At 38.4% G+C, this 279,250-nt stretch overlaps 13 protein-coding genes and 4 non-coding genes across 31 annotated transcripts; 6 read left to right on the forward strand and 11 right to left on the reverse strand.

Moving 5' to 3' along the window:
• Positions 1-523: 523 nt before the first annotated feature.
• Positions 524-20,009, reverse strand: ubn2a (ubinuclein 2a). Of its 3 annotated transcripts, XM_056266997.1 has the most exons (17): positions 19,329-20,008; positions 17,637-17,753; positions 17,438-17,539; positions 17,002-17,130; positions 15,669-15,769; positions 14,976-15,492; positions 14,127-14,197; positions 13,911-14,040; positions 12,847-12,956; positions 12,595-12,705; positions 12,318-12,458; positions 12,179-12,226; positions 9,822-9,867; positions 8,374-9,693; positions 3,943-4,150; positions 3,653-3,721; positions 524-1,069 (listed from the first exon to the last, which is right to left on the reverse strand). In XM_056266997.1, exons 1-17 carry the CDS (start codon positions 19,629-19,631, stop codon positions 1,023-1,025), a joined length of 3,570 nt encoding a protein of 1,189 aa, XP_056122972.1. In that variant the 5' UTR covers positions 19,632-20,008; the 3' UTR covers positions 524-1,022. The 3 variants fall into 3 exon arrangements, with proteins under 3 accessions (XP_056122972.1, XP_056122974.1, XP_056122973.1); XM_056266999.1 differs by lacking the exon at positions 17,438-17,539 and having other exon boundaries at positions 19,329-20,009; XM_056266998.1 differs by lacking the exon at positions 3,653-3,721 and having other exon boundaries at positions 19,329-20,005.
• A 1,083-nt stretch (positions 20,010-21,092) lies between these two features.
• ift56 (intraflagellar transport 56) lies at positions 21,093-34,682 on the reverse strand. The gene is made up of 17 exons (XM_056267001.1): positions 34,600-34,682; positions 33,496-33,642; positions 33,306-33,398; positions 32,644-32,758; positions 31,136-31,185; positions 30,895-31,040; positions 30,532-30,703; positions 27,137-27,314; positions 26,990-27,045; positions 25,846-25,899; positions 25,655-25,718; positions 23,184-23,272; positions 23,018-23,101; positions 22,867-22,936; positions 22,561-22,667; positions 22,182-22,315; positions 21,093-21,298 (listed from the first exon to the last, which is right to left on the reverse strand). The coding sequence occupies exons 1-17, from the start codon at positions 34,600-34,602 to the stop codon at positions 21,187-21,189; spliced, it is 1,674 nt and encodes a 557-aa protein (XP_056122976.1). The 5' UTR covers positions 34,603-34,682; the 3' UTR covers positions 21,093-21,186.
• Positions 34,683-35,222: 540 nt separating this feature from the next.
• Positions 35,223-35,295, forward strand: trnar-ccu (transfer RNA arginine (anticodon CCU)). The gene has a single exon. It is a non-coding gene; the product is annotated as a tRNA-Arg (tRNA).
• Positions 35,296-37,566: 2,271 nt separating this feature from the next.
• On the reverse strand, positions 37,567-41,218 carry rpsa (ribosomal protein SA). Its single transcript, XM_056267011.1, has 8 exons — positions 41,108-41,218; positions 40,333-40,504; positions 39,651-39,769; positions 39,124-39,369; positions 38,716-38,844; positions 38,018-38,186; positions 37,829-37,864; positions 37,567-37,715 (listed from the first exon to the last, which is right to left on the reverse strand). Exons 2-8 carry the CDS (start codon positions 40,463-40,465, stop codon positions 37,621-37,623), a joined length of 927 nt encoding a protein of 308 aa, XP_056122986.1. The 5' UTR covers positions 40,466-40,504; positions 41,108-41,218; the 3' UTR covers positions 37,567-37,620.
• LOC130101414 (small nucleolar RNA SNORA62/SNORA6 family) lies at positions 39,447-39,586 on the reverse strand. The gene has a single exon (XR_008808986.1). It is a non-coding gene; the product is annotated as a small nucleolar RNA SNORA62/SNORA6 family (small nucleolar RNA).
• LOC130101411 (small nucleolar RNA SNORA62/SNORA6 family) lies at positions 40,034-40,175 on the reverse strand. Its single transcript, XR_008808984.1, has one exon. It is a non-coding gene; the product is annotated as a small nucleolar RNA SNORA62/SNORA6 family (small nucleolar RNA).
• LOC130101412 (small nucleolar RNA SNORA62/SNORA6 family) lies at positions 40,584-40,725 on the reverse strand. Its single transcript, XR_008808985.1, has one exon. It is a non-coding gene; the product is annotated as a small nucleolar RNA SNORA62/SNORA6 family (small nucleolar RNA).
• A 2,255-nt stretch (positions 41,219-43,473) lies between the features above and the next one.
• On the reverse strand, positions 43,474-52,374 carry slc25a38b (solute carrier family 25 member 38b). Of its 2 annotated transcripts, XM_056267012.1 has the most exons (10): positions 52,084-52,374; positions 51,626-51,707; positions 51,334-51,459; positions 50,212-50,285; positions 48,023-48,147; positions 46,780-46,864; positions 45,917-46,096; positions 45,654-45,822; positions 45,388-45,554; positions 43,474-44,131 (listed from the first exon to the last, which is right to left on the reverse strand). In XM_056267012.1, the coding sequence occupies exons 4-10, from the start codon at positions 50,260-50,262 to the stop codon at positions 44,009-44,011; spliced, it is 900 nt and encodes a 299-aa protein (XP_056122987.1). In that variant the 5' UTR covers positions 50,263-50,285; positions 51,334-51,459; positions 51,626-51,707; positions 52,084-52,374; the 3' UTR covers positions 43,474-44,008. The 2 variants fall into 2 exon arrangements, with proteins under 2 accessions (XP_056122987.1, XP_056122988.1); XM_056267013.1 differs by lacking the exon at positions 50,212-50,285 and having other exon boundaries at positions 52,084-52,371.
• Positions 52,375-54,140: 1,766 nt separating this feature from the next.
• Positions 54,141-77,080, reverse strand: myh9a (myosin, heavy chain 9a, non-muscle). 2 transcript variants are annotated; one of them, XM_056266993.1, is made up of 41 exons: positions 76,898-77,080; positions 73,082-73,413; positions 72,467-72,623; positions 72,338-72,365; positions 72,149-72,242; positions 71,328-71,348; positions 70,835-70,927; positions 70,684-70,747; positions 70,458-70,556; positions 70,107-70,250; positions 69,780-69,875; positions 69,335-69,606; positions 69,083-69,256; positions 68,799-68,972; positions 68,363-68,477; positions 67,858-68,048; positions 67,628-67,749; positions 67,381-67,450; positions 67,134-67,294; positions 66,800-66,908; positions 66,587-66,718; positions 66,275-66,481; positions 66,011-66,148; positions 65,566-65,689; positions 65,195-65,366; positions 64,831-65,043; positions 64,544-64,688; positions 64,025-64,231; positions 63,792-63,896; positions 63,454-63,606; positions 63,075-63,323; positions 61,488-61,700; positions 60,264-60,476; positions 59,992-60,153; positions 59,681-59,809; positions 59,432-59,520; positions 57,150-57,273; positions 56,827-57,035; positions 56,524-56,632; positions 54,493-54,665; positions 54,141-54,350 (listed from the first exon to the last, which is right to left on the reverse strand). In XM_056266993.1, exons 2-41 carry the CDS (start codon positions 73,406-73,408, stop codon positions 54,242-54,244), a joined length of 5,886 nt encoding a protein of 1,961 aa, XP_056122968.1. In that variant the 5' UTR covers positions 73,409-73,413; positions 76,898-77,080; the 3' UTR covers positions 54,141-54,241. The 2 variants fall into 2 exon arrangements, with proteins under 2 accessions (XP_056122968.1, XP_056122969.1); XM_056266994.1 differs by lacking the exon at positions 71,328-71,348.
• A 6,037-nt stretch (positions 77,081-83,117) lies between these two features.
• On the reverse strand, positions 83,118-140,196 carry plppr2b (phospholipid phosphatase related 2b). 2 transcript variants are annotated; one of them, XM_056267009.1, is made up of 8 exons: positions 140,001-140,196; positions 131,118-131,223; positions 109,572-109,760; positions 90,367-90,487; positions 89,539-89,789; positions 87,394-87,570; positions 86,108-86,247; positions 83,118-83,784 (listed from the first exon to the last, which is right to left on the reverse strand). In XM_056267009.1, exons 2-8 carry the CDS (start codon positions 131,208-131,210, stop codon positions 83,673-83,675), a joined length of 1,083 nt encoding a protein of 360 aa, XP_056122984.1. In that variant the 5' UTR covers positions 131,211-131,223; positions 140,001-140,196; the 3' UTR covers positions 83,118-83,672. The 2 variants fall into 2 exon arrangements, with proteins under 2 accessions (XP_056122984.1, XP_056122985.1); XM_056267010.1 differs by lacking the exons at positions 131,118-131,223; positions 140,001-140,196 and having other exon boundaries at positions 83,608-83,784; positions 86,092-86,247; positions 109,572-110,155.
• A 4,886-nt stretch (positions 140,197-145,082) lies between these two features.
• Positions 145,083-186,749, forward strand: palm3 (paralemmin 3). Of its 3 annotated transcripts, none has more exons than XM_056267003.1 (8): positions 145,083-145,169; positions 169,836-169,890; positions 172,877-172,957; positions 177,675-177,793; positions 179,275-179,380; positions 182,398-182,428; positions 183,353-183,412; positions 184,928-186,749. In XM_056267003.1, the coding sequence occupies exons 2-8, from the start codon at positions 169,843-169,845 to the stop codon at positions 185,821-185,823; spliced, it is 1,341 nt and encodes a 446-aa protein (XP_056122978.1). In that variant the 5' UTR covers positions 145,083-145,169; positions 169,836-169,842; the 3' UTR covers positions 185,824-186,749. The 3 variants fall into 3 exon arrangements, with proteins under 3 accessions (XP_056122978.1, XP_056122977.1, XP_056122979.1); XM_056267002.1 differs by lacking the exon at positions 145,083-145,169 and adding an exon at positions 145,249-145,560; XM_056267004.1 differs by lacking the exon at positions 145,083-145,169 and adding an exon at positions 145,249-145,560 and having other exon boundaries at positions 183,356-183,412.
• A 1,173-nt stretch (positions 186,750-187,922) lies between these two features.
• misp3 (MISP family member 3) lies at positions 187,923-195,139 on the forward strand. The gene is made up of 4 exons (XM_056267000.1): positions 187,923-188,040; positions 189,457-191,851; positions 193,698-193,777; positions 195,017-195,139. The coding sequence occupies exons 2-4, from the start codon at positions 189,469-189,471 to the stop codon at positions 195,104-195,106; spliced, it is 2,553 nt and encodes an 850-aa protein (XP_056122975.1). The 5' UTR covers positions 187,923-188,040; positions 189,457-189,468; the 3' UTR covers positions 195,107-195,139.
• Positions 195,140-197,044: 1,905 nt separating this feature from the next.
• Positions 197,045-202,326, reverse strand: LOC130101325 (uncharacterized). Of its 2 annotated transcripts, none has more exons than XM_056267005.1 (10): positions 201,673-202,323; positions 201,103-201,375; positions 200,250-200,582; positions 199,491-199,772; positions 198,991-199,020; positions 198,775-198,870; positions 198,541-198,571; positions 197,624-197,673; positions 197,435-197,469; positions 197,045-197,172 (listed from the first exon to the last, which is right to left on the reverse strand). In XM_056267005.1, the coding sequence occupies exons 1-10, from the start codon at positions 201,728-201,730 to the stop codon at positions 197,080-197,082; spliced, it is 1,281 nt and encodes a 426-aa protein (XP_056122980.1). In that variant the 5' UTR covers positions 201,731-202,323; the 3' UTR covers positions 197,045-197,079. The 2 variants fall into 2 exon arrangements, with proteins under 2 accessions (XP_056122980.1, XP_056122981.1); XM_056267006.1 differs by having other exon boundaries at positions 197,084-197,172; positions 198,775-198,866; positions 201,673-202,326.
• Positions 202,327-204,777: 2,451 nt separating this feature from the next.
• On the forward strand, positions 204,778-207,904 carry klf1 (Kruppel like factor 1 (erythroid)). The gene is made up of 3 exons (XM_056267008.1): positions 204,778-205,135; positions 205,447-206,332; positions 206,883-207,904. Exons 1-3 carry the CDS (start codon positions 205,070-205,072, stop codon positions 207,056-207,058), a joined length of 1,128 nt encoding a protein of 375 aa, XP_056122983.1. The 5' UTR covers positions 204,778-205,069; the 3' UTR covers positions 207,059-207,904.
• Positions 207,905-216,021: 8,117 nt separating this feature from the next.
• nfil3-3 (nuclear factor, interleukin 3 regulated, member 3) lies at positions 216,022-218,162 on the forward strand. The gene is made up of 2 exons (XM_056266906.1): positions 216,022-216,293; positions 216,890-218,162. Exon 2 carries the CDS (start codon positions 216,931-216,933, stop codon positions 217,831-217,833), a length of 903 nt encoding a protein of 300 aa, XP_056122881.1. The 5' UTR covers positions 216,022-216,293; positions 216,890-216,930; the 3' UTR covers positions 217,834-218,162.
• A 5,545-nt stretch (positions 218,163-223,707) lies between these two features.
• Positions 223,708-231,387, forward strand: nfil3-5 (nuclear factor, interleukin 3 regulated, member 5). 3 transcript variants are annotated; one of them, XM_056266833.1, is made up of 3 exons: positions 223,708-224,250; positions 225,877-225,948; positions 227,407-231,387. In XM_056266833.1, exon 3 carries the CDS (start codon positions 227,845-227,847, stop codon positions 229,627-229,629), a length of 1,785 nt encoding a protein of 594 aa, XP_056122808.1. In that variant the 5' UTR covers positions 223,708-224,250; positions 225,877-225,948; positions 227,407-227,844; the 3' UTR covers positions 229,630-231,387. The 3 variants fall into 3 exon arrangements, with proteins under 3 accessions (XP_056122808.1, XP_056122807.1, XP_056122809.1); XM_056266832.1 differs by lacking the exon at positions 225,877-225,948; XM_056266834.1 differs by lacking the exon at positions 225,877-225,948 and having other exon boundaries at positions 223,708-224,074.
• A 13,643-nt stretch (positions 231,388-245,030) lies between these two features.
• On the reverse strand, positions 245,031-265,000 carry rgl3a (ral guanine nucleotide dissociation stimulator-like 3a). 5 transcript variants are annotated; one of them, XM_056266938.1, is made up of 17 exons: positions 264,814-264,999; positions 259,383-259,672; positions 257,169-257,213; positions 256,246-256,415; positions 256,004-256,161; positions 255,675-255,923; positions 254,259-254,362; positions 254,056-254,140; positions 252,865-252,942; positions 250,691-250,777; positions 250,546-250,578; positions 250,312-250,433; positions 250,036-250,131; positions 248,739-248,868; positions 246,497-246,769; positions 246,189-246,303; positions 245,031-245,253 (listed from the first exon to the last, which is right to left on the reverse strand). In XM_056266938.1, exons 1-17 carry the CDS (start codon positions 264,982-264,984, stop codon positions 245,105-245,107), a joined length of 2,355 nt encoding a protein of 784 aa, XP_056122913.1. In that variant the 5' UTR covers positions 264,985-264,999; the 3' UTR covers positions 245,031-245,104. The 5 variants fall into 5 exon arrangements, with proteins under 5 accessions (XP_056122913.1, XP_056122912.1, XP_056122915.1 ...); XM_056266937.1 differs by having other exon boundaries at positions 248,733-248,868; XM_056266940.1 differs by lacking the exon at positions 264,814-264,999 and adding an exon at positions 262,406-262,620 and having other exon boundaries at positions 248,733-248,868.
• Positions 265,001-279,250: the final 14,250 nt, after the last annotated feature.

Consider the following 279,250-nt stretch of genomic DNA (forward strand, 5'->3'; position numbering starts at 1 on the left):
GAAGGAGATTCGGTGAAAGAAGTGGTGATGACACAGGATGAAATGGAACAAAGACATTGAAGGAAGAACTAATTGTCCAGTGAGGTATTGGGGCAGAAGTGACTAGACAGATGTAATAAGACAAACCCACCAAACAAACACACAGAAGAATCTCCACTCAGAAAACACACACACACAACTAATGGTTAAAAGTGTAGCTCTAAGCAATAGCTTACTTTGCATTGAAGCATTTACAGTCCTGCATAGTTGTTCAAACTTACAAACTAAGGCGTTTTATTGAAAGTCTTGGGAGTTCTTGTACTGATATTAAGCAAGACTAAACTGAAAGTTCAAGTAGGCTATAATCTCATAATTCTTCTCTATGAAAAGCTTTCACACATGATTCATTCATCCATAAAATAATGTTTTCTTCTTCTTTCACAAGGTCCAGTGAGATACGCAGCACCAAAGACAGCAAGACATCTGCACGCAGATCATACATACTGACCTTGAAAGAAAATATATCACATAATATCTATGTATATTTTATATACATACCCATTTTATTCTAATACACTTAAACATCATCATAATATGTCCCTGTCAAAAAATTATAAATAATTTACCCATATGTATTATTAACAGCTACTATTCTAACAGTCTGTAGAAGGAAACGGTTTGGACTATCACATCCCTTTAGGAGCTTAACAAAAATCTACTAAGAAAATAAACACGGGAATGCACGTTTCCAGCGACATTAACTTAAATAGAAATTTATGTTGCTTTGTCTCGTACTCCTCTCACTTCTTCTAGCTCTATGTCCACAGTGATTAAGGTCTTGTGTAAACATATCGACGAACAAAAAAAATTTAAAATGCGCCCGGCTCACTCCAATCATCCAGAACACTGGTCAATTAAAAGCAGAATGAGGTTAATTGAAGAAGGGTGGTTAATCTGAATGAAAGCGCAGTAGGTGTGGATCCACGAGCAGCTGAACACATCCGTCACCAGCGGTGTCCACTTGTACATTCTGGTTCTGGTGGTCAGTGGGACTTCCTCTTCGTGTCTCCCCCCTGACTTTGGTTTGCATCTGAAGAAAATCAAGACAAACTCTTAAGATTTCAGTTCAGTCCAAAAACAAAATCTGCATTTCCAATTTTAGAACAAATGATCAGTTCCAAAAACCTAGAGAACTGCCAACCTGAGCAACATTTAGGATTCTGCCTTAGCTTGTGAATTAAGACTGGATAATAAAGGCAAGAATACATTTGATTTGATACCAAAAAGTCTCTGACAGAAAATCATTTATTGCATGTTTTTGATAGGTTTGTAATTAAAAACTGGCTACATCAAATCAAAGAAAATTGTTGAGTTTTAAGTGTGATACATAAAAAAAAAAAAAAACTAAGCAGCTACGATAATGCAGTTAGTCACATGATCCGGTGTTTAATTTTGAAATTAGCTGATAAATAAAATGCAGCTCATGTATCTGTTGCTTTCATTGACTTGAATTCTGTTAAATGAATTCTGCATATAGCGTGGTAATTGAAGATCGGATTTATATTTGTTTTGGCAGACACATATATATGGCCAAGTGTAAATGGAACAGTTTTAACATATTTGATCAATAAAAAGACCAGGTGTAAACAAACACTTAATGTTAACTCTTTCCCCGCCATTGACGGAAATTTCTGGCTTTCCGTGTTTTTACTGTTATATGGTAGGGGGCGCTATTACGCGTCTTCTGAATCTCCAGATCAAAACACAGGCAAAGAAGAAGCAGAAACACGCGATATCATATGCACATGTAAAATAACATGATCATCACAAACACGTTACTGAATGAAATGTCGACACAGGACGAGCTATAGGACTGTGAAACCATTATGGGTGTTGATAGACTATCTACTCCATCTGTGTTTTGATCGTCATTCTGAATCCAATCCAGACGTAATATCTTTGACAAAAATTTGATTTTTTTTTAAAACACTGGCGGGGAAAGAGTTAAAGGGATAGTTCACCCAAAAATGAAAATTATGATTTACTCACCCTCAAGTCATCCTAGGTGTATATGACACTCTTCTTTCTGACGAATACAATCGGAGTTATATTAAAAAAAATGTCCTGTCTTTTCCAAGTCTTTTCCTGGCTTTCCTTTTCTGTTTTGAAAAAGAATCCATGATAAAAGTGCTCCACGCGTCTCCGGGAGTTAATCGATGCGTTTGTGTAAGAAAAATATCCATATTTAAAACTCTATCGACTAAAATAACAGACGACCGTACGCATCGAGTTACGGCGAAAGAGTAACACTTGAACTTGACTCGCAACGTAACTGTGCGTTCACACCGCCGCCGGCGAGAGCGTCAAAGTGGCCGGAAGTCATTCATTTTCAATGAGAGCCGGCGGCGAGCTCCGGCGAGGGCGGCGCGGCGCGTCTTGGACGGCGAGGAGCGGCGAGGAGTTGTTGAAATCAGCTCAACTTTATGGTAATGAGCTATGACGCGGTTCGGCGGCAACCAATCGGAATGCAGAAGTGCTCCGTTTGAGAGGATTCCAGAGACCGCAGTCAAGTAACTTTGGTTCCGACCACATTAGTTCCCAAGCAAAATAGAGGAGAGGTTGATCATTTGAATTTGATAAGAAGGTGCGCAACACTATTTATAGGCAAGATTTTCGCGCTAGAACGCTTGTTTTTCAGCGGGAATGCAAATTAGAATAGCACTTAACCATGAACACAAAAGCCACACCACACAAATGGCTTTTAATTGGTTTATTTCGTTAGCAAACATGTCACTATAATTGTTAAGTTCTTTCCATCGATCAATTTTCTGCAAAAATAGCGATCGACATGCTTGTTTGCTTTACGGCCCCTTTAAATAAAGTTTATAAAAAGACCAAACATTCGATCTACGTCAGAGCATCAGAGCGTCCACAAATCTTTTTACGGCGTCGCTGGCAGGGCGGCGAGAGCGAATTTTGCCGCTCTCACCTGGGGCGGTGTGAACGTACAGTAATGACGAACACGGACGCGCAGAGGATAGAGCAAAACAAAACACCATTCACAAATTAGAAATCTAAAACGACAATTTTTAAAGAGAAATGTGGGAGGAGCTTGAGTTTGTTGCCCAGCGCTGTTTGTTTTGCTTACGCTACTCCTACATCATCACATGTTACTCTTTTGGCGTAAGTCGACTTGCGTGGGCCATCTGCCGGAAGCTAGTTATTTTAGTCGAGAAAGGTTTAAATATGGATATTTTTCTTACACAAACACGCCGCTTCACTTCAGAAAACCTTTATTAACCACCCGGAGCCGTGTGGAGTTCTTTTATGATGGATAGACGCACTTTTATGGACTTCAAAACATAAACGGCCATTCACTGCCAATATAAAGCTTGGAAGAGCCAGGAAATGTTTTAATAGAACTCGTCTGAAAGAAGAATGTCATATACACCTAGGATGGCTTGAGGGTGAGTAAATCATGGGCTAATCTTCATTTTCAGTGAACTATCCCTTTAACAGAGCCCATAAAGCCGCATAATAATAATAATAATAATAATAATGATGAAACAAAAGGGGATTGAAACAGGCAAAGGGGAGTAATGGGAGGGTCAACATCAACAGCTTAAATCCAAGAGAGAGCGACAGTGAGCCAGAGGGATTTTGCAGCGTTTACCTGAGAAAGCAAGCTGTAAGTGAGGAGGTAGAGCAACCTGAGACCCTGGCTGCAGACTCTTAAACAGATCTGGGGGACAGCGGGACAGGTGGAAAGAAACAGGGACACAGTGCACAGCAATCCAGGAGCAAATGAGATGGCAGAAATGCAGCACCAAAACAGGATGTGATGTGGAGAAAGAGGAAGAAAAGAAGGACAATTGAAGAAACAGATTAGGGAGACAGAAAAAATCTAGCCACATTACACAGGCAAACAGGATCCACGGGACACATGAGCGCGCGCACACTCACTCTGGGCCAGGGTGTATCCTGAGTTGGTAGCGGGTGAAGACCCCATGTTGCTGCAGCCAGAACCTCCAGGGCCTGTGGGGTTGAAGTTGAGGAGCGATGGGAACTGGAAGGGTAAAGAAACAGGCACTAGACCCCCGAGCATCCCAAAACCCAGGGGGAGGGAGGGGGGCACCGAGCCCAAGAGGTTACTTCCTGAAGATGAAGACATCTGGGGGAAAGAGGCCTTGATTAAGGGTTAGAAAGTAATGATGGGAGAAAGGTTTAGATATCTGAATAAACTGAATAGCAAAATTGAAAAAGTATATTTGCAAACCATTTTTCACAATCAAATGATCTTCGGTTAAGCCCAGCTTTAGAAACGTGACTAACAAATTCGAACTTCGCAACTATTGACATCATTCCATTTTCTCAGACAAATGTTTGCTCGTTTCTATTGTGAGACCGTGTTTTTGGAAAGTTTTTAAATGATTTTAAAATATTATGGTGTAACAAATATGGTGAAAGGTTGTTGCAGGTCACTCATAATAGGGTCATTCCCTGTCGACTCAACCAGAGGTCCCCGGCTCAAATTTTTGATTTTTTTATTATATTTTTTTCTGTAGATAGACAAACAAACATACACTCATCTAAAGGATTATTAGGAACACCTGTTCAATTTCTCATTAATGCAATTATCTAATCAAGCAATCACATGGCAGTTGCTTCAATGCATTTAGGGGTGTGGTCCTGGTCAAGACAATCTCCTGAACTCCAAACTGAATGTCAGAATGGGAAAGAAAGGTGATTTAAGCAATTTTGAGCGTGGCATGGTTGTTGGTGCCAGACGGGCCAGTCAGAGTATTTCACAATCTGCTCAGTTATTGGGATTTTCACGCACAACCATTTCTAGGGTTTACAAAGAATGGTGTGAAAAGGAAAAAACATCCAGTATGCGGCAGTCCTGTGGGCGAAAATGCCTTGTTGATGCTAGAGGTCAGAGGAGAATGGGCCGACTGATTCAAGCTGATAGAAGAGCAACTTTGACTGAAATAACCACTACAACCGAGGTATGCAGCAAAGCATTTGTGAAGCCATAACACGCACAACCTTGAGGCGGATGGGGTACAACAGCAGAAGACCCCACCGGGTACCACTCATCTCCACTACAAATAGGAAAAAGAGGTTACAATTTGCAAGAGCTCACCAAAATTGGACAGTTGAAGACTGGAAAAATGTTGCCTGGTCTGATGAGTCTCGATTTCTGTTGAGACATTCAGATGGTAGTCAGAATTTGGCGTAAACAGAATGAGAACATGGATCCATCATGCCTTGTTACCACTGTGCAGGCTGGTGGTGGTGGCGTAATGGTGTGGGGGATGTTTTCTTGGCACACTTTAGGCGCCTTAGTGCCAATTGGGCATTGTTTGAATGCCACGGCCTACCTGAGCATTGTTTCTAACCATGTCCATCCCTTTATGGCCACCATGTACCCATCCTCTGATGGCTACTTCCAGCAGGATAATGCACCATGTCACAAGCTCGAATCATTTCAAATTGGTTTCTTGAACATGACAATGAGTTCACTGTACTAAAATGGCCCCCACAGTCACCAGATCTCAACCCAATAGAGCATCTTTGGGATGTGGTGGAACGGGAGCTTCGTGCCCTAAATGTGCATCCCACAAATCTCCATCAACTGCAAGATGCTATCCTATCAATATGGGCCAACATTTCTAAAGAATGCTTTCAGCACCTTGTTGAATCAATGCCACATAGAATTAAGGCAGTTCTGAAGGCGAAAGGGGGTCAAACACAGTATTAGTATGGTGTTCCTAATAATCCTTTAGGTGAGTGTCTATAGTTATGAAAGCCAAAATAATAAATGTCATGATTGTTTATTCACAGAGTAATCCACTATTTTCTAGAGGGGCTCAAAATGACAATTTTCACCTGAGATTTGGAGACAATTTACAGGGTTGTAAAAATGACTTTAGAAAGATAGCCGCATTATGTTATTTTCACACAGAGATTGGTTGGTCTATTAGTTAAATATGGTGACTTTAGCAATCTCTGTTTCATTATGCTAACAGTGAAATAAAAATAAAAGGCACTTCTCTTTCACTTGTTTTTTGCCTCAGGTTTGCATGCCTGTAACTCAAGAATCATTAAAAATATCTTAATATCCTTTCATATTTTGGTTAACAACAAACATTTTGTTTGGTATCTTCAATTTAAAGGCTTTTGGATCAATCCCAGAGATATGAACATGTTAATGTGGCTCCATTAGTAAATCATACACATTTTCAGTGGTCAAAAAACAAACGTGGGTAACTATCTAAAGGACAAATAATGTTAAAACTAGAAATGTATCATTTTTTATATATATCAGCTCAATTGCACAGAACATACCTGTCTGAGAGCCATAAATATTATTTTTCTAAAGTTCTCATGGCTGTAACTCTAAGAGTATTAAAGGAACACTCCGACTTTTTGGGACTTTAGCCTATTCACCTTATCCCCCAGAGTTAGAAAAGTCCATACATACCTTTTTCATCTCCGTGCGTGCTATAAGTCTGTTTGACGCACCCACCGCTAGCCTAGCTTAGCACAAAGACTGGATGTAAATGGTTGCAGCTAGCATACTAATCCAAATAAGTGACAAAATAACGCAAACATGTTTCTATTTACATGTTGTGATTTGTATAGTCACAGACTGTACAAAAAACAAAGTCACATGAGACACAGACATATTTTAACCGTATAAATACTGGGAACTATATTCTCTGAAGGCGACTATATATTTTCTGAAGGCGAAACACTGCTACTTGGGCGGAGTGATAACCGCAGCACCTGAGACGCGCCGTGGTGAGGAGCAGAGAGCGCGTCTCAGGTGCTGCGGTTATCACTCCGCCCAAGTAGCAGTGCTTCGCCTTCAGAGAATATAGTTCCCAGTATTTATACGGTTAAAATATGTCTGTGTCTCATGTGACTTCGTTTTTTTGTACACTCTGTGACTATACGAATCACAACATGTAAATAGGAAAATGTTTGCGCTATTTTGTCACTTATTTGGATTAGTATGCTAGCTGCAACCATTTACATCCAGTCTTTGTGCTAAGCTAGGCTAGCGGTGGGTGCGTCAGATAGAGTTACAGCACGCACGGAGATGAAAAAGGTATGTATGGACTTATCTAACTCTGGGGGATAAGGTGAATAGGCTAAAGTTTCAAAAAGTCGGAGTGTTCCTTTAAGATATCCTTCTAGATTCTCACTCTTAATAAACATTTCTTATGGAATTTTCATTTTTAAGGTCCTATAGGTTCAGTCCCATAGATACTGGGACCCCAATATGACTCCATGTCCAAATTGTTGAATTTTACCCATTTTCAATGGTCAAGAACCATAGTTATTGTGTTTAAAGAAAAATCTCTGGGAAACAAAGAGATGGGAATGAGATAGATTTCTAGTTTCAGTGTTATCAAAACTATTGTATACAACACACCTTCTGAGTGCCAAAAAACATTTCTGAAATTGACATGTCTTTAATTTAAGAAGTGTTAAAGATATTTTAATGTCATATTAGATTCTTGTTCTTATGAAACTTTTCTTTTGGAATCTTCATTTTTAATCTGACAGATATAGGGATGTTAATGTGGTAACGTAGTTATGATACTGCATATTTGAACTATACAACGTAAACAACATGTATATAAAATAAACAAAATTTCTTCCAAATATCCCAGAAACTGATTCAAATACACTTTTGTTAATGTGCAAGTTAATGTGCATTTTCAGTGGATTTTTGGTACTTTTTGGAGATTTATGTTTTAAAGCAATTTTGCTAGAGGGAAACAAGATACATTCTAGTTTAAACATTATTCTTCAGACATTCCTCTTTAAATGTGTGCACAGTGAACCACACTTGGTTTTTAATCACTGAAAGTGAGTAAAATTCATTGAACTTTGAACATGGAGCTACTCTGAGATCCCCACATCTATGGGACTGAAGCATATACTGTAGGGCCTTGAAAATGAAGATTCCAAAAGAATGAGAATCTAGAAGGATATTAAGATATCTTCAATATTTTTAGAGTTACTGCCCTAAATTTCTTTCTTTAAAGAAAAATGGCAGATGTAACACTTTGCAATGTCACAATTAATCGCAATATTACATCGATAATACATTTTTTACACTTTAAAAGCAAGCAGCTTAAAAAAAAGGTTCGATTAAAAAAAATAAAATAAAGCATGGTACTAACAATGCCTAAGTAATGGATTTTATTCTCAGGGAACACATAATACTGATCTACTGAAGTCGCTTTGCATAAAAACAGCTGCCAAATGCATAATGTAGAGTGCTAGCACTGAGAGCTAGCAACTGCAGAAACAGGTTTAGCATGACTCGACATTTAGTATGCACAGGTTTGGAGTGACTGAGGCTGCTGGACTCACCTGTGACAGATGAGAGGAGACAGGAGAAGAGGACAGGGTCATGGCAGCTGCCCGACTCGTTGAAGACTTGGCACTCTGACTGGTCCCTCCCACTGGCCTCTGCCGCTGGCTGTGATTGGCTGGTACTGCTGAAGGGGAGGGGCTACTGTTCTGGCACCCTGCAGACATGGGAGTGGCCATCGCTGTGGTGATGGTGTTGTTGTTTGCTCCACCGCCAGATGGACTGGAGGTTTTGTGTCCACTTACAAAACTGTAACTGGCTTGTCCTGATCCTGATTTGACTCCGGATCCGATTCCAGTTCCTTGTGTGGTAAACGGCGGCCTGAAGGCCGGGCTCTTGGGGCTGTACTGGTGCGAGCTGGGGATAATTTGAGGTCTGGGGTGGGCAAGAGAAGGAGTTGATGAAGGAGAGGGTGAGGACGAAGGAGGAGGAGTAGGAGCAGGGGGTCGCGGTGTGAGTTTGATGATGGGAGAGCTGCTACTGTGGGAAGACTTTGTGAGCGTGGCCTGCATGGGCGTGATGAAGTTTGACTGGTTGTGTGGGATAGAGGTCGTCTTGGTCTGTGACAGCAGGATGGATGGAGAGGAAGGAGTCGGAGAAGGAGACTGCTGAGGGCTCATCTGTGAGGGATGAGCGTTCATACGAGACTGCAGGGAAACCACAGTACCGCCACCGGATTTGTTAGCGCAGTTTTTCGCTTGTCCAACGGGAGACGGGGTCTGAACTAGCTTCACTCCCATTGTCCCAAATGACCTCTGCTGAGGAGGTAAGAGGGGCGAGGCGGTAGGGGGTGGACGGGGTTTCGCAGGCTGTGCTGTGTTCATTCCTGAAATGCCAGCTCTGTGAGTTGGTGTTCCCGAGTGTCTCTGCACGGGCCCGCCGTTCTTTAGCATCCCAAAGGTCTCGCCTCGCATGGAAGCTGAAGGAGATGAAGTGAGAGGAGAGGAGAGGGAAGGAGAGGTAGATAGACTGCTCATATTCACCAGGGAGATACCAGAAGGCTCCATTTTTCCTGAAAGGGTGGAATGTGACAGAGGAGAAGAGTAGTGGCTGACTCCAGTTGAGGATCCGAGGACACCGGGAGAAGAGGCGGCGGGAACGCCGTTGTTTGGCGTCAGGCCCTTGGCAGCATTACTGAGGAGAGCGAGAGCCTTGGAAATGGAGTCCAGAGAGTTCACCGCCAGATCCTCGTCCAGTGAATCCGAGAGGCAGATGGGTTCAGAGGGAGAGGAGGGCGGTCTGCACCCTGGGGCAGGTAAGGCAGGCGAGGCAGATGTGGATCCAACACCTGCAGCAGGCCTCTGTGTCCAGCCCACGTCCTGGAGCAGATCATGGGTAGAACGACAGAAAATACAGATCTTACAAATCTCATCATAGTCAACTGGAGGACATATAAAGCTGTTGAATTTGAGTATATGGACATAATGGTGTAGTTCAATTTTAATACCGTCATTTTGGCAGCTTTTGGGGTTGGAACAATTCTTTTCTTGCCACTGTTGAAAAAACAATTCACCAATCACAATGAGGCATTAAAAACTATTCAACATTATTGGATTAGTTTGAAGGCCTGTCTACTTCAAGACAAATATTCTGTGCGATAAACACTGCAATTTGAATGTTAATGCGTCTGTTCAGACCATCACAAACATTTGCATTGCTTTTGCATGATGCGACTGATTTTTGTACGGACTGGTGGTTTTATCTCTTTTCCATCGCACTGCAAATAAAACTGGCCAACCAAGAGTTGCGCTTTTGGTCACATGCCCAGAGCTGCCACCATTAAATAAAACTATGACTGGTGATAGAGGTCTGCATTCTCGCGAGACCTGACGCAACTGTGTGGCACGGGACAACTTTTGAATTGCTGAGTGCGGGTGTGGGAGGGAAGAAACAGATGTGTGCGTGAAAAACTGGAGGGGGGAAAATATAAATATCTCAAAATAAAGGTTAGTCAAATGTATTTAATGTTTTAAGGTACACTCATCTACTGTGCAATAAAAATAAAAGGTTTACAGGTGCAGGGTTGGATATTCTCAAGTGTTTTTCGGTTGTATGCACAGAATCTTGCACAAAAAACTCAATCCTGAGCAAACCTCTACTAAGTGGGCTCAGGAACAGACTATTTTGCTAAGCGACAGAGTTTCTTGAAAGAGAAAGCCTGAACGGCTGTTTGAAAACATTTAAATGCTATTTGACTGCCTTTCTTCTCCATGACAAGCGAGTGTCAGAAAGTCGAGCAGTGCTTTGAGTACCGCGTATTTTTGGGGTTTTTCTCCCATAAGCGCCACCTACTGTTAGAGAGTAAATTTGCATTTTCATTTAGCCTGTCTGCTGTTTTAGGTCTGGAAAGACAACTAGCATGCAAAAATTGGACGGATGTTTTATGCCGAACATTCGTTTTGCTGTGAACACTGAACAGTGCTTAAAAGAGAGATTCTCCACGAAATCCCATGAAGCCTATTTTAGGACGGTAAGGATCATTTTTGTATTGTGACACTATTTTTAAAACAATTAAGCACATTTGCCCTCAAACCAACATTTCCATAGAAAAGCACCAAATTAAGTTCAAGGCATGTCTCTATGGAGTAAGATGAGGTTAAATATGTTATCCTCTAGGCAAGGAGACATGAGAGACCACTCACACACCCTATTTATATTTCAGGATGTCTGCCATCAGATGAAATTAGATAAACATCCATGACATGGGGCGCTAGAAATATAACTTCTAAACAAATCATTAGAAATCTAAACAAATCATTCGAAATCTTTGTCTTTTCAATCGGTAAATTGGGAAAAACAAAAACGGGTAGAAACTATTTACTAATGCACAATCCCATCATGTGGGGTCTTATTTTGCTGCACATCATTCAGATTTTTATAAACCAACCAGGAAAAAGAAACATTTCCTATATTTGGAGGCGAAGTTCATAAATTACTAGTATTACAACTGGCACATTTAATTGCTAATCTTTAGCCAAATAATATATGTTTTTTTTTATACACCAGGAAGATGCCCTTTATATAAGTCCTGTGCAAAAAATTAAGTTTAGAGTAAGAGTAGATGGGAGTAGTATGGAAGTTTGTTTATGCCACTGAATGAAAAATAAAAAAGGTAATTGCGACTTTTTATCTCACAATTCTGACTTTATATCACGCAATTCTGACTTTATATCACGCAATTCTGACTTTATATCACGCAATTCTGACTTTATATCACGCAATTCTGACTTTATATCACGCAATTCTGACTTTATATCACGCAATTCTGACTTTATATCACGCAATTCTGACTTTATATCACGCAATTCTGACTTTACATCTCGCAATTCTGACTTTATTTCTCAGAATTGCGAGATATAAAATCGCAATTGCGTGTTATAAAGTCAGAATTGCGAGATATAAAGTATTCTGAGGGGGATATGAAGTATTATATCTCACAATTCTGAGAAAAGATGTCAGAATTTCGAGATATAAACTCGCAATTATGTGTTAAGTCAAAATTATGAGATGTAAACTCGCAATTGTGAGAAAAAAAGTCAGAATTGTGAGATAAAAAGTCGCAATTCTGTCTTTTTTTCTCGCAATTGCGACTTTATTTCTCATAATTGCGACTTCATATCTCGCAATTGTGAGATAAAAAGTCGCAATTATTATATATATTTTATTTATTCAGTGGCGGAAACAAGCTTCCATAGAGTAGAGTAAGATGGGTGATTGAATAAACTGTCGCCACTTTAATCCAAATATAGGTTCTATTTGGATTGCAAATAGTGTAAATATATATGAAAAGGTTGATCTACTCACAGGCCAGTGAGATGACCGTGTACCGCACGACTCTCCTTAAAAAGCATCCTGAAAAAGACAGAGAAAATTTAAATTACAGGATATTTTTCTAGCAGAAGGTAACGCCAGCACACAAACACACACACACACACACACACACCTGGTCTGCATCCAGCCTTTGGGCCAGAGAGGCTTGACTTCATTCTCCATGAAGGCTTTCAGATAGTCCTCCACAGACAGAGAGCACTGCTCTAGCTCATAACAGCTCAGCTTCACACGCACCAGGTTACACAACAGAGTCCTGGCAAAACCAAGAGGCATGGAAGTTTATGGGGTAACTCAATTTCTTCCACTGTCAGCCTATTAGTGGCGTTTAAACAAAAACTGATGTCTGCTCTGCTTCGTCATTAATGATTTTATTTTGTAAAAGTCCAAACCTGAGTTTGTCATCCCATATGAACTTCTTCCTTGGTCCCATGACCCTCTTTCCTGGTTTCTCTTCATCGTCATCCTCGGATCCATTCTTCTCTCCATCTTCTATTTGCTGCCTGTAATACACACACAGTGAATTTAATTCTCTATACATCTACACCATCCATTTGCCCTTCTTCCCAGTCTCTTCCACAAATCTACACAAGCAAATAATGGAAGCAGAAAGAGGCAGGAATTTGGGAAAGTTTAAGACTTACTTAGCCGCAGCTTTTGCCATGCAATCCATGTTATATCTGGCGATCTGTTCTGGCATCACGCTGCACACAGCCAGTTTGAGCTTTAACAAGGGTGTGCGCAGACGGTCATCCTGCAGAAGTGGAAAAAACAGACAAGAGTTGTATAGTGTTGGGGAAGTTACTCTGAAACTATAGCCCGTCTTACAGTCAGCCTGCTACAAGCTACACATATTTTAAAGCAGTTAAACTAGTCCAGTTTCGGGGACAAACTCGCACGTGAGCTGACGCTGGAGGGAGGGAGGAATCCCGTGTTGTATAGTCCATCAAAAAGTACTTCCTTGTGCTTATCCTGGATGTCCCAACCTATATAAAAATTACGATTACGTTCGCCTGCGCAATTTCAATCGGGAAGATTGACTTTTCACAGATTCCCAACGTTTGAGCTCCCGCACATACGTCATTATGCGACAGGAAGCACGCGCTCCCTTTTGCCAAGGCTATGGATTACAGGTAATGATGCTGAAAATAATGTTTAGATTCTTACACACAACGGTCGTTTCGCATCATAAAACTTATCGTACTTCTTTACTGTTCTACTGAAGAAAAAGAGAAGACAAATACATCTTGGATTGCCTGAGGGCGAGTAAATTAACAGCAAATTTAATTTCGGTGTACTATCCCTTTAAGGCCCGACACACCAGGCCGACCATTTTTGTGGTGTGTTCCACACAATCGGCAATAGTCTGACTCCGTTTGGGGGGTTCGGCATGTTGAATCAGCATCTGTCGGTGTACACAGTTATTTCCGTACATGCAGGCGCAGAACACATGTGCCTGCTGACAGCCACCTGTAGTCCTTTTAGTGTGTTTAAGCTCAGTTTTGAGCCGAGATGCAACCGACACGAAGAAACAACAGTCAGCTTTCATCGCCGCGGTTTATTTTACGTCGGCTTGGTGTGTCACGGCCTTTAGCTACTCTAACGCTATTTGTATAATTATCATTTGTGAGAAAGCAACAAATACCATTCTGGTTTTAGAGTAACATCTTAATATCCTCTATAGGTACAGGAAAGTATAGTCCTTTACCTGTATGTTGAGGCTGAGTTTCTTGAGTCGTTTGAGTAGCGCCTCCTTGTTACAGGGCACAAAGGCCTCCAGGTGAGAATACACATCTGAACGCACGTTTGCCGGTTGCTCCTGAACCTGCAGCTCAATACTGAATGAGAGAAAAAATGTATCAACAAGAAACAATGGACTTTTGTGGAGAACAGCTGAATAAGAACATGCTGAGATTTTACTTACTCGAGCAAGATATTATTCATATCCAGTGTGAAGAATTTCTTTCTGCCTTCTTGATCAAATTGCCTCGATGCCTGAGTAAAAAAAAAAAAAAACCATCAGGTTGTGCAGGAAAATGGCATTAACAAAATGGTCCCTGAAGTGTTTTTAAAAGTGGATTTGTGGGCGTATTATTTGCTCTCTATGCATTGACCTCCAGTGAAAACAATGCATAACATTTTAAATTTAGATGTAATGCAGTTTATATAACTGGCAGCCATGACCAAAAAAAATTCAGTTGCCTTTATTCTCATACATTTATCTGCTCTCACAAAACAGGCTGGGGTGAATTATAAACTCTGATGCAATTAACGAGTTAATTTCATACATTTTATTCACATTTTTTTCCCATTCAGGTGTACTTATAATGATAGCAAAATTATATAATTTCGAAGACTTCTATGTACACACGCCTACATTGTTTTGCTCACACTTGGGCTGTGGGTTTGCAATTGTTTCCAATATAGTTTGAACTGACCTATCCTTCAATAGCAGTCTCTCTGCAAATCCTGCATTACATTGTGAGAGATTCACAAAACAGGCTGTGCTGAAATGTTCTGCTAAAACTGACAAGATCAGACTGAATCATCAGGGATCTTGTTAAAAATAAACTTCAGTCCCCTACCATTAGAGACATACATAGCATTTTTTTCAGCATGGTATCAGTACCGGTATATGGATTTTTTTTATGGACTGAGGATGGATTTTTGTGCCTCAATATGTTTTCGACTTATTTAAAAAAAATGAGAATTTCCATATGACCCCATTTAACTAAAATGAGCGCCATAGAAAAATAACCAAAACAGGACTCACAGCTCGTAGGTCCTCTATGCGCTTGATCAAGGGGGCTGGAAGTCCATCAGGGAGAGGTGGAAAAGAGATGAGACCGGCCTGCCCTCGATTCAGTCCCCCTGCGCCAATCTTGTGCCCAGATGATGAACCCAACACAATCTGTCCATTCTCCCTGCCTGATGGGGGCATCTGAGGCCCGGCATCCAAGAAACTAAAGTCCAGGTCACGCATGATATCCTGAAGCTCGCTTTCATTGGCTGAATTAAGCAATGACATCATGGCAGGGTCGGCCGTCAGGTCGGCTAGCGAAAGGTCACTGTTGTTGGCATTGCTGTGGAGATGGGAGTTCTGTAGCAGGTTGTTGGAGTTGGGAGTGCTGGTAAGACCAGGGACCAAGTGAGATGCACTGGGATCTAGTTTCCGCATCTCTTCCTTCTCTCGCGTGAAACGGCGGAGCATTGCAGCCAAACATAGCGAATCCTTCATCAGTTTCTTCCTCTTCTTCTTCTCAGGACGATGAAGGCTCAGACTAGACACTCTGTGAGGTAACATAAGGCCATAAAAACTGCATTCATAAGTAACGTTTTAGAGAATCAGTCTACTAATGGCTTACTTGAAAATCAAAAACTAACTATACAATATTTATACAAGTAGCTGTTTTATAAAACTACTTTTTGCTTTAGTTCCAGATTTACAAAAGCACTTTTTCCTCACCCTTGTTTGGCTACTTTATTCTTTCTGGGTTTTTTCTCCTCTAAACTGGTTCCATCTTTCTTCTTCCTTCTTTTTATCAGTGGTTCCTCTCCATCTCTCATCTAGAATCAAAAAACAATCATCAGTCCTACAATCATATTCCAAGACACACGTCAAAAGTGGGGTCTCGAAAAATCAAACTCTTACACAAGGTCTACAACAGCTAGAAGCTGTCCAAACCGGACACAACAAAGCGACCGTTGCAAATCCATTTGTCATTCGTATCAGAAGTAGCGTAAGCACTTGGAAGTACGTCAAAGATAGAACGGGGCATCAGTTTACCACAGGGAATTTGTGGTGTTGTGTCGCTTCCAGTGTAGACAGCAACACTGATTATAATGGATTCTATTTGCTTTTGTCGTGTACCGCAGCTCGCGTCTGGTGTAGACAGTGTAAAAGTGATAGTTCAACCAAAAATGTAAAGTTCTGTCATCAGAAATTGCATCAAGCAAGCCCAGTTGAGCTTCTGTGTTTGCCATGTGCTCTATATGCTTTGCTCAACGATTATACGTGTGAATAAAAGCCTATATTAAATCTGTGCATCATTTAAAGCAATCATGTCTTTTCAAAAGACTTGTATTAACTGCTCGTTTCAATTGGACTACCTTTACAATCTCTTTATGAAGCTTTACATGCGTGGACTTTCAATGGAGGGGTAGTAATCTCTCAGGCTTCATTAAAAATATCTTAACTTGTGTTTCAAAGACGAGTGAAAGTCTTATGGGTTTGAAACAACATGAGGGTGAGTAAATGATGACAGAATTTTAAATGTTTCTGTAACAGGTCTATATAACATTCAGTGACCCTGTTTTCAGATAGTTATAACATCCGTCTGTGGTGATCTGATCACACGTGGTCAGTCGAGACAGATATTATAAATAGATGTGTAAATGGAGTCCAAATTGTTTTGTGATCTGATCACTCAAACCGTATTTGAAGGTAGTCGAATGTGACCGAGGGTTTTTGCTCCAAACTGGAACATGATGTAAAGCACTGATATCTGAACACTATGAGCATTCTGCATCAAATATCATGTTTGCTGTGAGATTAAATTGAACTATTTGGGAGCAACAGTATGCCAATTTGTGTGCTTTTGTATAGCATAGTACGTTATGTAAATCAGAGATCATCTGCTCACAAGTGGTCAAACGAGATACATTTGGAGATGCATGATAAAACCAGTTGTAAATGACAATCTGTCTCAACTGACGCCTTCTGATCGGATCACCCGAGAGTCGGATATTTATAACCAGTTGTACATAGGGTCACTTGGCAAAAACGAAAGGAAACTCACCCTGGATTTTTCGCCTTTCCCCCCATCCTCTCCCTCAGATTCAGAGGCAGCTCTGAACTGCAAAGTACCCGTATTAATGTAGAATCCGCCAAGCTTGGTGCTCAGGGAGGCTGGTACAAGCTCATCATACTGACAGGAAGAAGACACAGTGATTTACAGAGGTGTTATGCTGTTTGTTGGCTGAGGTTAGGTCAAAGTTGAAGGCCGTTATGATGTCTGAACATGCAAAAAAAAAACCCGACTCCACAACAACACGTTTCAAATATATCAATAACATAAATCTAAATATATCTATCCATCACTGACATGAGTATGAATGAAAAACACCCTTAAAGTTCAGAGAGCAATGAGGCAGAGTTGGTAAACAGCATGTTAAATGCCAATCGATCATCTCCATAGTGAAGTCTGTCTGTTGCCATGGCAAGTGCCCACTCACAGCTTCCGAGTTGTCTATGAAGGGGTCACTCTCATCATAGCCGAAGCCAATGTCAATCAAATCCTGCATCCGATCTTTCCGCCTCTTTTTCCCTGCGTTACCCTGTAAGGACGTCAGCGGTAGCGGCAACGTGACACTTGGCATTTGGGTGCCCACAGATTTTTAAAATGCAACTTCAAAATCATAGAGCAACACTTACATATTTGCTTTCAAACTTTTTGGCCAGTGCCTCGACCTCCAGACGTTCTCTCTCATCATCGTTAAAGGGATTATTCAGGTCCAGGGAAGACTTAGAACTTGGTGGATTCTTCTTGGCCTGTGGAGGGAAAACGTGTGAGCCATATTAAGCCATTTATTTTTCCTGTTCGGATTAGTGGATCAGCATGTGTACAATAAATTCTGTATCAATATCATTATTGCACAGATGACTGCGATGTTGGACATGTTATTTTTCCATTTACACTTAAAGGAATAGCTCACCAAAAATGAAAGTTTCGGATCCCATCGACTTCAATTTTATTATTTGTCCATTCAAAGTAAATAGCAATGAAAACTGTTTGATTATTAACTTTCTTTAAAATATCTTCTTTTGTGTTTGGAATGACATGTGGGTGAGTAAATGAGAGAATTTTTATTTTGGGGTGGACCAAGGACAATGACTAGGGATGCACACGATATATCGGCCGATATATGTTCATGTTTAATCGTTATCGGTCTGATAAGAACATTTGCCTGATATATTAAAGCTGATAAATAATGGATTATTTCCTTCTGCTGAGACACTTCAGATATGCACTGTTTGCTGTGATGGTTTTGAACTGCTTGAAATATGATTGGAATTACTTCATTAGGCTACATAAAATTATAACGAGAACATGTGCTTGGGACATGGCTTTTAATGGTGAGACTTTTGTTTTTGTAATCAGGCTCTCAAAAATGATATAAAAATGTGGCTTTTGATTTATCAGCCAAAATATTGTTTATCGGCTTTCAAATATAATAGAATTATCGGTATCGGACAAAATGTTCTTATCAGTGCATCTCTAACAATAACTCGTTTTAATAATAGTTCTAATTCTATGAGAATTAACTCCACACCTATAACAACAACGACAGAGGAATTATATTGTTGGAATTATTTTCAGGACAATGAATAATAAAGAAAGACAGCCAATCACAATCCACCAGATTTTAAAGAGCTCAAGCTATTAAAGTGGCAGATGATATAATTGCTTGCAATAAAGAGATTCTATTTGAAATGGTGTTGCTGTTGACTCCACTACACTGTAGTAGTAGTATCATTTATATGGTCAATGTGATCTCAATATGGTGGCACCCATGAGGTGGTATTCCACTTCATGTAGAATAAATCATCTTTTTCTAGAAGACCAATATATAGTCTTTTTAATCATTTTAATTAGATTTCTCAAACATGACGTTCATTTATTATGCAATTTATTTTGCAATTGCAAAACTTTTTTAATTATCAAAAAATGTCTTGACATATGTCAAAGACCAGGTTTACAAAGTAACATGGACCGCCAATGAATTAAGTTAGCAGCAGTTCAGCTCTCCTTTATCTCCATTTGGGCTTAGAGGGGGCTGGGGGCCACAAAGGTCACATACTCAACAAAGTGCTCCAAAGTTTATAAGCAAAAAGGATAGAGACACTTCATAAATTAAACGCACTTCACACTCGCTCATAGCATATGTCACACTTGCCATTTAGACGGCTATCCCCTGAAGAGGACTTTATTTTTGAACTCCTCAGCTAACAGGCTAACGCATAAGCAAACTCAGCAAAAAAAAACAAACAAGCGGTGTCTTTATAATAACAAGTAAAGGTTAGTCTGCATACTCTTTCCTAAAGTGATCCGGATAGTTATCGTACCTGTTGAGACTGGATGAGCTCGCCGTAGTTAAACTCGGCCGAACACTGCTCGTTTGGCTCGGACAGACACAGGTTTAGGCGTACTGTCTTCCCTTTGGGCTCCTCGCTGTCTCTCTTCCCGATCAAAGCCTCGCGGTCACCCGCTGTCGTCACCCCGGTCCCCATCATCTTCATCCTGCCCTCACTGTCAAAACTCATCTCGGTGGCCCCGTCCTCCTCCAGCAGCCGTCTCCTGCCCTCCGCGCCCGGACCACCGGCCAGGGCCGGCAGGGTGACAAACTGCACTTTTCTCGGTTCGGCCATTTGGATGTTCAGTGCTCTTGGACACTCACTCACTCTCAGTGGCGGGGCTTGACTTCGCCAAACAACTTGATTTAAAGAGCTTCAAGGCGGATGGAAAGGGCGCTCGGAGGCTGTACTGATGCTAGAGTCCCCTCCACACCTTACGGGATGCGCATGGGAAGGGATGGCCGGGTGAAAGTTGATTTTGGAGGCGCAAGCATCCTCGGTCGCTACGCTCGGGGGACTCAGGAGCTCCGAACAGCCATCTTAGATGAGAGAGAGTAAATAAAAGAGCGGAGACGAGCGAACTGAGCCTGCGCGCACACGGACACCGGAAACGGTGTGCGCGACGGAGAGGTCGCGGTGGCCAATCAGAGGACGCCGACGGCAGCAGCTCGTCCAATCAGAGGCGGGCCTTCAGGCAACAGACACTCTAATGATCAATTAGAGATTTTACAGTGGACAAAAAAAGGATTCCCCTTGAAATTGAACTAATATAGATATAATAGAAGAAAGTGTTTTTCAATGGATTGTGATTCACGATAATTCATAAGTGCGCGTATTATATGTTAAGAGGTTCTGTTGTTCTGGATTTAAGATTTGAATAGTTCAGAAGTCTTTAAACATAATAAAATGGTTACACTTTACATTAATGTCCCATTAGCTAACGTTTATTCATTAAATAATATTAACTAACAATAGACAATACATTTATTTCGGTATTTTTTTATCTTTGTTAATGTTAGTTAATAAAATTCAACTGTTTATTCATTGTTAGTTTATGTTAGCTGAAGACCATTAAGTAATTGTAATTAATAATAATTTAATAATATTAAGATTTAACTTTTGACATTTTATTAATTTATTAGTAATGTTAAACTAAGATTAATAAATGCTTTAAAAGTATTTTTTTTATTTGTAATGTTAACTAACTAACTAATGTTATTGTAAAGTGTTAACAATAACATTTATTTATTGATGTTATAAGAGCATAATTATTCACCTTTTCTGTGAGGTTGTCACATTCTGCTTTTAATAGATTTAATTACATTAGTCATTGATGTCATTTGTTCCAAAAGTATAAACATATCATGCCCAAGCTATACTATTCACACAGATGAATCTTCATAGCACTCCATATAATTATATAAAACCTATAGACATTTAGTGTTCCAAGACAAAACAATTAAAGGCTTATGTTGCCTCAAGAATGAAAAGATATAAACTTTATTTGTTGCATTGTTGTCCATCTCACAAAAAAATTAACTGACAAGGATACATTGTAAATATAGTTTTCTTTTTGTGACAACTGAAAATATTTTTTTAAAAGATATAATGTAACAAACACGAAATAAATGTTATAGAGAGGCTGCAGTTATTGTAGCCTTGTAAGAACATGAGATGTTTTTTCTTTCTAAGATCCATCTGAAATGTTGTGCTAATCACATATTTTGTTGACAGACAAACAAGCAGACATAATGATACCATACAAAAAAATATATTTTTAATAACATTTACAAAAAAATGAATATCCAAGACCAAGTACTGGTGTGTGTTGGCTCATTTGTAAAGGTAATCATAAAGGCACTCGGTTGTCTTTGGCCCATTTCTTCATGATGCGGATGATGTACTCAACTTGTGGGTTGCCAGTGCTTCTCAACATTGGCAAAACCTCCTTCAGTGTCTCTCTGAAAACAAAAGCAGAATAAAAAAAGAAACATAGAAAACATGACCAGTCTCAATCAGTTAATGGTGGTGCAGAACTTGGGTGAGCTACAGCTGTCAATTTTAACGCAAATATCTAAAACCTCTAAATTATCAATATGATCCTACAATCTACTACATCTGACTGATAGCAAAAGAAATTAGCAAGTAAAAGGCCTTTAGTGTAGTTCTAAAAAAAAGTCCCTCCTTCAGGTTGTGGTGCACATGTGTTTGCTTTGCTGTGAATATTTTTACAGATTTTTATAAAGTAAAGTAAGAATAACTATTTATTTTAAGAAGAACATTTACTGGGCTGAAGAATTTAGATTTACTTGATTATTCATACATATGATTTTTCTATATAAAAAAAAATCTTAAAATGTGAGTATCCAATTTGATACATCAGGCTTTTGAGGAACGTTTATTTGTTCATCTCTTAATCATCATTGTATTGAATTGCATTATATTTTTATTTCCCATAATAAAAACAACGGAGCTTTGATTATAAAACAAAGCATTTAAATATTATCTTATTAAGACATATTATTGAGATATATAGTAATAACTGACACGTGTATGCATTTTATGTATTTCTCCTCAAGCATGAACTCTATATTCTCCTATATGATATGAGCAATAAAACCGTAACGTGTCAAATATGAAACTCAAGATTAACACATATTAAAACATTGTTATATATTTTATCTAAAGGTTCAATAAACAGTTCCATTTAAAAAAAAACCCTATTATTTCATATATCAGGCTTTACAGGGTTAAGTAAATAACTAATAAGAGAGTTTAGTTTAATAATGTGAACCTAATAATAATGGCTTTAACTCATTGCTCAGGTATGGCATCGGTTCATACCTGGACTCTCGGCCTGCCAGTATGAGCTGGAAGATCCCAACACATGCTCCACGCTTCCCTTCCCAGTACTCAGGGTTTTGATCCAGTCTCTCTAAAGCATCAAACGCTTTAGCTGCATAGTAGAACTGCCCCATCTGAAAAGAGGTCATAGAAGAAATATAAATAATCTAATGAAACTTCAGAAGAAAGTCCTTTTGGGGACACAACAAGCCGAATCAGGGATGTAGAAAAAACAGCATAAACTTCTGAAGGTGTCTGAACGACAGCGGGCTAAACAAATGGTTATCCTCTATGGTGGTTATAGTAATATGTTAGTGACACAATGAAGCGGATATATTAATGAGAATGTGTTTCCAGTCACAGATTCATACTATGGCACCTTGTAGCAGTCGTTTGCGATGAGCTGCAGGAGGCTGAAAGGGTCAGATGAGGTTTCCAGCCTCAGATAAAGCTCCCAGGCCTGTCGAGCTTTCTGATTCATGATGTCTACAACAGAGGGGGAGGATGACATCAGAGAGTGAGTGGTCTGATGTGTCTACAGAAATGATTCATCAAAAAGAGTTGCTTTTCCAAAGACTATCTGAGCCATTCATCTTCTTTACAAGCAAAGCAGAACATTTACTAAAGCAGAATAGAAAATCAGCTGGCCACAGATCAAAACTTTTGAACACATAGAAGAACCTACAGCAGCGTGCCAACCAGCTGAGGTAAACGTAATCATTCTTGATCTTCTCAGTCTGGATGAGCAGGAACACCTGTTCACATTAAATTCAGATTCAGTCAGAGTTGCACTTGGTTCCTAAATCATGTTAACTGAACCCCATGGTATTCTGTACCTCTTCAGCCTCCCTGTAGTTTCCCAGGGCAGCCTTGGCCTGGGCGTAGTTAAAGCTGAATGTGTCGTCGTTGTAGAAGTAACTCTGCCGGGAAACCAGATGACTATTTGAGGATGATGTGTTTATGTTTCTGCTCTCAATTCAAACACCCTGATATGTGAATTACCTTGACTGAGTTGAGATATATTAGCACATCTTCAAACTGTTTCAGCAGGAAGAAACAAGAGGCCATACACTGCCTGCCCGGTATTGTGTCTTATTAAAAAAAAGACAACAGAAAATACATAATTAAATGCATTTTACATGTCCAGGGCAGAATAAACAGCATCCATTAATCTACAAAATGTACATTTTAATTGTGTTCGATATAGCAAAAACTCAACTATCTATCTATCTATCTATCTATCTATCTATCTATCTATCTATCTATCTATCTATCTATCTATCTATCTATCTATCTATCTATCTATCTATCTATCTATCTATCTATCTATCTATCTATCTATCTATCTATCCATCCATCTTAACATGAGGATATAGGGGAAAACTCACTCTAGAATTAAAGTTTAAATACAATGAATCTCTCTATACTTGACACACTCACACTGTTGTTTTATTGGAATCCATTCAATATGACAATTCAATAATAATAATAATAATTTATTATTGTTGTTGTTAAAATATATATATAAAATTTGGGAAGATGGTTGATGTGCGTTGGGCTGCTCGTGTGTAAATAAACAGTGCCGATCTACAGGAATCAAGCAAATGATCTATTTTGGCTATTTTTAAAAAATGGTTTTCAGATAGTTTCAAAACAGTGGTTTAATGATAATATATATACACACACTGAACAAAATTATAAACGCTTTTGTTTTTGCCCCCATTTTTCATGAGCTGAACTCAAAGATCTAAGACATTTTCTATGTACATAAAAGGCCAATTTATTTCAGATATTGTTCACAAATCTGTCTAAATCTGTGTTAGTGAGTACTTAAACAGCATGATTATTGCACAGGTGTGCCTTAGGCTGGCCACAATAAAAGGCCAGTCTAAAATGTTTTATCACACAGCACAATGCCACAGATGTTGCAAGTTTTGAGGGAGCGTGCAATTGGCATGCTGACTGCAGGAATGTCCACCAGAGCTGTTGCCCGTGAAGTGAATGTTCATTTCTCTACCATAAGCCGTCTCCAAAGACGTTTCAGAGAATTTGGCAGTACATCCAACCGGCCTCACAACTGCAGACCACGTGTAACCACACTAGCCCAGGACCTCCACATCCAGCATCTTCACCTCCAAGATCGTCTGAGACCAGCCACCCAGACAGCTGCTGCAACAATCGGTTTGCATAACCGAAGGATTTCTGCACAAACTGTCAGAAACCGTCTCAGGGAAGCTTATCTGCATGCTCGCCGTCCTCATCGGGGTCTCGACCTAACTGCAGTTCGTCGTCGTAACCGACTTGAGTGGTCAAATGCTCACATTCGATGGCGTCTGGCATTTTGAAGAGGTGTTCTCTTCACGGATGAATCCCGGTTTTCACTGTACAGGGCAGATGGCAGACACCATGTATTGCATCGTGTGGGTGAGAGGTTTGCTGATGTCAACGTTGTGGATCGAGCGGCCCAAGGTGGTGGTGGGGTTATGGTATGGGCAGGCGTATGTTATGGATAACGAACACAGGTGCATTTTATTGATGGCATTTTGAATGCACAGAGATACCGTGACGAGATCCTGAGGCCCATTGTTGTGCCATTCATCCATGACCATCACCTCATGTTGCAGCATGATAATGCACGGCCCCATGTTGCAAGGATCTGTACACAATCCCAGTTCTTGAAAACATCCCAGTTCTTGCATGGCCAGCATACTCACCGGACATGTCACCCATTGAGCATGTTTAGGATGCTCTGGATCGGCGTATAGACAGCGTGTTTCAGATCCTGTCAATATCCAGCAACTTCGCACAGCCATTGAAGAGGAGTGGACCAACATTCCACAGCCCACAATCAACAACCTGATCAACTCGATGCAAAGGAGATGTGTTGCACTGCGTGAGGCAAATGAGATAACAATATAATATTGTTACACCAGATACTGACTGGTTTTCGGACCCCCCCAATACAGTAAAACTGCACATTTTAGACTGGCCTTTTATTGTGGCCAGCCTAAGGCATACCTGTGCAATAATCATGCTGTCTAATCAGCATCTTGATATGCCACACCTGTGAGGTGGACGGATTATCTCGGCAAAGGAGAAGTGCTCACTAACACAGATTTAGACAGATTTGTGAACAATATCTGAGAGAAATAGGCCTTTTGTGTACATAGAAAAAGTCTTAGATCTTTGAGTTCAGCTCATGAAAAAAATGGGGACAAAAACAAAAGTGTTGCGTTTATAATTTTGTTCAGTGTATAATAATATATCATGATTTTGACCATGTTAGTCACAAATTACATTTAGAACTAAAATAGAAAGGACGTCTAATTGAAAGCCACCTTTTCAGTGTAGGTTCAGGCATAGTTTGTGCCAAGAAAACAAACTCTGTCACTGACTCTCTTCCATACAGCACAGGGGCCCGGCTGCTGAACCAGCGCTAATACTGTTATTGTTAGCCTAAACAATGATGTTACCGCATTCACTGGCTGAGCCTCCAACCAGCTGGAAAAACTGCTGGGCAATTTTTAAATGGTCCCTCTGTAAAAATACACAAACATATAACGAGATTAGAGAACAGAGATTTGGGAAACATGCACAAAGGCTTTGCTGAGAAATGGAGTTTGAGAGGAAATACTGTTAACTGATATAAATAAACCTCACGAACCGATCCAATTTCTTGTCCCAAAGCAGCATTCACCACCCCCTTTAGAATATATTCCTGTAAATCACACCAGAGAACAAAAAGTTATCACTAGACCCACAATGTATTTTAAAGGTCATTAAACCCTAAAATACATTTTAAAGGGTTAGTTCACCAAAAAATGTGAATTCTGTCATCATTTACTCACCCTCATGTCGTTCCAAAGCCGTAAGACTTCGTTCATCTTCGGAACACAAATGAAGATATTTTTAATGAAATCTGAGAGCTTTCTGTCCTTCCATTGACAGCTACACAATTACCACTTTGACGCTTCAAAAAGTTCATAAAGAGATCGTAAAACTAATCCATGTGAATTAAGTGGTTTAGTCCAAATTTTCTGAAGAGACACGATCACTTTATTTGATGAACATATTGAATGTAAGCTTTTATTCACATATAAACATTGATCAACTCACACATCAGATGTGGTAAACGGAAGCTCAAGCATGTTCGCTTCACGTGCGAGAACCAATGAGGTTCATTCTCATGTAACGTGGCGCAATTGAGCTTCAGCAAGAGGTTTGTTCTCACGTGTCACGCAGGTTTGGTTGAGCTTCTGTTTATGTTCGTCGATCAATGTTTATATGTGAATAAAAGCCTCATTTCGATCTGTTCATCATATAAAGCGATCGAGTCTCTTTAGAAAATTCTGACTTAACTGCTCAATTCATATGGATTCGTTTTACAATCTCTTTACGAAGATAAACGAAAGTCTTACAGGCTTGGAATGACATGAAGGTTATTAATTAATGACACAATTTTCATTTTTGGTCGAACAATCCCTTTAACCTATGTATAGGTTGCACATCAATGACAACAACAATAGCACTTATACGCCTGATTTCACAATTTATATTTAATATTAAGGGGAACGGTTTCTTCGTTTTTCGGAACCATTTCTTTCTTCCAGTTTAAAAAGCGTAGTTGCACCAAATGTGAGGTATACGTTTATTTGGAGTGGTGATTGGCTGCCGTGGATGGAGAGTACGTGTCAACATCATCAGTTTCTGAGCTTTTCTCTGCATTATTCATGATAATGAACTATTTTAATCCAATCACTGCGCTGTATTATGTATGAGAGAAACAAGCATTAGTGTGACCTAAATACCTGGGGTGTGGTGGGCTCAAGGTCTTTGATGAGTTTGTAGGCCTCCTGAATGTCATCTAAAAGTCAGATGACAAAGTTAATAACTAACCCGATTAGCCAGTCTTGCTGTATCTGCTAAAGACAAAAGGCCACACCTGATCAACATACCTTGTCTGAGATAATAGATGACCAGGTTGAGTCTGGCCTCTGATATGACGTCAATCAGAGGAGGCAAAACCTGCAAGGCCCCCTCACCCCCGCGAAACACCACCAGATTGTGCTGGATGAGCTCTTTAGCAAACTGAAACGAGCTGGAGGAGATATCTATAAGGTTCTTCAACTCAGTCTTAAAGAGTCAAGAAGAAGAAAAACGCAAATTAGAGATTTTAAAACCAACATGCATTTAACTTTCTTAATAAATGTTATTGTAAACAAATGATCAGTTCATGTTTCCTCTAAAAGACCTAAAACCAGTATAACATTGTTTTCGCATAACATTACTACAGTTCATATCACATTTCTTAATCCAATCAAACCACAAATGGATCAAATAAATTGCTAAAATTTTTGAAAGTTTGAAAGTCAGTAAGATTTTTTTTTATATATATATATCCAGCAAGGATGCATTAAATTGATCAAAAGTTTGTTTTATTTTTTAAATAAATTATGCTCTTTTGAACCTTCTATTCAACAAAGAATCTTGAAAAAAAAGTATTGTTTTTGACATTTGAAATGTTTTTTTTGAGCAGCAAATCAGCATATCAGAATGATTTCTGAAGGATCATGTGACACTGAAGACTGGAGTAATGATGCTGAAAATTCAGCTTTACAAACACTAGAATAAATTACATTTAAAGGAGCTGTATGTAAGATTGTGGCCAAAACTGGTACTGCAATCACTTTCAAATTACTGTAGAGCGGTGTATCCTTTCCCCCTCCTCCCTGACTCAAGGTTGCCAGATAGGCAAGGCAAGGCAAGGCAAGTTTATTTATATAGCACATTTCATACACAATGGCAATTCAAAGTGCTTTACATAGAAGAATTTAAAATAATCAAAACAAATAAGAATAATTAAAACAGTTTAGAATAAAAAATAAAATAAAGTAGTACTGGTCCACCCCTATCTGAGATGGAAGAGATTGAGCCGGTTTACGGTGCCACTGGACCTCTAGCCCAGGGATGTACTCTGCTGGGGTGGTGCTACACCAGTAATGCCCAGCGGGGCCCACAGAGCACGCTTCGTGTGCGCTGTCTGCTGCCGTTACCCTTAACGACGCTCTCAGCGACTTCTTATACAGCAGTATAACTTACTCCTTCACTCGCCTCATCGGAGTGAAGACTCTCCCGCTCTCCTTCAAAATCTCTTCCAGAGATTATAAAAATAAATAAATTAGAAATTAGAAAACAAACAAAGACAAAACCAGTACAGTAAAAACAGTCGGACGAACAGTGGCACAGTGCTCATTCAGTAAATGCATAGCTAAACAGATGTGTTTTGAGTCTGGATTTGAAAGTGACTACTGTAGGAGCACATCTGATCTCCTCTGGAAGCTGGTTCCAGCTGCGGCTGGCATAATAGCTAAAAGCAGACTCTCCATGCTTAGAGCGAACCCTTGGTATTTCTAGCTGATGTGATCCTAATGATCTGAGTGATCTGTTAGGTTTATATTCAGTGAGCATATCTGCAATATATTGAGGTCCTAGCCCATTGAATGATTTATATACCAGTAATAATACTTTAAAATCAATCCTAAATGTAACTGGGAGCCAGTGTAAAGACCTGAGGACTGGTGTGATATGTTCATATTTTCTGGTTCTGCTCAGAATCCTGGCAGCAGCGTTCTGTATGAGCTGCAACTGTCTTATGGTCTTTTTAGGAAGGCCAGTGAGGAGTCCATTACAATAATCCACCCTGCTGGTGATAAAAGCATGCACAAGTTTCTCTAAGTCTTGATTGGAAACAAAGCATCTAATTCTTGCAATATTTTTCAGATGATAGTATGCTGATTTAGTTATTGCTTTGACATGACTACTGAAACTAAGGTCTGACTCTAGAGTCACACCAAGATTCCTGACTTGATTTTTAGTTGTTAGACCCCTAGAGTCAAGGTATGCATTCACCTTGAGAACTTCATCTTTGTTTCCAAACGCAATGACTTCAGTTTTGTCTTTGTTTAACTGAAGAAAGTTTTGGCACATCCAACCGTTGACTTCATCAATGCATTGGCACAGGGAGTCAATGGGGCTGTAGTCGTTAGGTGATAGGGCTAAGTAGAGCTGTGTGTCGTCTGCATAGCTCTGGTAAGCAATTTTGTTCTTTCTCATTATTTGGCTCATTGGGAGCATATACAGGTTGAACAGGAGTGGTGCAAGAATTGAGCCTTGAGGGACTCCGCAAGTCATGGATGTCCACTCAGACTTATGGTCTCCTATACTCACATAATAACCTCTCCCATCTAAGTATGACCTGAACCATTTTAGGACTATCCCAGAAAGCCCCACCCAGTTTTCCAGCCTGTCAAGAAGTATGTCGTGATCGACAGTGTCAAATGCAGCACTGAGGTCGAGTAGTACCAGCACTGATAATTTGCCTGTATCAGTATTTAAGCGAATATCGTTTATTATCTTTATGAGCGCTGTCTCTGTGCTGTGATGCGATCGGAAACCAGATTGAAAATTGTCAAAGTATCCATTTGAGCTTAAGAATTTGTTCAGCTGATTGAAGACAACTTTTTCAATGATCTTGCCTATGAAAGGAAGATTTGAGATCGGTCTATAGTTCCTCAAGATGGTCTTATCCAGATTGCTCTTTTTCAGGAGGGGCTTGACAACTGCAGTTTTCAGGGAGTTTGGAAAACTACCAGAGAGAAGTGAGGCATTTACCACTTCTAGGAGATCTGCTTCTAAACTGTTTAACACACTTTTGAAAAAGATAGGCTGCAGGATCCCGCAGGAACGTGACGAGCTGCAGCTGTGGTAACTAGAGCAGAGCTGGCAACCCGGATGCTGCAACACTATTGACTTCGTGATTGGTAGATCGGTGGAGGGTGGAGCATCAGACCAAAACACAACATGACAACATCAACATCAGTTGAGGGCTGCAACTGCACTTTTTAAATGACAATATGCTGGCCGGACAACTGTTGTCAGTGATATAAGTATTTGAAATGTACATGATTTCTTAATGTCTAGTGACATATCAGGGCCATTTTATGATTAATTGAAATAAATTTCTTACATACAGCTCCTTTAAGAATATATTCAATATACAGAAAACAGTCATTTTAAATTGTAATAATAATTTACAATATTACTGTGTTTACTGTATTTTTTATCAAATAAATACAGCCTTGATGAGTATAAGAACCCTCTTTTAAAAATCGTACTGACCCCATACCTTAGAACGGTACTGTATTTCACATTACCGAATGAAAATGCATCGTAAATTAATGCTGTCTTGAAGTTCATAATCATCAAAGTAACTTTGGCCTTGACTACAAAACCTCAGGCCCTAACGTTATAAAATAATTTGTGTATTTGTATACACATTAGTGTAGCTGACCTCAGCAGCTTTGCCATTGTAGAGTCTGAAGTGGTTGCAGGCTTTGAGGTTGAGGGCGATAGTAGAGTCAGGAATACTCTGCAGATACACGGCCAACACCTCCTGAGACACGTCATAATAATCCAGCTTATAGTAACACAGAGCCACATACACATTCAGGGCAAGAAAGTCTCTGTAGAATTTGAGAGAGACGAATCATGAGTCAATGTTGTGCTTTACAAAGAATGCGTTGACTTTCAATGTAATAAAGATAAATGTTAACGCTTCTTTATATGATTATGTTTTTGCATAAATGCATTTTATTGTTTCTCAGAGATGCTTGATCATATGTTGATGTGATGATGACGATGTGTTGTGAAGCACCTGTTCTGCAGTAAGATGCGTTTGTAGATGTCAATGGCCTCCTGGTAATGAGAGCGCATGTAGTGAATGGAAGCCAAGCTCAGTTGATCCTCTGTCACGTCCTCCAGGTTCTGATGGAAACCCATCAGCTTCTTTTCATCATTGAACTTCAGAGAGCCGGACAAAGCAGATAATGCCATTATCTTCAATGCGCTACCATGAAAATGTCATGTAGGGGATGAAATATTATGGAAAAACTGACCTTATGAGCTAAATGAAAGAGTAGGCGATTCTGAAGCTGAGATTTTGGCCCTGAAAAAGACAGCATGCTATAACGTTTGGATGATGAGCTACAAATATATATATATATATTTCTAATAAATGCAGTTCTTTCTATTCACAGAAGAATCCTGAAAATGAAAACATACCATGGTTTCCACAAAATTGATCATTATAATTAATGTTTCTTGAGCAGCAAATCAGCATATCAGAATGATTTCTGAAGGATCATGTGACACTGAAGACTGGAGTAATGATGCTGAAAATTCAGCTATACCATCATAAGAATAATATTTTAAAATAGATTAAAACAGAAAGCAGCGATTATAAATGATAATATTCCCCAATATTACGATATTTTTTTATCAAATAAATGCGCCCAGACTTCTTTCAAAAACTTTTTAAAGGGGTCATATAATGCCATTTTTGTACAAGCTAGTATGATTCTTTAGGGTCTAAATTAAAAGTTTGTAATATACTTTAATTAAAAATTCTCATTAGTATTGTAAGAAAACACTTATTTTACTTGGTCAAAAACAGCTCTGTTTTCAGCACGCCGTTTCAGTGCATATGACTTTAAATGATAATGAGCTTTGCTCACCCCGCCTCTCTGTTCTGTGTGTACACCGTTTGTAACACAATAACACAATAACCATAACGCGTTGTTCAGTATAAACGTGGGATTATGAATTATATTGAGAACATCATACATAGAAAACATGCCGTAATGTACCCTGAGTGTAAACCTTAGACGCATTCATTGTGAAGCGTGCAGCTAGCGATTTGCAAAGATTAATATAAATATTAATATAAAGTTTAATAAAACGTTACACTCACTTCAGTTGTTCTAGAGGTTCAGCAGGAACACGAATAGCTGGTACCGATCCTTTATTCAGGAGCAGCTTCTTAGCAAATCCAGCTTTATACTGACCCTCGTTTATAAAGCAGTCTGCTGAGAAATGATTCGCGCAAACATGAGAGCATTGACGTTGCTCGTGGGGAATATTCCCTTCGAAAACAAACTCAGCCACTGCGTCTTCAGCGGTTCGGATTTAGGAACATTAAAATGACTGCTGTGTTCGTTATTACACCCAAGAACAGAACACCACAATCGCTTAGACGCCATTCTGCTCATAGACAGTGCTCCAGCATATCAACAATGACCGCGCCGGTCCGCGCAGACTATGATTGACAGCTCTCACGAGCGAGGGCGGGTCTGTGTTGAAACGATGCTGTCAATCAACAATCGTGGGAGGGGCTTCCGAGCGTGTGACGTCACAAAATCGAACGGCTCAATTTGAGGCAGGGGAAAACATATAAGGAGATTAAAACAAAAACACTGGATGGATTTTTATCATTTTATTATGGTTGTGTACAGGCACTGCCAACACACATTTCAGTACAATCAACTTGTAAAAGTGCATGTACCATTATATGACCCCTTTAAAAAATTTATCAACCCCAACCTTTTGAAAGGTTGTGAAGACAAACCTTTTAGTGCTGCCTCCTCCGCCTCGGAATAAAGCCCCAGGAAAAAGAGCGCACAGCCCAGAAATACCCAAACATCCTCTGGACAATCCGGCCTCAAAGTGAGCGCCTTGTACTCCTGGATTGATAAATATGACAAGTAAGAATATTTCATGTTACATACAACTAATTTAAATCAGCCATAATGTCACTCTAAAGCCCCTTTCACACAGAGCGTTGATCCCAGACAATTGCCATAGATTTGCTAGAATGCCTTCTGTGTGAACGCAAAGACCTCCCGAGATTGATCCCGCTGGGATCAGTCTTGGTGTGAACAACGGCCGGACCGATGCCGTATGGGTGTGTCTTAGTGATGTCTTTGACTGGGGGTTTTAAATGCAGATCAATGTTCACGTTGCACATTAACAAAGAAGAAAGTTTGTGTTCGTCAAGGAACAAAGGAAGAACGAAAAAATGTCTGCAAACATGTCACATCCTGATGTCACGTGTCTTTACACACACACACAGATTCCAGAACCAAAAATCAAACAATCCTGGGAAAATCCCAGGACATATTATCAGTGTATTTTCCGGAATCTCTGTGTGAAAGGGGCTTAAGGTGATTCATCCCCCAACCAAGCATAAACAGACTGGAACCAACATCCTGCAGAATCTCTTTCTCTAACCTCCATTGCTCTCTGGTGGTCCCCCAAATGAAAGGCACAGAATCCGATCCAAAGGTCTGCATGCTCCACTGACTCTCCGCCATTACGCTGGAACTGATATTAAGGGAGAGTTTAAAATGTACGAAAGTTCATAAGATCATATAAATGTCATGGAGTTGTAATCTTAGGTCTCATGTGGTTGTTTTTGTACCTCTAATAGAGTCAGAGATCCCAGGTAGTCTCTTTGGTTTAGATAATCCTCAAGTTTTGGAATCTTTTTCGTTTTATTTTTATTTTTCTTCTCATTAGAACCGGTGGACGCCTCTCCACCCACTGCTGGTTTCATCCGTGATAAGAGCTTCAGAACAGAAACAAGAGTTTGGTGCTATTAGGATGTACAACGGTTCATCTAAATGATATTATTTCAATATAAGTACATAAACATAACTTACTCCAGTTTGTAATCATTCATGTACGTATCAATTTATCCACTCATTTAGAACAATAGCCTGAGCAAATCTACTAATTTTATCCGAAGCGAGATGTGCATATTTTGTGCAAGTTTAATCATTGGCTATTTTACAAAACATTTGCACAATCCTTTGCACATTAGTCATGCATTACAGCTTATCTTTGCACAAAGTGACTATTTTATAAGTAATTTATTGCATTTATTATAGATAGTACAAGCACTATTACTGTATACACTACAAATTCTAAATGCAGCCTGTGTGAGCATATTTCAAAAACATAACAACACTTTCCTCCCCCAATATTTTGAATTTGTAGTGTATACAGTTATTTAAATAACTGTTGTCTATTTTAATGTATTTTACAAAATAAGAATAACTTTGTACATGTAATTAAACTCTAGTCTTCAATGTCACACGATGCTTCAGAAATCATTCTAAATGTGCTGATTTGCTGCTAAAATAAAAATTTATTATTATTATCAATGTTGAAAACAGTTTTTCTGCTTAATTTTTTTGTGTAAACCGTGACACATTTTTTCAGGATTCTTTGATGAATAGAAAGTTTAAAATATTTGAAATAGAAATCTTTTGTAAAAGGAATTTAGTTTAGTTATAATAATTAAAACTGGCAATAAATACATCAATAAGATATAGTTCAAAAAGCAATAAGACAAAATAAGATTTTTAAAGTGACATTAAAGATGAGCACATTTTCTTGAATTCATATATATGACGGCTAACGTTACACTAAAAAACACAATTACGCTTGCTTGCTTAGTGCAATTTATTGTATGATTTTAATAACAAACCAAATCCAGCAGAGTTTGTTGGTTGATACTCACCATGGTGATTATGATTCACTGTCCCCAAAAACAGTCCTGAAACTAACCAGTCATTTTACAATCACTCTGACCACCATAAAGCCGATCAAATGAATCACACGCAATACAAACAGGGCTGATTTAACGTTAGATCCGTTAATCCAGGAACAGTATTTCTGTAGATGAGGTGAACTAGCCAGATAGCCTGCTAGCTAGCAAACTTGCTAAGCGAGTTAAAGCGACTATGTTTAGGTATGCACACAAGATGTTAAGTAGATCTTCGTTCGCCTTTGAACAACACACCCGATCCTCCTGAACTAAATAAAATAGTATATAATAACACAGAGCACCCCAGAGGTCGAGGAGTTGTGAGCATTTCCCTGGTTTAGCTAATCTCTACTGCCGTGTTTGGCGGCACGGCATCACGCTGTTGCTACGCAACCCACTCTTCACTAGATCCGACTAGATCCATGGCAGAAGACCTCCGTGTGATATGATTCTTTCACATAGCTTTGCCGTGTGTTTTTAATCGAAAGATAATTCAAATATATCACAGGAGCCGAAGAAAAAGCATAAAAGTGTTTTTTTATTATTATTATTATTATATGTAAACAAAGCATGGTTGTCACACTATTACTGTAAAAGCCCCAGTGGCCTAATGGATAAGGCACTGGCCTCCTAAGCCAGGGATTGTGGGTTCGAGTCCCATCTGGGGTGGACCATTTTAATAATATATAATAATACGACCATTAAATTGGTACATATGTGTTCAAAACCTCCTGGGAAGTTTAAAAGGAACGTTGTTGCACTGACTGACATATCTTAAAATGTCATCATCATTGTTTTGTCTCAAGATCCACATCAGTAATTTTTTTTTTCTAAGGCACACTAAGATACTTAAATGTCCTAATTGAACTAAGGCCTAATCCTGGCTTAAATGTAAGCCCTGTCTGTGAAACCAGCTCCGGCACAAAATGAACCTTTGGTCTAATAACACATTGGTACCGAGTCGACCGTTCTCGCCGTGCTAAGTGAGCTGGTCGATCGGTATTACGTTAGTGAAATCTAATTACATGGAAATGCATGAATTATATCGGTTTATTAAAATATATGGGTGACTAAATACAAGGGGAAAAGGGGTCCCATACTTTCGTATGAGAATCCAAGTCACAGTTCAGCTCACTTAGCACGGCGTTCGTGGTTCGACTGGTCAAGACTGTTTTCCAAGATGGATCCTGCCTGTATACGCGAAGTGTGTTGTCTTTATAAAGTATCTTCTTATTAAACTGTCTGTGCACTTACAAAGTTCTCAATGCTTCGGTTTGCATGTAGGGACCACTGATCTATATAGAATGTCATTATATAGATCAGTGGTAGGGACCCTCATTATGCTACCGTGCTAGTGTTGGTACTACCACTTGCAATCAAAACGTGGCTTCACAACTTTACTTAATTCAATATATATAAAATAATTATGGAAGCAGTATTATAAAGCTGTGAGAAATAATTTATAACAAAGGTCAAATACATTTGTGGCCCACTGAATACCAATGAAGTTTTAACCCCATTATTAAGACGTGTTAAATAAATACATCTCTTGGAGACATCTGGGAAAGGGATGGTTGTCCTTGGCAAAGGTTATATTAAAGATAATTTGGGCATATGGGGAAAGGGTTGTTTATCAATGGCAGGATTCCACAATTAAAGAGAAAGGCGAGTGGAGTAAAACTTAATTGTGGAAAACAGGCAGAGGTGGACAGTAACAAAGTACATTTACTTGAGTAATGTATTTAAAGGGATACTCCACCGTTTTTTTCATATTAAACTATGTTATTCTCTTATCTAAGACGAGTTGATACATACCTCTCTCGTCTCATTGCGTGCACTGAATCGCTCTGTCGGGCGGAGAACTTTGAGAGCAGTTAGCTTAGCCCCATTCATTGTATATGGGCCAAACAGAGATGAAGTTAGAAGCGACCAAACACATCCACGTTTTCTCTAATTAAATATAGTTACACGAGTAGTTACACGACCAAGTGTGGTGACACTAAATAAAATGTGGCGCTTTTTATAAGCGGGTAAAATGGATAACTATAATGTATGGCGGTATAGCACTTATTGGGAGCACTTCGACTCGGCGCTGTAATATCTTCACTCGTGAAAAGTCCTCTCCCCTCTCCCATACTTGGTCGTGTAACTACTCGTGTAACTATATTTAAATAGAGAAAACGTGGATGTACTTGGTCGCTTCTAACCTCATCTCTGTTTGGCCCATATACAATGAATGGGGCGGTGAAAAAACGGTGGAGTATCCCTTTAAGTACACTTTGAGTATCTGTTCTTGAGTATTATTTTTTCTGGAAACCTTTTACTTTAACTTCACTACATTTGAAAGACATACTTTTTACTCCGCTACATTTCTGTCAAGGTCCTTGAATAGAAAGTAGTAACATCAGTCAGGGGATGATTTTGGTTGGAAATGAAAGTCAGAATCCCAGATTGCACTTATTCAATCCCACTGGAACGGCGTTCTAGAAGTGAATTTGATATTGATATTAAGGGTAGGCAGGCATAAGGTACTGCAAGTATAACATACAATGCAACAATAATAAAACTGCATTGACATTTACTTCTGATACTTGAGTACTTTTAAAAACGAGGATGTCTGTTATTTTACTCATGTTGTAAAGATATATTTTTACTTTTACTTGTAACCAAGTAATTTGACCGGTAGTATCTGTTCTTTCACTAAAGGAAGGAAGTTGTGTACTTTGTCCATTGTGATTTATTATAAAATACTGTTCAGCTGACTACATGATCCCTTCATTAAGCCATCATTTGAAAAGACTTAAAAGCATGTCCATCTACATTTGTAATGTCTGATTTTTATAATTACTGATGTAAATGAAAAAGTGGACTTGGTAAAACACTGCTTTTGAGTACTAACTGCTTATTCAGAAATAAATAAATAAAAAACATCAGAAGCAATATTTTAAACAATCAAATTTATTGATTCACAAGCATCACACAAGTTAACGCTTCTTAAGACCAGTCTGCAGTGGTGCCACCCCAGTCTCCGGCCTGAGCGGTGGGGGCAGCAGACCAATCCTCAGTGGCAGGCTGAGCACTCCAGTCCTCTGTTGAAGAGAGAGCCATTCAAAGTTACCCCAGATGTTACATAGACGCCTTAATCTTTCGCATTGTGCAGTCTATGCTGTCAAATTGATCAAAAAAGGGAAACGTTGCTTACCTGCAAACACCTCAGCTGGTGCAGGTTTGGCAGGAGCTGAAGTCAAGAAAAGTTGATTATAGTTCACAGTAATTTTTCATAGCATTATCAATTTATTTTCAGATCAAATATAATTACCGTAACTCTTTTGTTCTACTAAAACGATTCAATTAACAATATGTGGGGAAATAAAGATAAAAGGCAGCTTACCCTCTATGCCAGCAGGGAACTGCTGGATGGGCACAGATGGAACTGGAACACCTTCAGACCAGTCAGCAACCTCAGGCTGGTTGAAGTCGGGCACTGGAGCGGTCCATTCACCCTGGAACTCCTCCTTACCAACAGCCTTCTCAGCAGCAGCCTGCTCTTCCTTCTCAATCTAGAGGTGAAGCAAAATCAGTCACAGTTAGCACATTTTTAATAGTAAACGTTATAAAGCCACACTTGAACTTATTCTGAATATTGGTTGGATGCATTTAAATTTGCCATATCAGTTTCATAGGCTATTACATGACAGATAGAGATACAACAGGGCTGGGCAATATAGCAAAACATTTTTTAACGTTTAACTAGTCAACTTAAAAATGTAACTACACTTATGATTAAAGTAACATTCTCTTTATTAACCATCTGGTTAAAAAGGTTATATTCCAAGTGCACAACAATCCTCAGTGTCCCTGTGCCAGGATATTTGGCGTTCAAATATTTTATTCAGAGGCTCAATTGCTGATCAATTTCAAATTTGAAACAGACAAGGATTTTCTAGCAATTTTAGTGTTCAAATTATTTTGTAAAATATATATTTTGTATTAAAAAATTTTGTGTTCAATAAAATTAACTTACAGTAAACTTCTATAACTTTACACTTTCATCTGCGGAGTATACCAAATTCAAGGGCCACATCATACCTCTTCAGGATCTCTGTAGAAGTACAGATCAGGCATGACCTCCCATGGGTGCTCTCTGGAGATGGTGCCCCTCATCCTCAGCACCTCTCTGGCCAACATCCACCACATCAAACCCACGGAGTGGGGACCCTAAAACACAAAACATTTAAAACTATAGCATATGCATTTGGCAGACGCCTTTATCTAAAGCGAATCGCATTGCATTTGAGGTACACTTTTTCCAGCTCTTGCTTTTCATTCAGGGTTCAATTCCCAGGCAGTGTTCACAATAAGATCTATAATATGCAATAGGATTCCCCTGGTAATCAAACCCATGACCTTGGCGTTGCTAGCGCCATGCTCTGCTGTTTGAGCTTCACACAGAACAAACATAGCATATAGATTAACAGTGAGGTTTCTCATTCATACTTTGTTGTTGCATGGGATGGCAATGTCGACATATCTCAGAGGGGAGTCTGTGTTGCAGAGGGCAATGGTTGGGATGTTGACGTAAGAGGCCTCAGTCAGCGGCTGGTGGTCAGCGCGAGGATCAGTCACGATCAGGAGGCGGGGCTCCCTGAAAGCAGCCTGGATCTGATTGGTGAAGGTTCCAGGAGTGAAACGACCAGCGAAGGTGGTCGCGCCAGTGGCAGAGGCAAACTTGAGCACAGCTCTCTGACAGGAAAGAGCAGTGACAATCAACATCGCTAAAATCACCAAGAGTCATGTTCACAAAATGCATCCAGTAAAAACATTGTGGCTCAGGTTACTATCAAACCCCAGTCATAGGGTAAAAGCCCTCATGGTGTTAGCGAAATCCCGGCCAAATCAATCTAGCACACTTCCGACACCCAAACACTGACAGCAGTGCCAGGTTTTAATAGTGTGCCTGTCTAAAAACTTGGGATTTTAAAACAAATGCTGTTGACAATGTCGTCACTGAGTTTGCCAATTACCTGGCCAGTGTTTCTGGAGGAGATAACACAGACATCAGCTGGATTTTCAATGGCAACAATAGCACGAGCAGCCAACAGCAGTTTCTCCCAGGTCTTTTTAAGGTTGATGATGTACACGCCTGCAGAAATGCAAAACTCTGATCAGTTAAAGCAAGGGTACCCAAATCTGAACACTTTTGAAAGAATATTTTCTAAAGAAGCCCCTGAGATCAAGTTAATATTTCCATATTTTAACAAGATTCACTGTTCTATGATGTCAGTTACTGGTCACATGGAGAAACCATTTCTTTTTTTGTTTTATGTTGATTGTTGTTTAAAATATAAATTAAGACAGAAGCATTACTACTAAAACAGTTGTACTTTATTGATATACCAATTTGGATTAATGTAGCTTTGGCCACTATCAAACCCCAGTCATAGGGCTCATCAGCCCTCATGGTGTTAGCGAAAACCCAGCTAAATCACTTTAGCACACTTCCGACACCCAAACACCGACATCAGTGCCAGGCTTTAACAGTGTGCGTACTGTTTACGGATTTAAACCAATGTGAGATGCTGCTCATGCCAACTCAATGAGGAAACGTGCAACTTATTCCAAAGATCAACTAAGTTATAGTTAAAGACTGATAGAACACCTGCAAGGCATCTCTAAACCATATTCTATTCTTCTTGCGCTTCTTACCGTCACTCTTTCTCTTGTAGACGTAGTGCTCCATCTGGAAGTCCAGGTTGGTTCCTCCCAGATGGGTTCCTGCGGCCAGGAACTTCAGCACATCCTCCTCCTTCATTTGAAGGACATCCAGACCTCCGGACATCGTGACCACTTTCCCTGTGTAACGAGTTTAGTGGGAGAGCTAGGAGGAAATACAGGAACAAAGTTTAGTCGAGAAGTTATAGATAAGTGGAGTAAGTATTTCTAACATGAATTGGGATGAATGTAGCTCTGGTCACTATCAAACCCCAGTCATAGGGCTCATCAGCCCTCATGGTGTTAGCGAAAACCCAGCTTGATCACTTTAGCACACTTCCGACACCCAAACACCAACATCAGTGCCAGGCTTTAACGGTGTGCGTGATGTTTACAGGTTGAAGACCGATCGTGCATTCTTGAGATGCTACAAAACACTCACAAAGTCGATTAAATGTGGAACTTAATCTAACAATTAATTAAAAATAGAAAATAAAAAATATGTAGAGACTGAATGTTGATCAAATTACTCAAGTGTTAATTTATCTCACGATTGACCACCGCGCGCGCTACACTGACTGTAGCCGTGCACGCGTTTCCTTGCGCGAGATCACACGCCGCGGTTAAGGCCTATATATTTTAAGCGAAATGGCGCAAACTTCACATTTAACATGACAAATGATGAACATTGACAATTATTAGCTTTATTTGAAAAAGTCTGATTCAAATAGACGTTTAAAACACGTCAAAATAATATATTTTTGCTCACCACGAGACAACGCCGTATGGAGTTCTGCACCTCACGGCGAAAAGAGGGCGGGATGAGGAAATGACGTAGTATATATACTCGGGTGGCCACCAATCATATTAGGGAGGTTTCTTGCTCTCTGCATTTCTCCTGTCCTGTCTAACCGAGACATCAACATACCACCCCCTATTGGAGGAGGATATCACATGTGAGCGGACCCCATGTTCGTTTCCCCGTGAAAGAGAGGATACATAAATGGATCCAAAGCGGCATATCCTATGGGTTTATGAGGGACATTATAGAGATATTATTATTTTCTTAGAGATCCTAGCTGTAAATATAAGCTGACAAGAGTCTCACATAACTCAAAGAGCTGATGAAGTCTGGTGTCTGAGTTATAGTTACTGCTCCCCTTTTGATTTGTGTCACTGCAGTGATTCAGTCCCTCCACGTGTCCTTAAAGCTGACCCCATTTATTCTGTCTAGCTGGATGTCTGGGGACACTGATGGCTATCAGACTGTCAGTTTTTGTGCCATCAGTAGCACCCAGCAGAGCACAGCATAACAGTGATGCAAGACCTCTTTGTGCCACCTTAACAGTATACTAGACCATTGTTCTGTACTGTCTATTAATAAAGCAAAAAGACCAAAAACAGCATCAATGATTTTAAATGCATCTTCAGTACTCTGTGTTAAAGCTGACAATATAGTGTAGGTTACAAAACTAGATGCATAAATCAAACTTTTACCACCATTTATAAAACGGGGTAGATTTATTCACATATTAACATAGGCACGACATTTGCATGTGCAAAAATTCTCACACAAAGACAAAATATCAACAATAATGCTGAAAAGACAATACTGATTGTGTGAAGGAAAATTAATATCTCCACAGTACAGCACAAAGCACAATGGCTTACATAGCAACATGTTACAACACACATACACATACACACACACACACACACACACGATTCAGTTTGGGGAATGGAGCCAACTTTACTGAATGTAAAGTGCTTTCACAAACTATGCACGTAGTGTGATCGAAACTTATAAACCCTCTTATCTGATATAAAACTAGTGTATCATTTGGCTCCATGAGTCTTCAAACTTCATATAATGCATTCTGCAGTAGATAAGCTTGCTATGTAAGGGAGAAGCCAATCAAGACAATTCAAAACAATTAGTTAACTTAATTGAATTCAGCCAACTAAAAGAAATTATGATTAAGTACATCAAATTCCTGAATTTAAATGGTCAAACTTGAACCCTCAAAGTACATAAAATGGCAAGTGATAAAGTACCACCATCACCAAGACAGAACGTTGGAGAGAATGAGAAACCCAGACGCTTATGGGGTCAATTTCATGAAAATGTGTCCAGGTGATGTTTACCCCCAAAAGTTTAAGGAAAAAATGATGATAATAATAGTTAAAAAGAAAGAAATTATATTTATCTTAAAGAAATTGAAATCTATTTAGATACATATAGATTTTTGCATTGTTACATTATTTACATGATAATTAAGCCTATTTCCCCTAAATTCTGATTATTGTAATGCATCCCTGCATTTTAACTTTTTCTCAATTTTTCCCAAAGGTTTTAGAGTAAAAGTACTGTAATATGATGATTTAAAATTTGGAGGATAAAAAAAAACTTCTATTAAAGGCAGTACAACAAAGACTACCATAGTGTACAAAATAAGTATATACAGTAAATATAATAGATATTAATTTTTTTTTTTTTTAAATCACATAAGTGATAATTTGGGAAGGAAATGTGCCTAATTGCAATGAAAATAATGTCACAGTACCAAAAAATCCTAATAGTTCTAACAAGCTTCATTTTCTTTAAACTTTTTATTGGTTCTCCCTTTGTTAAGGGTGAACAACCACAGACATGTTCGTGGCAGATTTCCTAAAATTCACCCTTTGGATCATGTAGAATTAACATTAAAAAGTTGTGTTCACACCGAGCACCACTGATGATACTATGGCATCTTACAGCAGTTATTACACAATACCTCAATACAACAAAACGTAAATTAAAATCGCCCGACAACACATTTGCAAACACAATAAATTAAGTATGATAATTTCTCACTGCCTTTCCACTTCAAACATCATTTTCTCAGGAACTATACTTGTTTCCATCTTAAATATTAAGTATTTCTCCAGGTCTAAATCTTAGTCTCATTCAATCCAAATCCTGGCTTTCTCTGTGCCCAGCAGTGAGTGTACAAGAAAATAAAGAACCCAGTGTACTGAAATGCACTGATAAATCCATCCAGTCATATAACACAGCAGATCAGTAGAACAGCACAAATCATCGCATATAGACGTGCAATTATTAGTCGGAACGGAGTACGTTGATGACACAGTCAGTTCAGTTTCTCAGCTCTAGAGTAATTCGGTCTGATTGTCGGAGCACTGAAACATTAGGTCAACATGTCTCGGACACCCGCTTGCTTCATCCTCGACTAAAAGTGGACTAGGCTTAATGGTCTCAGACACAGAGTTGTGCATTTCCAAAAGACCTGCAATGGTGGGCACTTTTTAATGACACGGTCATGTGGTATATTGAGTTCATTGGTTAGTGAGGAGGATTCTCTCATGAGTGATTTCATGTGAGCTGACGGGACATGATTTAGCAGTCTGTCTCTCATTGGTATTCTTCAGTGCGCAGGCATCAACAAGGCAGACAAGCTGACAATGTGGCAATTTAGGAATGTCACTGTCAGAGGTGTCATGGGGTAAAGACACACTACACTTAAAACACAAACACATACACACAAGCCTTCTATTACCGGTACCTCAGCCAACACTAGCTGCTTTCAATTTGATCAACTCTTCGAGGATGACAGAACGCCATCTTTTGCCAGTGTTTGAAAAGTCTACAAAAAAAGTGCGTCAGGTGTCTTTAGGACTTCAGGCCCATGTGTGCCATCAGCTGCTCGTACACAGTCCAGGCCATGGCAGCCATCAGGGTTCTCCTCAGAGAACGAGGAACCGCCCCCCGAAAGAACCCGCTCAAGCCATGCTTCTAAAACAACAGAGAAAAGAATGAAAGGGAGGTTACTTTAACAAACCTGTGACTTGTAAAAACACAAAACAACATTCAGAACACATTCTGTAATGCGACAAAGTCAAGAAAAATGGGACTTAATTGTATCAATGAAGATTTGACTGGATAATGAAAAGTGGAAACTGGATAGGATGTGTTCTGATTTCATACTATATTTCAGTTGCATTTTTCTATTTTAGAATATCATGATTCTTGCACCAGGAACATTTCAAAAGATCTTTTTTATGTACACCACGGCTGCATTCGTTTGATAAATGTGAAATACAATTTAAAATAACCATTTCCTATTTAAATATATTTTTAAAATGTAATTTATTCCTATGATGTAAAGATGAATTTTCAGCGTCACATGATCCTTCAGAAATCATTATAATGTGCTGATTTGCTGCTCAAGAAACAATTCTGATTATTATCAATGTTGAAAACGGTGCTGCTTAATATTTTTGTGGAAACCGTGCTACATTTGTTTTCAGGATTCTTTGATGAGTAGAAAAGAACAGCTTTTATTTTTTCAAATATAATTTTTTGTAGCAATATAAAGTCTTTACTGACACTTCTGATTTAATGCATCCTTGCTGAATAAAAGTATTAATTTCTTTAAAAAAAAATCTTACAGACCCCCAACTTTTGAATGGTGTATTTTAGGGAACTGATTTCATGCTGTGTTTAAAATAACATTTTGTATCTGACTTTTCTTTATATTTGAAGAGATTTTCAAAGGTCAATAAATATGTTTGGTCGCATGTAGGGCTGGTCGGTATGACGATGTATCGTTACAATGTTAGAGATTTTGCTATATCGTGGGGTGTAAATATAGCACTATTGACACTTCAGATTGATGAAATGCATACTGTAAATGAGAATACAAAGAGCGGTGTATAAATAAATGTATATTTAATTCATACAAGGAAGACTATGCAAAATTTTGTTTTTACATTTTTGATTATTAAATGTCTATACTAATTCTAACTACATGTTAAATAAACCTATTGTCCCTGAAAAACTTAATTTGTTTTATTCATATTTTTGTTATATTGCATTTGTCTTATTGTTTGTAATTTGCTTAATTTTTCTTATTTTAAATAACAGAAATGAGATAAGATAACACATAATAACTATATCATGATATCGTTATAATAAATAATAATAACATTTCTTGTATCCTGAAATAAGAATTTGGTCATATCGCCCACCCCTAGTAACACAATGCTTACAGCATAAACGTGGCGTACAGCATCACTGGTCTTGCGATACAATGCGGGGCTGACTTGCATGTGGGTTTTGATCACATCCGCTGGCTGAGTGGCTAGAGAGGCCAAAATACCAGCCACCACACCACAGCCAAAATTAACCAGCGGGACAAAGGATGAAGAGCTGATCTCTGAGTGAAAGAGAGAGCAGACATTATTAAACAATCCCACATCCTCAGATAACAACATCATTTTCACTTTCACACATTTTCATTTGATCAGAGGCTTACCCTGTGGTAAAGCCTTTTTGGCCTGGCTATAGAACATGACATAGATGCCAGAGAACGGGGCATCTCTGAGCAGAGTCGCCGTGAGCCCGGAGTAAAGAGCCCTGGGACCTTCGTTCTGACACACACTTTTAAGAGCTCCGGCTACGCTCACGTAATTGTACCGCCCACTCTAAAATAAAACATGCAATGGTGAATAAACACACAGATACACCTGAAAACATGCATTTTCAATGTATATGCAGTGTGTCAGTAATGGTCCTCACCTCAAAGCGAGTCTTAATGACTGTGATGGGCAGCATGGCCACCCCTGCCACACAACGAGCCCCTCCCCCGAGCAACACCGCCTCCCCAGCGCTCGGAGACCCATCCTCGAAGTAATGCTGCTTCAGCGAGTAAAATGTGCTGAAGTAGATCCCTACACCAGGGATACAGCGCATGAACGACTGCAGGACACATAAAGAGAGAAACAGTGAGTCTTCATTGATTAGAAAAAAAATATATTCATTGATATATAAAAACAAAACCGGTGCCAAGAAAGTGTACTTCTAATCCATACATGTAATAATCAGGGTTCCTACACATTTTTCATTTCAAACTTCCATAATTTTCCAGACTCTGTAGATTTTTCAGAACATATTTAACATAAATGGTTCATACAGCATTATTTTTGGTATATAATACAGTCATCTGTAATATATTTTATTTTCTCTCGAAGTGATAACATGTTCTTACACGATGAGAAGAACCTAAAACACTTTTTAACCTGCATATATTCACCTCTGACAAATTGGTTTGATATACTGTAACCATGTTTTGATGTTGAATGATCACCAAACAGTAAAGTAGTCTGATTTAGATGATTGTTTGAGTGGCACACGCACATTCAATTAGTAAAGTTCAAAAGAGACTCAGAGACAAACAGTTTTGCATAATGAAAACGTGCGCATTGAATTCATTTAGTCGGGTTCGACAAGCACTAAACGATTGCCATGAAAACACTCGGTCTACTCTGACAAATGAAGAACAGGACATGTCTGAGATCAGAGCACTGGTGCTGTTGTGAGGTCAAACAGTGAGAGCAATGGATCAAAGGAAATGGAGAAATCAGCCAACACAGTAGACTTACCGGTGAAACCCCCTTCCACAGGCCAAACAGCTTCTCTGTGCGGATCACGTTTAAAAACACTGTAATCATCCCCACTTTAGGAGCACTGAGACAAAGACAGAAATAAAAATGATCAAAACAGACACGGGCAGAGAGACAAAGATGGGTGAAAACAGACAGAAGGAGCCAAAAATCTTAAACAATTTGACATGGGGACCATGTTATTCTCTGCAAAGCTGAGAGAGGCAGACAGTTTAATAATAGAGCACATGACACTCCCACACAGCATACACAGAGAGGCCACAGTTATATAAACACAGACACAATGACACTCAACATGCATCTTACCAAAAAACACAGGCTAAAACCTCACTGTTGGTTGCTAGGGTGTTATGTGGTTGGTAAAGTGCTCTGACTAGTTTTTAGTGCGTTGCTATGGAGTTGCTAGGGTACTGCTATATGGTTGGTAATGTTTTTGGTGCGCTGCTATGTATCCCAAACCCTTTTGTTCAACTTTATGCATGCCTTAGCAAACATTACTAATTAATTATTAATTATTAGTACGGGACAAAACTTGGCTATAACCGTGCTTCCCTTGCAAAGTCTAAAGTCATTATCTATGTAATAATCTATGACATGCTAATTACCCCTAGTCAGAATGACAACAGAAAGGGAATGCTCCGATCGATCTGGCACAGATCGGTATTGGCTGATAATCACATTCTATGACACAATCGGTAGTTCCTAAATGTGGCCAATCTCACGAACCGAACCGAACAGACAGGCTTTTCTGCAACATTGTGCTTTGCTACATTAGTAAACCATCGTAAATCGTCTTTATTTAGAACAGGGTGTCTCGATTCAAACGAGCCTACACACACAACATACCATGATGCGTAGATCTTGTAGATCTTTTGTAGAGTTGTAAGCCACTACTTTAAAGTATGCCCCTTAGATGTGAAATGCCTTCAGGGTGTAAGGAGTCAACAGAGAGCTTACATATACAGCTTGAATGATCGGGATCGGCCGATCATGATGACAAGAAATCTGTATTCTGTATCGGCAGCAAAAATCGGAAGATCCCTAATGATTATGCATTTTAACTGTGCAGGACATGTTTATTATCTGCCAATCAAGTCATGAAACCCAGCACTGACACCTAATACCAGACAAAGATTAAGACACAAGGACAGCAGCATAACCGCAGGCTTATAGACATGATCAGCGCGGGTCACAGCAGGCCTGTCGGTTAGTGGCGTCTCACCCCGGGTGCATGTTGTTCTGCAGGGTCTGCAGTCTGGTCTTCACCAGATCCAACGGCTGGAACAGCAGAGTGGAGCAGGTGCCACTGAGAGAGCCGCACATGAAGGCCTTCAGGGCAGGATGAGCCTGAGAGAACAAACCAAGAAAGACAGAATTTGAGAAAACAAGGACTGAAGGAGGAGACAAAGGTTAAAGCTAGATAAGAGTATGAATGGATGGATATAAAATGTGGGGTGACAGCAGAGGAGACGACAAATAATTGTGAGACGAATAGAAAGATCATGATGATGAAACAACAGTTTAAGAGAATATAATTCAGGAAGCACTTTAAAGGGGCCATATTCAACACAAACACCATTTTATTTTCCTTTTAGTCCACTTGTAATGTTTGTTAGTCAGTATTTATTGCACCAAATTAAAAATGAAATATGTCTAACTACACAATTTAAAATGTTGTTCTTTAATGAGCACCAAGTTCCTGAATACCAAGCAAGCATTCATATGTAAATAGGGCCCTGTGATTTCCGCTATGTGGAAAACACGTGAAGAATCTTGGAATATAGGCATAAAAAAGGAATTTAAGGTATGCCAATTGGCAATTTTTGGATTAATTACTCAAAAGTATCATGGCAAAAACAACACAAATACTCAAAGATCTTCACAACAAAAGAACAAAGTAAAGGTTTGGTTTAACTTGAAATTATGACAGAATGTATTGAAATTATAAATATACTGTTGTTTATAATAAACTTATGCAGCACTTAATTTGACAAAAGGAAAAAGGAATTTTAATATTTTCATTTCACCATTACATTTAAAAATATTCCTTAAACTGTCAATTCAATTGATTACACGTTTTGTTTTTGATTATTAAAATGTAATTAATACATTAAAATTAAATAAGAAAAAAACAACAAAAAAACATGGAATTTGCAAGGGGAAAACATTATTGGATTTCATATGGGCGGTTATGCTAATTTGCTCATGGCTGTGATGTCATCGTAACCATGACGATTCCTGATAACGAACAACATATTTTTGTAGCTTGGTTTTCATGTACTGTGTGGACAAGGGATGGAGCTTTGCACTGTTAAAGTTTTATTTCAAAAGAACTAGAAAACCCTGTTTTTCATGTTATGCCCCCTTTAACAAGCTTGGGTACAAAAACTGCAATTTTAACAACACAAAAGTCACCATCTACTGCAGGAACACTAAAAATACCACAGTGACCAACACCGACACCCCAGATAAAAGGATATTCACATATTCTCACACGCTGAATATCCATTCTACATTTGGTGCCCTGCATGTACGCCAAACCTTACAATACAGTGTCATTTGCATGTACATGTACCCAAATGAAAACTCTTTAAAAGTGTGCATGACCACGCAATACACAGAAAATTCACTTCAAAACAGATTGACCACAGAGAATCACATCCAACACAGATGCACAATCACACACTGACACTGTCAGCATCATCACACACATACTGATATGCCCATGAAGACTCGAGCTCTGCCGACAGGCTATTCGGAGTGCTGAGATTCATTTTAGAATTAGATTAGATTATGTTTATTTGTCCTCTCGGAAAATTGTTCTGCCTCTACAGCACGTCTGATACATTCATACAACGACAATTTTACATGACACAATACAGAGTACACAGAATTTCCCACACCCCAACCACCCCCCTCTCTCATCCCCGCCACTCCACTACACGTACACAGCATCAGGACAGAAGACTCAAAAAAAACCTGTTTAAAGTGCTATTAGTGCTATTAAAGTGCTAAATAGTGCTATTTAAAGTGCTGTCCTGCAGGTAACATCTTGTTCATCAGAGTGATGCTAGTTGGAATGAATGACTTACTGGCTCGATTTGTCTGGAAATAAGGTAGCCTAAACCTTCTCCGTGATGGCAACATCTCATATGCCCGGTGTAAGGGATGTGACGTATCTTTAGTGATAGCTAAACCTTTCTTCAACACCCTTCTTTCACCGGTGGTAGCCATACTGTCTAGTTTGTGCCCCGCGACCTTGCTGGCCAGGTTGACTATCTTGAAGCACGAAAACAGCAAGACACGAGTGATGGGAAGATGCATTGCACACACAGCTGCGCAGAGATACACAAAAACACACAAACACTGACTAGAGAAACATACAGTGAGCCACTGACTAATCTGCCCTACCTTTCCCAGGCTGCTGGCAGATTTGGGCTGAGGGTCCTTTTTCTCTTGCATCTCTCTTTATCACACTCTTACTGCTGCCGTTAACAGCACATGACAAAGTAAGCCTCCATCTCTCTCCTCTCACACACAATACCCAGAAATCGCTCTTTAACCCCCTCCCACCAGCAGCAGGAGATTCAGCGGCTTAATCCACAAGCCTCCATGCCTGCCGTTCTCAGCGCTGCCGTTCCACACTCACCCCTTTACACCTAAACGCACATCCGTGGTTTCACTCTCCTCGTTTGTGTTCCTCTCCACCGGATCAAGTGCTTTCAGCACAGCGTGAGTCATACAGTTGCCAAAGGCATATGTATATGTGCGTTAGCGTGTGCTTGTGTGGATGTGACAGAAAATGTGGGTCATTTATTGGATGCTGTATCCTAATATTCCAACATAGGTTCAGAAGAATTGCACATAAACAAAAATGACCTTCAGATCTTTATATGACAGTTGCACATAAAATGGAATATGTGCTGTGAAAACAGTATCATCATAACATACACACACTATCTCGGGCCTCCAATTACAAATAAGAAAAAAAACTGATTGCTTTTATCTCCTAGTGAAACACTGATATGTCAGTCAGACCAATTATTTGGACATTTTGAATTCATCAGCATCAGCCGGTGACTGTTGATCAGCTAACACAAGTGGAAGTTTCTTCTGCTAGCATCAGTTTCAATACCACTGCCTTCTTGATGTAATATGCAAATGTTATGTTTTCAAATATTTCAGTAAATTCGAAGTTAATATTGTGTCAAATAAATGTTACATTTTTTCAGAAATGTAGGGGTTTCTTTTTGTATCATTGCAAATTGCATAGAAAAACACCTGAATTCTTGACTGCCCTAAAAAAAAACATTTTGATCAACCACTATTCTCTCCTGAATAGAATGTCACACATTAAAGCAGACGTTAATGTAATGCAATCAATCTGTAATGTAGATTATATTAGAAAAGCATGACATTGAAGTATTAAAAAGCCTGCTGAATCAACTGTCAGGTTACAGACATTCAACATTTCACATTTAACTTCAGCAGAAGAAATTTACATTAAAGCACACAGCAATACCACAAACTCACCAGGGCAAGCTCCATTGCGGATGAAGAGGAGGATGATGAAGCTTGCACAGAGGAAGAGCTCAACTCCCTCCTTTTTATCTCTTCTATGGCCGTCGTGATGTCTTCTTACACGTCAAAGATTCCAGACTGCATGAAGGAGAAATTAATTTAATACCCAACCTGAATAATTAAATAACCACTGCTAATTTCACACAAAACCAAGCACATAATCAAGACAGAATCAAAAATGCATTAAAGCATCTAAATAAAATAAGAGGCTGTCAGACAGATTTAAGTTCTATTTCATATTTACCTGTCTGTTAAGGACCGAAGAGAAACAGTGAATGAGGACTGATCTTCATCATGATTCTCGCTCTTTCTGTCACTCTACACGGCTGTCAACAGTGCAAAGGAGATGGCCGACGAATTTAGACAGAGAAACCACCATTTCATTACTGAAATCTTACATAAACATGTAGAAATGTGCCACACACCACAGAAATAAATGTCAAATTAAAACAAACTACGAAGTCAGATCGGAGTGAAAGCTAATGCTAATTCTTCTGACCAAACATAACGCGTTTCAAACAGTCGGCAACGGCTAACAACGCATCCTATGCTGTTTTCTTCGTAAAATACAAAACTGACAATAAACACAACGAAAATATTGGAAATATGCTGGTGCAACACACGTCAGCTGATTTCTATCAGTTAGCCGGTAATGCTAACAGTCCCCGTTCACTCCATCATAATCAACAAACTTTAACTTACATTCAATTGTTCTGTTTTTCGATGTCTAAAACTGCGTAATTTCCTTTCAAGCAATCAAAACATGTTACAGGGCTGCTAAACTGCAGGTGAAACAGCAGGAGTGCGTAGGTTACACAAGTTTTCAATATCACATTGCTCCGCGGAGACCGTGATCTGTGAGTTTGAAGCTACGCTGTACGCCTCGCGCAAGAAAGTTCTGCGTTGTTTGCGTAACTCCTGCGTAATGTTTGCGTAGTCTCCACTCCAGAACAACGGGCAAGAACCGGTTTCAGCTTGATTATTCCAGCGGTGCCGGTGTCACACGTGCTCCGGCTAGTAGAGACACTTGATGCGTGATCCGCGATGCCTCCCACTGGAACATTGAGGTATGTGTGTTCCCATCTCTGACAAAGTGACTCATTGAAAGGGATAGTTCAACCAAATAAAAACATTGTCATCATTTTAGTTGTTCCAACAAGCCTGTATGAATTTCTTCTGCAGCTGAACACAAAAGATATTTTGAAGAATATGGGTAATTAAACCGTTGATGGGCCCCACTGACTTCCAAAGTTTTTTCTCCCCATAGGCCGGGAAGTTAGTGGTTTAATTACCCATATTCTTCCAAATATTGTGTTCAGCAGAAGAAATGAATTCATGCAGGTTTGGAACAACTTGATGGGGTATAGATGACAGAATTTTCACTTTTGGGTGAACTATCCCTTTAACAATGCTTTGATCTCTTATTTGTAATATATTTAACAAAACTGAATTATGCATCATTTTGGAATTAAAGTTGGTTAAAATAGAGATTTTAAATAGTTTGCCCTCTAATATTACCAGACTGAACTTTATTACTGTATTTGTATTTATTGGTTGACTTTTAGTCTAAATATAAATAAAATCCAGTTTAATTTGAAGTACGTTCATTTACAAATTTAATAAAGTGTTGTACCTTCATTACAGAAACAGCCTCTATAGAAGCAGCCTGGTATTTTTCATCTCATGGATGAACCCTTCTAAGGTTTTAACCTACACAGCACAGAACTTTAACCATTAGTTCACTCCATTCATTAAGAAAACTCTTTGAACCAGTTACCAAAATCGATGTCTTTAATGAAATACTGTGTTTGGAGAAATATTAGGGGTAAAATTGAGAGTACAAAAGACAAAGCTTTAATCAGAAGCAATGAAATCATGTGACATTAAAAGTGAGAGGAAAACAATTGCAATTGTTCCCAATACAGTCAGTCCACTACAATTTCACTGGAAGTTTGACAATTTATAGGTCTATCACATCTGTTACGAACATACAGAAAAGGGGGGAGTATAATGCTAGCAAAAATACTGTATGAAAGAGACATTAGCAAATGCATTGAAAAGTACCAAAAATAAAAAGTTGACAAATACAAATTAATTTTTACACACCCACCATCTAAAGTGTAAACTTCAAAACATCATGCAATAAAAAAAAAAAAAAATAATAACTTGCAAATAGTTCGTAATAATGTGGTATACAAGTCCTGAGTGAGAACTCACAAAACAAACAATATTTATGTAATTAAGGCAAACCGTCTCATTTTAAACCATGAGGTGGAAAAGTGACAGTGAGATAATTAGAAAAAGGCTTAATTGGTGCTGAAGTGCTCTTGAAAAAACGGCTGGAAGATGAATCTCTTTTGTTGATGGGTAATACCTTGCAAATCCTGGATTACGTAAGATTGCAAAAGGAAATTTCTTCCCATTATCAATTATAAAAATGTTCAAACATTTAATTTACTTTGTAAAATACTCCCATGTAAAATATAAATAGCCAATATTTATTCAATGCATTTCAAGGCAGTTATCAACAGGGTAAAACAGATTAGGCCAAATTTAACAGTTGCAGTCTCATTGGAAAGAGCAAGATGGCAAGATGAAAGATTTCTTCATCCGGACTGAACTTTATTTTATTTATTTTTTATCTTTTTATCTTGGATGCAAAGTTAGTCTAATGGCTCGGATAATTGTTTGGCCCAAAAACTGCTTTAAACATTGAAATTGCAGTGAAACCCCCATTAAGGATACAGTTGCCTTAAGGATACAGTTGCCTTCAGAGAATACAAAAATCATTTAGACAGACAAGACAAGCTTGGAGGAAAATAGCTAATCTGTTATGGGCTCAGCTTTCATACACTGAACTTTACTCAGGAGTTGGCTCTGATCCCTCGCTTTTCAAATCGTTCTCCTCATCACTTTCCACACCAGCGCGTCCAACTGCACGGCGTACATTGACAGTGAAATCTCCACGCCTGGAAAAGACACAAGTTTTATATAAACACTAAATATGTGGCATATAACAGTACAAATGTTTGACTGATTTGTCAGTCAGTTTAAAAGTGATGTTTGCACAGAAATGATACCATGACTATCACGAAGCAGCGGATTACACACCTGAGTTTGTTCTTTAGGGTGCTGACCTCTCGGTTCATAGCATTAGCGGACTCCGTGGCATCTTCCAGCTCTCTCTGCATCTTCCTGCGGGAGGCATTAGCTCGAGCCGCTTCCTCCTCGGTCTCCTCTAGCTGCCTCTTCAACTGCTTCATACGAGTGTTCAGCTTCTCAGACTGACAGAGGAAGATTTCATTATGAACTGCACTCAAAATACAAGGTTACCATACCACTAGGGGTGGTGAAAAAAATCGATTATTGATTAATCGCGAGTATGTTTATGGACGAGTATGAATCGATTATTACATTTTCAAAAATCGATTTTTTATTATAAAAAAAAAAATTTGCATTATTTTATTTTGTAAAAAATGTTATACCGGAAGTTGAACGTCACGAACGCGCCCAGTTCCAGTAGCAAGCGCGTGTAACGGCAGCCAGAGCGAGTGAGAGCAGGTGTGCCGGAGACACACTGGCTGCGTGGCGGCGTCTCAGCTGCGTGGTGTGTCCGTTTTTATTTCGGCTCCCATGTTAACAGGTTAGAGCTTGCACACTGCCTGCATGAGCCGCGCGGAAAACGCGTGCATGCTAGAAATAGAACCGACGCCTATTTTTCACGCGACACGCAAGCGTGTTGGAAGCGTTTCCAGGCAAAATAGAATAGGAAACGATGTTTATATGTCATTTTGTACACGAATACATATTAATAAATTACATTTTGATGTTTGAAAGTCTAGGTTTTGATATAAATTCAGATATCAATGTAATTTAAACAAATAATAATAATAATAATAATTATCGATTTTCAAATATTGCCATTATTTTTGCCTATATACAAATTTATGTCATTTTTATTTTTTAAACAATCGAGTCCTGGTGTTCACTACAGAGGTCATAGCATAACATATGAATAAAATATCTCTTTTTTTTTTTCATTTGTTTCTTATGCTCTTAACAATGTGATTACATGAAGAAGAAGAAAAACTTTTGAAAAAAACGTTCTGGGCCTCAGGAGGATATAAAGATAATAGGCTACAATAACAACATAGTGTGTCTTCTGAGTGACGGTCCACCATCAGGCTAAATATAGGCTCTTTAAAGCTACACAAAATTTGTAAATGTTATTGAATTAAACAGACAGCCCACTTCCCTATTTTTCGGATTTTGGAAGATGTGTGATAACAGTTGAAATTGTTGTCGTAAAGGCAAGAGGCAAGAGTTGAAATTGTTGTAGTAAGGATTAACACACCGCTAACCCAAATGTAGACTGTCCCTCTGTCACCTAGCAGCAGCGGCGCCGCGTCAGACACGTTTCTGGTGTGCAAAGACGCAGCTGACACGCAACAGAAACGCCACGCTCACGCCACGCAGCCAGTGTGTCTCCGGCCTAACGAGCGTTGCTTGCTACAACACCTTGTCTTTCTAGAAGAAAATTGTCCAATTTCTACAGTATGTTGGTTCTGATCTACTTCCTAAAGGAAATAAGCCTTTCATTTATTTGTTATTGTTTAGTTCAACTTGATGAGTCACAACACAATGTGATGTATTCATTTCTGTGTTCTACAGAACATAAGCTACATACAAATAATTCTGAAGTTATAACTACACGACACAGAAAGTGCTTTGAGTTGTTGTTACTCAATAAAAGAGTTAAGTAATTCAGCAGCTGACTTTTTTTAATACTGCAAACACTTTGTAGTGTATTTTCATTTACTGTTGTGAAATGGAAAATCAATAATCGCTAATCGAGAATCGTTAATAATCGAAAATCGACTGTAATCGAATCGGGACTTCAATAATCGTAATCGAATCGGGAAATCAGACAGATTAACCACCCCTACATACCACGATACTTAAATTTCAGATAAAGATGGCAACAAAACAGGCATGGAGTTTAAATTTATTGTAGTTTTTTTAAAAGTGCATTATCAAATCATCTGAGAAATTTCCTCTTAAGATCAAATGAAGATCATCATTTGGCTTTGAACTAGTTTGAACAAGCTTATTGCATTTTAAATGCAGTCCAAAACTCCCCACCTCATTTTTGAATTGATCAGCATTGCGTCTCTCGTCCTCAACCTGCAGTAACACCTCTTTGAGTTTCTTCTCCACACGTCGCACCTGTTTAGTGGACTGCTGCCTCTCCCTGAAGAGTTAAGCACAGAGACACATAGAAGTATCACTGGTTATTAACAAAGACCTTTTACTGGGGAAATTGAGGTGCTCTATAGTCTATACTATAGCGGATATCCATGAAGATATCAGTGTAGTATGCCAGTCCCTGAGGAGTAGAAAAGTTGCTTCTAATAACCTACACAAACCATCTCTACTATTACTCACTTCATCTCAATATCCAACTGCTCTTCGAGCTGTGGGATCTTGGCCTCCAGTGCAGCAATGGTGGACTTGTACTTGCTCTTTACAGCTACTTCCAACTCCTGAAGCTTCTGCTTTAGGTCCTTGTTCTGGCGGTCCAGCTGAGAGCGCAAACCCTCCAGACGCTGGCTATTACCACGCTCTGCAGACAACTCCACTGTAACCTGTTCAGCCTGTGGTTCAAGCGAAATAAAGCCATTAGCAGCAGAGCATCATGATGAACATATGATAGCTGAAATTGGGAACAATTTGGATGAGAGTATCTCATTAAGCTCCTAGTACTCTACCTGCAGTGTTGCTTTCTTCAGTCGATCATTGACCAGCTCAACGTTGAGATGTTCTTCCTCAAGTTCCTCCTCAAGCTGAGCAATACGTGCCTCAATTCTCCTCCTCTCGTCGCTGCTCAGTGAGCTGACAGAGACAAAGTGTTGAGTGGTTTAAAATGTGCTTTTTTTCTCTCTCTCTAACACATTTTCCATTTCAAAATTCCAGACTCTGAATATGGTCTGAAAATCTACAGAGAGGTTAGGAAATTTGAGTCAAAGTGCCTCTATTATGCTTTTTCGAATATTCCCTTTCATGCTTTGTGTAATGCAGCTATCTGCAAAGTTCTGAAGACGAAAGAGCACGCGATAAATAAAGTCATTTTCTCTCAAAAGAAAGAATCGACACAGAACAGCCTAAACGAGTCATCAGGAATTTGAATCCCACTTCCGTGACGGCTACACGTCACTGGGTAACACAGTGGCCTAATGCCCACCTATGTTCTACGTCCACCCGCGAACAACTTGACCCACCCTCAAACACTTTTGCTGGTTCTTGTTGTGTATGTCGAGAAGATGCGGTTTTCTACCCTGCATAAGCAAATTCTTTGTAAACACTTCCAAAGGATGAGAATGTGAAGAGTCTGGTTAACTATACAACAGCAGTACAACCTTTCGACGAATGCTTCAAATCTACATGAAGTCTAAATGAGGTTTACAAAACGCTCCATGTCCATTAAAGATGGGAGAGTACCCACTTTATCAGTAAGTATGATTTATTGATGTGATTATATATATATATATATATATATATATTTATTCTTCTAACACATCACTGAGAAACGACAAGGAGAGATTTAAAGAGACTGAATCATCGGACCCGCGTTTGAGAATTATTGAAAAATGTGGTGATGTGACCTCCAAAAGCAAAATTAGTATTTTCAGGCCCCCCAAAAAAAATGGTGAAGCAAGTTATTTATATATTTTGCAGTAGTGTCAGTAGACAGGTTATAGACAGTATGTATAAAACTAGAAATTGCAAGCGCATGCAAAACAATTCTCGAAAAAAATCTCATGTGCATGCAATGCAAAACTATATATATATATATATATATATATATATATATATATACACACACACACACACACACTACTGTGCAAAAGTCGTAGGCACGTTAGTATTTTCACCACAAAAAGTGGTTAAGCCAGTTATTTATATATTTTGCTTTAGTCAGTAGGAAATATTAGCTTACATTTCATAACATTGATTTTGCCATTAATTGTAAAGATTTTTGTATGCACAAGGAGTGACACACAGTAGTGTATACAGACTTTTGCATGCCCACAAGAAACTTTTTACATCATGAAGTTTTATGCAACAACGTTTCGAGAGGAGCACGTTCAGGTACTCAACCAATCAGCACAAGAGGAAGCCGGTATGACCTCTGTCCCATGACAGTTTCACAGCATCCCTTCACCACCCCATCACCTCACTCTTGACTGGTTTTTTATCCCAGTCAAAGGGGGGATAAATTACTATATCTGATTTCATGTACGTGTGAACTCGTGAACGCACAGGAATTTTTTACATGCTTGCGCATTACAATTTCTACTATAACCTATGTCCTTTGTGTCCCTGTCTTACTATGAAGAAAAAGAGAGCATTGACGCACATGAATTAATAGAAATCTAGGCCTATTTGCTCAAGATTTGGCTTTCCTTAGGGTAGTACCTCTAATAACAAGGCCTAATGTCCAATTGAATGCATCCTCTGTGGCGGTGGAGAATGACACGAAATGGGCTGATGGCACAATATTAGATGCTAAGTTTAATGGTTTCTCGTGCGCACACGAAAGTCTATATACGTTTTATTTTTGCAAAGGTCCTTTTAGAGGCTCTGTAATACGGTGTCAAGAATATCATAAGAAACCCAAAACGCTTATAACCTGTCACAATCATTCAGTTGTGTTTGACAATCACTAAAGAATCGATAAACAGCTGCCATGAAAACACTTGTGTGATGCATTTATTTTCATAAAATTTTTTAATTCATTAGATTTTCTATTATATAAAAAAAAAAAAAATGGGGGCAATGGTCTGGAAAATGCAAATAGTTTTCCATACTCTGCTTTCTTTTTTTCATACTTTTCCAGACCTGGAAATTACTCATACAGGTTTCCTACGCAGTTTGGAAAAGTATGGAATTTGATTTAAGACACCCAATATACTTTGATTTCCTAGGACTAATTGTTTGGTGCAATGATACCCTACCAGACAACACATCACAATAGCAGCAGGTAACTCACTTCTTGGAATTCTGGCTATTGATCTCATCCTGTAGCTCATCTCGTTCTTGCTGGATTTGTCTCTTTGCTCTGTCAGCAGCAGCCAGATCCTACAGAGATTAAAAGGAAACATTTTCCACATGCCTAATTCTTCCATAAAGAATCCTTTCAGTCTAAACTAACACTAAAATTTACCCTAGTAAATTATTAGGGTAGTTATTTCTAGTTGCAGTACAATTCTGATCCAACCTGAAAAAGTACAAGACAAACCTCATGTAGCTGAATAACCTCAGCCTCCATGCTCTTGATCTTGCGCTCGTTTTCTTTGGCCTGGTTAAGAACTTCGTCTCTGGATAGACGCAGTTCCTCAAACTCTCTCAGCTGTTCTTTCATCTGGGCCTGCAAAACAAAAGAGGGAATGACAGATGTCAGAGGTTCATGCATTAGATGTTAATTTAAGTACTCCAATTGCAATTTTGTTCATCAGGCAAAAGTACAGACCTGACCTCTGGTTCTAAAACCAAAAATCCCCACCAATTTAATACAAAAGTAATGCCCATGCAGAATGTGTAGTTTCTTACCTGTAGTTTCTTGAGCTGTTTGAGGGCCTCATCTCGAGCCTTGTTGGAGGAGTCGATCTGAGCAGCCAACTCCGCCAGATCCAGCTCAAGCTTCTTGCGCACAGATACGGCCTGAACCCGCTGTTTCCGCTCATCCTCAAGCTCCATCTCCATCTCACGCACCTAACATATTCAATTACAATATCAGTAGTTTTTGTGCATTTCCCCAGTTACCCAACATTTATCAGCATCTCAGATTAACATTGTTCTGAATTGGGCAGGTGAGCACATACCTGTTTGACTAGCTGCTTCCGTTTCTCCTCACCCTGCTCATCTCTGCCCTGCAGGTCTCGGTCAAACTGAGCCTTCATGGCCTGCATGTTGACCTCCAGGCGCAGTTTGGCATCTTCCGTGAGCTGCAGTTCATCCTCCAATTCCTCTAGCTGAGTCTTCATTTCCTCCAACTGCTGTTCCATTCCTCGCTTGGCCCGCTCAAGCTCATGCACCTTAAAAGAAAAGAACAAAAGTTTGAGCACAACTAAGATAAGTGGTGAGAATTAATCATGACCTCCTTTTTAACAAATTGTTGCCAAAGCGCACAGGATGAGAGTGCTATATTTGCCCACCAGTCAAAGATAATGAATCTTAACTCATGCCAAAAAAAAAAAAAAAAATCTGGTTTACCACAATTAGCTAGACCTTCAGGGACTATACATTTTATTTTCAATGCAAGGCGGAAGACTTTAAATATGTAATTATTCCTTGAGGATTTTGTAAGTGTTAAATTAAAGATTTCATAATTGATTTAATTCAGATGCTTTGGTTATATCTTGGCTTGTAGACATTAGCTCTGTTCCAAAACAGTTAGCATGCTCTAAAGCCATTTTTTACTCTTGAATAAATTAACAGTTGAACCATTCGAAAAGTCGTTTTTGGTATTGAAATAAATGTACTTATTTCATTCTCAACCTTCACTGCTGTAAATTGACCAAAAGGAGCTATAGTTGTCTTACTTTATATCTTCAATGTCTAGGCTAGCAGGTTTGGGTTTTGGAACAGAGCTGTGGTTTTAAAGTCCCCCTGTGGTAAAAATCAAGCTTTTAATGTTGTTTAGATGTCTGTGGTGTTTTCAATATGCTTTAAGACAAACCATGTGCAAATTTATAAGGTCAACACCATTGAGTATTTTCTCCTTAAAACTGCAGTGAACCAAAGACAGTCTCAAAAACAAGGTTTGAAATCACTGGCATTTGGTAACAAGGTAGTTTGTGACGTTAATCACGACAATCTCTGCGCTGGTGTGTGGAGGCGGGGCTAATTTGCATATTCATAGAACCGCATATAGTAAATGAGGCAAGGGTGTAGAGTTCCATTCAAGCTATTTTAAGGCATTTAAAAGTTTACCTTAATTGTTTTTCATATGTCATTTTGGTGATCAAGGATGAGTTAAGGGATAAAATTGACTACGTGGGACTTTAACACACATTCTAGACATGTAATGCTTGTGTTTCACATACACTCTTGCCAGCGTCATCCTTGGATGACATCAGGTCCTCCATCTCAGTTCTGAGCTGCTTGTTGACCCGCTCCAGTTCATCCTTCAAATCAGTAATGGCCTCTAGCTCTCGGGTCAGAGTCAGAGTTCTGGTCTCTTTCTCACGGGCCTCTGCCTCGGCACGATCCCTTTCCTCAGCGTACTTCAGAGAGACACTCTTCTCCTCAGCCAGCATCTGCACAAATTGAGGTATTTTATCACAAAGGACTGCTAGACTGTGAAGGTGATAAAAAAATTCTCATTACACTATTTTAAGATCTTTGTTACACCAATTATACATTTAAGTACTGATTGATTTCCATTACACGAGAGTAGATGTTAAAACTTCATGCTGATTTGTACTCGGCTTTCGCCAAGATAAGCAACACTAAGACGTAGCTTTACAGTAAACTATGCTTCTCCATCCATTTATGCTTCTTTCCATATGGTGGTGTAATATTAAGTAACTACATGTACTGACACTAGGGTAATAATTAGGTTTGGGGTTAGTTACATGAAAGAATGCATAATTTATAGTTATTACTATAGTTACTGCATGTAACACTGACAATAAAATAATTGGTAACTCCTTATTTTAGTAACTTGCAGAAAACACCAGTAGCAGCAGCATTTGAAATACCCTATGACCAGTGTTGGGGAAAGTTACTTTGAAAAGTAATGCGTTACAATATTACGTTACTCCCTTAAAAAGTAACTTATTGTGTTACTTAGTTACTTTTTTAGAAAAGTAATGTGTTACGTTACTTTTGCGTTACTTTTTTTCCACCTGGGCTGGGCTTGTTTTTTTATACCAAAAAAGATATATTTTTGGGCAAATGTAAAGACCCTTTCACACCAAAAGTGAAATAATAAGCCTCAGACTGAAGGAAATGCAGATTTACTCCTGTACAGTAGAGTACAGTAGAGGGCGCCGCTCAAACAAACCTTTCAGCTGCTGCTGTTCTGGGTAACAGAAGAAGAGGATGCAGGAGAGACAAATTTAACACTTACTTTACCAATAAAAACATATAAAAAAATCTATAGTCATTTTTGCTTATGGTTTAATTGAAAAATCGGAGGTCAGAAGCAAGTACTTTGGTCAATAAAGATTAAATGCATACAAATGTATGTTTTATTTAACATATTTAGGTATTGGAGGTTTGCATAGTGTTCTGATTCTGCATTTCACTGATTTTATTCATTTTGAGGAATATTGAATCTTTTTTGTGCAAGTGAGATGAGTAAATCCACGCTTACATTTAATCTAGAACTATAATAACCATCATGTTTACACACAACGCCTCTGCACTTCGATTTGTCTCAACATTAGGACAGAAGAGCAGTCAGTCAATAAAGGGGAAAACAAAGTAACTTGCGTTACTTATTAGAAAAAGTAACTCAGATATTTTGTTGTAAATTTTAAAAGTAATGCGTTACTTTACTAGTTACTTGAAAAAGTAATCTGATTACGTAACTCAAGTTACTTGTAATGAGTTACCCCCAACACTGCCTATGACACATGTTCATAAATACATTTCTGCTCTATTTACAGGCAAATACTGTTCTCTACCTGGTCAAACTTTTTCTGCTTGCGTTCCAGCTCCTGAACGGTCTGACGCAGATGATCTTGGTCTACCAGGACATCATCTAGCTCCCGCTGTAGACGGGTCTTGGTCTTCTCCAGTTTATCGTAGCCAGCATTCCTCTCCTCCAACTGCTGCATGATGCCTTCCGCCTCTCTCTGCAATTTCTTTTTCCCATCCTCTAAGCTCTCCAGGCTTTGGGCCTCTTGCTCAACCTTTTTCTTCATCTCTGCCAACTGAAACAAAACAGAACAACATTTCTAATCTAAAAATCTAAGTGGAATAAGAGAGTTCACTCAAACACAAGCTGGTCCTAGGGCAGCATTATCCACCAGAACGTGTCCACCGACTCAAGGGCACACACACCTGAGCTTGAGCAGTGTATAGCTGCTTCTCAACATTTTTCTTGCTCTCCTCTTCCTCCTCCAGCATCTCTTTCAGGTTGTTCTGTTCATCCTCCATTTGCCGAAGACGAGTAGAGAGCGCAAGCTTCTGCCTGGTCTCCTCCTCCAGCAACGCCTAACCACATAGGAAAACAATATAAACCAATTCAGAATGAAGTCTTTACCTGCAACACCTGTGATTAGCTCAACATTTATTTTAGGGCAAGCAGGAACTTCTTGTGACCAACAGTACAATCACTCAGCAAGCTCCAGTGATAAGTGCCTGTGAACTATGCACTATAGTGTGTGACCAAGTTGTACCTGCACGTCTTTAAGTTGAGATTCAACAGTAGAACAATCTTTGGCAGCTTTGATGGATTTGCTCTCCACCTTGCTTAGGGTTCCATGAAGAGCATCAAGCTCCACCTAAACATTAAAAAAATATATTATAATTATATTGTATGTATTAAAGTAGGCACAAGTTTGCTCTAAATGGATCTCAGAGGGGAGATTTTTATACTTTGATGTATAATTGCAAATTTTAGTCTCAATACCTGCATTTTAGCCACTTTATCAGCCAGTTCCTGTTTCTGTCTCTCACTCTCTACGTGTTTGACTTGCAGCTCCTGGAGCTGTGATTCAGCTTTCTTCCTGCGGTGCTCAGACTCATTTTTACCTTGGGACAATGACTGAAGTTCAATCTGAAGCTCACTGCGTTCACTCTCCAGAGCCTGTTTTGCTTTTTCCACAGATGCTTTATTCTGAGGGACACAACAGTGAGTGTTAGTTAACACGTTTCTAGAAAGTTTGCTTTTGTGGGTGGAAAGAAAATGTACACTTTTCAGAGAGACACTACCTCACCAAAAAGCAACTGGTCAAATAAGAAAAAAAAGAAACTCATTCTAATGAGTGCCATGTACTATGCACATTTTAAAAGTTGTAATAAATTGCAGCACCCTTTTAAATGAGACACTCAAAGGATCAGCACATTTTTTTTACAATTTCCATTCCCTAATTATTAAAGCAGCACAGTTAAAAGCCATCAATGCTTTAGGAGAGGCACATGGTCTCACCCTCTTGGACTGTTCAAGCTGTTCATTGAGTTCCTCAAAGGCCTGGTTGTGTTTCTGTCGCACTTCACCTAGCATCTGTTCATGTGAACGAGCCTCATCTTCCAGAGTCTTCTTCAGCAGAGTCACTTCAGTCTCTCTCTTTGTCCTTAAGACAGGAAGAAACACATTTTTAAAATGAATTTGACCCCAAAAGATAAGTTTTGAATTTATATCTTTGGAATGAACAAACAAGTTGTTGCAAAATATCTCAAATAAGTCAAGCCCAGTCAGTTTTCCTCATGGCTGACCTGAGTTCTTGCTGAGCAGCAGTAGAGTCCAGCGTGTCCTCAAGTTCTGTCTTCAGAGCTTCTAGCTCCTCTCCCAGGTCCCTGCGGTGTTTCTCGGCTTTAGCACGGGCAGCTTTCTCCAGCTCCAGATCTTCCTGCAACTCTGAGAGCTGGGCCTCAAGCTCACGAATGTTTTTCTGGGCAGCATTCTTCAGAGCAGCTTCCTCTTCAATCCTAAAAAAAAAAAAAAAAAAAAAAAAAAAATTACAAAATGTAGCTAGTGCACAAAAACCCAATTAAGGTAAAAAGTGTTAAGACATAGCTGTAATTTGAGATTTTCATCTAACTGACCCTCACTTCCACTTCTAACAAACGTTTCGCTCACCTCGCGAGTGCAGCCTGGAGCTCTTCCTCTTTCTTGGCCAGTTGGGCACGGAGCTCTGCAATCTGAGCCTGAAGCTCTGCGATCTGATCATGCAGCTCTGTAGAGTCGCCCTCCAACTTTCGCCTGTTCTTCTCCAACTCTTGCCTCGTCTTCTCTTCCTTCCTTAAACGATCTGAGAGTGTAAAGGAGAGATGTGAACAATTAAGGTGTGTGGAGATGTAGCAAAGAACACTGCAACAGTTCTTTGTTGCTGCAAATACAGCAATAAAGAGATATACTCAAGTTATCATCTGCATTCTTGGGCTGGCTTTAGACGTGCGTTTTCAAAATCCTGCTTCATAATTATTTGATGGTCGTGAATATATACTTACCCTCCAGGTCAGTAATCATTGCCTCATGTTTGTTCTTGAGTTTCTGCAAACTCTTGGATTTCTCTTCCTCTTCAGCCAGGTTAGTGGTGAACTCAGAGACTCTCTCCTCCAGCTGCTTTTTCTCCTGTAAGATCAGATACCCGCATACAACCATCACTATCAGGACAAGCAGCACTAAATAGTTTTTGCAGCAGATTATGCAGTCATGCAGGCAGGTAGAAGAGGTGAACCGTTTCCACGTGTAGTAAAGACACTTTTGGGAGAAAGATATTGTTGTAGTAGTTAAATACTACTTCAACATTTGTGTAGCATTAATTGAATTGTTCGGGGTAAGAATCATATGGTGGAATCAAAACCATATTTTGATTCCCCCAATTTCTGAAATGTGGAATTGAAACTACTTCATTGTTGATTTATGTAAAAGCAGAACACATTCTTCTCAGACCTTGGAAAGTTTGGCGTTTTGGTCATCAAGAACCATAATGTCCTCCTCAATCTTCTTCATCTTGGAATCCATGGTGACTTTCTCCAATTGCAGCTTCTGTCTGGCAGCCTCCTCTTCATCCAGTTGCTGCTCCAGATCCTGAGAAAGGATTTTAGGATTTCAATTACAATTGAACACGAATCAACTAACTTGGTATGAAGCTCTAAACAGACATTTAGAGTTTGCATTTGGAAAGTCAATTTCATTCATCAAACTTCCCCTCACCGAAATGTTTTGTTGCATCTTTTTCTTCTCCATTTGAAACTGTGTGACTTTCTCCTCCTCTTCTTCCAAGCGGGACTCCAGGTCATGCATGACATACTCCTGCTCATTCAGGCGTGCAGCAAGACGCGCCCTCATCTCTTCAGCCTCTTGACACAGTTCGGTCTCCGCCTGCAACTGCTCCTGAAGAGCCATCTTCTCTGCATTTATCTGTTACAGGGAATAACAATAAGTTTATGGACACCAAGAGAGAATAAAGAGTCATCTTGTAGTGGAGAAAAAAAAAAAAAAAAAAACACCACCATACATGCATACCTGTTGTTGTTTGGTCTCAAACTCCTTCAGCAGGTCTTCAGCCTCCTGCTGTCTCTCCTTCATCTTGACCAACTCTTCCTCCTTAGCGACCATTTCCTCTTCTTGTCTGGTCACCTGCAGTAAAGGCTTTACCTGAAGAAAGAAGAGTTGACATTGCTTTTAGATCTCTGGTTGATCTCCAATAAACACAGATTTTTGAACCTATAAGTATACCTTGGTAAAGAGTCGCCACCAATGCCAATTTCTGAGTTTCAAATAGGCTGCACAGTTCCTCTGGATCACCCTCATGGCATTCAGTTGCTGCTGCCTCTTAGCAAAGGCTCTATGTAAAACAAACGTTAAGTTGTCAGTCTAATAGTCCTGTTTAAATTAACACCTCACAGAAATCTTCAATCATCTATCATCCAAGACAACCTTTCAGAGTCATTTAGAAGTTATTAGCCAAGGTTGCAAACACAGACCATAATTTTTAGTGCTTCAAATCTCTCTTAGCTGTGGTGTCCTGGAAAACAGACCTGTATAAATGTATATATTTAAATACATCTACCTCCTAGCAACATAGCCTCTACACCAGGCCTGGAAGGTGATAATGACATCAGTGATCTTCATATCTCTCTCCTCTTCCAGGTGGGCAAGAACGCCAGCCCTGAAGAACACTTTACTTTGACCTATACGGTACAAGTTCGAATCCAGCTCCAGGGCCTTGATCTGGGAGAGAAAATACATTACAATACATTTTAAACAAAGTATCAATTATCTTAATTATCTTAATAATGGTGTGCATCAACTCTTACCATGAGGACACAGGCCTGCTTCCCATCCATAAAGCCCTTGGGGATGGCATTTGGCGTGAGAATCTCATATCTGAAATTACATTTGGGAAATATAATTTAGAGACTAGGAATAAGAGGATTCAAGAAGTCTATAGATACTAAAGTCAAGCCCTGCATTCTGGGTATGCATAATTCCCTGCTACGTAGTATAAAATCAGTACTACGTCAGACAAGCAGTTCAAATACTTAACATTGATAATCCAAATACCTTTGTCTGAACTCTTGGAAGACAATGCGGTTGGGGAACCCTTGTCTACAGATCCGAATTCCTTCTAGAACTCCATTACATCTTAGTTGTTCTAGAACCAGGTTGTGTGCCAATTTACCAGCCTATAAGAGAAGAGCAGTGAGTTAATTGTTAGAGGCCACAAAAGATGCATGAACCACCTGGCTATACAAATGTTTTAAGGATGGGATGTAAAGTTTCGCTCTTCACACCTTCTTCTCATGGTTGGGGATTATGCATCGGACAAAGTTAGGGTTGGTATTTCTGAGGGTGGTCATCAGATTTGTTAGCTGCTCTTTGTACAGTTGTCCTACTGTACGGAACATTCCCTTACGAGTCTTGACGGCTCCATGCAATGATTCAGCCATTCCAGCCACTTTGTCTAATCCCACAATTCGGTCCACTGATGAAAAAAAAAAAACACATTATGCAAGAAAACCAACACAAGAGTGTTTAAATGGACTGTTTAAGATGACTTTTCATGTTTAATTGTGGAGTCTTTTAGTGTCCAGGATGAACAGTAGCAGACAACCTGCATATTACACACTGGCAGAATCAGACTCACTTTTCTCTATGACGACCTAAAAGCCTGACCAACAAAAGCTCAATGCAGCAGGTGGATTGTCGTCAACTTTTTAGACATTAGTGACATCTGAAATACTCTAACCATTAGATTGATTTAAGGAATGTTAATTTGTCATCTGCAGAGTCTCATACCATCTTTCCAGAGCTCAGAGACAAACTTGTCCAATGACTGGTTAAGCAGAGTTGCCACATTGTCATTCAGAGGGTCCATGTTTTTCATTAGCCATTCAGTAGCCTTGTAATCAACCTGTGGAAGACCAGACAGACACATAAATGATACACTTTTAAAAGAAAAATTTCTCCTCTTCAACCCTATTCAAATGGGATTAGATTTAAATGGTGAGGGAAATGTAATGTTCTAGACAAGCATCTAAATGTCTAAATAAATTCACTTTTCATACTGTGCTTTATAACATTGTGATGCCTGAACTCAGTTGCCCACCTCAGCAATTTCCACAGACATTGCTTACCAAATATGACTTCATGATAAATATAACAGATGTCCACAGTATCACTTTACAAACATATGAAGCTAATCCCAGTATTTAAGACACATAAGAGCTCTCACTTTGCCAGCATAGTGAATGATACAGAAGTCAGCATCATCTTTGAGCTTCTTGGGCTTTTGAAATTTTGGGTTGTTGCCCAATTCCTGGACTACTTTCTCCACAAAGGATTTGTCTGTGGCTTTGGGAAACCAGCACTCCTCATCCAACAGAGCCAGGATTCCTGGAGGACCAGTCTGACAGAGAGAGAAAGATTTTTTTTTTTTTTTTTAATCAAGGTATGCAGGAGGGTTTGAATCGAGAAAAATAAATTCTACAAAGTTTGAAGAGTAAAGAATAAACCTACAGGCTTCTCAATGAGTTCAATGCAGGGCTGCAGGTCAAGGCCAAAGTCGATGAAGCTCCATTCAATGCCTTCACGCTGGTACTCCTCCTGCTCCAGGACGAACATGGTGTGGTTGAACAGCTGCTGAAGCTTCTCGTTGGTGTAGTTGATGCAGAGCTGCTCAAATGAGTTCAGCTACAAAGAGAAAAAGAGTTAAATCAAAATGACCAATTATAATCAGGACACATTTTGTTTTTCACAACACTTTCACACCTCGAAGATCTCAAATCCAGCGATGTCCAGGATTCCGATAAAAGAAGCACCCTGACGCTTTGTCTTGTCTAAAGCTTTGTTGATGCGCAAAACCAACCAGCGAAACAGCCTCTCATACGTGGCTTTGGCCAGGGCTTCCACCGCAAACTCAGCCTGTTCCTGACTCTGTGCCTTCTGAACGCAATCACGGCCCACTTTGATGCGTGGTGTGAGAATGGCACGTGTGAAATCGGTCACATTCATGCCCAAAAGATGGGACACCTTTTGGGCAGCTAATAAATAAAAAATAAGTGGACAAGACATTTAGTGCTCAGAATTTTTTTTTGGATTCCAGTCTAGAATAAGCAATATGAACAACAACAGAATGTGCATTCTGCCATTTTTGTTACTGGTAATGAAATGAACTTGGGACTAATTTGTAGTGCAAGTTAATGAAGGAAGAGACCTGTGTCATCTGGCATGGAGGCTTGGTCAGAGTTGCGTTCCTTCTTAAAACTCATGTTTCCAAGCTGCAGCACAGCAGACACCACCTTCAAAAGACCTGGGACACAATAACAGAACATGCATTTCATTTCCTCAGACATGAGGCAATAAATACATCAAGTTAAGCCCAAAACTTCAAGTTCAGTCAAAATACTACAATAGCAATACAGAATAGTTCTCAGCATGAGAAACTGGAGAACTTTCACCCAATTCATGAAAGACATCACAACTTTAGGTGATTAAACTCACTGTGGAGTGATTACAGATGAAAGTGCCTTTGAGTCTATACCTGTCTGCTCCTCCTCAGGAATGCCCATAATCCTGAAGGCATCTATGGTTTCAGCAAACAGTTCTTTATCCTGTTGTCCAGTGATAGTTACATTTCCATTCAACAGGAAACGGTACTTATTGTAGTCCTCTAGGCACAGCTCAGCTGTAGAGTAGAGAACAAACTTTAGAAACTTTCCTTAGAGATTAGTCCTATAGCATACTACACGGTCACATGTGTATTCAGCATTAAACTCACATTAAGAAAAGATTCATACATGTTCATTTTAACAAAACGTTGGCCCTAACACTGCATGTATGATTTTAAAGAATTCATAGCTTAAATTTTTTCATTGCATGAAATGGTCCTCACCACGCAATTTGTCTCCTGCTCCTGATAGCAAGTAATAGAAAATATGGAAGGCCCGCTCATCTTTGGCCTGCCTGATCGCACGAGACTTCTCTAAAAGATCTGAAAAACACTTGTTAGGGGATTAACATAAGTCAAATACATTCTGCATGAGCCCTTTAAAATGGCAACAAGCTAACAATACACATTTTAGTTTCCTAAGTGGTGGTTCATTCAATAAAAAGGATACAGGTCTCAATATTGGCTCCAACGATGTAACCATTGACATCAAAGTTGATCCTGATAAACTTTCCCTGTGAATAAAAAGCTCATTGATTCATGTCGAAATTAAGTGGGACCCTTTAAAAAGGAGTCAATTGGATTGGTCTGTGCACACTTACAAATCGAGAAGAATTATCGTTCTTCACTGTCTTGGCATTGCCAAAGGCCTCAAGAATTGGGTTGGCCTGAAGCAACTGTTTTTCCAACTCACCCTGGCAAACAAATAGTTGATAAAAGGGGATGAGCACATTTAAAGTTACAACTCACAATTTCAGGAACTAATAGACCATTAATGAAACAAAGACAACATCTTGAAACAAAGGTACCAAACCATCAAGACACAGTAGACCAAGATCACAGATTTGCAAGTGAAAGCTTTGCCTGATAACTGATACCCATTTTTGCAGGCGAGTACATTCTTCCACTACATTTATAATGCTAAAAACCATACGTGCATTAAACTTTGTTCTACACCAGTGTTAGAATTTGCATTAGCTGAAGCAGTTAGATGACTTTGCAACATAACACCATATAATTTAGCCAGTAGAAAACCAGTCACATGACCAGGGTGTATACAGCCGGAAAAGTGAAGGATGGTATGGTTGGACTCACATGTGACAGGGTGACACTGCTCTGCAGGATGATAAAGAGAGAAAGTCTCAAAATATGGACACAAATGAAGGGGGACTCAAATTTAGAACATTTTCAACCGTATAGGGCAACATTCAACAGCTGGATGCTTGCAGTTTTTAAAAAAAGGGCAACCATGAACAAATAGGCAGGTATTCACAAAGTCACTAGAGATCCCATGGGAACAGGTCTAGGCCTGATACAGGAATGTGAAAACACAGAATTCTGACTTCCTTGTCCAAATGACAGAGAGAGAAGAGTATTAAACCCCTGTGGGAGGAAGACTTCAACAGAAAAAAAAAGGATAAAAAATAACCAGGAAGAGATAAAACTGACATCAACAAAACATTTACCACGAAGGGGGCTGGAGACAGAATTGCTGATATTAAAAATGGATGTGGTTATTTATCAGCAGCTCTGCCATGACAATCAGCACTAGTCTTATCTGGCGGTTATGCACACGAATCAACATTCACTTGTGATGACTGTTCCACGACTGAATGTAAATGTGTTCATGGCACCTCAGTGCACAATATATCTGTAGCTTCTATGCAGCGTAAAACCACCAATGGAGACAGACAAGAGAGTGGAGTGTAAAATGGGGAATGGGATTAGGCAATGATTTATTTTATTTTTTTATACCATGTCAGCAACATGGCTATATTCATGGCGAAAGGATTAGGGAATGAAGCAGGTCGGATTCAAACCTGAATACTGTGAATTAACAACTCTTGTATGTCGTGAACACATGCAACACTCGCTGTGCCACAACCCTGAGGATTAAAAGAAAGTCTTGTACTTACTTGATCTTTCTTTGTTTTGAAGGATGATGCTACATGAGCAAGGTACTGAATGACTTTTTTGGTGTTTTCAGTTTTTCCAGCACCAGATTCACCCCTGAGGAAAGAAGAAGTTTAGAAGGAGCTACAATGCTTGCCATTTTAATGTTTTATTTTGGTACAGGTATTTCACAAATGCCAAGTCAAGCTTACGTGCACAATATGGACTGATCCTCACGATCTAAAAAGATCAAGAAAAATGAATTAACAGTGCTCTATCACATGAACAGAAGTGCCACTTTGGCCTGAATACAAGAGTCACGCAGGGAATGTTCTTCTCACCCTGCATCATACTCCTGTAGGCCGTATCTGTGATGGCGTAGATATGAGGGGGCATCTCATGCCTCTTCTTGCCTTTGTACATCTCTACGATCTCCTCCGTGTAGATGGGCAGATGCTTATATGGGTTTATTACCACACAGAAGAGCCCAGAGTATGTCTGAAACAATGGTTTACACATGCCATTCGTCACAAAAAGCACATTTGTTTCAAGCCGATTGACTAATCTTCTTGACAGATACTCACTCTTTATAAACATTAACCAATCAGCAACTACAAATAGCTTGGCATTAGATGATTCCCATGGATTAATGATGCGAGTAATGATGAAACAATTGTGCATTTTCTATTTTAGTTTTCTGCACTGTCAAAGTTTTCACATTTTTAATTCGAAAAATCCCTTTTTACAAAGACTATTGGAGTACGTTTTACAAGAAAACACTATTTTAGTCTTTCAAAATTTCACATTTGATTCAATGTTACTTGCAGTTTCTTTGCTAGTAAATGTCACAAAGAATTACAATTTCTGAGTGAAAATTGTTTCAAAGTAAATTAAACCATTCTTTGATGTATCAGAACATGCTAAAAAAAAAAAATTAAATCCATAAACAGACTTACATAGATGAGCCCCGAGTAGTATCTCTCCCTCAGGTTGTGCAGAACAGAAGCTTCATTCAGGCAGGTGAGCTCCGCCATATCCTCCACCTTGCTGAACTTGGGTGGGTTCATCTTCTGGATGTCATCCTTGCTCACCTTGATCTTCTTGCCTGAGTCAGCCAGCTCCACAAGACACTCATCTCCAGTCTCCTCTTTGACGGAGCCGGCCTCAAAGCCGAGCTTCTCTGAGGGAACCCATACCAGCTTCTTAGAGGACCAGTCTGCCTGCGCCAAAGGGTCGTTGATAGTGTTGCGGTCGGCATAGAGGAACTTCTCTGCGTCTGACATTTTGACTACGTACGAGAAAGAAAGAGAAATTTATGGTTGAATTGAATGGTTTTAAAAAGTTCTGCAGGATATCACAGTAACACAGAGAATTAAAAACAGCCTGACGAGTAATGAAGAAAAAAATTAATTTCCTTAATTGTACACAAACATCTACGCGGTGACTCGTTCAAACATCTGACGTATGGGTCAATATTGTTTTATAAAATGACAACCAAGCCTGCTCAGGCCTCTGACTGCTGCTTCCCTTCCCCCATTTAACCTTAAAGGTACATTCTTTTAACAACCCCTAATTATAAGAATTCCATAAATTCCCACACTCATTTCAGAATACCATCGAAATGTGTTTTATAACTTTAGATCACCAAATACAAGTGCTTGGTAATGTTTGTGTTGGGCTAGAAACCAAGTCTGACTAACCTGGAAAGTGGTTAAACAAGTGGGTGTGTGCGCGCATGTTAAACATTTTCATGCAGAAATCATGATTCAGCAAACAGTTCACAATTTATGTTAAAATCTACAATCAATTTAAAAATCCCAGATTCCCAAAAATGTTAAGAATTTACAAACATTTTATATTATAAATGTCTAAGAAAAGGGTCTTGTGAATTCTGAAGAAATTGTTCATGCACAATTTTGTGTACAGAACTATGCATCAATGATACAATTATTAGTGACGTAGAGAGCCAGTTTCCATATTACCATAACTTTGAGCATTTATGGTGTCATGCTTACACTTAGCTAGTTTGTTAAAATTCCTTAACCTACTGTGTGCTGATGCAAACATACACAAGACACAAGCTCCTATTGCTTTGAAGTGGAGAGAACATCTGCGCTGAAGGAGTAATTCCTAAACAAGTTTGGACAGACAATTTCATTACCCGCCACACCCTGCGGAAGACTCCAGAACTCAGAAATTAAGAGTAACATCTTTATTTCTGTCAAAAAGAGCAAAAAAAAAGTCCATTTCCAGAGCTTAAATGGCTAAATCCTAATATACATAATATTAATATCATACCAATGTTACTCAAGATAAAATATAAGGTATCCCTAACCTCCATACAGATCTACTGGTGTGGAAGCAACCAGTTTGATACAGGAGATTTTTTTTCTAAAAAAAAAAAAAAAAAAAAAAAATACAAAATCATGCATCTTTTAACAGAATCTGAGATGCTAAAAGCGTGCAAACTCTTCCCCCACAACATTTTTTTATTTGAAATGTCCTTGCAAGTGTCCTTACAGTCTCATGAGTGTCAAATCAGTATCAGTTAAATTGCAATATTTAAAAACATATTTCTCCCCCACCTCTGTTGTATACAAGAGAGTTGGTTACAAAATACACAACATTCAGTTGAGAATTTGTAATAAGGTTAATGGATAAATATAATACAAATAAAATAAGTAATATATAATTCTCAGAAGAAAAGAAAAAAACGAAATATAAATAAGTGCCCTACAGTTAGGATTTCTTTCATGTGACTCAGGTGAGTGAGTATTCCAGTGTCCCACACGTACCCGTCCCTCAGGGGGAGGGAAAGAGAGGCTTCTGGGAGTCAAAGTTCTCTGCCTACTCAGACTATGAAAGTACTTACTGTAAGTGACCTAAACTTATTTGAATCTGCCAATTCAGCCAGAGTGGGAAAAAGACCAACAAGATGCCAAACGAAGTGTGGCAGTACCAATGGCAGCACTTAGAGAGGCATCTAGAAAGTGAAAATAGATGACAACAGCACAGCTTTAGCGTACTGTTGAGATGAGGGGATAAGGAGATTAGCAGGGTGTCATCTCTGTCTGCAAGTTCATTAGCAGCTCAAATACAGTCACTGTGATTAAATGCAGAAGACAGCACGTGCACCTGCACATGACATGCACCTTTGTTGGGTTGACCCACCATGGGTTGTCACCCGATTCCAAGAATAAAAAAGGAACAAACCATGATGAGTGCATAATATACATTTAAGGGACAAAAGAGTTAATCATAGTTGAGCAAAGAGGAACAAACGGCCATCCGTGACACAACAAAATAGTGAAATGGTTTCTGGAACGTGTTGATATTGAAAAGTTGCTTCACCACACTGACACACTTCCTCTAGAGCTTTAATGCAAGACCTTAGAAGGCAACATGTTAGAGCTTGCTGTCTGAATTTAATAAGTGTAACAGAAGCAGAACCGCAGAAAACAGCCTGAAACTAGTAAATTGCGCTTATTACAATGGAGAGATTCACTCAAATGTGGGCATATTTGGCCAACACAAGACTAAAATATCCATTATATTTGACCCAAAATCAAGATAAATACACATAATAGAAATTTCATGCCAATTTTGTGTTGGAAAATACAAGCATTTAATTAATTATGTATTTATTATTATTTTAGGACCATTTTTAAAAAGTCAGTATTTTATGTATAACTTTAAAAAGAAGAAGCTTTAAACCACATTTTTTTGGGGGAGTGAAATAAGCCTATATCAAGTCTATGAGGCAAACTAATAAATGGTATTGACTAGCAAAACTGTCTGTGTGTGTGTTCTGGTAAACCCTCCATAATGGGGACAAAATGTCCCCCAAAGATGTCAACATCTGAAATCCTTGTGGGGACATTTTTTTGGTCCTCATGAGCTTATAAATCATAATAAGTGATGTTTTTTGCAGAACGTTTTCTGTGATGGGTAGGTTTAGGGGTGTGGGTTAGGGTATGTCCCCATAAAACATGAAAACAATGCGTGTATGTAGTTTATTTGAAGGGGGTAATATATGGGTGTGTTTTCATAAGATTCACTCTAAAAGAGTGAGTTTACCAGTGAGCCGTCACAGTGGTCACCTGCAGTGCCATACCTTATTTTATCCCTCCATCACCACGCTCTCTCATCCCACTGATCTTGGCTTATGTTCAATCCTTGCTTATAGTTCAAATGCCAACAGCTCTGAGAAAGTCAACAACAGCAACACAGGAGACACATTGCTCACGAACAGAGCATTTTATGCAGTGCAAGGTGAAACCGCTCTAGTGCAAAAGACCTCACAATGAAATGAAGACACATTAAATGTAACTTTGTAACTGGCACTGTTGCATAACAGTTAGGCATCTTGTTCCGCGTCTGATCTGAATGTGTGTCCTCAGGGCTGAGCAAATCAGGTCGTCTACTGCAAGAAACTGGTCTCAAAGCAAACTGGGCGTGTTGCAAAGAGCAGACAGACAGATCACCTGAACTGAGATGTTACTGACAGCGGAGTTTCTCGTGCACTCTACATTATTTTGGGTAACGGTAAAGAAAACAACAACAATAATAAAAGTAACATGTCATAATATTCTGGGTTTGTAATATGTTTAATGGAGTCTACCTAAATTAAGACTATTAATAACTTTATTTTCTTTTACCTAAAATATTTGTATCACTTCATCGAGTAGAACGCGTGCATGGGCTGATTGTGCAGAACAGGTTCAGGTGCGCGCTCAGGTGAGAATGTGGCTGAATGTTAAAAGTTCACTCACCTCTTTTCCCTCAGGCGCCGTTTGTTGAGAAGACCCAATGCCAAATCTTCTAATTTTGTCCTTAGGAAGAATGACACAGCTGAGACAAATGTATCCGAAAATCGCTGGGGTTTGTGATACTTTCCTGCTTGTTCATCGGCGTCCTGCTCCCTAGTTTCCTCTCACTTCTCTCAGCAAACTCCCACTGACTCTTAAATCAGCTGTGTGGGCGTGGCTATAAAACGACGACAAACCCAATGTCCCGCCCATTTGATTTAGCGCTTCTTTAAGAAGTGCCACTCAAGACATGTGCTTTCATTGATTGGTCATTTATTTAGCGCGTCCATTATTATGCCAAACAGTGACGTTTGGTTAGGACGTTAGGTTTATTTATCCAGGAAATAAACATAAGTTTTAGAATTTTGAGTTGTTACTTATAAAATATACAAGAAATGTGTATGTAAGAAATATGTAGAAAGAAATGTAATATTAATAGGCTAATAATGAAAAGCCTATATGGGATTCATAATATATCATCCTGGAAATAAACAAAGGTTTAGGATTTTGAATTACAATATGCGTTTTTGAACATTTTCACATAAAAAAACCCTTGCAAATTTCCATTTATTTCTACTTAACGTTTTTCTAAATGTTATGCTTGAAATATATATGGTAATGAAAACAAATGCAAAATAGAAGTATTTTAACAAGTCTTCTCAAACTTTACTTCAGCCTATGTAAGTTATTCACAACACCCATTAAAAAAAAACAGCATAAAAATGTACTTTACACGCATAATTACTTAAATTACTTCTAATAATGCAAAAATCATACAGTTTTTCTCAATTGCTAAAACACTAAAACCCATTGGCTGAACACAGTTCTCAGTTGCCTGAACTCATTTAGCTAATTGTGCAGTCTGTTGTCAATACCTTAAACTATTTCACATGGCAAAACACAATTTGCAGATCTTACTTAGACTTTTCAGCAAAACGCTAAACACATTCTCATTCTCAAAACATATTCTGCACTGTAATGCACACGTCATCCATACTGGTAAACACAAGTGGCAATGATCAAATACAAATAGAGAACAAATGTCATTGATTGAACACAACCACTCAAAATTGATTTAACCTGTTTCAAATGATGCCCAAAGACAAGAAGAAGCACACTGATCACGTTTACTCCTTTGATTTTTGTCCCTTTTAGTATTGTATACTGTAGTACAGTGCATTGTAGGCTGTATACTGTACAATTAACAAATTATATGGCCCCGAACATCGTTACTGTTACAGTACCATTTGTTACAGTACTGAATGCTCAATAGATTTTACTGGTTGCACTTGCAGGTTCATATCAACAAAGAACAAGAATTACAGTATCAAACAATAGAACTGACAAAGGAGAAGTTTGTGAGATGCAGGGCACTGTACTGTAAAAATAGGGGTACAAGGAGGAAGAACAAATAAAATTGCAAAGAGCAAAGCAGAGTAGTAATTTCTGATCAATTTTGCGCTACTATGATGTTTTCATTCATCAAAAGACAATGACGGACAAATATGAAATTTGTTTTAAGATTAAAAATGTACTTCTCCCTGAAATTTTGATGGTACAGTAATGTGTCACGGGTAAGTCTACAAACAGAATAGCCGTCCGTAGATATCTTTCGAGAACTGTATGTTTTGAACAATGTGTTTCCTATTTTTTGGTGTATTGTTTACTGACTCCTTGATAGTGTATATCATTTTGATCACTTTGTCTATGATTTGAGAGCAGTGTTTGATTTTGAACACAAGTAAAACTGTTTTGAGGCGAAAGTTTCATTTTGCAAGAAGAGTCAGAGGTTTTGTAAATAGTGCTTGAAGATGAGGTTTTGTGTTTAATGTTTTCAGAAAAAGGAGCAAGGATTCAGACATTGTGTTTTAGCAATTGAGAAAAACTGTAATATCTTTTGCAGGTCAGATGGAGTTTATAGAATATTAGCCTCAATGCAGGAAAGCTGGAGTGCAGGAAGGCTGGTGGAGGGTGTCAGTGGTGAAGGAATGCAGAGATTTGTCTGTACCTGCAACCCTGCAGTGATTTCCTCTATTTAAAGAGCCGTACTGTGGAGGTGGAGAGAGAGAGAGAGAGAGAGAGAGAGAGAGAGAGAGAGAGAGAGAGAGAGAGAGAGAGAGAGAGAGAGAGAGAGAGAGAGAGAGAGAGAGAGAGAGAGAGAGAGAGAGAGAGAGAGAGAGAGAGAGACTAAAGTGAACCTATACTGCTTTTGGCATGAGTCACCCATTGGATTTCATAAAATATAAAACACTGGTCAGGTGACAACTAAACTGGCCTGTAAACTACTGACAGATTATCTTCATGGGCGTTTTATAGATATTGCATTTTTCTCTGTGAGTCAATCAGGGGTTGCCAGATATGTGCATTGATTACTGTAAATGTTGTTGCTGTTATTGTCAACTAAGTAAACAGTCCTCCTTTATAGAAAAATCAAAAAGTCAAAGGTCATTTAGGGTCACAGAGAAGCTCAGACAACAAATAGATTCGTCCAAGTAATCTTATGCTAAATTGAAAGAACGTTTTATTTGACGGAATTAGGAGGCCCTGAGCACACCACCGATGAGCATAATGAGTCTGCAGGCCTCAGGTGGGCTGATTCTTCCTTATATGGTATGAGAGCGACGCAAACACAGTGAAAGAAAGGGCTGTAGTTTAGGCAGCAGAGGTTTTGGATTACCCCACTGGCCCACCCCCTCCTCTACCTTCCTTCTTCCTCCTCTTCATCTGAAATACTCAGTGGCATGAAAGATAAAGGGATCAATTTTCAAGAGAAGGCTTGTTGCTACATGACCTCACACCAGATAAGCAGACAGCAAATGAGATTTCTAAACTCTGCTCGAGTTTGAACATTGCTCGGCTGTGTTCTGCTTCATATAAAATGTGGCATCTGTAATCTTATCCATGGTATGAACACAACAAGCGTACGTAGGGTGTGTTACTTGAGATGATAATAAAGTGAAAAAGGTGGCTGGTCTAACCATGCTATTGTCTGCAGCTATTCTCAGCCTGATGCAGTTTACTGTCGTTTTTACTCCCAGAGGGAGAAAGAGAGCATACTGAGCAGATGACACGACACGACACAGCAGTGTCCTGCAATGTGACATGCTACTGTATACAAATACACTCACCGGCCACTTTATTAGGTACACCAGTTCAACTGCTTGTTAATGCAAATATCCAATAAGCCAATCATATGGCAGCAACTAAATGCATTTAGGCATGTACAGTAGCATCACAGTGTCTGGTTGTGTTTCCCTTGTTTATCACTAGAGGACCTCGTTCTCACGGTGTCCTTCACATTTGACTTCATTTCCCAGCATTCTGTCTGTCAGTCACTGTCACTCATCAGTTCATTGCACTCAGCTGTTCCCCGTAATCATTGTTCCAAGCTGTTCTTTGATAGTCTTGTTAGATATGTGTATATATTCCCTGTCTGTGTTAGTATGTGTACGGAGTCGTTGTTTTATGTCACCACACTTCCAGTCTCTGCCCGGTCTTGTTTTTGTCTTGTGCCTTGGATTGCCTTATTGGATTTTGACCCCTGCCTGGATAACTACAAGTTTGGTTTGCCCTTTAAATAAAACTACTGCTATTGGATTTCTGTCCCCTGTGTGTGTGTTTCGTGACAAGTAGACTTTAAACATGGCATGGTTGTTGGTGCCAGGCGGGCTGGTCTAATGGGATTTTCACACACGGCCATCTCTAGGGTTTACAGAATCCGAAAAAGAGAAACTATCCAGAGAGTGGCAGTTCTGTGGGATAAAATGCCTTGTTGAAGCCAAAGGTCAGAGGGGAATGGACAGACTGTTTGAGCTGATAGAAAGACATAATAAATCAATGGTTCAGGCTGCTGGTGGTGTAATGGTGTGTAAATATTTTCATGGCACACTTAGGACCCCTAAGTAATTGAGCATTGTTTAAATGCCACAGCCTTGTTGCTGACCATGTCCATCCCTTTCTGACCACAGTGTGCCCATCTTCTGATGGCTACTTCCAGCAGGATAACACACCATGTCACAAAGCTCAAATTATCTCAAACTGGTTTCTTGAACATGATAGTGAGTTCACTATACTCGTATAGTGAACTCACTGTCATGTTCAAGAAACCAGTTTGAGATCTGGTGACTGGGGAGGCCGTCACCAGATCTCAATCCAATAGAGCACCTTTGGGATGTGCTGGAACTGGAGATTCGCATCAGCCCACAAATCTGCAGCAACTCCGAGATACTGGTGTCAACATGGACCAAAATCTCTGAGGAATGTTTCCTGCACCTTGTTGAATATATGTCATGAAGAATTAAAGCAGTTCTGAAGGCAAAAGGGGGTCCAACCTGATACCAAGGTGTATATAATAAAGTAGTGTGTGTGTGTGTATAGCGTATATACACATATAAATTAATACTTTTAATTAGCAAGGAAGTGACAGTAAAAATGTATGTCTAATTTCTATTTCAAATCATTTTGAATCATTTACTCACCCTCATGTTGTTCCAAACCTGTATGAACCTCTTCCTTCTGCTGAACACAAAAGAAGATATTTTAAAAAATACTATGGAAGTCAATGGGGCCCATCAACTGTTTGGTTACCTACATTTGTGCTCTGCTCTCCTCTAGGTTCTTCATGGATGAAGTAATCAGTGTAGCTTGCAGCGCCCTCTGATGGTGAAGATAATCACTACACGACTGCTCTAATCAGCAGGACAAATGCTTAGGGAATTTTTTTAAGCCTTTCTTTCAAAGTCATTGTTCTATACGTGGTTAAATGACCCGGTGAGTGATACTTTAATTATTGAGTGATAATCAATAATGTGTTCATCAGTAGGTGATTGTGCTAAGTTGGGAAAAACCCCCAAAACAAAACACTTCTTAAAAGTGAAATGATTTCTGTAAATCCAGTGATCAAATGCTGTGTGGCTCTCTCAGTTTTCAGTGATCGGCTCATAGTCGTTGGTCTGTGTGTTCATTTAACCTGGAAGACCTTCTGAACATAGCTATATAAGCATGGATTTTTTAGAAAGGAGCATTTAGAAAGATGAAAAGGGAGAATCAATAAATTCTGAATAATTTATTGCCATTTTGTGAATAATATGTAATCAATCAAAAAGCAACTGTACGAGTATTTTAAAATGAAATATGAATAATGAAATTTTTGGAATCTGATTACGTAATCCGGATTACATGTATCAGTTACTACCAGGACTGCCAGGGGGCGATCTGTAATTAAAAGTTCAAGCCATTTACTTTTATTAAATGTTTAATTAACAGTCAGTTGATCTGTGTCGCAAGAATCATCTGTCTTCATATTGAACAATTTTCTTTCTTTCTTTCCTTTCCTTTTTTTTTTTTTTTTTTTACAAAATGAAAGGGTAGCTATACCTGAACAGTCACATTCAAGCACCATGTTACATACAGAGGTTTATCTCACTTTCTTCAGTGGACATACTATGTAGAAAAATGCTGGCTTACAAAATAGCCAATCACATCAATAGACAAAATGTCTGATAACAAGGTTAACAGAATATTTCCCTCTGTTCAGTTTCACAATGTCAGTTTTCACTCTCTCTCTCTCTCTCTCTCTCTCTCTCTCTCTCTCTCTCTCTCTCTCTCTCTCTCTCTCTCTCTCTCTCTCTCTCTCTCTCTCTCTCTCTCTCTCTCTCTCTCTCTCTCTCTCTCTCTCTCTCTCTCAAAAAAAATTCACTAATGTGTGTTTCACATAAGTCTCTTGAACATGTAATCAGTCAATTCTAAACTAAAGACTTTCAATGATAACAAAGCAATTTGTATGTAAAATGCCAAAAATGATGTGAAAAATACAGTTATTTACAAAAATGATATAATCTTATGGTGAGACAAGGACAGTCGGCAGATGTAGCCCATTAACCTTAGGATGAAACCTGAGGTAATTCCTTAGTCTCTGTGTTTTTGGTTCTGGATTATATCACTAAATTGACTTAACACGTCAATAATTCTAACAGGAAATTTCCAAGGGAAAAACATTCACATTTTATACAATATAAGATATGAAACATTTGCTACATCCTGTACATATTTGTCTCCTTTACATCCCATCTTACTGGTGCTGAAATATACTTAAATATGTTATAGTTTTGAAAACGGTCTCTGTACAACTATAGTTTGACTCATATGACCCTATTTCTGAATAATATTTTTTTTTTTCCATGGATACTTAACCGAAATACTTAGCCATAAAAATAGTGCTAATAATCTATTTATTATCTTTCAAATACATTTACTAGTAGATTGCTACATCCTACCAATCGATATTTCCAAAAATAGAATTGTTTGTTTCCACTTTTCACTCTTAAATATCAGTAAAAGCTGAATGTTTAAAACTTAAATTTCACAGTTGATATTCAGTTTCTGTATGGCTGTCAGATGAGAAAATCTTCTTAGAATGTACATAAAATGTTCATATGTCAACATCTGCCATTAATAATGGTAATAATCTGCAAAATTACAGGTGGACGGTTATTATCAGTTCAAACACTTTCCTTTAAAAAAACACTCAAGACAAGACAAGAGACGGAAACCAAAAGGATTTAGATAAACATGAAACGCTCTCATTAAAAAACGATATTCCCGATTGAAATGTGTGGATATTGCTGTGATATTGTCTCTGTCAGTAGAGGGGAGTTCAGGATCCTCTAGACCTGAGTGGAGTATGATCTCGTGAGAGAGGGTCTAGGGCGGGCGCAGGTGGAATATTCTGAAGGCATGTCTAGACTGCGCTGGACATGGAGCGACGTGAGTGGATCAGGACATCGGGAGGGGCGGGGGCCAGGTATGGCTGATGGTCATGTGATGCCTGTGTATAAAACCCCTGGAACCTGCTGAGCATAGAAAAACAAAGCGTTTCTGAAGAGTGTGAGAGCGAGAGAACAGGGTTAAGGTAACATTAAACCACTGAAGGATGCAATGCGTGCTTAGAATCTGCACAACACAAGGTGACTGGTATCTTTTGGAGCATCTAAGCATAGTACATGATGCCTTAAAATGCTGGAACAGAGCTAATGGGAACCCTCAGACACAATACAGCAAATTCCCCTCCATAACCAAAAAAAAAAAAAAAATCTGTATTTCCACATCCTGGATATCACTCAAAACTGTCATTTTGGTAACCCAGCCCTGGGTCAAAAATGGGACGAACCCAGCGTTAGATTATTGTGACCCATGCTGGGTTAGGATAAATGTCTGTTTATGAAATAAACATTGTTGAATATATATTAAATAGCTTACGTTAAAGTCACCATGAAATCAAAACTGACCAATTTTTGTCAAAGACTAGCCTACGTCCGGATGGGATTCAGAATGATGATCAAAACACAGATGCACTCTAAACAATGCTGGGTTGTTTTAACCCAAATTTGGGTCAAATATGGACAAACCCAAATGTTGGGTTAAAAACGTAATTTAAAAATTTGAACCCAACTTCAACTTTCATTTTCAACTGTAAATTTTTTAATTACATTTTTAACCCAACATTTGGGTTTGTCCATATTTGACCCAAGTTTGGGTTGAAACAACCTAGCATTTTTTAGAGTGTGGAGTCCATCAACACCCTCAAAGCTTCACAGTCATTTCCTCTTCATGCAACATTTCATTCGGTAACGTTAGACAGTTTTGAATGTATATGTTGTTTAATGTTTGATGATTGCGTTGTTTTACATGTGCGTAAGCGTTCTTCCACGACTTGTTTCTGCTTCTTCTTCATGTGTTTTGATCCAGAGATTCTGTACTAGATCCGTAACAGGGCCCGTTACCGTATAACAGTAAAAACATGGATAACATGAACATTCAGTCAGTGGCAGGGAAAGAGTTAAGTAGATTTGAAGTAAATATATTCACAAAGGACTATTCACAAAAATTCAAATACTTTAGAATTAACATCATATCTGTTTTCTTTATAAATCAATATTTTCAAACAGTTTATAAGACGGTAAAACTATTTGAAAAAAGTATTTAATGGGCAACTCAATCAAAATAGTAAACAAAACTTTAAGCCAAATTTGCTTAGAATACTTCATTATACTTGTATTAACTATATCTCGATCAAACGAGATATAGTCCAAATATACTTAGACCTATGGCTATATATTATACTTACACTTCTGTCAGTATAGTTCAAGTAGCCTATACTAAAGTGCAATTTTAAGTTGATGTGCTGGAAGCACGATTTATTGAGTTGTTTAATAAATACATTTGAAAAGTATTCTCACTCCCCTGACTTCTTTCCCCTTGATCCTTGAACCTTATTACAGTCGGTTTTACCGTATCAATTCCAGTGCGAGTCCTCATCCTTTGGAAGTGCATGCAAAGTGGATTCACAGTGCAGAAAACAGTGTCTTCTCAACATGTCGACAACATGTTGCTGTTCAGCTACAACTACAGTGTTTGAGGGTCAAATTAGACGTTGTTCGCGGGCAGCCAATGAAGACCATAAGCTGGCATTATGGAAATTTGTTACAAACCTACGTAGATATGTTATGGAACTGAGACCGGAATTGCTGACGACTCGTTTTGGCAGTTCAGAACCTATTCTGTCTTTTAGGAGACAATCGTCCACTTTGATCTTTAAAACTTTGCAGACGTTTTACACAGCTATTTCACACTGCATGAAAGGTAATATTCGAAAAAGCATAATAGGGGCACTTGAAGTTCCTTTCCAGCTTTATCAGTTACCCTCATCAGTCACCGGTCACTGTTCGAGTGAGAGAAAACAGTCTAACAAAACTGTTGCAGGCAGTTTCAAAGCTCACTCTCGGCTCCGATTAGTTTTCTTCTACTTTCCACACATATTCCTCTCATGAGCATGGATAGGCGAAGTTGACCTTGAACTGTTTGGACTTGCGTGATGTGCTCGTTCACGTTCGCATTCCAAAACCAGCACTGTTGGGTTACTGATTACGAATGATTATTAACCCAAATAGGGCCAAATCAACCCAGCTTCTTTACACAACAGTCTCAAACCAGTGTTGGATCCAATTATTCATGGCTATTTTAAAACCACAAGTGTGTGGATAGCAGACCTGATTCAGTAGAAAAATAGGCACATTATTATACAGTTCAGTTAGCAGTTCGAGTTCCCACACTTCCCCTCCCAATCCTGGTGTCCAATGCACCCACCCATCACCCCTTACCTGAAGGCCACTTAACTTTTCGAGTGGACTCTCTACGCAGGGCATGGCCACCATGGGCATGTTGAGCGAGGGCTCCAGGCGCTGAGGGTGCACAGGGGGCGGTAAGGGGGGCAGATAAGTCTGGGTCTGCTTGAAGTTATTGATCACACATGAGACCTAGAGGTGAACCGAGAGGGGAGGTTAATAATGGCAACAAAAATGCGCAAGGTATTTACTGTATGACAATGCAGGATTAAGGCTTTATGCCCAGAGCATGTTCAGCCTTGGCATGGTTGTGATTGTACTAAGAGGATGAAGGATGGAGTCTAAAGCCAGTGGATTAGCTACAGACTTGCTAAACATCTGAGTACTAGTATTAGCTGTTAAACAGGTCTGTGCTCAGAGTTATGACCCGTTTCACCCTCTGGCATGGCGTGAGACTTTAGATGTATTCCAATTCACACACTATTCATCCTAAATACCGGTAGTTTGCAAGGATGTGTGAAATTTAGATCTTAGTTCGTTGAAAATATTATTATTTCAGGGTGGATTTTCTGTCATTCTTTTTGAACTAATGTTGTTCATAAGCCCTTGTACAACCAAAGTGGTAATGTTCATGATGAATTTACAAATTATGCATATAACAACGGTGCCGTTTATGATGCAAATTCTAGCTATTCGTTAATGTTGTATACATGCAATGTAGTACAATGACTTACTATCTTTATGCATGCTCAAAATTATTACAGTAAGATAAGATTTAGGTAAGATTGTTTAATGTTTTTGACAGAAGTCTCTTACACTCACCAAGGCTGTATTTATTGGATCAAATCAGAGTAAAACAGTAATATTGTGAAATATTATCACAATTTAAAATAACTTTTCTATTTTAATACATTTTTAAAATGTAATTTATTCCTGTGATGGCGAAGCTACATTTTCAGCATCAGTCTTCAGTGTCACATGATCCTTCAGAATTCATTATAATATGCTGATTTGCTGCTCAAGAAACATTTCAATTATTATCAATGTTGAAAACAGTTGTGCTGCTTAATGTTCTTGTAGAAACTGCAAAAAAAATTCAAGATTCTTTGCTCAATAGAAAGAACAGTATTGATTTGAAATAGAAATCTTTTGTAACATAATAAATGTTACTGTCACTTTTGATCAATTAATGCATCCTTTAATGCATCTTTTAAAAATGTATCTTACTGACCCCAAACTTTTGAATGATAGTGCATACATTTTTGAATGGGGATGAATTCTTTAACTGAAGAATACATTGAGCAGTCTGGATGGTCTCCAGGGTTGTCAGATTCTCACCAGAAAAGCAGCGATAGCTCCTCCAGTGAGATATCCAGCGAGAACATCAGACCAGTGGTTGCGGTACTCGGCTACACGCACGATGCCCACCAGAACAGCCAATGACACGAGAGTCAGACAGAGAGTGGGTTTGGTCAGCCTTGTGCCTTTAGTCTTCCATATCAGAGTTACATACATCTGGAGAAAACACAAAAATACACATTGGTATGCATTGCATAAACACATATTTCACGACAATTCGCTCAGCTTTATACAATACAATGCAACATTATGCAACATACAACATTTGTTGTAGGGTGCTTCTCACAGCACCTTAAAAATACAGTATAGATTTATCCATACATATTACTCTTGTCTAATCATTTTCCAACTAAACTCTGCCCATTATATCCTTTTATTTGTGTTAGATGTGTTTTAACTTTTGACTAAACTCTGCCTGAAGGCCAACAGCAGCATCTCAGAGTCTTCTCTTCACTGTTGCAGGAGTTTATTGTGTGCTGCTCAAACTATGACTCTGATGTACTCCTCATCTTGATGTCTGGGCTGTTCACTTTTCTCTGGTTACATTGAGTAATAGACGTCATCCCTTAAAAGATCTACACACTGATGGGGCTAATAGGTTTCTGGAGAAACTTGTTTGTTTTGGCTCTTTTTAAACTCAAAATTTGACTTGAAACGTGAAAGTATACACCGACTTTCAAGAAATACAAGTGTACTCTTCAGTAAAGTGCAAAAGACACTGCACCACTGCCATCTCCACACTTCATTAAAGCTGCATAATCGTTCTCAAGTGTGCTAATAATAGGAAAAAGATATTGAGTACCAAATCAACACATGATGATTATTTCTTAAGGATTATATAACACAAAGTTTCCTTAGTTCACTGGATTAATGGCTGCTGAAAATGGGGCAATCACAGCATAGCATAATTCATTTTAAAATATCTAAAAATAGAAAACAGTTATTTTAAACAGTAATAATCATTTACAATATCACTGCTTTGTCCTGTATATTGATTAATTCAATGCTAAATTGGTTAATAGAATATGAATTTCTTTCAAAAACATAAAACTGTCTTAAAGGAGTAGTTCACTTTAAAAAAAACTTTTGCTGATAATTTACTCACCCCCATGTCATCCAAGATGTCCATGCCTTTCTTTCTTCAGTCGAAAAGAAATTAATGTATTTGATGAAAACATTCCAGGATTTTTCTCCATATAATGCACTTTGCTGGGCACCAAACGGTTCAAGGTCTAAATGACCGTTTCAGTGCAGCTTCAAAGGGCTTTATACGATACCAGACGATGAATAAGGGTCTTATCTAGCGAAACGATCGGTCATTTCAAAAATAAATAAAAAAGTTAAAGTTTTATAGGCACAAATGCTCGCCTTGCGAACTCTCCTGTTCGAACTCGTTTATTTTGATGAACGAATCTTTTTTCGAGTCATTGACTCGTTCATCAAAATGAACGAGTTCGAACAGGAGAGTTCGCAAGGCGAGCATTTGTGCCTATAAAACTTTAACTTTTTTATTTATTTTTGAAATGACAGATCGTTTCTCTAGATAAGACCCTTATTCATCGTCTGGTATCGTTTAAAGCCCTTTGAAGCTGAACTGAAACGATCATTTAGACCTTGAACCGTTTGGTGCCCAGCAAAGTGCATTATATGGAGAAAAATCCTGGAATGTTTTCATCAAATACATTAATTTCTATTCGACTGAAGAAAGAAAGACATGGACATCTTGGATGACATGGGGGTGAGTAAATTATCAGCAAAAGTTTTTAAAAAAATGAACTACTCCTTTAAGTAATGCTATTTTAATTTGGGTCTTGGCATCACAGCAAAACATTTAATTTGAAAATTATCTAAAAATATAAGACAGTTATTTTAAACATTACAGATTATATATTACATTTTAAAAAAATTGGATTAATTAAATGCTATATTGGTGAACAGAATTATGAATTTCTTTCAAAACCCCAAAATTCTTAAGAAATTATATTGTAAACAGGAGTTTGCCATCACAGCACAAAAATGCACAGCAAATTACACTCTCGTGTAATGGAAATCAGCACTACTGAAGGAAAGGCAAGGATGACAGTTATTTCTACATATGCTGTGTCATGTCTGATGTATACTCACCACCGTATAGACAGCGGAGTACATACTCAGTGCCGCGTCCTTCGAGGGGAATGATTTGCGGGCAGAGGTGATGAGGTACGGGTTCCCGGTGCAGGCTCTCCGCTCTGTGATGTACTGCAGCGCTGAATGGCAGCCCAGTGCGGTGTAGTTTGGCCGGCATGTAGACAGGAAGTGAGGTGTCTGGTTTCCTGTCACTACCTGCCCTGCATTGGCAAAGATGGTGGTGGTAAAGAGGCCAAAAGAATACACACCTGAGAACAAGAGAAAGATGCAAAAATTAACGTTTCATCAACCACTTGATAATTATAAGATGATTTTAATATGCTGGCCATTTAGAGTAGTTTGATATACACTATATATGATATACACAAATTTTGTAGGCAGTAAGAATTTTCTTTTTCAGTTTTCAGTAAGGATGCATTAAATTGATCACATTTAGACCTATAATGTTACAAAATATTTGTATTTCAAATAAATGCTGTTATCTTGAATGTTCTTCACCAAAGAATCCTGAACAAAATGTATCACTGTTTCCACAACAATATTAAGCAGCAAAACTATTTTCCACATTGATAATAATCAAAAATGTTTCTTGAGCAGCAAATCAGCATATTAGAATGATTTCTGAAGGATCATGTGACACTGAAGACTGGAGTAATGATGCTGAGAATTCAGCTTTGATCACAGGAATACATTACATTTCAAATATATTAGAATAGAAAAATGCCCAATATGCCAGAAAAGAAGTTGTAACGTGGCAGGAAAAGTTTGATTTTTTATATTTGAATAAGAACCCAAGAAGCAAAGAAAACTGGAGGCATTGCTTACCAAGGAAGCGTACGATGCGTCTCAGCAGTGGGTTGAAAAAGCAGCAGTCAGCCGCTATAATGGTTTTCTCCTGTGTGGCCTCAGGTTTAGTGAAGAAGGATGCGAGCTCCCCCATCAGTATCTGCAGGAGACAGACGTGGGAATGAGATTTCTCAGGTGCATAAAGCTTACAGAGAACAGCTTAGGGGAAACCACAATATTTATTTTCCTTAAACTGATTAAAATGATTGCCAAATGTACAAGGCAACATTTGTCACTGTCAAGACTGCCCGTGTTCCAGTTCCAGTTTCAGTTCCAGAATTTACACGGAGTTCACGAGAATGATAGAATCTCATTTTCAATCCCATGAATGTATAAATGCTAAATGTAGGCTATATCATGTTCAGTGTGCCGTAATGAGACTGCATTCATAAAACATGAATCCTCACAGATTGGAAAGCAACACTACATGCTGACAAATAAAAGTGTCCATGATAAAGAAAATATTTTTTTCAACTCTGGAAAGTTTATTTATATGGTTTTGCCAATCTTGAATTTTCAGTTTTGAAACCCATTTTCTAGAAAGGTTTAGTTCTAGAAAATATTATACACTTTTGAAACATTTAAAGTATATTTAAAAGTATTTGTACAAATATCATGAATTATTAATTCATAAATAATATTTTCTGTTGTGTTTTTTTCTGCATGTTGGTGGCACCATCTGATTTTTTTGGTCATGCCACATGACTTTGATTCAGCAGACAAACTTGTTTGACATATTAATAAGCAGTGAAGCAGTTTCTAAGAAATAATTATAACTTTTGGCTTTTTTTTTTTTCTTCACTATGATATCTGGACAGTATCACTTTTTACTTTATGCTCCCCCCCCACCACCAAAAATAGCTAAGTTTTACTTTTGATTCAGAAATTGAAAACATGCTCATCATATATGCAGTGTTTTCATAAGTCATTGCATTTTCAGTAATTGCACTCAATGAAAAACAAATTATATCAATCCCAAGAAACATGGACAAGCAGAAAATACTTTTAAAAATACACAATTTGCCATGGTGTTTGGTGTCTGAGTTAGTTGCACTTGTGATAAAGTTCGGTTGCCTCAAACTCAAACTTTTTTGCCTTTTTAAGTGTCTTTTTAAAGTCTTTTAACTATTTGACCTTCATAGACATGAAGATCCAGGTCAGCGTGTTATAAAAGTGGTGCTTGTTTTTATGCATTGTTGTGCTAAAAGATCTCTTATCCACTGTCTATTGCTTCATTTTCACCAATGCCACTCCAACCCTCTCACAGAGGGAAAATGGATATTATTCAGGGACATAAAAGCCTGAATTTCAGAGTGACCTTCAAATGTTTACTGATGTTCTATGAATGATATTTTTGTGTGGCATATTGTGGCATTTTGAGGGCTCTTGTGTTGCGGTTTAACAAAAAAGGGTGAAAATACACAGACAGAGGAAGAGAAAGCGAGAGAAAAAAAGAGAGAATGAATATTTCACTAGAACATCCTTGATATATCTGAGTGCACTGAAGCCGCAGTGTTGAAGCAGCAGTGATATGGCAGCCATTGTGCTTTCAAATCCTTAACACACATCATGATTATAACACATCTGCTCTGAAGAGTTTCAAAACTCTGGGAAAACTGACACACACACAGATAGATAAAACATTTGGAGTTCAATGAATGCCTCAGTGTCAAACATTAAAGGAACTCAAAGCACTCTTAGAGTAGAGTTCAGATTCGTGGAAACATTAGCGTTGTTTTATTTTGTGGTTACTTCTGTGTTTTCCTTCCGTAAAATAAAGCTGGATAAAAAATGTATTCAAAATGAATAAACGGTTCAGTCATTTAAAGGAATAGTTAATTCTGTAAATAATAATTCTGTTATCATTTGTTCATCCTCACACATCAACAAAGTCTTTGTAAGAATGTTGTGCAGTTGTGCTTGGAGTCTATTGTTTTATTTGTGATAACGCAATGAAACGAGCCAAATTGTGCAGACATTATTTTTGACCAGGCTGTCATCCAAATAAATTATGAATACATAAAAAAATGAGAGAACCAACAAATTAGTAATAACTGATTTTGTTGTAGTCAATGTATGCTTTTTTCTGTGAGCTTTTTGTTGTTCTATGCAGTTTTTTGCATACTAAAACAAAACCTGTAGCTTTAGTTTGCCTTTTTTTGGCAAATAATTTTCTCAGGTAAATACCTTAACCAAGTTAAGTGTTTTGTTCTTCCCTCATGGTCTGTTTATCACCAATTATGACTTCAGAAGACTTAATATTGCATCATATGGACAACCTTTATGGTACTTCAATGGAGATTTTCAGTACATTAGGAGGCTTAAAAATGTTATCATGTTTTTGTTCAAAATGGCAAAGTTAGGTTGACTTAATTTGACTTACACCTATAAAGTTGGCATGAAATGAATATTCACCCTATCTATTTTCAAAATGTATCCTTGCATATGTTTCATTTGAATAAAATGTCATAATGACCTTCTGGTGAAAAAGACTTGTCTTCATCATTTAGTCCGCTTGTCACCGGACCACCGGTGGGCCCAAATCCATTACATTTTTAAAACAGTAATATCCTATACTAAACCTTAACTAATCTTGACAAACTATATCATTTGAAAGCTTACAATCTCTAGTTGCCATTTTTGGTGATTGATTTTCAAAATGAATTACAGAGGAGCCATAATTCATCAATTTGCAACAAGAATATTTTCATACTCCTAAGGCGTGTTTAGACCTTTATTTTGAAATAGTGATGAACATGAAAAATCACGAAAGAAGGGTAGAAACCTTAGTTTGTTTTCATGCCAAGAGTTCAAAAGATAACATCCATTCAATTATTTTTGAAAAAAAGGTCTGAATTTTTTTTAAATATAAAGAAAAAAATTATAGATTCACCATTTGTGATGTGGCAGGAAGCTATAACGCACATACTTGTTCTTTTTGTGTTTCTTAGAGGTTGAATTCATATCAAAATCTGCCAAACTTCTCATATTACTTCTGAATAGGATGTCTACTTCATAAATTGTATGAAAATTGTGGAAATAATGGTTCATATCACTCAAAACACATTTGGAAATGGAGGCGCCCTTATGGCAGTAATGGAGTCTGGTTGTCATCTAGTGAAAAAGTTTGGTACTGCGCCCAAACAAAATCTTACTGAAAGCTCATTTTTTGAGATATCAACCCAAAATTTGAAACACAACTTGTTCAGATTTTTGACTGATTTTTTTTTTGCAGTTTTAGAGTCGCCCAGGTTTTGAAAATATAAATTTTCTATAAAATGTGAATACTTACATTTTTTACATTGTACATTTTCATAAACTCAAACTTCTATAACTTTTTTCTGTTTCACTTTCTTAATTTATTTCACTTCTACAAAAATCTGCCAAATGTCTTCTTTAAAACGAGACCAATCTTACGTCTATATTCCAAAGCATTCTTGAATTACAACCATTTAAGTTTGAAATGTGCATTTTCATGTATATTCAAAAAAAGGGGGGTGACACTTAAAGGGTTAAACCCTGCAAGTTCACAATCATCTGCCTCCACTTTTGAGTTCATCGCCCATATCTCAGAATCCAATCCCTTTTTTATTTACGATAATCCATTTCAATCGGATGTAGTACATAATTTAATACGGAAGAAATGATCTTTTGGTATTTCCTCTTCATCATGTCTCCTTTTGTGTCAAATGGGTTTGGAACGACAAAACTTTCATGTTTGTGTGAATTATCCATTATTTGTTTGAACTGAAGCAGCAGCAGTATTTTACAGTGACATTGTCACTAGCATTTTGCTGTGGTTTGCTGCATTTGGCTGTAGTTGACATAGATAACAAGAACGAAACTGATAAACCAGCAAGACATTCTCAGTGCTCAGTCCCAGCAACAAACCCCAAAGGCAACATTCTCGATGCTCACTAAACAGACAAAGAGGTAGCTGTCAGTGTCATTTCGTATAAATTAAGACACAAGGTTTAACTTGTCTTCTAGAAGCTGTAGCTGGAGAGGACAAAAAACACGGTCTTTAGAGCGGATTAATGGAAGCTGTTGAAGTGAAGTGCTTACATGTTTAATTGATGAAACAGCTCTGCTGACTCTGAAGACTTTGAGGGAAAGACAGAAAGAAAGGAGTTCAAAGCAAAAGAACATGGTGAAAAACAGATCGATAAACCACCGAAAGAAACAGATTGATAAACCACAGAAAGAGGGAGAAATAAAAAAGAAAAGAGAGATGGTAGCTGAAGTGGCGGGCCTGTCTGTTTCCTAAGGAAATCATGTGAACATCGTCGACACAGGCGTTTTGTGGCAGCTGGGAATGCTGTCAAATCCAAAGCTTCTAGCAGAAAAGTACCAAAAAAAAAATGCAAGCACTTAGGCGATGTTGAAAACACTCTAATGTCTACAGTGGGTGTCAGACTGTCGGTCAACAAATAAACCATACAAACACCACAGAATGCCGAATGATCCGAACGTTCTGGCAAAGGCAAAGGATAAAATCTACATATCTACACTGATGAGCCAAAACTTTATGACCACCTGCCTAATATCGAGTTCTTACCAGAACCAGGAAATATGACCATATTAGCCCAGTTCTGTCAACACTGCATTGGCTGCCTATTAAATTTTAAATTTTAAAATATTGCTGATTACTTACAAAGCACTAAATGGTTCAGCTCCGCAGTACTTGAGCGAGCTCTTAACGCATTATAGTCCTTCACGCCTATTGCGTTTTCGAAATTCCGGCCAGTTGGTAATACCTAGAATATCAAAATCGACTGCTGGCGGTAGATCCTTTCCCTATTTAGCACCAAAACTCTGGAACAATCTTCCTAACATTGTCTGGGAAGCAGACACACTCTGTCAGTTCAAATCTAGACTAAAAACACATCTCTTTGACCTAGCATACACATGACACACTATAGACTTCCTTAATTCAAAATTCGGCTGCATAGTTTAGATCAGCCGGAACCGGGAACACCTCCCGTAAATTCTGATGTACTTGGTACATCATAAGAAGGATGGCGTCTACGCTAATGTTAGTCTCTCTGTTTATCCCGAGGGACCCTCTATGGTGGACCTGCGCCTGGACCCATCCCAACTCATCCTGAAGTGCCAGCCTCATCAGCCCTGTGAAGGCCTCATCGACACGACAGCCATCGACACTGATCCTCAACAACTCGTCTCCATACCGGCGTGATTACTTCGACTTCCAACCAGATGGAAATGGATAAATACTCTAAATGTTACGATCCAATCTGACTTGTAATGCAGCCCGAATCATACACTGTTCCTTCGTTGGCCAGAGGAGAACTGGCCCCCGACTGAGTCTGGGTTCTCCCAAGGTTTTTTTCTCCATTCTGTCACCTGATGGAGTTTTGGTTCGTTGCCACTGTTGGCTTGGCTTTTGGCTTGCTTAGTTGGGGACATTTCATATTCAACAATATTATTGATCTGCCTTACTTAAGGTGGACGTTGATGCAATTTTCTTCTAGAAACAAACTTTGTTGTATTATTTTCATGTTATCACTGTGAAGCTGCTTTGATACAATCTGTATTGTAAAAAGCGCTATATAAATAAAGGTGACTTGACTTGACTTAATATGCTAATATGCTCTGCGTGCTGCCAAAACACAATGTTTTTAGGCACAATGACATTGGCAGCAGATCTTTCAAGTCCTTTAGGTTGTGAGGTGGAGCCGCCATGTATTGAACTTGTTAGTCCAGCACATCCCAAAGATGTTTAATTGGATTGAGATCTGGAAAATTTGGAGACCAGGGCAAATGTTCCTCAAACCCTTCCTGAACAATGTGTATAGTGTGGCAGGGTGCGTTATCCTGCTGAAAGAGGTCACTTCCACCAGGGAACAACAATGTTTAGGTAGGTGTCACATGTTAAATCTTTGTCCACCACATGAATTCGCCGGACCCAGGGTTTCCCAGCAGAACATTGCCCAGAACGTCACACTCCCTTCTCCAGCTTATCCTCATCCCACAGTGCATCCTGGTGCTATCACTTCCACAGGTAAACGGCACACATGTCCAGGGACATTCATGTGATGTAAAAGAAAACGGGACTCATCGGACCAGACAACCTTCTTCCACTGCTCCAAGGTCCAGTTCCAACACTCGTGTGCCCATTGTAGCCGCTTTCAACAGTAGACAGGGCTCTTTGATTTGTCTGAGGCTACGCAGCAATGTGATGCAAAGTGTGTTGTGACACATTCCTTCCATAACCATCATTAAAATTTTGTGTAACTTGTGCCACAGTATACCTTCTGTTGACTCAGACCAGACTGGATAGCCTTCGTTGTCCTTGTGCATCAATGAGCCTTGGGCGTCCAACACCGTGTCGCCAGTTTGTGGTTTGTCCCTCCTCAGACCACTTTTGGCAAATTCTCACCACTGCTGACCGGGAGGATCTTTATTCCTGACCATTTCTCCTACATCCAGTACATTGATTACGAGAACTGATTGTTTTCTTACCATCTACCCAGACTTTAATATGTGGCCTTGTTAGGAGATGATCAGTGATATTCGCTTCACCTGTGACTGGTCATAGGTCACACCAACTCAACTACATCATTCACTCATTCACAATGCTGCATGGGAGTGGACGGCCACCTCTATCGTACTGATATGTTTACCACAGTTCTCTGATTACTGGATCTTTCATTGTAACATTATGGCTGTGCAGTTCTTCACATGGAATTTGCTTGCGCTGATCACGATTAAGTTGAAATACCTGAAGTACCAGACTTCTGACTTCAATAGATGCATCTACCATTGATAACATCATGGTAGTTTTGTACTGAGATCAAAATCTCTATGTATAAAGGGATGAAATGACTAAAATATCTGGAACCCAACTGTCGCACAGTACTGTCTAAAGTAAGTAAGGTCAAAAAATGGGATGGCATTTTTACATCAGATGGGATGATCAGCAGTACTTGAACCACCAACTGTTATTTTACCCAGAAACTTGGCAAAAGTGTCTAAATACAAAATTAAGGTGCAGCAGGCAGCCAGAAGATTTTTGCACAAGGACAAAATTAACTTTAATTATGGTATTTGACAAATGTCAAATTAAATGAGGAGAAGCATCGTGAAAATACATCTTGCAGAAATTAGATTTCTCAGAGGATGCCTGAGCCAAAAAAGCAGTCAGTAATTCGCTCTGTAATTTTTACTGAGGCTGTGTGAAGAAAAAGACAGACGTGCTTGATTAAGTCATAAAGCATGCCTGCCAAATTTACATAACCCTGTCTTGTCTGACACTGTACCTTACTGAAAAGACCAGAGGCCAAGTGCATAAACACAGACATAATGTTAACACTGTCTTAAGAACTAGCAGTTACCCAAGGAGCAATCAGTCTTCATTTTCAGATTCAAATAGCTAGCTTATGTCTTAAAAAGTTATGACCAGTCTTAAAGAGAAAAACTTGTAAGAGTAGTCAAAGCGGTTTATGTAACCAGCCACAGCTTAATCAACATAAGTGTCCATGCTGGTCAAAGCTGGTTATTTTGGTGCTGGTCTAGCTGTTAGACTTGGCTGGTGAAGCTGGTTGACCAAACAAATCTTGCTTGTTGGTTAAGGAACCTGGTGGGTTCCCAAAAACACCATATAGTTATGATTTATCTTTTCTGCAGGATGGTGCCCCTGGAACAACCATGGTTAGCAGAGCAGGACCATATCACCCCACCAACAGTACTGGACAGTACAAAGCCCCAGGCGTTGGCCCACTTCTCTTCTGCCAAACCAATTCTCTCGCTGGACTGGGTACTTATAATATACCGTACAGTCCAAAGTGACATAGAACAATATTAATAATTCATTATACACTTCATGTGCCAGGGGCTTTTTGGAAAAGGAGCACGGTCATCGTTTCTAGAGAGACATGGGAAAAGTACAGAATTGCTACAGTAAAATACTACTGTAATATATGAAAAGTAATAGTTCGACCAAAAGAAATGAAAATTCTGTAATCATTTATTCACCCTCACATCATTCCAAGTTAGAATGTTTTTCTTTTTTCTGTGGAACTCAAAAGCAGCTCATTACGAAAATCTTTCCAATACAACAAAATCATGTTGTTGTCAAACTGTCAAACAAGCTGTCAAACACACAAAACAATTAATCAACCAATCAACCAATCAATCAATCAATCAACCAACCAACCAACCAACCAATCAACCAATCCATCCATCCATCCATCCACTGTAAATTTTAAAGTCCCCCTATTATGCTATTTTAAAGGTCTTTAATTTTGTTTTGGAGGTCTCCTACAATATGTTTACATGCATCCAAGGTCAAAGAACACTTTAATTTTCTCATAATATACATTGAAGCATCACCTCTTTTCTCACAGTGTCTAAAACAGTTGGATCAAGGACCCAGTCTCTCTAAACCAGTGGTTCCCAAACCTATCCTGGCGACCCACCAACACTGCACGTTTTCTTTGTCTCCCTAATCAAACACACCTGATTCAACTCATCAGCTCATTATCACATGGGTTAATGAGCTAATGAGTTGAATCAGGTGTGTTTGATTAGGGAGACAAAGTAAACGTGCAGTGTTGGTGGGTCGCCAGGACAGGTTTGGGAACCACTGCTCTAAACCCTTCCTTTCCGAGAGCCTACTCTGCTGTGATTGGTCCAACGCTATCTCACGACCAATTCGTACGAGTGACTAAAAGGTGGCTAATTCGTACTAATTCATATGACGTCACTCGTACGAATTCGTACGATTTGTCTAAACCCACGTGATGGGTAGGTTTAGGGGCGGGGTCAGGGGTAGGTCATTCGTACGAATTCATACGAATTTGGTAACTCGTAAAATATGTACGAATTAGCAAAAATCGTACGAATTTGTACGAGTGAGGTCGTATGAATTAGTACAAATTAGCCACCTCGTAAAATTCGTACGAATTGCCGTGAGATCGGGCTGGATTGGTCAGATGGCCCTGTCTGTTGTGATTGTTCTACCACTAAAAGCGCATATCTAAATTTCAGCTCTGGAAGCTTCCTGAGCACTTGATACACAGTGATACGAACAGTAACAATGGCGTCGTTTTTACCATGTCAAATCGAGCCCGTGCCCACATTACTGACGACTTGATTCAAGCATCATTTCTTTTTTTTGGGAGGTAATAACTCTATTTATTGTGCATTTTTATCTTTGAAACTTTGCAGTGCCTTTCCCTACACCACAGCTCATGTTCCGCATTTGTTTTTCCACACATTCCCTTGTTCATGTGAAAAGCAGCAGCATTAACCTTCTGCTAAATTTCATATTTGCTGTTCCACAGAAAGAAAAAAAAAAACAAGTAGCCTACCGGTAATCCGGATTTGGAACAATATAAGGGTGATTAAATGCCGACAGAAATGAAGAACAATTTAAACATCAAGAAATTATGCACTTCTTCAACACACACTGACAGTTTGCTCAGCAGACTTCCCAGTTCCTCCTGAGACTGGCACCCTGCTCGAGGATTCAGGAGAGGCGAATTCACCCTGCTCTGTTTTCATAGCGTTACCATGGCATCACTATGACAGCTGATGCACTCACGCTCCTGCTAATCCAATGCAGATCACAAATAGACCGCACCACATCACAGATCACATTCATTTCCACATGCTGTCAGGCAAATTTTTAGCTGTCGTTTGAATACACCAAACTGAGATTCCAGCACCAGTGTGTTTGCACATAATCTTTTCTGCGCATAATGTGTGTCCACTGTTATCACAATCTTCTTACATTCCTTTCGTCTAGTTGCTCTTTTCTCTTGCCCTTTTTTGGGGTTTTACACTCTGTCATTTCTGATTTCTGGGATTTTGTCCTTCTGTCTTTCTGCGGGCATCTCTCCAAGTACCATATAGAGAAACTGGGTTAGCATCTTCCCTCTATCTCTCTCTACCACCACCAGCTCTTCTTTTCTCTTCATGCTTTATTCTCTTCTTTAAACTCAACATGAAAATTAATTTGACCCCGTTTATTTCCCTAAAGCATCTTTTTAGTCCCATTGTGGATTATTCATCAGTGCACATTACTCCGAGGAAAAACAAATGCTTGTCTTTGTAATCATTCATCAAAATGTAATAACGCTCTTCCTCTGAAATGCCTTTCCTTGGTGATGCAGGTCTAAAATACAGAGTGCTATTCGTTAGCATTCCCATCTCAATGGAAGTTGCTCGGCTAGGGGAGGACACGATTTGAAATCTGCCAGATTCTGGGTGCAGATCTACAGCCATGTGTCTTGAGCCGTAAACGTCAAATGACTAATCACTTTGCAGCTGCAGAAAAATGACAGCATGACAAAATTTTTTGGCTGATGGCACCACAAGACTGCACAAAAACCCTTAGTGATTAACCTGACCTGTGAAATCAAAGTCCTTCAAAACAAACAGAGTACTGGTAAAATATATGCTTTAATATAATAAAATATTTAAATATATCTTAAAAAAAAAAAGAAAAAATCTTAGTTGATGTCACCTACCCTTTTATTTTTCAACCACCCACCTCCAACCACCTGACTCCTTTCTGGTAACGCCCACTTTTTACGACCCAATCATTTCCCATTCAAAATAAAAGTCCCATTTTTTTCTCACTCCGATTCCCTTTTCACAACACTGATAGTGATGTCAGGCGTGATAAATTTAGTAGATCGTTTTTTATTTTAATTTAAAAATCATACATTTTTGATTAATATACATTACCGTTCAAAAGTTTAGGGTCGGTAAGATTATTTTAATGTTTTAAAATACGTCTCTTATGCTCATCAAGGATGAATTTATTTGACGAAAAATGCAGTAAAAAGAGTAATATTGGGAAATATTATTACAATTTACAACAACTGTTTTCTATTTTAACACTTTTTAAATTTCTATTTATTTATGTGATTGTAAAGCTGAATTGTCATGAATGTTGAATGTCACATGATCATTCAGAAATCATTGTAATATGCTTAGTTATTAAAAAAAAACATTTATTATCATTATGTTATTATGCTGTTTCTTTTGTGGAAACCATACTACATTTTTTTAAGATGAGTTGAAAGTTAAAAAAAAAAACAGCATTCATTTGAAAAAGAATTTTTGAAATGGAAGTCTTTACTGTCACTTTTATTAATTGTAATGTGTATTCCCTGAAAAAAAGTATTCATTTCTTTAAAACAACATTTGACAAAAACCAAACTTTCCTTTGGTACTGTAATTATTAATTTCTTTATTTTTAATTAATTGAACTTTATTATCCACCAATGTGGACATTTTTCTTTAGCTTCTCATAAGACACAAAAGTTCTACACAATTAAGACAATGATACATTTTTTTTTGCAATTAATACAATTAATTTGTAATTTTATGAAGCTTCTTATTTTAATGCACATTTACAGTTTCAATTGAGCCTTTTCTCTTTACAAACATTTCCTTGTTTTTGTTAATGAATATATTGTTTGCTGCTATAGTTGTTATTCACAAATAATTTTGCTTTGAGTGCCTCGTTTCTATTGTAAACTCAAATACATATTTTACTGCTTTGTGCACACTTCCTGCTATCTTGCTACCTTTTTTTTTGCTTTCTTGCTACCTAGCAACCTTGAAGAATCGCCCTTTCGTGATGCGATCTGCCACGCTTTTCATGTGAAGGTCACAGCAGTGCACGATGCTTGGGTTGAGCTGTGCACTGAAGTCCTGACACAAGTCATGTGAAAAGGTCTTCATGTTCTCCATTTTTCACATTTCCATCCACAAACAGTCCCCGTTTCTTTCTTTCCTCTAGCACATCTCTTGCTCCATGCCCACATGGCCAACTCCCAGTGTTCCCGAGGCTGAGTAGGAGTGTTAAACAAAAGCAGATGCTTTAATCTAAGGCTTACTAAGATTAGGCTGTGGATCGTCTCCACAGAGAGAGGTTAAACACATCCGCTGGGCATTGCTGTACACTTACAAGAGCGGATGACACGGATCTCAATAAGAATATCATCTTTGTGTGTGTGTGTGAGCCTCTCTCTCTCTCTTCATCCATTCCTCTTTTTACACCCTATTCTCTATCAGTAATGTTTTCCTATTTCACTGCCTTGCTCAAACACTTATTAGAAAGGTAAAGTGGATAATTTCAGGATTGCTGATGCCCCATTAAAACGCATCTCATTTGTGTTTTTAAAAAAACATTGTAATTTTAACTGTAAAACACTAAGGTAAACCTGTTAATTAGGTGAAATACTGTAATAAATCTAATGAGACATTTCATGTAATTTTACAGTAAAATCCAGTTAAATGTACAGTTTTTGGAAGTGAAAAGGAACAGCTTATAGTTTACAGTGAAAAAAACATGTAAATTGGAATTCAATTCTGCGTGACATCTCATATGTGACAGTTTTTCGTCGAATTAACTTTCTTCTAGCTTTTTTTCTCTCAGTTATGGACATTAGGGTTTTATGTTACATCTTATGTTGTCAAATTAACGTTTATTCCATTATATTAGTCATGTGACCATGAAAGTGTTTTTTTATTTGTGTGTGCACCTTCTATACATTAGTATTATCTCTGCTCATGACAAAAAAGCTATTCACATTATATCAGTATTTGCTGTAAATTTAAGTTAAATCCGTGAAATAAAAATGTTTGCTACCGTATTTTATAACCAGACCTGCCTCCCCCATAAGAACATCATCCCTTCTCACATGAACAATTATACAGCAATTAGTTCCTGTCCTCAAATTTGATTGGCCGATCACTCAGTACCGGGAAGTTTCACTGTTTCTGTTACTCCAACTGTCTGTGTTCCCAGCGTTCCTCTCTCTCTCTCTCTCTCTCTCTCTCTCTCTCTCTCTCTCCACTATCATGTGAGCATCCTCAGACAAACAGAATGAGGTCACAGAAACACACTTATGGCAATCCCGCATTACTGGCATAGGAGCACACAGTCCCCAAACATCCATCAAGAAAACAGAGTTGTGACATCAGGAGCTGCAGCTTCTCACTGGATGAAGCTGTGAATCTCTGCTGGACCAGAACTCGCTTCAGATCAAAGACACAGACTGTATCAGAGCTGCCATATTTACCAGAAAAACAGACTGCCAAAAACTCAGATAGCAGCATGAATAATTTAAGGTGTATTTGTTAGCATTTGTAGACTTCATTAAAGCACCATTAATGGAATAGTGTCATTATTTACTCACCCTTATGTTGTTCCAAACCTGCTGCTCCTGGTACCAAAAATATATATTTTTCCATTCAATGACAAAAAGATGGTTTGATTTTAATTGGATTACTGTTTACTGGCCACATGATCTGAGGTTTCAATCATGTCTGTATTAGGGTCAGAATTTTGTTCAAATCACTAACCCCATTTGAGAAATAATAATAGTGATGCATTTATCAACAAATACTACTGATACAAAACAGATTTTTTTTTTTTTTTATTGATGAAATGGGACAGCTGCCAACGACCGGTTTCAATAAATACCCTGGCATTAAGAGTGCTTTGAAATAATTTCAATCCAGGCTTGTTGGAAAAATGTACCTGTGGCAGAAAGTTACATTTAAAAGTAATGCAGTATTGCATTACTTTGCTAATGAACTAATATACTTTTAGTAATGCATTGCGTTACTTTCTCTCACCTGGGCTTGCTTGTTCCATGTTTTGGAAAATGTAAACCCCGAAAGGGAAATGAATAAGCCTCAGGCTGAAAGAAAATATGCCTGTAGAGTAGAGGGCGCCACTCAAACAAACCTTTCAGCAATCCATTCTGGATTGACGAAGAATAGGATGCAGGAGAAGAAAGTTCAAAACTTTACTTCAGCAATAAAAACAAAAAAATTAAACACAAATATGATGGTTATTTAAAGCCATTTTTGCTTATAAGTATGGTTGAATTGGACCATCACCAAATACATTGGTTAAGAAAGTGAGATTAAATAACCTACATAAAGTATATTTGTGTAATTTAACATATTTAATTATGGCAGGTTTGTGTAATATTCTTAGTTTGCATTTCACAGTTTTTATTCATTTTGAGGAATACTGAATCTGTTTTTGTGCATGTGAGATGAGTAAATGCCTGCTCACATTTAGTCTAGAACTAAGCATCATGTTCACACAACGCCTCTGCACATACTCACGATTTCTCTCAATAAGGGCACAGGAGAGCTCAGTCAATAAATGGAAAAACAAAGGAACTTGCGTTACATATTTAAAAAAGTAACTCAGATATTTTGTTGTAAATTTAAAAGGAATGAGTGACTTGTCTTTACTAGCCTACTTAATTGAAAAAAGGTAATCTGATTACGTAACTTTCAATGCGTCTCCACTAATTACTTTGGCTATTCTACATATCGCAGGAGTTCGGAATAATCTTGAGATAAAAATACATTTGCTAAAGCAACCATGCTATTTTAGCTTGCTTCTGAAAGTCTTTGAGCTCTTTTTATTTCTCTGTTAATTGTCTACTACAAAGGTGGACATTCAAAGAAGACTTAGAATACATAATGTTGTTAAAGGGTTAGTTCACCCAAAAATGAAAATTCTGTCAGTATTTACTCCCCCTCATGTTGTTCCAACCCCGTAAGACTTTCATTCATCTTCGGAACACAAATTAAGATATTTTTGATTAAATCTGAGCCCTGGATCACTCCTCCATAGGCTTCTTAAGGGATCGAAACTGGCCGGCCCAAAAGTTATGAAAGACATCGTTAAAATAGTCCGAGTGACTACAGTGGCTCAACCTTAAGTTTATCAAGCGACGAGAATACTTTTTGTGCGCAAAAAAACAAACAAAAACAACGACTTTATTCAACTAATCATTTCCTTCTCTGTATGGCCGTGATATTTCACGTAGTGATATTGCGCAAAGCTTCTGGGTTGCACGTCACACGTATGCTCGCTATTGGCCGACGCTGGTCATGTGTCTGATGCGTGTGACGTAAAACACAGAAGCTTTGCGTAGTTTCACAACGTGAAATATCACGGCCCACAGAGAAGGAAATGATTAGTTGAATAAAGTCGTTATTTTTGTTTGTTTTTTGCGCACAAAAAGTATTCTCGTCGCTTGATAAACTTAAGATTGAGCCACTGTAGTCACTCGGACTTTTTTAACGATGTCTTTCATAACTTTTGGGCCGGCCAGTTTCGATCCCTTAAGAAGCCTATGGAGGAGTGATCCAGCTCTCAGATTTAATCAAAAATATCTTAATTTGTGTTCCGAAGATGAACGAAAGTCTTACGGGGTTGGAACAACATGAGGGGGAGTAAATACTGACAGAATTTTAATTTTTGGGTGAACTAACCCTTTAAGCTAAATTATTGTGATTTATTTTGTTATATTCAGAGCTTGACACTGACAGCCCTTCACTCTTATTTTAAGTAAAAGACCCGCCTGGACTTTCTGTTTTTGTGTTCGACAGAAGAAAGTCATATGGGTTTGGAATAACATAAATAAATGTTAACAAAATTTTCATTTCTGGTGAACTACTCTGGTGAATTGAAGGCATTGTGAACTGAACGTTACTCCCTCGTTTAAGAGACGACAGTTTTCGTCCCTATGACTTCCATTGTATTGTCTGTACATTCAATGGAAATCAAATCTCTTTGGTCACCAAAATTCTTTAAAATATCTTATCTTGTGTTCAGCAGAAGAAAGAAATGCATACAGGTATGGAGTGAGTAAATGATGACAGAATTTTCATTTTTAGGTGGACTATCCCTATAAACTAGCTGTAGGCTATACTGAAAAGGAACTGACCCCAATCCAGTACTCAGTGGCACTCCACTCTTTAGGGAACACAAACTATGACTGCTGAGAATGATAGGGCCACTTGACATCTTCAGATGTGGAGAGGCAGCGTGTCTCAATAATTAAGCCCTTCAGCGGGGTTCAAACACGTGTTTACAGCACGAAAATCTGCGTTGTTTAAGACGCTAGAATTGACGGGAGAGTTTTTCCCTTTTCACGATCACCGTTTCCAGATTCAACTCTCAGCAAAAGATAGAAAGCACTAACCGCCCACACACACTCCAAGAACCCACATATTCACACACGTGCACACTCATGCACGCACGCACACACACAGGGCGCAGATGCAAACGCTCACTATCCTCAAGACAAAGAGATAAAGGCAGTTACACACAAAGAGAGCATGCTCACACATTCACACACAAGTTGAGAAAAAGAAGCCTTTCTCTGTGAATTCTTTTTCCGAATGCAAAAACAAATTTGATTGTCCCATTTCTGAGCGAAATATGACCTGAACATTTCATGATTCACCCCTTTATATGCTCACATAGACACCTGTACATTACATTTTATAACATAATAAATAAAATACAATAAAAAAATAATACAACAAAAATAAAATGAAACAATAGAATTAAAATAAAACAAAACGCACATCACAGAAGACACACGGCAAAAGATGTAACCACTAAAATAATTTCTTACTGTTTTCAGACTTCACACTCACACACAGACTAGACACACATGGCAAGAAAACACACAGCTTTGCCCAAATGAAACCTCAGGTGACTCTCAGCCCGCAGAGGGAGCCTCAGGTGTCCCTGTGCAGACTGCTGTCATCTTCCATGTGAAGGAAGAAAAGAGCTGTTTTTCACCTTCTGCTCTCATTTGCACAGATGAGGAACGTGTATGTGTGTGTGTATAAATAGTCAAAAGTGAAGAAAGCCCCTCTGATGTCTGATAGTGGTCTCTCACCATCTGTTTCTGTGATGTTGGGTGAGAGACAGATTTACCCTTCCTCTGAAAATGAATCATTTGACCGCTGGGAAATCTGTATTTTTTCCTGGCTAGTTGAATCGAGACTTGTGTTGACCTCATCTAGCTTACATTTATTACACTGCACCACACTGTAGATATCTGACCTTGTTAATGTCACTTTTGTTTGGTCTGACCTAAATAACAATGACATGAGTCATGACATCCCAACCCTGACATCCAAACCGGAAACAGAGCAGGCCCAAAGCACGCTCTCTACGCAAGTACATGGACTACCGTTCAAAGGTTTGAGGTCAATAAGATCTTACTTTTTTTTTTTTTTTTACTTTTATTCAGCAAGGATGCATTACAGTATCAAAAGGGACAGTAAAACGTTAATACATTGTTACAAACATTTCTATTTCAAATAGGTGTTGTTCTTTTCCTGTTCACCAAAGATCCTGAAAGAAAAGATTATCACATTTTTCACAAAAATATTAAGCAGCACAACTGTTTTACTGTTTTAACATTGATAATAATAAGAAATGTTTCTTGAGCAGCAAATCAGCATATTATAATGATTTCTGAAGGATCATGTGACACTGAAGACAGAGTAATGATGCTGAAAATTCAGTTTTGTCATCACAGGAATGAATTACATTTTAAAATATATTTAAATAGAAAATTATTTTAAATTGTAATAATACCTCACAACATTACTATTTTATTGTATTTTTGATCAAATAAATGCAGCCTTGGTAAGCAAAAGAGTTAGTCACATTAGCGAAATTTGTAGGGAAAAAGTTTTCAAATTATTTTTTATTTTTTTGGGGGGTATTTGGGGGGTCCACTGTCCATTATCAAGTGTAGCGATGCATCAAGAACCGCTCATACAGAATTCACTTTCAAACCAATAAGCCACTTTCTGTTGGTCAACACACCAAATGTGATGAACAACTTGAAACCAATGCGAAATCTTTCTCCGAGCGGGAAATTCCTGATCACATGGATTACAATTAAAATGTTGGATTTATCCCTTCCCTACCCTGCTGAAAAAAGCTTAAAATCCCCCCAAAAATCCAAAATGGTCTCAACTATAGTTTAAATGAATAATTCTAGTGTGTAACTGACACAACCTGGTTACGCAGTTTTTGTTGCAGGTAAACCAGCCTGACCGGTGTGACCTTGGAAGGTGACCAACCACGACCAGCATGAATCTGCGCAAAACAAACCAATAACTAAACTAATATTAAATACAACTACTTCTAAAGTGTTACCAGTTGAACCAGTTACAGGTATAGTTCACCCAAAAAAGAAAATTCTGTCATCATTTACTCGCTCTCATGTCGTACCAAACCCATTAGACTTTCGTTCATCTATGGAATTTTGATGAAATCTAAAAGATTTCTGTCCTTCCATTGACAGCTACGCAACTACCACTTTGACACTTCAAATTGTTCATAAAGAGATCGTAGAACTAATCCATATGAATAGAGCCGTTTAGTCCAGATTTTCTGAAGAGACACGATCACTTTATATGATGAAAAGATTGAGGCTTTTATTCACATTTAAACATTGATCACGAACATAAACAGAAGCTCAACCGAACCGGCTTAATACGTGAGAACAAACCTCTTGCAGAAGCTTAAACGTGCTGTGAGAATGAATGAGATTGAACACGAGAATGAAGCTCATTGGTTCTCGCACGTCAAGTGAACATGCTTGAGCTTCCGTTCACCACAACTGATGTGTTCGCTGATGAATGTTTATATGTGAATAAAAACCTAAATTCAATCTGTTCATCATATAAAGCGATCGAGTCTCTTCAGAAAATTTGGACTAAACCACTTAATTCATAAATATTAGTTTTACGATCTCTTTATAAACTTTTTGAAGCGTCAAAGTGGTATTTGCGTAGCTGTCTGGAGAGACAGAAATCACTTCGATTTAAAAAATATCTTTCTTTGTGTTCCGAAGATAAACAAAAGTCTTAAAGGTTTGGAAAGACATGAGGGTGAGTAAATGATGACATAATTAAAAATTTTTGGGTGAACAAACCCTTTAGGATAATCTAGGCTGATAGTCGTAATTCTTATATCACAATTATTTCTCTTACATTGCAATGAGATTAAAAAACAAGCATGGAGCCATTTGTCTACAGATTTCAATATGAACTCAATAGCTTCTATACACATACATTTTATAGCTACTGTATATACTTATAAATGTATGTAAACAGTTGTCTTATTATGTATGTTTATGTTTCTCCTAAGACATTACTTTAGTAGCAATTTTTCTCATTTCATTATCCAGATTAACACATGGCAAATAAGTTAGTGAAATATCCAATGCATAAGATCACAACACACTGACACGCATTCACACTCATTAACGATCCCACACGCCGACACACTGACGTACACACACGTGTGGCACCTCAGAGAAGTGTGAGTTTATGAATGGCAGTAAAACTCTTACTGTGACAGTAGGGATGGCGGTGACCAGAGAATACACCAGCACCGGGGGAGCTTTGCTGTCGTCTTCAGGTCCTGGATACGGCTTGGAGAAGGCTTTATCAAAGCAGAAGAATCCTTGAACGTGCACCGGGAATGTGTCCGTATACTCAAAGTAATATGCCAGGAGAACCGTTCCTGCCATGATCACCAGCTGGAAATAGAACATGATTCCAGTTTAGAATAGAAAATCCGTTCTGTTCTAATAGGTGGATGGTGCGGTTCTGGAATAAAACACAAGCTGCAGTCGGAATCTTCGGCTGAGTGAAGGAATAAAAAGAAGAAAATAAAAAAGACAATTCTCCCCCGTGAGAGAAGTCACAGGAAATTTTGTGGAGTGAATGAGTGAAAGCAGCATGAAAGGATATTGTGAGAACGGCTAGAATCCCTTCAGCTATGCCTATCTATAGAAATAAAAAAAGAGGCAAGGAAGACACAAATAAAGAGAGGCATTTTACGGAAAAGAAAACAAGAAGATGAGAATGATCAAGGGAGAGAAGAAAAATAAGGGGAGGAGGAAAAGAGATGGCAATGTTGTAGAGAGAGAGGGGGGGGCTGGAGAGATGGGAGAGAGAGAGAAAGAGATGGGAGAGAGAGAGAGAGAGATGGGAGAGAGAGAGAGAGAGAGAGAGAGAGAGAGAGAGAGAGAGAGAGAGAGAGAGAGAGAGAGAGAGAGAGAGAGAGAGAGAGAGAGAGAGAGAGAGAGAGAGAGAGAGAGAGAGAGAGAGAGAGAGAGGGAGGAAGGGGGGCGTGTGCATCTGTGCTCACAGCGGGAGAGGAATACATTGCTTCAGTACAAGTAATGCATGCAGTTCTTTAGAATTTTGGGCAGCAAAGATAAATAGCATTAGATTTATTAAAATAATTTATAGAATGGCACTTTCAGTTAATAGGGTACAAAATAGGGTTTTAAACTCAAAAATTATATTATTTTTCTTTTCAACAAATTGTAATGACATGCAGAATCTTTAGAAAACTCTGACGGTCAACCCTAAATATTATAGCCGTTTATACGTTTCTGTATTTTCGTTTGCTATTTTTTATTTATTTTCTAGCAATACACAATGCATAAATATCAAAATAAAAAAAGTTACTAAAAATAGGTTAAATTTTACTTTAAGGTGTTCGTGTTACAGTGTAATTATACATTTAAGTACAAATAATTAACTACATGTATACTATGAAGTGTGGTTTAGGGTTAGTTAGTTGCATGTTATAAGTGTTAACTAAAAAATATCATGCTAGAATGGGAATCAGGTTTCCATATTTAGCCTAAACGGTTGGAGTTTGCTAGTTTGGGACCGGCTGTGGGTTTACATTTGACAAACTCAAATTTCCCATTGATACATTCTTTTTTTTATTTGATTTACAACTGAATCTAATCTAATAGTTCTTACTATAAAAAACACGGTGTTTTGTGGCTCTAATGCTTAAAAAAAACCTGAGACAAGTGTATTCGTGGAAAGTATTTGCATCATGCATGTTTAGGTGCAGCTGTGTGAATCAGCAATGACATACAGTATTGGATTCATAACCATAATGTGCTATGAAAGATTAACAGATTATAGTTCAGCGCAGACTTATACTGTAGCAGCTGATGTTCAGATTTATCAACTAAACATTTCTGTCATTCATGTTATTCTTTTTGTTATGGTTGCAATATTGCTCACATTATCAGTCAACACGGATCTTCTTGGCTTCTGAAATCATCTAGTTTTTCAACATATACAGGTCCTTCTCAAAATTAGCATATTGTGATAAAGTTCATTATTTTCCATAATGTAATGATAAGAATTAAACTTTCATATATTTTAGATTCATTGCACACCAACTGAAATATTTCAGGTCTTTTATTGTTTTAATACTGATGATTTTGGCATACAGCTCATGAAAACCCAAAATTCCTGTCTCAAAAAATTAGCATATTTCATCCGACCAATAAAATAAGTGTTTTTAATACAAAAAAAAAAGTCTACCTTCAAATAATTATGTTCAGTTATGCACTCAATAGTCAATACTTGGTCGGGAATCCTTTTGCAGAAATGACTGCTTCAATGCGGCGTGGCATGGAGGCAATCAGCCTGTGGCACTGCTGAGGTGTTATGGAGGCCCAGGATGCTTCGATAGCGGCCTTAAGCTCATCCAGAGTGTTGGGTCTTGCGTCTCTCAACTTTCTCTTCACAATATCCCACAGATTCTCTATGGGGTTCAGGTCAGGAGAGTTGGCAGGCCAATTGAGCACAGTAATACCATGGTCAGTAAACCATTTACCAGTGGTTTTGGCACTGTGAGCAGGTGCCAGGTCGTGCTGAAAAATGAAATCTTCATCTCCATAAAGCTTTTCAGCAGATGGAAGCATGAAGTGCTTCAAAATCTCCTGATAGCTAGCTGCATTGACCCTGCCCTTGATAAAACACAGTGCACCAACACCAGCAGCTGACATGGCACCCCAGACCATCACTGACTGTGGGTACTTGACACTGGACTTCAGGCATTTTGGCATTTCCTTCTCCCCAGTCTTCCTCCAGACTCTGGCACCTTGATTTCCGAATGACATGCAAAACTGAGCAACAGTCCAGTGCTGCTTCTCTGTAGCCCAGGTCAGGCGCTTCTGCCGCTGTTTCTGGTTCAGAAGTGGCTTGACCTGGGGAATGCGGCACCTGTAGCCCATTTCCTGCACACGCCTGTGCACGGTGGCTCTGGATGTTTCTACTCCAGACTCAGTCCACAGCTTCCGCAGGTCCCCCAAGGTCTGGAATCGGTCCTTCTCCACAATCTTCCTCAGGGTCCGGTCACCTCTTCTCGTTGTGCAGCGTTTTTTGCCACACTTTTTCCTTCCCACAGACTTCCCACTGAGGTGCCTTGATACAGCACTCTGGGAACAGCCTATTTGTTCAGAAATTTCTTTCTGTCTTACCCTCTTGCTTGAGGGTGTCAATGATGGCCTTCTGGACAGCAGTCAGGTCGGCAGTCTTACCCATGATTGCGGTTTTGAGTAATGAAACAGGCTGGGAGTTTTTAAAAGCCTCAGGAATCTTTTACAGGTGTTTAGAGTTAATTAGTTGATTCAGATGATTAGGTTAATAGCTCGTTTAGAGACCCTTTTCATGATATGCTAATTTTTTTAGACAGGAATTTTGGGTTTTCATGAGCTGTATGCCAAAATCATCAGTATTAAAACAATAAAAGACCTGAAATATTTCAGTTGGTGTGCAATGAATCTAAAATATCCATCCATCCATCCATCTTCTTCCGCTTATCCGGGGCCGGGTCGCGGGGGCAGCAGTCTGAGCAGAGATGCCCAGACTTCCCTCTCCCTGGACACTTCCTCCAGCTCTTCCGGGGGGACACCGAGGCGTTCCCAGGCCAGCCGGGAGACATAGTCTCTCCAGCGTGTCCTAGGTCTTCCCCGGGGTCTCCTCCCAGTGGGACGTGCCCGGAACACCTCCCCGGGAAGGCGACCAGGAGGCATCCGGAACAGATGCCCGAGCCACCTCAGCTGACCCCTCTCGATGTGGAGGAGCAGCGGCTCTACTCTGAGCTCCTCCCGAGTGACCGAGCTTCTCACCCTATCTCTAAGGGATCGCCCAGCCACCCTGCGGAGAAAGCTCATTTCGGCCGCCTGTCTCCGGGATCTTGTCCTTTCGGTCATGACCCAAAGCTCATGACCATAGGTGAGAGTAGGAACGTAGATTGACCGGTAAATCGAGAGCTTTGCCTTACGGCTCAGCTCCTTCTTCACCACAACAGACCGGTACATCGACCGCATTACTGCAGAAGCTGCACCGATCCGTCTGTCAATCTCCCGTTCCATCCTTCCCTCACTCGTGAACAAAACCCCAAGATACTTAAACTCCTCCACTTGAGGAAGGATCTCTCCACCAACCTGAAGTGAGCAAGCCACCCTTTTCCGACTGAGGACCATGGCCTCGGATTTGGAGGTGCTGATTTTCATCCCAGCCGCTTCACACTCGGCTGCAAACCGTCCCAGTGCATGCTGAAGGTCCTGGTGTGAAGAGGCCAACACGACAACATCATCCGCAAAAAGCAGCGACGAAATCGCGTGGTCCCCAAACCTGACACCCTCCGGCCCCTGGCTGCGCCTAGAAATTCTGTCCATAAAAACTATGAACAGAACCGGCGACAAAGGGCAGCCCTGCCGGAGTCCAACATGCACCGGGAAGAAGTCTGACTTACTACCGGCAATGCGAACCAAGCTCCTGCTTCGGTCATACAGGGACCGGACAGCCCTTAGCAAAGGACCCCGGACCCCATACTCCCGGAGCACCCTCCACAGGCCGCCGCGAGGGACACAGTCGAATGCCTTCTCCAAATCCACAAAGCACATGTGGACTGGTTGGGCAAACTCCCATGAACCCTCCAGCACCCTGTAGAGAGTATAGAGCTGGTCCAGTGTTCCACGGCCTGGACGAAAACCGCACTGTTCCTCCTGAATCCGAGGTTCCACTATCGGCCGTATTCTCCTCTCCAGTACCCTGGCATAGACTTTCCCAGGGAGGCTGAGAAGTGTGATCCCCCTGTAGTTGGAAAACACCCTCCGGTCCCCCTTCTTAAAAAGAGGGACCACCACCCCGGTCTGCCATCTAGAGGCACTGTCCCCGACCGCCACGCGATGCTGCAGAGGCGTGTCAGCCAAGACAGCCCCACAACATCCAGAGACTTGAGGTACTCAGGGCGGATCTCATCCACCCCCGGTGCCTTGCCACCGAGGAGTTTCTTGACTACCTCGGTGACCTCAGCTAGGGTGATGGACGAGTCCACCTCTGAGCCCTCAGCCTCTGCTTCCTCAATAGAAGACGTGGAAGGAATACTTCGAGGATCTCCTCAATCTAAAATATATGAAAGTTTAATTTTTATCATTACATTATGGAAAATAATGAACTTTATCACAATATGCTATTTTTTTTAGAAGGACCTGTACATGACATGGTATTACGCCAGTGAATTCCACTCACTTATTTGTAGGGATTCCAAACTCGCAAAAAATACACAAATCTACATACAGTTGCTTTAACACTATTTAGTGTGTAAGGCAAAAGATTTTTAATAAAATAAAACTATTTTATTTTTAAATGTTTGTTTTTCATCATACATGTTTTCATCAGCCAATCTGCATGACGCCATTCATCAACATTATACCTGGGTTGAATAAAAAGTAAATAGCTTTTGCAGATATTGCTTTCATTGTTTTTCTAAAATGCTTAGAAAACACAAAATTTGTCTTTATCGCTATACTTTCTGTTCAACTCTGTTATGTTGTGACATTGCCTGCTTCTCAAGCTCATTAGTTCAGTGTTGTGGGAAACATCACAGTGATCCATTTTTAGACAAAATATTCCGTTCTTGGCACAAAGACAGAATATTGACCGTGAACAATGTGGTGTGGTGCAAATATATTTGTTTGCTAAACCTATTAAGATTGCAAATATATTTGTTTGCTAAACCTATTAAGATTGCACAGATCATCAACCTCTGTAACCCTATTAAGAAGTGCCGACTGTAAAACTCAGTTGTTGAGCACTAATCACAATATCTATGAACGTCCCTCAATGTCTTTCTATGGTATTTACAGCTTTTGTTGAATGTAAACTTTTGAAATGATACTCGGTCACGAATAGCACCTTCAACAATAACGACCCCTGGAAAAACTTGTACAAGAAAGGCTAGAAGAAGTGCAACTTAAAGGCAGAGAAGAGATCTACATGTCTACAAGTATAGTGGTTAGTGTGTTTTTTTCCAACGCCTAAATAAACTTCTGGTCTGGTCTCTTTGGAGTCAGTGGTAGAGATGATAATTGCCTAATTCTATCATCCATCGGTTCAGGTCATGACAAGCAATTCTGAAATTCAATGAAGCTCTTGTATAAACTGTTGCCTAGTTATTGCTTCATTCTTGTTGTATTCTATGATCTTTTCGGCTGACTGCTTCTGTCTCCCCCCACTGTGACTGCTTTCATGTTATTTCTAGCTTCTGTCCCACATGAACATGAACACAAGTTTTCAGCTCTCACTCTTCTAAAAGCTATCAGCAGAGTTCTGCACCCAGCTTTGGTCTGCTTTGTAAGCCCTCACAGCATTTTTTGTCATAGGTAACCCAACAGTTAGCCTTTCATAAACACCAAACCAGAAACGTATTTCACGGATGTTATACTGGATATCATTCAACAGTATCATTACAATGATTCACTCTTAAATAAAAACAATACTGGGTGAAAAAGACTCACTTTTAGTTAATGGGATTGATTACAGTACTTTACAACTTACAGTAGTGTCTCGAATACTGTCTGTGTGAATGTGCAATGGGAGTCAAGCTCATATTCTCTAACCGGTAAACATATCCACAGTGATTAAAGTAATATCAAAGATGACAATGTCCATAACACCGAAAAGTCTTATTACTTTTCACACGTCAAGTCCAATCGAGCCACGAGTTCATCCATCAAACCTTCAGCAGCTTTTATATCTGGCTAGAGAGCGGTGCATTAGAGTCACGCGTAGAACACAAAACAAATAGGAGCCGCTCCGGTGGAGAACAATCACTGGATCTAAAACCTTCAGACGACACCATGGCTGTATGTTACCAATATCACACACTCAGTAGACACGAGTGAGTCCTAAATATGTATGGGTGTGAGTTCAGATATAGAATGTGGTTGTCATTCAATTTATTTAGGCTACATAATATTCAATCCAAGTCATAATTTTGGAAATCTTTCCTGGCAGGAAGGATATGATAAAACCCAATTTGACTCCTTCCACTTTCACACAGTGCTATTTTACAGGGTTTAAAATAAATGCAAAGGCAAAATGATGCTTTCCAAAGTAGTTTACAGCTAACAACTGACACAAAGCTCTGAATCTTGACACAAGGCTCGGAATAATATATTCACTCATGCATCAAATCCTGTGTTGATACGGTATTCTAAACACAAACATTCTAATTCAGTTTTAGTGTGGGATTAACAATTTGCTTGAAAGATAATAACCCTAATATAAACATAACCCAGAGATATCCTCTTTAAACTGGTGTAAAGCCCGGCTCGATCGGTCCAATGGAGGCATCCGGTCAGCGGGTGAAGGTCTCTGCGTATTACTGCCTTTTCTCGTGGCAAAGTATTGTGGGTTAAATGCAATACATTTTTTCATATGTATTCTCTTGTTATTTCATAACTCCATAAATGAGAAGGTTTTTAATGATATCTGTGCATCATTAAATATAAGCGAAAGTTTGACTAATTCCTTTTAACTCTAATGAAATAATATCAAAGTAAGTTAGAATCATCAAATGTAATAATTTATTATGTCAGGTAAATTTATCATTCCAATTTCATAATCAGTTAAAGATAATCAATACAAAACATAAAATACTCTGGAAGAGAAGACGAACCCGACATTAGGAAATACGTGAAGCTGAGAGACTCGGCGCTCTCAGCCTCACCTGAAGTACAGAAAAGTTGCATTTCATTATATAGCCAGACCTCATTTCATATGCATGTGGAAATTTACTGTGATCACCCTCCCAGATTTACTGGGGGCAGAAGTTGATTTACATGGTACCATTTGCTAACAGTGGGAATAGCATTGAGTTAACACCTTCTGAGAGCAGGAGGTTTTACCCATCCACCCTCCTTTGTGTGTATGTTATCTCTAAACTCTTAAAAACCTTATTACCTTTTGTTTTACTTATTTGTAAATTAGACATTTTGTACCAGTCGCACTGAGACATTTCGAATGATACTAAACATATGTATAATACTCAATGATAATCATTCACCATTTAAACCATCTAGATTCTTGTGTGAGTTTGGGTAAACCCTGCATGGGGGATGAGGGGGAGTTCAAATGTTAATTTTCAGCAAGGTCCTTTGTCCACTCGAAGAGTGGAAGTTCCTCAATCAGTTTTTCCAGTTTTACACTGGTTTGCAATAAATCTAGAATTTTGAAATATAAACTAATAAAAACTCTCAAAAATTATGAAGATTCCAACTACAAACCTTTTTTACTTTTTTTTTAAACTTTACTTTTACTTTACCAAACTACTTTATTTATATAAGGTGTCTTCATCTTTTTTTTTCTCCACATTATTATAATTTTTTGAATAATACTATAATAACATTTTTTTTTTTGTAATTGTAATGTTTTACAACCAATGAATGTGTATACAATTTGTTCATTTTTCTGTATTTCCCAACTATTTTTTTTTTACATAACTCTGTTCATACTAATGCATTAAACTGATCAAAAGTGACAATATAGATATTTACATAGTTACAAAATATCTCTAAAAGCTGTTCTTTTGAACTTTCTACTAACTAAAGAATCCTAAAAATAAAATGTATTAGTGTTTCCATATTAAGTAGCACAACTGTTTTCAACATTGATATTGATAAGAAATGTTTCTTGAGCAGCAAATCAGCAGATTAGAATGATTTCTGAAGGATCATGTGACACTGAAGACTGGAGTTATGCTGAAAATTCAGCTTTGCATCACAGGAATAAAATACATTTTAAAATAGTAATACTATTTTACAATATTACTGTATTTTGATCAAATAAATTTAGACTTGCATAAGCACAAGATACTTATAAAAACGTTTTAATTGTTTAATTTAATCACTGTATTGTGTTATATAATGTCCTATGTGTGTATTATAATTGTCTTAAAGCTCAAAATAGTTTTATGTAAAATTACCACCAGGATTTGTAGAAATTCAATTCCATTGCCCCATGTGCACATTCGGTTGAAAGGCAATGAAAGCAGACTCGACTATGCATTTCATTTGACAAAAATCCCTGATATTAAACAGCCAGCATGTTTAACCATAATGTGAATGCTTGTTATGTAATCAGTTCGGGCTAAACCTTGAGGATCTTTGTCAAGATGAATAAGTATGGAAAATAAATCCATTGCACAAAGTCCAGACAGGAGGGACCGAATTAAGTTCATCATCTCATTTTTAGACTTGCTTATTGAGAGCAGAAGGCATGTGCCCTTGTTTAGCAATGCTGAAGAAAGGTCACACGTTCACACAAACTGCAGGAAAACAGGGCAGATGGACACCAAGTCAAATGAACCAAACAATTTCAGATGAAATAATTATAAATGTAACCAAGAAACAAGACAATAGTTTTGACGTATTTTGGGTGAGTGCTGCGAAATGCCATAGCACTTTTTTGTTGTGAGAAATGTAACATATTTGATTATACACGGGACTTTAAAAGAGCTGTCCACTATTCTGGCCTCATTTCTCAGAGCGAGTCCATTGCTTAGTCAGGTTTTCCACTCTTTCTGAATTTTTAACTGCTGTGCCAGCAAATAAAAATTCAGCCGTCATGCTAACTCTGCCACTCTGTCAAAAACATGGAGAAAACTGACAAGACGGTGACAGAGAGAAAGAAATGTCTTTGGCTAACTTTAGCTGTTACCGTTAGCTCTTACACACAGGAGAAACAGGAATTGGCATGTGGAAAAACCCCCAGCTTAAACCAGTCTAGGGTGGCTACTCAGTCTCCCAGGGGGAGAAGATACACTTAAACCACTAAGACCAGAAAACCACCAGAAATTAAGGATTTTGTTTGTTTGTTTGCTGGCTGATTTCAAATCCATTTTTTAACTCACTAATTGTGAGCCATTTAAAAGTAAATAAGCCTCCCTGACAAATGACAGTAAAAAAAAAATCTTGTATCTTTAAACAATTGATGAAAACTTCACAGCAATATTACAGTTGAACAATCTCTAAATAATACATTTGCCAGGGAGCTTCCCACTCAGAGCGGGATGATTGTGCCCTCTGCTGTTCACATACTTATATTTAAAAGGCAGTTCACAAAATTTAGTTCAAAGATTTTTTCAGACTCATCTGTCACTGATATCTCGATTATTTATGTCATCCTACTAAGAGGCTTTCTTTAATTATCCAGGTCTAATGTAGGGAACAGTTACCTAACAAAAAAAACAACAACATGATGTTGTCTTGGGGGGCTACTTTAAAATTTGTTGAATCAAACACACACACACACACACACACACACACACACACGTCTATTATTTGCAAGGAATTTGTCAGATGCTTTTATGCAGAGCGACTGCATTAAAAAATAGTGCTTTGGCGCCACATGCGAAACTGCCGTTGTGAACAGATGGCAAGCATGCAAAGTTATGTTCTGGATTAAGTGTTTTATTTATAGAAGGACAAATAGAAAACTTTGGTTAGAAGTGGATCATTCCTATTAATCTTATTCTTCCTTTTTTAGAAACCCCATGCAAGAGCCACTAGCTGAGAGGTTAGCTGCATCTTTTCTTTAGTATGCATTATTCCAGTGCTTTTACCAATAGCTAAACCATATATAATCCTACAGTATATTGCGTTGCTGTATTCAGTACAGAAATGACAGTTTTCTGTATGCAGTGTAGGTTGCATGACTTTTGGATTTTACATTTCGCAACTTGTTGACCGTAACATGTTTTTTTCTGTAGATGAAAACATAATAAAGTGGCAGAACTACTGAAGGTGTGAGATCATAAAACTGGCTCACTGAAGCTCATGTGGGACGTTCAATGATGCCCACACGTTGTTAAAATAACTGATCTGAGATGAATAACAAACTGGTTCTGTAAATCCCAGAGGTAAACAACTTTGAACAGAACTCTTTTGCATGGTTTTGTTGTCCGTTTCAGCAAGTTACTAAATGAATGCTAAATTGAGAATTCATAGAGGCACGTCTACCAATTATTTGGCAAAAAAATTGCACTATTGTATTTCTGTATGCAAGAGAATACATTAGTGAAGGTTTTACTATAGACCTACTTTAGGATGAGCAAGTGAAAAGAAACCAAAATATTCCAGAAAAATATATTTTTTGTGCAAACTGCTCAAATTCTACCATCTTTTTTTTTCAGCAAGCTAAATGTATTATTCATGGAATGATATTCCTTGATGTCACAGAATTTGCCTTTTCTATTACAGTTTTTCTCAAATGCTAAAACACAAAAGCCAATCCTCTAAACCAAATGACCAGTTGTCTAAACACATTTACTAAATCTAGCCATCATTTTCCAATATCATAAACACATTTCACATGAAGATACAATTCACAAAACACAATCCTCCGTTCTCATAAATCTTAACACATTTTTCCTTGCTTAAACACAAGTTGCAAAAGAACTCTGCTCATATTCTCAAATGAAAGCTCATGTGATGCAAAATGCTTGCCACAGTCAGCAATATTTGAACACAATGAACACACCTGGCGTCATTCATTACACACAACGACTCAAAATTGAAGACACTTGTTGCTAATGCTGTGACCACATGTATAAAAGCAAGTTCAGAGTGCACAGTTTGCTGAAGATTCCAAACAAACACAATAGATGAAGGCAGAGTCAGGGGAAGAGGAATTCGAGTCAGAGGAGGGAGAAGAGCTGGCCATGGAAGAAGAGGAGCAGGCCAACGAGGGAGAGGAGGCGCCCAACAAGGGAGAGGAGGAGGCCAACAAGGGAGAGGAGGAGGCCAACGAGGGAGAGGAGGCGCCCAACAAGGGAGAGGAGGAGGCCAACAAGGGAGAGGAGGAGGCCAACAAGGGAGAGGAGGAGGCCAACGAGGGAGAGGAGGAGGCCAACGAGGGAGAGGAGGAGGCCAACGGGGGAGAGGAGGAGGCCAACGAGGGAGAGGAGGAGGCCAACGAGGGAGAGGAGGAGGCCAACAAGGGAGAGGAGGAGGCCAACAAGGGAGAGGAGGAGGCCAACAAGGGAGAGGAGGAGGCCAACAAGGGAGAGGAGGAGGCCAACAAGGGAGAGGAGAAGGTCCTCCCAAGGGGAGAGCAAGACAACCTCGCACCATCATTACGGATGAGATGCGAGCAACAGTCATTGACCATGTCATTGTCCATGGCATGACAATGGCTGAAGCAGGACTAAGAGTCCGTCCAAACCTGAGTAGGTTCACCGTGGCCACCATTATCAGGGCATTCAGACAACACAACAGGTATTGTATTATATTGCTTTCTTTGTCACAATACAATTTTACAAGCCTGTGAAAGTAGTCTATTGGTTTCAAATCAGTTGTTACTGTATTGTATAGGGGCGGCAGTGGCTCAGTGGTTCATGTAGGTTGTCTGCAAACCGAAAGGTTGGTGGTTCAATCCCCGGTTCCACCTGACCAAGTGTCGAGGTGTCCATGAGCAAGACACCTAACCCCAGCTGCTCCCGACGAGCTGGATGGTGGCTTGTATGGCAGACACCGCCGTCGGTGTATGAATGAGTGTGTGAATGGGTGAATGTGAGGCAAATGTAAAGCGCTTTGGTGGCCATTGGGTCTGTGAAAGCGCTATAGAAATGCAGTCCATTTACCATTTATTGTAAAACATGTCAATTGACAACACATGTTTCTTTCTTTAGAGTTGAAAGAATGCCACATAGAGGTGGGAGGGTTGCCATATTTACAGCGGCACAAGAAACCCTCATTGTGGATATGGTTCGTGAGAACAACCTCATCAGACTCCGGGAGATCAGAGACAAAGTTATATTATTATAAAGAGTATAATATTACTCTTTGTGCGCCCATGGGTTTGGAGGGGCTTGTCCACCGGCATGCTGTCCTTGGGTCTTACAACACCCAACATCTCCTTACCTTCCTAGAGGAGCAAAAAGACATCCTCCTGGACCGCCAACAACACCATCCTGGGCCCGCACATCACATTTATGTGATCATTTGGGACAATGTACGCTTCCACAGAACAAACCAAATCAGAGAGTGGTTCACCGCCAACAGTAACCACTTTTTAAACGTCTGTCTGCCACCCTACTCCCCTTTCCTGAACCCTACAGAGGAGTTCTTCTCATCGTGGAGATGGAAGGTTTATGACAGACAACCATACACTAGAGAGAACCTCCTAAGGGCAATGGAGCTGGCCTGTGTTGACATCCCAGTGGAGGCCTTCCAAGGATGGATTCGCCATTCCTGGGCGTTTTTCCCGCGGTGCCTGACAAGAGACAATATAGCCTGCGATGTGGATGAGGTGATGTGGCCCGATGCAGCTCAGCAACATGATGCCGCACAGTGATTGTGGTGTGTGTGTGGTGTGAATAAAGTAAATAAAAAACTTCACACCCTGATCATGTTTTCAAGAGTACTGTTGTGTGCAATAGATTCTGTTTTTGCATTGAGTTGTGTTACAGTAGTGTACATGCAGAATTTACTATAGATACTCTTCATATGAAACTCACAAATCTAAATGCCTAATCCTCTGCAGAGATCTAAGAAGATCCATTACTGTAAAGTTTCTAAAAAATATGCATTGGCAGTTATGAAACAAAGAACCTTCTCACAAATTGAGCATTGTGTTTTCAATTATTTTGCTGTAGTGTGTATTGATGTGTATAGTGTTTACATTTTTGAAAGCTTCGAGCTGCTCTTTTGGTGTGAAAGTTTGAGTTTTGAACTGAGAAGCTGTGGTTGTGTTTATGTAGCTTTAGAAAAGGGTGTTGTGTTTAGACATTGGGGAACATGGAGGAAACGTTTGTGAAATGTGTTTTAGCATTTGAGAAAAACTGTAACGTTTTCTTCAATTAACATTGTATGAGCACTGTTTTAGTTTCTTCAGAGCACTTACTTCTGTTTCTCTACTTGGGTGAATTTTTCCAATAAGTTAAGTTACATATAAACCATTACATTTTCCGAATAACACATTGCATTCGTCATCTAATTCACTTTCAACTTGTTTTTGTGATTGGGCTGCAAAGAGCCAAGACAAATTGTGATCAAAGTAACAATCTTTCCTCTTGGCAAACACTTCCATGCGTTCCACCCACCTCTGCTGCTCCGTGGAAGTTAAGAATTAGTCTTTTATCTCTAGTCTTATCTAATCTCCAGCAACACACTCGCTGAACGTCAATACGGGAACGAGTTTTCTCCTCTGGGGGACATAAGTGGGGACTTCAAAAACTGATCCCTCACAAAAATTGCCTAACAGATTATAAGAACACTGGTGGCAGCTCATGAGTTGAGGAGATGGACTAATAACCCAAAGGTTGCAGGTTCAAATCCCAAAGGGAAGATTTGTTATTTAGAGCAGTGTTTCTCAACCGTTGGGCCGCAAGACCGTTTTGAGTGGGTCGTGGAGTTTGTAGTCAAAGAAACAACAGCAGCAGAAAATGTAATTATAAACGTTTTTCTGATGCAAGACTTTTATTTTGAAAGATGTGCGTGAAAGCTGTTGACTCTTCTGTCAGACGCAGTTTGCTGGAGAAAAACGCATTCCCCTGGTTCAGTATCTACTGTCAGATTAGATGTCAGGCTATGCCAGTGTTATTATTCAACTGTTATTTTTGTAACTTGTTACACAGTCTCACCTCAGAAAAACTAACTTTCCTGTCCTGTCAGACGTTATAATAATTGTGCTAGCAGCGCATGCTTTTCAATAGACTCTAAGAGCAAATGTGGAGGCACACGCAGCAGGTACAGTATGATGTTCATTATTCATCAGGATCAGTGTCCAACTGGCCATATATTTTATTAACAGTTCATGTTAGTACTGTGTATTTACCATGGTAACTAGTTTCATGTTAACGGTATCTCCACACCAGGACGCCACTGCTTCTTCCTCAGCGGCGGCTCGGAGAGAGCGCCTGAGGGGGGCTGCGATGGGTTGGATTTGAGTTGCGTGTGAGGGGTATCAGAACTCAGAGAGTCCTGACGCTCATGGCAGGTAGAGCCCTTGATGGCAAGTTGGTCTAGCTGCAAACCGGAGATCTCCGGAATTGGACGTGAACTCCAAAAGTTGGCAGTACCTTCAAAAGGAGGCGGGGTCTCCACGCGCAAAGACTTTCGCCATTGGCTCTGGCCTCAGCTAATTGACTTTAAAATAAAAGTTTGTAAATTAAACATAGTGTGACGGTTCAATGAGTGTTTGTGCAGTGAGTGCTCGTGTGTTTTGTCCCGGAGTTATAGGCTGATTGCCGGGAGGCGTGGCTTTACACCTGAACCAGATTATGGTGTTTTAAAAGACACTGGGTCAAACAGAGAGTTGATCTAAAATAAAAAGTAAAAAAATATGCTATATAAATAAAAATGAGAGAGTAGCCCGGAGTTTGTGGCCAGTGGCGTTCAGTTTGAACCTCTGCTCAACGATATTTAAGCGGGAATACCTCGCGAGCGGTCCCAGTTCAGCGCTTGGGAACATTTTACTCTATCGCTGTGTTCTAAGCAACGGGGGTGTCCCTGGGGCTCAAGATTCACAGGGTATAAGGGGGCAGTGATGCTGGGTTCAACTAAAAAGGTTCCATTGTCCGGTGAGGTCCGGTTGGGGAGTTACGGATGGCCCGGCTCTGCGATCTCATGTTGCATAATCTTATTAACTGCTTATCTCCAGAAATGCCATTTTCTTTAGCACGCTATTCATTGCAAATCCTACCCTGCAGTCAATTTCACTGGTTAAGGTTAGGATGTATGGGTTAGCATTTGTTGGAGCAAAGCATTGTGTAGGAAATCAGCAGTGTGATTGACATGACCAATGAAATCTTTTGAATCTGCTGCGGGGCGGAGTTTGCGCGGAACTGGATTGGGGGGCAAAAAAAATCACGCATTCGTGTCAAGTGCCTGTCTGTCAATGGGAGGAAACCACACCCTATTTTGGAGCTCCCACTCCCATTTGGAGATCTCCAGGCTTCAGCTATACCCTTCTCCTTGACGGCGGCTTCTGTGTGGGCGTGGCTCAGGCAAAAGACGCACATCTTCTTGTGTCCAATTTGAAGTTCGATAGGTCCCGTGCAGACGGAACAAGGCTTTAAGGGATATGCTTGTTCGCCGAAACACACAAGGGGTTCTTGTAGACTTAGATCCACTTTTCGTTGGTGATTCAACGACAAAATGACAGATATCACCGTTTTGCACGAAGGAGAAAGATTCTGAGGATATACACGTTATATAGGCTACTGCAATGCAATGTCGTTATACCAATCAAGCTTCAGTATTCTAGGAGAAAGGATAAGTTTCCCCATAGTGTCATCGTGACGCAACGCCTCGTCCCCTCATTTTAGGGAACACTGATAAAAATGATTTTGTGTTGAAGTAAATACTACAGACAAAAAACTGTAATTTCTGTAAAAGTTAGTTCAGGCAAGAATTAAAAAAACTTAGTAAATTCTATATTAGTACTCAATTCAAGCGTGTAGAAATTAAAGTGTAAATATCAACGTTATAAAATTAAGTAAAATTACTCAACTTTTCTGATACTGGTGTTCCCATCATGCACTGGGCCTTGAATAATTAATGAGGTTGATTTTTCACTGTTTTATCATTGCTTTTGTTGTGAGGATTTGTAACTTGCCATTTTGTGACATTTGGAGTTCATTTTCTACTCAAAATGACACATTCATACACAAAAACAATCCATCAATGTTATGTCATTGTGTATTGTGTACCAAGTATTGAGTTCTCATGCGTTTAGAAGAGATTGTATTAATTTCTTAGATGTTACTAAGTAAAGCATATACTTTAAAAGTGTGGTTTAATTCAATGTTATATTGTTTGAGTGAAATGTATTATTAACTAAATAGATATTACTCAACCTTTTACTGGCCAAGTTAAAATGACTCATTTTCTTTGTTAATTTTACTTAACTTGGTTAAGTAGAGTTACCTTAAAGCTGCATTCCGTAACTTTTGGGGGGTTAAAAATTATCCAAAATAATTTTGAGCAAGTACATAACCAGCCAGTGTTCAAAACTATCTGCTTGCCTTAGCTCGATTCAAAACGGTAAGCTTGTAATAATGTTTTTAATTCTAGTGACTGGTGGATTTCCGCGGGAGATTCGAGCATGTCTTTGGGTCATTACGTCACATCTGTACACATAAAGAAGGAGTTTTGGCTAGTAGGCTTTATTGCGAGTGAGGATGTTGGAGATTTAAAGCCTTTTCTCACAGCACTTGATATAATTAAACTTATCAATTTGATGGCGGATCCAGAAAGGTTCAAACAACAATCACCAGTGACAACTGGAGACTCACCTGTTGTAAAATGCAAAAGACTTCGGAGTGACTACAGAAAACAAGAGACTGCAACCGGGCCCATGCGAAAACAAGGGTAAATATCAGAAGGGTATTAAATGTAGTCACGCAATGCTGATGTTGTTAACATTAACAATTTGAGAACAAAGTATAATTTGCACGGTTTGACGTGATATGATAAGCGATCGTTGGATTGAATCAGCGTGATTTACTGCAATGCTTTTTCCCCCCTAGTTGGTCAGAACAAAAGTGGATGTTACTTACTAGTTCAGATGACATTTTCTGGTGAAAATTCTTATGTTGGTCATACTTCCAAAACGTAGAATCTGTGATTCTGAATAACAGTATCCACACCGGCGCGGCGACTGACAGCCGCACATTCTCATCAAAACATTGGATTCATCCGCACTGTGCCGTGCCGAGACACAACCCACGTAAAGTTGATAATTCCGCGAATAACTGCAATTGCAGATTTCGAACAGAGATTGGCAACAAAGAGGAAAACCTACAGTTTCAATTCCATTTGTGAAATTTACTTTAAAAATATGCGTGCAAAAACTTGCCAAAGAAAAATTAAGTAAATTTTACTTATTGTTTTTTTCAGTGAAGGAACCAAGGTTGTGTCAGTAACCGGAGACGTTTTCCGTAAACTTAACCCAAAATACCACTTTATTTTCACTTTGTGTTATTTTCTATACTTTTTATTATGACTGTGGTGACTCGTACTGGCTAACTAACTTTATTGTTTTAACAAAATACACTCAGCTCCATAGCTCTCGATCAATAATAAGTAATAAAATAATCAATAGTAAAAATACTGCAAGTTGCTTTGGAAATTAAAAAGATATTAGTATTGTACTGTAGTTTAAAACCAGGGTTATTATCAGTAAATAAAACTAAAACTACAACCATTTGTCACAATCTGTGTGTTTAGATTCACTCTTATGGACTTTTAGTTTGGTTACCGTCAGTTTCCTCTATTCTTTGTTTCTAGTTCCCCGCCAGTCATCAGTTTCCATGGACACTCATTAATCATCACAGCTTTGTCATTGTTGTCTGGTATTGTCATGTCTTACACGCTGTTACGTTACGTCTTCTTCATCAGTGGACTATTTGAGCTTGTTTTATAATAAATACCTTTGTTTTGTAACCTTTTGAATCTTTATCATCTAGACCTTAACATTACAGCATTAATAAACATTTGTATTATTTTAAATAAAATAAACATTACTAAAATAACATAATAAAACCTTAAACTTATTTGATTTTAGCTAGTTGCCTAGTTCTGACTGACAGTCGTATATTTGTACAGTGAGCTTTTTAAAATAAGTTCAGCTTAATATTGTATTATATTATATAATTTTTTTATTTTGTCTTCATTATTTTCTTTTCCCCCCCACAGAAAATAGTCTGAGATCAAACAATAATTAGAAGATTATTAAGTTCCCTGCATTTATGACATTAAACAGATCTGTTAGTTGCCATGGAGATTGGACTTCCTGGAAAAAAAGTTCTTTAAGCCACACCAAGCACTCATTGATGAAGCTTGTCAGTGCTGAGAGATCCTCAAGCTTTTAACATGCAGATAACATATGTCCCACAGTGCGGAGATGAAGCACGAACGATACCGAGCTGGAACTGCATCAAGGAAAGGGGAATAGAGAAATGCCAGAGAGAATTTTACCAAAAGCAACTGATAATGAGATGCAAATGTAGAACAAAGGATCATTGGCCACAAGAGAGGACTGGAGAGAGATACTTTGCTACATGAAAGTGTGCTGGAGACACTGAGGAGGCTCTTCAGGACAGGTTAACACCAACCTTTGGCTCAGTTTGGCACACTAGCTGCATGTAGTCTCAATATGACAACACGTGATGCTCTATTCGGAGCTGTTCAATTATGCATTTCTATGGCAACACTATCAATGCCTAAATTAATTTGCAGCGGTCAGGTGCTACAAGTAGGAGCTCTCAGAAAATTCCCATCTTACAAGCTGTAATTACGAGCTCTACGAGGACGTGAACGCCTTTTACAAGTTGAAATCTCTGGATTACGGTAATTATAACATGGTGTGAACGCACCTTTACCACTTACGGAATGCACTAGTATACACTATATCCCCACTGTTTATTAACAGTAGTATGCTACACTGTTGTCAAATAACCTCATCAGATTTTAAATGAGTGGTCTAGTTATCAACTTAAAATGCATTTAAAACCCCCAAAAATAAAAATAACTTTAACTTTTGTCTTAACTTCTGATCAAATAATGAGTTAAAATATAGATTGTAGAAGGAATAAATAAGTTACTGTTTAGAACGTATTAAAATAAATAAACTATGCCCAGTATGCACACTTAGAGCAGAAAGTAAGTATGCTATAAATTCTCTTTTAAGTTAGCTAAATCTTAAAATGATTGTATCAAAAAACAAAAATACCTATAACAAACTGGCTCAATCAAAACATTAAAAAGATTAGAAACACTTTGAAATATTCAACAACCATTTGGGAGGAATATACACATTTGCAGAAGTCTGGTGCACTCTTGTTTCTCAGTGGAAACTGTAGAGCAGCCAGCCAATCAGATTAGAACTTTTCAAATTTAATTTAGTGTGCAATTTTTCCAGATGGTCTCTGCACAGGCTGTGGGTGGTCGGAGGACTACAAGAGCTTTAAAGTCCCCGTGAACCGGAAGTTGCAAACGACTTTTCTCCAGTGTTGTGACGTATTTCCGAGAGAAACGGAATACTAAATGAGGCAAAATGGTGGGTGTGTTTTTTTTCAACTAGCACCTGATTGGATCTAGAAAAGTAGGTGTTTTCATTCAGCCTGTCTACTGTCAGTTGGAGGGGCGTGATTATGGATGTTAAGAAGACGCCCAAACCGTGAAACCTACGTCATCAGGCAAGGTCCTCCAATGCAGAGGGGAGGGGAAATTTCAGATTTTGATTAAAGATTACGAAGCCAAAAAAATGTTTTGTGTGGATTGACTTGCATGGATGAATTGTTCACCACAAAACGATCAATTTAGGCAAAGAAAGTAAGTATGGTCAATTTTGAATTCATGGGGACTTTAACCTCAGACTCTATCTCTGAGTTATTCAATCCATGGAGTGAGTGTACCAAGTTAAAAAGTTGGATGAACAGCACCTGTGAAATAGCAGGTGTTGAGTTTATGCTAATTGACTATCTTTCGGATGTTCCTTAAAAAGCAAATGGGGGATTATGACCAAAAATGGATCACAGGTGTGTCCTGAAAACCATAAACAAAGTAAGCAAAAACAAAACTAATTTCAGGTTCACTTGAGGCATTGAGAAACATTTGTGCTGGAAGCCTGAAATCAGTGATTTTTTATTTATTTATTTATTTATTTACACAAATGTGTATTTTGGCGACATTAATATATTTAGTACATTTGGCTGGCAGGTTTTAACTTCTTTTGGAAAGCCTGTGAAAACTAAGTCCCATCAATTTTCTATGTAAGAATGATGCAAATGTTTTTGTCATGCAGACTTTGCCTCCGCACTGGGCCTAAGGCGATTGAAGCAATCAGACGCTGTGTACGCTAACACTGCTCATTAGCAGGATTAATTAAGAGCACTTTTGAGGGTATATGCCTCTGAGATCTAGGAGCCAGCGAGGACTCTGGGATAAAGGGATGTGGGAAGAGAGCATCAGATGAGTAAAGAGGGTCATGGAGTTCTGGTAGACTGACAGTATACTGTGACTGACTTCAAATGACTGTACTGTTTATGCTAATGTTAAGTGCCTCATGCGTCGCAGTCAGGTATACAGTGAGACTGTTATGTGTTTGCTTCTGGAAGTATTTATTAGAGCTGCCAGTCAGGGGAGCAGAGTTTCAGGTACAGTTTAATGTATTTCCACTCCACAGATTATTGAAAATAGCAGTGCACGTCTCAGGTGGAGTGTTCGAAAAAACAGAAACCTCTTCTCTTTCTTACAGAGGAATGTCAAACATTTTTCAAGTTTGTTTTCTGAATTCTCTATTATACCACTTAAAGATGTTGCAACCCTCTGCAACACAAACTAAATAAATAGTTCTCCCAAATGTTACAATTCAGCCAATATTTACTCACTTCCATGTCCAGATGTCATTCCAAATCTGTATTCTGTTAACTGTTTCCATGGAATACAAAACTCTTACAAAGGTTTCAAAATATAATAATGACAAAATTGTATTTTTTGGGTGAAGGCCTATTCCTTAAATAGTCACAGGCATGAGTATTCCCATGGTGAACTTGAAGAGTTTCTATGGTATTTCATAAGCTACAAAGACTCATCTCAAAATCTCAAATGAGATGCTGAACAAGTTGCCCAAGAGGGTGTACGAGCCCTTTGAAGACTTTAAAATCTTAGATTGCTTTTAGTTCCACTAGAGGGCAGAGCACAACATTCATGACAATCACATGGTGAATATGGAAGCAAGGATGAACTGAGAAGTGAACAATCCAGTCTACAACTCACCTCTACTAACAAGAAGCATGGCACTATATATTTGCTCCTCTTAACTCCTCCTCTCCCCACAATCCTTCTGTCCATCTCTCCTGTCTTCAGCATGTCAGCCAGACACCTGGAACATACACAGGCAGAAAACGACAACTTCATTGAGATAGTTTATCTCATTTACTTGGATTGCGCATGCAGACAATTCATGTATATTATCGTCTCTATAGTGCGCTGCAGTCATATTTTTGTAGGCCAACCTGGAAGTTAGCTTAAAAAAATACCCAATAGGATGTTTTTCTGGCTTTTTAATCATTGCAGAAAATAAGCTCTGACTGTGACCGACAAAAGTTTATGATTCTTAGATGTTTTGTTCATCATGATAGTTTTCACGAATTAACACAACTTTTATGAGTTCATAAATACAATCAGCAGAAGTAAAAAGCTAAACGTACTACGCCACAGTCGCAGGACCTCAATGCCACCACCATTAAGCTTCTGACAACTTTTTCAGTCTTTATTTAAAGTGATAGTTCACCCAAAAAATGAAAGTTCTGTCATCATTTACTCACCCTCAAGTTGTTCCAAATGTATGAATTTCTTTCTTTTCTTTTGAAGACATTTTGAAAAATATGGGTATCAAACAGTTGACTTCCATAGTTTTGTTTCCCCATATAGTCAATGGTCCCCATCAACTGTTTAATTACCCATATTCTTCAAAATATCTCCTTTTTTTCCAGGCCCTGAGGGTGAGAATATGATGACATTTTTGGGTGAACTATCCCTTTAACATTTGCCCTGAAAGTTTGAGTTTGTAAGAGGAACTCAAAGAATAGTTTGCAAGAGCCTGAAATCGATGAGAATGAACATTCATTAGCGGGCATAACTTGTATTTAAACATTTCTGACATTTCGCAGACCTTAGTGTTTCTCGCACTGGGGGAAAAAGACAAAGTACAGCATAACCTGTGTAGTCCAATTCAAGAACAAATATGAACCGGTTTTATTGAATAAACATATCAAGCTCCGTGTCAATGCATCATTCCTTCAATATAGACATTGGGCTGCTCTTACTTACTGAGCAACCAGTATACCAAAAATATATTCTCTCAATTGTTTACTTGTCACTTCTTTGTGCATGGTTATCCTGACATTTATAATAACAATGCAATGATCGTGATAGAACAACCCAATGTAATAATATGACAAGAAAAATAAATAAAAATGCATTTACCTACCCTCATATTTCACTCAAACTTTTGGGTGTCAAGATTGATTATAGCCACTAGGTAGATCCTAGCATGACAAAGTTTTGTTCTTCAAAAAAAAAAAAAAAAAAAACATTTGCAAACTGGGGTAAATTCTATAACAAAGTGCGCTGTCGGCTGATGGTGATTGCAAACATATTTTAAATGGTTCACACTTCACACGTGAAAATATTATCCTCTTAGAAATATGTGAAATTGGGGCATAACATAATTAAAGATAATACTTTTTTTTCTGAGGGGAAAAAGTAATCAGATTATTGTACTGTGATAATGCATGACATAAATACTGAAGATTACAGGGCATCCAGGTGCATGTTTTTGTAGTACGAAATATTATTGCAGATATTCCATGAGCTATGGCACCATGGCATGTGCTTATCCATAAAACTATTATGCATTGACAATTTTTCCATCACCAACTCTATATCTTCAAATTGAATCCTGTCTAGCAGTGCAGCATCAAGAACATTATCAGCACAGCAAATGCTCGTTTCATTTACAGCCGGGACTTGAATGAGAACTGAATTCCCACTGTGGTGAACAGAAGATGAGCTATAGGACATGGATCTGAATTTGAGATTATAATCTTAATCCACCACTTGAAAGAGCAAAGAATTCTCTCGTTTGATGTATAGGTCACAAACACACACTCACATACATGTTGCCCTAAGCAAAGAATGCATTAGTATTAAAGAGACCAACAATATGAATATAAGCTCTCTTCTAAGACTCTGTAATGATCAGGATCACTTTTATGTTTTCTCCACTATTGTTACATAATGAGGGGGAGAGAGATGAATAAAGACAGATGAATAAATCATGCGGTTTAGCTTCTGTCTTTAGCGTTGTGTTCCTCAGGCCTAGCAGCAAACACAACACCACAAACATCTTGTAGCCGTCACCATCTACACACAGCCATTAAAATTCATCGTCTAAAAATGCTGAAGCTGAAGTTGAAAAAGAACCAAAGTGATTTTATGCGCCAATTAAGATATGGGTCTGAAACTCTACCAAATGTAAAAAAAAGTAACAAGATATTTATGCTTCTTATTGGTGCAGTAAAGTTTTTAACAATTTAAAAAGACAGTCTACACTTACCACAAAAAAACAACAACAACAACAACTTCTAGCTAGCAATTTATACTGCAGGGATATGTTGCCCAACAGACCTTTTCATATTCATTTTTTGTTTTACCAACCGATTTTCTAATTTCCATGCTGGTTTACAGTATGAACAGTACAGTATTCAAGCCAAAGTCCTCATCCTTTGGAAGTGCTTGCAAAGTGGATTTGCTCTCGCATAGAATGTTATGCATTAACATTACCCAGAACACATAATGTTCCAAACAAGTGTATGCATAATAATCCAAACAAGTGTGTGGATGCACGTGTCATACACACAAATTAAAAACACACAATTGGTAACACATACGACACTAAAATTATGCAATAAACATTAATTTAACAACATAAGATGTCATAATGTACATAACTGATAAGAAAAAAATTAAGAAGAAGCAGTTATTTAAATTAAATTCACACGTTTTTTCACCATTTTATTTTTTTATTTAACCTTTATTTATCCAGGTAAACTGTTAGAGAACCACTTCTCATTTACAAACATGACCTGGCCAAGAGGCTACAGGAATAAATAAGAACATACTGTACAGCTACACAGTCAAACACATAACACATAGAACAAGCAACTAAATTAAAAAAAGATAGACAACAAAGGGGGGAAAGAAAAGAATAGAGTGCTTAAATATGTGTGTATAAATATGGTTCATGATTGTCAGCAGGAACAAGAGTCGACTATATGATTTTCGAGGTTTTGCTTAAAGGTGCTCTAAGCGATGTCGCGCGTTTTTTGGCCAAAACATTTTTTGTCACATACAGCAAACATCTCCTCACTATCCTCTGGCTGCCTGTCCTCTGAACACACTGTAAAGAAACGCGATCTCTGTAGACCAGGGGTCTCAAACTCAACTTAACTGGGGGCCGCTGGAGGTAGAGTCGGGGTCAGGCGGGGCCGCATCAAGTATTCCACAAAAAATAGTATTCAAGTATTCCCAAAAAGGAGCACAACTGATCCAATCTTCTCAATATTTATTATTAACGTTTCTTCTGAACTGTTCCTCTGAATTTGAACATTCCTTTCTGTACATGATTGGTTCTTCATGAGCTGTCCTTCTGACAGTTGAAGTTCATTTTTACAAACTTTTTACAAACATTTTTGTGATATTTATATTTGCTTATGTCCTTTTTATTTTCTTTATTCAACACATTAATGATATTGAATGTTTTTTTGTTTTTTTTGAAGGCACATTTCCTTTTATTATACTTAGAAAAACAATTATTGCTTTTGAAATACAAATATTTGCAGTCATGTCTGCCCGTCTTATTGAATTCTTTCTACACATGTATAGTGTCTCAAATTACTGACTGCACAAATCAAAGCAAACCTTCTTATCAACCTGTTTGACACATATTACAAGCTCAAAATGATTATTCTCACATTGTTTTAGAGCAGGGTCTCTCTCCAACACGTCGCTCGCGAGCTACCAGTAGCTCTGGCCTGATTGGTGGTAGCTCGACAAGGGGCCTGTTCACATATCGTGCTCACATATTTTGCGCGCTCAAGTTCGTTATTTCAAATGTAGGCGCGCGGCAAACGCGCTCATAATTGAAGCGACGCGCTCATTTTTTCCAGGCGCAGTATGTTTGTACTTCGCGGTTGTCTATGACAACTATTGACAACAAACCCACCCGTAAGCTGTCACGAGACTATCTATGGTAGCCCATAAGGGATAAAAATATATATATATATGTAACGGAGGCCAGCTAGTAGTTGCTGTGCGAGTAAACCTCACTCCTCTGATCTCAAAAGGCTCTCTAGCGACAGATGCTAGAGGCTGCAGTCTTTAGCCTCCTTGTTAGAGCGCCTGACTCTCACGCCGGAGACCCGGGTTCGGGGCCCGCACAGAGCGGGGAGAGTAGGACCCGGGTGGAGGGGTTACATATATATTTTTTAACGCGCCACACGCAACGACGGGCCGCACTAACATTGAACTTTAATGTCAAGTAGGGGGCCACAAAATATCACCCCACGGGCCGCAAATGGCCCGCAGGCCGCGAGTTTGAGACCACTGCTGTAGACAGCCCAGGCTCCACAAACAGCAACAAAAACAAACTGCAGCGACCCGCTCCCCGAAACATAACAAACTGTTCCAGCCAATGACCGACAAGAAGGGTTTGGGGGTGTGGTTTGGGGGGTTAGTGTGCGGATGAGGAGGAGGGAGGGTCTAGCTAGCCTCCGTTTTGTTTGACAATAGTTCGAACGTCAACAAGAAGTGATGTCACCCAGGATCGCTTAGAGAACCTTTAAAGGTGGAGATTGGAATCAGAGATGTAAGTTTCAGGGTATTTTGTAGTATGTTCCAGTCATGTACTGATGCAAAGCGGATTAACCGTCAATTATATGATGACCTCACTTCACGTTCTTTTTCACTTATAAAAACTGGCCTTTACCTTAGCAATTTTTACAATCTTTTACAGTAAAAATCATGATAATTAACAATGTAATAATAGGGGAACAATCTGTGTTTGCTGGGCTAATCGTAACTGGGCTAAACCAAACATAAATTTCAAACCCTTCTGCCATATTCTCATGTCAAAAATTCTGTTTGAAGCCTAGTGCTGACTTGCTGCTGAAGTGACAGCGGCACTAACGCATTCTAGTTTTTGTCCTGAGGACCAGCTGCATCTGTATAATCCTTTATTCCTAAAAGCTTGATTTATTTGAGTAGGTGTAATGACTTGTACTGTTGAAACTCTTGAAAGTGAACCGTCAAAACCTCAGTTCTTATATGAGTGTTAGTGTACACTGCTCTTGCAATTAACAATACACTGACAGACCACTGACATGCATCATAAAATCTCACACCACACTGAAAAGTGGGCCGCTACATTTCAAGCAAAAACACAGCACAGGAAAAATGAGCATAGGTGAATACGTTCTTAAGAAATCTATCTTCAAAGGGAAGTCTACTGCACCCCTTATGATACGTCTATCTTCTGAGCTCTTTAAAACATTCACTCTTAGCAACAGAGGGAGGAAAAGACAAATTCAGGTCACCGCAAAGGAGTACTTTACAAACAAGTAGAGCACAAGGGACAGGAAGGAAGAACCGCAAAGAGGAACAAGACAGGACAGGACAACAAGGCAAAATGTAGGATGGCTTAAAACTTGACTTTGAACAATCTACATACAGAAGAACTACATACTACTAAAAGAAAATCTAATTTCGTTGAGAACACTGATTGGTTGGTTGATGGAACCACAAGAATGCGCGCAAAATCCCAAACCCAGTGACTGTCCTGAGCTGTGATGTGGAAGGCAGCAGATAAATATAAGCCCATTTCACGCTTTTAAGAGCATTCCAAAAATAGAGCACTGATAAAACCTCTGCAATAATATAATGAAATAGGAGTGATCTATTTGTCAGAATACAGTACATGGTTGCCAAAGAAGAAAAGCCCTATTGGTGTAGTTATGCGATCTATCACAGCCCAACGCTTTAGGCACCCTTTAGCGTCAGTTACATGACGCGATCCTAGGGCGTCATCTTACTGACGCTTTACCTTTAACGTCAGTTAGATGACGCTATCTAATCCTAACCCTACCCCAGACCTAAACCTACCCGCGTCATCTAACTGACGCTTAGGTAAAGCGTCAGTAAGATGACGCCCTAGGATCGCGTCATGTAACTGACGCTAAAGGGTGCCTAAAGCGTCGAATATTGAAGCATGGTCAAAATTGTCATTTTAGTGACGCCTTGGGATGAGAATGCGTTGTCTATCAGCATGAGCTAACTGGACAATGCAAAGACGCAAAAACTATTCTGACATCAGGTTGGCTTGCATGTCTTTGGAGGATAGTGTATATATTGGTTAGAGAACATGCAGTGGAAGTTAGCAAAATGATTGAAATCGTTTAACACATTTAGTAAACATTCGGTAACTAAAAAGAGTTTTTCTACACTATACAAAACTGCCTCAGTGACTACATCTTTAAATATTCATGCACTGGGTACAGCAACAAACACTTCCACAAACTTTTTAGATGTTTAGCATCAGAGGAAAGCAGATAAGCAACATAAGTTCCTGTTTTCTTTCTATGTTTTTGTTTGTCTTGTACATTTTTTGAGACTTGAGACAACCAGAACGAATTTATGTCACCAGCATGCGATTCTGGTATGCTAGTGTTTCCATGTTTCATGGCTAGCTTAACCAGAAAGACTTTTTTGACAACCAGCTTAATCTGTGAAATTTTTAAATCTGACTTCCCAGGATAAATGACTGCTGGGGTAAAGTATGAACAGTGTGAATCATGGAACAAAATAACAAGATTATTTTAACACTGGGATAAAAAAAAAAAAGTGTGAACCCCAAGTGAAGAATTTCACATGTAAAAAGGCCTAATATTGTTCCTCCTATGGTTTGATCAGTACAATACACTATTTGTTAACCAAATGCAGTAACTGTGAATGTCTACAATGGATATGAATGCTTATCAGATCCATGACAAGTGATTTGCTGCTATCTTTTTGGACTGTTGCATTTCAAACATCAGCAAAGGACTCAAAGACAGAAATGCCCCTTGTTCATCCAGTATGATCTGAAGTTACAGAATGAATGTTATGACAGTGCTCAGATGTTTCACGCTCTCTGTGTGCACACAGAAACGGGGGCATGTGGGTCTCTGTGTCACTTACAGTGCAGAAATCTTCAGTACCAGCTGCTAACTGGCTGCTTTATCCTCTACAGTATGGTGACAAGATACGTCCACATGAACGAGAATGAACCTCATTGGTTCTCGCACATCAAGTGAACATGTTTGAGCTTCCGTTTACCCCAACTGATGTGTGAGTTGATGAATGTTTATATGTGAATAAAAGCCTAAATTCAATCTGTTCATAATATAAAGCGATCGAGTCTCTTCAGAAAATTTGGACTAAACCGCTCGATTCATATGGATTCGTTTTACGATCTCTTTATGAACTTTTTGAAGCGTCAAAGTGTGTAGCTGTCAATAGAGAGACAGAAAGCCATCAGATTTCATTAAAAAGATTTTCATTTGTGTTCCGGAGATGAAAGAAAGTCTTACGGGTTTGGAACGACATGAGGGTGAGTAATTAATGACAGAATTTACATTTTTGGATGAACTATCCCTTTAAATACAGATTACAGATTTCACAGTCAAACTCATGTAACTAGCGTAACATACAATTCTACTATTGGATCTTTTAATATCTTCCTTACACATTGATAATATTAAGAAATGTTTCTTGCAAATCAGCATATTAGAATGATTTCTAAAGGATCATATGATACTGAAGACTTAAGCAATGATGCTGAAAATTTAGCTTGGCCATCACAGAAATAAATTACATTAATTGTAATAATATTTCAAAATTCTGCTTTTTTATAGTATTTTTGATCAAATAAATGCAGCCTTGAGCATGAGACTTCTTTCATAAACATTACAAAAAATCTTACCGACCCAAAACTTTTGACCAGTAGTGTAACTGTTCCTTCATACAATACAAATTACAACATTCATCTCTTTTGGCAGGTTTTTAGGTAAAACTTCATCACTAATAGAGCTTGATAGGGTCAAACTGCCAGCAGGCCAAGCTAATAAAGTCAGAGAAATTATTAATTTTATTGAAACCAAATTAGATCCTGCTCCTGTTATACATATTGGCACAGAGTTGCAATTTTACTTGATGTATTTAAAAAGGATAATGCACTCATTTCAGTATAGCAATTGAACCAGGGCCATATGTAAAAAGTCCTACTTCTACCTCTGACCCAGCTATATGGCACACTAATGCTGTACAAAAGCATGCTAACAATTTAATAAGTGTGAAAGTTTTTAATTTTTAATATAAGTAAAGCAGAATTATCTACATTGAAGTAAACTGGTTTTTTGGATATAGTGCTTGTCAGTTTTGAGTGCAATTTGGATCAGACGGTCAGTGAACAGACTGTGGGCGGACCGTGGGCATGTCGTCTGAGGCTGACACTGATTACTTTAGGGCTTCGGGTTTACACACACACACACACACACACACACACACACGATGCAGCACTAATTGGCATTATTCACCATTATTCATACTGCAGGTCCTGACAAAAGAGTGCAAGTATACAGTCTGCAAAGTAATAACTGCCTCAAAACACAAATGTAGCGGTAAACAAACATTTAGCCTACCTGTGTACTTTATCTCATAGGCACACACACTATTAAAACCCACAAACAAAAGCACATACATTCCATCGTGCAGTCAGTTTGAGTGCAAAACTTTAGATTTCCATCACTGTCACTTTTGTTCAGAGCAGAAGACAACGTGCGACACAGTGCCACTGCGCTACGACTCGCCGATTTGGGTCAGAGCCCGAACACAGTTTCACCCTGCAACAGCCTTGATCTAGTACCACCTCTGTTGCTTTTGCATTCAAAGGCATTGCATCCATTACAGCCGGCTTATTGAGCCACCCAAATGCCTGCCCACATTCACCATTATAAACACATCAGCGAGAGTGAGAAACAGAGAGAGAGAGAAATAGCTTACCTCTAATGGCAAAAGCAGTGCGGAAGTAAAGGTGCTATATTACAGCCATTCCGGCTGGACGTGAGCACAAGTGGTTTTAGAAGTGTGTGAATGAAACAGCAGCACCTGCTTAACTCGGCTCTCTGCGTGTAAACGGCTGTCTCTTCATCAGAGGCATTCTGCCACACTTCTCTCTCTCTTTTCTCTCCTCCTCTCACTGTTTCTCTCTCTCTCGACACTCACACATTGCCAGTGGCATCAACGCCACCCCTCTTCACATTAAGAGATGTAATGTGAATAAACTGGACTGATGTCCCAGCATTCAAGAGCAAAGATCAAGCTAATTCATTAATAGTCTATCATTGAATGAGGGTCTGAGAGAGAATTATAGTTGAAATGGGAGCGGAAAACAGGAGGAAAAAGCAAAAAGCTGCTGGGAGAGAAGAGGAAACATTTTTGTGCCTGTAATTTTCAAATAAAATAAAAATAATTGCAAAAAATGTCATGTAACCTAAAGGAAAAAATGTGCTTAATGTGCTCTAAATTCACTGGTTTAATCAGGTGAAAAATAACTCATTAAGGTTCAGTATTTCAGCGGTGCTAGTCAATGGAGTTAAATAAATAACATTAACATTCTAATCAATCAAAGCTCTGTGACTTATAAAGCATCAGCTAATAGAGACTCTCTCTCTAAAGAACCTATATAGGATCTTTGACATAAATACACATCGTTTGTGAAATTCAGTGTGTTTGCATATATGCTGTGGGAGTGTTAAGTAGCTGGATAAAACAAAATAGATGAAACTGAAAGGCCGTGAATAAATCCATTAGAATAATAAAAGACAGAGAGAGGGAGGGGACTATGATTAACCCACTGCTTTTAGTGAGCTACTGCTGCATGACATTGTTAAAAAATATCACAAGGTCTACATGTAGGGCGGGAGGTAGATTTGCAGTTCCCATGGAAACTCAGGCACCATGCCTCACGAGAGAGACGTTCCCTTACACACTTTAACATCGATGGATCCCTTGGACGACAATCTAAGCGAAATTTGCAATGTTTTGAGTCAGCAGCAGCCAAGCTAAACAAAAGCAGAGCAACACTTTAACTATGCATGAACAGAATGCGTTAAGCAATTTTTTTTTTTATCTGAACTATCAAAGTAAAATCAAAACTAAATAACAAGATTGCCTACTGACTTACCTAAACTGTACAAAGACGAAACATTTGGTCAGTCACATTACATACATTGACTGAAGTGTGTAATTTCTGTGCCACTTTTGGCACGGAGGGGAATTAGAAATCACTGTTTTCAAACATGTTGCCTAAACACTCCCCCCATCTGCCTACTTATAGTCCCGCCCCAAACACAAACCCTTGATTGAGCCAATGCTGCTATATTATAGACCTTATAGCCCCGCCCCCTTTCAACGCTTTGCTTGTTGTGTTCTGTCTTCCGGTTTGTATTTCCACAGCATGAAGTTAAGATCTTACGGATTTATGAATGAACTGTATAATGAACTGTATAAAAGAAAATTAGGATACATATACTTCCTGCAATTCTGACTTTTTTCTTAGATTTGTGAGATATACAGTAAACTCGCAATTGTGAGTTAAAAAGTCACATTTTTCCCATTTAACCAGAACTAGTTCACATGATTTCTCTGATTGCTTTTGTTTTGTACCATACATGTCATGATGTGTGCTGCTGAATCTTCTGATAATAGGTCAGGGGTAAGCTTTGGCCTGGTCAGAACACAACCACAGACAAACATGAGCTGATGTGAACTTCAGGTTTACAGTAAGAAGCCTTATCATCACTGGCATGCTTGAGCAAGGAACTTAACAGCAAATAGTGTGTTGTACATTACTTTAGATAAAAAGTGTGAACTTTATTAAATGCTGGGTGAAAAACAGTGAGCTGCTTCCTAACCCAAAATTAAAAAATCTTTCACCATTTATTTACCATCATGTAGTTCCAAACATGCATGATTTTCTCTCTCCTGCAGAACACAAAAGAAGATATTTTGAAGAATGTAATCAACTGTTTTTGTCCATCACAATCGATCAGATTGAGCTACATTTTTCGGGATTGAGGCATTTCCATGAAGGATTTTCAGCCTGATTGAGGCATCAATCTGATTGTTAACAGATTATTTGGTTGCATTATATATGCAGATCTGGAAAAGAAAAATACATTTTCCAAAATGTCTTGTGTTCCACAAAAGAAAGCAAGTCATACAGGTTTGGAGAAAAATTAGGGTAAGTAAATGACATTTTTGGGTGAACTATCCCTTGAAGATCCCTTGTTTTGGCTCACTTCTAAGGCAACAACACACTTCCATAGAGAAGGCAATGCCATAATGCATTGCAATAATCTCAGAGGACAAATATATCTAAGAAGAATGGGGATGAAGCAAGAGAAATGTGAATTATAAATACATTATACTAACTATACTATCTTATCACAGTTTTATTTTTTTGTGCTTGTGTATCACATTATTAGTTTAGCATTACACTACAGCAAGGCTGCATCAAACAGCATGTGACAAAAGAAGTTTGTCCGAATTTACAGTACTCATGAAAGCGTAGGCAAAAAGTACCCGGATGACCTACTTCTTCCTGAGAGATTCTGAAGTGTACATACGATGGACACTTTACTATCCCATGAGGCCATGGGAGAGGATTTGTGAATGGAGGTGCATCTGAAGCTGGTAGGTTGCGTGATAAGGCCCTTATATCGTGTGATAATGTGTGTAGTATGAATGTAATCTGGACATACTTAATTCGCCATGTTGCCCTATCATAAGGGCAACATGATTACATTCATACTACACACATACATATAGAAGGTACATTTTTAGTGGCCATGAAGTAATTACTTTCGAATTGAATGCGAATTGAGCCCCTGTGTAGGACACTATGTGTGCTGTGCTGAGCTTCTGCTAGAGCGTTTCAAATCAGCCACTTATGAAGATTGTTAATATGTTGCCTTTAGGCGCAAGTATGCTGCCGCCATTTGTTTGCAGCTACGTTTAAATTGCACATGGTAAAATTCGATATCAACAGAGTTCACTCACACTGTGCTTATGCAGCCCACATTTTCTAGATTCATGCACATTTGCGCATCTGAACCCTTTGCACATGTCCCTGAATTTACTGCACTAATTGGTGGGTTAATTAGGTGGCAACACACAGTAGGGCTGTATAAGAACTACTCAAAGAAAAAAATTGAAAATGCTAATAAAAACAACATAAACCCTAACCCTAACCAAAGTTGGAATAGATAGATAAATAGATATGAAAGGAGGCAAAAAGGTTGTACAACTTGAGTTTGAAAAAGCATAAAAAAGTTTGTTCACAAGGTTTTGGAAAAGAGCTAGTCAGAATCCATCAATGTGTTAAAAAAACCCGAAAAACTATGTAATCTATGTAAAAGTACTTCATGTTCTACAACCGTTTTATCCTCTTTGGCCTGTTTCCAGCCTATAGTTTTGAAAAGCAGCCCCTTTTATTTCTCATGCAACTTTAAATGTTTTGACCTGGCATTTCCCTCCTTCCATTCAATCTTTATCAGATGATAAACACTGAAAACAGAAGGGAAACTGAATGTCGATGACAGGAGGGTGAAAACCTGGCCTTGCTGTGGAACTGGAACAATTCTTACACATACATCACAGGTTTCACCAAATCTAGCAGCAATCTCACTAGAGATCCTCCAGAGCATTGCTGCAGAGATCCAAAGTAGGTCGCCCTGAACTTGCACACCCTGAATTATGTTATGTGGACAGTGGCCAAGTCAATTTTATGGAAATGGCAGTGGAATTTTTGACAGGCATGGATAATTTATACATTTTTAAAAATGAAACAAAAAGGAATAAAAAAGACATAGGAAAGAATATTAAACACACAGTTCAAAACTCTGAAACTACAGTGGAATTCTGGGATTCTTAATCATATTTAAATGGAAATATATAGAAACATGTATAAAAAATGAAAAGAAAGAAAACGAGTAAGATGAAATGTATAAATAATTGTAAAATGAATAAGAGATATTCCGTCATTGACAAATACATCTTCAAAAAGGTGTTTAAAAAAATTCAAAACTTATGTAATGCATATTTTTGAGTCATGAACAATGTGTTTAAACAAGTTTTAGTTGTTAAATAAAATTTCAAAGTGTTTAAATTCATTTTCTGACTGTTTTTTTATGTCAGGCAGCACAACCAAATAATTGTACTGTATACTGTAGTTGTACCACCTGACATGGAAATTGTACCAACCTACCCATACCATACTTGAAATCTCAACAGTTTTAAAACTACTGATATTTATAACATTTGTTTATATGAACCTAAAATGATGCGATGGTATTTTTAGTTTTTTTATTAAGACACCATTAATAATAATGGTGGTGGTTGAGGAGATTCCCCCCTTCAAGCGCTTTGAGTACCCAGAAGAAAAGCACTATATAAATGTAACAAATTATTATTATTAGAATTATTATTATTAAATAGTTTTCTTAGTCTGTTCATTTGTTCGGACAGTTGCACCACCTGACATTTTGGGGGGTTAAGATAATAAAACATAAAATAATATGTATTATTTAAATGTACTCAAAATTAATTCAGACTAAATAAAGTGATATGTCATTAATTTATCAAATTATTTTAAAAGGAAATAATGCACCTGGACACAAAAATATGCACATCATGGCATTGAAGAGATTCCTTCCATTGAAGCACAACATGCTTTTTGGAACATTCTCATAACATGCTGGATAACAGAACATCAGGTTTTAAAGAAATTTAAGTTCATGCAACCTGAATGCTACCATTAAAACAATAGAGGATGTAAACTAAATAGAAATTCTTAAATGAAGAATCCCCCCCCAACCCCCCCCCCCCCCCCCCCCCCCCCAACCCCCCCCCCCCCCCCCCCCCCCCCCCCCCCCCGTCTAAATGTGTAAGTCAGATCATGACAAGTCTTCTAACAGGTTGATTTCATTCACTCTCTTTAGCTGATAAAATGGGTCAGTAGTTGCTTTACTGCACACCACATGAGCAGTTAATTTTTAACAAGTCCAAAAAACAAATATAAAGAAGCCTTGCCGTTTTTATTAAGAAAAAAAGGGAACCGTTTGCCAGGAGTGGGTTGGCCTCACAAACAGGAACTTTCGAGTCAGTCAGGTAACTAGAAACCTCTCACTCCCCTTCAGTCGTCCATGAAACGCATGAAGTGCGTCGAGGTGGGAGAGGCACAAAGTGTTCAGTGGATGTTTGAAACACATTTATTTTATTTTATGTCAAAACGACGTTATTAATGTCGCTTGGCAGCAGTTACGAACTAACCGGTTTTAAGCGTTGAATTGAATCCATCAAATCCTGCCTTTGTTCTTGGCGAAACTCCTCAGGTGTTTTGTTCCAGCAGAAGACGCGGTAAAGTTGGCGGATTACGTCCATTCGGCGTAGATCTTCGTTCGCGCTGCAAACTCGTCTTCATTTGAACTTTCAGTTTTGTTTGTAGATCGCTTTAACACTTCATTACCTACTCAGCAGTACATACGGACCAGAACATCAGGTAAGGATGTTTTAAAGCTATTGAGGGGTGTTGGTTGGGCTACTTGCTTCTTGTTAGTCAACAGGTAACGTTAGCGTCTTTATTGGTTTTACGGGGATTTTCTGCGCGCATGCACGTACAGTTTAGGATAATGATGAAAGGCACATCTGTTTATTGCTCGCGGTTTACGATCAGTCCTGCGTAACTATCTACACGAATTATCATTCATTTGTAAAATAACAAATAAGGATGGCTGAGATGTTAAAACAGGTTATTTTAAATCTCGTTTAAAACACATTTGGAAAGATATACTCTTCGTGTTTACTCTACTATAGCCTATGTTTTTGAAAAATAGCCTATCAGCCTATTTATACAATATTATATAAATTATTTTTGTGTGGCTCGCCTCTAACCTTGAGATGCACAACCATGGGGTCCAATGGGGTCATCACAGTTTTGTTTTGTCACGTGACAAAATACCTTTTTCATGCTGAACAGTTACACAACCTAGAATTTTTTTTTTTTACTTAGTTTAAACCCTACAAAAATATCAAAATGAATGCAAAAATGTATCACAGAATTATTCACAGAAAAGGTTTATTCAAGTCTTTTAATGAATGAATTGCGATTCTTGTATTTTTTAATAGTGAAATAGGCCTACATCTGGATAATAATAATGATAATAGTGTCATCACTGACTTACCGGTAATAAGAATAAGACTTAAACATAAGAAAAAATGTGATCTTTAAAAATGAAGAAGAAAAAAAATCACACTTAGTCATAGGTTGTTGTAATTTCACATATAATTTCATATAGTCTACATCATGCTAATGAAACTTGGAATGACAGTTTCAAGTAACCCTTAAAATTTGTTTAAAGTTAATCGCATATGGCTTGATGTAACTTGATGTGCCAAGCAGGGTGTCTCCATGTTTAAAGTGGGAGTTTGCAACACCCTGGGCTGTTAACCCCATCAGCCTACATGGTAACAGAACTAAAGACAGCAGTTTAGTTTTACAGACTAGCCTATCAGTTGTCATTTGATGCAAGGATCATAAATGTACGTTAATGTAAGGTGCTGGATTTGCTCTGCCTGTGTATTCCATAGCAGAACAAAAGTATTACAACCTCTAAATAAGTACCAAGTTTACATAATACATATTCAATATTTTAGGTAAGAATATGTCTGAAACTTTGCAGGATTAGTTGCCAACCCAATTTCATGCTGCAGTCATTTTTAAAAGCACGCACACGCAGAAATTGGACATTGTAAGTATGTGTCACACCATGAACAACAAAATGGAGCTCTTAAAATTCACTGAACTGAATGATTGGAGCGAAAAAAGAGAATCCACCTGAAGCTTTCCTCGCTTCTTAAGTTGCCTGCTTGTCTGTGCAAGAACTGTTTACCATTAACAAAAAAAGGTTTTATTTGGAATTGAAAAAAAACAAAACACAAAAGGCCCGAAGAAACTGGTAGCAAAGCTGGAAACCCTCCTTGTCATTGCAGTTGCAACCTGTTCAAGTGCTCAATTTTTAAAGAAATTCCATTTGGTGCTTTTCCACCCATGAAGGGAAGAACTTTAAAGTGCAGTTCAGGTCTACCAGAGTGAAAAGTACAGAGATTTAGAAAATGAAAATAAAAGTGCAGACAGTCAGCAAGAAAAAACTGAGTGGTATATGGAGATGGAACGGTCTCACTTGTCCATCGTGTCCAGGTGAAGTTTCTCTTTAGCGCTCTTTGCCCCTAGATGATGAATGTTCAGTTTGCTGAAAGGAAATTCCTCACTGCCGTCTCCATGCCGTCAAATACTCAATTACACAAAGAAAAATGACCTGTGCAGCTTCAAGCGTTACTTTGCCTCTGGATTTAAAGCTGGACACACACCTTGACAGATGGTGATAACTGCTTCTTTCTTGTGATAAAAAACATTTAAAGCTGAAGTGTGAAATGTTTTTCCACGTTAAAACACTCTAAAATGCAGACAGTTGTGTTTCGGTGGCGTTATGAAAATGTTACTATTTGTTTGAGCTTGCCGATCAATTTGACATAGCAACAATGACTCAACCAATAGCACGAATTTGGGGCGGGACTAGCTGTTTTTTGGGGACCAATGACAGATGGGGGAGTGTTTTAGCAATTATTTTAGGTGTTGCTAATGGTGCATAAATTCAGATTTAAAGGTTCTCTAAGCGATCCTCGTTTCTTTACAGTGTGTTCAGGGGACAGGCATCCAGCGGTTAGTGAGGAGATGTTTGCTGTATGTGACAAAAAATGTTTTGGCCTAAAAAACACGTGACATCGCTTAGAGCACCTTTAATTGTTGGATTGAGGGGCTGTTTACACACTGTTTTCAGCTAAAAACGGAAAAAACCTCTTATGCGTTTTGGCCATTCATTTACACGTCAATGGAGTATTGGGGGCCTAAAACAGGTTTCAAAGTGCATGTTTTTGAAAACAACACCATTATCGTCTCCATTTAAACTACAAAAACGCGAATCTGTGAAAACGGTGACGTCATGTGCTTGTGTATTCTGTTTATTCTATAGGCGTGTAGTGTTTCTTTACCAAGTGACATCACCAACTACTGGCTTGGGAGCATAATACAGTGTTTTTAACCGTTTTCGCAGATCTGTGTGAACGGGGATAGTTTTGACAATGTTGTTGTTCGTATGCAAAAAATCGCAGAGGAAAAACTTTTCAGTTTTTAGTACATCATTGTCATGCAAACGCACCCTGAGAATTACTTGAAAATGTCTTTACAGATGTTTTTTAGAAACTACAGTATAAAAGTCAGTAGTTCATGTTTAATTTTATTATTCATTCAATAATGTAGCACATCCAAATCCTATGAAAACAAGATTGAAGGGTTGATGTTGATTGGTTTGAAATCTGTGATATGGTAATTCAGATGGAATGCTGCTGCTGAGAAGTGAGAGGAACCTGAGAGGAACCTAAAGAACAGGAACAGTTCTTTAGGTTCCTTTCAGGCCTGTTCTGTAGGCGTTAGACCTGTATGTTTGCCAGCATCATTTAAGGGAGATTAGAGAGGGCTAAAATCAATCTGAGAATTCACCCCAAAGGTACAGCGTCAGTAGCCTGGGAAAACCCAGACAACTTCCGGCAAATTTAGATTTGCTCTGAAAGTTAGTCTGGCAAAGAGCTCATTCAAGCCCATTTCCAATCCGTCGAAATCGAGGCACCAATCAGAAACGTTGGGGCGGGCTTTACACGATGACGACAGCGCTGGGATTTTGAAGCAGATTTTGTAGCCTACATTACAAAGATGGATGCCGCCGTCGAACATCACTTGTTCGAATCAGCTATCGCGTCTGTTTTAAGCGATTTGAACGTTTCCCTTTTGTTAAAAACCGAGCAAAGAACAACACTCTGGAGATGTTTTCCGCCGCTCTGCATACGTCATCACCTTCATCGCTCTGATTGGGTTTAGGTCTATCCGCGACGTCCGTTGGTGACGCCCCTCTGGAAATGATTTGTCTACGACGCTTTGCCAGACCATAACTCAGTTACAACTGAGAATGGTCTGGTTTTAACCAGGCTACAGCGTCAGCATAATCAGAGAAAAATAAGACAAAAAACTATGTAGGCAACCTGTCTAAGAGTTTAAAAGCTTTTATTTATTTGTTTTTCCACATGGGATGGTGCAAACAGATCTACTTTGAGATTTGTGTTGTTGTGCTATTAGATGCATTTTAGTGTCGATGCTAAATTGTTGTTTATACATGCAGCCTTCCAGAGAACCTCTTTGTACAACAGCCTGGGGCAAAAGATGCTTTTCCTCGGTGTAATTTTACACCGAATATTCCCCCATCATCCCTAGCTGCTGTCTCAGTGCTCGTCTCTCAGTGTGTGCTTGGGCCGTTTAACAGCGTCCTGCTGGTTAAAGAATTGGCTAGCTGCTGGAGATGTGTTTGCTTTTGATAGGGAACCACTGTGGAAAACCACAGGAGTACAATGGGGCGACATCATTTTTAATGATTTTTTACGTGCATCGTGCAGTTGCACACACATGCTGAAGTTTTTAAAGAAATAGGCTACTTAGCCCAAAAATTTAAGATTTGTCCTCTTCAAATTGTTCCACACCCGTATAAAAAATATATATACAGCCATATGGACCACTTTTATGATACATTTATTGTGCTTTTGTGTCAAATTATTCTATTTTCATTTTTGGGCGAACTATCTCTTTTAATGTTAATATCATAATATTATTACAAACATGGATGATCAAAAAACATCTAAAATATCCAAAGTGTTTCTTATTGTCATAGCATGGAAGTCATGTTTGTCTCACATGGAAACTGTTCATTTCAGTGTGTTTATAGTCCTCCTCCTTCATAATTGTTTCACGGTGTAAGTGAAGTAAAGCTGTTCGAAATCAAACTGCCTGCATCATAATTTCAGGTCGAAAATAGGCAGTGGTTTCACATCTCCACTGGGCTCACTGTCACTCAGAGCTTATTATTATTTCATATAAGAGAAACTGACAGGCTTTAGGAAGCTAACACACCCTTCTCAACGGCCTGAAGGTAATAAATCTGAAGTTTACCAAGTGCCTCTGTCTATTTTTACTGGTGGGCTGTGTTAGCTTTATAAGCGAGTAAATCATGGTGAATTGGACCTGGCTTGACTACAGTTTATATAGTTCAATAATAGAATGTTATGGCTAGATAGTAAAAGTGTTTTACTATAAACTTATCACAGTTCTTCTGTAGCAGCCTTGCTTTAAAGTAGTGATAGACTGATATATTGGTCAGGCCAATGAATAAGCCAATATTTGGGCATTTGAGATGTTGAGAATTATCCCACCAGCCGATAAACATTCCCGCTTGGCTAAATAACAGAAGTACACAAAGAGTGTCACCTTCATTGATAACGGATTTGTTAATGGTTAATTTGTTTTGACTAAATATTGTGTAATGTATGGAGCCCCTAAAGTGACATTTGAAGAAAACACATTAATGTGCACAAGAAACTTTTATGTGCACATGAAATATTTCAGTTTTTTTTCTTTCTGTAAATGTCACTCATTTCAAATGTCAAGACTCATTTGTTATTTTTAGTTGTATTGTCAGCATTATATCGGCCAGCGGACACGTTGTTTTCTAGATATTGTCAATGATGCCACCAAATGTAAAAGTTTAAAAATTGGCCACTGAAACATATTATTTAATTGCTATTCTAATTCTAGTGTAATTGACATGGCTCTCTAATGTCTTTTGTGGTTATTGGTGTGAGGATCAGCCATTGGAAACCTATAACATTTTACTAGTTAAGAGAACCCAGTCACCTTTAAGACCAGTTCACACTGCACCAACAGACGACGACCAACGGCAACAGACACTTTGTCGGATTGGTGTGTTAGCCTTGTCGGTGTCTGTTGGCTTTGTTCAGTGCTTTTTTTGTCGGGAATGTCTGAAAAGTTTCGTACTGTAATCTGGTGATTGTCCGCATTGGTCGGCATCTGTCGGTGCAGTGTGAATTGGCCTTTAGACCAGGGTTTGATTATACCATCTAAATACTTTATCTAATAATCATAAAGTGGCCTCTCCAAATATATCTATCAAAGAAAGATCAAAAGACACTGTGTTGAACTCCAAAAATATTCAATGAATAAGCCTCATGAAGAGGCTATAAACCCAGCAGATGCTCAGATACCCTGCAGAGCGTGAAGGATATGAGGTCACAGCTCTTCTGTCATCTGTGCCGTATGGAGCTGGGAATTAGTAATAAAAACGATGAATATTTTGAAAGCAGTCTTGCTGTTAGAACGCTACCTGATTAATTTCCTATGCTTGCATGAAGGGCAGATAGGGATGCGCTTGTAATTATTTATGAACAGCAGTGTGATATTATTTATATTCAGCTGCTGCTGTTAAAGACATTCCTAAAACTCTTAAATCTATTGCTGTGAAATGCTTTAAATGAAACTTTGGTTTACCTTGTTTGCACGCTTTCCGACTGGATATTGGTATTAAATTTGTTCAATATACTAAATCATTGGGATTTTCATGCCAGGGAACTCTTTTCTCTACTCATTTCCCACTAATTATCTGCTTAGTTGTTTACTTCAGCTGCTTTATTGACTTGATTGTGGAATCCCTTCAATGTTTTCTGACCTTTCTACTACCTCTTTATCCCGATTATCTTGTTGACATGCTACAAAGGATTGCAGGATATCCCTATGAGATGCTGTCTCACATTTCACACACCCAAGTTCATGAGAGCAGTAGTCTTGGTAAAAGACTTCCCGCTGTGTAGTGTGTAGTTTGATGTCAGTTACCCTGTAAAGTGGGTTGAGCTATTAGGCATAATTAGCCAGTGCTGTCAGTCAAAGATAACTAAAGCTCACTTTTGTAGTTTGACTGTGCATGATAAAAGAAAACTTCAGAGAAATGCAAAAACATCTTATTTCTTTGTGTACAACTTTTTTAAAATAAACAAATAGTGAGTGCATATGTACTATAGATTGTACATTTGTAAAATACAGTTATACAATGGTATCTTTTGCACTGAATTTAATTTGTGTTGATTTTAATAATAATAAAAAAAAAAAAAAATGTTGGATGCATTTATCTACTGTTACATTAATGAGTGAGTGAGCACTGCGGTGATTAGAATTGGGGGAGAAAATGTGCCTAATCATTATGAAAATAATGGCACAATCAAAGAAATGTTACTGGCCCCTTTTCCCTTTAGATTTTGAGGTGAAATGACCCAGGCAGTTTGTGAGATTCACCCAAGGAGTTAAACAACTTTATATGTATTATGGAGAAGTGTTAAAATGAGTACTTGTTGTCTCAACATTTGAGCGTCACTTTGTGTTGACTGTTTCGGTTGTTTCTGTGATTTCTAACTGGTTTTCATTTGTCTTTGCTAACTCAAGGGCATCATAGAAGCACATGTGTGTTAAACATAAGAAACTTAATCCACGGGGAGACAAAACAATGACTCTGAGCTTCTGGATGATAAAGGGCAGGTTTTTTTTGTCTGAAAAAGTTAATCTATTAGGGAAATGATTGATAACACTGATGTAGAAGTCCCTAACCCTGATTGTAAGTCTAAACTTGCCATGAACTATAAACTTGTCCCTCAAATATGATTGGTTGATTGGAATTGTTGTTCCAGGATCAACAAAGATGTTGATCCTGGAACATGATGTACTTGGTGAAATCAGGTTCACCGTTCAATACCAGACCTGAGCAAGACCCAATTATTGCCATAACCATTGCTTTTTAGAAAGACTACATTAGCTACTGCAACACCCAATCTAAATGGCTATTTGGCTATATAACATGCACTGATGAATTAAATTTAAGGCAGGGAACAGTAAATCGAATCTATTTTGATTTCATGTTGACTTTACAAACTAAAATGGGAGAAGGGCATTTCCATCTTTGGTTGTAATTTCCCACAATTACCAACTCATTACTGCATTTGATTGGACTGACAGAGCAGACAGATGTGTGCATTTAATTCAGCATATGGGCTTAAAGTGTTACTTAATTACCCAGAAATGTCCCACATATTCATCCAATGGACTACATGATTATTACTAATGGACTATTAGTGCAGTATGTCGTGTATAGTTTGCTCAAATTGCTCATAGTAAGTGCACATTCTATCTTCACAGTATTTGTAACTGCAGGAAAGCAGCGCAAACTCAGAGACAATTTCAGCAGCTTAAACTAAACAAGGCCATCAATGTGAGGAAGGTCAATAATAATGTTTGACAGAGTGTAATGACATGATTGAAGTACTGTATGTTCTCCAGGTCCTGGTGCTAAAGCGTGCTGATGACAATCAGTGTGTTTGGTGGTTTAGGCAGGATTAGGCTAGTCTCACATTCTTCCCTAAACCTCTTTAAGAAAATCACTAATCCCAGACAACAACAGCAACATGCCGTTACAAGTCATTTTGCCTGCTCATCTCAAGAATATCTGAAGAAATATCCTGAAATTATTCATTATGAAAGTTCAGGTGGGAAAGTGTGCTCTGAGTTCCTGTTGGGGAAAGAGATGTTTAATCATTGACCATGGCTTACTGACTCTGTTTATTAAAGTCAAAATGGATTGACATTGGAGCTTAAAAGAAGCTCAGATGAATGTCAAAAGTTTTAGTAACCTTAACCCATCTTCATGTATGGTCCTTCTCAAAAAATTAGCATATTGTGATAAAGTTCATTATTATTAAATCATTACCCATGATTGCGGTTTTGAGTAATGAAACAGGCTGGGAGTTTTTAAAAGCCTCAGGAATCTTTTGCAGGTGTTTAGAGTTAATTAGTTGATTCAGATGATTAGGTTAATAGCTCGTTTAGAGACCCTTTTCATGATATGCTAATTTTTTGAGACAGGAATTTTGGGTTTTCATGAGCTGTATGACAAAATCATCAGTATTAAAACAATAAAAGACCTGAAATATTTCAGTTGGTGTGCAATGAATCTAAAATATTTGAAAGTTAAATTTTTATCATTACATTATGGAAAATAATGAACTTTATCACAATATGCTAATTTTTGAGAAGGACCTGTATTTATTGTGTTTTCTTTAGTTGCAGTGTGTTAAGCTTTGTGCTTTTTGCAGCACGTTTCTGTATTTGGTTGCGTAACATTTTCAGCGCGTTTCTATAATTTAATATTTAATATACATTTTTATACTGTACATTGTAGTGTTTTTTTATTCCTAAATTCACTGGTTGCATTTAAAATGATTGCTTTTGATTTTTGTTTTATTTTAGACAAAAAAGTATCACTTTTTAATATTGGACATTCATTGGTTATCGTTCATAACGTGGAAATAAATGTGCATCTCTAGATAAAATCTTGTGCACCTTGACTTACTGAAATCGTGTAGCAGCCAGCCAATCAGATTGGAACTATCGGTATGTCGAAATGCTGTCTGAGGACAAGACTATAATTTTGCAATATTACTGGGTGAGTTTGTAGGAAAATGCCCAGAAAAGTTTTGGTGAAACAGAAGTTCACTTTAACACGTTGATGTTATCTAGGCCCATGTATCAGCAATAAACTGATTGAGCACAGGCACAACAGTGATGCTGAATATGCTGCAATATTAAAGGTGATAAATAAATAAAAGCTTCATTTTTATGTGCTCTCTCAGGTCTCAGTATCAGAGCTGTTTGTTCCGGTGAATGTAGGCGATGTGCTGCAGAAGTGGAATGTCAGGTGTTTTTGGGTGACGTGCTTTTTAATGGCTAAAGCCCCAAGGCGCTGTCAGGGCCCGTCAGAACAGGTGCTCACCATCTGGGTGTCTTTTGTACCTGCTTTTTTACACCTTTTGAATTTGGTTAGTAAAGTTCAAGATTTTACACTCTCAATATACTGTATCATGTTCTTGTCACATACAGTACAAGTTACGATACATTCGACATGAGTGACATGCTCATGATGTTAGTGCTTAAATTATTAATTATTCAAAACTTTTGACATGTAGTAGTGTATAATACATTTTTTTTATATAAAAGGCCTCAATAAAAGTCAAATGCTGCCTGAACTGACAAAACTGCAATCAGAACACTTTTGTATTAATATCCAGGTTGACACACTTCATTAGTTATTGTTGCTAAGCTATTAAAGCTAAAGATTAATCTGTCAGGCATAAAGCAAATTGATGCTAAAAATTACAATGCATGCCAATTTAGAATGCAATATTTTTTTTGCTTCGTCCACCATTATTTTTTTCAGCCATGCACTCTGCCTTCTTCGCAAAGATACATGTGATGCTGCCCAAGATAACTTAAAGGTTGCATAATTATGATGTCAAGTTTTTGGAACAATCTTGTTATGCCTGCAGTATAATGGTAATTTTCTGTATGACAACAATTGACTCTTTTGCCTATTTTACTCCTTGTGAGGAATTTTAGAGGGAACATTTGAAACATGTTTATACTTGACTAAATGTGCACTCAGATGAGAAGTCTAAGAACCTCACTTCACCACTGCAATCCAGGTAACTAAACCAGCTCTTTAACATCCCAAAAGTGTGGCAAACATTTTTTTCATCAAGGTGCAAGCTAAAACAAGCCTAATTTACATGAAAGGAGATGTGTTTGCATGGAAATAATGACTTTATTGGCACTGGAATAGAACTGTACCAAGCAAATTTCAATAATGTCTGGTTAAACTGGATTGCGGGTAGGTAGTGAATAATTCAGTAAAAAAAATAAAAAAAACCTTCCTATATGCACAGTTTAAAAGAACAGTGAAATGAAATGAGTTATTTTCTCTCAAATGTTACTCAAAGTCCTTTTGTACTTAACAGAAAAAAGTTACATGGACATTGAATATTGTTTATGTCAAGCTGAACTTAAAGGACAAGTTCGGTATTTTACACTTAAAGCCCTGGTTTAAGATCGTTTCTGATGAAATAGAACGGTTAAGATTGAAATTTGGACACATGCTGCTGGCCCGAGAATTTTCGGTTTCTGTGGTAGCACCCCCCCCCCCCCCCCCACCTCCCCATAAGTGCACTGGAACAATCCTTCATAAAACGCATTAAACTTTAGTTTACAAAGACGTGAAACTCACAGAGGTGTTCACTGATATGCTCACACAACAATCGCTGCAAAAGATGCTTTCCAACAGGTTTTATCGTAGTTTTTGTCCAAGTCAAGTCAATGGATTTACAGGGTTTACAGTGTAAATCTCCTCAGACTGTTCACCCAGTTTAACTGCATCATTAAAAAAGAGCATGAGAAATATTTGACTGAAAAAACCCTTGGTAGAAACATAGCTTGGAGGTGTTTTTATTTATTTAGAGACAGAGGATTGAATTAAAAGCAGACCAAAAAGCAAACAGAATCTGGGCATTTCACCAGTACATTGAGAGTGAGGAAAAGGGGAACATAGAAGACACACATTCCTGTCCTTGATAAGGGCTCTTCCCTTCCTCTGTAATGTGTGTGTGCGAGTCCTAAAAAGAGGGAAATAAAAAGCACAAAACACTGTTTTCCGCCCTTCGAAGTCCCAAGCATGTGAGTACCATAACAAACATTTGAGTCATGCCTTTGCAGCATGAATTAAAAAATTTGACAATAGGCTTTATGTCGAACGTTAGATGAACAAACAGGAAAACAGGTCTCATTGCATCCACTTGTCGGAGAAAGTGTTTACAGCAGTATGAACTGATGGTGATATCTATTGAGGCAATCAGCTAATCTAGCTAGTTCCTTTTTTTTTTGCCGTTTTATTTAATTTAATTGATCTAAATGTTACGATGGACATCGGTTATGCTTATCTTTGCTCACTCCTTTATTTGTATTTTTATTAACGAAGCACATACAAAGGCCTGAACCGGAAGCGATGCAACCATTCAGTAAACACGAGCGATGGGGAAACCTAATAAAGCCCTTTATCATTCAAGGCACCTGACATCTGTTCTGTCATGGTAACAGCATGCCACTATAATGCACATGCACTTTGCACGCTGTGCCTGCAGTGGTGTTGTGGTTATCTAGTCATGACTCAGAAGTTGCATCTCGATCCGTGGCCTTTGCTCACTAGTGGCTGCGTTTCTCGCAAGCTGTTCAAACAGAGCTTAGTGGCTTTGCTTGATAAAGAAAAATGAAAAGTCTCTAAAAATAATCTTCGATGATAATTGATAGTGGATTTGAGGGACGTTATGGCTTCAGAAGATTATAGACGGCCCAGAGGGTGACATTTTGTTGAACCTGCCAGAGGTTTGACAACTTACAGCAGCATTAAAGCGCATTTGGTTGCACTGTTTAAATATGAAATCCTCTTATGAATCAGAGGATTTGTGGCTTTTCCAGTTTATAATTAGCTGAACTGTCATCTTATGCATTTTGATGAGGACTGACCTTTCCTAATGTGCGTTCATTTCCTTTTCTTTTTTCTTCATTCAAGCATTTCCTGCACACTTCGACAAACATCCTAAATTGATTAAGAGAAGCATGTTCAGACATCCTAGTGCAAGCCACAGAATATTTGAAATATTCCAGCTGACACCTGGAATCCACCATGAAATAAACTCGTGCAGTGTTAAATCTCAAGTTAAAATCTCACGGCTTTCCTGTTAAGCTGATGGATAGCAGTACTTGCAGCAATCTAAAGACTTAGTGTTGAGAATCTCAGCTTGATGATTAGCTTACTATGTGATTTATTGACTTGTTTCAGTGCTTGTGCAAGAACCCAGTTTCTGATCTATGACCTGCCTTCCCCCAAACATCTTTAGGTAGCTTTCACAACATCTAAGTAGTCTTGCAAATTCAGTTGGTTGTCTGTCTTGGAACTTTAAAGTCGAAAGGAACCAACCACTGTTGCAGAAAATATTCTCAGTATTTTTGTTCTAGTTAAAATGTCTAAAAATCTTTAAAGATAAATGCATTTGTGAATCAATGCTGCCTAAGATATTAAAGAAATATTAAAATCTGACATCAGAGAGTATCCGGTCTTTTGCGGCTTTTCAAACACATTTGACCACATGAGCATTAACACTACGAAATCAATCTGGTCGAATGCGTTTTCAACTACCCCTGGAAGTGGTCGAAAGTGGACAAGATCGAAACGTTTTAGACCCCGTTTACACCTGTATTTAGTTTCGTCCACTTGTGATCCGATTGACCAAAACACATCTTAATACCAGGTGTAAACAGGGCCTAATTGAATCTCAAAAAGTATTTTTTTGCACTGTGACTGACATATAAAAAGACTCCAACCTGGCAACCTTGTTTAACCAAATTTTGTTTCCTAGTGGACTGATAAACACCTGTACACCATGACTCTTGGAAATTGCATAAAGCCAGCAGAACAGAGCTTGACAGTTTGAGCGTTTGGTATTTTTGTGTGCAATATGCATCAGACGGTCAGTGAATGGTCAGTGGGAGGTGCGAGGGTGTCCCATCAGACTAACACCAAACAAAACCTTATCAGAAACAGCAGCTGGCCTGGTGACACTCTCAGGTTATCAATGCAGCTCATTAGATCACGGTCATGAGGCATGTACTGCAGGCATTACATAGACACACACCCTCATTCCTCCTCCATGGATTCCAATTTAGGGTTAGCAGGGGCGGCTGAACTCCACAGTGTTCATAAACAGTGTTTTTGAGCTACTAAGAAGGCGTGATATCACTGCTATGAGTTCCATTGAGTCTCACCTGGGTCTGGAACTGTGCAGAGGATATTACAGATGGAGAGCCTTAGATGCTTGTTCAGTCTGAACAGAGACTTTATTGTGGCAGACGACTAACGTTTAGCACAGGAGCACCTGACAGAGAGGCCATTGATCCAGTTCTAGCAGTCCTGCGCAACTCAATAACATCCCAAGCAAGATAGAGAGACGCCCAGGGAGGTCGACACAGTTAGCTGTCTGTCGGCCAGCAACCCCTGGTCCTCCCTAGGGAGGTTTAAGAAATGTTATTACACCAGTGGTTGGACTGAAGTTGCACGCCAGAGGGTCAAACGAAAAGAAGTCTGCTTGTGATGGAAATTGTTATAGCATAGAGCTGCACGATTAATCGTTAAAAGATCTAGCAATCTAGATTCAAACACCCACGTGATATTATTCCTTAATGACAACAATTTGCCTGTGTCTATTAAACCTGTGTTTGCGCTGCCGCTGACTGCTGAGAGAGAGTTGTCGTGTTTAGGTATGAAACAAACTGTCTTTTCAACCACATAGTATTGTTTCATAGTTTCTGTCTTGCAATAATTCAAATCATCATCTCAGAAGTACTGGGTTAAAAGTTTATAGTTCAGATATAAACACTGATGTCTACTGTAGCGATCAAAATAGAGCAAATCTCCTTTTGAAAGTAATATGCCGCTTCAAATAACGATTGAATCGATTACATTACATCCCTAGGCAGCAAGTGACTGTTTGTATGTGTCATTGAATTGTATTCATTTGAGATTTGTTCAAAAACACTGATTCATTCAGTAATGAAACAAGTAGGCTGCATCTGAAATCGCATACTTCCCTACTATATATAGGCGAAAAACTGTATGTGACAAAAGAAGTATGTCCAAATTCACAGTTCTTTTAAAAGAGTAGGCTAAAAGTACCCAGATGAACAACTACTTCTGGCGAGATTCTGAATTGTACATACAATGGACACTTAACTATCCCATGAGGCCACGGGAGAGGATTTGTGAATGGCGGTGAAGCGATGTAACTGGTGCTGGTAGGTCGAGTGATAAGGGAAACATGCTAAATGTAGTACGACCAGATTACATTCATACTATATAGAACATACTTGTTGCAGTTGTGAAGTAATTACTTATAAGTACTGTACCTACTCACTCAAGAGAGTATGCGATTTCGGACGCAGCCGTAAAGTATTTATGATTCATCCAGTAATGAAACAAGTGAAGTCTTTGAGTCATTATGAGTGAGTCATTCAATCATTCAAACATGCCATTTTTTTAAATATACATTTTTAATGAAATAACATTTTTAATTTTATTTATTTAATTTGATTTTATTATTTTAAAATCTAACATTAACATGACAATAATTTGAACATTGCCTTTGTAAAAATATGAAATACTATATAAATACAAAAATATAAATACAAAACATAAATGTGCAAAAAAGATATAATGTAAATGACTAGTATTTCCAATGTCGACTAGCAGCAGCAGTTTAGTCGACAAGTCTCACACTTCCCTAGTCCACAGTACATATGGCACCTGTGAGAAAACATCACATTGTGTCCGTTTTCTGTTGTTTCCAGGCGTACATGTCATCATACCATGTGATCTCACCCATTGGAATCTGCCCGCAGGGGTGTCTAACACTAGTTGGGCTATTTGTCACATACACACAGTCACTTTTGCACACGTTCACACATGCATTCTGTTTGGATTCACACACAAACGTTTTATTGGAATCCTGTGTTTTCGTACGCTACTCGTTTAAAGTGTCACTCACAGAACCTGGCAGCGTTGTTACAACCGCCACACTGAACGTTTCAAATTCCTCTCATACCCCCCCAGTGTACACACTCACACAGGCACTCACACACACAAAAGCAGTGTTCTGCAGTGCTACAGTCAAATTCCACAAACACTGTTTTGGTGTCTCTGGTCTAAGGAGAATGGAAACGGGGCCGGACTGCAGAAAACAGCCGCAGTGAATTGATGCTCGTTGAAGAGCTGCTGCCTCCAGAGAAGTAATAAAGTCAGAAATATGAACCAGGGCTCTGATGATGGAGGAAATGCAAAGAAAATTGAAACTTCCTCAGACTTTAGCGTGATAAACCACTGCAAGCACATTTAAAATGGAGACTTCGAAATTTTCATCCAATTCATTCATCTTCGAAACACAAATGAACATATTTTTTATGAAATCTGAAAGATTTCTGTCCCTCAATTGAAAGTCTGTTCACTCAAAACCCTGATGCCAATCAAAACATTCATAAAGAGATCATAAAAGTAATATCCTATGAATCAAACTGTTCAATCCAAGTCTAATTAATAGTAGTAAGAAATAGATCACTAATATTAAATAGTACTTGTACTACTAGAAGTGCTGTTTGTTTATTTAATTTGTCCTATTGTTTGTTGTTTGCATCTTTGTTCTTATTTTTAATAAGATATATACAGTATATTATCATGAAATAAGTTTGTGGTCATCGCCCACCGCTACAACACACAAAACTTCATGCTTCTTTGTCTTGTTTTCTTTCATTGTTAATGCAATGCATTCCCAGACTAGCCCCAAAAATTCAGAAAACCACAGCACTGAAAAGGCATTCACTGAATCAACCGCAGTTTATGTCTTTATTATACTATGCTTTGCATTTACATAATCGCAGGACATTTGTACACGCAAACCACATTGCCACTGTTGTATATACTGTATAATCTCCGCCTCATTTACGTCACAAGGCATTGTATTGAAAGAAATAGCCTCCACAAAGAGCTTTGCTTTTGCTAGTGCACAAAACAACCATGGGTATTCAAACAAGAAGATACGGCTCATGCAATAGAATAAGAAACATATTTTTATTGTACCGTGTCTCTCAGTTTAACTGGAAAGACTTGACGTGTTCTTCACTCCAAGACAAATCTGATAATATGCCTGTGTTACGAACATCCGGTCAGATCACTCAGCCTTATCTAAATGTGGGGTGTTGGGTTGACATGCAGGGAAAAGACTTTCACCAACAGCTACACACTGATGTCAAGCGAACGACCGCAGAGCTTGTCAGCCGTACAAGGAGGTGATAAACTATAGATGTCTGTTGAAGACAAGCCACGTCACATTGAAAGACAGATAGCAAACAAGCCTGGCATTTGCTAATAAAGTCAGAAATATGAACCAGGGCTCTGATGATGGAGGAAATGCAAAGAAAGTTGAAACTTCCTCAGACTTTAGCGTGATAAACCACTGCAAGCACATTTAAAATGGAGACTTCGAAATTTTCATCCAATTCATTCATCTTCGAAACACAAATGAACATATTTTTTATGAAATCTGAAAGATTTCTGTCCCTCCATTGAAAGTCTGTTCACTCAAAACCCTGATGCCAATCAAAACATTCATAAAGAGATCATAAAAGTAATATCCTATGACAAGCCTGTCTCTGAAGTACATTCAAATAATGAGGCATTGTTACTACACACATGCATACTTTATAGAATGTACTTCTTAGGGGCTGCAAAGTAAGTTCGCCATCACATTTATGCACAGAAAGTATGACATTTTGTGAATATAAAGTACACACTGAAAAAACTGTGAGACGTAACATCACGGCCAATACATAGACCAAAAATGATGCTTTGGAGGTCAGATATTTCAGCCCGTTCTCATCCTGCTTTGGCGTCATACATGTGACGCTTTGGACATTTCGTTGAAATCTTACGTACGTGGCGTCGTTTAGCATCAATATGAGACGCAGAACCCAAGGCGTCATACAGGCGACGCTCGTCTAAATCCAACGCACATGGCATCGTTTAGCGTGAATATGAGACGCAGATCCCAAGGCGTCATAACCGTACCCTACCCCAGACCTAAACCTACCCATAACAGTGCGTGTTATATTGACGCTAAAGGATGCCATGTGCGTAAGATTCCGACGAAATGTCATATGGAATGAGAATGCGTTGGATATTTTGAAGTCTTTAGAAACAACCTGTAACGATATGTATAGGTGCATCAAAGCATTGGTTTTGGAGGAGAGACATTGTAAAAACTAGATGTCTGGAACTGCGTTAAGTCCACATCAGTTTAGAAGCACGATCAGTAACAGCAGGATTTAAACCTCTAGGTTGAGAAAAAATGAGCAGTTGCTATAGAGATATCTAAAAATGTTGTTGTTGTTTGGAAGTGTTTATTACAGTAGACTGCTGGTATTGAGCTGCCAGTGGCTAATGCTCTGTTTGACATTCTCTGCATGCACAAATGTGGGAAATGAACACTCATTCGGGTCAAGACTACAAACACTCAGCAATCGCATCAATGCAGCTTCCTGTTGGCGTTTTCAAGGCTAGTTGAGCACAGATGTGCTTCCTCTCGCTGCGGAGGGCTGCGTGCCCTGCTCCAGGTGCCCGTGACGGATTTATCATAGGGCTGTGAGCTTTAGTACGGCTGTCAGAATTCCTGCTAGGCATCTTTTCAACATGCTAGTTGGCACTAGCACTGTGATTAGCTGCTTTTAATGAATTAGTCGGTGACAAAAATTGGAAAAGACCACCTAGAATCATTTGGAAAACGTGTCTGGCGAGATTTCTGCAGTATGATATTGCCTTGCTTGCACGTTACGTAACATTTTTTTCAAAGGGAAATGTCCAGTGAGTATCTGTGTGAAAATAATAGTTGTTAGTGTTTTACTTCCTCTTTATTTTATTTCAGCTGAATACTACAATGATGAATTGTATGTAAAGGTACATTGAAGTTTTTCCAGTAATGAAGGTAGATTTAGGTTTTTCCAATGAGCCTATTTTGGGAAAAGAGGTTTCTCAGGTAATACTGAAATACTTTGGTCAACTTTTTGAAGTGCAGCTCAGCAGCAAACAATTATATTTTCACACTCCGCTGTTGCCGCTATGAAATCATTCCCAGCATTATTGAAAAGCATTCATAAAGCATCAGCATTCATTGCCACAGAGTGCACAGTAATGACTGACAACTCCCTCAGCCAAGCACAGGGCTGCAGCACAGCTGTGGAGAATGTCCGCTCAGTCATATGGGGCATGAAAATAAGGTAAACCTTGGTTAAATGGAGAGTGTGAAAGCAGAAAGCATGCGAGTCTGTGTGGGGAAGAAGTGTGTCACACTGTGCCGGGGCAGAAGTGGTGGCTTCCACGTGTCTGCTTTCTACTCGATGTTTAGATCGTCACACTTGTGTCATTTGCTGCTCTTTGATGGCGATTAGTTATTTTGATAATGATTTCTGTACTGCATCATGAATAAAGAATTTGACCAGGCAGAAAATAAAACAAATGACCCTCAGTTTAAAAAGCAGAAACATTTTATTACAACTATTCTTTGAAAATGTCTATTGTTTCAGCTTTAAAGTTGTTTAAATAAGTTTTAAGTCATTTTAGGGTTCATGGCATTACGTTGTTATGGTAGCCAAGTTGTAAAATTGGATTATATCTTTACATTAAAATCATGTTAACACACATATTGTCTTTATCTTTATCCTTTTGATACAGTGAGGATTTTACGTTTACGGACTGGCCCCATTTACCTCAATAAGTGTATCACAGATTTTTGTGTGTATTTTTAGAGTATTTATTTAAATTAAAATTTTTTTTTTTTAATTGTAGTGATCAACATTGTCACAAATACCATTGATTGAGTTTACTTGTACAAAACCTATATTCCTGAAAGATTTTCAGGCCAAAAAACAAAACAAAAAACCATAGACTTACATTGAGGAGAGCCATAGAGGCCAGAATATCAGAGAGACTTGTGGGTGGGTTTTGACTAGCAAGTAACCTGTGTGACACTCGAAATCTTAGCAGCTGCATAGCACTGCCCTGGCAAACATCTAGAATGTGAGTGATTGTGGTGGCGAGGCAGTATACACAACTTTTGCAGCTGACATGAAGAATGAAAGAATTTTTTAAGAAAATACACAAAGACGGTGCTGACTTGCTTTGTTTCCTCAGGGGTTCTCTTGAAAGAATGTGCATAAATCATCAGAGGTTGAGTAGTGTAGATTACAACAGTAAAGCTATATGATGAAAGAGCCATTATTACATTTTCTGCTACATTTGCATCCTTCCTTAATGTAAACGGTTGTGAATATTAGTGGCAGGGGGCGTGTCGGTATATGTGTGTATGCATCTGAAGGTGAGAGAGTTTCATCTCAGTTCCCATGATCCCCTTCCCCCTGAGGCTCCTTTCATCTCTCATGGTTTCCAGTAGGGTATGTCAGTCAGGCCTGGTCTCCAGCAGGGTAAATATACACTCTGTCCGACTGTCTCACCACACATATTTGACCTAAAAACACGTCATCTCTGCGCATTGCTGTATTTACAAGTGCTCTGGAGCATGACTTAATTTAAAGACTGAAGTCAGCACTTGCTAGTTTTTGCACACCCATGCACTGCAAAAAAAGTGTTTTTTTTTTACTTTAAATCTAAAAATCTTAAAAAAAAAAAAGAAAGATATTTTCTTGAAGCAACACACCATAAGATGTTAAGAATTGTTTCCATACCAGTCTTTTTGCGTATTCCCGGGTTTGTGCACCTTGTGTTTAGAATTTTAGGTTGCGTTCTGCCCTGTTCTTTTCCTGTTTCCTGTGCCATAGTTTGTATTCCTTTGTAGTTTTCTTGATGATTAGTTCCCTGTTTGTGTCCAGGTGTGTCTTTGTCTTCTGGGTAAATTTCATCACAGGGTGATTAGACTAAGTAATAATACAATATTGTCAATATTTACATCCTAAGAATGAAAACCGGACAAAAAAATGATAAGATTATGTAATTTGTTTGTTCGGCTCGAGTGATGCGTAGTAAAAGAATGTGAATGTGTGCAGGTGCGTAGTCTTTCTTTACAAAGTGACCACCAACTACTTGTCTGGCATGTATAGTACAGCATTATTAGTTGTTTTCGCGGGTCCGTGTGAACGGGGATCGTTTTTATAACATTGTCATCTGTACAAAGAAAAAACGTTTCCATTTTTAGATCATCGTTGTCGTACCGAGACTGTATCTCTAATGCTTTGGCATATTGACACCAAACTTTGTATGTGTCATTGCTAGTGTACTGTGACCGCACCACATCAATTTCAAAGTGTCTTAGTGTCAATTTCTTAGTGTTAAAAAAATTGCAATATCGAATTGCTATACTTGTAGAATCGCAATTCTTAAAAAAATCACAATACATATTGTATCGACAGACACCCAAGTATCGTGATATCGAATCAGGAGATAGGTGTATCGTCCCAGCCCTAGTAATTCAGCGGGTGTTGGTGTCGTTGTACCTTTGTAGATGTCGTCATGTTTCCATAGCAACAGCTTGGGTGGACACACCTGATAATAAAGCGTGCGAAACAAGAAAGCAGAGGAGCGCATTGTTTCTTCTGTTGTTTTTTATTCTCTTTTTCTCTTCTCTTTATTTGTGCCTGACGGATACGCAAAGCTCCACATTTTAATTAGCATCGAACTTTCTGTTGAGACCCGAAGAGAATGAATCATCAAAGGCTCGTTTTTGTTTATTCCTCAGTGCTATTCTTGGCAAAGTTTGTCTCCAGAACTCTGATAAGACAGCCTGTTCCCCTCACGGCCGTTTGGAAGTTACCCATTAGCCTTTGGGGAAGAAGACGAGTAAATACTTTCATTTTTGGTAAAAGCATATCTCTCCTCTCTCGCAAAGCACATGAGAGACACCGGAAGGTTCTTTGTCACAGTCAGGGCCTCATTTGACATAGTTTAAAAGTCCTGTGATTCACTGCCATAGAAACCCGGTGTCAAAAACAAGCTATAGTCAGAAAGAGAGAAGCGTTTTGTTTCATCTTCCTGTATTTTTTGGTCTGGTTGTATTCATTGGCACAAACTCAAACAAAGGTGGGTTTATTCTGTTTAGCCTTTGCACTTCCATATATTTATTCTACACACCCATATTTTTTCCCTCCCTAAGAAACAGTCTCTCTCCTTCAGGGTGTTCCAGGTACGAACATCAACCAGGATCAAACGGCTCCATCTGTGTGTGTTCATGTATTCATAGTTGAACGTGACCTGAAGGGAACAGCTTCTGTTCTCAGCTCTCTGTTCTCTGTTAGCGCTTCAGGCCTGTATGACAGATTTGAGGATGATCAAATGTCTTCCTGAAAACATTTTTGCTCAGTCAGGATATAATACATATAAAACATTATTACATATATGCGTTTGACTGCATGAACTGGTGAAAATGCCCCCAAAATCACGTGGCTTTGCATTTTCTAGGAACATTTTGGTAATGTTATTATTAAGTTATGAAAATGTTATTTCTGAAAGTTCAAGACATCCATTTTTTAATGTTTTAAAAACATTTTATCTTGGTTAGATGAACATTACAGGAACATTTGATCAATTTGCGAGGATTATGGGAACGATCCTTTTGAATGTTCTCTGAACGGTCTGAAACCAGTTAAGGGTGAACATCCAAATAAAAATGTTTCAGAAAAAAAGTTCCTTGAACGATGTATTAATAACTCTTATGTTAACGTTTTGAGAACATTAAAGACCATATAACAAATGAAGATTCTATGAATGTTACTGGAACAACATTTGTTTGACCTTCTGGGAACGTTCCCTGTTTGTGGTTAATGCACATGCTCTGACACACTGAGCAGTGATGCTGATCGTTATGAGTCATGGTAGGGGCAGTCGAGCCTAATGATTAGAGAGTCAGACTCATAACCAGGGGTTCAATTCTCAAAACCGGCAGGGGAATGTAGGTGGGGGAGTGAATGAACAGCGCTCTCTTCCACCCACAAACCCACGACTGCAGTGGCTTTGAGCAAGGCACCTAACCACCAATCGCTTCCCGATTGGCTACCCACTGCTCCGAGTGTGTGTGTGTGTGTGTGTGTGTCTTCACTTCTCACTGCTCCTAATGTGTGTGCACTAACTTGGATGGGTTAATAATAATAATATGCCCAAGTTAATAATAATAATAATAAATAAATAGATAAATAATCAAATTAAGTTCATTGTTCTCTGATGACGGTTAATGGTCAACAAAATATTTCATATTTTTTAGTACGTGTTATATTTAGATTTTTTTTATTTTTAAATTATTTATTTTAATTTTAATTTTAAATTTCTATTATTTAATGAATAGCTTTTCATTAAACTCCCCCCCTCTGGGAAACCCTCACATAATATTTAATGCACTTCATGTTTTGGTAACACTTTATTTTGGTGGTCCCTTTTGAACGTGCTGTTGACTATAAGAAACTTTGCAACTATATGTCAACTAACTCTCATTAGAGTATTTGTAGACTGTCTGCTTAATATCTGCAAACACTTTATTGTGATGGTCCTCCAACAGACACTCTACTGACTATAAGTAATTTTGCAACTACATGTCAACTTAATCTAACCCTACCAGTCTATTAATCCTCTACTAACACTCTAATGAGAGTTAGTAGACATGTAGGTGCAATGTTACTTATAGTCAACAGAATGTGTTAAAGGGACCATCAAAATAATGTGAAACCCATGTTTTTGATAAAGAATGGAATATATTTTCTTTCTCTTTGTATTTTTATATCAATATGGTACAGGATTATCCTATTCAAATCAATGTGATAAATTAGGTAGGTCAAAAGTAATCAAAAAGTAGTCAGATTACTGTATATTAACTTAAATGTGTAATGTAACGGATTACGGTACTAACAACATTTTTTGTCATGTAATTTGGAATCAGTAACTGATTACAATTTGTAAGTAATCTACCCAGCACTGCAAAGGATCATGGTTGAGTTGGTTAGCATGGCTCATTTTACCCCAACTGCCATTAAGATGAATGGGAATGCCAACAGTAGCATTCTGAATCCTATCAATAAAGAGGCTAAATACCAAAATAAATCACAATGAAATTCCATAGAACTAAATCTTGATCATTACTGTTTGAAATAAGTTTTATTTTTACATATATCTTAAAATGTCATTTTTGCTGTGATGGAAAAGCCATTTTCTGCAGCCATTACTCAAGTCTTGTAAGAAAACGTTACATGAATCTTCTAATTTGCTAAATTGGTTCTCAAGAAACATTTTTTTTTAATAATTAGCACAGTTGAAAATGTTTGTCCTGCTTTATGGAGTATAGAAATGACAATACTCACAATTTACTGTCACTTTACTGTAATCTATTAAATGTGTCTCTGCTAAATATAAAAGTATTAATTTCTTTTAAAAAAATTGTAAAAAAAAAAAAAGTCACGTCACTGTACACTTTCAAATTAAAGTTTGGTTTTAGAAATGGCCAAACTCACACCAAAGTCTGTTGCATTACTGTTTTAAAAGAAGAAAGCAAATGATCTAAACAGAATAGAGAGAAAAAAGCAGAAAGTCCAGGCAACAAGATAAGGATTGATCAGAGTCACTTCACTGAGTCACTGAAGTGTACAGACTAAACTCCAGCTTTATCAGAAGATCCTGAGCAAGACATCTGACACAGATAAAAACTAAGGCTTGTTGGTAAATGATTAGAAAGAGTATTATGGGTAGATGAATCTAAGTTTTTACAGTAAGTGAGTTGTTGTGGGGGCAGTTTATGAGAATTGAAGTACAATTTGAAATTTCACCTGAATATCTATAAGAATGCAAAAACTTGCTTTCATTACTACACATGGATTCTTTGATTAATACAGCATTTATGGAATACAAATAGGCATTTGTAACAAATGTTTACACACTGTAAAAAAAATGTATACATGATCAATAAGTTGACAACATGTTTTTACATTGCTCATCAAAATAAGTGAATTTTTAAGTCAGTTTAATTTAATTTAAGTTGAAATGACTTAAACATCCAAGGTGATTTTTTTTTTTTTTTTTTACTGTGCAGCAATTTTTATAAAACCGCATCATTACTGAACAAAAGTGTGAATTTCTTAATAAAAAAAAAAAAGTAATTTCATAGTGATTACTCAAATCAATTATATCCCATTATAATTAAGAGTGCATAATTGATGTTTAAAATATTTAGCTATTTTTAAGTTAAGCAAAGTTTAATCATCTGTACAGTAACTGGATTTTAAATTTAAAATGAAACCTGTTTTAAAATAGACTTAAAAAAAAAAAAACCTGGAAATAAATAATGCAGCCAATGTCTCTTTTATTCCAGGTCCAGGATGGAACATGAAGCGGAGAAATACCAGCAGCGACTGCAGGCTATAGCGGTACGTCCCATAGAAGCCATGTTTGTATTTCATATATCATTATATGACAAGCAGAACCTGCTAACAGCGTGAGTGGATTAATTTACCATTTAAATGACAGCACCACTTAACCCCCGCAAATGGTGTCGTGCGGAAACATCTAGACACATCCATCATATTAGCGTCTGGTGCTGTATTATTGCAGTACCTGTGGACATTCGGCGGTAGCCGCTATGAATTGTACTTTTAATAGAAACATGCATGATGACAAATAGACTGTTATACAGCATGTCTCTCACAATACACACACACAGGCATGGAACCTGGTGTTAGCTGTGTTCACGGGCCTGAATTATTAAGTGTGATGGAGTCGGTCCAGACCAGGTAAAAGTACACCAGACAACAGCGATGACGCCGTACCCATGAACCTCTTCACCTGCTCTCTGACATGCGAAATATTCATGTCCTCTGAATGCGTTCTAGTATTCATTTCACGTCATGATGACACTCCGGCTCAGTGGTTGATTATGTCTAAAATCTAACATTTTAATATGTAAGAAGCACCAATATGGAAAGCTTATGGTTACAGAGGACAACTGTGGAAATGCAATCCAGGTGGAGAGATGATAGTCTTGGGCAAACACACTCACTTGTTAATCCATTACCATTTAAAAGATTGGGGTCATAAGATTTTTTTATTGTTTTGAAAGAAGTTTGATTTATTTGATCAAAAATACAGTAAAACAGTAATATTGTGAAGTACTGTTGCAATTTAAAATAACTCTTTTGTATTTTAATATATTATAGAATATAATTTATTCCTGTGGTGTAAAGCTGAATTTTCAGCATCATTACTCCTGTCTTCAGTGTCACATGATCCTTCAGAAATCATTCTAATATGCTGATTTGCTGCTCAAAAAACATTTTATTTATCAATGTTGAAACCAGTGCTGCAGGATATATCATCAAGAACAGCATTTATTTTTTACTTACACTTTACTTAAAGCCTTTACTTATGATTAAGGGATAATGTACATCCAGCCGGTGGTTCTCTCAAAATATTTGATTTGATTGACCAATCAGAACCAAGTATTCCACAGAGCCGTGTAATAAAATGCATTATTGTAAGTATTTTTAAAGCATTAATTAAAACACCTTACAATGCATTACATGGTCTCATGAATAATTGTAATAATCACAATCATGGTACATTACAATACTTAACTATTCATTGTTACACCTGTAGAAAGTATAATGCATTAAAACCCATGACAAGCAACCAATTTCAGATGTAATCTGCAAATATTATAATGCATTTTAATTTTGGTTACAATTATTTATGAAAAGATATAATGTATTATAGCACACATTATGAATACTGTTATAATGCATTATACATAAAAGCTTTAAGTGTAGTGTTACTGAAATGTATTTACTGTCACTTTTGGTCAATTTAAGGTGTCTTTACTAAATATATATATACACTCACCGGCCACTTTATTAGGTACACCTGTCCAACTGCTCGTTAACACTTAATTTCTAAGCAGCCAATCACATGGCGGCAACTCAGTGCATTTAGGCATGTAGACATGGTCAAGACAATCTCCTGCAGTTCAAACCGAGCATCAGTATGGGGAAGAAAGGTGATTTGAGTGACTTTGAACGTGGCATGATTGTTGGTGCCAGAAGGGCTGGTCTGAGTATTTCAGAAACTGCTAATCTACTGGGATTTTCACGCACAACCATCTCTAGGGTTTACAGAGAATGGTCCGAAAAAGAAAAAACATCCAGTGAGCGGCAGTTCTGTGGGCGGAAATGCCTTGTTGATGCCAGAGGTCAGAGGAGAATGGCCAGACTGGTTCGAGCTGATAGAAGGGCAACAGTGACTGAAATAACCACTCGTTACAACCGAGGTATGCAGCAAAGCATTTGTGAAGCCACAACACGCACAACCTTGAGGCGGATGGGCTACAACAGCAGAAGACTCCACCGGGTACCACTCATCTCCACTACAAATAGGAAAAAGAGGCTACAATTTGCAAGAGCTCACCAAAATTGAACAGTTGAAGACTGGAAAAATGTTGCCTGGTCTGATGAGTCTCGATTTCTGTTGAGACATTCAGATGTTAGAGTCAGAATTTGGCGTAAACAGAATGAGAACATGGATCCATCATGCCTTGTTACCACTGTGCAGGCTGGTGGTGGTGGTGTAATGGTGTGGGGGATGTTTTCCTGGCACACTTTAGGCCCCTTAGTGCCAATTGGGCATCGTTTAAATGCCACGGCCTACCTGAGCATTGTTTCTGACCATGTCCATCCCTTTATAGCCACCATGTACCCATCCTCTGATGGCTACTTCCACCATGTCACAAAGCTCTAATCATTTCAAATTGGTTTCTTGAACATGACAATGAGTTCACTGTACTAAAATGGCCTCCACAGTCACCAGATCTCAACCCAATAGAGCATCTTTGGGATGGGGTGGAACGGGAGATTCGCATCATGGATGTGCAGCCGACAAATCTGCGGCAACTGTGTGATGCCATCATGTCAATATGGACCAAACTCCCTGAGGAATGCTTCCAGCACCTTGTTGAATCTATGCCACGAAGAATTGAGGCAGTTCTGAAGGCAAAAGGGGGTCCAACCCGTTACTAGCATGGGGTACCTAATAAAGTGGCCGGTGAGTGTATATATATATATATATATATATATTCCTTCTTATACCCAAACTTATGAATGCTGGTCTATGTCCTGTCCAATGTCCTGTCAAACCCGTTCCATTGTTTATCAGTCTAATGACATGCCAAAAATACAGACAAAAAATCCAGATTTCTTCAAAAACTGTTGGTAGATGTGACATCCCCTGCCAAAAGTGTATCCAGCTAGCGGGAAGTCACATTCTAGCAAAGTACATGTCAGTAAGGAAGGAACATGTTAGCTTGTGTTAACATTCTGAAAAGGTGTTTCAAGCGTACATCAAGTCTGTTATAATTTCTGCTTTCAGGAGAAACGGCGGATACAGGAAGAGCAGGAGCGAGCCAAGAGAGAGATGGAGGATGAGCGAATGAGACTTCAGCAGCTAAAGGTGTGACCCCACACACACACACAAACCGTAACCTTGTTTTGCAGCAAGACACGTCAGGTCACGTTTGTGTTAAGCAGGCTGCGTCATGGGGTGGAATTTCACAAACGTAGGCCTAAACGCACATTCACAAACACCAACAATGCACACAGTCACCAGAGCCACATGTACAACACAAGATACAGATACAGGTTCAACCTTCAGTGTATTCAAACACACCCTTCTTGAGAAATTAAATGTTGTTAAATGCCTCCTCTAATTGTGTGTGTGTGTACAGTACATTTTCTCTCCCCCCCCCCCCCCCCCCCATTGTTTCAATAATATTTCCATATTGGCGTTCCCTCTTCCTATTCCTTTGTGTTATTAGTTGGTTCCAAGACATTTTTTTCTACATTGTGTGTGTCTGTGAGTACATTCATGGGTGTTTCTTCAACTACTGGCCCTTATTTCCTTGTAGAAAGAAAGTCTCCTAAAGCAAACTTTACACACTGCTAGTTATGGCACTTCCATTAGTAATATTCAACAGTGTATATAATGCATCACAACAGAATTACATTTTTGTCATATTTTTGTTGTCACATTAATCATCTCAAATCAAATTATTCAAATTATATATGCATTTTTGCAATAAATGTAATCAACATAGTATGTATACATTAATATTTTGTCATAATTTGACAAAATGACAGACAGGTTTATTCACCTTGACTTCTCCTTATTTTCTCACGTCTCGAGTTTATTTCACGCCCTTCCAACACTAATGAAACCTATTTCCACTACATAAGAAAAAAACATCCTCGGGTAAATCAGAATTAGATAAAAAGTTGATATTATGAGATAAAAAGTAAAAAAACAATATAATTTTCATAAAAGTTCAACATTATGTCATTAGGACTTTCATAATTTACTTTTTATCTCAATTTTGACTCGTCATAATTTCAACTTTTTGTCAATTTATAATATTTTTATGCCATAATTGCGTTTTTGTCTTTTTATGTCATAATTATGATTTACTATAGCAAAGCAGAAATGTGCTTCCATACACTGATGTGGTGTTAGTTTATATTAGTCCTCTTACATGTTCAGTTTCCATGGTGCACATCACTTCCTGTGTGGCATCTGGTGCCTGCACTGTTCTGTGCATGTTGTGGAATTCCCCGTTGACCTACATAAAGATGTGTTTTATTACTGGTAACTCTAGATGGTTCTGTTCTTGAAGGTGAAATTAGCAGAGAAATAAAAGTACATTACGCTCTGCAGGAAATTTCATTTGAGACTTTAACCTTTTGGCATTTTCTAAATTGTATAAAATTTGTTTTGCAGCACAATTAATCATTCCAAGTGCAGTTCAATTTTTCACTTCCCGGGATAAAGTATATTTCTGAGAAGTACTTAAAAAGTTGACTGAAAGTATACTTTCTCATGTTTTTTTGTTTAAAAGAAGTATACTAACAGCACACTTGAATAAACGTATTATTTGAGACTTTAACCTTTTGGCATTTTCTAAATTGTATAAGGGATGTTTTGCTGCACAATTATTCATTCCAATTGTACTTTAACTTTTCAACTTTCTACATATTTTAGTGCTTTAAAGACCCAATGAAATGGTTATATGAACACTTGATATTTTCTTTGTTAAATGTCTCCTGCTGAAACAGGAAGTTGAGGTGGAACAGGTCAAAAACTTGTCTTTTTTCCACTCTTGACAGTTTGTACCATGGACAAAAGCAATTAAGACACTTCCAGAGTATGAGCATTAGTGCAATTGAAGACACATACTGTAACAAACAGTGATATGCTTCCTGTTATTGTTAGTCAGTGGCAGGTACAACTATGAGGAGAGACATTAGCTATGTTTCCATCTAAAGTTGTCAATTTTACTTGTAAAAAAATTGGAATGTCACTCAAAACATTTGCGAATAAAGAATTGTTTCTGCCCCATGTGTTCAAGAGAACGAAATTTGGTGCAAAATATCGGTAATAAAAATGGAATTTACTGCGATCGGGGAAGCTACTGTTGCTCTTTTTTTCATACATCGTAATTTACTTGCGCCTCAGAGCGTGTAGATGAAACTCAAACGCTGTCATGTTATCTTGTGTTTGGATGCATGATGTTTGGGAACGCAGTTGTGTGAGAGATTTCCGGGAGGTCATTATACCCAAACATTCTGGTAACAGACTGGCTCAGGCATTTCAGAACGAACAAACCAACATTTGAGATGCAGTGCAATGAAATTGATCCGCTAGTTGATCTGTTGAGGCAAAGTCACATAACTGTTTTTGCTGCACATCGAGGGATTTTATGCAGATGAGTTTATGAGCATCTCTTTTTATCGGATAAATGAGCGCACACGTTTTTTTTATGTGCATTTTTAGAACATCTTGGCATTTCCATCCAGTATATTTTTAATGCATTATCACAAGATTCACATAAAATGGGTAGATAGAAATATAGCTATTGACATTCTAGAGCTATTATTAGACAACATTTCCCTGAAGAGAATGCAAATTTAATGCTAAAAGTTTATTTTGTCAACATTTAGGAATACACTAACATATATACAGGTCCTTCTAAAAAAATTAGCATATTGTGATTAAGTTCATTGTTTTCCATAATGTAATGATAAAAATTGAACTTTCATATATTTTAGATTCATTGCACACCAACTGAAATATTTCAGGTCTTTTATTGTTTTAATACTGATGATTTTGGCATACAGCTCATGAAAACCCAAAATTCCTGTCTCAAAAAATTAGCATATTTTATCCGACCAATAAAATAACTGTTTTTAATACAAAAAAAAAAAAGTCAACCTTCAAATAATTATGTTCAGTTATGCACTCAATAGTCAATACTTGGTCGGGAATCCTTTTGCAGAAATGACTGCTTCAATGTGGCGTGGCATGGAGGCAATCAGCCTGTGGCACTGCTGAGGTGTTATGGAGGCCCAGGATGCTTCGATAGCGGCCTTAAGCTCATCCAGAGTGTTGGGTCTTGCGTCTCTCAACTTTCTCTTCACAATATCCCACAGATTCTCTATGGGGTTCAGGTCAGGAGAGTTGGCAGGCCAATTGAGCACAGTAATACCATGGTCAGTAAACCATTTACCAGTGGTTTTGGCACTGTGAGCAGGTGCCAGGTCGTGCTGAAAAATGAAATCTTCATCTCCATAAAGCTTTTCAGCAGATGGAAACATGAAGTGCTCCAAAATCTCCTGATAGCTAGCTGCATTGACCCTGCCCTTGATAAAACACAGTGGACCAACACCAGCAGCTGACATGGCACCCCAGACCATCACTGACTGTGGGTACTTGACACTGGACTTCAGGCATTTTGGCATTTCCTTCTCCCCAGTCTTCCTCCAGACTCTGGCACCTTGATTTCCGAATGACATGCAAAACTGAGCAACAGTCCAGTGCTGCTTCTCTGTAGCCCAGGTCAGGCGCTTCTGCCGCTGTTTCTGGTTCAAAAGTGGCTTGACCTGGGGAATGCGGCATCTGTAGCCCATTTCCTGCACACGCCTGTGCACGGTGGCTCTGGATGTTTCTACTCCAGACTCAGTCCACAGCTTCCGCAGGTCCCCCAAGGTCTGGAATCGGTCCTTCTCCACAATCTTCCTCAGGATCCGGTCACCTCTTCTCGTTGTGCAGCGTTTTTTGCCACACTTTTTCCTTCCCACAGACTTCCCACTGAGGTGCCTTGATACAGCACTCTGGGAACAGCCTATTTGTCCAGAAATTTCTTTGTGTCTTACCCTCTTGCTTGAGGGTGTCAATGATGGCCTTCTGGACAGCAGTCAGGTCGGCAGTCTTACCCATGATTGCGGTTTTGAGTAATGAAACAGGCTGGGAGTTTTTAAAAGCCTCAGGAATCTTTTGCAGGTGTTTAGAGTTAATTAGTTGATTCAGATGATTAGGTTAATAGCTCGTTTAGAGACCCTTTTCATGATATGCTAATTTTTTGAGACAGGAATTTTGGGTTTTCATGAGCTGTATGACAAAATCATCAGTATTAAAACAATAAAAGACCTGAAATATTTCAGTTGGTGTGCAATGAATCTAAAATATATGAAAGTTTAATTTTTATCATTACATTATGGAAAATAATGAACTTTATCACAATATGCTAATTTTTTTAGAAGGACCTGTAGATGAAATTTGAAAGACTGATTAAAAGACAAAGTTTGGATTCAGATTTTATAGTGTCTTGAAATAATTCAAGCCATGCAACAATTAAGCATCATAACAACAACAGCTGAATAAACAATAAGTTAATATTTAGTAACTTGCATATTAGAGATATTATTGTCTATAAATTATTCACAAAAATTGATAAATATAATCAGGATGCAAATTGCAAAGGTTATGCTTAAAGGGATAGTTCACCCAAAAATGAAAACAGTTGATGGCCTTATTGACTTCCATAGGTTAAAAAATACCGGGGTCCATCAACTGTTTGGTTAACGGCATTCTTCAAAATATCTTCTTTTGTTCAGCAGAAGAAAGAAATTAATACATGTTAGGAACAACTTGAGGGTGAGTAAATGACAGAATTTTCATTTTTGGGTGAACTATCCCTTTAAGTGTAACCTTTGCATCTTGATTGTATTTATCCATTTTTGTGAAAATTGTGAACTGGTAATAAGAAATCAATTTAAATAATGTAAAGGCCGCATTAATTCCCTCTCCTTCTACCTCCTTTCCCCTGTTTCTCTCCCAGAGGAAGTCCCTCAGAGACCAATGGCTGATGGAAGGACCTCCCACATCTCCTGACAGTACGGGACCCCGATCACCCCTCTGGGGCCACAAGGCTACGGAGATTGAGACGCACATTAACAAGTACGATTTTTTTATTGTTAGATTTGATTTGCTCAATATGTTGTAGAGCTTAATAAGAGCTTAAGAAAATCTATTTTTCAGATTTATATTGTTTTTTTTTTTCAAAATATATTTAATTTAAACCTTTATTTGCTAAAATAGGTTACGAAATGTACTTGTAAAATGTATATTTTAAATATATTGTGGACAATATATAAATGCATTTAGAATGAAAAAAATATATACAGTGTATAATATATTATATACAGTAGTGGCCAAAAGTGATGTCCAGCCTAGAAAAACTATTCAAATATTAATAAAAACTAGATTTTATAAGAATGTTGCGCAGTCGTGCTTGGAGTCAATTGTTTTATTTGTGATAAGGCGATGAAACTTGTCAAATTATGCGGACATTATTTTTGGCCAGGCTGTCATACAAAGGAATTATGAACACATGCAAAACCAAGAGAGAACCAACGAAATATTGATTATATACTGATAATCAATGTATGTTTTTTCTTATGAGCTTTTTTTTTTTTTACATGGTCAAATTAAACCTGCAGCTGTAGTTTGCCCTATTTTGCCAAAAAAAAATTGTCAGATAAATACCTTAACCAAGTTGAGTGTTTTGTTCTTCCCCCATATTTAAAAAATATGAAATATTTTCCTCATATTTTGATTGTTTTATTAAAAATTTAAAAAACTGTCATAGAAACTCTCATGAATAATGTATGCGATGAGTTATACAATGAAGTTCAATACTTTAATACTATGGGGTTTGTTCAAATATCTCATCGCACGTACAGTGGTAAGAATGCTTCCCTTTGCAAACACCACTAATTATTCCTGCCAAAGTACTGGAGCACCAAGCAGGTGATGGGTTTTCATCCCCCAAAATATCTTTCTATTTCTGCCTGTGTGTGTGTGTGAGGAGGAGTGTTTGATGTTCCTCCTTTGCACATCAGCATTTCTTTGCTTGACTGAAGGAGATGGTGATTACTGTAATAAGCTGGCCGCTGAGATGTTCGTCTGTGTTGAAGCAGGGCTTTAATTAGTCAGTAAAGTTTGGCAGTAATAAGCTGCTCACAGGTCTATAGGGAACACACTTTCATGGTGTGTAAACAGCCGTCTGAGGAGTGATTCGTTTAATGTGTGTATTTGTTACAATGCAGATTTATATAGCTATAAAGCATGCTGTGATTTCCAGAGAGAATCGCGAGTGAGTAAACGAGTCCACGTGAGTGCAGGTTCACTTGCGCATCTTGTTTAGTCTGATAGTAAATCCTGGAAAACCCACAGTATATTTTGGGAACCTGTTGGGGAAGAAATTGTAGGTTCTTCAGTGAAATTGTAGCCAATCATGACTACTGTCAAGCTACCCTTTAGGAAAAGTTCTTAGCTACACTAAAAGCTATTCTCCAACATTACCTCTCCAGTTACCTTGCAGGAGCCAAAAGTAGGTTCTCACCATATAAAACATGACATGCGTGTATGTGCATTAGATTGCAGGTGATGTCTGAGCGGTTGGCAGAGGAAGAAATTAAACTGAAGAAACTCATAGAAGACAGTTCCACTGAACCTGGCACAGATGCTCAGACACAGCATAAGGTGAGACACCACGTCTGACAGAAGGATCACGCAGGAACTATTTACACTACAATGTTCAAATGTTTGGGGTCAGTAAGATGTTTTTTTTTTTTTTTTTAAGAAATTAATACTTTTGTTCAGCAAGGATGTATTAAATTGATCAAAAGAGAAAGTAAAGACAAATATAAAATTTCTATTTTAAATAAATGCTGTTCTTCTGAACTTTTGAACTATGTTGAACTATTCATCAAAGGATCATAAAAAAGTTTGTTTCCACAAAAACATTAGGCAGAACAATGTTTTGTGTTCAACATTAAGAATGATTAGAAATTAGTCTGGGAAAACCCAGACAACTTCCGGCAAATTTAGATTTGCTCTGAAAGTTAGTCTGGCAAAGAGCTCATTCAAGCTCATTTCCAATCGGTCGAAATCGCGGCACCAATCAGAAACGTTGGGGCGGGCTTTACACGATGACGACAGCGCTGGGATTTTGAAGCAGATTTTGTAGCCTACATTACAAAGATGGATGCCGCCGTCGAACATCACTCGTTCGAATCAGCTATCGCGTCTGTTTTAAGCGATTTGAACGTTTCCTTTTTGTTAAAAACCGAGCAAAGAACAACACTCTGGAGATGTTTCTCCGCCGCTCTGCATACGTCATCTCCTTCATCGCTCTGATTGGGTTTAGGTCTATCCGCGACGTCCGTTGGTGACGCCCCTCTGGAAATGATTTGTCTATGACGCTTTGCCAGACCATAACTCAGTTACAACTGAGAATGGTCTGGTTTTAACCAGGCTAATTAGAAATGGTTCTCGAGCAGCAAATCAGCATATTAGAATGATTTCTGAAGGATCATGTGAAACTGAAGACTGGAGTAATGATGCTGAAAATTCAGCTTTACATCATAGGAATAAATTACATTTTAAAATATATTCAGAAATATTTTATATTGTAATAATAATATTTCCATATTACTGTAGTGTTTATTTACTATATTCTTTTAATCAAATAAATACAGCCTTGGTGAGCATAAGAGACACTTTTTAAAACACTTAAAAAACTCTTACTGGCCCCAGACTTTTGAATGGTGGTGTAAGATAAGAAGGTTTGCAAGTTAACAACATAATCAAATAAATTAATATAAAATAGAATGGTTCTTCAAATCCTTAGTGCTTAAACAGTTAAGTCAATACGCTTCATGTTCACAGTTTACTGTATGATACACCGCTCTCTGAAATCATTATGAGCTGCTTATAAGTAGCAGCAAGTCATTGCTGTTTTTTTTATTTTACACTTGTTACCATCACAACAAACAGCCTTGTAACGGAGGTCAGCTGAACCGTAAGTAAACACATTATTTTGACTTTAAAAACACACTGCAAGGCTGTTGAATATGTTGCTCTGACGGTCTGCTGTAAGATTACAGCTTTTAGAACTGAATTCGAGCCGAGTCTTGGTCTTACAGTACTGTTTCCTCAAGACCAATTCATTTCAAAGGCAATGAAGTCAAAGTGTCAACATACACGCACGGGAACTGAGGTGTTCATGTTCTGTTGAGATTGACTTTACTGACGCCCAGTCACTTGAGTGTAAAAATAACAATAGGACATTTCAAAATTAAACTCATATTTTCCCTTATTTTAGTATGTTCCTCTGACCTTCTCAAAATGCTAATCCTTTATATTGTGTGAACTGGGTAACACTTTATTTTCGATAGTCTACTTTAGACATTTTACTAACTATAAGTAACTTTGCAACTAGCAGTCTTTAGAGTAATAGTAGACTGTCTGTTCAATATCTACTAACATTTTATTTTGATACTCCTCTAACAGACATTCCACTGACACAACAACATGCCAACTTATTCTACTAACCCAAACCTAATAGTCTACTCTAATGAGAATTAGTTGACATGTAGTTGGAAAGTTGCTTAGACATATTTAATAGATAGTTAATAGAACTTATATAGTTTTTAAATCTCAGACTCTTAATTAAAATCTTAATTAAATTAAAAAATTAAGTTGGAATACTGCTTATAATAATGAGAAAAAGAAAGAAAAGTCATGATGAGTCAAAGAAAAGTCATGCCGTATCAAATGTTTGTTTTAGTTTTTTTTTGTTGATTATTGCAAATACTGCCTGCATTGAATACTGCATATGAAAAATATAGTGTTGGCGTGACTCCACCTTGTGGCAACTGAAGCTGATGTGTCCGTCTGTTAATAAATGAAGCTGGCAACACTACCATATTTTTTTGTAATCTTGATGAAAGATCTCCCCCAATTATCTAATCAGAGCGAGTGAAAGAAAGTATTAGCAGTTATGAGCCAGTGAATGGGGAAAGCTGCACATGAATTAGATGACTGCTGTTATTTACAATAATAGAGGAAGGGTGAGTTATAATACAATATAAGCACCCAAATCTGACAGCCCTGAAACTGGGTTACTAGTCTCGGGTGATTTTCAGTTCTTCTCATATTTCATATAACAATTGATTAATGTTTTGAATGTTCTGAATATGGTATTAACATTACTCGAGTTAATTAAAAACATGTCAGCTTCTAGTTATTTGCCGTCAGCCATGATTCATTTATTCCATAGGTAAAAGTATCCCATAACAAGGGGGTTACTGAGATAAAGTGAGTCGTTTATCTGGTCATGTGATTTGAACATGAAAGAGCACATATAATAAAATTGCTTTTATAAGCATTTCTTTAAAAACTTAATTTCTTTGTGTGTAAAACTTTTTAATGAGGAAAAATACTGAGTGTACCTTTAATAAGTGTTTTATGGTGTTTCTACCAATCACATTGTAACCAGAGTGCTGCAGTATTTGGGAGACGGTTGGGTTATCGGTGTGCATGTTAATGAACTTCGATAGGAAACTTCTCCAGTCTCGAGCTGTTCCTCCCATAAATGTTCCATGGCCTTGAATCAAATATTAACCAGCAGAATGAGATGGTTTAAAGAGTTAAAGAGTGTGATGTGTCCTCTCTAAGGATGCCTGTTGACCTTTTCTCTCTTGTTTATCCAATAGGGCGAGACTATGGTGGAGCCAGTGGGAACAGGTGAGTGTGTGCCATCTGTCCACTCTCTGCGCTGCCGACCATCTGTGTATCTGTTGCAGTGAGCATCTAACTAACAGGTCTGCTTTCCAGACCTGATTATTGATAACACAAAAGAGTGTAATCCTTGACAAAACAGCAGTGGTGCTTTTGTTAAATTAATTCCTAGTTAATTAAATTGGTAAGAGTTTACAATACGGCTAATGATCAATTTGCTTTAATTTGCCAATGCTTTAGGGATCAACTAATGATGCATAACACTTTCACAGCATTTATAAAATCTACAGTAATGGTAATTCTGGCAAATATTCATATATTTTGAACATTATAAAGTTACAAGCTAACATTGGTAGAGGAACCATGAGGTAAACAATGAACAATTTATAATATTTTTTTATTATTATTATTACTAAATACAATATGATGTCTACTAGAGTTTAAAGATTGGGGGTTAGTAAGATTTTTTTTTTTTTTTTGATCAAAAGTGACAATGATTTCTGAAGGATCATGTGACACTGAAGACTGGAGGAATGATGCTGAAAATTCAGCTTTACATTAGGAATACAATTTAAAATATATTAAAGTTGAGTTATTTTAAATTGTAATAATATTTAACAATATAACTGTTTTTACTGTATTTTTGATCAAATAAATGCAGCCTTGGTGAACACTTCTTTCAAATATATAAAAGAAATCTTACAGACCCCAAACTTTTGAACAGTAGTGTATATTTATGAGTATATTTATCAAAATATTTATGTTATGCAATTGAACCTTATTAAAAAGTGTTACCAATCTTTTTTAGGCTTAATTAGTGCATCAAACCATTTACATTTAAAATAAAACAATAAAAAATTAACAAAAGAACTTAAGTTGCAAAGCATGATATTGAACAAATATCAATCATAAATGTTTCTAATCAAACAGCAGTTGCTGAGACGGCCCCTAATGGACCTATCGTGGAGAATGGAAAAGAGGAAAAGAGAGGTATAAAATATCAGTTCTTATATATTATATACTATTCTGTCTTAGTCACCTGGTAAAGACTTTGGTAACTTTCCAGTCATATATGCTGAGATGTGCTTAGCGATAAAACTTGCCTTTTTTTTCTGGCAGATGATAAAATAGGTGAAAATAATCCTTAGACTTACATTGAGGGAGAGACATAATATGGCAAGACCAGTAAAACACCCTAGCAATGCCCTAAAGACTGTTTACACCTGGTATTAAGATGTGTTTTGGTCGATCGGATCACAAGTAGACGAGGGAGACACGTTCCCCTTTACACCTGGTGTTTAAATCCGTCTCTTTTGTCCACTTTCAACCACTTCTGTCCTGATTTCTTCGGGTAAATGTATGGGCTTCTTCAGATATTTCGATCTAATGAACTACGGTAAATAAGCTTGAGTAATTTACATATGAACATGCCCGGAGATGACAGAAAAACATACGGAGAACATTAGCTTTCATTTCTGTTCCGACAGCCGCAAGACCAGCCGAACGCTGAGAGTGTGTTAGAAATCAGAAATGGTGAGAGAACATTGGCGGAGATGGGTAGAATTAGGGGTGGGGTTAGGGATCAGGGGGCGGAGATGGGTAGGATTAGGGGTGGGGTTAGGGATCGGGGGCGGAGATGAGTAGGATTAGGGGTGGGGTTAGGGATCAGGGGGTGGAGATGAGTAGGATTAGGGGTGGGGTTAGGGATCAGGGGGCGGAGATGAGTAGGATTAGGGGTGGGGTTAGGGGTCGGGGGGTGGAGATGGGTAGGATTAGGGGTGGGGTTAGGGATCGGGGGCGGAGATGGGTAGGATTAGGGGTGGGGTTAGGGATCAGGGGGTGGAGATGAGTAGGATTAGGGGTGGGGTTAGGGATCAGGGGGCGGAGATGAGTAGGATTAGGGGTGGGGTTAGGGGTCGGGGGGTGGAGATGGGTAGGATTAGGGGTGGGGTTAGGGATCAGGGGGCGGAGATGGGTAGAATTAGGGGTGGGGTTAGGGATCAGGGGGCGGAGATGGGTAGAATTAGGGGTGGGGTTAGGGATCAGGGGGTGGAGATGGGTAGGTTTAGGTATATGTAAGGTGGGAGGAGTTGGTTCTTGATCCAACTCCTCCCCCTGGATTTCGTGTTCTGCAGTGAGGACCATCTCCAGTTAGACGGTCTTTTGTGGCTGTTCAAACTCATTCGATCACATGAGCGTTTACACTACGAAAGCAATCCGGTCGAATGCGTTTTTCTACTACCTCTGGATATGGTCGAAAGTGGACAAGCTCAAAATGTTTTATACACCTGTATTTAGCGTCGTCCACTTGTGATCCAATCGACCAAAACGCTTAATAGTGTAAACAGGGCCTCTGTCTCTCTTTAGTTTCAAATATATGAAAAAGCCTTTAATATGCTATCAATTATAGAATCAAAGCATTGCCATTGACAATTTAACTATTGCTAACATGTTTAAATGTCAAAACCTATTATTTTATATTCATACTGTTGGTTTTTGTTGCAGATAATTCTGTGCATGCTGAGAACCACGACGTGGAGGAAGCAGAACCGCTCACTGATGCAAACACAGAAACTGTCACCATAACAACTTCAGCTATTATTAACGGAAATGTGGAAGGAGAAACATCACACAATACTCCAGGACAGGACGAACCCGCCTCTGCTAACGGCTTCGCCAGCCACCCTGCTGAAGGAACAGGTGCTGGAGGAATAACCATGACCTTCCTTGGCTTCAAGGAGGTGGAGCCCGGACATGGAGTTGATGAGGACGATGATGGTGGCGCAATTATCCGAGCAGAAAGAGTCATCATTACAGACGAAGGAGAGGAAATCCCAGAGGAAGATGACAGCATGGCTCAAGAACCTACTACGGATGCTAAAAATGAAGAAGAGACAGAAGCAACGTGTGCTGAAGAAGAGACAGAGTATGATCCGGAAGCGTCTGTTGATCCGAAGCAGGTCGAAGTGACTGAAGATACTCCTGCTGAGGAAATAGACGTGGATGTGGTAGTGGTAGACGAAGGGCAAATAGAGCAACATCTCCCAGTCTCCACTGAAACGCAACCCCAGAATGTGACAGTAGATAGCCCTATAGAGGCTTCCCTCATTCCAATGTATTCCACAACAGAACCTTCTCCAACAATCAGACCCAAAGTCGAAACAAACGCAACAGAATCGCAAACCCCAAAAGACGAGGAGTCCGTGGCCGCCTCACGCATCTCGCTCAGCCAATTTCAGGAGGTTCCGCTGGACGAGTCCAACACAGAGAAGCAGCGTGCCGAACAAGAACCTCTGCTGATCTCCAAAGCAGCGGCCCAGCTGGATACCAGCGCCACCAATCCAGCAGAGGACGCAGGAGCACCAAAGCGGAAAAACTGCCAGTGTTGTTCAATCATGTGAACGGTCTGTTGACGTTTGACTGTGACTTTTTATTTTTATTTCTTTTTCATCTTGACTGTTACTCAAGACGTTCATATTTTGATCTTCAGCTGTTCACTTGCGGCGTCAAAGGACAAAATGTTTATACTGAAGAATACCTTCAAAACGGAGCCGTAGAACGTAAAGACTGGCATTGCCCTTTCCATATTGGATGCCCATAATTCCTATCAGTGTAAAAAGGAGCTTTGTAAAGGGCATTGGCTTGGAGGAAAGGACTGGAATAGGCTTCAGTGTGCATGTTGTTGTTGTTAATGCGTCACCATTGGTTGCATTCCCAGCCTCTGGTGTCTGATTAGTGATTATGGTCCTGTTTTTATGTCTGGCGACTCTAGAGCGTTGGCTGCCGACCCACAGAGGCCTTGGCGGTTTTAACACTACCACATAAAAATATTTTGTTTTTATCAGTGCCGTGGGAATCAACCCACAGCGGCAATTAACACTTCTCTACTTTCAATAGTTGTTGCATAATCTATTATAAACAATTTGTGTGCCTTGATTATGAATCAAAACAAAGAGACAGAATGGTTACCTGTGATTTTATACATGCTGTAACATCTTTAGAGATTTGTATTGCTGATGTGAATTGAGTTTCAATTTGACTGCGTTTAATGTTACGTTGTCTTCACCTGGCTGACATAAGTGTTTTTAGACATTAAACGGATAGTTTATCCTGCACTGAAAATCATTTTATGTTCCAAAACTCCTGGAGTTTTTCTTTAGCAAGACACAAGATATTTTGAAGAGTGTTTCAACTGTTTTGTCTGTACAGTGATAGGCAATGGATTCCAAAACAACTTTCTATTACAAAAAAAGATATTTTTGTCTTGCAGAAGAAATGCATACAGGTTTAGAACAACATGAGGGTGAATAAATGATGACAGAATTAACTTTTTTGTTGTTGTTGAGTGAACTATCTCTTTAATGTGACCCTGTGAACAGTACTATTTCTGAACAGTGTAAAGTTAATCTGTTTAAGGTGAATTCTCCAACTGACATTTCTGTTGTCTTTTTTAACGGTTGTTTAAATTGTGCGTGACAGCGATTCAAGTTTCATACCATAATATGTAATCAATATTATTCAAAGCTTTCTGTTGGATTCAGGAACATCATTTTTTCAGCATGGAAAGTTTGATGCAAATTCTCAGTGCCTTAACTGAGTGCCTGTATAGTATATACAAAGAGCTGAATAAGAAGCGGCGAGGATTTTGTATAGAAAGTTTACATTGGAAGAATAAATAAAATGATGAAATTTAATCTAAGGCTGTTTTTTCTTCATACAAAAATAGTTGAGGAGGCATATGAGGTATGGCTACTGTGAATGTAAAGATACAACGGTATTCTTTTGTAAGTTATGTATAAAAGAGAATCAAATAATGCCTTTAAAAAAACAATGGCAATAATCCTTTCATCATTAAACATAAAAAGAATAGTGTATTCTGTTACAGTCTTTAAATATTCAATAGCTTGAACCTTTTTTATATTTATATTGAACTCTTTAACTTATATTGCTACATTGATAACACTACAATAAGCTTTCAATTCATCAACACGAGTTAATGCGTTCAGTATCATAAACTAACACCGAACAATGGTTTAATTAAAAGGTCATTTATGCTTTAATATGCTATCGTTCATTTTTAATCAATATCCTTGAATAATACATTAACTAATGTTAATTTATGCAGATTGAAATTAAAATGTATTTGTATATGTAAAAATGTTAATTCATAAATTATTGTTATAATTGTTACTTCATGATACCTAATGCTAACAAACTGAACCTTATTGTAACATATTACAGCTACATTTAGATCTTGCAGTATTGTGGGTGAACCTAAAAGTTAGAAAGAGAATAGAAATGCTTTCACTGTTCAAACTCGTGAGAGCTTTGAGGGCTGTTTGGATTAGTGATGCAAGGCCTGTGGTTTACTCAGCAGCTTTAGTGTACTGTGGAAGTAGGAGAGAAAAGAACTGCACAGATTTTAACCTTGATTACTAAGCAGGGGGTGGAGGTACAGAGAGAGAGAGAGAGAGTAAAAGAGAAGAAAACCAGAGAAAGAAAGGGAAGGAGAAGAGAGTAAGAAGGTGAGAGGGGCAGATTTCACAAAGCTCACTTCAGTTTTTTGTCTTTCAGCTGACCTTTGTCTTCTTTCATCTTTTATTTCATCTCATCAGCTGGTAGGCTTGTTTTCCTTTTTCATCTTATGTTTTTATGTGTAAGAATGGGTTGTGTAATCCAAATAGCCCTTTAACTGATTTGTATACTTTATATGTGTTGCATGACAATGTCAGGAATTTCAATTTGGGATTAATTAATTTAATATCCACATTACTTGTTTTACCTAGAAAAACTGAAGCAGACTTATCCACATTAAATGACAGCTATTCATACTATAGTTTTCTGGAGATTTGTGTATGTTAACAGTAGTTTTCAGTATAGCTAAAAATAGATGTGCGCTACCAGGTTTTGTTTATATATATAATATTTATATTTTCACTAGATTGAAATTCAATCATGACCTTTATTAAGTATTATGTGTGGTTTAATTCATGAGGACACTAAGAACACCTCACCATTATTGTATTATTCCTGAATCAGAATTTCCATGTTGTTTTGTTACTCGTGTCCACAGTATAATCTGATTAAATGGTATTAATCTGCTCCTTATGTAATTAGCATTATGCTATGACACACCTTTAAATCCTTGTGTTTGTTTCCAGTAATACAATACAGAGTCCAAATATTATATTGTGAATGATCCACTCGTTGTCAACAAAAAAATATTACCTGAGTCGCATGGAGATCGGATTTTGCATTTAAGTAAATATGATTCTCAGAAGACCTGGTTAAATTTTGACTTTCCAAAGAATAGAGAGAAATTTCATTGACTGTGAAGGTCAAAAATATCCACCCTCGACCTTGCACGCTGTTTAATGTTCTTCCAATTTTAATAATTTTGTTAATCATTCTCAATCGCATGTGCTAATATGGAAATATCTATGAATCAATGTGCAGGACAATGACACTATAGCAAAATAAAACAATGGTTACAAAAAGAAATGCTTAGTGTACAGACTGGTACAAAGAAAAACAAATAACAAGAAAACTTAAAATAAATATTGCAAGTAATGTTTCAGGTGACCTATATCAAGGTGAACTTAATAGAAAAGGACACTAATCTGACTTCAGGCATGGGTGTTAAAGAATAAATGACCTAATTAATTTAATTTAAGACTGACAGAGGTCAAATATTTGTGAAGCAAGAACAAGTGAAAAGGGTAATGCACTTCGCACTATAACTCCATTTATTGTGAGCTCTCCTGAGTTACTGGGATTGAAACATAAGCTGATTATTGTTTCCTAAATCAGCAACAACTACAAAAATAAAAACTATAAGTGTTACCCGTATAAAGGAAAGGACTTCAGGGGTCTCACCTTTATGCAATAAAAAACAGGTTGATCAAAGCAGTAAGGGAAGCCTGGGAAGAAAGAGACAACTTTGTTGATTACCAACACAATCAACTAAAGGAAGCCTGTCTCTGGCTTGTCATTCTGTGATTGAATAAACACATTTTCCCATTTATTTCATACAGATCTAGAGCAAAATGGAAACAGACTCTGTGACTTGCCCTCAGAAATCTGAATCCCAGGATGAATGCAGTAGTGAAGAAATAGAAATAGCAGAAATAGCAGAAAAGGCTCAAGATATGGAAACAGCAATAACAGAAGATAATACGACGAAAAAGAAAGACACAGCCACAGTCCTGCAAGAGATGAACAAGGACACAGAAGCTATAAGTGGGTTAGAAAGAACAGAAATACCCGACAGCAGTTTCCAGCCTCAACCTCACAATCATCCCACCTCCTCACCAGCTGATGGAGCCATTGAGCCAACAAGGGAAGACTTGTGCAGTACAGTTGAAGATGACTTTGATGGTGACCAGTGTCCACCAGTGCCAGGACTAGAAGAAGATATCCAACCAGAGAGAAATGAGTGTCAAGCCACGGAGATTCAGGATGAAGTGACAGAAAACACTGAAACCAGTGAAGATGTTCAGACATCTGTGCAAGACACTGAGGGTGAAGAACCTCTTAGCATGATACAGGCAGACAGAAGCACTGACTCACCACAAATGCCAAAGGTGACCAAAGAAGAAGAGGGACATGAGCTTGAGTCACATGGTGACTCCGACTCAATTGTGTTCCTATCAGAGAACAGTGAAGAGCTAAATATAGACTGTAAACCTTTGGACTTCCCCAGCACCAGAGAGCAGTGGGTGAGACGGGACAGTCGTTGTGATGAACCACCAAACCTGACATATTCCAAAAGATCGTCAAAAAGTAATCTTACTGAAGCCGGATCTTCATTAAGCATCCAAAGTGTATCCATAACTGAATCTGGGGTTAATGCAGAGAATGTCCAGCAGGGGGAGCTTGAGGTAAACAACCCAAGTGATATAAAGGAGAATGAGTTACAACAGGTGTGTGGTGCTGCTCCGCCCCTAGAAACAGTTGCAGGCGAGCCAGCCAATCCAGAGAAAGGTAACTCTGCCTCTATCTCTACGGAAGTAAAAGAGCCATTGATAATGTCACACGGGAGGAGGGCCAGTGAAAGGGAGGAGAGAGAGGGTAGAGAAACAGGTGAAGAGCGAAAGCTAACAGTTCGTTTCACAGAAACAGGTGGGACCGGAGGAAAGCAGCTGGGGGAGGTTAAAGATCAAAGACAAGAACGGGAAAACAAAGGACAGAGAGCGGAGTCCCAGTCAAACACAAAGCTTCGTATGGGAGAAGGGAAAGTCAACAGAATGCAGGTGGATCATTTTGATGACAGCCAGAGCGATAGCGGTGTATCAGCAGATTTCTCCCCCAACAGCACAACAGATGTCTCGGAGGGCCTAGTTAACAACACTGAGGCTCCTCAGCCCTTTGAATCTCCACCTAACGAAACTCCCATTGAGAGGGAGATCCGTTTGACTATGAAGAGAGAGCAGAGTCTACGGCGTTCTCGAGGACTGTGTGACACAACTGACAGGAATAATGAGTTTGTGGAAATTCCATTGAGGAGACCTATTCTATCTCAGGACCTCCAGATAAGACCCAACCCAAGCCTCGACAAGGACCGGCAGTTTGCTGGAAAGAAGATGCAGAAGGAAATCAGCGCAGAGACAGAGAGGGAGAAGGTTCTGGTTGAACTGGGCAGACTACCTGGCTTCTATGACAGGGGAACAGAGGTACAGCTTCAAGAAAAAAAGCTGCTCTTTGAGTTATTCCAAGAGCAGAAGGAATCAGTGGCAGCCTTTAGCAGAAGATCTCCCTCGAACTCCTCTTACGTAGAGTCTGCTGCTGGAATACAGGAAGTCGATTCTGCTGTTAGACAACGCCTAATGCAATTCTCTCAAAATTCTCCCACCCCACCAGCCATGGCCAAGTATGGAGGCACCAACGGCATCCCGCCTGCTGCTCGAGGACCTGGTCTAACTGAGGGAATCACGGGCCAGATAATCATAATAGAGGCCAACTCTATTCCTACAACTGTGGGAGGGCCAAACGGGGGTTATAAGACAGCCTCATGGACAGATGGAGGATCTGTAAAAGTGATGAATCCAGTGGGTGCGAGGGCTACTTCTGCAGAGCCTGTTAACGCAAGACAAAAACCAAATTTTGAAGTGGCTGAAGACTCAAGTACAGTAAAGGAGAACCCTTTCTTCAAGCTCCGCTCCTCTATGACTCTGCAGCCTCAGGTGGAGCTGGACATTAAGGAGGCAAAAGAAAGGGAAAGAGAACTACAGAGACAGAGAAACTGTCTTTATGGAGGAGCATCCATGGATCTGGAAGAAGGAAGGGGAACAATAATGGATTTGAGGACAGAAAGTGGAGTGAAAGATGGAAAGGGATCCTCTAACAAAGAGATTCTTAGTTCTCCACCCCCACAGACAAATTTGACTCCAACAGGCCGCCAATCAGAGATATTCACCGCCACTACATCAGGTGAGTCATTGTAAAGCAGCATGTGAAAATTCACAGAGCCGTTGAAAGGAGTCAAAACTTATGCATTCATTCAACATACATTTGAATAGATTATGCATTCCTGAGAATGAATGAAGTCTGCATTGCTAACACTACTACTACTGAGCTACTGGAGCACATGCAGATAATCTTTGCCAAGGACACATGACCTATGTAACAAATCCTATAAAACTCATTTGTAGGCCATACACTCACAAATTACAAATTTGTCATTCAAAGCAATATAGCAAATTATGTAGCATTGAAAATATACATTTTATCAGTTCATGAATTTGCTGTAAATTGAACCCCTGATCTTTGCATTGATAGCTCCACGCTCTACTGTTTTTGGTACAGGAGAGGATATAGAGAGGATGTATATACAGAGGATATATACATATGTAAATCTTTAAAAAACTATACTTTTTGAAGGCCAGGCCATACATTTGGCAGACAAATCTATTCAGAGCGATTTACATTGCATTCAAGATAAACATTTTATCAGTTTGTGCATTGCTTGAGAAATTAACCCATGACCTTGGCATTGCTAACACCAAGTTCTTCTGTTTGAACTAAGGACAATCTAATGGCAGCAAAACCACTAAAACTCGATACTTGTGAACTATTAGTTAACAGTAAGACTTTTAAAGCTTTTCTGTGGTGTAGAAACTTCAGTTACATAGACATTTCATAATTTGACTGGAAGTTGGGATAGTTTGTGCCTCACCATGGCAGCCAACAAACAAACAGCCAAAATGCTAATGTGGGGTTATGTCACTAGTACTAACTTAAGCCGGATATTGAAATTTCTGAGTCAGTCAAATGTGCTAAAATGAACAAAGTATGGATAAGAGTACTGTGATCTGGACAGGTGAGGTGAGGTTTGCATGTCCAATACATAAACTACGATTGTGCCTTGAGTTTATCTTTTACTACTGTACAAGTCTGCAGAAAAGCCTTCTAGACTTAAAAAGGCAAATGATCCATACATTTATGGTGACAATTAATGACACATTTAGTACTAAAATAAGGGGAAGTAAAATCTCTTTTCCAGTAAATTTCGAGGTTTTTTTTCCATTTCTACTTTCTCTTTAGTGTCTGCCTTATTTTTATAAAAATAAACTAACAAAAAATCTTTCCCCCTACTTCTATTCACTCAGAAAAGCTTTCTTCAAAATGCCATTGCCAATGCCAATGTAACTACAGACATTTTATCTACTGTAAAATCATAATAAATGTGGGACCTTCTAATCTCCTTCTGTCATTTCATATTCTTTCTCTGCTGATGGTGTCTAATATCAATTTACCACAGCTCTACAGTAATATCAAAAACTTTAGCAACTATGGTAATTTTGCAGTAACTGTGGTAAATGTGGTGCATTTGTGTAAGAGCAGCTAACAGTTATAGACCAATATTGCCGATGTCATAACTTTTTACAAGCAAAACCAAGTACTATATGTCATTTGTATTGTGATGCAGCAGAAGTAAATTTGTATGAACTGTAGCTCAATTGTAAATATTGGAATATGTTAATTAAACTAATCTCTACAGATATGGCTACCTCTAAGAAGCAAGACCGCTGCTACTGATCTTTTAATCTTTTGCACTTCATAGTGTGAAATTTTCTGCATAATTCCCATTCTTCAATTTGTTACTAATATTCTAAATATGAATTATAGTTCAAATTAAGGAGTAGGTGTGTCCAAACGTTTCACTGCTACTTTATTGTCTTCTCATCCAATGATCATATGTGGATATGAACATCCAGTTCAGTAATGGCTTATTGTACATTGACTAAAATAAACATTTGTCTCCTGCTTTCTCTAGTGCGACAATCCACCGGAAAACTGGACCTAACATGGCCACCACCCCAAGCTGATGAAGAACCAAGACAACAGGTGTCAGAGGTAGAGGATTTATTTCTTTGAATCTTTTAAAAGTGGCATCATTTGTGTTCTTCACTCTTTTACGTGAATAAATGTGTACATCACTGGTGTTGGTAACGTTGTGGCTAAAGATTTAGGCTGGTAACCCAAAAGTTGAGGTTCAGACCACAAATTGGGGAGTTACTTGCTCAATAAACATGCTACCAACACTATTCAACCTTTCAATAGGTAATCAGAGAGTATCAAAGTTTCAGTAACACTCCCTGTGCAAACACAACCACAGACACTAAATGTGATGCTAATGAACAAGTGGCTTATTGCCCTTTAGATAATGATGCCAGCGAGAGCAGAGTTCAAGCTGAATTCTTAAGAATCAAGATCAGATCTTGACTGTCATTATTATGTCACTGAATCATTCTCCACAGCCAGGAAAGTATAATGTAACAGAAACACATTCAAAACTAATTGGTGCTGCCAAGTTTACATTGCCGTTGCCTTTATCTAAAAACTGAGGCTTTTTTTATCAGCTCATCTCAGCTCTCATTTGCTTGCAGAAAGAGTGCTTACCTTTATAAATGAGCATGTGCTGCTCCTGTGTTTGTTATTTTTAACTATTTAAAAAGAAATAATTCACCCACAGCTAAACAATTCTGAAGCTCTCTTCAATAGAACAAGTGAATGCTGACCAGGGGGCGGTCAAGCTCCAGAAAAGACAAAAAAGAAAAAGCAATCTAAAGTTGTGCTTTTATATTATGTGATATATCTCTGTCTGGGGAGCAGATAAAAATTATTATTCAGTGAAATATATTCACTTCTCAAATCTAATTTCTTAAACTTGATTATGCACAATGAATGAATAGACAAAATGTCAAGAGGGGTTTAAAACAACACAAGAGTCAATGATGACAAAATGTTCATTTTTGACCAAATTCTTCTTATGCTATACGTGCTGCACGTCCTGATTTTGCCAAGTTAGATGCGTACCTGGGTCAACATATTTTGTTGCCCCTAGAACAACCTTCCTGTCCTTAGTTATCCCTAAAATCAGAGGGAAATGATAGTGAATAACACTGATGTACCCTTGTTGTAAGCCTAAACTTGACATAAACTGTAAACTTGTCCCTCAAATCTTGTTGTTAAACAAAGATGTTATTCCAGGAACATGTTGTACTTGGTGAAATCAGGTTCTGCATGTGGCCTAGAGGTGTTCAAATTCAAATGCACTCACTAACGTTGTTGTTAATGTTCTGATAAACACAGAAAACTCAAAAGATCCCAAGGCAGCGAAACCCGTTACTTGAACGCTGGGAGTCAGGGACGGTGAACGGCCATGTGGAAGACAACAACTGAGACTGAACGCCAACTACAGAATCCTAGCCTAAAGAATATGAACAGCCAGGACAACCAATGCCCCTGCATTAAAAATAAAGCATATGAACAAATGATCAGTTTCCCCATAAAATTTAAAGCAGTACCACGTGCCATTTTGGGTGGATGGAGAGAATTACTTGCCTCAAAAAGACACTGCGAGTTGGATATCCAAAATAACAATCTACAAAACGCATCATGTAAATAACTGATGGTGTTAATGTTACTAGGAATGATTGTTGATTGTTGTCACAAGGGCTCAAATGATTTCAGTGTAATAATTGTAATTTTCAATGTAAATTTCAGCTTTACAGTTACAGTAATTTATAATCAATAAACATAGCTGTTCATCTCATAGTAACAAGACAGTCTAACAGACTGGATTATATAAAAAATATATTTTAATAAATATTATTGCATAGATATTTCATTACTCATTAAACTAAATGGGAAATGGCTTTATTGATGCATATGTAAAATTAATTTTAAAAAATAAAGTGTTGATCAGATTTTTAAAAGTTTTTTTATGAATGTGTTAAATCATTTTCCGAACTCAAATTGCTGATTGTGACTCATCGCTAATATGGAGGTTTGGCTCTTGGAGACCGAAACTAGATCACCGACTTCACAATAGGCACAATGAACCAGGATGTAAAGCTTACGTCGTATCTATGGCTTTGATTTTCAATATAACAATTAAAGAGGGTGACGTTCTCGCATTCCATTCAGCTTCCATGCAAAAACCCTTTAATGACATCACAGTCCATTCTAACCTCCTCAGCCCGTGCTGTGAGGGATGAATACACGACTGCCGTGACTCAACAGTGGGCATTCAAATGCGTCGCCATGGAGATGATGGAACTGTAGGAAAGGTACAAAGAAAACGTCCGAGCGAGATTAGTCATGAGTGAGACAACACACACACACACACACGCTTTACTGACCCTCTAGTTGCCTGTGAATTATTGATCCACTCTTTCTCAGCACAATTTAGCAAAGGCTGCATGGGAATGCTCATTTCAAATATGGAAGTAGCTTATCGTTACCACTGGAGAAAAGCTGCCCATTGTCTAGTAGCCTAACTGACCTTTAAGACCAATCATTTATGACAAAGTATTCTTCGGAAAACAGAACTATGATTAGTTATGTAAGACTAGTTTCTGTCGAAACATATAATCAGTATTCAATTTAGTTTTTGTCTGGTAACTGGAGATTGTTTTGTACAGTATCAAGCAGGTCTAAGTGTTTCTGTGTAAATACAGGGTTAAGGAGAGAACAAAGCAGAGAAACTTCAGTCAACCATATGACAGCTAGATCAGCTCTGACTGTAAAAAAAGCTGTAAATGGTTTATGGTTTGATAATCAAAAGAGTTTTGGTACGGACAGACTGTGAAGACGTACATGGGAGTTTTAAACTAGTATCATATATAATAGATGTTTCATTTCATTACAGGAAATTAGTTCTGGAATGACTGTCAAATAAATGGTTCCCTTTTCAGGTTTCATTTTAAGCAAAGAGGAAATGAAAAGCTCTTGAGCACTACTTGAACTACACAACATTAGTAATAGATCTTTAGTAAGCATCTGCTGTGAAAAGAAACAGAAATGAAAGCTTTCACTTTTCAGCTTTGGGTGATTAAATCTATAAAATGATTTCCAAGGATTTGTTGACCGACACTCAAAAACTAACAATGCTCCACTCACTGAAACATCAATCTCACATTATATCTGGATGTTCAGAGCCCCCTACTGACAGAATAATTCATAAATCTCAGTGAAAAATGCTACACACTACAGTAGACAATTGTTTACTCATACATTATTTCAAAATACAAAATGTTTCAGCTTTAAATAAACATCACAGTATACAGAATATGACAAACAAAATGTAACATCAGACAGACAGTCAGATTCGATATATAGACAGACAGATAGATAGATGGATAGATAGAAAGTCAGTAAAATGAAGTGTTCTTAAAGGTTGTCATGGGACAGTCATAGATGGCCTCTGAATCCGAGGGTCTTCCTCTTAGCATCTCTCCACAGCCCTGTAGTTTCGAAACGTGTGCATATTAAAAACATGCGTGTTAGAGATGTGATTAGTCAAACAGCGGACCTAATGCAACAGGATGTTGGCAAACACTGCGTGATGTAAAGAGATCTTATTCTGTGATCTTATTCTTCTTTCTCTCTCGGTAAACAAATCAGCATACTGGTAACCTTAGTACTGGAGCGAGATATGAGATACTACTGTAGTGGGCCTTTTGAAAAGCGAATCACAAGAGAAGGTTTGAAATGGTGCATCATTACCTCAGATCCAATGTCAACACGCTGCAGAGTGAGGTCTGATGAGAAAATAAGTCCATGGTGAGAGAAAATCAATCAACTTGAAGGCAAATTCAGATATGAATGGTGCTTCTGATGTAATACTGGGAGATATATGCGCATATATATGCGGATTAGCGAATGGATGATACTTGCTTTGAAGAGATGACTTACCAACAATATGATCTCTGGAGTGAATATGTTGCCAGAATTTTTCTTGTTCTCTGTGGAAAGTTTGATTTTATTTGTTAATGTTTTTATAACATTCATATTAGAAGTGTGCTATCAAAATAAATCAAATAATTGAATTATATATAAATAATAATATAATTATCTACATTAGTGTTTTAAATATTTATATAAATATTTATTTAAATAATTATAGAAATAAACACTATTAAAAAGTTTGGTGTTGGGTGTGTAAGTTTTTTTTAATGTTTTTTTTTTTATTAGTCTCATGCTCACCAAGGTTGCATTTATTTTATAGTAAAATAAACCGTAATTTTGTGAATTGTTATTTTAATTTAAAATAGACATTTTCTATCTCAATGTAATTTAAAATAGCTGAATTTTCAGCATCATTACTCCAGTCTTCAGTGTCGCATGATCCTTCAGAAATCATTCTGATATGCTGATTTGGTGGTCAATAATTTTTTTGTATCAATGTTTAAAAAAAACGGTCAATGCTTGATATTTTGGTGGAAACCGTGATCCATTTTTTCATGATTCTTTGATGAATATAAAGTTCTAAAGAACAGCATTTAACTTAAAAAAAAAATATTAAATAGAAATCTGTAACATTATACAAATGTTTTTACTGTCACTTTTGATCAATTTAATGCATCCTTGAAAAATAAATTCTTGAAAAAAGAAAGTTTGAATAATTTGAATGGTAGTGTACATTTAAATTATTGAAATAACTTTTATTCCTGTAACTCAACTGGTTGAGCACAATGCTAGACTCAGGGAACATGTATACTTGTATACTTTGAATGAAGTCGCTTGAGATAACAATGCCAGCCAAATGAATAAATGTAAATGTAAATGTAATTGTAATCAAATATCGGGTTCGCTCTTCAGTATTGTCTCACCTTTGTCTCCTTCTTTCTGACTTGTTTTTGACTGCAAATAAATGGATAATGATTACAATGCAATATATATTAATGAGGATTACATGCATGAATGAAAACCAGAGGTGTTTTCACTTTATTTTGTTCCAGTGTTTAATTAAACGGATTGAGAAGATAACCACCACTGAATATTATAGTTCATGAGAGACCAGACTTAACCAAAGCAAACTTATGAGCAACTAAAATAAGACTCACTATGTCTGTGCACGGCAAAGCCCAGGAGTGACACCACCATGAGGAACAGAACACCCGCAGACACAGAGCCAGCAATAAGAGCCAGGTCTGTGCTGCCTTTCCATAGACGTGTATGAAAACAAAAGGAGAGAATGATTAGAGATACCCAGTTGGGCATATTAGATTTGCTGCATTAATATGGTGGCGTACAAATCCATAGTACGACTTAAATCTTACCTGTAGAGACCTGTGTGCATGTGTGATATCCTGAAAAAGTATGCAATAAACCAGATTTTAGGGTCCCATTTAGGTAACACTTTATTTTAAGGTGCTTGTAATAAGCAGTAATTAACAATTAATAAGACACTTATAAGACCTTATAAGATGCATATATGATGCATATAAGCATCAACTAATATAATAAATAAATTAAATTAAATAATACATTTCTCAAGTATCAATACATTGCACTTTTAGAACAGCCAAACAAACATAAATGGTAACACAAACTCCCAGTCACTTAAAAATTGACCTTCCCAAGAGGGAGTAGTTTCCCTGATCTCTTCAGGGCCTGGACCTTTAATTAACCCTTATATGAAGCAGTTAATGCTTATATGCATCTTATAAGGTCTTATAAGTGTCTTATTAACTGTTAATTACTGCTTATTACAAGCACCTTAAAATAAAGTGTTACCCTTATTTATATGACATTATGTATTATATTCAGTAGTACACACCTGTAATGCATGGGAGAGTTACTGGAGTGCTCATCTTAGAGTACGCCCAGAATTTTCCCAGAGACACGCTGTACTGACACTGATACTGAGCACCATGTTCATAACGAGTGGGTACGGGAAATCTAGCACTGTGTTGGGTCAGGGAAGCCTGATGGGTCGCCTCAGGTGACAGGACACCCACACGAAATAAGGAGAAGAAGCCTTTTAGATATGCCGGTGACCCCACACACTCCAGAAATTCACCCTCATGTCGGGATAAAGACAGAGTGGGCACTGGGAGCTCTGTGAGAGGAAACACGCACAGACACAGATATATAAGACAAGTTACATGCCAACGTTTAACACAGTTAGTAAGCTCTGTTTCAAAAGCTAGTGAGATGACTTTCTGCTTACTGCCTACATAGGCAGATGCCTTCTGCATCTTACCAATCATAGAACTTCATAAAGTAAAACATTAGAGAAATTTCATTGCCCAAAAACATCCATTGTCTATTGTCAATAGGGTAGTGAAATATTGGCCATGACTGAGCTTGCTGTAGTGCATTTTGAGATTGCTTTCTGCCCTAAAGGATATAATTAAGTTATACACCAATAATGCCTTGACATTCTGGCTCAATAGGCAGCTCACTAGGGTTTGTAAAATGCAAAACGTAGATCAATATTAACACTTGCCTTATTTGTTCTATCAAATTTTTAAAAACAAGACAATTTGGATGAGATGTAATCAGAAAAGCACCAATCCGACAGTTTTCTCCTCACCTATGACAGTAATGTGTACCGGCTGACTGGCTGTGGAGTTCACATGCCCCGTCTTTGGTAATTTGAGTTGGTAGAGGCAGACGTACTCCCCACTGTCCTCCCGTCCCATTGTCTTCACACTGAAGTGAGCTTCCAGGGACTGAGACACCAGCTTGGCTGGGGCGACCATGGAGCCTGGGGTTCCTTTGGCTCTCTGGAGCAGGAGGAAAGTCTCTGGGGGATGTTTCTGATGGTCAGGTGGAGCCTGACAGTGGAATGACAGTGTCTCGCCAGGCGTCACATGCCCACTAGAGGGCTCGACCATCAAGTGAGGGGACGGAGGGGGACTGAAGTCTAGAAGAACAAAGAAAGTTAAGAGCACGTAGCGTTTTAGAATATATGTGTGCAAAACTAAAGATAAGAGACAGAAATACAACGCTAAAGATGTAAAGCTCTGCTGGGTGGAGTAGCTTGGTTTGGTGGTTACTAACAGAGGGTTTCAACTCCACTAGACAGCAGTTTCTTTAACCGTCACACCTCTGTGACCTCAAAACCTTTCCTTCTACAACACAGCAGTGAACTACCAATACTAAACCTGTGCCTCAGCTGATGTGACAACAGAGATTTATGCAGGATCATTAACACACACTCACAAAAAAAAACATCTAATATAATAGGTAACACTATTTCGATAGTCTACTTTAGACATTCTAGTACTAAATACAAGTAACTTTGCAACAACATGTCAACTTATTTAACCCTAACAGCCTACTAATACTCTAATGAGTTAGTTGACATGTAGTTGCAAAGTGACTTATAAAATAAAGTGATACGAAATAAAGTGTAATATAATATAATATAATATAATACTCACCTTTTGGCTCTGGGTGCATGTAGGAACTGAACATGCTGTTTTCATACTGACAGCAATACAGATTCTCTTTCCCTGTATCTTTTCCCATAAGCATAAAGCGAGCCCTTTGTTCTTTGGTTGAATGCTGTATGGTTTGTGTCAGATTGCGAATTTTAAAAAGTTTAAATTTAAGTCCACTATAACCCCGTGGAGCCTGACAAATCAACTCCACAGATGAGTCTATGACGGCGTTCTGGATCAGGGTAGGAGCCGGTGGGACAGAGCGTTCAGCAGCTGAAAGATCAAGGAAAGACAATATATTAGTTACATATTACAATTCAAATACTTATTTCATGTGTGGTCAAGTAGTGAACCAACTGGATTAGAAGACCTGGGCCGCCATGGAAATTCATGCTGGTCTAAAGTGGATCTTTTCAAGTTAAGTATAACAACAGTAAAACATGAAAAGCCAACTCAATATTGAAATTTACATACGTTGAAACTCATTTTTTTTATACTTTGTGATTTGCTATGTGATTGAGATTACAGTGATTAGGCCTATATTGAAATATGAAATGTGAACACACTTACCAGTAAAATGCTGCTTGAGGATGATCAAAGCTGTGAGGAAATACCCACAAAATGACATTCTTCTAGTGACTCCAAATATTCCAGGTTCTTCACACCTCTTAGAGCTTCAAAAATTCTAGAGATCTGTGTATTTGTCTTTATGACTTAAAGTGGTAAGAGAGATGCATAAAATCACCACCAGCTGAACCTCCCTTCCCATTCACTTGCACACACTTCCTCAGCACGCATTAAAAACACCAACGAACATGTTTCATATGTTTAAGAAAACCACATCCTTCCATCACATAAAAAGAAGAAAGGCAGAAAGACACTCCCATGAATGGCCCTTGTGAGCTAATACTGCATGACAAAGACAGGAAATTCATGTGCAGAATTGTCTCATCTGTATGTGTCGTCTCCTTCTAAACAACCTTAAATTTGTCCATTTAAGTGTGTAGCTCTGAAGTAAGCAGGACTGTAAGCCACAGACATTGAGGAGGACGTATTGTTCCCAATATCCAGTTGAGTCGACCAATATGGTTTTATTAGTTCTTCTCAGCCCTGAACATGTGGTTAGAATAGTAAATGCAGAAACTGTATTTTAAATCTAACATCATGTTTACAGCAGCTGGGAGGAACTGAGGTCATTTGATTGTTTTGTTAGTATCACATGGACAGTGTCGCTATTGCCATGTGTCTTGTCCTGCTTTGTCATTCTTAATCATTGAGCACTTTCAAATTATTGGATTGATAGCCTACCTGAACATCTCATAAATGACCTTTGACTCCCAAGCCTAAGTAATTTGAGCCTATGTAACCCACCATAAAATAATGTAGGCTATTTTTATCACATCTAGCATTTCATACGAAGCTTTCACAAACAACAAGCAGTTAGTTTTTGTTTGTAACTTTCATAATAACCTTATAGATTACATTTATAGGCTATTTCTAAAATGTTAATTTGTTTGCCAGAATAGTAAGGAACTGAACACCCACATGATAATCTAAAAATAATCAGTCATTTAGTCTTGTGGTTAGTAACACTTTATTTCGATAGTCCACTTTAGACATTCTACTAACTATAATTAACTTTGCAGCAACATGTCAACTAACTGTCATTAGAGTATTAATAGACTGTCTGCTTAATTTTAGCTAACACTTTATTTTGATACTCCCCCAACAGACATTCTACTGACTATAAGTAACCACAAGTCAACTTATTATCCTAACCTGAACCCTAACACCTAACCCTAACCTCCTGTAACAGTCTACTACACTCTCCTAATCCTCTAATGATAGTTAGTTGACATGTAGTTGAAAAGTTAATTATAGTTAGTAGAATGTCTAAAGTGGACAACCGAAATAAAGTGTAACCTTGTGGTTAAATGCACAAACAAAAAGCAGAAACCAGGGCATATGGTGATCATGAAACTACTAAATGTAAAAAATATATTATATGCAATATAATGAAACTACCTTTGGGGAAATTATGAGAATGCTGCTGAAAAATTTCTAAAATATTACCCAGCTGGACACAAAGTTCCAGAGAAAGGTTTGTACACATCTACGTATTCTTTATTACTTTTGTATTCCTCATTTCAGAATAACAGTAAAGTCATGAAAAAACATGAAATAACAGAAATGGAAGTATGGGCATTTTCGAATTGACTAAAATATGTTACTAAAACCAAAACTCTCTTATATTTTAGCTTCTCCAAAGTAGCCACTCTTGCACTGTCACAGCTGTGCAAACTCTATGAATTCTCTCAACCAACTTTATGAGATGCCACCTGTGAAGATGTCTGTTGGGGGTAATGGATTAGCCTAATCCATTACTCCAAAAAGCCTAAAGCTTGTGTTTAGCCTAATCATTAGGCTAAACACAAGCCTGCAACCAAGCTATAGCCTAAAATTAAGGACATTTTTGTTATATTCTGTCTGCTTCTTTCACACAGGCTGTGCTCTAGTTTACCTTGCAGACTCAAAATGCAGGAATAAACAGACCAAAAGAGTTGGATTTCAAGACCTTACTGACATTACTGATCTGCTTGTGTTTATTAGCCACTCATTTGAGTGACCTCCTTGCCCACTGAGTCCGAATTTTTTTTCATATTCGTCATTCGGTGGCTCTGAATTGTCAAAACAACATTCAAAATGCTTGCTAAGGATGCGAAGAACGCAGGAAAATCGAACCCCATCCGAATTTTTTTTAATGACGGACGAAAGTTTCGCAGGCAGTGTGTAAGCGTGATTGACATAACGTGAGGTCGTAGCCAGTCATTTATTTTTTAACGTGCGAATTGTGCAAGGGCCTTCCCCTGCTCGATTGTGTATTTTGTTCTCACAAACTCAAAAACTGCAGGAAAATGATGTGTTCCATTCAAATGAGTCAATGCAGTTGCTTTTAACAAAGGCAGCTCAGCAGTGAGGTTTGAAGTTGTAAATGTGTGTAGGCTATGTGCTGTTATCTGTGGATAGAGGGGCTCAGAGCTCTATTATCTGACACGGGACAGGAGGCTTCTCATCAGCCTAAGCACACTGATAACTGCTCTCCAGAACATAATCACCTACTGAACACCGGCCTTCTGAGAATCGCACACTCGCACAGACACTGAACTCAGTTTATGTGTGCCATTCATTTCATGTGCTTCATCTCTCCTGAAATATGAGTTCTGAGTGTAAATGTATATTTCACTTAAGCTCCCTTGATTCTGTCTGCAAACAATGTTCCACTCATCTTAGCTTTCGATGTCAGCATATACTACCTTTAAGCTTTAATTATGTTTCAATAACATTCATTTTTTTCCAATACTACTTATTATCATTACTTTAAACTACTCTTATTTTTATTTAATTTCAAGATTATTTAATTCCTTTATTTTATTTTAAATATTTTTTTTTTATTAAACTACTGTATTCAACTGCATATATTATTAATATTTTATTTAAGCTTTAAAGGCCCTGAGAAAGCCATGGCAGGAATATTTGTGGATAGCAGAATTAAACAGGTGATAAGATAAATAATGTTTATTTAGCCACATTGCTTCATTCTGTTAATTTGGTCTAGTTTAACTTACTGAATTGCAATGCCCTTTCAAAATTCTAGGCTCAAATTTCAACTCCACCCACAATCACAACTGTCAGGGGTCTTAAACGTAAGTTTATCACTGATAGAGAGAAAAAGAGAGGGGGACAGAAAGAGGGGGAAAGCGTCACCAGCATTAATGCCACTGTGAACTTTATTTTTGTAAATATCTTTTGATTTTAACACTAAGTTCTGGGTTCCTGCCCTTTGTCTATTGCACATGTCAAAGTATTTTTGGACAAATATAATAGACGACGCAAATATATTTGCCTCTTTTGGCGACATTAGAAAATTATTTCTGTATCTAATAAATGCTGAAAGGGCACCAAACGGATGGCTGTGACTCAAGCCGTATTGCCTTCGTTTTCAAACTTCTGCAACGCCTCGGAAAACATGAAGGTATGTTTGTTTCAGTTATTTTATCTTACATTTTATCTTGAACAAACATGGATAAAATATTGCTTTTATTAAGGTAATCATTAATAATTGTTTTAATACAGTGACTTTGATCTTAAGAAATCACTTACCATGATGACAGATGAATAGTTTTATACTAAGCATGAGTGTATAATACAAAGTATAATCTCCAATACATCATCTAGAGATATTTTTGTACTGTAATTTTTTTACATACTTGATTGCACAGTTCAAAAATGGTTAATTATCAATAAATGTAAATATCAATTTTAAATTATTTGATGGCTCTAAAGGCTTGGAAGTTTGAAAAGGGCTGTTTGGATCTGGACTGCAAGGATCCACACCAAAGCAACGGCAACTACAAACCTTCACAGTTTCTGACAGATGAAGGCCCTGATGATAGTGAGGGATGCTGGGATATGGAGTTCCTGCTGTCGGATTGGGGCAATGCATCGCCTGAACGGTCCAACTCTCAAAACTACACTCCCCAAAGGCCACCGCCACAGGACCAGGTTCACAGTCCTGATCTTTACCAGGTCCAGGAGTTGAATGAACCGAGGGATCAGACAAGATCAAATAGACACCAAGTGTCTGTCACAAGTTCACTGGCTGAGCTGCTTCCTCATGAAGCGACTTTAAGTTCCTCACTGCCTGAACTATTCACCGGAGGATATTTGGAACAACAGCCGCAAACGGGGAAACCTTTCTCACAGCCAGAAAACCCCCATCAGTTTAGTAGTTTCCCTGTTGCTAATGACATGGACAGAGAAAATGAGAGAAACAGCATGGGGAAGATGAAGTCGTGGGATTTTGGACACTACCCTCAGCCTGCACCTCTGATACCCTTCACCAACTCTAAATTTGTCCAAGCGTCTGGGATCGCCATGGACGCACTGGTCTTCCCTCCACAGCATCACTATAACTTCATCCAAAACTACTCGCACCCCAGACTCTACCAGCAACAAGTGAACTACGTCCACAGGCAGCCAACCAACCACTATCTGTCCACACAGACCATGGTGCCTGACTCCACAGTGCCCCCTGCAGGCCTGGAGGGGAAGCGCATTCGGAGAGGGGCGGTGAAGAGGAAAGCCACGGTACACAGTTGTGAATACCCAGGCTGCCATAAGACTTACACTAAGAGCTCCCATCTCAAAGCACACCTCCGTACACACACAGGTAAACTGAACATACACTGTCGATGACAAAAGCACATGCATCATTATGTCCATGTTTAAGGTCTTAACATTATAGAATGGGATGTTTTTAACTATAAATCTGCAACAACAAATCCTACAGTAAATTCATTTCAGTAAAAAATTTCCACTTTTGACTTTTGACTACGGCTTCACATGCAGCTATTTATATATAGCCTGCATATATATATATCATCATAACATCATATCCTGTTGCTGATATTCATTGTGATGTCCGAATTTATTTCATATGCTCAAAGCTTATTTGACTGCGCCTTTAGAAGGAAAGGGCCATATGACTGAGCTGTAAAGCATCCAATTACAGCCTTTCAGTTGAGTTTTCTGAAGTAGATTATACCACTACAGACCATTATGTACATGAAACACTGAAAAAGTGAAAAATGTGTATAGACATTGTCATCAGGATTTCACAGACAAACAAAACAAAGCGAAATATACAGAATATGTAGAGGCTGAGACTATGTAGAAATGCAGACCATTTCTTTACCTTCTGCTGTTTTTAATGTCCTCAGGTGAAAAACCGTACCACTGCTCATGGGATGGTTGCGGGTGGAAGTTCGCCCGTTCGGACGAGCTGACAAGACACTTTCGAAAACACACGGGACAGAAGCCATATGAGTGTATGCTCTGCCACAGAGCCTTCAGCCGGTCCGACCACCTGGCATTACACATGAAGAGACATGTGTGAGCGCAGACACAAACAAAACAGAGAAATACAAATGCATACACACAGAGGTTAGTCCATGAGGGCATTTCAGAGGCTTTGAGAGGACCTGTGTTCAGTTGAAGATTGTTTATACATCAAAGTATATTAGCACTATGATATGATGACCATACAACTGACATGTACACTGTACATTATGTGAAAAAGGAGATGAGTTGGTGAACTTTTTTATTATTATTCATTTGTAATCATAAGCAGATTTCACACCGATTAATAACAAACAGTAAAAACATCAGACTTATTTCCAATCTGGACCCTTTAGCTAAACTGTATGAATTGGGAAACGGTAAATAATTAATTGAAATCCACCTATCAAAAATGGATTACTGTGAAAAGTGGAAAAAAAGGAAAACATTTTCAGATATTAAAATAGTTTACTGGCAGGGCATTGCTGTAATGTTCCATAATTCCTAAAGAAAATGAATTGGAATTAGTTCATTAACATAAATAAGCAGAAATGTATGTAGCTTAAAGTGTGATTTTTACAGAAAATTATAAAAAATATATGTTGCTGTTCAGTTGTGAGCATTGTATTATTTTATAATTTTGATTTAGTATTTACATCTAATTTCCTATTTATTGTCTATAGTCATTATTGTGTGAAAGTTCTGTAGCATTTTTAAATGTTACCAAAAGTCATAAAAATCTTTATGTGTAATGGTAATATCGCTATTTATATAACAAAATACCATCAAATATATTTGCTTTTTATATTAATGTTAATGTTTTTGTGAAGCATTTAGTGTTTTACTGAATGATCTATTTATGTGATCTTATTCAATAATAAAGTAACTGCAATTCTGTCCTTTCTGTAAGTCTCATTTCCAAACCAACAGATGGCATGGCGCCCGTGCAGATACTGCTCCAGTGCACTGGATAAGTGTGAATCATAAAGTTAAATAAAATACCGGTACATATAAGTAGACCCAGAGTTACCACAATCACCACAAACCATGCACACCATTAACACAGGTAAACAAGATTTACAAGATCTTTTGTCCAACCATAGTAATGCCATAGTTGGTTTACGGCGTTAAACCTGTTTGAGGGGGAATCAACTGAGATTAAGTAGCCTGGAATTAGCCTGGGTTATGTTTTGAGCGTCTGACACAAGACACACAAGCACTTATGTGATCACTGAGGGGGCATCTGAGGACACAATGCATTGTGGGGCTACATTGTGTTGCAAAGAGTTAATATCAATTATATTAACAATCAAACAACAATCAAATGTGGATCTTTATTTGTTTTTTACAATGTAAATGTATGTTAGAAATGTTTCGGAATGGGGCATTTGTATGATTTGTACATAATATAAATAACCTAGTCTATCTAACGTTAACTGCATTAATGTAACGTTACAGACATTACAGGTCAAATTATATGGCTCTTAAAGGGATAGTTCTCCTAAAAATTAAAATAAGCCCATGATTCACTCACCCTGAAGTCATCCTAGGTGTATGACACTCTTCTTTCAGACGAATACAAACGGAGTTCTATAAAAAATGTCCTGGCTCTCCCAAGCTTGATAATGAGGTGTCAGTCTTTGGAAGTCCATCAAAGCGCATTGATGATTAAAGTGCTCGACACGGCTCTCCGGGGGTTAATAAAGGCCTTCTGATGTGAAGTGATGAGTTTGTATAAGAAAAATATCCATATTTAAAACTTTATCGACTAAAATAACTAGCTTCCGGCAGACGGCATTTAAATAGCGCTAGCTTAACTGAGTCATTCCACGAAACGGGTACGATTTGGACTTACACATTTTTGAATTTTTTACCAACATGTATTACTTTTCTGAACACCCCACAACATTAATAACATATTTAACTTCCAGAAAAACATATTTTCCCACCTCAGGCATTAAATACTTATTATTATTGGTAATTATTTTAAGATATGGGCACTATTAGTCTTCAACCCCGTTATGGACACTATGGGAGCTCTCTGAATATAATTATAAAATATATTTTTAATGAAATCAACATTTTCCTATTAGTCAGATGTCCCTCACACTAATTCAGTAATTGCAAATGTAAAATGTACATATCATTTCACACTAAAGCCTGAAATGGGCACTTTGTGTGACAGCAACCTCATAATATTTGATCAAAGATGTGGCTTAACTTCAGAATTTGAACTAAAATCAGTATTCTTGTGATTGCTCTGAACATTTCAGACTGAGTTCAACAAACAATAATTTACTTTTTAATAAACGTAAAAATAAAAATTCATAAAAACGTAGGTGTGACGGGGTTGAGACTAGGGTAACAGGGTTGAAGATGGTAACGGGGTTGAAGAGACAAATACAGCTTAACATATGAGTAGTTGTTTTTTTGCTCAAATTCACTGTAAGATTTTCTATAAGCAATGTATTTTATTATGTTACCAAGAAAAACAACAGATATAAATTGCAATTGCAACTCAGTTTTATTAACCCGACTGCAGGAAAAACAACAATAACGTGGTATACATTAGAACATTATAAAATGACTGAATAGGTCATCAAAATAAAACGTATAACTTGTGTGCTTTTTTGATGTATGTGTGGGTGTGTGTGTGTGTGTGTGTGTGTGATTGAGCGTGTGTTTGTGTGGGTTTTTTTTTTACATGTGCGCATGCTTCGTGGCAAAAAAGTAACGGGGTTGAGTGTGACGGGGTTGTGATTTTTTGGCTAAAAATGGCCACTGCTCTATATGTGGTGAATAACAGGAGAGCACATGGAATGCATGACATTAAGAAATCATGTATGCTTTTGAAATAACAAAGATAATTTTCACAAGTAATAGAATTCTATCTTTATTTGATGTAACGGGGTTGAGTCGTTGAGCTTGACAACCACAATATCACAATTCTAAATAAGTTATAGTTATAAAAGTAGTTGGTAACTTGCCTGTGTCTGCACACAATGTTGTTCAGAAGACTTCTATGATGTTACTTCCTGTTGTTGATCTCACATAAGGATCTGTTCATTATTTTTATGGGGGGAGAATGATGTGTGTAACGGGGTTGAGGGATGACTGAGGGACGGAACTAAATAATGTGATTTTAATGAATAATCATGAATTTTTTTTTTTTAAAACCATTACCAGCAAAAAAGCACAGATAGATATTCATGGGAATGGCAAAATGTATGGACTTTTTTCTAATTTTATTATTCATATTCCAAGTACACTTTCATAGAAGGCCATGAGGGACATGACAAAATAGGTGGTGTCAACTGAAAAATCAAGATAATTTCTAATATAAAGATAAAATGTTTGTCATTATTTTTAAACTCTATTAAAGGAGACATTTCAATTGATACAAAAAGCTTTTAATAATAGATTTTGGTGACCCAATAGGTAAAATACACTTAAAAAGGTCAGAGGGACTCAAATCGAACCGGTTTCGTGGAATGACTCAACTAGTGTTGACCTGATTGCCGCCAGATTGCCGCTCGTGCGGATTGATATTAAGGTCTGTTTACTCTTTCTTATGGTAGAAAAGAAGTTCCTGAATCGAATGATATAAGAATCAGCAGGTGTTGTTGCGCCAAAATGAACCAAGATACGATTGAAATCAATGTTTAGGAAGCCCACGTCCGGTTTGTTTGTTTGTTTGTTTGTTTTTTGCGCAAAAGTATAACGTAGTGTCAATAAAATCATTCATTTCAGTATTTATCATGTTATAGATGAAAATTTGAGTATTGCATCTCGAAATCTATCATTTACAGCAATAAACACACATGGCATTTTTGTCATTTTTATGACTATGACTACTTTGACGCTCTTAAACTCATTTAATATTGGGGGTATCCAAGTTTATTATATGTTAAATGAATGAAATGGACACTAAATAGAACACATTATTATTACAAAACATTGTTGACTAATCTACACTATTTTAATGTTGCTGTGGGACAATGTGAGAGACACCTATTAACTTAAATATTAAAATATTATCATTACTATATAGTGGAACAACTAAACACAATAGATGGTTTAGAACTTTTAATATTTATTGCACAGACCACAACTGGCCAACAAATAAGTCTAAAAAATAAATGCTTCTTAAGAAATGTACCAAAAATAAATAAATAGAAATAAAAAATAAATTATATTTTAATAAAGTAAGTAGCCTACTTGTATTTTCTTCCTCACAAAAGTAAACCGTTTAACAAAAAATGCTCTCAATATAATACTGAACAATGTACCAACATAAATAATAATAGTAAAATATATTTTGGGGTTTTATTTTTATAACCTACAGAGAACATCATCATCAGAGGTTTTGGAGGTTTATTTAATAACCATGTAAACTAATTAAAACGTTGCAGATGATACCAATGAGATTATCTTAATGCTGAAATGTGTAATTTATTCATAAACAAACTATATTATGCTCGGACACACTCGGTCTCTCTCGGACACTGTTGAGCGCACTCTCGGACACACTTAAATCTCTCTCACGCACTGTCGAAGCACGCTCGCGTCGTTCGCTTCGCTTTTGTCTAGTCCGGCACCTCAAAAACACACACACACCATAGAAAAAACTTTGCAGGTCCTATGGTGGAGAGAGAGCCCGATCGGATGAAAACCGCTCCAGTGAGCTCAATTACAGTAACGCCACATTTTATTGTCAGTAACGGTAATGGCGTTGTAACGGAGGAAACAGTAATTAGTTTGATTACTCCTTACTGAAAAAAGTAACTCTGTTTATTTATAACGAAGTTATTCCCATCACTGGTGAGCACACCGACGCATAAGTTTTGAGCCGGCGTTCTGACATATAACCTGGAAGCGCGGCACTGTGTTTACTACGAGAACAGCATCGGAGAAGTGAAGGGAAGAGGAGAAATTGTTGAAAAAAATTATTTTTGTTTTTTTGCGCACTAAAATTTTCTTGTTGCTTCACATTAAGGTTGAACCACTGTAGTAACATGGACTATTTTAACGATGACTTTATTACCTTTCTGGGCCTTGAAACTGCTAATTACACTGGGGTCAGAAAGCTCTCGGATTTCATCAAAAATATCTTTGTTTGTGTTCCAAAGATGAACGGGTTTTACGGGTTTGGAACGACATGAGGGTGAGTAATGAATGACAGAATTTTCATTTTTGGGTGAACTAACCCTTTAACACACACTGCATATAAAAATTCAGTGTTGTCATATTTACTGTATACCTCAACTGTATGGAGGTAATTTATTTTATTTGTTCTTATTTTATTACTGACTGTTTACTTGTCTATTTTTGCAAATTCAATTCAGTTTGAAATCAAGCTTCCTTGTGCTGTGTGTGAGCTATATTGCAACAGAGTTACCCTATTGTGAAGACAAATACACAGAGTGAGCAAATGTTTAAGTTAGATTATTGTAATGGTTATTGATCAATGTTTAAATATGTAAACAAAAGCCTAAATTAAAATCCGTTCATCGTATAAAGTGGACGTGTCTCTTCAGAAGACTAGGATTAAACTTTTCCATTCAATTAGATTACTGTTACAATGAGTTTTGAAGCTTGAAAATAATGATTGCCAAAAATGTAGATATTCAAATATTTAGTATGTGGTGGTTTTCCCGATGGTATTGAAAATTATACTGAATATGGACATTTTTCAAGGTGTCATATTGAAGTTAGAAATTCCAGTATCATGACCAATAATTAATGTCCTTCGTCAATAAGGTAAAAATATGTTGAAAATAGCTATTTTCTACATAGATCTATGATTTGATTGAATATTTATTGGTAATACATTAACTATCGCCGGCTAAAAAGTAACTATACTAATACTCCGAGCAGTTTTTGAGAAGAGTAATTTGTACTTTTACTTAAGTACTTTTTTGACACCAGTACTTTTACTTGTAATTGAGTATTATTTCAGCAATGTAACAGTACTTGTACTTGAGTACACATTTTCAGTACTCTTTCCACCACTGCAGTGGAGTTGTGTGTTAACCACTGATACCACTTTGTAATAGTAGAAAAAGAATAAAACATCTTGTCCTCAGCTCTGGGGCACATTGCTGTGCTGAATAAGATCATTGTGAACAAAATGATGTTGTTAAACAAGGATCAGCGACCCATAGAAAGGGAGGAAAAAGGGAGGAGGTACAGTATAAGGTTACTCTACAGCCTTTGGAAGAACAACAGCTCACCTAATGCAACACAACAGCACTTAAAGTCAGCATGAAACAGAAGTTGTGATGGTGTTTTCTTCCCTATTGTGACATATATTCGAGATAAAGTGTATAGGTGGGACTTGATTTTGACCATTAGGAATTGACAGGATGGTTGTTGTTTGCTATTGGTCGATCTCATGTGAGTGACAGGTTGAGTGCCCCGCCCTCAAGCCAGTGAACACATCAACATTTTTTTTTTTTTAAATAATGAGGTGCTTGGATAAATCATTTAAATCATTAAAAAAAAAAAAGTTTGCTTGCAGACTTACACAATATGCATTATAAACTGAAAACTGCACAGAGAGAGAGGGTGATGAGTAAGTGTTGACATCTCTCATGTCCTCAACTCACCCTGCTATCAGTCCAAGAGCTCTGTTTGTGTTTGTGTGTGTGTGTGTGTGTGTGTGTGTGCGTGTGGAGGCTCAGTGACTCAGACTCAAGCAACTGCCTTAATGTACTTAATCTAACAGAGACGTCACAGACCACAGCAGGTCATGTGTTTGTCCTTATTTTTCAAGAAAACAACTCAAAACATTATATTGGTTAACTGGTCTTCATAAGTATTTTAAAGAAGCCACATTATGCACTTTCACAAGCGTCTTGATTCTGTTTTGGGGGTCTACAAATATGGGTTTTCATGTTTGAATGTTTAAAAAATACATTATTTTTCTCATATTTTCCACTGTTGCAGCACCTCTCTTCCCAGTCAGTAACGCTCTGGGTGCCTTTTCCAAAAGCATTGTTAGACAACCATGGTCGCAAGTTCTGTCGTTATCAGCATAGTTCAACGAGTTGGTATTTCCAAAAACCAACAAACATTCGCAAACAGCATCGCAAAGTTGTGTGGTAAGAAGCTAAGTTTCTTGTTTGTATGACATGTGGACTTAATAAATCCTTATCTTGAGCAAAATAAGCAAGCTGACATTCAGTACAATCTATATCTTTGATTTAGAGAATTAACCCTCAGATGCCATGTACATAATTTATAGCAAAAAATCTGGAATTCTACAAAAATCCTGTCTCTATGAAGCCCCTCCTTTCTAAAAAGCGCAGTGTACTCTGATTGGTCGCCTGGACCAGTGTGTTGTGATTGGTCAACCGCTTCGAGCACGTTTCGGAAAAGCAACCCCCCTTGCCATAAGCACTACTAACACAACTCAAGCAGGCCTCGGCCCTTTATTTTGCGTTTGCCTTGGGCGGGAATTATTTAAATTAAGAATATTGTGACGTTTATGGTCCCGGAAGAAAACTCAAGACTACAATCAAGTCGTTTCGGGGAGTCAGAAACAGTGCGCACTGATATAGAGAATAACTCCCTTCTTTAACTGATCCTTTTCATGCTCAAACAGCAACATTACACACTAAAGAAAGTTGAAAATGTAAAAAAGCAGGTCCTCTTTAAGAGTAAATGGACAAAAAATAGTGCTATTTTATGCATCATATCTCTTTTGCAGTTCTGGGCATATTTTAGAGTTTATCTGCATATTCTGATTTGAATGTGACTTTAATTATTGATGTTCTGTTGAACTGAAATTACTACTAAGACTAATATCAGTCAGAGTAATTGCTTACAAAAAAACCCCTCCTTTTGGAATAAACTAAAACTCTCTGGATTTGTAAATTATTAATGCAATAATGTGGTTGTATGATCAAATTGGTTGCCCATGCACACTCTATTAAGGGTGAAGGTTCTTTAAGGTAAGAAAGAGACTAATGGCTAAGTATGACAGGAACACTTGAGAAATGTGATTTCATTGCACGCTTTGTTACAGTGGTAACTCAATGAAGAGCTGCTTTACAACGGGTCTTTATGTTGTTTATCTCTGGCTGTCTGAGGACAACAGCTCTTTTTCCAGACAGCTCCTATGCAAGACTATTTGTATATCTGTCCTTTCTAGGACTTTACTAATTTTAATTACCATTAATTTTCTAATTACCAATTCAACCTTCTTCTGTAGGCCAAAGGCCCCTTGGTGGACAGAGAGACAGACCAGTCCTGTTACATTTTGTCATATCATTTATCAAATTGAATGCAGCATTTAATGCTTAAATGGCAAATAACAGCAGCATTGATGCAGAGAGCACAGCATGGTCGGTAAGGAGCTCTGCAGGATTACACATCAACTAAATCACTCCTCTTAAGTTCAAAGACACTGTCTCCATTCAGCATGGCTATTGTGTAGATTTTTTTGGTTAAAACCAAATTCTGACATAAAAAGGTGATGTTTCTGGTTGGTATCACTGCAGGTGAAATCTTTTAAAGCAGTTTAGGGACTGAAATCTTAGTTAAAGGAATATTCCAGGTTCAGCACAAGTTAAGTTTGATCAACAGGTAACACACACACACACACACACACACACACAAAAGGAATTTCAACTTTCTTAAAAAAAATGGTTAAACACTTTTTTGGTTACAGTACACGGCACGCACTGTGAAAAGTAATCAGTTGACTTAACTTAAAAACGTGAGGAAACCTGTTGCGTTAAAATGATTAAGTAATAAACTTCTTGCGTAATTGAAAAAATTAATTGTATGCCAAGTATGTCAACATGACTATAGAATAGCCTACCCTACTGTATGTTACAAATATTAGGCTACACATCAAAATAAAGAACCTCAACATCAGCAATTAGGCCAACTTATAAAGGGCATTTACAAGAAACAACACAAAATAAGTCATTATTACTGTAATGAAAACACTGCCACCATTTGAGCATTTGTATATTGCTGCCCTTAACATTGTGATAAGATCTTTTCAAAAGGAGATATTTTACACTCAGTTTGTTTGTGTGTAATCCAGCGCGCGCGCCTGTTGCGTTCGTTCTGTCTGACGTAGAGTTCAAACCAGCTGACCTCGCGAGCCGCGACCCGAGCTAAACCCTTCAGAGAAACGGAGATTTGAGCAGCAGTTTACAGATGAGTAACGTTACAGACAGACTCCTGCGCTCGCTAGCCTACAGGGAGGACTTTGCTTTTCTCCTGAGTCCTGACTTCTTCCCATTTTAAAGTAAACCATTAAGCGTTTTTACTGGAAGGTAAGCAGATATAATAAAGTAATTTTGACAGCTCGTGATTGGCCGTAAACGATGGTCCATAATACAGGCTATTACGTAGCCTACTTTGTAAAAAGCCGCGTAAAACATTTGAATCTTTAGTGAGCGCGTTTTTAAGAAAACTCTGCAATAGCGTACAATTTTGTGTTAAAATGACTAGCAATTTTAAATCTTACAAGCTCTGATTAGCCTTTGCAACATCGTGTTCTACTTTACATTTCTTTCAAGAGTTGTCAGATATATTCTTCAAAGTAACTTTGTTAAACATTGTTTGAGTCATGCTATCAAGATTTTCATGTCACTCATGTCAAATATAAGTTTTCTTATAGCCCCCTGTAGTTCCTTTTTTGAAAGTTTCCATTTTTATTTAGGCTATTTGAAAGTGAAATTTAAGCCACAACCTCCAAAAGCTGTTGTTAATTGGAATTTAAAATCTGAATAAATGAATAACCAGGTTATGTTAAAATGTCCATATTACAAACAATATACCTTTATTTAAAATTTGCAACATTGCTACAGTTATGTAATATGTGAGCCTACATAAACACCTACATTTTATTTCTGCTCTCAACCACTAGGGGGAGCTAAAGGTCTTCAGGTCAACAACAAAAAGAGTTTCATGAATGCCAACATTACAAGACCTGTGAGTGTCTTGAGATTTCACACATTCATTAAGCCCCAGACTCACAGCATGAGGGACCAAAGTGTCACGCGGGCAGAACAGAGACTGATGTACCCGAAAGAAGTAACTGATCCAGTCAGTCGGGAGGGTGCTGTATCCTTCACAGAAGAAACAGTGTCCAGCAGAGCAGAGACCGTCGGCATCATCACACTGCGTCGCAAACGGGAGTCTATCCCTGCTGTGAAAAAAGACGAAGGTTATTGGGACAAGCGCAAAAAGAACAACGAAGCTGCCAAGCGTTCGCGTGAGAAACGCCGCATCAGCGACATGGTGGTAGAGAACCAAGTTCTGGCTCTTCTTGAGGACAATGCACGCCTGAAAGCTGAGCTACTGGCACTTAAGTTCAGATTCGGTTTGATCAAAGATCACACAGATTCACCAGCACAGGTCTGCTCATATGGTTCATATAACCAAACATTTCCAGCAATACCCTGCTACTGCCCCAACACTAACCCACAACCTGCCCATGGACACCTGTTGTCGACCCCACAGCAAAACTATGGGTTCTTCATCCCTGGAGGATCAGGCATTGAGAGCCCAGAGCTCTCAGGTGATGCTGTAGGTGAACATATTGGACCCTATCGAGGTGACGAACAGCCAGGCCGTATCGCAGAAGTGGATGCCAATGCATTAGTGTCAGGATGGCAAGAGAACAACATGAAAGGTCTTCCTCATAAACTGCGTTTCAAGACGCCATGTAGACTTGAAGGTGCTGAGGTGGAAAATCTCTCCTCAGTTGTACAGTCTCAGTCTACATCTGGGTGTGAGCGGACAGAGGGTTTCTGGACACAGACACACACACACAGTGCCATCAGCTTGTTCAACAGCACATCAGAATAACTCTTCCATTCACAGATCTAGAAAGGCAGCGCTATTAGATTCCAGCCAAGCGCTTTGAATGAAGAAGTGGCCGGGCTCCAAAAAGCAGCAGTTGAACTGAGATGGATTCTGTGACACCTGACTTCTGACCAATCCAAAGAAAGAAGCTGCTTTTTCTGATTGTTACAGACAAATATAAGAAGCCAGCTGGATGTTCGCTGGAACAGCTGGCAATCGGAGACATTTTTCATTCTGGTGTAATTTTCATACGCCTGTCTGCACCAGTAATGTTCATAACGTGCTGGATTAAATGAGAAATATTGTGAAAGTAAAACGCTCTCCTGTTTTCTCCTGTACTGTGGATTGTGCATTGTTTTACATTCAACATTGAACCTTCACAATGCAATAAAATCGAAACCTTTTCTGTACCTTTCCTATTCAGCACCTGTTATGTTTTCATTTCATTTCTGTTTTATGGACTTTTGGTTTTCTCAGTTTGTTTAAATTCACTTGGGATTCTTCTTTTCTTTTTTTACATTCATTTTACACATCAAAAGTGATCTTGTTTCATGAATAAAGTGTCTTTTTTTTTTTACTCAGAAAGAAGGGAAGTAAAATGCTTCTTTTTTTTTACAAACTCACATTCTTTACAACCCAAGGTCTATATTTACCTCCATGTTAATAATCTATAAGACTCAACAGAGAATAAACTGTACTTTTTAAAGCACTGCATATAGTTTTGCTCAGACTTTTGCAATCATGAACATTGCATTTTTATTATTTAATATTGTCCAGAAGCTATTTTTAAAACACACAAATTATACTGTTAACACTACCATTCAAAAGTGTGTTTGTTTGATTTTTTCCTTTTTACAGTGTAATTATACAATTTATAAATTGTAGCCTTTACCGGTGTTACCGACTTAAAAAAAAAAAAATTTTACTTTTATTCAGAAAGGAATAAATTTCATTTTATTATTTTAAATTTGTATAAGATTCTTTTTTTAAATAAGCATCATGCAGAGCAGAACTGTACACATTCATATAGTAAATTATACTTTTTATTTATTAATTTAACTCGCATGAACCTCATATACTCAGTAGCAGGGCAACAGTCTTCATTGCAGAAACAGACTAAGTGGCTGATTACAGCAACAGCTTCAATGTCAAAGCAGCGTCAGCATCTAAACGGCTATTTAAAGATGTGAGAGTGAAAGTCATTGATTCCCCATAGTAAGGTGTGACTTCAACATACAAAGCTGAAAGAAACATTGGGGGAATGAAAATCAGAATCAGAGGGTGAATAACATGATGTAAGCACCTAACCCTGCATGGTTTTAACATAAACTGGTCTTGACATAAACTGTAAATGTGTCCCTCAAATCTGATTGTTTGATTGCAATGTTGATCCAGGAACATGTTGTACATGGTGAAATCACTTTCAGCATGTTCTTATACCAAGGAGTGAGTAGAAAGAAACAATTAATTTTCCTCTAGAGATTCCCACAGTTCCACGGTCTGCGAGACAGTTTATCGCAGCTACATGTTCAATGTCAACATCAGCACTTCTGTTGCCATTTTAAGCAGCGGGAGACAAAGTTATTGATTCACGAATGCATTTTTTGCTCAATGTTAAACATGCAAAGCAATGCAACAAGAAACAAGCCAGCAGCAGTGGATCGAAGCAGAAGGTTTACAGGCTCATCCGCCTAAATTGTGCTCTGTATTCCGTATGGCTTTCGGGCAGATGTTCGGGCTGATCTGTGTTAGGTTTATCATGAATAAACTTATTAATTGAATGTGTGAAGCAGCTTTGTTAATAGGGGGTAAGTCATCAAAGAGTCAATTTGAAAACTGTGAAATGGAAATCATAATACTACATTTACATTAACTGATGTGCACCCTGGTGTAAATAGTAACATACTGCTAATATTGCCCAGTTTCACAGACAAGGCTTCATTCTAGTCCCCGACTAAAATGCATGTTTGAGCTGTTTTATCTGAAAGCAACTTGCAGTGACATATCCTAAAATATATCAGTGCCATTATTTTGTCTCAAGACAACAGAAATATTTTTTCTAAGGCACATTTATAAAAGCTACTTAAACGTCCTAATTTAACTAAAGCCTAATCCTGGCTTAATCAAGAAACCAGGCCTATACACTACTAATCCTCCAGATTATCATTTTAATCAGCTGAAAATATTATTAATAATAATATGTCAGATATAGAGAACATAATTTGTTAGGTCAGAAGGGAACAATATTTAATAGTCAATCCTAAAATGATTTATGCAGTTAACCACTGATTATTGAAAATGGAAAATTTGTAGAAATATCAGCATTACATTTTTGTTCTAATAAACACCTTGTAGGGTCATGACCTTGAGCACAAGGCTAGTAATGGCTAAATTAGGTGTAAAAACAAAAACATGAATTAGTTTTTTTAACAGGCAGTTATAATAATTGTTATTATGTATAAATTATTATTAACAACAAAATTTAACCCTCTGGTCATTTTTGACTGGACATATATATATATATATATTTTTTTTTTTTACTTCATCAGAATGGTATCGAAACCTGATAACGCTTTTGGAACTTACTATGTGAACACACACACACACACACACACACACACACACACACACACACACACACACACAAAATCATGGACATGATTCATAAAGGTTAAATGGTCCAAACACAATCTTACTGAAAGCTCATTTTTTGAGATATCAAGCTCAAATAGGGAACACAACTTGTTTTGGCGTATGGCTTTGATTTTCCTGCAGTTAAAATGTGTTTTTTGAAAATATATATTTCATATAAAATTGAAAATAGTATTTTTGTGCATTTTTCATTACAATAAATGTAAAATGATGTATTTTTACATTACTTCAGCAATAATTTGCCAAGTGTCGTCTTTGAAAAGAAATCAGTCTGCGCATTCAAGATTTACGACAGTTTAAGGTGGACATTTAATTTTCAGGTCTATGCTCAAAAAGTGAATAAATGGATTGTAACTACAGCATAAATACAATTTAGTGCCATAAAATCCCCTAAAAATACAAAATATTAAATAAAAAAACATTATTGAACAAAATAATGCTTTTGACCGCCATGCGAAGACCAGGGTTAAAACACTTAAATGTTACCATGTGGGGGGCACTACCAAGCTTTGTTTACATATTGGTTGGCTGTTGACTATGACGACAATAAAATTTGTGTTTTTAAAATGTACTTCAACATACCAATAAACAACATGCACATCTACAACATAAAGATGGTCTTGATTGGAAAACACTGAGGTGTAATTTTATTAGACGTTCTGCTTTTATGAATGAGGCAGGATTTCATAATATTGCCCCGACTCATAACTACTAACATCTGCTCCCCTTGGATCTCAGATCTACTAGTGGACCGGCAAGCAGACAATACAGCTCCACAGAGGATGCCTACGCTGCTTCCTGTTCCATGATCCACATTAGAAAAACACACATTGGGTTCTTTGTCTCTCCCAGCACCCCTCATCAACCCCTCTCTCTCTGCAAGGAAGAAGGGGGGTGGGGGGGGGGACCAGTTGCTAGGCAGGCAGCATAACGGTTGCCTAGGGAACTGTAGCAGACGCAGCTGTGAGTGAATGGGGGAGAATGCAGAGGGGGAGGGAAAGGCAAGTTCAAGGCCAAAACCCCCAATCTGCGTCTAGTGTCCGTCAGCACCGCAACAGATGAAGGGGGAGCGCATGCATGGGCCTAAAACTGGCATGTCTCCTGCCACGACCCTCTTGATCTTAGCACTTCACTAGGATGTTCTACGTGGTGAAAGACAGAGCAAGAGGTCACATCTTATAAAGATTGTTGCAGCTGCATGGCTTTAAAATATTGGTGCTACTGGTAAAAATACACATATATATATTTGAGTTGATTTGTATCACTACGTTCTTAAGGTTCACATACAAATTTGTGGGGAAAATAATTTTATTACCATACTTGAATTTGAATGTAAATTGAACAAACTTTCCCTCAAAAGGACCTGAGTCAAGTTCATTTACCCTGATGTGTTTGATGCGATTGCTTAAAGGGATAGTTCACCCAAAATGTTTAATTCTATACTCACACTCAAGTTGTTCCACACCTTTATGAACTTCTTTTTTTCCTTTGAACACAAAAGAAGATATTTTGAAGAATGTCGATAACCAAACAGTTGATGGACCCCATTGACTTTTATAGATTTTTTTTCTCCATACGGAAGTCAATGGTGTCCATTACCTGTTTGGATACCGACATTCTTCGAAATGCAAAATAGCATTTTTTTTTTTGTATTCAGCGGAAGAAAGAAATGCATACAGGTTTGGAACACCTTGAGGCTGAATAAAATGATGATGGAATTTTAATTTTTGGGTGTACGATCCCTTTAAGCAGGTATCCAAGGATTCAAACTGAGGAAACGGTTGGAATACCCACTTAGACGTTAAAAATTTGTTTATGTATAATTAGTATCTTCTGAGAACTGTTGGCTACTGTTGCCTGCATCATTGTTCAGGTCAAGGAACTTAGAGTAAAACAGGAACAGACCTACTCATTCATGTCAAAAATTACACAGACACGGCGCACACATAACCAAATGTCTGTAAATGCATACAAGAACAGAATGTTAAGAATGTAACTTGAACTTGCCTTCCTGTTCTAAGACTGTCTCTGTGGCCTGTTTTGAAAGATGAATGCTATACCTTCTTAAACAAGCTGTCCTGTATTTGAAAATCAAATACAGAACTAAAACTAAATAAAACTCAATTTCATTAGCAGGATAAAAATGTGTTTATTTTAGGCTCATTACTATTTATAATTTGGTGCATTTAATCTAAGGTGTATTTAACTATTTTTCAAAATTTAGGTTACAATTTATTTCGATAGTCCACTTTAGACATTCTACTAACTTTAAGTAACTTTGCGACTACATGTCAACTAACTGTCATTAGAGTATTAAGTACACTGTCTGCTTAATATCTGCTAATATTAATATCACTTTATTTTGATGCTCCCCAACAAACACTCTACTGACTAACGTTGCAACTATGTCAACGTATTCTAACCTGAACCCTAATCTAGCAGTCTACAACAGTGTACGAATACTCTAATGAGAGTTAGTTGACATAGGTGCAAAGTTACTTATGAATGTCTAAAGTGGACCATCAAAATAAATGCAATTACATTTTTAACTGCTAATTTGCAACCCAGTGAAAATAGTAACATATATAATATACATTTACAATAATAATATACATCTTCTAGATTATCATTTTAATTTGCTGATATTTCATTATCAGATTAATAATAATATGTCTGATTTAGCCTGAGAACATATTATTGGACTAAAAAATACAAAGTTTGGTCTGTAGTCTTATAATTTGTAAGGCCAGTAGGGAACAATCTTTAATAATCAATACATGATTTTATTCAGTAAACCACAGATTATTAAAAACTAAAAAAAAATATCGAATTTTTTTTGTAGGGTCATGACTCATGACCTTGAGCACAAGCTAGTAATGGCTAAATTAGCATACCTGTAAAAACATGATGTTACTTTTTTAAAAGACAGTTACCAAACAGATAGATAGATAGATAGATAGATAGATAGATAGATAGATAGATAGATAGATAGATAGATAGATAGATAGATAGATAGATAGATAGATAGATAGATAGATAGATAGATCTAATGTTCCTTTGGTTAGCATTAAGTTTGTAGTCACAGACTTTTCTTTGAGCCAAAGTGTCTTTTATGCAATTGTGAATATTTACGCAACATTGGCAGTCTCGTAACCTCCTTCTTTTAGAGAAGCTGTTGAATACACAGAGGCGTGTTGGAGCAACTGCACACTGCTGCTGCTGTATATGCCATCGGTGTATGAGGTGAATGTCGTTACAAGGAACCTGAGAAGAGCTTTTTTTTTTACCAACTCCGTCCCCCGGTTTCTTCGGTCATTTCGGCAGGAGAGGAGGCTTTCGTATCGTCATGATGAACAAGAACGTGACTAGGCACCCAAAGCTCCGTGTTATGCAACCGCTGACCTACTAACACACATTCGAGGACGACAAGAGGAGTGTGTGTGTGTGTGTGTGTGTGTGTGTGTGTACGTGTGTGTGTAAGAGAGGAAAATTGGAGCAAAGCCTCCGACATAACACAAGGACGAAGAGGGAGGGAGAGATAGACGGCGAATAGCAGCACATTCAGGGAGTCACATTAATCGACACAAAGCCGGTGAGTGGATCACGACCCACACGGGACATTTTCAGCCCAGACTGAAGTTGTAAAAGGAAGAAAGACCAGAATCGGGACGAGAAACGGCATACAGAGGCGCGGACGTGCGATTTATTGAAGAATAGCCAAAAAGAGGATTCTTTCGTTTAACTAAACGAATGCGCCATTTCACACAGGTGAGTTCAACTGCACTCCGTTTATTATATAATATTTCATAATATGTGCTGGGTGTATTGTATTTTACAGAGCTTGTAGCAGGCTAAACAGTTGTAGGCTAGGCTCTTACCTTGCAACGTGGTCAGGGCATGTTATTGTTCACATGGAAACCGACTCAGGGTCTGCATGGCTCTCAAATGCTTCGCTGACTGCGAATTTTTGGTTTTCAATGGTTCTTTCTTTATTGTTTATGTTTGCCTATTTTAGATTGTAATGTAGCAACATATTATCTCGCATTGTGCACTGCATACATTTTCACATTCAATGTCAAGGCGAGACGGTCGTGGCGTGGGGGAGGTGGTGATCATTACGAAATCCTAAAGCATGAGTGGCTGTGGGTCAGTTAATGTCTGTGCATTGCATTGCGGCGGCATCATTCCCCTGCTTTTCAGTTGCAAGTGTTTCTTACAAAGCATATGGTTGTTAAACTAACCCGTGGCGGCTTACATCTCCCGACAGGATAAAGCGATGGGTTGCACGATCTTCTTGTCGAGCAGAGAAAGACCCGCTTCAGATGCGCGAGATATTCAAAAATCGCGTCACCATAGTGAATCAAATTCTCGTAATGTGAGTACGTATCATGTGGGTTATTGTGCAATGTGAGGCGACGTAAAACTTTTGGTTTGGGAAAGAGAGAGACAGTTACTTACAAGCATACTAATGTGCAAACCATTCAAATGTTTAATAATGTATTTGTCTATAGTGGGGACAAAAAAAATGTGATGCACTCCTCATTGCATGCTTGGTTTATGACCTACTCCTATACTAAGTAGACTATGCCCCTTAACAATTCCACCACTCCCCATTCAGCAATGCCAGGAATCTGAAACTGCCTCACATTGCTCCCAAACTTCTTACAAAACAAAGCAATCAGTCCAAAAACCAAATAAGAGCATTCAAAAGATGTGCATACAGGTGGTGAGTTTACACCACTACATAAACTAATCTGAAGGTTGTTTATGTTTTTTGTCAGACTAGAGACTAGCTAGTCTCTAGTCTGACAACTTGCTGTGAACTTAATTTTCATAGACAGCTATTGAGAATTTAGCATTAACCCCTGTAATTAAGAGTCTAGCCAAAACACTCAGTCACACTGGCCTACTTGGCTTTTAGGTTGGAAGGAAGACTAGAGGCGTAACAGTTCTGCTTGCATGTGACTGGGTGAACACATGCAGGGAGGCTTCCAGCTGTAAACACTATCCATGTGGGACGGTGCATAACCGTTTAATGGGACCTCAAGCTCTTTTTCCTCAAATGTAGACTCTTAATTCTTGGAAGAGGAAAAGTAAACAAGCTAAGGGAACCAATAACACAAATGTGTATGTGGTCAAAATATCGTTAGGATGGTTATTTTTCCCCTCTTTTTCTTTGAGCACCATTACTATCCGAATCCACTTATCTACCATAAAATAGAGGTTAACAGATACTAAATTTATAGTAACTTGGGTATCTGAGCTCACCATGTCCTAAAATGATCCTCAAGTGTGATAACAATCTGGCATCCATCACTGGCATGAATCATGGCCCGCTTTAATCTAATATTCTGATGATGACGTATTTGCTTTTTTTTTTCTGTACCTCTGCAGTGCTGGTAAATTCCTCTCTCATCCCCCATTAGGAATCCTTAACTCCTCCCTCACCCAAGCACACTATTTTTGGTAGGCACTATAATTCCTCCCCACTTGCTCTGACGCACTCTCTCACAGACACACAGCCGCGGACGCACACACCGTTGCCGCCCCACTGACCTATTTTACAGCATAGCGTTGGACCCAGTGCGCGCACGCACCGTGTTTACGGAGCAGCCGGTTTCTAGGTCAGTGGGACACACACACGCAACGTCCACCACCCTTCCCGTGCTCTCGTTTACGTTCCTACTGAAAAATTATCATGCATGGACCATACTTTGTGCTTCCATGTTTTCTGGAATCTTAGTCCTCACAATGCTGTGAGCCTAACCACAATGGACAAAGTTACCCACAAATTTAGAAATACAAAGTAATACTCTCTCGTGTGGTTGAAGATAAGGGAAAATTCAATCAGGCATAAACAAAACAGGCATAGGCAAAGTTCTATGTTTGCTTTTGAGAACAATGGGCTGTTTGTGGTGTACTTTTTTTGTTCCTCTTCCTCTATTTGCCGTTGAACTATGAGAATGCCGGGTTTTGAAGTTGTGTTTTAGTGATGGTGCAATAGCTGTGTGTGGTTATGTAACATGAACTCAGATTCTCACCATGAGCTGCAAAATAGGATGAGCTAAAAAATCAAGGACAAAGTCCTAATAGTTTTAGCACAGTAACAAAAATACATTCGAATAAAGCACAAACCTCAACACAACCGTATTATAAAAAATAGCACAATAAGAAGTAATTAAAAAAGATAGTTGTATACATGTACTCATTTTTAATAAACAAAATGTTCTTGGTTACATTGTCAATAAATGATGTTTGGATCACTAATAAATGATGCCAAGAGAATGAGGGTTATTCCGGATATTCCACACCTTTAGTTCCCTGCAGACCTGGCAGTCAAGTCAGGTGTCTCACTCTGATTATGTGACAGTGCAGTATCTTACACAATAAGTGTCCTACTGCAGCACGGCCTGATCTCCTACTCGCTGTGCTACACTACTCTACTGACCTACATTTCTCTAGAGCCCATAGAACAGAGGAAAAGCAGAACATTTCAGTTGCTGCCAAGATTGGAAATGGAACACTGGGTTGTTTCCGAATTATTACATGAGAATAAATTTAGCTAATGTATCATTTGACATTTGTCCATGGTATTTATCATTTGAATGGAAATTGAAAAGACAAGGTCTTCACAAAACCCTCATATCAAAGTCAATCACATTTTGTAAAGCGAAGGGATTGAAATTACTTCTAAAGTTAAACTACATACACACAACTACAACAAAGTAAAAAAGACAAAAGAGGGGTAATGCCACCAGTGCAATAAAGTAGAACACTTTTCCATACATTCAAAATAATATACCATTCACAATAACTAATCCTACTCTTTTAATTCTTGTTACCTTTAGCTCTATGATGTAGTTGTTTTTGTTCATTCTTGTGGACACATTTCAGTAAACACCTCCTGTTTCATTGTCTTTACAGATCTGTTCAACGGAGACTGGGATAAAGCATTGAGCTGAGACGGATCTGATGAACAATCAAGTTTATTCTCCAACAGAAATCCCAGCCTATACAACCACGTCACCCATCAAGAAAAAGGAGCTTTGCCAAGTCAACAAATTTACATTGTCTAAAATCTGAGAGAACTGAAAGCAAGCTAAACAAAAAAAGAAGACCATCCCTTTTCTGGGACAAAAAACCTTGGAACACACTTATCCAATGAAGGTTGTTTTTGTTGCCTTCCATCTTTTTCTTATCTTTTTGACCAATCTGGACACTTGAAAGGTTTGAAGACTGCATACTGGCAATTAAGTTTGTTTTTGAAGTTTCAATCAGAAACAAATAATCTTCAGTATTAAAGCATTAAATTTCAATGTCCACTGAGTGCCAGTTATACAAACTGGCCTCAATAGGACCACAATGGAAAGCCTAAATCTTCCCACCCAAAACAACAGTGCCAGCTTGGAAACATTAGAAACGTTCTCAAACTACAGTGAGAGTTTACCATCACCTCGAATCGCGAGCCCTCCTCGTCAAGGCCGACTAATAAAACCAAAACCCAACTCCAGCTGTCGGCGGAAGCGGGAGTTCATCTCGGATGAGAAAAAAGATGCATCCTACTGGGAAAAGCGACGCAAGAATAACGAGGCTGCAAAGAGGTCAAGGGAGAAACGCCGGCTGAATGATATGGTGCTGGAGAACAGGGTAATGGCACTGAATGATGAAAACGTGAGGCTGAAGACAGAGCTCCTGCAATTGAAATTGAGATTTGGACTCATAACCTCTGCCTCTTACATGGAAAAGACCCAGCAGATCAGCAATGGTAGTGAGGCAGCGATTAATGGAGCTAATGGTACAGGAGCAACTTCCGGAAATCCATATTACTCAAGCAGTGGATACTCTAGTGCTTCTCAGGTCATGATGAACTCTGATTCCTCAGAGGCTGAGCAGCCGACCAGGAGTGAACGCCACTCAACGTTACACAAGTACTCCCCCCGTGGATCACTCTCCGACATGTCGGATGGATCTTCACGGGACAGTCCTGAACCTATAAACTTTGACATCAAACACGAGAGCTCTGGAATGGACATTAACAGGCTTGAGGCAAGTGTTCTTAATGGCATGTTCAATGGCCATCAAAGTCTCGGACGACTGGAGTCTCACCAACCTCAAGAAATGGAGCAGCAAGAAGGCGTCAACAACCCAGCCCCTCCATCTGCCACACCCCAAAGAAGTGTCATCCTCTTTCGTTCCGGAAGCAACTCCTACCCTGTTGACAGCCAAAGGGTTGAGGACATGGAGCAGCAGGTGGCATCCCAAACACAACAGAATGGGCAAATCACCCATTTTACTCAAACAGGGTGCAGTCTACAAATAAGACCTGACGGTTTAGAGACTCTTTCGGAGGTGGCGCAGCAGCTGGCCAGGAGGTCTTTGGATTCACCAAACTATGAATTCACTAACGGCAAGGCGGATGCCGGGGAGAGCAGGCGGTTTGTCATACAACAACAAGACCTGAGTGTTCAAGGACAATGCAGAAGTCAGGTTCAAGACAGCACCCCAAATTCCTTTGCCCCAGATTTGCTCAGTGAGGCCGGAAAAGCCCTTGTATGCCAGCGGTCCAATCCCTACCTCGGCACTCTGAACGAGGAGCCACCAGAGCTAACGTATGAAGGTTGCCCAAGAGCAGATGGCTTCTACCAAGAGCACTCCTCCTCAGGCAAGGACACCTCCTCTAGTGACGGAGACCCACGCAGCTCAGATAAAGAAGCCTCCACTGACGATGAATCTCCCTCATCCTCTTCCTCTGATACTGGTGGATTTCACGCAATCCACCAGTCAGCATCCTCACCCACCATGGTTATCAGTGATTCTTACCTGTACGGAGACAACCAAGGTGACATGAAAGGCACTGCTCTGCCACACAAGCTTAGACTTAAGTATAGAGCACTGTCCAATGGTGGCTCCCAAGACGTCCTGGCCACAACGTCACCTGATTCCGCTCTGCCTCAGCACCCCTACCTGGCGCTAGCGCAGGTTAACCAGCAGCAAGGCAGCAGCTCTGGAAGCAAGGAAGGGGAGTGTGAGACAGCAGATGAACTTTACACACATCAGTTTCCTTCCAGAGAGAAGGAAGAGGGATGGAAGGAAAGTGGGAAGAGGAGTTTAGGAGGACGAGGTAGCAGAAACAAGAAACGTGACTGAAACTGGCACATCCCATCCTTTGAATGAGTTAAGACTGGACTTGTTAAAATGTCATCTTTACCATCCTATAGAAAGAAAAAAGAAAATGGTACCAGTTCATTGCATGAAAGTCTATTGCTTATACAGAACAACAACAAGAAAGTAACTTGTGTTCTTGGTCTGTTTTCTTATCAAGGGCGATTCTGTGACTTTTAATGCAGCTCTGTTCTCGAACATTTTTTCATAAGCACTTAACTGTAACTTTTTAAAAAGTTACAAAGAGGAAATTGAGCTCTTTCTAATGATCTTTTTCCTCTATCAAAACAAACCTACAAAGCTCTGTATAGCAACCTTTGACTCCAACTTTGAATATTTACATATCTCTGCCATGTTTTGTAGCTTAGCTAAATTGATGGGTAGTTCCTGAACCCAAGTAGTTTTCGCCACACTTCATGGACTCAAGTCCTTTTCTCCCTAATGATTTCAGAAGAAAAAACCTCAACAGATTCATGCCGGTCTCTCTCCTCCTCTGCCTTTGGACTTTAGCATTATTGAAGCACTTGGAATATTATAATACTGTGACATGACTAAACATATCATATTTCAGTACATTTTATGAAAAATGGCAACATGTCAATCTTTAAGAGTAGAAAAGTGGGAGAAAGACTGTCTACTTCTTACTGTTTGAATTCCTGTATAGTCTAATCCTAATGTTCATGTCTGATGCTTCCATTATATTTTCTAAGTCATCGTATTTATGTCACTGTATCATTTGAGAGATACCAGAATGTTCTCTTCATAGTGTTTTGGTCATTCATAGGTCAACGCTAACCAGTGAAAATCACATTTTGTCCAGTACATTGCTATACTGTATCAGTGTAAAGGAGCCTGATGGATTGACCCTCTCCAAAGGTCACTGTGAGCAGTCCTTTAAAAAAATTTTAAAAATAAAGAATTCGCAAACTACCTGACATTTAGCCAAATTCGAGTAACAGCCCTTTCAGAAATGTCAAGGTGGTCTCTTCCAAGTTAATATGCGGACTGTACAAAGTGTAAAATATATCATTGCCATCTCAAGATGGTCATGTCCTCTGTGGTCAGGCTTCAGAGAAGCCTCACATGCTACCTCATGAGAAGAAACGGTTGAGGTTACTCAGAACTGACGAGTTTCTCCTTTGGTGCGTGTAGCCCATTGCATCATCATACCCATTAAATGTTGCATATAAAAGTTAACACACAGTAAAATGCTGCAGCACACAACTAAGTGTTACCTAGACACAAATTCAGTCCTACTAGTTGTCTTTGTAGAATTTACAACAGCTGAACGCTGCTTCTGCACTGAATTTTTTTCATCAGATTTTATACAATCTGTGTTTATTGTTCCCAAACAGGTGCCTGGCACTGGCCATTATGTAAAAAGTGTACAGACAAATTCTCTTTTGAGTATTTTAAGTTTGTATCAAGTTTATTTTGGCATTCTATAATAATAATTATTAATATTGTATTTTTATTTTATTTTATATTCCAATGCTATTATTCTTTTTGGGTTGATATTTCTTGTGTCTGTTGTCTGTTCACCTCAACGTGAGACAGTATGTATTTTCATGTCCTGTTCATCTATTTCACCTCTGTACCCTGGTGTATTGTGTGGTATTTACTGAAGTAAAAAAAAAAAAAGAAAAAATGTTTGTTAAAAGAGGTGGGCGTACTTGTCAAGGTGCTCAGAATGACACTAAAGGAGTGGAAAGAAAAATAAAACATGTTGTATGTTGAATTTAAGTCGCCTAATGTCGTTTATATTTCTCGCCAAGCCTCAATGCCCCATAATAAAGTGTTTCCATAAACAATCCCAACACATGCACTTTCACAAGATTTAAAACCAGACCAAAAGAATAAGAAATGGACTTTATACTTCCAACTTGACTTTTCCTTTCCCCTTCTAGCACGATAAACTAATTGAAATGAGAGCTTTGCAAATGCATAGGGACACTTTGTACTCCTGCAGGGCGCAAGAGTCATCCAATATGATGTAACACTGGCTAAGTCACAGCACTTATGTCACAGCCCAAAGACACACACACACACACACACAGGGAGCTGCAACCGAATAGAAGTATATATACAAATGCTTTCATGTTCTCTGCATCAATGGATTCAATTACCAACATTGGAAAAGAACACGATGTAGCTGGTCACACTGTTCACTGGTCATGAAAATATACTCCAAGTACAGACACTAGTTCAAAGAAAAAAATAGACTAGAGCAGAAAACAAGTTATGTAACTGTTCTGATATCAATTGACATTATAAAAAGAATAGCTTGAGGTGGAGGTCATAATCCAATCTTTTCTACCCTCCGCCTCAAGAAATTAAATCTCTTCTTTCTCGCTATTTCTCCACTAGATCTTTTTTCTGATACACATTTTTTAAAAAGTGTTAACGATTACCTGTCATTTATTTATTAATTTATTGCTCCTGGTAGACTGCCAGTTTGTTATATCACTTACCCTGTCTGGCATTAAGTAATATGCATGCATGGCGCTTACACAACCGTACAACCTTCATCTGGAAGTACCCTTCTACCATTATTCAACTACAACTACAGAGCCATAATTCAAAACAGACATAATCTGTAGACAATACATTCTTTTAAAGGTGTCTAATTTTATTTAAAAATGAAACCTGTGTAGTTGATGATGTCACATGAATAAACAAGCACGAACTGTGCCGCACTACCGGTTGCTACGGTAGCGAGAGCCAAAGCAAGAACAAAAGCAAGGTGACTTTTAGCAAGAGCTGCAGTGCTTTGTTCTCTTCGCTGATCTTTTTTCCCCTCTTTTTCCCTGTTTTTTTGTACTTGTACGGAGTATGCGCAACCTTATGAAAGCAGGTCAGTGGAAAAGTAGGTCAGTGTGAAGGGGAGGAGAGGGATGAGAGAAGGGGAATTCAGAGAGTGAGGGTTGGGGAGGAGAGAGAGGGTGGAGGTGCAGACACGTCATTCATCCTGCAGAGAGCTTAAAGGGGAGTAAGCAGAACGCTGCATTGTGATCTCATTAATAATCGAACCCCATACAAATTCAATAGTAAACAACAAAAAGACACACATTATACTGCTGTGTTGTTGAGAAATATGCTTTATTGCAGTCAAGCCTATTTAAAGAAAACACAACCTATTTGCATAATAACAGATCATACTTCAACTAAATAATACAGACATTTTAGAAGAATTTATCATTATTGTTCGATTGCTCAAAATTCACTAGAGGCATTAAGAAATCAAGGAAAAGCAAGGCAAATGGCAGAATAGATCTGCTACGCTGCTGCTGTACAATTATAGCACATGAATTACCCATAGCAGATCTATACAGGTGGAGCTGGGGAAGGTGGAGGGTTTCTTTGCGGTTGAGCAGCGAGCTCATTGGCTACTGATACAGCAGGAGCCAATCAGCTGTGCCCTATAGAGAATGATGTGATTGCAAGCAGTTTGAGTTAAGGACCAGCATGCGCCATCTAGAGTTTCATGACAGAACTTTGTGTATTTGACAATTATTGTGATTTACCGATATCAACTGATATGAAAATCTTTATTGTGATCATTTTTTTTGGGCCACATCGCCCAGCCCTATATTCATTTAAATTTAAATTTAGTATTTGGTTTAGACGCATGAACTCCAGAGGTTTGTGCAAGACCTGATGATCCTTATTTTCTGAGAACAGCAAAGGAAGTAAGAAAATCTGACCTTTTGTACAACGATTCACACAGTCACACATTTGATTAGTGACCTAATAATGCATAATAAAACTTTTTTTATTCATTTTAGGGGTTAAATTTTGATGATTTGTTTTAAAAACTCTTTTTGAATTCTTTTTGTAATCCCAGATTTTCTGAGTGCTCTCAGACTTTCGGGGCCCACTGTATGTATAAAGGAAAGAAAGCGCAGACCAGAAAACAGAAAAGGAAAGCAGAGGAAAAGGAGGCAGAGAGAGGAATGGAGTGGGAAGAGAAGCTGTTTTGTCTCCGAACATCTGCAGGAGCGCTGGGATTCCAGAGCACAACATAACTCTGGTTACGTAACTGAGCTGCCTAAGATGTAGGTCAAAAAAATAGAGAGCGCAAACAAGGGAAGAAGTGTCTGAGCGTGTATGTGTGTCATGTGGACCAGTATTATAACATACGATGATACGCATGCTTATAAGCGGGTGTGCGTCATTAATAACAGTATCACAGGATGTGTATTAATGAGGGTATAATAGCCTAAGTGCTGGTAAGAGTTTAAAAGAGGCGGAGTGATTCACACAGGCTGATCACTGAAAGGCCAGCAGAATGTAGGTCAGCCAGCCCTGCCCAAACCCCATTCCCTCAGTCCTAAACCGCATGACCCTCGCAATTTTGTTCTCTCTTATTCGCCCTCAGGTCATTCAACATTCATTTTGTCATGACAATTAATTATTTAACAAATATTTATTCCCACTGTATACTATTTAAACTTTTTTTTTTTTTTTTTTACTATTCTGTCTATTTAAAAAAAAAATCCCAATATTATATACATTTTTTTAAAATTAATTTTGGTTAACCATTCAAAGAATTTTTGGGAAGAAATTTATACTTTTAAGACAAGTTAAGTTAAGACATTTATACTATTATACAATATTTTTTATTTAAAAATAATGCTTTTATTTTGAACTTGATCTATTCATCAAAGATTCCTGAAAAAATATATATTTCCACAAAAATATTAAGCAGCACGATTACAATATTAATAATAAATGTTTCTTGAGCAGCAAATCAGCATATTAGAATGATTTCTGAAGGTTGACACTGAATAAATTATATTTTAAAAAATATTAAAGTAGCAGTTATTTTACATTGTAACTGTTCCTACTGTATTTTTTATCAAATAATTCTTGAGCATATGAGACTACGTTCAAAAACATTTAAAAAATCTTACCAATCTCAAACTTTTGAAGTGTATTTAATAGTGTTGTGAAATTAACTTTAAATTATGTAAAAGTAAGAACTGTGGAAATGAACAACATGAACAATTTAATATTCAATATACCAATAATGAAACATTAAAACATCTTAAATGTCAGTTGATAACTGATATGCTACCAAAATATTGTGCATCCCAAGATACATCATAATACTCTTATTATATTCTTAACCAACGACCTATAAACAACCCAGAACACACACCACATAGTAGCAACGTGCCAAAAAACACTCTGAACACCTTAGCAATGGCGTAGTATGACAGCTTGGCAGCGTCTTGCGAGCATTACTCCCATTTTTCTCAGAAATGGTAACAATTTAGTTCATCTTCCTCTTGTTGTCTCTTTATCACTTTGGTTGATTGTTCTCACTCTCTCGGCTCTTTATCAGCCTCCCTCCTCCGCTGCACCTGAGGCACAATCACCACTTTACACGCCAAACTCCTGTCATTATCCTCTCCTTTGAAATCAGTTACTTTAATCAAACCCAAATCTTCCCAAACAAAGTGATATTGACAGATACATCACCCACTGTGTTCAGCTCCAGATATTGCATGAAAGCTGAAAGGTTTACTGTTAACAGCAGAACTCTGTTCTAATGGAGGGATTTTGCTCATGTGACCAGAGACAAAGGGACGCAGAAAAACACAGACGATTCTGGAATATCCATGACATAAAAGCCCAGGAAACCTATATTACTCCGATGTTGCTCTTTCCTAATTTCATAGAGATTGGTCTAAAAAAGTATTTGGATGCTCACGCCAATTTAAATTGATTAACATTTCAAGTAAAAAAAAAAATAAAAAAAAATGGAATGTTTGTTTAAAGTTTTGATATATTCATCAAAATGATTAGACATAAACATTAATGGAATATCAATCTCATGGGAAAACGTGACTATTTTATGAGGTGGAGTTAGTAAGATGTTAATCGTACAAAAACGTACGATTTTTGGAAAACAGTGAACGCAAAGTTTCTTAAAGCTGCAGTCCATATCTTTTCCTCTTCGTCGCCATCTCTCGGTTCGAAATCTGTAACTGCAGTGATTCGCGGAATTATTATCATTTTTACGTGGGTTGTAAATCGGCATGAAACAGCGCGGATGAACAGTCCTTTGAGGCGAGTGCTGCTGTCAGTCACCGCGCTGTGTGGATACTGTCATACAGAATCACAGATTCACTTTTTGAAAGTTTGACCAACATAAGAATTTTCATAAGAAAATGTCTTCTGAACAAGTAAGTAAAATCCATTTTTGTTCTGACCAACTAAGGGGGGAAAAGCATTCGACATGATAAGCTTCGTTAGATTTAATCAACGCGATTTACAGCAACCGTGCAAATTATAGCCTACTTTGTTCTCAAATTGTTCATGTTAACAACATCAGCATTGCGTGACTAATGTTACATTTAATGTGTTTTATGGTTAGCAGCTACCTGCGTAGTTCAGAATTCATATTCTCCATAATAGCAAAACGAGAAAGGCACAACAAAGGAAACTCCATAACTGTGTGAATTAAGAAAAAGTACTGTTACACGATTGAACTATTGAAATGTCTTACTTGTTCAGCAGAAAAATGCCGTCTCTTCTTCCGTTTTGAACCCCTTCAAAACACGGAGTTCACGCACTTTTCAAAAGCCCAGCCGATGTTTAAATCCTTGTGTTCGCATGAGACGGTTTCTTTCTCTTTCTCTAGCCACCTTAAATCCGAAGTACGAAGTCTTTTGGGTTTTATAACTGCTGAATCTCCAGTTGACACTGATGATTGTTGTTTGGATCTTTCTGGATGCCATAAGTTTAATCATGTAAAGTGCTGCGAGAAAAGCCTATACATCTAAACATCTCGTCACGCGCAGTTTAGCCGGCTAGCCGAAACTCCTTCTTTATGTGTACGGGTGTGACGTCATGACGCAAAGACATGCTCGAATTTCCCGCGGAAACCCACCAGTACCACTGGAATTAAAATCATTATTACAAGCTAACCATTTTGAATCTAGCTATGGCAAGCAGATAGTTTTGACCACTGGCAGAATAAGTTTTTTTTAATATAATTGTTTTGGATTATTTTTTTTACTTAAAACAGTTACGGACTGGAGCTTTAAAGTCCCCATGAATTCAAAATTGACCATACTTACTTTGTTTGCCTAAATGGATCGTTTTGTGGTGAACAATTCATCCATGCAAGTCAATCCACACAAAAATATTTTTTTGGCTTCGTAATCTTTAATCAAAATCTGAAATTTCCCCTCCCCTCTGATGACGTAGGTTTGACGGTTTGGGTGTCTGCTTAACATCTGTAACCACGCCCCTCCAACTGACAGTAGACAGGCTGAATGAAAACTAGATCCAATCAGGTGCTAGTTGGAAAAAAAGCCACCCCCACTATTTTGCCTCATTTAGTATTCCGTTTCTCTCGGAAATACGTCACAACACTGGAGAAAAGTCGTTTGCAACTTCCGGTTCACGGGGACTTTAAAGGTGTTTAAAGGAATGCAAAACATTTCCGAGAGAATGCAAAAGCATTCAAATGTATTTTCTTTACAACAACATGTCCCTTTAGAGTTTCTATAACCTGACCCACAACAAAAAATGAAAATTATAATAAGGGATGCAATTGCTAGAATCCAGTCTACTTTTTGAACTGGTTCATCTGATGATTGTGCCGATATACAGTAATTAAAAAAACATTTAAAATTAAATGTATTATTTTATGGTGCCTGTACTTAAAGGCTTAATAAATAGCTGTCTACTTCTAATTTATTACTTTAATAGTTAAACTAATTAAGAGCAAAATAAAAATATGAATGTGTATATATTACATGATACAAATGTTGTATTTGTTGACCAGTTTTAAAGTTACTACACCATGCTATCATGATAATCCTGATTTAATTATTTTTTTGGGGGATCAAAGGTATATCCAACCTTCTTAAAAAGTTTTGACCACAAACTGAAGATTTGATCCATATCAAAGGTTGGATTTTGTGATCTTATCTGATTTCAGAATCCTTTTTTTCTTTTAAACATCCCATTTTCAGGATTTGATCCAATCCAATATCTGAAATCCGATAAGATAACTTTTTAATTAAATGGCAAAAACGTCTCCAAAAAAGAAATGTCTAAATTTAAATCTTTAAATGTTAATTTAAATGTAAAAAAAATGAATTTCAATATGTATTTAAATGTTTTTTTTTTAGTTGCAGACTTTGATATCTCTACAAACATCAGTAAACATGTACTACTTGTCGAGATCTGAGATCTCATGTGAATAGCACATTTCTTATTCTTAATATAGGTCCTATTAATTAAAAAGAAGGATTATTTTTTAGAAAAGTGTTGTTTTAAGCATTCCATACAAAAGCGTATTGGTATATTTAAACATGCTTTATTGAAATGAAGTGTAAAAGGTTGCAAATTCACACACACCGAGCCTAGACGAACTGCAAATGCATAAGTGCCCTCTTATGCCATTTGAGCGAATACATAATCAGCACCAATAAAAGCTCCAGCATCCATAACAGCTCTTTATTATGTCATGCACACCAACGTTACATCATTCCATTATATGAGCGAGGCCAAGATTACAGCCATAAAATGAAATAGGGAAGACGCTGGAATTGTAAACAAAGAGTGAGATTGAGGTTACACTTTGAAAAAGTCAAAGAAAGTGGGGCAGAAGTGCATGAGGACTAGATTTCTCCTCATCCATTAATCGTCAAGGAAGAATTAGGCCACTGGAGCAATGAGTCAGCCCAGAGTTATGCAATGCGAGCGCTCAGGGTATTGCCACACTCGATGCGAAGGAAAGAGCGAGGAGAAAGAAAGAGAGGTTGTTTTGCATGCACACATCTGCATATGCGAGAACATGACTGACATATGTTCTGGGTAAAATGTGCGCGGATGGGACAGCTGCCGCCTTCAGTGTGACGCAGAGGACCATAAGGTTTGTAGGCAGATTGTGTTACTTTGCATGTGATCGTTGAAATGTGAAAGGCGACAAAATATGTTCCAACTGCTTCCAAAGAAAGCACTTCATTAAAAAGGCATTATTCTACAATCATAAATCAATACATATCCAGGATGTGTGAAGAAGTACTGTGCGCTCACAGTTTCTGCATCAATATTCCACTTATGAGGACACTTCATATTAATAGAGCACTTGAGCTTTATGAAGTCCAGACCACTATCCTCTTGACTTATCGCTCTGTGATCACAATTATTTCATGGAGATTGATATGAAGCGTTCTCCTCACAGATGGACAACAAGTTGTTCACAAACAATGTTTATTTCTTCATGTCCCCTGTTTATAGCCTACATTTAGGGCCTGTTTACACCTGGCCACTTCATCTGTTTTCTGTGATCGGATAGCTATCTCATTTTCAAAAGACCAGGTGTAAATGCCCTCCAAAACACATTTGAGATGGCTTTAAATCCGATCGCTCAAACCACATCAGGAGGCTGCACATCCGGGCCGCATTCCAGACGAAACTGGACAAGTATGCATGCTTGTTGAAACCACATATGTAAATGTTACTCCTCTCAACACTCCGAGTCCCGACCAGATTAATTGACCCACACGGTGACATGATATCATTGACGTGATGTGCAAATGAGCCGTAAAAACCCAATCGCGCATTCCGGATTCCTAAGTCGCCCATTTATTTAGACCGAAAAGGAATCCGTTCCTTGAACTGAGCTGGTACTTAACTAGAAAACTGGTGACCTATTTTAATTGTAGTTATGTATATCTTTATTTTCTAACATCATGGCGGTGTGAACCTCCTGCTGTAGTAACAAATGAAATGACACACTGAGATCCAGCAGTGTATCCTCCTTCGGCCTGCACTTTAAAGATTACTAGAGGAGCTATGACTGGAACTCAGGCCCCTCTACTTCCCCGTATTCAAAGTCAAACACCTATTTTAATCTCTCGGAGATTACATTCGCCCTTGGAACTAGCATTAGCCACATTTTAGCTGAAGTTCAGTAGTGCCGCAAGCACATTAAAGCGATTATCCATTAGATAAGCATCTGTCTCCTCCTTCTGTCCGGTTACCTGTAGCCGACAACCTGTCAGATCCCCTCGTACGCCCCGTCACAACACAGCTCAGTCATACTGACATGCACATGCTAACTCAAACACCATCTAATCTTCAAGACATGATGCTGATTTGTAGAAGCATAAGCTTCTCCTTTAGGGCAGAGGTTGTGACATATATTACACGTTCAGCCATGACACAGAATTAATGAGAAAGTGAGCAAATGAATATATTCTTAACAAATCAAATGATATAAACCACAAAGTTGTACATGTGAAATGAGAACTATTGAAAACTCAAATACCTCAGATTTCTACTATTCAAGCTAAATGTCTCCAAATGAGTTGTTGACATGACCTAATAATAATCGAGACTTATAAAACATAATTTGGCACACTGCCAAGCTATTTAAGTGAACTGGAAAAAAAAGCTTAAGGATGCTGTAAATGGTATTGTATACACCAATATATGATACCATTTACACAGCATCAAAAGTCTATTCTTTCCCTTTGACAGGATAAATTGGTATCATATCATATTGTTGTGATGGAATTTAAAACGAATGATTTCATTTATACAAAACAGTATAACATTTTAATATCAGCCCTTTTATCGGTTATTATCAGTCATAGAATTGTAATATTGTTCGTTGCATCCCCAACAAATTTTAACTTAAAATCTTAATGTTGAAAAATAATAAGTAATAATATGCTGCCATGTAATTTGTATTGAAGCCTATTTCCGCCACGAAATAAGAAAAAGTAATTGCAACTTGGCTATGTCTCACAATTCTTAATTTCTTGCAATTTTTTCATTAGAAATACAACTTTTTTCTTAGAATTGTGAGTTTGCATATTACAATTTTTACTTTTTTTTTCTTGAAAATCTGAGATGTAAACTCAAAAAATCATAGTAAAAAAAAAGTCAGAGTAAATTGATATGTTAACTCAAAATTGTGAGAAAAAATTGGTAGAATTGTAGGATATAAATTCACTATTCTAAGAAAAAATATATTATAAGTATATACTTTTTCTTAGAACTATATTCTAAAAAATAAAGTTTTGATACATTTTTTTTATTCTGAAATGGGAAAGAGCTTCCATAAATGTGCCAACTACTAAATATTAGGCTACATATACTGTATTTTATATTAGTGTTTATATAAAAAAGCTATATATATATATATATACTATATATATACACATACACACACACACATATATATATAAAACGCACATATATATAAACACACACACACACACACACACACACACACACACACACACATATACTATATATATATATATAAAAAAATTATTATCATTTATTTTTAATTATTATTGTCTCTGAGAGATAATCATCTTCTAAACTCTTTAACAAACCTATACTATCAATTTCTCCTCTGCATGTTCCATTCACTTAAACCAGTCACCAAATAAGGCATTTCTTTAAGGATGGCTGTGCTGTCTCACAAGTGACTCAGGGAATCATGATAATGGGTAACAGAGCCTCACATCCAGCCAAACAAACCCACTAAACACAAGCCAGGGCCTGGAGTGGCCAGCAGCTGTTGGGAGGAAGCTCTCTGAATCACAGGGACAACAAAACAATGGCACTCTTTCAGCCATGCCCACATCTTCTTCTCATCCTCTCCAGTGCTTCCCGCCCACAGCCTGAACGCTCCTGCTCTTTTTGCTCTAATCCAAACACCCCAGGTTGATGGGAGGTGCGAACATGTGACCGAGGGCTCACATTAGGGCCAGATGCCCTGTGTGAGTCAGGCGAGTGTAAAAGTAAAGGTAACAGAAGTCATCACACAATTACACACTCGCTTAGATCAACGAGGCTCTTAAACAGACTGGAACTGTAAACTAAACCGCACTTGACCATGTGACGACTGCTTTTCAACATTGTGCGGTTTATTTATCTCTAAATTGATCTCATTCATGCACCTTCCTTTGCACTTTGTTAGTTATTTTATCTTCCATTTGCAATTTGTTTGAAACGCCTTCTGGCATTGCATTAAAATAGAACAGTTCTAAGAACTATCTAAGCACCCTGTTTCCAATTAGTTGCTGTATCATGTCCAGGCGAGACACTGGAGAGATGGGATCATTTAAGTAGGTTAATCAACAGCATCAGGACATGGCCAGTGATAGGGCATGTTTCTTGTTTCTGTTTAGGTTACCGGGTCAAGCAGGAGGAGTATATTATGATTCAACTGTTCCAGCTCAAAAGATCCAATTCAAATACATTCAAATTTATCTTTGCATTGCTCATGTATTAAAACGACAACACGTCTTGGAATATAGTGCACAACAAGTCATATGGACTACTTATGGTGGTTTTCCATCATTTTCAAATCTTTACTGTCTCTTTTTGACTGGCTATTCGCTTCATTGAATGAAAAAGAGCAGCATAAACGTCTTGTTTAGCATCTCTTTATTGTGTGTTTGAGCTGGTCTTCCAGCCTGGTGGTCATGGTTTTAGTGGGGTTTTGGCCACTTCTTTAGATGGTCAGGGTGGTCTAAGCTGGTTTTAGTGGGGTTTTGGCCACTTCTTTAGATGCTCAGGCTGGTCTTAGCTGGTTTTAGTGGGGTTTTGGCCACTTCTTTAGATGGTCAGGCTGGTCTTAGCTGGTTTTAGTAGGGTTTTGGCCATTTCTTTAGATGGTCAGGCTGGGAGACCAGCTGACCAACCACCTAAAAAACCAGCCAAGCTGCTTTTCCCCCCCATCAGCCATAGAAGAAATAAGTCATAGGCTACAGGTTTGAAATAACATAAACGAATAAATGATGACATTTTTGGGTGAGCTACATCTTAATTTTCAAGACTGATCTCTGAATTTTCAAGACCTGACATGAGGCAAATGTAAAATGTAAACTGGAGGTTTAAAAAAAAAAAAAAAACTCATTTAAAGAGCTAAATCATTGTGTTACCTCATGACTTCTTCCTACTAAATAAACGATTTACACATATATTGGTTTAATTATTATTATTATATAGGCCTATTGTTGGACCCTAAAAATGAAACCGACTGTTGCATGTCAGACTGTTGCTTCCCTCTACTGGATTACCAAGTGAACTGTTTGCATTGAGACTGAATGAAAATCATCACCATAAATCGCTGTAAAATGACTAACGTTACTGTAATCAAAAACAATAAGTGTATGGTCCATCCTGATCATCGCTACCAATACAGGTACCACCTTAAAAACGCCGACTGTGCAAACAAATAATAACAACGCCAAAAATAGTCACTAAAATGGAATTTAGTTTAGTTAAAATTAATAGAAATATAGGATAAGTAATTGAACGTACCTGAGCACGCCGCGTTCACCGCTGAACTCCAAACAATCACTGGTAATGGACGGGGGCGCCATCTTGCGGTAGGAAGAGTTGCCAAGCTTGTGTCATATCACCCAAATGAAACTGAACATGTAAACATAATTTTCTTAAAGTCATCTTTAAAAAAGATAAGGCTGCTCTGAAGTGCTTATGCACTTGCTCCAAATTCACTGTACAGACAAAAGGCCACATAACAGCCTTCTAAAATGTGACAGATCTGACCACTTCTGCCCCTTTGTATTAGAGGCTGCTCTAGAACTGCTATGCCTGTGTTCATTTAAATACAGCATCAGAGTAGCATTAACATTTTCCACTCCCTGCTGAAAAAATAAATAAATAGCTAAAACCAGCCTAAGATGGTTGGATTGTTTTAGACGGGTTTTGCCCAGCTTTTTTTTTAAACTGGCCATTCTGGGAGACCAGCTTAAACCAGTTAAGACCAACCAACCAGCCTAGGATGGTTTTAGCTGTGTTTTTTCCCAGCAAGGACTGTGACAGGTTTATATTTTTATAATTCGATTAATAATTAATATATTTCCATTCAGAATTTCAAGTTTCTTTATTCAGAGAATTCAAGTTAAATTTCACATTTGAGAAGTGTAAAGATAGAATTAAATATAGGCCTGTTAGTTGTAAGATAATTATAAGATCTATTGGAAATTGTATATTTTAAAAAAACATGATATAAAAGATATTGACTGGAACGTATGGAATGACCATAAATAGAAGCAAAACAGAAACATTTTTTAAACAATCAAAAATGAATGTATTATTTTAAATAATAAAATACATAATAAAACAACACAGTGCCAAATTATTTTTTTTAATTACAGACAAAGACAGACACACATTTCAGTCAGGAATTGTGGCTTTCTGTGCAAACAGCAAATGTGTGCTTTTAATGCTGATTCAGGCCCTCTTCCATTTGGCAAAACAACACTTACAGTTTTCCAAGAGACACAACAGCTGCACCACTATTTAGCAGCAAACTATTCCACACAGACCAACCACTTACTTTTCACAGACTTCAGCAACTAACTTACTTTAACTTTCACAAAACACATACAAAGTCAATGAGATTCATCTAGTGCACCCAGTGCTCTTCAGTTCTCCGAAATGCATTTGCTCAGAAAGTCACAAGATATCCAATATGGACGAGTAACTTCATTTGACACTACTAGAAAAAAAGAAGAAGAAAAAAAAGAAAAGAAAAGTATTTCTAAAAGTGATAATGAAGTGCGAGTAGGATAAAGATTAGGCACAAATGCCACAAATCAACAAACTTCCATTATTACAAGTCTTAAAAATAGTTAAAAATAAAGTTTTAGAAGAGAAACAGTTGATGGGTTTGAGATTATTGCACATCAAAAACATAAAAATTTAAAACAAGTGCAGAAAGGAAACAAAAAGAACACAGCCAAACAAAAATAGATTAATGTGCACATATAAAAGTTAAATTAAACACTCTAAAACTGAAATGCATGAAAACATTTAAATATTGCAATTAAAATAATGTGATCTTTATTAAAATTATATTAAAATATATTATCTCAACATTGTCACTTAGAAAATGACCTAAATCACTTTATGCATCTTTCTATTCAGTTTTAACCTACCACTGAATATTAGCTACATAAAAGCTTGTATTTGTAGGTCATATTTAAAACAAATGTGTTCATCAACCTACATATAGATGTTTCTCAGTAAAACTGAGATATCACCTGTGTGACCTCCCATTTCAAAGCAAAAATCTTTGAATAAACTGGCAGTAGATGTGGCTTTTTATTGCAACTTCCCTGGGTCGGATCATCTGATCCTTTCTTCCTTCAGTTTTAACGGGTTAGAAATGTTGTAGCAGCTGTAGAATTCTACGGTTTCCTTGTTATTAGTCAATGACACATTATTGAGTGAGATGTTACAGAACTTCAGAACTCAATTCTGCATCCATCAGTCTGTTTTACAATTTATCCGAGCTTTTTTCAGCAGTTGTCCACATCAGCTCTTTGTTTGCTATTTTGTGAGCATTTGTTCTATGCAGTAGTCCATGTGGTTATGTAGTCTCTGTTCACCGTTCACATTTTCATGTATTACACCACCATGTTGTGTGTTGTCATTCACGTTACTTGCGTCCCTTCGGTACAGCTCCAGGACTCCAGGATGAACCAGGCGCTCTGCTGACATTTTTGTAAAGCTGACGAAGCACAAAGTCATAGTTGGCAGTGGTGCACATGGCATAGAACACGTTGGCTTTGTCTGGGATCAGCAACTCTAATATAAAAAAAAAACATATGTATATATATATATATATATATATATAAAAAATTGATTTATTGAGTGCTAAATAAATATAACAATACAATTGCTAACATTTAAACTAAAATTAACGGGATAGTTCACCCAAAAATGAATATTTTGTCATTAATTACTCACCCTCATGTCATTCCAAACCCGTAAGAGTTTCGTTCGATATTTTTGATGAAATCTGAGAGATTTCTGTCCCTCTGTTGACAGCTACGCAACTATCACTTTGACGCTTCAAAAGATTCATAAAGAGATCGAAAAACTAATCCATATGAATCGAGCAGTTTAGCCAAAATTTTCTCAAGAGATTTAATCGCCTTATGATAAAAAGATTGAATTTAGGCTTTTATTAACATATAAACATTGATCAGCAAACATAAACAGAAGCTCAACCGAACCTGCTTGACGCACAAGAACAAACCTCTTACAGAAGCTCAAACGTGCTGCGTAACACGAGAATGAACCTCATTGGTTCTCGCATGGCAAGCGAACATGCTTGAGCTTCCAATTACCACAAATGATGTGTGAGCTGATGAATGTTTATATGTGAATAAAAGCCTAAATTCAATCTGTTAGTCATATAAAGAGTCTCTTCAGAAAAATATGGACTAAACCGCTCGATTCATATGGATTAGTTTTACGATCTCTTTATGAGCTGTCAATAAAGGGACAGAAAGCTCTCAGATTTCATTCAAAAGATTTGGACATTTGTGTTTTGAAAATTAACGAAAGTCTTATGGGTTTGGAACGACAGGAGATTTTTTGGGTGAACTATCCTTTAAAATAAAGATAAAAATAAAAGCTAATTTAAAATATTAATAGATACTATAATGATATATAATAAGTAATACTAAAATACTTGAATCTTCTTTCAAGGTCATACATAGAATCAAGCAGCTCACCTTTGTCACTCGAAAGAACTTGTGTGAGACTAAAATCCTGGCAGTTCATCTCCTCCAAGTTGTGTTTCTCCAGAGCTCTCTGAATCACCTGAGCCGTCTTGTCCTGACTGGTTATCTAAAGATAAAGAGATGATACAGTTTCAAGACTTTAGAATCACTGGCCCTGACAACTGAGTAAAGAGACCATTAACAGACATCTTGCTAAAAAGAACTGTCAAATAAAAAAAGACCAAAACTGTAAATTAAAGACCAAAAGAACACAGCCGAAATCTAGGACCATGAGCCACCAACTGTTAAAGTCAACTTACCAAAATACTTTTATAAATGTTTCCGCTGTTGCCAAATTCCACACTGACTCTGATAATACAAGTATCGGCAACTTGCTTGTTGTACATTGGATGAAGGGCAGCGTGCAGCTGGAGAGAAGGAGAGGATGACGAAGATGACGAAGATGTTGCAGATGAAGAAGGGGAGGGGCTGTCAGACAGATCTGCCTGTAGGGATCTTCGAAAGGAGGTGGGCGGAGTCACAGAGACGGTGGGTGTGTCTACTGAGATGTCCTGACAGGATACAGACTGTGACTGTGAATGAAGGGATGGAGAAAGACTATTTACCCCAACACATCTAATTATCAATAAGAACAGGTCTGTTAGGACCACAGCACAGGGTTTTCAGATAGTAATAGTTCGCCCCAAAATGAAAATTATCCCATAGTTTACTCACCCTCCTCAAGCCATCCTAGGTGTATATGACTTTCTTCTTTCAGACGAACACAATCGGAGTTATATTAAAAATATCCTGGGCTCTTCCCAGCTTTGTAATGGCACTGAATAGTGTCCAAGTTTTTAAAGCTCCAAAAAGTGCATCCGTCCGTCATAAAAGTAATCCATACGACTCCAGTGGGTTAATAAATGTCTTCTGAAGCAAAGCGATGGGTTTTTGTCAGAAACATATCCATATTTAAAACTTTATAAACTGTAATCACTGGCTCGTATGGATTACTTTTATGATGGATGAATGCGCTTTTTGGAGCTTCAAAAACTCAAGACACTATTCAGTGCCATTATAAAAGCTTGGAAGAGCCAGGATATTATATATTATAACTGTGATTGTGTTCGGCTGAAAGAAGGAAGTCATATACACCTAGGATGGATAGAGGGTGAGTAAATTGTGATAAATTATCCCTTTAAAGCTGTCAATGGAGGGTCAGAAAGCTCTCAGATTTAATCAAAAAATAAAACTTGTTTTCCGAAGATGAACGAAAGTCTTACGGGTTTGGAAAGACATGAAGAATTTCATCTTTGGGTGAACTTATCCCTTAAGTGGCACAAGTGACAATATGAGGTGCATCAGAAAGCTTAATCATTCAGATGAATCTGACTTTTTATCTGGGTGTTTAGCAACACGGATTACAAGTGATAAATATTTCAGTCATTTATGTAAAACTTCACAGGCTGGCAGTGTTTTTATCTAATACACTGCGTTCGGTCAACCTCACTACAGCTCTTTGTTGATAGTGCAAACAAGAACTATATGACTGCAAGGTTAAGGCGAAACAAATCAGTCACAAACACCTTAATGGATTTTCTAACCCAAAGGCTACAGTATAAACAAATGGTCAAATAGGTTTGGCGTTTATTTTAGGCCCTGTCAGATTCAGGACTATTGATTTAGTTTAATTAATTATAAATAAATAATGCAATAAAAAAAGAAAACACGTAATTATATCCCCTGACCCACATACACCGAAAGACACTGGAAACACAACAGACGTCATGCAACAGCTAAAGACATCCGTCTGACGCATGTGTACATCGGATTTATTTTAGTTTTATTAATATAATTTTGTAGTACTTATTTTATATTTTGAATTAGCTTTTTATTTTTATATTTTCAGTTTTCTTTTGGTAGTCCTGTTTTGTATGGAAGCTTGTATCTGCCACAGTATAACAAAATAAAAAAAGGTAATTGCGACTTTTTTTTCTTGCAATTCCAAGTTTAAACTCACAATTTTAACCTTTTTTTCCCTCACAACTGCGAGTTTATAACTCACAATTTTGACTCCTCTTTTTTCCGCTTCAGTATTAGTTTTATTAATTTTATTACTTTATTATTATTACTTAATTATTTAGTTTGTTTATATTTTTTCTTTCACATTTTACATTTCATTTACATACAGTTTTTTGTCAAATATTTATATTTTATTTTATTTCAAGTTCATTTCAATGACCCAAAACAATTTTGAATAGTTTTAGTTAACTCTGGTGTACAAACACGAACACAAAAATAGCCATCTACAAAAGCATCAATATACAGCCACATTTGGTCAATTCAGTGCTTTTATCAGCCGCAAAAACGTAATTTCTCAGCAAATATATGCCATTGTGTGCTACTGATTAATTCAAAATATCATAATTACTTTGATTAAACCTTTTTAATCGGTTGATAGCCTAAGGTTATATTAAAGGACTAAAATATTGTAGCAACTCTAGTACAAAACGTCTGTAGCTCTAGTCTGCAGGTTTTGTTATGCTGAGTTGTTACCCGTACTTTGTATCCAAGAGGTGAGAGGTTGGGGCTGCTGAGATCTTCCATCTCTGAGCCACTGGAGCCAGAGGACGATACACTGATCTGATCAGCAAGAGTTTTCTTTGAGACGTTCTCACTGCCAGACAGCAATCTGCAGTGAGCAGAAGAGAAACACATCACAGAAAACAAGCAAGTTAGAAAAATGTCATATTACTTTCTGAGTCTGAGTCTAAAGGCCCCCTATATACTAGCCTGACTTCGTCATACTCATATTCTAGTCAGAATGTGTCTGTGTGAATGATACTGCTCCATAGGGCTTTGATTATGAGGCGTGTCTTAACCGAACCAGAAAAAAATCTGCACTCAATTGGATAGACCTACAACCAATCAGAGCAACACAGTAAGTGACGTATGTTGAGCACGCGTAGTTGTCAACAGAACTCAACTGCACGCACACTGGAAGTAGTAAAATAATGAGTGTAAACGATCTTTGCCGGTGTTGTAAAAAGAATTTAACGATTCGCGGAGTACTTGCAAACACAAAAAGCATTTTTGAGAGAAATAGAAAAGGTGAATGTATATACGAACAAGTTCTCCGTTTAGGATTAGATCTCGACAATAAAACAAACAAATCTGCTCGCATTTGTCGGCCCTGTCTCAACTTTATAACACGGTTGCAGCGTGACTTGACTGATTTTAACAATCATCTGTCCATCATCATATAAAGCCCGCCCTGGCAATTTGATTGGCCCGACGATTTCTGAACAGATCATAATTACTCCTCAATGGATCGAGTCCAGACCGAACTTCCCGACCAAAAAATGTTGTGGACGGGGTTCGGCCTGGCATCCAAGCTACATACAGTACTTCATGCCAAATCGAAGACCGAACTGGTGTGACATTTCTTCTGTTTACAGTACAAATTGAAGTTATAATTCTAATTGAAAGTGACACTTTCATGTTTAATGCTGTAAAGCTGCATGCTTTAAAGCAATCTACTCTATAAAATGCTTTATAAATAAACGTGACATGACTGAATGGAGTGCCGAATTGCAGAGCTGGTGCAAATATATCCACATCCTTATAATCAGATGCTCTCTTAACTGCCGTTTTCTCACTGCTGTCATTTTTGTTGTGTTTATTTTGTTATTGAGAACAGCACATATCTATATATTCATCCAAATTGTCACTGTCAACATGTTCAAACTTCCTTTTACCGCTAGGCGAAAAACAAAAAAACACACTTTACCATGAGTATATTGGGGCCTTGAGTCCATAAAATGGAAACTGGTGCTTTGAAACTGTGAATAACACTCACGAGGTCAGTTTCTTGGAGATGAGCCGGTGGCTCCAGTGGTTGGGAGAGCCTGGACAGGGGTCAACTGGTGGCTCCAGCTCTCTTGACAACTCATAACTGATGAGAAAGAAAGACTCGACTGACTCTTGATATCTAAATATCTGAGATGCTGAGATGAAGTACTCAAAGTACCACTGCCTTGAATTCTAAGTCATTTCTTTTAATCTAAACCAACATTCTTAGCAAGGAAATGATCACACTGAGAATGATCATCAGAATGTGCAAGTGGCGTCTCACCTCTTCTGGTCAGTAAGGGGCATGCTGCTGTTGATCCAGGAAATGATATGAGGATGTGATTGTAGAGTGTACTGAGCACATGATGCCTGCAGCTGCCGGATCTGAGACAGAATCTCAAACTCCTGAATACAGAAAGGAATGGAGACAGAGAACGCCATGCGTTACCGCTAGCTCTGGACCAAAACCTAGTGAGCTTCTTTTCACTAAAACAATATTTAAGACAATTGTACTTACTTTTCTACGCTTCTCAAAGTTGATGAGACCTCCCTGTGAGCACAAAGAAGAGAGTTATCTTTTAAACAAAAAAAAACTTCAGAGTGGGAACTGAAATTGAAAACACTGTCTGTGAAATGAATTAAGGTAAAAAAATAATTCTCACCTGTACATTATCACTTAGTGCTGTGTCCAACATGGTGAGAACTGTTAGATAAGTGCCCAGGTACGGCACCTCACCATTGGAGGGGTTCTGTCAGAAAAACAAAGTTGTCAGACAAAAATACACTATTGTTCAAAAGATCAAAAGGGGTTGGTAAGATTTTAACATCTTTTTGAAAATAGTCTCTTATGATCACCAAGGCTGCATTTATTTGATCAAAAACAGTATAGTAATATTATGAAATATTATTACAATTTAAAATAACTGTTTTCTATTTTAATATTTAATTCCTGTGATGGCAAGCTGACTTTTTAGCATCATTACTGCAGTCTTCAGTGTCACATGATCCTTCAGAAATCATTCTAATATGCTGATTTGGTGCAAAAAAAAAAAAACATTTCTTATTGTCATCAATGTTGTAAACCGTTGTTGTAATCAGTGCCAACAAATATTTTTGTGGAAACGTGATAGTTCTTTTCAGAATGAAGAAAACATTTATTTAAAATACAATTTTTGTAACAATGTAAAAGTCTTTACTGTCACTTTCGGTAAATTTAAAGGCACACTGTGGAACTTTTCAACCTTTATAATATATTACCAAAACCCATTGAGATGGTACATCGACTTACAATAGGTTGAATGACACGTCTGCCGAAGCCTGAAGGTGTCTGTATCGCTTTTACCAGCACTATGTAACTTCGGGTTTCGGGTAGGAACCCGAGCACAAAAAGAACTACAAAATTCGACCGCTTTACGGCATACGTCACTTCCCCCACCACCCCAACTTCCTCAAATTCTAACGTGAGAGCTCAACTCGCGTTTGATTGCCGGCGTCTGTATGTTGTCGTCATGACTGAATGAACAGCTACTCGGAAGAAAGCGAAGAAAGCAAAGATTTTGTCAGAGGAGACCAAAAAAAAGAAAAAGGGAGAGTTTAAAATAAACATCGGCATAAAAGTGTATATATAATGTAATATTTACTGCGAATTCGTGTAACAAAACTGATATAAGTCACAACATACTGCCGTATACAAATGTAAATGTTTTTTTTTCCTTTCAGCTCATATATGTTTGTATTTGTGTAAAAGGAAAAACAAACTGAAGACTACAAATAACGGAAATATGTAGTGAGTTATATCAGTTTTGTTACACGATTTCCCGACTACTCGATTTCATCTCCAACCCATTGCAAAGAGATCCTGAAGACGTTAATTGTTTGCTTCAGGTGTGTTTGATTAGGGTTGGAGATGAACTGTGCAGGACAGACGATCGGCAGGAGCAGGATTGGGCAACCCTTGTCAATGCGACTTACCTGATCAGACATTGTTTTCTGCGTATGCTACTTTTATTCAATTTGTTTTCTTTATAGGATTTATATTATTAATCTTATATTTATATTATTATTTTGGTCAGTAGTGAATCGATTAACTTTCTCCAACATACAAATCAAATGCCGTCTGCACACACATAAAGACACGGGAGGTTGACCGGTTGACTGTTGACTTTTGCGACAATGCTGCGGCGCTTGTGGCCTCTAGGGGCACTAGACGTGAAAATTACAGGTCGAGCGCACCCTAGTGGCCAAAAATTCCACAGTGTGCCTTTAATGCATCCTTGCTAAATAAAAATATTAATTTCTTAAAAAAAGAACATCTTACTGACCCCACACTTTTGAACGGTACTGTATACTATATTTAAACATGAATCCACAGACTGGTTTCAATTAAAATGTCCTCTTTTAAGCACACACATTTGTTCCCAACAGCTAAAATTGATTTACATCAAGTATAAATATCTTAGTTGCTTAGGAACTTCTGAGGAACACTTAGGAAGATTTTAAGATTTTAACATCTTAGGAACACACTGTTGATGAACCTTTACTAATGATAAACCTTACTCCGTCATACTGTGTCGGCTGGCATTATGGTAATACCCTTTTGAGTGTTTTAATTAATGAGCTGGCAGATTCACGTTTAGAAACATTTTCGTTTTGGAGATGAAATTACTTGAGTCAAATTAGCTGGTGCAGATGCATACATCCCAAACAGGGTCGTTTTTTCACAGAAACAACAGCTTAATGATATTTTAAAAGCAAGTTGTGCCAGTAACCTTAAATGAGACAAATACACAACATTCAGCAGGGCTTTGTTATTCTAAAAGCGACTAGTCAATCTTACCGTGTGCTTCAATGTAGGACTAAGTCTGGGAGACTTTGGTGCAGAGTGAGAGTCTACCTCTGCTGACTGGTTTTCTTCCTAAATCAATCACAAATAAATAGATTGGCATTGGAAATGCAAACAGCCTGAAACTCTGATTTAGATAAGCATAACCGAGCATAAGATGCACTGAAACAACTGGCCCGGAAAAAAAACACTTACATAAATCACTTTAGAAGGCATTCAAAGCCAATATCCCACACCCGAAGAGATTCCACAATTCAAGATTAAGTACAATTACAGAACATGATAAAGATTAAGGTTAAAGAGAAGTGGGATAGACTACTACAAGCCACCAAACAATGAATGTTTTATTGTTATACATTGAACACTAAACACTGCAGAACATTGTGGGATGTTTTGCCTCCTTAATGGTATCTTTGCCAACAGGATGATTCTGCCTTTTTTTTAACCTCATCTTCCTCCAGCCCCTATTGATTTACTCTTTGCATGCAAGCTAGAGTGAAAGGGGCTATGGAAAATATTAAATGTTGCTAGGTAGCATCTTTTAAGATAGTAAAAAGGGCATAAAAGCAGCCATGGGATGAGATCACTTCATAATCTTATCAGAGATTCAACAGTGCTATCAGCTCTTACACATAATGTTAAATCTTTAGAGGCACCTGTTCGCACATTGTAGTCCAAAGTGTTAGATATTGATGAAAGTTTAGGTCAGTAAGATGTTTTTTGGACAGATATTAATATTTTTATTCAATAAGGACATAGTAAATGAATAAAAAAATGACAGTAAACACATTTATAATTTTACACAAGATTTATATTTCAAATAAATGCTTTTCTTTTGAACTTTCTATTAATCGCAAAAAATATATATCATGGTTTCCACAAACATATTAAGCAGGACAACCATTTTCAACACTGATAATAGTGAGAAATGTTTCTTGAGCACCAAATCAGCACATTAGAATGATTTCTGAGGGGATAATAAGACACTGAGGTCTGGAGTAATGATGCTGAAAATTCAGCTTTGCTTCACAGGAATAAATTACATTATAAAATAGCACACTTAGCATAAAATATATATTTTTTTAAACATAAAAAAATCATACTGACCCCAAATGTTTTAATGGAAGTGTGCGTCAAACTTTTTAGACGATTAGGGTAGACAACATATTTAACATATTTACTTACCTCTACTAGGATCTCTCGATTGATCAGCACACAGTTCTCATCGGGAAAGGTGTCGCACAGCTGATCAAAGGCAGTCATACTCTCCCTGAAATTGCACATTTTATGGAATGACATTTACTACTATGTATTGTGCAAACTCTGTGCTTAACATTTCACAACAGGTTTAATGGCTGTTTCAGGATGTCAGGATCAGAAAGCACTACCTGCTGATTGCCGCCCAGGTTTTCTTTAGCCGGTAGACAGCATTAGACTGAAGAGCAGATAAGATGGCTCTTAGAGAGGAGAAGTTTCTTAACTGACGGCACTCCTGTCATACAAATAATAATAAATAGAACAAATCAGCTTAAAAAAAGAAATATTAACTTCACAAATTCACACTGGATCAAATATGCACCAACACAAAGTGATGATGATCCTTAAATGTCTGTGCCATTAAAATTCAAGTCAACAGTTTATTGCTCTGCAAGATTCTCTTCAAACTGTAGCTCTGTCACGACAGTAACTTTAGCAGAGTGTTCAATTCAATTCACATTTATTTGTATTACTGTGTCCAAGTAATGCATTTCAGAAATGTACATATTCAAATCATGCAGTTAGCTAACATCGTATACATTTTAAGTGTATGAGTGTCTCCTCCTAATGCCTATTATAGTGCTCCTTGTGAGAACTGCAAAAAAAAAAAATTCATAATGATTTGCGCTCTGACATTTCAGAATGCAATCATGCATTTAAATTTGCATTCACATACTTGCCTTTTCATAGTTTTCACATGACGACGTCACACCCTTATAGGTACACCCACCTGGAGGGCAAAAGAAGGCTTTCCTCCATTCCTCCTGCCAGTTATTTTTACCAAATACTAATGTAGTGAGACAGTGATATTAAAAAAAACAAATTCAATATGAACCTTAATAATTATGCATACTATGTACAGGCAAGCAGATGAACCCAGAATATAAACACAACACAGTTTCCCCTTAAGCGTTTTTACACAGAAAACCATTATAAAGAAGACGCTTAAACATTTAGCGAGTTGCGTTCAAATTCTGGGCTCATCTGCATATAGTATGCCTCATCAATAAGGTGTAAACAGAATTTGATCTTATAATATCACAGTTTTAATACATTTAGGCACTTTAAGGCCTGGTGTCACAGACAGGGCTTAGATTAAGCCAGGATTAGGCCCAAATTCAATTAGGACATTTAAGTAGCTTTTATAAACATAACTTAGAAAAAAACATTACTGGCATCAAACACTATGTGCAACTTGAGACAAAACAATGGCACTGGCATATTTTAGGATATGTCACTGCAAATTGTTTTCAGTTAAAACAGCTCAAAAATTTATTTTAGCCTAGGATTAGGTTTAAGCCTTGTCTGTGAAAACAGGGGTAAGTGTTTTTCACGTTAAGTGTTGTACAATGTCCCGCCGTTTCCAATGCCCAGAACTTGCATTTGATCACATGTTTTTGTTTTTCTTCTTTTGAAAGGTGATCTTAATATTCGTGGCATGAAACAAATGGAAAATTTGCAGGCCTGTTCTGCAGTTCTATGGATGTTTTGCTCTACAGATCTAAAGATGAAAACTATGTATAGTATGTTTTGAGCCTAATACACACCTGAGCCACAGAGATCCACTTCTCAATTATCGTTGCCCTGTGTGTAGGGCTGCTACGAGGGCAGGATGGGGAGCCGGGAGAGGAGGTGGCAGAAGGGCACAGCAGAGAGGTGATAACGCAGTTAGTGACGGCATTGAACTGGGCAATGGTGGCACGGACCGTGGGCGCTAGATTCCGGTTCTCTTTCTTGTCCCTTTGAGACCAAATGCAGCCAAGGCAGTGAAACGGAACCACTTTGACAAAGAGTTCCTGAGAAAGAAATGGAAATAGATGAATAAAAGTAGGCCAAAAATAAAAACTAGCCTCAGTGTGCAAAACTTGACACCTACAGCATCTAATAGCGTGAGCTGCTCAGCTATGTCTTGAGCTGGGAAGGCCAGTACATCCCCCATCTCTTCTGTGTCCCGTCTGTCCATGGTGTCTTTAGTTTCTGGACTCTCTACGGCAGCAGCAGCACTGGCTTCTACTGATGTACCCATGTGCTTGTCTGTTGATCCATAAGAAGTTATTTAGCACTGATTTTTGGGGTGTATGTGCATAAACGCTCAATTAGCCATATTTCAAGGCTTGCCTTCAGTCTGAAATTTTCTGAGAAGAGCATCGGCTTGATTAACCAGACGTCTGAAACAAAGGCGATGACGCAGATGAACACAGAGCAGCCGGAGAGCCTGTTGATCCGGAGAGTCCCGAAGGTCCTCGTGATATTCGTCCAACCACAGCCGGATCAGACAGGGCAGAGAACTGCATACACACACACATAGGTTAGCACCTTATTGTTTCATACTAATTATTGAAACTTATGGATTTAGGAATAACATAGATGGAAAAAACAGTTTCAAAACTTTAATTCAAGTATAATGGTTGCATTGGACAACCCATTTCAATTTAAAGGTAATTATAAAACAGTATTACTACATGGCTCTCTGAAATGCTTGATTCTGGTTAGTCACGGTATTCTGAGGTCAGTTATTCCCCGATAATTACTGTAGAAATGCTGTATAATCATGATCGCTCGTGCGGGTAATTGAGGCTGGCTCTTTTTTCATGTTTCTCGTATCACACCACGGACACGTTCTCTCTGGTTTCATTCCAAAGATTTTAAAACGGTTTCTTCTCAAATCAATATAATGTGGCAAGTAGTCATGTAACAAGCATGATAATTTTCATGCACCCGGTTGTTATCACAAAATAAACCCTTCAGGGAAGATCACAGTGTCGAGGTTTACATTAGGGGTGTCCAAACTCAGTCCTGGAAGGCCACAGTCCTGCAGAGTTTAGCTCCAACTTGCCTCAACACACCTGGCTGGGTGTTTCTAGTATGCCAACAACACCTTGATTAGCTGGTTCAGGTGTGTTTAACTGGGGTTGGAGCTGAATTCTGCAGGACAGTGGCCCTCCATGAGTAGGATTGAACACCACTGCCTATTTGACCACAGAATATAACAAACTGATCAGAATCAAGACTACCAGGAAGTTTCTTAAGATTCACCTTACCTCCTGACACAGACACTGTTGTCCAGATTGGTGACCATGTCCTCTCTACAGAGACAAATAAATAAGTCCAAAGTTTATATTCAAAAAACCCTTCAAAGAAGCTTTAGGATTCTGAACATTGCAACAATTTCTGTTCATGGTTTTAACACAAATGTGTCACAAGTGCTCTTTCAAGGCCTAATGCCTTTATTTATGCTTCAACAGAAAACAAAGAACACTCAATGTTCAACAAAAGAGCCTCTGACGCCGCTGACTAGTCAAGTGAAACCTGTTCTACAATGTGAGGTGTTCTCCTCCATTCCACTGCATCACTGATATGTATGGTGTGACTATTATACTGCCACAGTCATCATGTGTCTCATGGGAAACACTTAGCCTCACAATGAATTTAGAAATGTGGGCTTCCCACTTCATTTGAATGTTCACGGTCACTGAGCCCTACGTATGCAGAGTAAATATCATATTTAAATACAGTACATGAGAGATAGCTGTGTCAAAAACGGAAGTCAGTCAATGACTTGATGTCATTGATAAGGTACCTTGAGAGGAAGCTGGCAGGTTCAGTATTAATTAGTTTTAATTATGTCTAAAAAGTATGTTTTATCATATTATAATGCTTATTTCTTAGTAGAAATAGAATCATAAGTTATTATGATTGAAATTATTATTATATTATTATGATGAAATTATAACATTTTAGAGAGCCCCTACAGAGACTAGTTTATCAAAGGTGATTATAAAAATATGAGTTGGGGGGATCTATTTTTAACGATTTCGAGTTCTCTAACAGAAAATGCAAAAAAAATGGCATTTGCCTACAAAGTGGTTGCCTTTCCGAGAGAAACTTCACGTTCACTAGCAAATGCGTTGAAATATAGTTTTTCTTCCCACCTTATACTAGAATGCAAAGTGAAATGAGGGTCCATAATGTCAATTTGGGTAGACTATACTTATAAACACCTTCTTTCTTTTTTTTAAATTACTAATCGTTCAAAAGTTTGAGGTCAGATGGTTGTGAAAGAAGTCTTTTATGCCTACCAATGCTGCATTTATTTGATCAAAAATACAGTAAAAACAGTAATATTGTGAAATTTTGGAGTGTCACATGATCCTTCAGTAATCATTCAAATACGTTGATTTGCGGCTCATGAAACATTTCTTATTAACGTTGTAAACAGTCGTGCTGCTTAATATTTTCGGGGGATTTTTTCAGAATACTCTGATGAACAAAGTTTAAAAATCTTTTGTAACAATATAAATGTCTTCACTATCTCTTTTTTTATCAGTTTAATGAATCTTTGCTGAATAAAAGTATTAAAGGGTTAGTTCACCCAAAAATGAAAATTCTGTCAGTATTTACTCACCCTCATGTTGTTCCAACCCCGTAAGACCTTCGTTCATCTTCGGAACACGAATTAAAATATTTTTTATGAAATCTGAGAGCTGGATCACTCCTCCATAGGCTTCTTCAGGGATTGAACTTGCCGGCCTCGAAAAGTTGTTAAAGACATCGGTAAAATAGTCCAAGTGACTACAGTGGCTCAATCTTACGTTTATCAAACGACGAGAACACTTTTTGTGCGCAAAAAAACAAAATAACGACTTTATTTCAACTATTCATGTCCATCTCTTTGGGCCTGGAGTCAGTTCACTAGTGTAATAGCGTACGCTTCTGTTGTTGTACGTCACACGCATCACCCACATGACCAGCGTCAGCCAATAGTGAGCCTACACGTGACGTAGCTCTACGCAATTACACTAGTTTAACTGACTAGAGGCCCAAAGAGAAGGAAATGAATAGTTGAAATAAAGTCGTTATTTATGTTTGTTTTTGCGCACAAAAAGTATTCTCGTCGCATGATATACTTTAGATTGAGCCACTGTAGTCACTTGGACTATTTTAACGATGTCTTTAATAACTTTTCGAGGCCGGCAAGTTTCACTCCCTGAAGAAGCCTATGGACTAGTATGGAGGAGTGATCCAGCTCTCAGATTTCATCAAAAATATCTTAATTCGTGTTCCGAAGATGAACGAAAGTCTTACGGGGTTGGAACAACATGAGGGTGAGTAAAAACTGACAGAATTTTCATTTTTGGGTGAACTATCCCTTTAACTTAAAAAAATATTATTGAAGCTAAAATTTTGAATGGTGGTGTTAATGTTAGCTTAATGTCCCTGAACACTAAACTCTTTAATTGAGAGTTTATGCTCACCTTTGAAACAGGACTTCTATGAGAGTATTTGTGCAGGTAAAGGCTCTGTAGGTGGAAAGGAAGATTTGCGTGTAATCTGGGTCGGGGCACTCTGGGTTCACCAATTCTGTGACAAGACGCTCCAGAGTGGCTGCTTTAAGCCTGCGGACCTTCAGTGTGCGGTACTGCATGAAGCCAAAGGCAGAATCGTTCTCAGCGGCATCAGCTGGGGGTTGGATGGGTTCTCGGTGAAGAGTGACCCCGTAGACGGCCCCGTCTTCCACCTCCTCTCCCCACTCCTGCACTGGGTCCTGGAAAACAGATCATCAGGATAAACAGGTTTAATTTGCAGCAGACTAATGGAAAAATATGCACACATTGAACCTACTGTAAAACTTGATATGATGCCCCATTGCATAGCTATTTAACAAAGACAGTGCCATCATAAAATTCTATTTTGCAGTCCTGATGAAACTGCGGCATGTCATGAGATTTTTAGAAGAAAACAAAAGGCAGAACTGTAGTTTCTGCAGTAAAATGCACTGAAATATAGGTCTTCAACTAAAAAAAAAAAAAAAAACAACAATGCCTGCAAAGCACTGACCTAACATTTCATGTGTCCAGGAGGAAATATACAAAACAGTTCTATGGAAAACACAGGCAAATTGTTATCCAAATTACAAGTCAGGAGGAGTGACTACACATTATCTTCACTGGCTTGAGAAGACAATAGCCTACATTGCATATTGCATTTATGTTCTCAGCAGATGCTTTCTCAACAAAATCGTATAAAACACAGTGTTCAGCTTATCCTATAAGCAAATCCACCAAACATTTTTTTACGGTAACAGTAACACCACTGTTGAACGATGTCCACACAAGAAGCCATTTTCATTTTTTAAGGAAAGAGGAGAAATCATTGTGGAAAAACATAACTATGATACCAAAAATCCTCCTTGGTGGTAAAATGAAACCACAGTTATTTGCATAGCAAATTCCATCCCTGAATGAAAAACAGCTGTGGGCGAATAAAAAACAAAACATATGGGGCTTAAATAAAGACAGACTGTGTGACACACTGGAGTAATTAAGTCCAGTGTTTTCTCTCTCAGAACAAGAAGGGTTGTTGTTGGGTTGATTGTTGACTGATTCAGATGTGACCAGCATTAGATGAACTCATAACAACTCACTTGAGAACATATTAGCATAATGGTATCATCGGTCACTGATTCTTGAGACACGTGACGGGACGAACATTTACTCATTGAAATCAATAACAGATTGTACTAAAATATTCTTAAAACAAAGTCTATTCGATTTTCTTTTTGATTTTTCAAAATAATGGCATTAGCTATAAAACCACATAAAACTCAATACATTAATTTAATTGTAAACAAAATAATACACTACCATTCAGAAGTGTGAGTTCAGTAAAGAAATTTACTTTTTTTTTATTTTTGCATTAAAATTTCAAAAGTCACAGTAAAGACATTTATGTTACAAAAGTTTTCTATTTTAAAAAATGCTGTTCTTTTGAAGTGGAATCACAGTTTACAGAAAATCATTAAGCAGTACAGCTGTTTTCGACATTAATAATAAATAGAAATGTTTCTTGAGCATCATATCAGCATATTAGAATGACTTCTGAAGGATCATGTGACACTGAAGACTGGAGTAATGATGCTGAGAATTCAGCTTTCACATCACAGAAATAAATTACATTTTAAAATATATTAAAATATAAAAGTTATTTAAATTAATAATATTTCACCAAATGACAGTTTTTACTGTATGTTTTATTTGAAAAAAGACTGATCCCAAACTTTTGAACATAATGTAGGCTATATGAACTATGGCTATATGAAGAAAAAAACATATAGCCATAAAAGAAAACATAAAACATAAAAGAACATAATGTAGGCTATATGAACTATGGCTATATGAAGAAAAAAAATTCGATTTGTAAAAGAAACACTTCTATGACCTGACAAAAGGAGGTGAATCTTAAAAATAAACCTTTTTGTGTATTTTTTCATACATTAGTTCAATAAGGGGACATATAAGATATTGTTACCTAATTTCTTTAAGTAATTAAAAAAAATATTATTAAAATTAATATATTTAGATAATTTCCCTGGGTCTTTATATAAACATCAGGGAAAAAAATCTGTTTTTTTTTATATATGTGTGACATGGAAAATATGTAAGCTGTCACAAGCCAGGTGGTGAACACGTTGAACAGATTTATCCTAAATTATTCTGATGTAGGCCTACATAAAAAAAAAAAAAAAAAGATTTTTCACTTCTGTAAACGGTTTTGTTCTACATTGCTCAGTGGCAATAGCTCTACCAATATCTCAGAATATACTTACTACATAATATGCAAACCACACATTTGGAAAAGGTTGTGCTTCCAAGTAACCCAAGGACAGTCTATTCCTCTAACACATCAATTGTTGTGAAAATCACAAGTGCATTCTTCCCAGAAACTGCAGTCAAGCAAAACAGAGAGCTTTCCAAGCCAAAGCCCGTGTCTCCTTTAAAACTGTGCCATGGAACAAAACACAGGGAATGATGGGAGAGGGGAAGCTGAAACTGTGAAACAAAACACAGGCTACACATCTTCAATCTACAGGTGTGTCTGACTGAGAACAAACACAAAATCTGTTCTATTGTGAGACTCCCGAGGGAAACTTTAACTCCACCGCACCCTCCCCCGAGCCCTCATTATGTCGACAGCTGATTAATCGCTTTCCTAAAGCCAATATCGCATCTAATTGTAAAACCACTTAGTTTTGGTCAGTGACAAGATAAAGAAGTGAGATGTCCAGAGAGAAAGAACAGGAAATACTACATTTTCTACAGCATTCAAGTGAAGAGAACACCGCGGTTGATTCATTCGCGCGAGACACTGTCCAACAACACGCGTTCCCCAGTCTGATGATTAAAGTTATTTCTCTCTAGTCATTCCAGTTTCTTAAAATCACATTCAACAGACTTAATGTCCTCGATAAAATAGCTTAACTGAAAAAAAGGTGACTTACCATTGTGACCTCCCATTTCCCCATGTTCTCAGTTCTCTGTTCTTCAGCCGTACGATCAAGCAGTGTAAGCGTTCCCACTTTCCATTAGCGCAGCAAAAACTTTGGAAACTATATTCCTTAGTCAGCTGGTGTTAAAGTTGACTGTCATTGTGTCTAGAGAGCTGCAGGGAATGAATAACTTTGCGAGGTTCAGGTTTAATCAAAAACTCCAGTGAAGATAAAGTCAACTTACTGTTCATTTCATACCTTTATCATCAATTATAAATAGGCTTTAACTGAAGTCTGTGACCCAAGAAAAGGATTATCATTATTATTATTATTATTATGTCCGAGTTTTATTTTTTAGCTGTCTAAATAGCACACAGTACACCTGTAAGTCGCTTTAAAGTGCTGTGGGTTGGTCTCTACGTAGATAAATGCGTCTAGTATGACGTACGTGCGTTACATGAAGATCAGCGAATCATACTATGGTGAAGGCTTGACTTATGAATATTAATTAGGTTACATGTCCAATCGCATCAGTTTACCAAGCAAATTTGCATAGCTAAATTAATAGTCATAGACGGATTTATAATTTCAAGTGTCTTTATTATGAGAGTTTTGGGAGAATTTGGGCAAAACAAAAAGACAGATTTTGGGGAATTAAACTAAATGTATTCAAAGTTATAAGTAGCAAAATCTAATACATGAATTCAAACATACAATTGCTTATTTTTATTTTTCCCTTTGCAATTTAAAGAGCGGCCCAAAAGTCTGAGACCAAGAGAAAATCCTATGCAATTAATTTTACATCATGTGTGATTGTTTATGTCAAGGTTTAATCTCTAATCCCAAAGTTGTGCTGATCAACTGGCAAATACTGCATCCCGTTTTATCCAGGAATAGTACAAATGACTCAGACAACACTATATGCAGATCCTTAGATGAATAATGGTGAACATCTTATGAGATACCCTTTTACAAACCCCATACGCACAATATCTCAATGAGACAATGAGCAAATTGTCGGTTTCTGGGTACAGTGAGTTCATTAATGTCTTTCTGTTCTCTCTGACGTAGATCTGTGAATTTGCAGTGTCCTACAAAAAGCCCACCCCATATACAACGCAACAATGGGTGACACACACTATACTGAACTCTTATTGACAGACCACAATCATGCTAAAAGTATTTATGCATATCCACTAACAATACCACTCATTAATAAGACAGAAGTCACATGCTGATGTGCGCTGATTCACACACTCCAACAAACAGATCATTACATCATTTAAAAAAAAAAAATTATATTTAAATATTTTGTTTTACCATCCAATTCCATGGTGCAAAACAGTCTGAACACCAGGTTAAATAGCTAACAAACTCGAAAAAAGCTTACATGCCAGCAATGCTAAAATACTTTTAATTTTTGACATGCTTAGTAACATTCTGGTCGGGTAGTAACTTTTAGTTAGCGTGTTGGTGATGGATTGTCAACTGCTGGTATTTTCAAGTAAACTGTATTGAAAGACACTTTGTTAGGACAGCATGTGCTAAGGATTTAAATGTCAACGCCAGTTTAATTTTAACCTATGATCCATGTTGTTTACTACAGTCGACTGATCATGTAAATTATTTCTAACCATTCAGGGTTGAGATGCTACACATAAACCACCGTTGACCCTTACCCATAATTCTGACTGCTCTCAATATTTAAATGTGTACACCAACATTTATGGTAAATTCTTTTCTCGAGTTTCTTATGCTCACCAAGACTGCATTTATTTAATCAAAATAAGTTATATTGTGAAATATTATTACAATTTAAAATACATTTTTTCTATTTGAATATATTTTAAAATGTAATTTATTCCTTTGAATACAAAGATTAATTTTTACTCTTCAGTGTCACATGATCCTTCAGAAATCATTTTAAAATGCTGATTCGTTGCTGAAGAAACATTTCTTATTATTATCAATGTTGAAAACAGTTGTGCTGCTTAATATTTGCATGGAAACCCTTTTGTAATTTTTTTTCAAGATTCTTTGATGAATATAAAAAAACAGCATATATTTGAAATATACACATTTTTTAACATTATAAATGTCATTACTGTCACATTTGATCAATTGCATTCTCGCATGATAAAAGGCATTCATTTCTTGTAATTTTTTTTTACTGACCCCAAAGTTTTGAACGGTTGTGTACATTCAACAAAAGTGAAGCTGACAACAATTTTTCATATCGACAAATATTCATCAAAGGGTTAGAAGGGATGGATATACAGTTGACTGCTTTACGGTTGTTCTGTCCTAGCTCATTTCTAGCCAGCTTTGGATATTTATACAGCAGCAGTTTCTCTGATAAAAGCATGCACTAAATGATTAAAAGCAAATGCAATTGTCAATGGATCACCATCAGCACTGACCTCACAGTGTTCCTCAAGGTCCAAAAGATGGAAGCTCCTGAGCCAAACACCGGGCTCCTCATCCATCTGCACATCCACATGATGCCCAGTCTGGCACAGCAGATGCCTCATTCGTCCCAGTCGTGCCCGCAGACCCTTCTCTCCCCCAGACACCACCAGAGACGACCTCATCCTCCACCAGAATCACACGCCAACTTCCTCCAAGAGCTGCAGACACACGTCAGGCATATTATCCAACTTTTACATGCATTCAGTATGGAGCTTCTATTTGCTGGACTGTGGAACAATCATGGAATAAATCGTTATTTAAAAGTTTATTCACGTGAAACACAGGATGAGCTACTCACAGTGGAAGTTGCTCCTTATCCAACGTCTGTTCGTAGTAGATCACCTCCTAAAAATCCATGTTTGCACTCTGATAAAACCAGGGGATGGGATGCCGTGACCTTCCAGAAAGATCCCTCATGAACTGACGCAGAGACCTGAACACTGATGTCTGCTGCACAAGTGACTACTGAGGAGATTATCTAAACTCTAGTAACCCAGCAATTCTCATCCATCCATCTCTGATTTATCTCAATGCTGACTAACATGAACACACTCACACAATAATCTAATTGTCTGTGTAGCAGCGGCAGTAAATATAATTTGACTACGCCACCCCGAGGTCTAACCCGGGGAACTGTAAGTAACCACCAAGACTTCTATAGAATTAGGCAATCAGGTTCGCGCACTGAACAAACAGAGAAATGGTTCGTACAAAGGAATACAATTTTATTAATCAAATTCACAGCAAAAATAGTAAACACTCTGAAAAGCTGACGTCAGCGTATTCTTAAAACACTACACACTGGGTAAGAATCAATACCACATCACAGCACTCCAATGGGGATCAAATAATTAATCATCAATAAAACACAATAATAAATAACACACAAGGATGTGTGAATCAGTGTCCGGACATAGAGTATATTTCACACACGCACACTCACAATACCGGGCTTGAGGCTTACTGGTGGGCGTCCAGCGACTCGGGCATGAGTATCCAAATAATCCACCCCAAACGCACGTGCACAGCCACACAACCAGCACAGCAACGGTCACACTGTGAAGGGAACCACACTACACACTAAAGAGGGCCCACCACCTCGAGCACGCCGTCCCCACCGTCAGCTCTCAGCGCCGCCACATATAACAAAGACAGAATAAACAAAATTAACGATAAGTCATAATTTCACACCATAAATCAAACTAACAATGATGACAAAGACAAAAAAAAAACAAGAACTTTTCCAGAACGGCAACAAAGAAAATGAGATAGAGGAAAAAAAACAACAGTAATACTTTTAAGTCAAATAAACAAACAAAAACATGGAATAACCATGCACACCAACAACAATGCAGATAAATGAAATACACAAAAAGGCAAATTAAATGACTTTACCAAACAACTATAATACTGGCAAATGAAATAACCAAAGAAACTAATGAAATTACTTTACCAAAACGACTATAGTGCTGGTAAAGGAAATAAACAAAGAAGCAAAATGAAAGTACTTTACAAAACGATTATAATGATGGTAAATGAAATAAACAAAAAGGCAAATTAAATGACTTTACCAAACAACTATAATACTGGCAAATGAAATAACCAAAGAAACAAATGAAATCGCTTTTAGAAAATAAGAACGCACAACCCACTCAAATGATCACATAACAAACACACTCATCCGTTGATACACACATCTGAGGGCAGATACTCAGTCGGCCACACAAGTGGCCTACGATGCAGTTTCCTTGAGCAAAAATGAACTCAGTCCATTAACTTGGACTCGCCGTAAACAAGTTCGACACGTAGGGGGACGTGCAGTAACAGTATTTAAGCAAAGCAGCAGTTGCCCCAAGGCAGGCCGCAAACGCTTCCTTGCTATAGTAGCTATCCCTAAAACACACAATAATGGTTTTATTAAGCTACCGCCCAAATAAGGCAAATACATTACCCAAATGGGGAAAACTTACCTGAGCCACAGCGCGCGACACACACATCTCGCAGGCGAGTCAACAAACAGGCGAGTAACACGTTATTCCGTTCAACTCAATGGAAAATGGGTTAGCCGCAACACAAGGAATTCTATGAAAAATCGGAATCCCACATAAACCACAAGCAAACTAACACAGTACAACATTTGCAATAGACCTCTACATACCTGCAACACCACCAGGAACTGGGTGAACCCAAACAACACAAGCCTACAACGTCACGCACTGCCCTAGAGGGTACGTTTCAAGCTTTAACCTCCTCCTCCTAACATGATTGGCCACCACGGACTCACCACAAGCCAATCACGAACCGGATAGGAAGGACAACAGCCAATGTAACCAAATGGGGAGGAGGGACTGGATTCAACCACAGTCCATCCTGCCACAATCTACCCGGCCTTTTTAAGTCGGCGCCACGACGATGGGCCACCAGAAAGACAAGGCATGTGAACCATTTGTATCAATGAAACAGTACTTTGTCTCCCTAACACACCGATCTTGGGAGATGGTGGAGGTTTGAATGTTGTCCAGCCGTTGACCGGGAGGTCTGACGTGCTCTTACTTCCGTCCCATCGGAGGAGTTAGGCAACACAGCCACTCCAGGGAGTGGAGAGCCACCCACCTCCACTGGAGGGGCTAAAAGGGGCGACGTACTGTGATCGTTATTGGCTGACCCTGTCGCTGGAGACTCAGACGCCAGCCGAGAAGCTGGCCAGCCCTGGATCATCAAGTCATAATCGCCCAGCCATTCCTCCTGCCTGGCTACATGTGAAGTGAGTGGCTGGGCGACAGTTTGGTCAATAAGAGGAGGCATTGGCACATTTTCGCAAACCACCGGTTTCAACAGGGAGCGATGCACATGACGAGCCTTGCTCAGGTCACTTACTGGTGCCACGGTATATACCGTGCCACCCTCCTTCGGTACTCTCAGTACCTGGTGCATTACTGAGCTCCACATGTCATGAATTTTGTGGCGCCCCCTCACACTGAGGTCACGGTGATATACTAACTGGCCCTCCTGTAAAGGTGCCTCGCGAACTCGCTGGTCATGGTTTATCTTACGGCGTGTAGCTGCTGCTTGCAGCCGCTCTCTGGCTCCATGAAAGGCAAGTTGCAACCGAGCCTGATGTTCTCTGACCCATTCGTGAACCGTGACACCAGAGGGCTCAGGGACATTACCTAATAGAAAATCCAACGGCAAACGTGGTTCTTGCCCGAACATCAAGAAGAATGGTGACTCTCCTGTGGCCTGGTGGGGGGTGGTGTTATAACAATACAGGATTTGGGGCAAGCAAGAGTTCCAGTCTCTTTTTTGTGAGACTGGTAAAGTTCGTAACAGGTTGTGCATGGTCCTATTAAAACGCTCGCACTGCCCGTTTCCCGCGGGGTGGTACGGAGTAGTGCGCGTCTTCTGGATTCCATATAAACCACAAAGCTGCTGAATAAGCCCATTTTCAAAACTGCGGCCCTGGTCCGAATGTATTCGGCCAGGGACCCCAAACTTTGAAAACCATTCCCCCACCAGTACCCGTGCCACTGTAGGGGCACGTTGATCGCTAGTCGGGACGGCCAAAGTATACTTGCTAAAAATATCAGTCATTACCAAGACATTCTCCTGCCCACTCCTAGCTGGCTCTAGAGTAGTAAAATCAATTGCCAAGATTTCGTTGGGTCGCCCCGCCAGAAGGTGGCCCATGAAACTCTGTGCAGTAGGATGATTGTCTTTGGCAACCTGACATCTTTCGCACAACTGGCACCAACGTGCCACATCCGAAGCCATACCTGGCCAGAAGCACCGCTGCCGTAAAAGCTCCAGGGTCCTTTCGGTTCCCTGGTGGCCATGCTGCTGATGGGCCTGTGTTAGTACTTCTTTTTGCATGGCCTCGGGCAGCAACAATTGCCATACTATTTCTCCCCCGTCTGAACGGAAGACCTTACGGTAAACCACACCATCCCACTCAACCAAACGATCCCACTGTTTAAGCAGGGCCAGCGTCTGTGGTGAAACCTGTTTGCGCTCTTGAGGGCTGGGTCGTTCCCCCCTCCTCCAAAAGACCAAAGCTTCCTGAATGGTAGGGTCTGCCTGCTGAAAAATAGAAATCTCCGCCGGTGTATGAGCCGGTAGAGCAGAGATGGCCAATTGCGTGACCTTTGTCAACCCGGACTGTAACACCTGTTGCAGTGGTTGAGGGAGAGTAGTGCCCGGGACTATAGCTTCTATGGTTTGGGAGTCTGGTAAATGCAGCCTAGATAGTGCATCTGCATTTTTATTACTCCTCCCCGACCGATATTTGACTTCATAGTCAAATGACGCCAGTTGGCCTAGCCAACGCTGCTCTGTAGCACCAAACTTCGCTGAGGCCAGATGACTCAGTGGGTTGTTGTCTGTATAGACCGTGCATTTGTGACCCAACAGATACTCACGAAACTTTTCTGTCATGGCCCATTTAAGGGCCATGAACTCCAGTTTCATGGAGCTATAGTTCTGCATGTTCCTTTCTGCAGGTCTCAACCCCCGGCTGGCATACGCTATTGGCCTCACTCGGCCCCCTTGCTCCTGTGACAATACTGCACCCAAACCCCCATAGCTCGCATCAACCTCTAAAATAAAAGGTAGTGTAAAATCTGCGTACGCTAATACTGGAGCGGTAGTCAGTTTTGTCTTAAGAGAATCAAAACTGGCCTGACACTCACTAGACCAGATTTGAATGGCTGCCTTCTGTAGCCTTTTTCCTGACCCTACGTTGGCCAGCTCTGCCACTAGCCGATGTAACGGGGCAGCCAGCTTAGCAAAACCTTCGACAAATCGCCTATAATAGCTAGCGAATCCTAAAAAGGACCGTAGCTCAGAGACTGTGGTAGGGGTTGGCCAAGAAGATACCACTTCGATTTTACTGGGGTCAGTGGCCACACCCTGGTTTGAGATTACATGACCCAAATACCGTACCTGCTGCTGGAAAAACGCACACTTCGAGAGCTTCACCTTTAACCCTTCATGCTCCAACCGACTCAACACCACCCCCAGCCTCTCCAGATGTTGCCCAACCGAACCGGAAAAAACCACAATGTCGTCCAAGTAGAGAAGCAACGACTGACACTGTTGGTCACCGAATATCCGTTGCATCAATCGCTGGAAGGTGCTGGGGGCATTGCACAGTCCGAAAGGCATTCGGTTCCACTCAAATAATCCGAAGGGCGTGCAAAAAGCGGTCTTGGACTTATCCTCCTCTCTAACCGGTACCTGGTTGTAGCCACTAGCCAAATCGAGAGTGGAAAACCATTGAGCCCCCGTCAGCGCATCCAACGACTCTTCTATACGTGGAAGAGGAAATGCATCTCTTCTTGTTTTGCTATTTAACTGTCGGTAATCCACGCACATACGGAGACTGCCATCTTTCTTTTTCACTAGAACGATGGGGGAAGCGTATGGACTACAACTTTCTCGAATCACCTGTGTTTCCAGCAGTTGATTAATGTGTTCCTTTACCAACTCATACTCCGATGGGGGTATGCGCCGATAACGTTGTCGCACTGGGGCACTATCTTGAAGGGGGATCTCATGAGCGATTAAGTTAGTACACCCCAGGTCTAATTCATTAACTGAGAAGACATGGGTGTATTTCCTTACCAAGAATCGCACCTGTTCTTGGTCCTCCCTGGACAAGGGGGACAGGTCCAAAGCCTCAATCTGGTCCGGCACCGTAGGGGAGGCTGACTGAGAAAACACAGTAGCGGTGTAGGAGGGCACTTCGGTGACACCCGCTGGTAAGCTAACAATGTGGGCACGTTCTAACCCACCTACAACTGTGCGGGGATAGAGCAGGACATCTGCGGTGCCCACATTGACAACCGGTACGTGGGCAATGCCTCGAATCACTTGAATGAGAGCAGGAGAGACCAACAAACCCGCCGGTAACCCCCCCTCTGGGGGTTCCAATAACACAGTGGCCCCAGAATACTGGGATGAACAAGTAGCAGCCACCAGCTTCATTGTGCCCCCAGGGATTCTACAAGCCCTCCTACCCCGAACCTTTACTTTACCCCTGGCCCCTCCAGACAACTGCAGGCTACTACTATGGCATCGTTGGAAAGCCTGTTGGACAGAAACAGGTGCTTCCGACACTGATGGCAACTCAAATAAAGCCAGACCATAAAGTCCAAAGAGCTCTTGAAAACACTTTTGAATCACATTCATTCCCAAAACGCCGGGTGCTAAAGTATGGGAACTACCTGGTGGATCCTGAACCACCAATACACCACACTGTGGCATCAACTTCCCACAAAGCACCACGTCCATTTCCAAGTACCCAAGGTACGGAATGGCTAAGCCATTGGCCGCCCTAAGCTGCAACCAATGGCAAGAGTGAAGACGCTCCGGACCCCAAGGCTTAAAATGCTGCGAAAAAAAACTCTCTGTGACAGTGGTCACCATTGACCCAGTATCTACCAGGCAAGACACTTTGACCCCTCCCAATATTACCTCGACATATGGACAGGAGGCCATTAACGTTGAAACCTTGGTCAAATTTGAGGAATCACTTATTGAGCCAGAGCTTGCCCCACCGGATGTGTGGCTCTGCAAAACGGTGGGCACTAGTTTTCCGAGGCCGAAGTTGGGCGGGCCTGGCTACCAAAGGGAGGGCCTCGTCCCAGAGAATGGGGTCGAGAAGGGACCCGAACCCCATCACATTCACTAGCAAAATGGCCAGGCTGTTGGCAACGGCGGCATATTAACGGCCCATTACGTGACGAGCGACCACGCATGTCGGGGCGTTGCAAGTGAACAAGATTTTGGGTAAGCTGTTGTAATTGTTCTTGTTGACATCGCAGTTGTTCTTGTTGAAATTTCAACATCTCCTTTATTTCACTCACCTCAGACGGCGGAGGTGTCCGAGGCGGATCATGTGGGCTACCCTGTACCCTATACTGAATGCCAATAGCCGAGGGAACAGAGTGGCTGCGACCCCTCATGCCGCCAGGCAACCCCTCTCGTTCCCACCGCATGGCCTCCCTTCTGACCTCCAGCAAGGTGGCCATAGGCTGCCGCCGCACCATTTGCTTTAACTCACGGCGTAAAGCACCATCAAGAACATATTCGTTAAACTGATCCCTAAGTAGGGCTTCAGCATTTGGCATACCATCAGGTGCCTGACCCTTTACCTTGGCCATGAGACTCATCAGGGCCAAAGAAAATTCTTGAAGGGTTTCGCCTTCCTGCTGTCTCCTTGAAAAAAATGCCTCCTGCAATACTACATACGAATCAGTACAACCATAAAGTTCTCTTAATATGGCAATTATGCGAGCTGGGTCCCTCCGATCAACGCTAGGGCGGTACTTTATCTCGTCACGAGCCTCCCCCTCTAAGTGGTCATAAAGGAAATCGGCTTGATCATTAGCTGCCAAATGCCGTACTCTCATACTTGCTTGTGCCTCCTCAAGCCACTCACTCAGCCGTTGGCCCGATTTCCCACTAAATATGGGACATGTACGTTCTCGCGGGATGAAAACCATCCTCTCTGCTATGGGGACAGCAGCCGCACCATCACTAGCGACATTAACAGCTGGTGGTAGATTAGGTGGTACAGGGGCTACATTGGGATCCTGTGCAACTAAAGCCTGTTGTTGGCGAAGCCTCTCATTATCTACTTTCAGCTGGGCCACTAAGTCCCTCAACTCTTGTAGTTCCTCGTCCATAGCTAGCTCGAATCACCAACCTTACCTGACAGTTACGGGTCCACGTGAGAACAACTGCTGCTTTGCTCAAAAAGAAACGTTATCCAACTGCCCTCAAAACAAAACACAACATTTATCCACAAAACAACAACCAAAAAAAAACAAACAAAAAAAAAACATGTAGGATACACTTCTCTGTTATATTTCAGTCTATCCTGCCGGCTACGCCAAATGTAGCAGCGGCAGTAAATATAATTTGACTACGCCACCCCGAGGTCTAACCCGGGGAACTGTAAGTAACCACCAAGACTTCTATAGAATTAGGCAATCAGGTTCGCGCACTGAACAAACAGAGAAATGGTTCGTACAAAGGAATACAATTTTATTAATCAAATTCACAGCAAAAATAGTAAACACTCTGAAAAGCTGACGTCAGCGTATTCTTAAAACACTACACACTGGGTAAGAATCAATACCACATCACAGCACTCCAATGGGGATCAAATAATTAATCATCAATAAAACACAATAATAAATAACACACAAGGATGTGTGAATCAGTGTCCGGACATAGAGTATATTTCACACACGCACACTCACAATACCGGGCTTGAGGCTTACTGGTGGGCGTCCAGCGACTCGGGCATGAGTATCCAAATAATCCACCCCAAACGCACGTGCACAGCCACACAACCAGCACAGCAACGGTCACACTGTGAAGGGAACCACACTACACACTAAAGAGGGCCCACCACCTCGAGCACGCCGTCCCCACCGTCAGCTCTCAGCGCCGCCACATATAACAAAGACAGAATAAACAAAATTAACGATAAGTCATAATTTCACACCATAAATCAAACTAACAATGATGACAAAGACAAAAAAAAAAACAAGAACTTTTCCAGAACGGCAACAAAGAAAATGAGATAGAGGAAAAAAAACAACAGTAATACTTTTAAGTCAAATAAACAAACAAAAACATGGAATAACCATGCACACCAACAACAATGCAGATAAATGAAATACACAAAAAGGCAAATTAAATGACTTTACCAAACAACTATAATACTGGCAAATGAAATAACCAAAGAAACTAATGAAATTACTTTACCAAAACGACTATAGTGCTGGTAAAGGAAATAAACAAAGAAGCAAAATGAAAGTACTTTACAAAACGATTATAATGATGGTAAATGAAATAAACAAAAAGGCAAATTAAATGACTTTACCAAACAACTATAATACTGGCAAATGAAATAACCAAAGAAACAAATGAAATCGCTTTTAGAAAATAAGAACGCACAACCCACTCAAATGATCACATAACAAACACACTCATCCGTTGATACACACATCTGAGGGCAGATACTCAGTCGGCCACACAAGTGGCCTACGATGCAGTTTCCTTGAGCAAAAATGAACTCAGTCCATTAACTTGGACTCGCCGTAAACAAGTTCGACACGTAGGGGGACGTGCAGTAACAGTATTTAAGCAAAGCAGCAGTTGCCCCAAGGCAGGCCGCAAACGCTTCCTTGCTATAGTAGCTATCCCTAAAACACACAATAATGGTTTTATTAAGCTACCGCCCAAATAAGGCAAATACATTACCCAAATGGGGAAAACTTACCTGAGCCACAGCGCGCGACACACACATCTCGCAGGCGAGTCAACAAACAGGCGAGTAACACGTTATTCCGTTCAACTCAATGGAAAATGGGTTAGCCGCAACACAAGGAATTCTATGAAAAATCGGAATCCCACATAAACCACAAGCAAACTAACACAGTACAACATTTGCAATAGACCTCTACATACCTGCAACACCACCAGGAACTGGGTGAACCCAAACAACACAAGCCTACAACGTCACGCACTGCCCTAGAGGGTACGTTTCAAGCTTTAACCTCCTCCTCCTAACATGATTGGCCACCACGGACTCACCACAAGCCAATCACGAACCGGATAGGAAGGACAACAGCCAATGTAACCAAATGGGGAGGAGGGACTGGATTCAACCACAGTCCATCCTGCCACATCTGCACAGACTAATGGGCTGTCAGCTTGGTTTGTTCCACTCAGTGCATCCTTTTCATTGACACAATCTCTCCTTTTTCTGACATTCTTTTGTTGTACATATTCATTTGCAGTAACAGTACAGTTCAGTGTTCTTGTGTGTATTCTGTAGAAACTGTGAAGTAAATAAACTATTGAAAGTGCACAATGTGAAGCATATAAAATGTAAAATAAATTTTTGCAAGGCAGATGAGACACCAACAAAGGGAGAAGTAAAAGATGGGTGATGACTCCAAAAGATAAAGTGACCACATGTGTTGTGCTCTGCTCTACTAATATCACAACACCGGTGTTAGGTGTTTCTATTAAATCTTGAAGATTTTCTAACTGTTCTGAACGACACTTAATTGTCTTATGACTCAAATATTTACCCGAAGAAAAAACCGTGCATCCCATTAAATGGCGTTTAAATTCAAATACCTGCAGATTTCACCGTGTAAACAAAGAAGCAGGCCTCCTTTTTCCGAATTACAAGCCATACCACCTACTCTTTTAACGTATTTTTTGAACAGCAAGCGCGTGTCCAATAAGCAAAATTCATTGTTGTCTTTACATTTAGCGTGGAAACAATAAATCTTTGACGCTCACGAGGAGTATCGTGCGGTTGCGCGAGGACATGAAACTCGCGCGGTTGCCAGACTGCGAAGTACAATCCAATTTATATACAATTTAGTATAATTTGGTATTATTATTATTATGATATTTTAGTTCCGTCCGAATGTGCCATATCCTAGTAATCAATAAGGACAATGTCAGTAAAGATTACAGCGACTTTTACCTAATGTAGCTGTGTCCTGTATTTGCGAAATGTGCCATTTAGGCTAACAGGAAAATTGTTTGTTTTAATAAATGACTCACATTTCTCTGGAGTCTTATGTGAAGCTCATGCACGAACTATCATCATCAAAACATGCAGAATATCTGAATTACAAATGACTACAATCAGGGTTCGAATTATGATTTCATCTTTGTGGGGGTCTCTTTAAAAAAAGAAAAAAAAAGTAGCCTATAAGCAGGCGTGGTGTGTGTGATAAATAAATTGATTAACACTACACTTCATTCTTTTGAGTCCAACGTTTATTAATACAGGAGTAGAGAAACGAAAATAATAAACCACCTTATATCACCCTCCCTTACGAAATGAAAATATATTTACCAATATATTACTTGAAATATTTTGTAATATATTATTTTCCAATATATTATATATTGGAAATACATGGAATAATATATCAATGATCAATATATTATACAATATATTATATATTCATGTAATATATTGCAATATATTGCAAAATATACAAATGATTGCCGCTTTCCATATATTGCAATATATTGGAAAATATAAATATTAAATCCCATATATGGAAATATATTGCCTAATATATCACATGATATTTTCCAATATACTGCAATATATTATTGTTTCGTAAGGGGCTGTTGCTAGGCTATGACTTTGTTGTCATCATGGCAAAGAATGGGCTCTTCAAAGTGGTATCCTTTGGTATTTAATTCACAAGCAGCAACCGTGGTATAACATGACAAAAAATACGCCCATGCATGGTGAAATAATGTGAAAAGTCAGAAAGGAGGATAATTCCACTTAAAGGGATACTCCACTTTTTTTGGAAATAGGCTCATTTTACAACTCCCCCAGAGTTAAACCGTTGAGTTTTACCGTTTTTGAATCCATTCAGCCGATCTCCGGTTCTGGCGGTACCACTTTTAGCATAGCTTAGCATACATCATTGGAGTGGACAAGACCATTAGCATTTCTAAAAAAAAATAAAAAAAAATAACCAAAGAGTTTCGATATTTTTCCTATTTAAAACTTGACTCTTCTGTAGTTACATCTTGCACTAAGACCGACGGAAAATGTAAAGTTGTGATTTTCTAGGCTGGTATGGCTAGGAACTATACTCTCATTCCTGCGTAATAATCAAGAAACTTCACTGCCGTACCATGAGTACAGCAGGCGTAATGATATGACGCAGCGCCTGAAAATAGTTCCGTTGTGTTGACGGAAGGTAGCCTATTTTCAGGCGCTGCGTCATATCATTACGCCGTTGGTCTTAGTGCACGATGTAACTACAGAAGAGTCAAGTTTTAAATAGGAAAAATATCGAAACTCTTTGGTCATTTTATTTTTTAGAAATGCTAATGGTCTTGTCCACTTCAATGATGTATGCTAAGCTATGCTAAAAGTGCTACCGCCAGAACCGGAGATCGGCTGAATGGATTCAAAAACGGTAAAACTCAACAGTTTAACTCTGGGGGAGTTGTAAAAGGAGCCCATTTCCAAAAAAGTGGAGTATCCCTTTAACACACACATACTGTCAAGAACAGGGCAAGATCATACAAACCAAATTTTAGAACATCTTCCCCTAGTCTAGTCTCATTCGGTAAAATCCTTATCATGTATTTTAATAATAAGATCATTTAATTAGTATTTTTCATAGACCATCATATAGCCTATTGTGTTTCCCACAGTATATTTGTGGGTGGAGTTCGGTAGGCTACCTCTAGGGGGGTCTGGGGGCATGCCCCCCCAGGAAGAAAATTTTGTACATTTTAAAGATAAATTCATTAATCTGGTGCACTTTGAGTCACCCGAATCCGCTGTTAAAAATCCAACCCCCCAAACCTATGATATTCTTTGATTTAGATATCTGAATGCCCTGATATGTTTTCCTTGCTTGGTTTTCTCTAAAGAGAATTACGTTGTTGAAAACGAAAGTAAAAGAGTGACGCTCATTGTGTTTTACCATTCGAGAGTTCCGTGTCTTTATTCAAATCAACACATTATAATGATTTATCTGTCATTCACCCTCAAAAATGTAATTTTTTTATTATTTGGCTCGCAGATTATGATCCGCGCAGCATATCGCCAAACTATACGGTTTGAGAATGGGCACAGGCCGGGAACCCGCAACAGAACCGTCACGGTGGATAAAGTGTATCTGCATGTGACTGTCTATCCGAGTTTTGTCGAGAGCCAGAGGCGGCTGCCTCGTACTTCTATATGCAGGAAATTGATTGGGACTAGTAGCGTCCCCCAAAATAATTTTTTTGCTAGTAGGCTACTTATTTTCTGAAACCTAAAATAAACATTATGTGGTTGAAAACACTGAATAGTTGTGATATATGACAGCACTGAGCGCGTCCGTCTCTGGCTCAGCGCCAGCCAACGCGCAAAAGCACGTTTGAATTTAGCAGTTGATCACGTGATGCACCGACCGTTCTAATCACACCGGTGTGATCGTACGCTCCAGGGACCCGCCAAGACTGATCACACCGGTACGTGCGAAAGGGTTAATAAATATGCCTCGATATATTGAAGGAAAAAGTGCTTTATTTGTAATTTAAAATGATGGTGCTGATGATTTTTAGAGCCCCCACAGGTGTATGATTTTACTGCTTTCATGGGAGCTCATCCTCTCTCTATGGGAGCTCAGCTCCCACTGGCTCCCACGTAATTCGAACCATGAGTCTACAATACAATAACAGGCTGTGATTGCACGGCATCATTTCATATTTGATAGTTTACATAACCCTATTGTCTTAGGAGAGATAGAACAGAAAACGAATTGGCTGACAGTCAAATCAGAAATAAACCAGCAGTGATTTCATTTGTGGCGTTAAACTCTAATTTACAACTGTGAATAAAGATTAATTAATGCTGATAATTAGCCGAAATAGAGGCACAATGGGATGATAAAAACCAAGACATGCACAGAAAAGAACCCTGGATTATAACTTTATTATCTCTTAAGTGCATGCTTCAGCTCTGAGGCCTAATGAAATACACACACACACACACACACACACCCTCTTATACCTTGGTGTACCTCAGCCAGTCACACTGTTTTCTGCTTCAGTGCTTCCAGTGTTATATAACAAGGTCAGGAAAGGACTTTACAATCAAATAGACAGGGAACCTGACCTGTACATGGAAATGTTGCAGGAATTTCATTGATTCACTGTATTAATACTACCTTAAAAATCTCTGTGATCATGTTTTGTTATGAAACAATTCTCAAAAGAGGAAACAATATTATGCCAACAAAGAATCCTCTGAATATCTCTGTTATGAAGACATCCACGATTTGAGAGTAAGTACAATATTGATGTCAAATCATTGATCAAATCCAGGTATTTTCAAGAGCGTAAATAGAGAACCCAAGGTCTTCATTTTCTTGCGGATTTATATATTTTTTAAATTACTGATCACTTTAGATTAATTTTACACTATACACTACTACTCAAAACTTTGGGGTCAGTAAGATTTCTTAAATGTTTTAGAAAGACTCTTATGCTCACCAAGGCTGCTGCATTTATTTAATCAAAAACCCAATAAAACAACATTGTGAAAATTACTACAATATAAAGTAATTGTTTTCTTTTTGAATCTATTTTAAAATTTAATTTATTCCTATGATCAAAGCTGAGTTTTCAGCATCATTAGTGTCACATGATTCTTCAGGAATCATTCTAATATGCTGATTTAGTGCTGAAGAAGCATTTCTTATTATTATTATCAATGGTAAAAACAGTTATTTGCTATTTAGTTTTTTGTGGAAGCAGTGATAATTTTTTTTTTATGAATAGAAAGTTCAAAAGAACAGCATTCTTTTGTAACATTAAAAACAT

This window comes from Rhinichthys klamathensis, unplaced genomic scaffold, assembly GCF_029890125.1.
Source record: "Rhinichthys klamathensis goyatoka isolate OS25496 unplaced genomic scaffold, OSU_Roscu_1.1 h1tg000254l_1, whole genome shotgun sequence".
Taxonomy (NCBI): Eukaryota; Metazoa; Chordata; class Actinopteri; order Cypriniformes; family Leuciscidae; genus Rhinichthys; species Rhinichthys klamathensis.

Excerpts from the sequence above, each read along its gene's own strand:
- ubn2a (XM_056266997.1), bottom strand. The coding sequence starts at position 19,631 with ATGGCCGAACCGAGAAAAGTGCAGTTTGTCACCCTGCCGGCCCTGGCC. Across the intron at positions 17,540-17,636 it reads AAAAGTTTGAAAGCAAATAT|GGTAACGCAGGGAAAAAGAG; the intron begins GTAAGTGTTGCT and ends ACGTCCTTACAG. Across the intron at positions 9,868-12,178 it reads CACGGTCATCTCACTGGCCT|TGGCAAGAAAAGAATTGTTC; the intron begins GTGAGTAGATCA and ends TTTTTTCAACAG.
- ift56 (XM_056267001.1), bottom strand. Across the intron at positions 25,900-26,989 it reads TTGAGCCCACCACACCCCAG|GAATATATTCTAAAGGGGGT; the intron begins GTATTTAGGTCA and ends TGTGATTTACAG. Across the intron at positions 22,316-22,560 it reads TCGCAAACGACTGCTACAAG|ATGGGGCAGTTCTACTATGC; the intron begins GTGCCATAGTAT and ends ACCTCTTTTCAG.
- rpsa (XM_056267011.1), bottom strand. The coding sequence starts at position 40,465 with ATGTCCGGAGGTCTGGATGTCCTTCAAATGAAGGAGGAGGATGTGCTG. Across the intron at positions 39,370-39,650 it reads CCTCCAGAAACACTGGCCAG|AGAGCTGTGCTCAAGTTTGC; the intron begins GTAATTGGCAAA and ends CTTTCCTGTCAG. Across the intron at positions 37,716-37,828 it reads ACCAGCTGAGGTGTTTGCAG|AGGACTGGAGTGCTCAGCCT; the intron begins GTAAGCAACGTT and ends TCTCTTCAACAG.
- slc25a38b (XM_056267012.1), bottom strand. The coding sequence starts at position 50,262 with ATGCAAGAGAAAAAGGACCCTCAGCCCAAATCTGCCAGCAGCCTGGGA. Across the intron at positions 46,865-48,022 it reads CAGAACAACATGCACCCGGG|TGCTCCTAAAGTGGGGATGA; the intron begins GTGAGACGCCAC and ends TCTTTGTCTCAG. Across the intron at positions 45,555-45,653 it reads CAAAAAGGCTTTACCACAGG|AGATCAGCTCTTCATCCTTT; the intron begins GTAAGCCTCTGA and ends TCTTTCACTCAG.
- myh9a (XM_056266993.1), bottom strand. The coding sequence starts at position 73,408 with ATGTCAGACGCAGAGAAGTTCCTCTATGCCGACCGCAACACTATCAAC. Across the intron at positions 61,701-63,074 it reads AGCAGAAAAAGTTTGACCAG|ATGCTGGCTGAGGAGAAGAG; the intron begins GTAGAGAACAGT and ends CAATTTGTGCAG. Across the intron at positions 59,521-59,680 it reads AGGTTATTCAGCTACATGAG|GATCTGGCTGCTGCTGACAG; the intron begins GTTTGTCTTGTA and ends TAATCTCTGTAG.
- plppr2b (XM_056267009.1), bottom strand. The coding sequence starts at position 131,210 with ATGCTGAAGACAGGAGAGATGGACAGAAGGATTGTGGGGAGAGGAGGA. Across the intron at positions 89,790-90,366 it reads ACGCATCGTACGCTTCCTTG|GTGTGTATTCTTTTGGCCTC; the intron begins GTAAGCAATGCC and ends TCTTGTTCTCAG. Across the intron at positions 86,248-87,393 it reads GAGCTATCGCTGCTTTTCTG|GTCTCATGTGTGATCAATAA; the intron begins GTGAGAATCTGA and ends GTTCACCTCTAG.
- palm3 (XM_056267003.1), top strand. The coding sequence starts at position 169,843 with ATGGAACATGAAGCGGAGAAATACCAGCAGCGACTGCAGGCTATAGCG. Across the intron at positions 177,794-179,274 it reads ATTGAGACGCACATTAACAA|ATTGCAGGTGATGTCTGAGC; the intron begins GTACGATTTTTT and ends TATGTGCATTAG. Across the intron at positions 183,413-184,927 it reads TGGAAAAGAGGAAAAGAGAG|ATAATTCTGTGCATGCTGAG; the intron begins GTATAAAATATC and ends TTTTTGTTGCAG.
- misp3 (XM_056267000.1), top strand. The coding sequence starts at position 189,469 with ATGGAAACAGACTCTGTGACTTGCCCTCAGAAATCTGAATCCCAGGAT. Across the intron at positions 191,852-193,697 it reads ATTCACCGCCACTACATCAG|TGCGACAATCCACCGGAAAA; the intron begins GTGAGTCATTGT and ends TGCTTTCTCTAG. Across the intron at positions 193,778-195,016 it reads CAAGACAACAGGTGTCAGAG|AAAACTCAAAAGATCCCAAG; the intron begins GTAGAGGATTTA and ends TGATAAACACAG.
- LOC130101325 (XM_056267005.1), bottom strand. The coding sequence starts at position 201,730 with ATGTCATTTTGTGGGTATTTCCTCACAGCTTTGATCATCCTCAAGCAG. Across the intron at positions 201,376-201,672 it reads CCTCAAGCAGCATTTTACTG|CTGCTGAACGCTCTGTCCCA; the intron begins GTAAGTGTGTTC and ends TTGATCTTTCAG. Across the intron at positions 197,674-198,540 it reads TCAGAAAGAAGGAGACAAAG|AGAACAAGAAAAATTCTGGC; the intron begins GTGAGACAATAC and ends AACTTTCCACAG.
- klf1 (XM_056267008.1), top strand. The coding sequence starts at position 205,070 with ATGGCTGTGACTCAAGCCGTATTGCCTTCGTTTTCAAACTTCTGCAAC. Across the intron at positions 205,136-205,446 it reads ACGCCTCGGAAAACATGAAG|GCTTGGAAGTTTGAAAAGGG; the intron begins GTATGTTTGTTT and ends ATGGCTCTAAAG. Across the intron at positions 206,333-206,882 it reads ACACCTCCGTACACACACAG|GTGAAAAACCGTACCACTGC; the intron begins GTAAACTGAACA and ends TAATGTCCTCAG.
- nfil3-3 (XM_056266906.1), top strand. The coding sequence starts at position 216,931 with ATGAATGCCAACATTACAAGACCTGTGAGTGTCTTGAGATTTCACACA.
- nfil3-5 (XM_056266833.1), top strand. The coding sequence starts at position 227,845 with ATGGAAAGCCTAAATCTTCCCACCCAAAACAACAGTGCCAGCTTGGAA.
- rgl3a (XM_056266937.1), bottom strand. The coding sequence starts at position 264,984 with ATGAGGTCGTCTCTGGTGGTGTCTGGGGGAGAGAAGGGTCTGCGGGCA. Across the intron at positions 256,162-256,245 it reads CAGAAAATTTCAGACTGAAG|ACAAGCACATGGGTACATCA; the intron begins GCAAGCCTTGAA and ends ATGGATCAACAG. Across the intron at positions 246,304-246,496 it reads ACATTTATAAAAGTATTTTG|ATAACCAGTCAGGACAAGAC; the intron begins GTAAGTTGACTT and ends CTTTATCTTTAG.